Source organism: Pantherophis guttatus, chromosome 2 (genome assembly GCF_059756535.1).
Source record: "Pantherophis guttatus breed Tessera chromosome 2, ASM5975653v1, whole genome shotgun sequence".
NCBI classification, from domain to species: domain Eukaryota; kingdom Metazoa; phylum Chordata; class Lepidosauria; order Squamata; family Colubridae; genus Pantherophis; species Pantherophis guttatus.
In genome coordinates, this window is record NC_142064.1 from 22,616,846 (window position 1) to 22,855,000 (window position 238,155).

Genomic DNA, 238,155 nt, shown 5'->3' on the forward strand with positions numbered 1-238,155 from the left:
ATTCATTTAAATACCAAAAAAATATTACAACCTCAACCTTTTGCTTTCCATTTGACAACATTTGAAGCCATTTCTATAATAACAAATACTAAAATCAAAGGTTCATTTTCTTTCAGTTTCAAGCAAAAAATAATAATAATCCAGAATTGTTTTCCAAATAGAAATAAATAAAACTAGATAAATCCTTCTCTTGAATTAAAAGAGCCTCGGTGGTGCAGCGGACTAAGTGCTGTTAAGTGCTAGCACTTAGCTGCCAGCTGCTTGCAATTAGTGCGAGTTCAAATCTCACCAGGCTCAAGGTTGACTCAGCCTTCCATCCTTTCGAGGTAGGTAAATTGAGGGCCCGGATTGTGGGGGCAATAAGCCAGCTTTGTATAGAACAACACCGCTTAGGGGGGCCCGAAAGCCTTAATAAGCAGGTATATACATAAAAAGTATGCAGGCTATTGCTATAATGCATTGTAAGCCACCCTGAATCTACGGAGAAGGGCGGCATATAAATTGGACTAATAAATAAATAAATAAAGGACTGAAGTATTTTCAGGTGGAGTTTAGATGGAATTACTGCTCACTCATTCAGTGTCTCTCCTGATTAGGGGACTGGAGGCTAAAACATATAAAGAACGGTTGCTGGAATTGGGGATGTCTAGTTTGATGAAAAGAAGTACTAGGGATGAAAACAAAGCTTTTCCTTAGCTCTTTAACCTAACATTCAAAATATCAACTTGCTAGAGGCGATAAGGGAAACCCACAGAGATGTGGAGCGGGTGTCAAAAAATAATCAAGATGTGGGAATGAAACGCTGCCATTTTACACGTGAGACAAGTCAAAAGGGTTTGGGGTTTCAATCGAATGTTGTCGCCACCATACTGATTTTTTTTGACACCCTAAAGAGGAGGAAAGTATATTTTGCAAACATGAGCTTCTTCCAGTCAGATGTTTTGACGTGCGTTGATAACACGTCGTGATAACTTTATGAGTCAGAGTTGATCTCACCCTCTTGCTTTAGGCGTAAACTATCCTTTCACGATTTCATCTCCGCCCCCCCCGAATGGGTACATTTGCTGAGCCAAAAATCATATGAAATATATTATTCTTCATAACTTTGAAAGTTTCATATTTGCTCCTGTAGGCTTTGAAGGGAAACTTTGGTGCTTATTGACTTTTCTCATTCACTTCCTGAACACATTAGTTTTAAGGAGGCATGTGGATGCTTCATATAGTGGTGAGGTGGCCGAGAGGTGGAGCGCTCGCCTCACAATCAGGAGACTGTGAGTTCGATCCTAGGTAGAGTCAGATATTTCTCTCTCTGGGCACACTGAGAATATATCCAGGGGTGGGATTCTACCAGTTCAGATTGGTTTGGGCGAACCGGTAGCTCCAGTTCACTCCAACGATCAGCTGGGCCCGGCCGGCCGCCCCAGGGCTTTATTTTACCTATGTCTTTTCAGCTGATTAATGCGGATTGCCGCGCCTCAACTGTTTTACTTCCCTAGCACTAACATGGAAGGTGATTTTTCGTTCAATTGCGCATGTGCACAAAGCATGCAATCATCGAACCAGTTGTTAAACCAGTAGGATCCCACCACTGAATATATCTGCTGACAAAACTCTTCATTGGCAACAGGAAGGGCATCTGGCCATTAAAACACTCTGCTAGCTCCATTCAGTTGCCCAGACTCCATCCTGCAAGGGATTATGGGGTCGTTAGAAGATGATGATGATGATGATGTGGATGCTTCATATGCTGTTCCCATATCCTCTCCAAGTAGTAAGTAGAGTAGTTGGATCTGGTTAAAGTCCAGCTGCTTTCCGATTTGATGGACTTCGCAAAGTTCCTCCCTAGAAGGGAACTCTTTCAGGAACCCAATATCCATCCTCTTCCCAACATCTTCCAACAGACAAATGGAAAGTTGGAATAATTACATTTAAAATAATTGAGGTGTTCAAGTAAAGGCTGCTTTCTTCTACAAAAATGTCCATCCTACAGTACAATTTAAAGAGCTTTCCTCTGTGTTTAAAAACAAGAAGTTATGTACCTTTGAGAAGCTCCATATTACTTCGAAATTCCTCCACAAAACTTTGGATAAAAGTTTCATTTTCGATACAGTTAACTATCAGGCCTCTGCTTTTAGTAGTTTTTTGGGGTTTTTTTTGTCCTTCGGGGAAAAGAAGAGTGGTTTTTTTTTTTTAACAAGGTTGAGCTCAGTTAACCTTCCTTCAGTTTGCAGTTTCAGATTAAATCTGAATCTAAATTGAGTATTAATTGCATTTGTGTTTTGTCTGTTGAGCTTTTGGTTACATCTAATTTAAGATTGCTCATAGCTAAGGTATTTTCTTGGTGGCCAAATGTTTTTCAGAACTAACTGTTGTTTCTTCTGAGACCAAATTAGGTATTTTCCATAAGGATCAGGTCATGCTTCAACCTGATCTAACCTTTATTACAAAGATTAGCTCCCTTTTTCACTGGAAATGTCATTATCCTCATTTTGTTTTAAAATCCCTCATCATAAGGAGAATTGCCATAAAGTCAGTTGAATGATTTTAGGGCATGCTGTTTTAGCTTTAATAGGTTTGCAAAAAAATTTTTGGCAGTCTGAAGGCTTATTCAGATTCAGAGCAGAAAAAGTATTAGGAGCATATAATGGAGACCTATGGAGACTTGGAGGAGGGGGTAAAGGATCATCAGTGAACAGCACATTCAGCTAGCAAGATTGTGACTGGAGCAGTTTTCCAGTGGAGGAGATTTGCAAAGTTCTCCCTTGAGCATCACTGCGCACACATGATGAATATGCATTGGCAGCTTTCTGTCGATGGCTTCTCCAGAAAATGCTACTCTTGACACTGCTTTATCATATCTTGATAGAGAGTGAGAGATAGAGAGTGCCCTCTGGGGCCTCAGTAGAAAATTAATGTTTATTTCTATTCTCTTAACTCATTCAGAAGACATTTAACCAGCCTCTGATTTCCAAAATTGGCACTTTGATGTTGGAGTTCTATAAGGGAGAACTCTGCATGATTGGTTCCCTTCCTTAAACTCAATTCTCATATTCTCTCTCTCCCTCTCCCTCCCTCCCTCCCTCTCTCTCCTTCTCTCTCTTTCTCTCTCTCTCTCTCTCTCTCTCTCTCTCTCTCTCTCTCTCTTTTTCTCTCTTCCCCTGTGCTTGCAATCAGTCTGGTAGTCTAACAACTGATGCTGTCTTTTCTAGTTCATAAACTTTCCTTGCCTATGTGGGACACAAAAAGCAGATCCCCACGCAACAGTTTCTTCCCATCCACATTTTCAGTACATATGTGTCTTTGTATGCCTGAAATTATGGAAAGATATTTAGAGATCAAGTTGAAAAATCTGCCAAGCTACTTTTCCTGTGCTGCATTTAACAGCCTCTGAGCAGTGATGAGGTAGGGAATAGCTCCTCAAACAGCCATATTTCTTAAAGGCATCCAATTATGCTGCTCTGGCAGTTCATTTGTTCATTCATTCAGTCATTTATTCAGTTTATACATCCACCTATCTCAAAAACATGACTGGGCAGCTAATACACAATTGTGCTTAAAAAGCACAATTAAAAACAATACAGCATTCAGCGGTTGAGGTACAAAAAAAACCCCCCTACAACAAGAAATCAGAATAACCGTCACACAAGATTTGCTATCCATCCAAATCCCCAAACTAAAAGGGTATAAAAGATATAAGAAAACTGCAGGAAAAAGATCCAGAAATTTCCAGTGACTTGATTTAGAGAGTGAGAGAGAATAAATTTGAACCCTGGCGATAAGTCATATTAAAAATCACATCTGACATAATTTAATTTAATATTTAATGCAGGAAAAAGTTGTTATAGTATTATTCTTACAGCTAATTCGTTTTAATGAAAACAGTATTATATCCGGGGTGGGTTCTACTTACCTTTACTACCAGTTCACAATGGGGCCACATGCGCTTCTGCACATGCACAGAAGCTTCCTGAGGGTGTCAGGATCGGTGGGCGGAGCCTCCCACCGGTTCTTGTGAACCGGTCCGAACCAGGGGCAACCCATCACTGTATTATATATAACACATCAACACTGACAGGTGCCTCTAATTTCAGTATCATGTAATATTTTAGCAACCTCTCATTTCTTAGTTTGAAGTGATGCACAGAGGAAAATACCTTATAAATGTTAGGATACTGATGTTCTCCAGAGATTTCTTTGAATCCAGGAACCGATATGAGGCCAAAGCTGCAGCTAATGGTAGATGCTCTGCAGAATGTCAGAACTATGGAGGAAATAAAGTCACTTTTTTTATTTCAAATTGTAGCAGCTGGAGATGGGCAAAAAACCACTCCACTCTTAAAGCATAGATCCAAGACTATGGAGGTAGCTTAAGGAGATTTTCATTTTTTCCATATAGAAAAAAAAACGTATCTAAAAATGTAGGCAGTCACAAGTACCTGTGAATAAGTGAGTGAGCGAGTGAATATTCTTAGGATATTACTTATTCTGAAGGGGTGATGCAATGGCCTAGAGGTGGAGCTCTTGCCTTACAATCAGGAGGCTGTGAGTTTGATCCTACGTAGCGGCAGATGTTTCTCTCTCTGGGCACAATGAGTAATTATCTGCTGCGAACTCTGTATTGGTGACAGGAAGGGCATCCAGCCAGTAAACTCTCAGCTCCATTCAGTTGCCCCGACTCCACCCCAATGTAAGGGATTACGGGGTCATTAAAAAATCAAAAAAAATATCACTTTTTCTGAGGAGAGTGCAGAAAGGCAGGCAGCAATTGCCACTCATTTCTCTCTAGGATCATTCCCTGACTATTCATCTGCCTTAGCTGACATCTTCCTGCCATACAAACAGATGTTTTGCAAAAACAGCTACATTTAGGAATACCGGAAGACTTGTCAAAGGGCACTGAATATTTGCTTTTAGAAATTTTGGAATTTTAGTTTTTCAAAAACAATGCACATCAAGTATGAACTTGATATCAAGAATGCAAATGTGTATGCATTCAATGGCTAAGGCAGTGATGGCTAACCTTTTTGGTGCCAAGTGCCCAAAGCGCGCACATGTGGGCGTGACTGCACATGCACATGCCCAAATCCTCAAAATGCAATGCACCCTGCCCCCCTGTGCATGCGCACCCCATGCCCCATTTTGGCTTCCTGGTTGGCGCAGGAGGCTTTCCAGGCCCAAAATGGGGCACGGGGCGTGCGCGGCAGAGACCCGAAGACCAGCTGGCTGGCGGGAGGCACACGCGCATGTACGGTGGAGCTGGGCTGGGGTGACAGCATAGATTCGCCATCACAGGGCTAAGGCATTCCAAGAAGTATTAGAAGAAAGGAGATATTGAGATGGAAAGCAGGGTACATATGATTTATATTGCATCAAGAAAAACTCACTAATGCAAATGGATTAACATTGAGTTTCTGTCTTTTTCTGTATTTCTGTCATCTGTCAAATGAATCATAGGAACTAATTGTTTGGGCATTATATTGCAATTCTACTAACAACCACAAAAGTAAAATGATCTAGAAAAAAAAGGGGGGGGACCATGCTGGCCAACAGCAAAGGTTGTTTACAGAACACAATGTCAAAAGTTGTTAAAGAACTGGGCATTCCATGCTATTTGGACAGGTCCAGAGCATGTAGTTGAAAAAAAAAATCAGGATAATGGTGCAATTGATGGCACATAAAAAACTAGGCAGAACTTCAAATTGCACCCTTGCAGCTCCATCTTGACTTTTTGTACCGCTATCCTGTGGACATTCCAGATAGTATTCCAAGAAATGATATTTACAAAGAAACTTATTTTGGGCATCCCTTACCTTCCAATGTAAATATTCACAACATAACATGTTTCCCCCTAATTGTACTCTTTTGCCCAAGAGGACAATCTTCCTACTCTTTGAAAGAAAATCCTTTTTTTTTTTTTAAGGACAAGCAATGAAAAAAAAAAATCAACCATCACATTTTATAGCACTACTTTTGTACTTGTATATTTTTATATAGCAACAGTTGTGGCATTGATCAGCTGGATAATTTTGCAAACCAGTGTAAGACATAACGCAGCATGTTTTACCTGTTCGCCAAAAGAGGGGAGAGGAAAGGATGCTATTGGGGGGATGGAAGCAAAGATTTTGTATTTTCTGTAATTGCAGAAAGTGTGAAATGTAACTTGTCTTACAATTTATTTTGAAGACTTTAGGGTATACATTAAGAGCTGGAAAAATACATTAAATGATATTTTCTTGGCTTGGAAAGTATTTAAATACCTTAAACTGTATTTTATTGGTGTTACCTCCATTCTCTTTGTAAGCCTAAATACATCGAAAAAGATCTCCTGGATCAGCCTGCAGGTCCAAGTGCTCTACCATTTCTTCTCCCACAATGGCATTTGGGAAGCTCAGAAATCTGAGCTGAAGACCACTGTCCACTGTGTCTTCTCTGCACTATTTCAATTATGATTCAAGAAGCAGTAAACAGCCATCAATATTAGCAGCCATTGAGTGCCTGATCATCTAGGAACCTGTCTGCACTGCTGGTCCTCCCGAATGTCGTTGCGTTTACTTTTCATGGATGACCCTGTGCTAACTGCTTGATATGTGTTAGGGCAGGGGTGTCAAACTCCTGAGCCTTGGTGGCACAGCAGACTAAGTGCTATTAAAGTAACACCAGCTGCCTGCAAGTACTGCAAGTTCGAATCTCACCAGGCTCAAGGTTGACTCAGCCTTCCATCCTTCCGAGGTAGGTAAAATGAGGACCCGGATTGTGGGGGCAATAAGCTGACTGTATAAAAAAGAACACCGCTTGGGGGGGGGGGCAAAAGCCCTACTAAGCAGGTATATACAAAAGTATGAAGGCTATTGCTTAACGCATTGTAAGCCGCCCTGAGTCTCTGGAAAAGGCCGGCATATAAATCGAACCAATAAATAAATAAACAATAAATAAATAAACTCAAGGCCTGTGGGCTGAATCTGGCCCACAGGGTGCTTAGATGTGGCCCATGGGGCTGCCCTGGAAACAGTGATGGACCAGCCCGCGATGTCTCTGCCTGCAAAAACGGAGTTAACGAGGGCCACGGGCAGCCTTCCCAAACTCCGTTTTTGCTGGCAGAAGGTTGCAGGAGGCCATTGCAGCCGAAAACAGAACTCAGGAGCCCGTTTCACTGCCAGAGTGCTCGGGCCACACAGGCACTCCTGACACGAGTGATGTTGAACTGGCCATGCCCCCCTCCCCCCCCAGGTCAAACACAATCCTGATATGGCAGGGGTGAAATCCAGCAGGTTCTGACAGGTTCTGGAGATCCAGTAGCGGATATTTTGACTAGTTCGGAGAACCAGTAGTGGAAATTTTGACTAGTTCGGAGAACCGGCAAATGCCACCTCTGGCTGGCCCCAGAGTGGGGTGGGAATGGAGATTTTGCAATATCCTTCCCCTGGAGTGGAGTGGGAATGGAGTTTTTGCAGTATCCTTCCCCTGCCAGGCCCACCAAGCCACACCATGCCCACCAAGCCACACCCACAGAACCAGTAGTAAACAAATTTAGATTTCACCACTATGATGCAGCCCTCAATGAAATTGAGTTTCACTCCCCTGTGTTAGAGGATCAGATCGGGTGGAATTTGCATCTACAGTATACCATACACAATTTATATACTTCTGAGACATTTTCCTTTCTCGTTCCCAGCTAAAGCACCCCAATTATATCTGCCTTCTGCATGGCATGTTGCTGCAACTGTCCCCTAATCATTTTGGTCCCTCAAGGAATTTTTTTGTTGTTGTTGTCCTATTTTCTTCTTGTGTAAGTAGAAAATGTCTTTTTAAGAAGATGCAATTGGAACTACACGCAATAGCATGGTCTCAGCATAGATTTATAGAACACTATTATTATTTTCCCATTCTGTTTTCAATTTCATTCCAACTGCAAACATGTAATTTTTTGTCTTTTATAGCAGCTGCCTTCTGGATTGATATTTTCATCTGGCTGTCTAAAGTATAGATTCAAAATCATTGTCCACTCAGATCCCATTAATATACAAGTATCAGCCTGGGGAGGCAATCCAGACAAGAAGCACACCCATAAATACTAGCTCTACTTTAAGGTAACCTAATGTAAGGTTACATTAACAGACACTTGCAGGGCTGAAAGTACATCACTCCCCCTTGCTCTTCACAGGTCTACGTAAATAGGGACTGTCCCTTCTAGCTGTAGAATTCTGGAAGTCGAAGCCCACAAATCTTAAAAGTTGCTGAGATTGAGAAACCCAGACTAATTTACTCCTATGTTCGTTGAAGGCTTCATTTTTAAAAATTTAAGCATGAAATCTCTGTTAGGTTAATCTTGTTTACATGGTTGACCGTCAGAGAAAAATCTGGAAGGTTAAAGAGGCACGGTATTTTCATAAAGCTTTTGATAGTTTGGAAATTTATTTTAAAATTGAAATTAAACTTTTGAAAGGGTCAGATGCAAGCATGCAGAAATACCCCACCTAAGTCCTATGAGGTTGTCTGCAATTTACATAAATAAGCAGCCATTAAAACACTTTTTTTTAATTAACCTAGAAAAATAATAAAAATTGGAGCATGATGCCTCAAACACCTTCTGGAAGAGCCATTTTTCAGTTGCTTCTGGGAAAAAAGCTAAAGAAGGAACTCACCTTTTGTTGAAAAATACAGCATTCTGATTAGTCAGTTTGATTTTGAAATAAATTCTCGGCACTAGTAGGCTTAAGTTCAATGGTCTCTGATTAGCTGTTCCACAACTCTAATAATTTAGGATATCTAGAAACATTAGTCTTGTTGGCATATTTTCCCCGAGCCTGTCTGAAATTGTCCATTCCTATTAGAATATTTATTTTCCATATGCTTCTCTTAAGTTAGTATTTGTAAGTCAGCTTTGATTTCTTGGTTGGGGTTGGGAGGGCATAGTATGACCACCGAAGTAATTTGTTTGGAGAAATTAATATGGACCACCCCCTAGAGATTCAGTGGAATAGTTTGCTCCATTTATGAAGCTAAAACAAGGCAAATCTATGAAGCATTCCCATTGTAGCACTTCATTTACAAAAAAAAAACATGGCATCCCCACAGAAAGTGCATATCACCCTTTGATTTTCTGGGACTTATGGCTTCACCCTTGGGATCTTGTTTCTTGACTGGCTCCCCATTTGTTAGATTATGGTTCAAGTAGAGCAGGGGATTTTAGCAAGGACTTCTCTGCCCAGTTGCTGGGTGGGCGTGGCCATGGTGGGCGTGGCCAAGTTGGCCTCCTGTACCATGGTGGGGGGAGGCGTTTTATTTATTTATTTGTTTGTTTGTTTGTTCAACTTGTATGCCGCCTTTCTCTGAAGACTCAAGGCGGCTTACAATGCATTTAAAAACATATATAAAACATTAAAAGTTAAACCATTAAAAAACAATTAAAACCCATTCACACCATTCATGGCCAGATCTCGCCAAATCGCAACAGCGAGATCAACGGCCCCAGGCCTGCTGGAAGAGCCAGGTCTTCACCGCTTTTCGGAAGGCCAATAGGGTGGGGATGGTCCGGACCTCAGGAGGTAACTGGTTCCAAAGAGCTAGGGCAGCCACAGAGAAAGTCCTCCCCCGCGGACCCACCAGCCGGCATTGTTTAGCTGACAGGACCCTGAGGAGACCAACTTTTTGCCCTTCCTGGGCTCCAGAGGCTTTTCTCGAGCCTCTGAGAGGGTGAAAACAGCCTCCCCGGGTTCCGGAGGCGTCCTGGAACTTCCGGTAGGCCTGTTTTTCACTCTCCCCGAGCCTCCGTGTGCACCCTGCATTTACCTGCATCCAAAATGGGCCGCGTGGGGACTCCTGGGAGGGGCGGGGTGGGCGGGGCCAGCCAGGAGTGGGATTTGGGGGTTCTTCGAACTGCACAGAATCTTAGCTAGAGGTTCTCCTGAACCGCTGCGAACCCCCAGCAGCCCACCCCTGAAGTAGAGCCTGTTCTCTGAACAGAACTAACCATTTTGAAACATGATCCCATACTAATAATCTAACCCCCTCCTCTTAGCACCATTGTCTCAATTCACAGATTAATACTACTCAGTTCTACCTAATTGATATGCTACTGGCATTTCTATGAGAAAGCTACCTGGTGTGACCTTTTCCTACAGTGGGATTCAATCCTCCTTGAATGCTAAGGTATTACGGCTGGAGTAGATGCAATTGTTTCATCCTTGGAGGCCACTTTTCTAACCTCTTTTACTTTCTCAGCTTCTCCAATTCAGCCTCGAATGAACTTGCTTCTTGAAAACCATGAACTCAGTGAACCAAATCATACATCCATGGCTTCTATCTTGCAGGGAGATAAATATACATAGAATGTTTGGTGCAATAGATTGAATAACCCCTAAAAGTCTCCAACTGTATATCTAGTTTACTAGCTTTTTTTTTTATTTAGACAATTGGAATTTTGTAAATTACTGGGGGGACAAAAGTTCAAATGTCCTGGCTTTTTTGCCCTGCTGTCAATCTTGCTAGGGCATTTAAATTACAGGTCTATTTCACTGCAATTTATAAAGAGGTATTGAAGAAATTTCAAACACCAAAGAAATCATTGTTTCTGCTTCACTGATTCGAACAATACATTTAGCCAATTCTTCGAAATGATTAAAAAAAAATGCATGACTGGATTTTTGGTCCCATGGAACAATAGTAGGATAGAAGCCATGGGTATCAACTTGCCCAATGGTCCATCTTTTCCATGGGAAAAAATTAGATATTTTGAAGAATACAAAGTGGTTGGTGATTCTTGGCTTCTTTGCCCCACCTCACACCAGGGATGAAATCCAGCAGGTTCTGGCAGGTTCTGAAGAACCGGTAGCAAAAATTTTGAATAGTTTGAAGAACTGGCAAATACTACCTCTGGCTGGTCCCAGAGTGGGGTGGGAATGGAGATTTTGCAATATCCTTCCCCCAGGAATGGGGTGGAAATGGAGATTTTGCAGTATCCTTCCCCTGGAGTGGGGAGGGAATGGGGATTTTGCAGTATCCTTCCCCCTGGAGTGGGGAGGGAATGGGGATTTTGCAGTATCCTTCCCCTGGAGTGGGGAGGGAATGGGGATTTTGCAGTATCCTTTCCCCTGGAGTGGGGAGGGAATGGGGATTTTGCAGTATCCTTCCTCCAGGAGTGGGGAGGGAATGGGGATTTTGCAGTATCCTTTCCCTGGAGTGGGGTGGGAATTGAGATTTTACAGTATCCTTCCCCTGGAATGGGGAGGGAATGAGGATTTTGCAGTATCCTTCCCCTGGAGTGGGGAGGGAATGGAGATTTTGCAGTATCCTTCCCCTGGAGTGGGGAGGGAATGGGGATTTTGCAGTATCCTTCCCCCAGGAGTGGGGTGGGAATGGAGATTTTACAGTATCCTTCCCCTGGAGTGGGGAGAGAATGAGGATTTTGCAGTATCCTTCCCCTGGAGTGGGGAGGGAATGAGGATTTTGCAGTATCCTTCCCCTGGAGTGTGATGGGAATGGAGATTTTGCAGTATCCTTCCCCTGCCACGCCACCAAGCCACACCCACAGAACTGATAGTAAAAAAAATTGAATTTCACCACTGCCTCACACCCCATGGAAAAGGTTTTGTACACTCAAAGGGGTGTGGAAATCTTTACTGTGACTACTGTTCCTTTGTAGTCTGTAGTTGAAACAGTAACTTGACAATGCAGCCTTATATGGTCCTTTTAGAAGTGTCGGGAACATTCAGGAGGATTTTTGCTCTTTAAAAATAAAAACGCAGAGATGAACCCAAACATTTTCAGAAGTACTCTCCCCTCAAACCAGAATGTTGTGGAGCTCCTGATGCTCTCTGATGTGTCCTGATGATGTTACCTAGTTTGGGGGGTAGGAAACTCCCAACTAGGCAGGAAGGAGGATCCAAGCAGGGAACTAGCCTTGAGTCCTTGCACAGCATAAGTCTGAGCCCCCCTAAGTTCCATGAAATGTTATTTAGTTACCTGGGAAAGAAAGTAGTCTGGGAAGATTCTTGTAATATAGGTTGAACACAATAAAGTTGCTGACTGGACTTTTCATGATCTGGTTGTTTGTTTGTTTGTTTGTTTGTTTGTTTATTTATTTATTTATTTAGTAAGTAACAGGACTCCAACAGGACTCAGGGTGGTGAACAGCCACGGTAAAAACACAATATATAAAATTTAAAAACAATTTAAAAAACATTAAATACTTTTGGCCATCAATTTAACTCAATTAAAACCAATTATGAATTTAAAACCGTAAGGATGGGGTCAAGCCAGCCCAGCTAGTTGAAATAAATAGGTTTTCAGGGCCTGACGAAAAATCCGGAGGTCTGTTATTATACGTAACTCTGGGGGAAGGTTATTCCAGAGGGTGGGCGCCGTCACAGAGAAGGCTCTCCCCCTGGGGGTCGCCAGCCGACATTGTCTGGCGGACGGCACCCTGAGGAGGCCCACTCTGTGCGAGCGTACTGGCCGGTGGGAGGCTATTGGTGGCAGAAGGCGGTCTCGTAAGTACCCCGGCCCTAAGCCATGGAGTGCTTTAAAGGTGGTCACCAACACCTTGAAGCGCATCCAGACGACCACCGAAAGCCAGTGCAGCTCGCGCAGGAGAGGTGTCACATCGGAGCGCCCCGTCGCTCCCATAATCCCCCGCGCGACCGCATTCTGGACCAACTGGAGCCTCCGGGTGCACCCCAAGGGGAGCCCCATGTAGAGAGCATTGCAGTAGTCCAGGCGGGAAGTGACGAGTGCCTGAGTGACCGTGCATAGTTTGTGCCTGTCATTGGGTAATGAAATATCTGCAAGCAAACAACTTAACTTGGGAAGCACCAAGAACTCCACACTCTAACCCTGAGCTACAGATATTTTCTAATGAAGCCATTTTTTTTTTTTACTGAATATTTAATTAACCATCCAGGGGTAAAACTGGCAGAACATATGGTAAAAATCATTTGAATTTACCTAAATCTTAATGTAGGTTCTCTTAGTAAACTGATTACACATTGAAGACTCTTTCCCTGTACTCTGCACCAAGTACTTGAAATTCTTAAACATACTTTTTGTTCAAGTCATCGCTCACTTAGAATTAACAATCCCCTATAACTTTAAGGGTCCTTCAAATTGTCTGCCTTAACAAGTTATGCATTTTCTGAACTTCCACAATTGTCACAAATGCAAAATCAATCACGAAGCTCAAAATCAAAAAGGACCAGGGGAGACATGATAGCAGTGTTCCAATATTTGAGAGGCTGCCACAGAGAGGAGGGAGTCAAGCTGTTTTCCAAAGCACCTGAAGGCCAGACAAGGAATAATGGATGGGAACTGACCAAGGAGAGATTCAACCTAGAAATGAGGAGGAACTTTCTGACAGTGAGAAGAATCAACCAATGGAACAGAAGTTGCCTTTGGAAGTTGTGGGAGCTTCATCACTTGAGATTTTCAAGAAAAGATTGGACTGCCATTTGTCAGAAATAGTGTAGGGTTTCCTGCTTGAGTGGGGGGTTGGACTAGATGACCTATAAGGTCTCTTCCAACTCTGTTAATCTGTTAAATGTGTTAAAATCTTACCCAGGCATACAATTGCAGTCTTCCTATGCACTTCCATTGAAAGTAGCTCCATGCAGAAAAATTAGCCTACATTTTCCCACCAATTTTTATTCAGTTAAAATGAATTGGTATTTGAAGTTTATTTAAGAAGTAGTAGTAAATACCGGTAGGTAGGTTAAGTAAGAGATTTTACGCCTGAGATGGCTAAGACTTGAATCAACATTTCATTGCTCTGGCATATCTGGCTTCCCACACTCCCATCTATTTTTTATGTTTTATTGAAGAGAAGTCCTGAATACCAGGTTTGCTTCACTTTCACGAAGGCTTAAGCAATGCATCTCTTACAAGTGCCTTACAAATCAGCCATCCCCATCCTAAAAGTTAAGTAGATGCCACCTGGGGTCACCTCATTTGCTTTGACCAGCTCTTGTAAGAGTGGTTCTGGCTTCGTATAAGATCAGGAACAGGGGTGGGTTCTAATTTTTTTTACTACCGGTTCTGTGGGCGTGGCTTATTTTGTGGGCATGGCTTGATGGGGGTAATGTGACTGGGTGGGCATGGCTTTTTTTTTTACTTTAAAAAAAAACTTTTTACCTTAAGAGGTTGCAGAAAAAAATGCTTTTAAAAGCCTCTGACGATCTGTTGCTAGTTTGGTTATCCTGGTTAGGCCCATATATAAGAGACTGTAGGCTTTCTTGTAATAGTAATATTTATTTCTTTTCTTCCTCAGGAACACAATTAGACAGGAACTAATCTGGGAGGAGCAAGAACTTATATACAGAGAAGGCGGGGCTAATGGTAAGTACTAACCAATGGTAAGTGACACAATGACATCACACAATGACATATAAACAAGCACACATATTTACAGATATCAGGTTAGGTATTTTCATCTGTAACAAATCCCCCTCTAAAATACCTAACTAATGGTGGGTTATTAAGATTATATATGCACATCAAGTTTGGAAGTCAAATACATATGTTGTTTGGTTGGCAATGGCTTAGTGAGGATATCAGCAATTTGTTCACTAGTATTGCAATGGATAGCTTTAATAAATCCTATACTTGACAGTTGTCTTACATGTTTATATTTTATATCGATATGTCGAGATCGTTGACCTATTGCTTCGGAAGCTGATATATCAATTGCTGCCTTATTGTCCTCATTGATAATAATTGGATAAACAGGTTCATCCCACACATTGGTTAACAAGTCATCGAACCAAGTTAGATTGTTGACCGCTTTGGATAAACAAACATATTCGGCTTCCGCTGTGGAAGTGGCAATTAAATTCTGTTTGCCTGTGTACCAGTGCACCGCACAGCCATTTATAAGAAAAACATATCCAGAAGTACTTTTTCTGGTTTTTGAATCAGTAGCCCAATCAGCATCAGCGTAGCAGGTCAAAGTTGGTTTTTCAGAAATGAATGGTTCTAAGAATAAGCACATATCAATGCTAGACTTTAGATATTTTAGAATCCTCTTAATTCCTTCCCAGTGGTATGAGTTAGGATTGCTTACATGTCTTGACAACAAATTTACAGCAAGGGTGATATCAGGCCTGGTCCAATTAGATATGTATAATAAGGACCCAATAATTGATCGATATAACGTGTTATCCTTGAATGGTTCGTACTCATTATACACATTCCTATAAAAATCAGTTGACATAGGAGTATCACAAATTTTTGAATTAATTAAATTACATTTTTGTATGAGTTCCATAATCTTGTCTTTCTGAGATAATTTGAACCCCTTATCTGTTTTGTCAATTTGGACTCCTAGATACTTATTTACCTTTCCTAATATTTTTAAGTTGAAATTTTTGCCTAGTTGTTCAGCGAAATTATCACATTTAATTTTGTCGTGTCCAAAATACAATATATCATCAACATAAATCAAAACATATTCAATAGAATCATTATTTTTTTTTGTGAAAAAACAAAAATCAGATGAAGTAGCTACAAAACCCATATTTTTAAGTATCTTTGATAAGCACTCATACCACCGCTTACCGGACTGTTTTAGTCCATAAAGGCTCTTGTTTAATAGCCAAATTTCTCCCTTTTTTGTATCCTTTCCTGGGGGTGCTTTCACATAAATTTCTTTATCTAGATCAGCGTGCAGATAGGCTGTCTGCACGTCAAATTGATATACTTCCAGATTTAAGATAGAAGCTAACACTAGTGCTGTTTTCACGCTTTCTGATCTAACGGTTGGGGAATAAGTGTCTTCATAGTCATCCGGAAATCTTTGGGCAAAGCCTTGAGCCACCAACCTGGCTTTGTATAGGAATTTACCATCCTCTAGCTCCTTGATTTTATAGATCCACCTAGTGCCAATAGGGGATTTCTCAGTGGGCAGGTCTGTTGGTGTATATACATTTAGTTCTCTCAAACTGTCCATCTCTTTTTTCATTGCTTCCTCCCACTTACTTTTTTCTTCTAGGGGTAGCTTAAGTATGTCATCATATGTGTTAGGAGTCAGGTGTTTAGCTTGGATAGACAGTACGTAATCATCTAATCTTTTAGGAATTATGCCCCTATTGGATCTAATGGGCCTATTCTGGGGATGTTCATCGCTATGCATATACTTAGCTTCTTTTTCGGTTAATTGATCTACTTTCAAAGTGGGGTGTCCTTTTTTCCATTCATCATTAACTATTACTGGGCATTTGATTCTGTTAGTAGATGTGGATTTGGGGTTCGTATCTGATGTGTGATGTTTTGCGTGCGTGTGTGTAATATTTTTTGATTCTGGGTAAATTTCATTGAGATGTAATTTTGACCAGTTCATGTGTTCATGAAACACGGCAGATCTGGATACAATGAAGTGATTATTTTTATCAATGAAGCGATATCCCTTGGTTCCTGATTCGTACCCCATAAATATCAGTCTTTTGGATACTTTCTCTCCTTTGCGTCTTAACTGTGAGGGCACATATACATCAGCAGATACACCAAATACGTGTAAATGCCCAATTTTTGGTTTCCTTCCATACATGAGTTCGTATGGGGTCTTATTGATTGTACTGGACCATAAGCGATTTATAGTGTAATTGGAATAATTAAGGGCTTCAGCCCAGAATGACTGGTTTAAACCAGCATCATCTAACACACATTTAACCATGGTTTGTAGCAAACCATTCTTCCTTTCAGAGACTCCATTTTGGAATGGGGAAAATGGACAAGATTTAAAGTGCAATATTCCTTGTGATTTTAGCCAAATTGAAAATTCGTTGGATAGGAATTCCGACCCCCTGTCAGTCATTATTTGTTTGATTTTGGTATTGTATTGTGTTTCTACCATTTTAAAGAACTCCTTAAATTTTTTGAAAACCTCACTTTTGTGGTTAAGGGTGTATACAAAACCAAATCTACTATAGTCATCGACTATGGTCAGGAAGTATCTTTTTTTGTATTTAATTGAAGGTTTTAATGGGCCTACTACATCCATATGAATTAGTTGAAAGGTTGATTGTGTGGTGCGGGTGGCTTTTTTGGGTTTTGGCTTGTTTTTAATTTTGGAAGAATTGCATACAGAGCATTCTAAGTAATTTTTACAGTTCTTTATTTTTAAATCTTCGGAACACTCTAACATTTTTCGTATGACTGGAAAGCTCGCGTGTCCTAGCTTTCTGTGGAGTAAGTGACTACAATTATCGTGAATAGGTTTTCCATTGTTTAAATTTTCAGACATATTAGTATCAGTGTTTGATGCATTCTTATCATTATTTTCATCATGGCTATCTGAATTTGGTTTTTTGTTTCTTAATTGATAGTTTGCATAGACTAGTTCGTTATCTTGTGGCAGTAGGTATGTTAGTCCATCATTTGTAAATAGTTTACCTATGTTTCTGTTGTTCTTAGTCATGAATACCTTTCCACCTCTGAAAGTGGTTTCTATTGCATTGTCTAAGCTTAACTTTAGGGTTGCCAATATGTTATTTGGAATTTCGGGCACAAATAGTACCCCCTCTATTTTTCCTATACCTTTTATATGCGTGTCTCCTATTCCTCTCACTAGGACTCTATTTTGGTTTGCTACTTTAATATAATATTTCTTTTCAGTGAAGTTACTTAATATTTCTCTATTATGAGTTGTATGGCATGTGGCTCCTGAATCTATGAGCCAGGTGTTGAGTGAATCAGATATCAAAGTGTTATTATTTCTTATTCCATATAGTGATCCTTTCTTATTTTCTCTAGGGTTATTTCTGTATGTTTGTCTTTCTCTAGAGTGTGGTGATTCTCTTCTCTTATACCTGTAATCTGGGGAGGTTCTGTCTAAAAAGTGTATTCTTCTATCCTTGTGTTTATATGAGTCACTGTATCCTATATTCTTGGGACAGTCTCTACTCTGATGTCTTTCAGATCCACATGTGAGACATTCATGTGGGTATCTGTCTCTGGCCCTGAAATCAGTCCTTCTTTGATTTCTACCTTCTCTTTGTTGTGTATATCGCTCTCTTCTAAGTCTATCTTCAGTAATAAGCTTATTGGTAAGGTTTTCTAAAGTAATTTGCTCTATACTTAGGTTATCTATTAGTGTAATGTAGTTATCCCAGCTGTGATCTAGTGAGTTAATTATAATGCTTTTCATGGTGTTGTCAGAAATGGTTTCTCCCCTTTGAATAAGGTCTGCTCTTACAGCGTTTAAATTCAAGATATGCTCACTCATGGATGTATCATGTTTTAGTTTGGCAGAATAGAATTCCCTAGAGATTTTTGTGGTAGTGGCTACATTTTTGCTATAGAACAGTCTGAATAATTTTTGATATACTTCAAATACAGTTAAATTATGCTCTATACTGGGGAGTATACTTGGGGAAATAGAAACAATTAACATATAGTATGCTTTGTGGTGGAGGCAGTCTATTTCATAGGTCCAAGGCTTATTTGGTGGGTTATCAATAAAAAATAAAACATTTTCTTTCATATATACAATCTGTAAACACTGATCCCATTCCATTAAGTTGCTTCCATCTAATTTCAATTTTATAAAGTCTGGAGGTATTGTCCCTGAGTGTAGTGAGGTGTTATTCATGTTTAGTAGCTGTCCATGATTTAAGACCTTAGCATACTCACAATAAGGCCTGGGTATGGTAGATGTATGTCTGTATTTACTTATCTCTATGTTGCGCTGACTTGTATTTATGTTTCCTTCTTCTTTCTTTGCAGGCTCGTTCTGGGCATGCTCAGTCCTCATTTTTCTCCAGCAGTCGATGAGGGAGGTTCCTGTGTCTGCAGCTCCTGGGGTGAAGTCCCAGACGGCCTTCTGTTGCTCTGCTTTGTTTCCGGAGGGCCTCTGGTGACTGAAGAATGCCTGGGGTGCTGCTCTGCTCATCGGGGAGTCTTCTCTGAGGTCGTCAGTAAGTGGAGCTTGAGGCGGGCCGCCATTGCCAATGGAGCCGGGTTGTTCAGGGAGCTGCTCTTCAGTAGGTAAGTATGATTGCCAGCTTGTCTTTCTTCGGGTGGCTAGGCCTTTCTTTTGTCGTTATGTGAGTCTTGCATCTTTATGTTCGGTTGGGCCTACCAAACCATCCTCTTGCTACCAATTTGTTGCTAGTTTGGTTATCCTGGTTAGGCCCATATATAAGAGACTGTAGGCTTTCTTGTAATAGTAATATTTATTTCTTTTCTTCCTCAGGAACACAATTAGACAGGAACTAATCTGGGAGGAGCAAGAACTTATATACAGAGAAGGCGGGGCTAATGGTAAGTACTAACCAATGGTAAGTGACACAATGACATCACACAATGACATATAAACAAGCACACATATTTACAGATATCAGGTTAGGTATTTTCATCTGTAACACGATCCCAGCAGAGCCACGCAATCATCAGAGCCTTTTAAAAGCATTTTTTCGGCCGAAGAGGTTGAAGAAAAAAATGCTTTAAAAAGTTTTTTTAAAAAAAAGTCTCTGATGAGGTGGGCAGGGTAAGCGAGCGGCAACCAGGCCGGGGACCGGTTTGGGGGTGTGGCCAGCCAATGTTATTACTGGTTCTCCAAACTACTAGAAATTTTTATTATCGGTTCTTGCGAACCGGTGCGAACCAGGAGCAACTGACCACTGCTCAGGAAGCATTACTGAAGATGGCCATCACCGATGATGATCATAATGGCTTTGTAGTCATGGCAAGCAAAACCTTTACTTGAAAATCATTGAAAGGTTTGGATTAGAGCTGGTTTACTTGAAGAAGAAATACAGGCTACAACTAGAAAGCAATTAATGCCACAACAACGTTACTGAAAGCCTGGTATCCCCACGATATGTTTTTATTGAGTAAGAACTGCAATATTACAGAGGCAGAAACAAAACCAACTCAAACGGATAAGAAAAAAAAATATTCACACTTTTAAAGGGTAAGAAAATACATTTATTAAACTTCATGACAGTATTTCTGGCAAATATTCTTAATACATGCATATTATAGGGATAAGCACTGTCTGGCTATAGGGTATCATATTAGCTTCATATTCATTCCAAATTTAGTGCACTAGTGTTACATTACTTGTATAGTTTAATGTTCCCTCCTCTTTTCTTCCTTGTTTATCCCTAAAGTTATTACTCGCTTGACGGATCTGCTTGGATAGCTTCACTAGGACTCACATAGCTGCTACATTGTTGTTTTGCTCATATTGATGTCTACACAACACTGGCCTCAGTCCATAGATATGTTACGCACATCTACTCAGAGGGGTTTAGCAGAGCAAACACAGAAAATGGGAAAGTCCTATCGAACCCTTTTGGTTTTAAGATTAAAGCATTGCTTTAATAAAGAGTTGGATGCAAACTCATATTCATGAATTTAAGTTTGTCCTAAAGGCTTAACAGAAATTTTCCTAAACTGCAAAGTGATCGTGTCATTTCAGTACAGCAATCAACTGTTAATCTGTGAGCGAACAAGGTGAAACGGAAAAAGTATTTCAGAAATGCAGTTTTGCCAGTTAAATATGTACAGTTAAATATGTACAGTAGAATAAGACGAGTAGAATGATTTAACCTACATTTTAAGATACCTGAGCCGTCTGGCATCAGCGAGCCAGAATCAGTAGCCCATTTTATACAGACTAGAAGCAAAAAAAAGAAATAAAATTGCTCGAGGAGGAAAATATAACAAAGTTAAGCAACATTGAGTCTTCCAGTTGATTCAATATTACACTGGTTATTTAATATTTCAATAAGCACGGAGATTAACTTCACATTTATTATGTATTATAAGTTTAATATGCTGCAAGATTTTGAATAAAAACCTTCAGAATGTATTGAGCTATAAAACAATTATATATTATACAAGCATGATTTCTTTATCTACAATTAACTTCTGAAGAATGTTCCCCAAACCCCACCCCACCCCATCCCCACTTCAGCACTTGCCCAATATAGTTCCCCGTCTACAAGTCCTTCCTGTCTCTGTTTCATCTCACTGCAGGAGATTTCACATTCGCAATGAAGGGCCCTCAATCAAGACCATATGACTTCATGGAAAAATGGCAAGAAATAACAAAAATCTATGCATGCTACCATAGCGTCAACAATCCACTCACCCAGACACCAAAGCTGGTACCAGGTGACACCAAAGGTACCAGGTGCAAACATTCAACCAACCATTCGAGGAGGACAGAGCTGCTGACCAACAAAATCTTTCTGATCTGGAAGAGAAGCGTGTACCATTTTGCAGTGGCTCACTCGATTCATAAAAACCACAGAACTGTTCAACATCACCCCTAACGGCTCACTCTAACTCAGAAGTCTTCAAATTTGGCAGTTTTAAGACTTGTGGACTTCAACTCCCAGAATTCTCCAGCCAGCCAACTCCAGGGAGTTGAAGTCCAAAAGCATAGCTGGCTGGAGAATTCTGGGAGTTGAAGTCCACAAGTCTTAAAGCTGCCAAATTTGGGGACCCTTACTCTAACTTATCACACAATGCTACTTTGGACATGCACATTTCCAGAAAAAGGGCAACAGCTGTTCATTTAACCAAGCTATCATAATTCTAAAGCTGCTCCAGGAACCTTTTTAAAAATCTCTACATCTGAACATGCCGATGATTTGAGTTCAGTTAACTTGTAGCCTCATTTCAGATACCGAGCATAGAAACACAAGGATTCCATGGGGAATAGTTTACTGAACTTCACCACGGACACAGCCAGAATCCTCAAATGGCTGTGATCATGAAGGGCTCGAAGCAAAATATCCATCAACATCTCTCAAGCCTTAGGTGAGATGAATGGACGTTGTATAGAAGAATACTTTTGAGAAAGCTCAAAACTTTCAAAAAAGTCATTTTCTAACAGAAGTCAGGTGCCTCTTTCTCTGTTTATCTTTTGCAAGAAAAATCTCGCGAGCAAAAAGCATACCTGGATATGGTTGTATGGCAGCTTCCATATCCTTAATTTAGCCCTTGGATGGTCATCTTAACTTATACGAATCATCAGAAAGAAAGGCAATTCTTTTCCCCCAGATGTTCCATCCCGGTTAGAGACTACCTAGAAGTTTGCTGTGTAAACTGACACCTTGTGCTGTGTCATTTGCTTCATTTTCCTGGCCCATCTAACTGATTTGTCAGGACCAGGAGTGGAATGAACGGTCCTTAAATGGGCACTCACATCCAAGATATAATGCACATTGGTGTAGTAGTCCCTGCTTCTTAATTAGTAAGGGCAGTCCAATGGTTTTATGTACAATATATTTATTTAAAAGCTAACTCTACCAGTCTATTCTATTTCCAAAGCATAGAGCCAATGTACAGCAGAACACTGCCAGTAAATCTGTGTCTTCACGTGAATAAGAAAATGCTGTTTTGCAAAGATTAGTGTAGCTTACTCTTTCTGATAAATGACTTTTATGAGGTATATCAAAGGATTACTAAAAACGGATACCCTAATTCTTCAAAAATGCAATTCCAAATTAAAAAAAAAAAGTCCAACTAAAATAAAATTCACAGTCCTTTTCCCTCATAGGTCAGTACATCGCAACAAATATATAATGAATTAAATGTAATTATATCCTTCAAAAAATAAATTCTTTTAAAAACAACAAAATAACTTCCCTCCCGCCCACATGAAATACATGGCTCAATGCTGAAAGGTTCTCCAGAACCAAATGAGCAGCATCCCCATTTAAAACAAAAACAAAAACTAACCCAAAAGAATGTTAAAATATATCTCCCTTCCCAAACTCTGACATTTTAGGTATAAGGTTCTCAAAATCTCTTTGAAAAGGTAAGAATTTCAATTATGTCCTTTATGTGAGGCATGATATGGATAGTGTTCTTTATATAGATTTTTGTTTGATTTTCCAACATAATTCTCAGAAACAAGAGAACGAACTGGGCTGTCTAAATAATAAAGGAAAACATCTTGCAAATTAAGGCAATGTGTGTCGTGCAGAGTCTGGCACCTGAGGTTCTAGAGATGCTTAAAAAATTAAGCGGTATTATAAAAATAACCTGGAGCGATATAAATAAATGGAGATTCCCTTTACTTTTCCCTTTTCCTCTTTTTCAAGATATCAAGTTTTAAATACCATATAAAGCAACCCTTCCCAGCCTAATAGATTTTAACACCCAGAATTCTTAACATGCTAACTAACATGCTAACAAAAAAATTCTGAGTGTTGAAATACAGAATCTTGAAAGGTGCTCTGGTTGGGGAAAGGAATTTTGGAAAACATTTACAGATTTTGGAACTTTTGCATATTTCAAATATGTTGGGATGGACTACTCTCTTGAAAGGGGCAATTACCCTTAGAGATGCTTTATTTTCAAGACACCAGCTTTACACTAAGGACATACACATATTAATGTTTTACTGACAGGATACTTACATTCATTTCATCACACACATTTCATCTTTATTAAAGTATTGAAAACATGCAGTGTTTAGCAGGATCAGTTATTTTGGGTAGAAAAAAAATCGAATTCTGTCAAACTCTGGAAAGCTGCAAAAGTAGTTTAAGAAAACGAAGGCCACTGCGTTAATTGTAAAAGCAACACCCCATCTTTGGCGTGGAAATATTTGTTGTTATTATCAATGCAGATACCTCAACTGCTATCTCTGAAAATGGAGATTTAAAAAGGCTTACAAAAGTGTAATAGTTGAAGGCAAATACAATTAACATCTTTTTAAAGATGATAAATGTGGAAAAGGAGTAGGGCAATCAAAGCATTAAACAAAACCCCCCATATATTAAAGGCACACTATAAATAGGACTATTTTCTGAAAACTCAAGATTAAATCAAACTTCCATCCATTTTTAATCATTTATCTTAAAATGACTTCAACTGACTATCCAAATTTGGTAAACTTGACTATAGCTAAGCTGAAGATTAACCTGGGAAAAATGGGACCATTCTACGTTTTTCAATCTTCTAATATATTGATTTCAATAGCTCAGAGAAGAAACCAATGGTATGCTTCAGTGGTGAGTTGCCCCCAGTTCGCACCGGTTCTATGGAACCGGTAGTAAAACCAGCGGGAGGCTCCGCCCACTGACTCTGATGTCATCAAAATGCTTCTGCGCATGCACAGAAGAGCACACGCGAGCGAGTGAAGTGAGCACGCACGTGCGGCCCCATTGCAAACCGGTAGTAAAAGTAAGTAGAACTCACCCCTGGTATGCTTGGCTTGATTTTTGAAATACATGCTGCATAGAAAGTATTAAATTGCCAATTACAAAAGCTAAATTGGTTAAGCACCTCAAAGAAGAAGTGTGCATAAGTATCAATTTAACGAGTTGTGTGAAATTGCAGTTTTACACATGCGAGAAATACACTCTAAATGCTAAGATTTGTATTAAAACTACTCCACCTGACCCTATAACAAAAGACTTGATTTTAAATTGCTTGGTAGTATTTTATAGAGGGATTTCAATCTCAGATCACCAAAGCACAATTTGCTCCCTACGGTTTCTCCTTGTAAAAGTTTGCAGGGAAATTCAGAGTTGGAGGCCTGAGTATTATAGTCGGCCATTCCCCAGAGCAAATGGGTTTTCCCCAGAGACAATGAAGAGAAGCTGTTGGAAGGCTGATTCCAAATAGTATTTATGCAGCCTACGATTTTGGAAGACGGTAACGTAAGAGTGTGGATGACATGAGGAAAACATTCTGCTCTCTCTACCGTTTCTGACATGGTATATCTTTCTTCGCTGCCCTCTTTCCCTGCAATTTCCCTTTCCTTCTGCCCCTCTCAGAAATCACCAAAGTCCCAATATGACACATGCTAATCCCTATTTTCCCATGGCCATTTCTCCCTTCTCTCAGTCACTACCTAGCATTATCCTTTTCTTTCTCCCATGTCATGCAGATGTCGTCAATTTTTCCCTGTGTCCCCCAACTGTTTTTGCTAAAAAAAAAACAAAAACCATTTGCTTTAGTCCATGCATCCAAAACATGCCTATTTCAGTTGGGACACAAATCTCACAACATGAGCTGTCCCGCGTATAGAATAATATGTGTATGAAACATTTTGCAAATCTCTGCAGCGCAGTCTCATTCATCCATCTCTTTCTGAAAGAGACACAGTTGAGACATTGGTGTTCCAAAAAAGCAAATATCCAGTAGGATGTCTAGATCCACATCAGTGCTAGGAAGTGGGAGGTCAGGAAGGCAGTTTATAATCTCTCCAGTTTAAGGTGAGGACATAGCACACATTGCATTTTATTTTATTTTTTAAAATATGGAAAAATAAAATTTATTAAAAAAATATGCTAGAAGTCCAACATTTATCTATACCTGACTAAGCTTTAAAATCAGTGTTACACTTGTGTGGTATCCTGAGTTAAAATTATTGTATATACATGCATACAGCAGGCTCATAAACATAACACTGCAAGCTTCGATTGGCAAGCAATCTAAATTGGCTCTACTGGAATTAAAAGGGAACAAACTGCCTTAAACAACGGCTCTCCAAAGCAGCTGGAAATCTAATGCCATAAAACCATCAGCAGCACTACTATAGTGTTTTATCATCATCATCATCATCATCATCTTTTAATGACCCTATAATCCCTTGTGGGGTAGAATCTGGGCAACTGAATGGATCTGAGTGTTTACAGGCCGGATGCCCTTCCTGTTGCCAATGTGGAGTTATATTCAGCAGATACATTCTCATCGTGCCCAGAGAGAGAGATATCTGCCTCTACCTAGGATCGAACTCACAGCCTCCCGAGAGCTCCACCTCTAGGCCACCACACCATTCACTACTGTAGTGTTTGGTGCTGTAGCGTTTTCCTGTGAACTCGTAACTTTTTGGTGATTGGGACTTTCAATGTCTGGATGGAACTTGTAGTGTATGGGTACTGTAGGGTTTGGCTCCTGTAACATCCATCTGCTGCATTTTTAAGCAATAAGATCCTGTAACAAAGGCTGACCTAAATATACTTTCTTAAAATTTAAACATATTCTTGATTAGACAACAAGGTCTCAATCCTGAACACACCTGCATGTATGTATCCCTTTGAGGCTTAATAGACGTATTGATACTTGCAGAAATAAAGTTTGCTTCTATCTGCTTATGTTTCCTCTGGCATACTCAGAATAGGAAGTCATAAATATAGTCACAGATAAGGAACATTGAATCCGACTGACAGCATTGGGCCAGGGCAGGGTAAAAGGAAGACTGTTGAAAGGTAGTTGCAGACTAGTTGCTGCTCTTTGGTTTTAGAACTACCTTCCCTGAAACGCTGTGAATTAGCATCTCTACCAGTTATAAAACGTCCACTGTAACTTTCAACTTCACCGAAATAATCAACGCTCTGAGATAGTACTTCCAAAACTGTTAAACAACCAGTTCCAAGCAAACAGCTATTTCCAGGGCTTACTCATTTGATTTGGTGTGAAATAAGTTAGCAAAAGACCATCCTGAGTTAATAGCTTTGGGAGAATCGTCGTCATCATCTTTCGGAGGAATCAAAAACTGCCGAGAATTAATCGAACAAGGGCTCCCAAATGAGACATTTTCTGTGGATTCTGGAGAATCTGGACCGCCCGTATTCCAGGAAGATGCATTCACTTGTGGTCTATAGCCTGCACCCTTGTCTGAGTCCTCTTCTGTCGCTGATGTTTCCTCCAACTGTTTGAAATTATTAACGGCGAGTTGCATTTGTGGTTTATAACCTGCTGAAACCGCACAGTCAGCTTCTAATTCTTCGTTTGGTTTAACTGGAGCTGAATACATTGACTGGACATCAATATAAACAACCTGGGAAGACACCGCAGATTCATCCTCTGGTGGATTAGATATGACTTCCTCAATGATTGGTGGACAATAGGAAACCACAACGTGGCTCCCCGATTCAGACTCCAAGCCATCTTCAGGAGGGTCTTCCATAGCAGGTGATGTAATGGCCGTGTCTTCAATTTTCAGACCCTGGGACTGGGTTTCAACTACTTCGATGTTGTTGGGGGTACATGGATTCATCTCCAAGGTTTTAGGATTAGAGTTTCCCTACAATCAGAAAAATAAAATAAGCTTGGTATACTCAGCACTTGCAAATGTAAATAAATTGGATTATTTTGGAGTGGAAGGAAAATTACATCGCTTTACTTTTTATTGCTGATTTGTCTTTCTTTTTTAAAAAAAAAAACATTTGAAATCTTTATTCTTACATGAATATTTTATTTTAGCTTCAGGGCTGGAAATAAGATTCCAGAAATGTTCCCGATTTTTGTGCAATGCTGACTAAATATTGCAAATTTCACATAATCTTCCAGAAGGCTGCTTTACACAATAAACACCAAAGCAATGAAATACTATTTACTTAAGACTGCTGCTCAGCATTTCACAAACTTGGGCATTCACCGCAAATAAGATCTAACTTAACTAATAAAAATGTAAACTATTTATCATATATATTCATGGACAATCCAAGAATTTTAGGCTCACAATACAATCCCAAAACTGGGTTTGCCTTATCCATAGATGGGCTTATCCACAAGTATATATGGTAATACACTTTTAAAATACCCTTATATACCTGTAGATGTCGGTTGTGAAAATTTAAAATGATATTTGTTCTGGGAAAGAACATTTATTGATAAATGTTTATTGACAAATGAAGTCCTTCAGAATATATTGGGGAAAAAAATACAAAAATTTCAAGGCTCCACCGGTAGCACATTTTTATGGTATTTTAGTTAAAAATCCGAGGGCTAGTTTAAATGTGGATGGGCTTATTCATACTAGTAATACTACTTGATCAAAACCTGTGCATTTCATCTAGGCAGTTAATGGGCTGAAAAAAAGCAATTGATAATTAGGGGTTTTAAAAATTAGCTAAACATTTATTGTCATTCCACAGTTATCTGTTAGAAGCCACAATGACAGGACATACAGTACATTAGTATTTTTAAGCCTCAGCAAATTTTAAGATGTATGGATGTCAGCTGCTGGGGGAATCCTGGTAGTTGAAATCCACACATTTTAAAATTGCTGAAGTTGAGTAGCACTGATGTACATGAAATCATTATGAAAATATATCAGCTACATCATGTCTGTCTCTTCTGTTATGAAGTCTTGGCCCATGTACCATCACTGCCCTTTACTCTCCTATGGATGCCCATAAATCCTGAAGTTACTTCTGCCACCAACTCATTTCTTCAAAAGCTGAAGATGTTTTTTTTTTTCAGTCCTTGCATTCATGCTCAATCTCAAGTGAGGAAACACAACATCCTTTCACTCTGAAAGTGAGAGCTTTTCCCTATCTTGCCCTTCCCCATCCCCATCCCACCTATCAGCATTCTTATTGTTGTGTAGTGGGCTTCAGGAGGCAAGAAGCAGACCAGCATAGCTACAACAACATTTATTGACTGAAAACTGGAACTGCAGGCAAATCCCTGTAATTTATACTCTAGGCCAGCGATGGCTAACCTTTTTGCCATCGCTTGCCAAAAGTGTGGGGGGGGGCACAGGGGGGTTGCGCATGAATGTGCCCACACCCATAATTCAATGCCCCCTCGCCCCCTCCCCCCGCACATGTGCGCGCAACCCCTCTGCATTACCCCCACTTTTGGCATGCAACGGCAAAAAAGGTTACTGGTGGGACCGATAGGCCTGTTTTTTGCCCTCCCCAGGCTCCAGAGGCTTTCTTGGAGCCTGGGGAAGGCGAAAACGGCCTTCCCCACCCACCTGGAAGCCCTCCGGAGGCCAGAAACAGCCTTTTCCCCGACTTCCGGTGGGCCCAAAAGCCCCAAAAATCAGCTGGCTAGCGCATGCGTGCACGCTGGAGCTGACCTAGGGCAATACTCGCATGCCTACAGATATGGATCCGTGTGCCACTTGTGGCACACGTGCCATAGGTTCGCCATCACGGCTCTACGCCCACAGGGCCTTAACCAATCATAGTACTTGGAAAAGCCCGCCCAAATATGAATGTTCTAAGTTTCCCTCCAAAACAGCTGGAGTTAACAGTTAGGGTCATCTAAAGGTTAGTTTCACTTTAGCAGAGCTTAACACAACTATATATATTCATCATTCACTTATGATATTATTTGAATGGTAAAATGGAACACATTACCTCTGAATCTCTCAGGAAATCCAAAGCTTTGGAGTGTTCTGGGTTTGGAATGTCAGGATAGAAGACTTCTTTAATCCTTTCGAAGTAAGGGAAGCAATGTTAATTTATGAATTGCCAACGTACCTCCTGAAATATTTATTTTCAATATCAAAATGAGACATGTTTCCCCCCACTCCTGTTTTTTTCTCCCAGAAGCAATCACTCATTCAAAATTCATGTGGGGCTGGGAGGAACTCAGGGTTCCCAAAGATGGGTCTTGAGCAGTGGCGATTTATAGAGATTTTTTGAAGGATCCTTGGCGCTCCCTAAGCTTTGTTGTTTTCTGGCAGATGTTTCATTACCCAAACTAGGTAATTTCATCAGTGCAGCACTGATGATGTTACCTAGTGTATGTAATCAAACATCTGCCAGAAAACAACTAAGATCAGAAAGCGCCAAAGACCTCTCATTTCAACCCTGAGCTACAAATGTTCTTCTTTATTGAGAATTTTGTTTCTTCATATTTTTAAACCTTAAATTCAAAGAAGCTTTGAATGAACTTCAGAGGTTGCTCTCCTTCCAAAAGAATACTTAGAGAGGTTTATTTTAGCATTAATGAGCCAGTGGTTAGAGTGCAGTATGCAGGCTACTTCTACTGACTGCCAGCTGTCTGCAATTTGGAAGTTCAAATCTCACCAGGCTGAAGGTTGACTCAGCCTTCCATCCTTCCGAGGTGGGTAAAATGAGGACCCAGATTGTTGGGGGCAATAGGCTGACTTTATAAACCACTTAGAGAGAGCTGTAAAGCACTGTGAAGCAGTATATAAGTCTAAGTACTATTGCTATTAACCAACTGGCCATTGGTTTGGGTGGTTTAGGGGTGGGGAATATTGGGTGGGGGTATGTTTGGGGATTGTTATGTGTGTTGGACCTGGTCTTTCGGTGTTAAGTGAAGTTCATTGTATGGTTATACTGTGTATACACGTACAATGACAATAAAGTTATTATTTTATATTATTTTATTTTTATTCCGAGTCTGGCTATATCAACATCCGCAACAAAGTTGCCACACAAATTCCAGTGGCATCTCCCAAAATCTTGCCCAGTGAAATGCAATTCTTGGAGCACAAGAGATTTAGCGTGTGCCCAAAGACGGCTATGCTTTATCAATAAATCTTCACCTATACGGAACATAAACTTTATATCCCATCTGGAGCAGATCTAATAGCTTAATGCAAGAACATATGCCAGAATCTGTTTCTCTTTGTAGAAGAAAAAGGAAATTAAGATGGCTGGATGCCAAAGTTACCATTCCCTCTTCCGGTAGCAGAGGATCCCAGTTACAACAGCCAACACAAGAACCACAGACACCGGGATAATTATGGCAATGATCAATCCCAGAGCTGGAAAGTATAAGAGAGAAAAGCTGGTAAGACAGCAATATTTCAGTTAGTCAACAACTTCCATCAAGCCTATGGGACAATTTCCTAGAGTGTCTTTCGACACGGAAAATAACCAATGTTGCTTTTAACAGTTTAATAGGAATGGAAGTAATTGATTGGAAATGGCAATTTTCCCTCCTGCTGTTTATGCACTCTATTTATTATTGGTACTCTGTTAGTTTTTGAAGGATAGTTCTATAATTTAAATTACCTAATTAAATATGTCAAGACAACAGTAACAACAACAAAACATATACAGGAGTATCACAAGCACCTGGAAAAAATTCCTTCCTGAGACATTTATCATTTAAATTTTATAATCATTTAAATTTTATATCATTTAAATTTTATACTCATATTTTATATGAGCCGCAGTGGCACAGTGGTTAGAGTGCATTACTGTAGACTACGTCTGCTGCCTGCCAGCTGCCTGAAATTTGGCAGTTCAAATCTCACCAGGCTCAAGGTTGACTCAGCCTTCCATCCTTCTGAGGTGGGTAAAATGTGAACTCTGATTGTTAGGGAAAATATGCTGACTCTGTAAACTGCTTAGAGAAGGCTGTCAATAACTGTAAAGCGGTATATAAGTCTAAGTGCTATTGCTAGTGCTTTATATTCCTAACCCCCCAAAAATGGTAGCATCCTGGACACTAAGCAAAAAGATTACTGACAAAGCTCTGATACAATTTCAAAAATATGCAAGGTAGCTTTATGAACATCTTGCAATTATATTGGAAACAGTATTCTTAATTTTTCTGTTAATTCACACCTCACATTCTGACATCATTTTGATTCATTGAATTGGACCAATGAACAATACCATCCCTTTCTTTTATTTTAGCTTCCTAAACAAACCTTACAAGCTTTGGTAACAACTTAGTCATACATTGCAAAATCCCTGGAATTTTAACAAATATCATAAGCAAGTGTGGTAAACAATATTAATCACGAATGTCAAACTTGATTTCATTGAGGGACGCATCAGGGTTGTGTTTGACCTCAGGGGGCCAGGTGGGTGTGGCCAGGGTGGGCGTGGCCAGCTCGATGTCACTCGTGTCGGGGCGCCTGTGGTGGCCCAAGTGCTCTACCAGTAAAAACGGGCTCCTGAGCTCCGTTTTCGGCTGCCACGACCTCCTGCAAGCCTCTGCCAGAGAAAATGGAGCTCAGGAGGGCCATGTGCGGCCCTCCCAAGTTCCATTTTCTCTGGCAGAGGCACCATGGGCCAGTCCTTCGTGTTTCCATGGTATCCCCGCGGGCCATATCCAAGCACCCTGGGAACCGGATTCGGCCCCTGGGCCTTGAGTTTGACACCCCTGATATTAATGGTTCGATTCCCTTTGACAAACGTTGAAACTCAGTCTAATGCTTGCTAAGGACTACACACCATTTGTTCTAACAACTCTTGACAATGCCTAAGTACAGAACAAACACCCAATTGTCTCATTACTTACCATTTTCCTTTGTAACCACATTCAAGGTATTGACAGGTCCAGATCCTGCAGCTGTATAGGCTCTAAAAGTCAGGTGGTAACTGGTTTTCCCTTGAAGGCCTGATACTGTCAACACATCTTGGTTTAGATCAGTAACGTTGATTTCTGTGTGGCATTATTGCAAGAGAAAAGGGAGAGAAGAAAAATAATTAGAAAGGAAATATCACAAAACAACAAAAAGCATGTTTATAAAAAAAGGTCCCAAATTTTCATTTCATCAGATGGGTGCCCATAAAATTTTTATAAATAAATATATAATGTAGGGTCCTTGGTGCTCTCTGAGCTTGGCTGTTTTCTTGTAATGAAAGAAGTTTCATTACACAGTTAGATAACAACCCAGAGTGGAATGGAGCCCATTAAATGGGTAGTATGATTGTGTGTTGTTGCTGGGCTGGGGTTTTATTATTTTATTATTTATTTTTTTATTTCTTTTATATTGCATTTTTATTTCCTGTAAGCTGCCTTGAGTTGCCATGAACGAGTAGGCAGCAAATAATAAATTTATTTATTATTTCAAATAAATAAATAAACATCATTCCATCATAACTATCAATCACCATAATCGTGCGCTGATATTAGCTAGCTGCCAATGAACTGTCTGCAAGAAAACCACCAAGCTCAGAGAATACCAAGGACCCCACAATTCAGTCCTGAACTATAAATAAGTCCTGTTCCTATAAAAATATAGTAAAAATCGGAGGCCAATTATGGGTCATACAAAATATAAATTCATCTGAATTCAACTGAAAGCTTTGTCTACACTGGTTTTCAAATCCAGGGACTCTTGAGAGAGGATTACTGAATGGCCTCCTTTCCATTTTAACTGCAGATCGAACTGCATCCAGAAAGTACAAAAATGATCTTTAAGGACTCACGCATAATCACATCCAAGTTTGCTTGCCTTTTCATGAAGACATTAGTAGGGAATGCAAAAAAAGGGCTAAGAAATGAAAGCTGAGCAAATTAAATGATCAGATTTGGGAATTAGTAGTAATAAGAGCTGTTGTTAAGACTGACTCACACTTTCACCTATATTTCGCTTCGCTCGCAACTTGACAAAGAATAGGGGCAGTGAGGGTGGAAGGGAATGCAAGGGCGGAGGGAATGGCATCCCAGCATCGTCAGTTCCCGTGAGACATTGTTCCCACATCAAGGACACTCCGAGTAGATGTCCCAGTGTGGTCAGCTGGTTCCCATAACAAAATGAACAGAAGTGATTGGTGGATGTAATGGACTGTGGGTGGCCAGTGAGGAAAGGAGGAATAAACTATGCTTGCTTTTGCATAGGAAGCCCAGAGCTGGTTTTGCTTCTTCTGTGCCAGTGTGATTTATTCAGTAAAGTTTACACTCTTGGTAAAATAATGTCCCAATAATTTCTTTTTCTGGATTCTCCAACTGGACAGTTGACAGATGTGCAATATAATGCCTCAAGGGAAAACTCCAATCATATATTTGATAAAGGAGAATATTTCTTCCACCAATACTGATGGGGTAAGCCACTAGAATATAAATTGAGAGCAAACCCCACTCCTTACTAACTAACTGAAGATGTTATGGAGTCTGGATAATGAAAGGTCTCCAAAAAACCCCACCAAGCTCAGAGAGCACCAAAGACCCCTCCAATCATATATTCCAAAATCATCACCCTTGGTGTTTAACCCTTTCTTTCTCATCGGTTAGCATTCCACAACTAATCACGATGTTCAATTTTCAATAGGCTGTTTTGAAATCCTGTAAGACTTTTGACTAGAATGATTTCTAACACGTCTGCCAACTTTGCAGTTTCCTACAAGTTTCCTCAATACTTCCACTCAAATGTGGACCAGCAACCAGTCCACAATAAAAAATAAATAAATGCATGATCACCAGAACATAAAATTCTCCTGGTTAAATATTAAGACAAACATATTTAGAAAATAATGAAAGGATGGGGAAAGGTCCCTTAGCATTATTAATTTGTGAAGATTTTTTGCTTTGCAAGCTTAATTAATAATGCTAAAGGGGCCTTTTCTGCTTAATTGAATTGTGACAATGCAGAATCTGTGTTAATTGGAGGAAACACAAAACCCTAATAGCCAGCAATCTTGCAACAGATTGTGGATGTGATACCATAAACAGTGCAGATCATAAGGCTCCTCCCTCCATTTCCCTATCTATGGCATGACCATGTTCCAGGAATCATTTTGTACCGCTGTTTCATGGTATCAAGAGGACTGAATACTGTCCTGGGCACCCACCTATATTTGCCTAACCCTATCACATCACATGGAAAGGAGACCAATTGGTAGTTGTTTCTCCCACCAGCTGGGGACCCTTGAAAGTAAGTAAAGGAAACAAAATTGGGGAAATCCATCCATCACTTTCCTTAATTCACCCCACATTGCAACTGCAAGGAAAGCACCATGGGGCAGTTTTGTCCTTAAGAAGAATTTGGCTGTCTCCACAGAGATACAGCTGACCATTGCTATATGGCAGGCAGCATTATATGGGAAGTGAAAACTCTTTCAAATCAGGCATTAGGAAGACTTTCCTTGGGCAAATAAAATAGAAATAAATTTCATGAAGAAAGAATATGAAGCTATTCTTAAATTATTGAGGGGGGGATTTTTTTATAAATCAGAAACAGAGATCTATCGATATTTTGATCATCTAAAATGTTTTATTCTGCTTTTAGATATATTAGTTTTGCTTAGTATTAGTTTATTCTCCTCCATCCACATGTACTTTCTCACTTCGAATGTTTTATAACAGAACAACAGAGTTGGAAGGGACCTTGTAGGTCATCTAATCCAACCCCCCACCCAAACAGGAGACTCTACACCATTTCTGACAAATGGCAGTCCAATCTCTTCTTGAAAGCCTCCAGTGATGAAGCTGCCACTACTTCCGAAGGCAAGCTGTTCCATTGGTTCATTGTTCTCACTGTCAGAAAATTTCTCTTTATTTCTAGGTTGAATCTCTCCTTGATCAGTTTCCATCCATTATTCCTTGTCTGGCCTTCGGGTGCCTTGGAAAATAGCTTGACCCCTTCAAGAAAAGAATTCAAGACTACCCTTCAAGAGTGTCAAGAAGAAGGATCTGTAGAGAAATCTAATTCATCTGAACCACACATTCTTCTCTAAAAGGGAGCTGACACAGACGGGAATCTGCTTCCTGTACATGTTGATAAATGATCCTTATGCATTGCTGCTGTGAAATGTTTAATCTGCAAGCTAAGATCAGTTGCCTTTGTAACAAAGGAAGTGATTGCTAGATCTACTAGTGATAATTGATTGGATCAAATGATACAATCTGGGCCTTTGATTATTTTAATCACCAATGTTTATAGCTCACAGTATATTATTGACATTTCTGATGAAGAATATCTAAGAGGAATATTTTATCCCAAAGATAAGTATTTGGTCAATAAGCCACCCCTACCCTTATTATAGTAGGAAATTAACTTCTTTTTAAAAAAAGGTTACTCAAATTGTAATAGGGCATCTATTTTATTAGTCTTAACCAATAAGCAATTCCTGCTCTTATTATAATAGGAAATTATTTTAAATAGTCAAGAGTGGTCAAACTGCAATAAAGCATCTACGTTAATAAAATACTATGAATTAAATGTATTTATTATATTCTTTATATATATCCTGCCACATTCTACACAACTCTTATTTATACTCTTAATAAATGCTATTTCCAACAAGTTTCTTTACCCACAAAAGTATATCTCATTCCTTTCAGCTTTCTAAAATTGCAAACACAGAATAGAAGGAATCTGTATTCCACTAATACAGTTGCCTAGTAAATCTTGCAAACATTTCTACCTTCAGTAGAGTGAACCTCTATCTTTTTCAATAAGCATGTTCATTGGATCTTGCAGAATTATTTCTGGATGCAAATTTCTCTCATCCAGGAAGACCATATAGTTTGTCTTCCAAAATAATCTCTGGATGCTACACAATATGTCATCAGCAAGTTCATTTAGTATATCTTGCAAAATTATCTCTGGGTGCAACATGATATCAGCGTTCCAGGAAAACCCCAACTCCAAGTAAAGACACAGAAGCAAGCATTTTCCAAAGTTCTCTTTATTAGAATATGTAACCTGGCACATCTGGGAAATCCCGAATCTGAAAAGCCCACGTTTTCCTTCAATAAGTCAAAGCTCCCCAAACTATCCCCTTTCTCCCCGATCGATCACGTGCTCCAATCAATGTCCGTTCCATCTCAACCCAGTCCCCTGACCACTCCTTCTCCAGATGCTGGATCGCCCTGACCTTGACCGACAGGAAGACTGCTATTATGTCTACTAACCCCCTCTCCTAAATCCCCCCCTCCTACTTTCCCACACATGAGGAGGTGGCAGCATTGAATATGGCTTCCAAAGCTGACACATGATACAGTCTCATCCAGAAAAACATCTGGCCAGATTTTGCAAAATAACACCTGAGAACACAGTTGTGTTATTGTACTCAACATCAATGCTTAGTAAGTCCTGAAAAATTATCTCTGGGTCCATTATAGCATTGTCCCATTCTGTAGATTCACACAATAAATCTTGGAAAAAAATGATTCTCAGTATAATTCTAAGTGTCACTATAACCTGCTAGCATGCTTAAATAAATGTAGGAGGGGGAAACTCCCACTGAAATGTACCTCATTGATGTCTCATTGTATTAGCATGTTTAGTAGATTTTGCAAAATTATTTTTGCCTACACCATACTTTGTCTCATTTTCTTAACATGCCAATTAAATCTGCCAACTTTATTTTTGGCTGCAGTGAAATGAAGTTCCAAATGCTCACATTTTAAATTTGGCTATTTCAGAAGGAATATTTGTACACACCAGCAGAAAAAGGGAAACAGATTAGTAATGGGGATTGCTTTTTAAAAAATAGATTTGTATATATTTGTATATTTTTATATAACTATACCTTACAGCTGTCCTACTCAATTGGAAGACTGAGGGATGCATGGAGGAGTCAAAAAAAAAAAAAAAGAAACTGAATCATCTTCACATCAATTTTTTACTTTTATGAATGGACATATGTTCCTGGTTAATCCATCTGCTTGTAAATTCATTGTGGGCTTTCATTTAACTTTTACTTTATTGACACTATTAATCAGGGGTGAAATGTAAAATCTGTTACTACCGGTTCTGTGGCCGTGGCTTGGTGTGGGGGGTAATGTGACTGGGTGGGCATGGCCAACTTTTTTTTAAAAAAAACTTTTCAAAAGCATTTTTTCTAATGCTTTGAAAAGCCTCTCTGCCCATCAGGAACTCAACTGGGATCGTCAGAGAGGCTCTTTAAAAAATGCCTCTCTGCCGGATCAGGAAACTCAGCTGGGATCATCAGAGACTTTTCAAAGCATTTTTTTTTACCACCTCTTCGGCCAAGAGGTTGCAAAAAAAATGCTTTGAAAAGCCTCTGATGATCCCAGCTGAGCCGCGCCGATCATCAGAGGCTTTTTTTTAACTTTTAAAAGCATTTTTTCATCTGAAGATGTTGTAGAAAAAATGTTGTTAAAAGTAAAAAAAAAAAAAAGCCTCTGATGATCGTGTGGCTCAGCTGGGCATGGGGGAGGGGGGGGCGCAGGGATTTTTGCTACCGGTTCTCCGAACCACCCGCTGCCATCGCTACGTCCGAACCGGGAGAATTTCACCCCTGCTATTAATGTTTTAACAGGCCTATAGTGCTGGGAATATTAGGGTTAGGGTTAGCAGTTTAGTAAACAAAGAATCGATGGCAGAGAAATTCAAGGTCAAGAAAAGATCAGCCAATCCTTAGTTAACTCAAAATGGGGAAACGAGAAACAGATGTAGGTTTTTATATAGCTTTATATAGATTTACGGGGCAGATTTCCTAAATGAAGAATTTCTTCATATCTGTTCTCAATAACATTGGATTTGGGTTGGAGACTGTTCTCAATAACATTGAGAACATATCTGTTCATATCTGTTCTCAATAACGTTGGATTTGGGTTGGGTTGAGACTGTTTTCTCAGCTTCCATGGATGTTCCTGATATGGACTTAAAATTGGTCTGTTTTGACTGTTTGGTACAAATGGTACAGCTAGTCCTCAATTTACAACAGTTCATTTAGTGATCATTCGAAGTTGCAAGCCTTCGATAGAGGGGCTGCATTGCTTTTACTAGTGAAATATATATAGTACCTTGATCTGGAAAACTTTGTAGTATAAAATGGGGCCATTTAAAGGCATAAGGCTTTGTTTACTAGAGTTCGTATTTCAGTTCTTAGGTTGCTCCTTAAATGATTTGTTATTCTATACCAGTGATGGCTAACCTTTTCTGGACTGAGTGCCCAAAGCGTGCAAGAACGTGCGTGAATGCGTGCATGTGTGCCCGAACCCCCAAAATGCAATGTGCATGTGCCCCCCGCATGTGCCCTGCACCCCGCGCATGCCACCCCGCATGCACCCTGCACATGTGCGGCAGAGACCGACAACCAGCTGGCTGGTGGGAGGCATGCATGCATGCGCGGCAGAGCTGAACTGGGGCAACGGCTGCCATGCCACAGAGAGGGAGCTGCGTGCCACCTGTGGCATGCATGCCATAGGTTCACCATCACGGCTCTATACTTTGAGGATAATTTTCTTGGGATACCTGGTCCTTTGATATTTCCAGGTCAGATTTAAGCACCCCATGGGCCAGTTTCGGCCCATCGGTCTTTAGTTTGACACCCCTGCTCTATGCAGAGAAAAGGCAGAAAACCACTCTTTTGTCTCCCCCACTCTACAACTTTTCTTTTCACAAAGTGTGCAGAGCTATGGAATGCAAAGAATCAATTCTTATAAGTATATAACAGATTCAGGGGTGATGAATGATTCATTTATACGTTTTCAGCGATAGCTTTGGGACAGGTTATACTTCTTAAAAGATGGCCTTGTTGGTAAAGCTGATCCAGGAGCAACCTATGAAGCTTATTTATCTGGTACCTGTGGTTCCTCTTACACCTGTCGCAAGCCTGTAACCAAGCTGTGCAAGAAGGATGAAGAAACAGGACATATCAATTCCCATTCAGACAGCAAGAGGGCAGGAGACACCTCAAAATATTGCAGTTAGGTTTCTTTAGCTATGCAACCATTTTTTCCACAATCCTTTTGAGAGGTTTTTTTTTTATACAGATGCATGAACGCTAAGCTGACTAAACCATGATTTATAACAGTTTAAATATGACAGAGGTATTGTGCCCACATATCTTAACCAATGCTATGTATAAATATTTTCAATCAGATTAGAGCTGGAAGAGATCTTGGAGGCAGGGATGGGCTGCTGGGGGTACACAGGGGTTTGGGAGAACCTCTAGCTAAGTTTCTGTGCAGTTCGGAGAACCCCCAAATCCCACTCCTGGCTGACCCTGCCCACCCCTCCCCTCCACTCCCAGGAGTCCCCACACGGCCTGCTTTGGATGCAGGTAAGTGCAGGGCGCGCACAGAGGCTCAGGAAGGGGGAAAAAGGGCCTACCGGAAGTTTGGGAAGGCCCGTTTCCGGCCTCCAGAGGGCATCCAGAGCCTGAAGAGGCCATTTTCACCCTCCTGGAGGATGGAGGAAAGCCTCCGGAGCCTGGAGAGGGCAACCCCCCCCCACCAGCCGTGGTGCAGAAGGCTGATTAGGCCACGCCCACCATGGCCACGCCCACCCAGCAACTGGGCAGAGAATCCCTTGCTAAACTTTTTGAAGTCCACCTCTGCTTGAAGGTCTTCTAGTCCAATCCCCTGGTCAAGCAGGAGATCCTATTCCATTTTAAAGAATTACTGTATTCTGGTGCAATACAGTATTTATAACAGAATATTACTTTATACTGAATACAGAGAATTACTGCATTCTCTTGCAGTGCAGTATTTATAACCACTGTTTGCATCCTCCAAAATTCTTGTATGTGTTCTTCATTTCGTATTTACAGTCATCATAAGATTGTTATCAGTACAACTATCATATAATTAGCATTTTTGTCCATGTTCTGCATGGGACCTGGTGGGGCCATGAAGATTAAAAATGAGATAGTGCTGCTCCTTTCAGTAAGCCACACATATAAAAATTACTGTGGAGCAGGAGTGTTTAGACATGTGTTTCAATTCACCATTTCAACAGCATCCGTGTAGTTAGGTTGCAATGGTGGCTGTAATCCTAAAATGAAAGGTCATTTTAAAAAAAAAATGAAAATAATCCAATTGATATTTCTTTACCTGGTTTAAAATTTTTTGGCGTTGGGCCATCTTTCTCTCCTTTGGCACATTTAAGCAAATAACCTTGTAAAAAGCCTCGGCTGTCTTCAACAGATATGTTCTTCCATTTTATTACGATGGAATCAGAGGTGGTATGTTCCACATTAAAATCAGGTGCTGTTTTGGGACCTGGGTAAAAAACAACCAAATATTCCTTGAATGTGGAGAGGACAGATCCCTTCCCACTTAGAACAACTCCTCCTCTCCTCACTGGAACAACTATGCAGTGTTTCACAATCTTAGCAACTTTAAGATGGATGGTCTTCCATTCATCATGCTGGCTGGAGAATTCTGGGAGTTGAAGTCCACCCATCTTAAAGTTACCAAGATTGAGAATCATTGGACTATAGTGAAGTAAAGAATGCCTTTTACAAACAGAAGGCAATTCTAGGTAGCTAGTTAGCTTTTGAATGCAAGGTGAGGAACATTCAGAAGTGGTTAAATCCTGAAACAAAATCACCCATTTTGTTGTCTGTGGAGATTCTTAGTCATGCAGGGCATGGTTGTCCCATACATACTTTTTCAAAAGGCAACTGGACTTTCGTTGTTTTTGCTTGAAAACATTTTGCTTCTCATCCAAGAAGCTTTTCCAGTTCTGAACTTCTTCAGAAGAAGCTTTTTGGATGAGAAGCAAAACATTTTCAAGCAAAGTCCAGTTGCCTTTGAAGATGGGTATCTTTGGGATACCCATCTCTTTATATATCATTTTCTAAGAAATAATACAATTATTGATGGCATTTCATTGTTTATTCTCTCAACCTCCTGAATTCTAATGAGCTCAACCCATCTTAAAAGGAAGGATTATGATTTATGTTTAGCAGAATTCTGTTCTGCAAGAAAAGTGGGAGTCAAGAGCAGCTCTTCACTCAAGTATTCTTTGAATCATTTCAACATGGGGAAAAAGTCCAAGAGTTGTGCTTTGAGACACGTTTCCTTTCTGGAACTGTTTTTAAACCTAGCTTGACCTATAGACATTTAAGTAACATTAAGGATTGGATTTAATAATTTCATTTAGATCACTTCAGCATTTGTCAAATGGCTGAATCTTGTTTATACACTATCCTCATTTCCCCTTTATTTTCAAGAGAAAGCTATAATTCCTCTAATTGTACCCTATCATTGAAAATAAAAGATCTGAGCCAACAAGCTGTATAAACATACTTAAATGCAAGCTAATATCAGATGGCTCTTATTTCATATCCTGGCTTTTGTTCAATAGTCTCCAGTTCTGTTAATGAACACTTTTCTGCCAACAACTTTTAACAAAAAAATAACATATGCTTACTCAATTCTTGTATGTAGCCCTTGATATATCCCAGTAATTGATATCCATTTTCTTTGCAGCCAAAAACAGAAAATGTGTATCGAACTCCAGGCTGGAAGACACCTGCAACCCAAAAATATCATTCATAAACTTTCATTATGGGGCTATAACTTTAAAATAAAAATATATTTTCATATCAAGCAGGTAGAAAACAGCCTTTTGAATTAGAGGAATGTATTTTTTTACAATAGACATTGAGAAAATGACAACTTGCCTAACAACTGGGATCTTAAAAAATAAGATGTTGAGTATAAATAAGCTGTAATAGTAATCTTCCTCAAAATAAATCTAGCAGATTCCTTGGAATCTTTCCTTTTGATTTTATTATTTGTTATTGTTACATGACTTTTTTTCTGGTTAGTTCTGAGAAGGGCTTGCATGTCTACATGACATTACTTAACATGTGCTATTGCAGGGCTGTCAAACTCCCAGGCCGTGGGCCGGATGTGTCACGCGCTGGCCACGCCTGGTTTAGTGAAGGGGGGAAAAGTCCCGATAAGTCACATGATGCCGACGTGCCAACGTGAGTTTGACACCCCTGTGCTACTGTGACCTATCAGCAGGCAGCAAGAGCCAGCGGTCCAAAGTTGCATGTGCTAAGGGATAGAGAGTTGTGTGCTTTAAACTAGCTCCTTAAGCATGGAGAGCATCCCCTTGGTAGTTGCCAGTTGGCTTCTTATAACACTTAAATTCAGTGGTGGGATTCAAATAATTTAACAACTGGTTCTCTGCCCTACTGACCGGCTGGGTAGGCATGACCATGGTGGGCATGGATAGGTGGTGTGACAGGCAGCCCTCAGCCTCCTGCACCCCCTTGGGAGCAAAAATGGGCAGCAAGGGGGGATGCGCTGCATCCCCTGCACCCTGTTTTGGGCCTAGGAGGCCTCCCTGAAGCCTCCTGGGAGAGAAAACGGGGTGTGGGCAGGCACCGCACCCCCCAGACCGTTTTGGGCCTAGGAGGCCTTCCTGCACTTACCTGGGAGCCAAAATGGGGTGCATGGGGGTTCCTGGAAGGGGCGGGGTGGAGCCAGCGAACAATTTAACTACCAATTCACTCGAACCAGCCCGGACCAGCTGAATCCCACCACTGCTTAAATTGTAAAAGGTTTCTGCTTTTCTTTGCCCACTTACCCTTAATTTCAGAAAGAAAGGTGAAGTGCCGTTCTTACCTGACTTGATATTAGCATTTGTCACACTTGAAGAAAACTTTTCCCAGTGAACATCTGTACATGGCTCAGGACTATAACACCACCTCACTACGTAGCCACAAGTCACATTGGAGTCAGGGTGCCAAGCAAGAAAAATACTATCGTCTTTTCCAATTCCCTTTTCTATGGAAATGTCACCTGTTATAAAAGTAAAATCAAAGATCATTCCTTGGAACTATGTACAAATTTAGTATGCGAATTATGACTATAATGCAGATATGGCCCATACAAAATATCCTGTGGGTTGCCCCATCTACATTCTCAAATGTCATTTTGATCTCAATGAACACAAATAACACGAGATCTTTTTAGGTGACCATATAATTCTTAAGTTCCATAGGCAACTTGGATTTAAAAGGGCCATGCACACCATCACTTGTGAGTATCTGTAGAGGGAGCATAGGACAAAATGTGCATGATAATGTCATGACATCAATGTGGCGACTTAAGTATTTGCATCAGGTATTATATAATTGTGGTTTTTTTGCATTATGACATCACTATGCATATTTAATCACATTGGTAATATTACAGTTTGCTGTGAATGCAGGTATTATGTTTCATCATACAGTTTGCCAGATGTTTAGACTGGTTTTGACATTTTTATCCACCTATTGAATCTTTATTAAGGACCTGGTATAGGCAGATGTTGTTGTTTGATGTTGTTAAAGGTTTCAGTCACAGAATGTAAGCTGTCCCAATTAAAGCTGCCTTTTGCAATTGACTCATGGCAATTCTGTCAATGCTGATGGTGTTCAAGTGATGCTCCAATTGTTTTGGGATTGCACCAAGGCACCTCATTACTATTGGTATTTCTTTTCTTTCTTTCTTTTCTTTCTTAGAGCCATTGCCTTTATATTTTGTGATTTTATTCAGTTATTTTATTCTGCTGCCTTCAGGCCATGCCCGTTATCCAGATTTTATTGCCTTTCTTATCAACACTTGTTAAGTCTGGAGTATTATGTGGTAGATGGTTGTCTGTTTAAATTCTATTATCATTACCAACCTAGCTTCAGTATAATTTTTCTGCTCAGGACAACTCAAAGCAGAAAACTGGATCAACTGATAGACTTTTACATGCAAATGCGTTAAATTCTATAAGACATTACCATAGTAAAAATAAGTGTCATTCTAAGTTAAAAAATGGGAATACAGTGTTAAACTTTATAAAAATACTGTTCTTTTCCTCATATAATTTGGCTCTAAGTAATGGAATATCTTAGACTTACGTTCTCAATCTTCACAACTTTAAATGCATGGATTTCAGTTCCCAGAATTCTGTAGTAAGAGGCTGGCTGGGGAGTTCTGGAAGTTGAAGTCTATGCACTTTAAAGTTCCCAAGTTTGAAAAACACTTTACTAGATTGCTAAACCACTTAGCATGAGTGGACTTGAACTGGCATGCTACAGAGAGAATAGAACAATCCTAAATTTCATTAATAGAGGGATTCAATGAAGATCATGTGAAGTACTAATACCGCTCTATAAAGTCTTAGTAAGACCGCACCTAGAATATTGCATCCAGTTTTAGTTATCATACTATAAAAAATATGTTGAGACTCTAGAAAGAGTGCAGAGAAGAGCAACAAAGATAATTAGGGGACTGGAGGCTAAACCATCTGAAGAACGGTTACAGGAACTGGGCATGGCTAGTCTAGTGAAGAGAAGGACCAGGGGAGGTATAATAGCAGTTTTCCAGTATTTGAGGGGCTGCCACAGAGAGGAGTGGGAGGTCAACCTATTTTCCAAAGCACCTGAAGGCCAGACAAGGAATAATGGATGGCAACTGAACAAGGAGAGATTCAACCTAAAAATAAGAAGAAATTTTCTGACTGAGAACAATCAACCAATGGAACAGCCTGCCTTCAGAAGTTGTGGGAACTTCATCACTGGAAGCTTTCAAGGAATGACTGTCAGAAGTAGGTGTAGGGTCTCCTGCTTTGGCTAGCGGGTTGGGCTAGATGGCCCACAAGGTTCCTTCCAACTCTGTTATTCTGTTCCTCCTCAGCAATGGAGCTTAATGCAAAAGCATGTGTTTTTGCTATCCACAGCAACATTGCAGGTGGAAGGCAGAAAGAGAAGCAAACAGAAGCCATGGAAGCAACACAATCACAAGAAGCACTCTGTGGCGATTGCTAGATCTGATTTCAGTTACTTCAGAAAAAATCCAGTTTTGCTTTTTTTTTTTTTTTAATTTGATTTATATGCCGCCCTTCTCCGGAGACTCAGGGCGGCTTACAATGCGTTAAGCAATAGCCTTCATACTTTTGTATATTTATACAAAGTCAACTTATTGCCCCCACAAACTGGGTCTTCATTTCACCTACCTTAGAAAGGATGGAAGGCTGAGTCAACCTTGAGCCTTGGAGAGATTCGAACCAGCAGTAAATTGCAGGCAGCTGTGTTAATAACAGGGTGCTTAGACCACTGTACCATCAAGGCTCTGTTTCCCTTCTTCAGGGAATCATGGCATTTCTTCAAGATAACCCCTTGAAAGCTGCAAGCTTGAGTTTTGGGCTGGCAGGGGTGGCCCATGATTTTCTTGAGAACATTCTCTCTGTGTATCCTACTCAGGAGGTTTAGCATATTTGGAGTTGCTTCCTTGTACACCCCTTCCATTTACTGCCTAAGTGAGTTTAGGCCATTACTTCGGTTGACAGTGGATTCAAGTTAACAAGAATCCCTTAAGCATGGCAAAGTAATAAGTAATAGCAGGGGCACTCATAGAAAAGAATAAATCCATCTCCTCTTTTCTGAAAGCAAAACAATGTCAAAGCATAACAGAAGCATCCTTTTCTCTTATGATCTTCATACCTTAAACAGATGGGCTTTTGGCCATGAGCCAATTAGGCAAGGGGTTACCCAACCTCCCCCATCTTGTTACATTAACAGTGCTTCCATATACACCGCTCAAAAAAAGTAAAGGGAACACAAGCAGAAGACATCCGAGATCTGAATGAATGAAATAGCCTTATTAAATACTTTGTTCGTTACATACAGTAGTTTTGTGTTCCCTTTAGTTGTTTGAGCAGTGTATAAACTACTGTATGTAAAGAACGAAGTATTTAATAAGGCTATTTCATTTATTCAGATCTCGGATGTCTTCTGCTTGTGTTCCCTTTATTTTTTTCAGCAATATATATATATATATATATATGCTTCTCCTTATTCTGGACTTTTGTAGCCGAGAGAGATATTTTAAGTCCTCCAGCCTTTGTACTGCCAACTGTGCTGACGGCATTCCTTTCTAAATTCCCTCATAAAAAAACACAAGCATATCTCAAGCAAGACACATACAAATACACACAAATGAAGCATTGTCTTCCATAAGCATCTGTAATATTTGCAAAAAAGCAGAAAGTCCAGTCTGAAGCAAGAGCCAGAGTATTCCTCATTGCCGTTTTTTAGATGAGTCAGGCTCAATGATGGGGATCTATGACTCAATATGCCTCTCAGTTACATTACGGATAATGCAGAGACACGTTGAGTCATCCAAAAATGTTCCTTTGTAAGGAACATCAGATGAGGCATAAGGATTGTAAGCTTTTCATATCAGTCAGAGCTACAGATTACAGAACCTGGAATAGTAGCTAATTGTTCCCCAGGAAAAGAAAATCCCCAGTATAATTTACAAGGAAATTCCATAACTCTAGAAATGGCATCAATCTCTTCAACTAAAGTTTATCATTAAAAAGAAGAAAAATCCTGAGTTTTGATTAGTACAAAACTATTACAGGTGTAACAAGATGGCTTCTGCACAGTGATGGCTTGTGTTGTATTTACTTACTTTACATGAATCAAAAACTTACTTCAAGGATATTAGTTTATACTCAGGTATATGTAAAAAATGTACATAAAAAAAGCAAGTAGAAAAATAGGGACCATCTTTGGTGGGAAGCGTTCCGTGCACCTTTAGCGTTTAGTCATGCTGGCTACATGACCACAGAGATGTCTTCAGACAGCGCTGGCTCTTTGGCTTTGAAACGGAGATGAGCACTGCCCCCTAGAGTCGGGAATGACTAGCACACATGTGGGAGGGGAACCTGATCCCATAGTACTAGAACATGGGTGTCAAACTCAAGACCCCGGGGACAGATTCGGCTCATGGGGTGCTTAGGTCTGGCCCGTGGGGCCACCCTAGAAACAGCGAAGGAACAGCCCACAGTGCCTCTGCCAGTCAAAACAGAGTTTGGGAGGGCTGCATGCGGCCCTCCCAAACTCCGTCTTTGCTGGCAGAGGGTCACAGGAGGCTGTCGCAGCCAAAAATGGAGCTCAAAAATCCATTTTTGCTGGCAAAGCACTCGGGCCGCCAGAGGTGCCCCTGACATGAATGATGTTGAGCTGGCCACAACTACCGTGGCCACACCCACCCATCAAGGTCAAACACAACTCTGATGCAGCCCTCAATGAAATTGAGTTTGACAGCCCTGTACTAGAATATAAACATAGAAAATTCTTCCCCTTATCTACCACTCCTCTCACCATCTCTTTGTCTGTTGTTTCTTTCTTGGTTAAGTAAATCCACTGAGGGAGTGACTTGTCAGACTGGTTCTTTGTGAAGTGCCAGGTATATATAAATCAATGCTAATAAATCAACTGCTTCTGCTGGTAAGTTTTGATCATAAAACGTGTGCAAGTTTTTAAACATTCTCAGATGAATGCTAGCCATTTCAGGTATACAAGTTATGTTGGTATCCTCCTCCTCCTCCTCTTTCCCATTTTAGTGAATCCTCAATAATAGTTCGAAGTTTTAATAAATATTTCGTGCCAAGCTGTATTTCTGAAGACCTAATGAATGCTGAATATATATGTCCACTAGTATAATTCTTACTTTCAATACTTCACTACAAAGATTAGAAAAACGTGGCTCTCTCCATGGCTCCAAGATTTCTAAAGAAAGCTCTTTTCTTTTTAGGTTCATTCTCCTGGCATAGGAAACACAGCTAAATAGAATAATAAATAGATTTGGGCAAATGTGTGTGTCAATCTAGGATGAAGGGAGGGAAATGATGCAGATAGATTAGCATATATATACCTAAAATATGTTGATTTACAAGCTTTAAGTATCAGCACACTTAATTTTGCAAATGTTTGAATGTTAAGCTTCAAAATTATAAAACAGAATGGGGGAAAATATGAGAACCACCACTCTAAATAATAAGAACTATCATTCTTTTTTTTTTTTTTTAGAAAAATTCTTGCACCAAGATTTTTCCTAATAACTACATAGCCAGGTTTGCGTTGTTATTTTCTTAACAACAGCACATAAGCTATTGGTGTTTGCTTCTTCCAGAATTTTTTTTAAAAATCACTCTAATTTACAGTCCTGGAATTTCCAAATTCGACCTTTCTTAGCTATCTCAAGGTACATTTTGATTTATTTTTAAATTTCTATAGCTGCCAATCTCAAATAAATTCCCTCTGGGTAGTTAGCAATCATGAAATCAATTAAAACCAAGCACAGATGTAATAGAAAAGGAAATATATATATATGTATAACAAGCAAGCAAAATTATGATCATAAATATCAATATAACCAGAAAAATAATTATTAATCCATCTTAATAAGCCACTATCCCCCAATTCCTGAAAAAGGTGGACACACATTGAAATTCAGTTGGATGCTGACACTAAAACCTCCATATTTGGGTAAGCAAGCTTCAATCTGGCCCCATTAGCAAGGCAATAGGATCATGATTCACATACATTGCTTGTTATTCTGACTTGTTTGAAAGCTTTTATCCATCATATCCAGGCTCATTAGAAACTGAGTGGAAGTGCAATTAATGGAAGACATCTTGTTTACTTGCTTAAGAAGAGAACCATATGCTGCCAAAAACCTTGTTCCAAATTCAGCTTATAAAAGCAATGCATGATCATCTAAATTTTCCCACACTCTCAGAGCAGGTAGAACATCTAAAGTTTGCGCCAGGGGTGATATTCACTTACCTTCACTACCGGTTCGCAAATGTGAGCGTGTGCCATCTCCGTGCATGCACAGGACCTTCTGCACATACGCAGAGCGTCAAAAACAGGACATGATGACATCCGGGCAGGTGGGCAGAGCCTCCCGCAGCCTCTACCAGTTTGCTCGAACCGGATAGAACCGGCTGAATACCACCACTGTACTTTGTGCCAATTTGTTTATAGGACTTTTAACGGAAACTGAAATACTGCAAATATCACCTACAGTATTTTTTTTTTATCAGCATGCTTTAAAAAAAGTGAAAATGTAATATTGTTGTTTTTAAACACAACGTCTCACTGGACCTCTTCTGCTCATTCCTCCCACAACTTATAAACAATGTCAATTTCCCCTTTTACTTACCCGCTGGAAGCTCAGCACTATTGATTGAAGAAGGAGGAGAAACACCTGCCTTATTCTTTGCCTTCACTGTAAATATGTAATCATTCTTCCCAAGATTTATTTTGGTGGAGTTGTGGGATGCAGGAACTGATTGATTCTTTGTGGATTTATCCGGAAGGGTCCAATATACCTCATAAGTCTCTATTATTCCATTGCTTTCAAGAATAGGGAGTGGCTATCCAGAAAAAGATTGTAAACAGAAGCAGATAATTATTCCAAGGAAAAGGAGAAAGGAAGTGAAAGAGTAAACAAATGCCTTTAAAAAGTTTGTAATAAATATTCTTCATTGTCCTCTATTTACAAAACACGTGGCAAACCATTTACTATATTTTTCAGGCTATAAAACATACTTCCCCCCCCCCCAAAAAAGTGGGTGGAAATGTCGGTGCATTTTATAGACCGAATATAGCCCTGTTTTTGGCCTCCTGAAACCCCCCCCCCCACACACACACAGGTCCTGTTTTCAGCAAAAACGGGACACACAGAGGGTTTGGGAGGTCTGCAGAATGCTCCTGGGGTCCGGGGAGGGCAAAAACCAGACACACTGAGGCCAAAAACTTTTTTTTTCTTGTTTTCCTCTTCAATCTAGGTGCGTCTTATAGTCTAAAAAATACGGACTAAATATATATATCTGTCCTTATTGCACAAAGACATAAAAATAGGCCAGAAGACAACATTTTGTGACACAGGTCAAAGGAGTCTTGGCATGGGGTACACAAGACGGCTAAAGGAGCCTAAAGCATGTCTCGCCTGAAGAGATATTCTACACATGCCAAAATCACAACCATGGCTGACCATCCACATATATTCCTGACATTGTTGCATCTGACCATGTTGAAGATGTTTTTACAAAACCATTTCTCCTGTGACTGCTGAGAGGAGAAATCTTCCCAGGGTTCTCATACGCCTTTGAAAGGGTTATGTGAAAGTTCAAGGAAAGTTCAATCTTCAGTCAGTTAAATATTGAGCCAGTTTGGTTTAATGGTTAAGGCACCAGGCTAAAAATCAGGAAACCATGAGTTCTATTCCCTGCTTAGCCATGAAAGCTGGCCAGATGACACTGGTCCAATCATTCTCTCTCAGCCCAGCTCACTTCTCAGGGTTGTTCTTGTGGGTAAAATAGGAAGAGGAAGGTGTATTAGGTATGTTTGAGGCCTTGATTTACTTATAAAGTAATAAAGGCGGGATTTTAAAAAAGTCTAATAAAATAAATTTTAAAAATTGATATTCAAAACTCAGCTCATGGGAACTTAGACACAAATATCTTAATATATACCTTCCAAAAGAGGGTAACTGTATCTTCATTAGCATCTTTTTCTCTCCAGATATCAAGCTCTCTTGCTGGTTCTAGGAGAAAAATGGTTAATTGCATTAATGAAAATATTAATTGTTAATAGGCATATACAGTATATAGGAGGTACATTTTCTTTAAGATGTTAGACTTTATGTATTGTCCAATTTTTATTCATCAGGAATTGTACAACCTACTACACTGAAACTTTTTCATTGTTTGGAAAAAAATATATTTATAGTTACAGAGACGTAGAGTTTTCTTATACCATTTAGCTTAAAGATATTCTGGATACACCAAGTATTACTTACTACTAACATTTCAATTAATTATTTGCAAAATAGGTCTAACATATTAGTTGTACAGATTAACATTTCAGATGATCTGAAATTTGTGAAGTTTTGAGTTGTGAGTTTGGAAGTTTTCATTTATGTAGTAAAGTACCCCACAAAGAGGTAAGATAAAGTTTTACTGAGGAACAGCCTTTTAAATGATCAACTATTATTTCTGCTTCTGTTTTTGGAACTTTTTTTTTTTTTACATAGAATCTTCCTGACTCTATCAAGCAATAGATCAGTGTGACACAACAGTACAGTAAATCTCTGATTTGGAAGTTTCTGGTGCTTTATAAAATTTATTCTGGTGGTTATGACCTGTAAGACACAATATGATTATTAAGGATTCACTTCTCAGATTCATGATTCCTGTTGTGATTGTGTGTAGATAATCATCTGTTCTGTAATTTTACAGTGCTTTCATGTTGATCCCATGTGAAAATCATGCAAAATGGACAGGATCCATACCTTGCCTGTTTTTGTGCCATGGCAAAGCCAAAAATGGTCAGATTCATAATTATTAGGATGCACTTGGTGCTTAGAGATGTCTGATAGTGCTTTCAGGTGAATCTCATAATCATAGAAAATCATGGGACTCATGTTTAATTTTAATTTCCATTCATAGCCATCCAAACTTCAATACACTTACGGGCTTGCTGGGTTGTATAGGTTTTTTTCGTGCTCCAATCACTCCATTTCCAAAAGAAAGGCTTTGGAGTGGCACAGCGAACTTGGAAATCGTATTTTGTGAATGGGTGTAATTTGTCCACTGAGATTGTGTAACGTGAATTTTCTGAATCATCCAGCAGCACATTCTTAAAGAAGAAAACAGGAACATATCTTTAGATCAAAGAGCTGATGGTTAGAATTATTGTTGCATGGTCCAGATTTTATTTATTTTATTATTTTATTATTACAGTTCTATGCCACCCACCTCACTAGATGACTTACAGTCCATATAAAACATGACAACAATAAGCAAGACCCATACAGTTAAAATTCAATTAACCAAGAAGGAAAAGAGCAGAGTGCACCCAGGAACAGGTGGCATCTAAGTAATCCATTAAATTCAAGATGCCACTCCCTTATTGGGTCCTTCAGCCAGCTGGCAGACCCAGGTCTTCAAGCCCTTCTGGAAGTCCAGAAGGCAGGTGCAGATCTCACTGGGGGGGGGGGCGGCGCAGGATGCTCGAAAGGTTAGGTGCCTTAGTAGAAAAGGTTCTTCTAGAACCTTCTGCCAGGCAAAATACCTTGACCAATGGGGTCTGCAATATACTTCTTCTGCCAGAGCAGATAAGCAATAGCACAGACTTATAGACCGCTTCACAGTGCTTTATAGCCCTCTCTAAGCGGTTTACAGAGTCAGCCTATTGAGCCCAACAATCTGGGTCCTCATTTTACCCACCTTGGAAGGATGGAAGGCTGAGTCAACCTTGAGCCTGGTGCGAGTCGATCTGCCAAATTGCAGGCAGCCGACAGTTTTGAAAGAGTTGCATTACTTTTCTTTAACTACAATTTACAGTGGTTTACAGTAGTGGGACTTTCACTTTTTGATCAAGGAGAGAGACGTTTGTTTGGTCTGGTGTGCTTATGGCATTTCAGGGGGACCCTGAAGTTGCAGGAGACAAGGCCAAGTGGGGTGGGTTTCTTCTTGTTTTGGGGGGCAGTTGAAATGTTTGACTTCTTAAGCTATTTAAGCCTATCATGGGGCTTTGGGTACACCTGCTTTTACACCTGTAAACAATGAGAAATTTGTCATCAATTTTCAACAACTGTGGTAAAAAGAAATTCCAGGGATTGTGTAGAACACGGGTGTCAAACTCAAGGCCCGGGGGCTGGATCCAGCCCACAAGGTGCTTAGATCTGGGCCGCGGGGCTGCCCTGAAAACAGTGAAGAACCAGCCTGCAGTGCTTATGCCAGAGAAAACTGAGCTCGGGAGGGTCGCACTCCCCCCCCCCCATGAGATCTATTTTCACTGGCAGAGGGTTATAGGAGGCCATTGCAGGTGAAAACAGAACTTGGGAGCTTCTGACAGGCGCCCCCAACACGAGTGACATCGAGCTGGCCACACACACCCTGCACTCCCAAGGTCAAACATAACCCTGATGCAGGCCTCAGTGAAATCGAGTTTGACACCCCTGATGTAGAAGATCCCACTCCTATTAAATGCTTGGGATCTGGCTTTTGAGGGACTATCCTTCCCACTACAAACCAGTTGGATCTACAGGCGGTGTTTTAACAATGCTGCAGTGCTTAGTGTATGGGACATGCATTTTCATTGGATAGAAACATGGCATATAAATTAAGCAAATGAATAATAAATAACAGTTCTTTACAAGAGGAAGAGACCACAACCTAAACCACATGTATAATCCAAGTATAAAGACTGAGTCAAGGCATGTCTAAGAAGAAGCCCCAAAGGATGAGTATAATTTTGCCATATAGACATGGCAATAATACGTTATAAAAATGTCATAGGATGCCTACCCTTTCTTCTTGGGAAGCGCCATTGGAAATTTGAACCTGACATTGCAGTTTGGTTTCTTTGAAATTGCCAGGCAAGAAAAATGACAGTCTGAAACTGGTTGAAGTTATGCTGCTCACTTTTAAGTCTGTAGGAGTATGTGGGTAAACTGGAAAAGAAAAACATATTTCATTAAAAGAAATCCTAACTTGCGTTTTTATTCACTGGGAAACCAATGCAGCATAAAACGGTAAACTAAGAGATTAGCATGCAACCAGTAAGGATTTTGTTTTTACATTCCACCAAAATCCTTGCTGGGAATAAATTTGAATTTTTCACTGATCCATGATGACCTATAAATTCTGTCTAGAATGAAGTCTGGCTAGCACTTATCCTTCTCTACACATATACATACAAAAACACAAACACACCCCTACTATTTCTCAGTTATTCCTGCAAGAACCTGATCTGAAATTACAAAACTTCCCACCACTACTTTTAACTGCTTGATCCATTAGGGCAGGTCCTTTTAAAGTTTCTTCTGCTGATCATTAAGCCACTGGTGGCTCCTCTTGCTTGTTTCCAATCAGCTTCTCTTCCCCTCTTTCTCCAAGGTCATCCATACATTCCATCACATTCTTTCTCAGACTTAACTAGCTAACAGTCCTGGGCTGTTGCAGTGGAGAAAATAGGAGCAATCTGAATGTGATAGGGAAAAGGAAAGATACTAAAATATATCAGAAGTTTGTTAGATTTATATCCTGCCTTTTATTCAGGAGCTCAAGACAGAATTCACAGTGCTGTCTTCTTCTACTTTTCCCCAACAACAATCACCACCACCATTGAGGTAGGTGGAATGAGAAGCAATGAGTGTCTCAAAATCATTCAGTGAGCTTCCACAGCTGAGGATGGACTCAAAGTTGGCTCTCTCTGTTTCTACGTTCAACACTTTGTCCATTAAACCACACACACACACACACACACACACACACACACACACACACACACACACACACACACACAAACACACAGGGAAAGGGAGAGGGAGAGGGAGAGGGAGAAGAAGAAGAACCATGCTCTAAATGGAACACTTCTTTTCCATGGCAGATAAATAAAATTTCAAATTTTGATTAACTTCAATTTTTTTAAAAAAAGGTTTTTCACCAGAGCACAGGGGAAAAATCTCACCTCTATGCCTAATATCAATTAAGAGGGAAGCTTCTGCTTGGCCAAGATGACTGGAAGCATGTAGAGTGAAGTTGTATTCTGTTTGGTCCTTCAGGAGTGTAAAATTACAGTGATAATATTTACAATTTCGAGGAACAATTGCACACGACATATTTTTCCCAGAGTTTCTGAAAAGTTAAAGAGAAATGACGAAATGGAGAAAACATCTCATAGAAAAGGTCAGACAAATCACAGTCACGCAGTTATTTCAATGGAGAAATAAATTGACTCAAAAAAACAGATTTCATTAAATAAGCCGTATCTTGTGTTGGCCCTCTGTTTTTCCACTCCAGATCAGCCCTGCTATAAGGAGGAAGGGGAAACTGGCTTTCTGCCAGGGGAGGCTTCCAGGGGTGGGGGAGGGGGGAGAGGAATGGCTACGATCTTCAAAAGCTGGACAAAATTTTAATCTTCGAATCTGAAGAAACCCTGGGTAAAAGATTTTCTCCTCCGTCTACTTTCCATCCTCGATGGAATTCCATCTCTATCCCACATCACTTACTGTGTTACTTTCACCCACTATCTTATTATCACCAACAGATTGTGTGAATGGGGGGTCCTTAGTGCCCTCTGCACCAGTGGTAGGTTTCAAACATTTTTACTACTGGTTCTGTGGGTGTGGCTTGGTGGGCATGGTGTGGCTTGGTGGGTGTGGCTTGGTGGGCGTGACAGGAGAAGGATACTGTAAAATCTCCATTCCCACCCCATTCCGGGGGAAGGCTACTATAAAATCTCCATTCTCTCCCCACTCCAGGGGAAGGTTACTGCAAAATCCCCATTTCCTCCCAATCAGCTGCGACCTTGGAGGCAGAGAATAGATGGGGGCGAGGCCAGTCAGAAGTTTTACTACCGGTTCTCCGAACTACTCAAAAGGGGCGTTGGTCCTACCTGATACGCTCCTTCTCGTTGAGTGGAGACAGCAGCCAGGATGGGTAGCAGCAGCCAATCAACATGAAGGACTGGGTCTATCAATAATATTAAGTCCCGCCCTTGTTGCCGGGCAGACCCGCTTTAGGCGAAGGACTGAAGAGATAGACTCGGCGTGTGGGAGACGAAGAACCAAGTTCCAGGAGCAAAAACAAGAGGGGAGCACCACCAGACTGGCAAACAACAAAGGGAGGGTCTGGCTGCTGTCTCCACTCAACGAGAAGGAGCGTATCAGGTAGGACCAACGCCCCTTCTCCATTGAGAGTGGAGACAGCAGCCAGGATGGGACATACCCCAGTTCACTGTCCCGAAGGAAGGGCGGGGCCAGACTGGTGAGAAACATCCTCCCCCGCAACCACCTGTTGCAACACCTGTCTACCAAACGCAGCCTCAGCGGAAGCAAATGTATCGATCTTGTAGTGCCGAATGAATGGGATAGGCGAAGACCACGTAGCCGCCCGGCATATTTCTAACAGCGAAGCTTGAGTAGACCAGGCCGCCGACGTGGACGCACTGCGAGTGGAATGTGCTGTTACATGAGCCGGTCGCGGGAGAGAGCGGAAGTCGTAAGCCGATGCGATGGTTTGCCGGATCCAACGGCCCAGTGTAGATGCTGTCACACGAAGACCCAGAGAAACGGGTAAGAAGGATACAAACAAGGCCTCAGAACGGCGGACCCCAGCTGTTCTCTTCAGGTAAATACGCAGTGCTCGCCGAACGTCTAAGGTGTGCCAACGACGTTCCCGAGGATGAGACGGTCTGGGGCAGAAATTAGGAAGTATGAGTTCTTGGGACCGATGAAACACTGAGTTGACCTTCGGAAGGAAGGTGGGGTCCAGACGGAGAACCACACGGTCAGCATGAAAAACACACAGATCCGAGCGAATCGACAAGGCAGCTATTTCCAAGATACGCCGGGCCGAAGTTATGGCCACTAGGAAGGCTACCTTGCAGGATAACAACCGGAGACTCGTTGTCCGCAATGGTTCATAAGGAGGGCCCATAAGAGAGTTCAACACCAACGGCAAGTCCCAGGTTGGATAGCGATGCAACACCGGGGGAGATATGTTAGCCGCACCCCGGAGGAATCGGCGAATCAGAGGATGTTGTGCCAAGGATGAGAGAGAACCACAGCGAAGAACAGAAGAGATAGCCGCCACCTGGCGTCTCAAGGTATTAGGAGAAAGGCCCTCCGAGAAACCCTTCCGAAGGAACACCAACACGTCCACAATAGATGCTTGAAGGGGTGAAACATCATCACTGGCACAATAAGAACAGAAAGCCCGCCAGGTAGCCGAGTAAATCCGGTTAGTCGAAGGGCGACGCGAGGCTTGGATAATCTGGATCACATCGCCAGGAATGTTTGCGGCACTCAGACATTGCCGCTCAACCGCCAAGCGGTCAAACTGAGCCAAGGTAGGTCTGGATGAAATACGGCGCCCTGAGAGAGGACGTCCTGATCGGATGGGAGACGCCAAGGCGGGGCGATCGAAAGAGACACAAGGTCCGCAAACCAAGGCCTCCGAGGCCAGTGAGGGGCCAACAATATTACTTCCGCCCGCTCTGCCAATATCTTCCGGATGACCTTGGAAATCAGAGAGGTCGGAGGGAAGGCATACAATAGGCCCCGAGGCCAAGGGGATCGCAGGGCATCGGCGGCAACGGCTTGAGGTTCTGGGTAACGGGCGATGAAGAGAGGAAGTTGGGCATTCAGATGCGTGGCGAAGAGGTCGATCACAGGAGAGCCGAACCGAAGAACCAGAGCTCGAAAAATGCGGGGATGAAGCCGCCACTCTGCAGCATCGACTTGTTGACGGCTCAGCCAGTCCGCCTGAGTATTGTTGATCCCTGAAATGTACTCTGCACGAAGAGAGCTGAGATGACGTTCCGCCCAGAGACCTATCGCCAGAGCTACGGACAGCAGGGACTTCGACCTGGTGCCTCCCAGTTTGTTGAGGTGCGCCTTTGCAGTGACGTTGTCCGTGAGGACCAGCACGTGTGCCCCGGTCACCAGGTGACTGAATGCCCGGAGGGCCAGGAAGACGGCCCGCAGTTCCAGCCAGTTGATCGGACGGGAAACGTCCCGAACCGTCCAGGTTCCTTGAGCTATCTGCCCTTGACAATGAGCCCCCCAACCGTGGAGACTGGCGTCCGAGGTGATCACCACCCGTTGAGGTTCGAAGAAGAGGGAGCCGGCTGATAGAGCTGGAGACTTCCACCACTTGAGGGACCTGCGAACTGCTGGGGGAACAGGAATCGGCTTCGCTGAGGTGGCTCTTCCCGCCTTCTGCAAGGGTAAAAGGAACCATTGGAGCTCCCGAGTGTGGAGCTGAGCCCAGGGAACAATGGCTATGGCGGAAATCATTTTCCCTAGGAGCTGGGAAAGAACATAAGGGGACACAGTACGACACCTCTCAATCCTAACAATCAGGTCTCGCAGGCTATCCTGTCTTTCTGATGATAGAAATACCCTCCCCTGGACGGAGTCAATAAGAGCCCCTAAATGGACCAGGGAGGTACAGGGAACTAAGTGGCTCTTTTCAAGGTTAATCGAAAAACCATGAGAAGCCAAAGTCTCCAGAGTTAGCTGGAGATCTCGAACAGCCTGTTCGGGAGAAGAGGACAAAACAAGAATATCGTCCAGGTAACAAAGTAACCTAACTGAACGAACCCTGAGATAGGCCGCCAAGGCCGCTAACACTTTTGTAAAGGTACGGGGAGCAGAGGAAAGTCCAAAGGGCAAGGCCCTGTACTGATAATGGACCCCCCCGTAACAAAATCTCAAATAACGTCTATGAGAACGACAAATAGGAACATGCAAATAGGCCTCCGTTAGATCAATAGAGGATAGGAGATCACCCCTCCTAACGCCGTCAAGAATTGATTTTAAAGATTGCATCTTGAATTTCCGGTATACCACATACCGATTCAATCTCTTAAGGTCCAGAATGGGTCTCCACCCCCCCGAGGATTTGGGCACCAGGAACACCCGGGAATAGAAACCCGTACCCCGTTGATCGGGGGGAACAATTTGGATAGCACGGATGGAAAGGAGATGCTGAACCGCAGAATCCATAAGGACCCGTTTCTCCGGGTTACGAGAAATCGGACAGCAAACAAAGGCACTCGGAGGAGGGGAAAGAAATTCGATGGCCAAACCTGATTTTAAAGTGGCCAGGACCCATTTATCAGAGGTTGATCTCTCCCAGGAAGCGGCAAAGAGGGCCAACCTGCCGCCAATGGGAGGATCAGAGATGCAACTAACGACGGCGTCGGTAGGGACGACCTCCTCCCCCCCGAAAGGGCCGTTTAGAGACAAAGGACCGACCCCGAACCGATCTATCCTGCGCACTCCGGAACCTATTAAGGTTAGGAGGGGGCCGAGCGGACCCAAAGGAGGAAGACCCACCCATATCGTTACCTCTAAATTGAGAACGAGGGGCATAAGGCGAAAAACGGGACTCCCCCCTGCGGAAGATAGGGGCCAAGATTTTCTTTTTATCTCTCGTTTCCATAAGAAACGGGTCCAAGGCCTCCCCAAATAATTTGGCACCCCCAAAGGGAACGGAAGCCAGACGCCATTTATGTCTGGCATCAGCCTGCCAGTGACGCAACCACACTAAACGGCGGGCGGCTACAGAGGAGGCCAGAGCCTTGGAGGCGAAGTGGGAGGCGATTAGGGAAGAGTCCGCCGAAAATTGCAGGGCAGCAACAATTTTGTTTAGGTCCTGCTTGATCCGTGACTCCTCTGGTGATAACTTCTCCTGCAACTGCCGTAACCAGAGCAGAGTAGTCCTGTTAAAAAATGAGGCAGTAGTCGCGGCTCGAATGGCCCAGGCGGAACCTTGAAAGGCTCGTTGCAGGACTAAGTCTGATCGCCGTTCATCAGGACGTAAAGCTTCATTCGGCTCCCCTGGAACGTTGACGTTAGGCAGTAAGGCAGCAATAGGAGAGTCGACAGAAGGAATTTGGAGGATGGAGTCCAATTCCGCAGCCACATTAAAATTGCGTCTATCGTTAGCCGAAGGCAGGACAGCCGAAGTTGGAGAGGACCACTGTCGCTTAACCGTATCTAAGAAGAGGGGCGGAGTAGGCACCGATGTAGTTGGCCTAGCCGGTTCGGCAAACATGGGGTCCAACGTGTCAGCTGAAGAGGAATGCACGGGATCAACAACTGGAGAAGACATGCGGGCCGTGGAAACAGCCTTAAATAGCAATGACTTGAATAATGATTGCGGAAACAACCCCGTAAAGGCAGGCTGGTCCGGCGGAAGGTTGTCATCGTCGGAAAGGCCTGAATCACTGAGCTCAGCATCCGTCATAGTCGAAAAATGACTAGAGTGGGAGCAGGACGGAGAGCCAGAGGCCCTGCGATGGACTCTCTGAGAGGCAGGACGTTCAGGCGGGCCCGGAGAAACCGACCTCACTGACTCCGCACGGCTGGAAGCACAGGAATGGGTGTCCAGGGACCTCTGCACCGCAGCCTCAATCATACGTTGGATCTGCTCCGGAGAAAGTTGGCCAGGAAGCTGTCCGGGCACAAACTGAGGTTCAGAGACTGCAGGAGGAGGAGGCAATGATCGAAGCTCGGGAGCAGAGGAAGCAGGAGGGTCAGGCAAAGAAGGACTTTGTAGAGGCTCCGGTTGAGAGAAAACAGGCTGGGCAGAGACCTCAGATCCCCAGAGATCTGTAGCAGATATGGTTACAGGGCAGTCCTGGAGAGACACCTGGTCCGGAGTGATGGAACGAGGGACCGTTGCTCGACTTGAGGTCTCGCCCGTTGAAGAAGCCTGATTGCCAGCACAGGTAAGTTTTGCGCAGGCCTTGTCGCACAATTTGTTTAATACTTTATCCCTCCTTTGCTCAGCTCTGGATATATGGCCATGTTTGTCAGGCCTATTACGGGCGCAAGGCGCATGTGAGACTGGGGATGGCTCCTGAGAGGCCTCCCGAGCCAAAAGTGGAGCAGCAGGCAGAGGGTCTGGGCCATGATTGTCAGAGGAACAGGCCCTGCGGCCGTGTTTTGATTTTGCAAGCGCTTTGGGCATAATGCTGGCAAAGGTCACCCTAAGTAAGCACAGATGATCTCAACAAGCCCACAAGTCCAAAGGGCGCAGGGTAACAACAATATGGGGGTGATAGCCTCCACTCAACCGCCCTTAGAAATGTCACAGTTCAAATGAGGCAGGGGGCGTGAGAGCTCCACAAAGCCTGCTGTGCTGGGTGACAAAAAACCACAATGCCTGCTGTGCTGGTGACAAAGCTCCACAATGCCTGTTGTGCTGGGAGAAGGGCAGTAAAGGCAAACTGAACAGTCAATAGGGCAAGGTGAATGGTTAAAAGGGATAGCAGTCCCAAGAGTCCTGGCACAGATACAATAGGTAGAGGGCAATACAGTCTGTCAGATGATATACTAAAAGGTCCAAGTTCTCAAGGCCACAGAGAAAGGACTGGATCCACGATGCAAAAAAAATAAAAAAAATAAAAATGGGCAAACAAAATGTCCGCCGCCCAAGAGTTGAAGCCAAAGCCTACTGAGGGCAGAGAGTTCTCCGATAGCACACGTTGAAGTAAATGGCAAATTAGTATTCAAAATGGATGCCGCCCTCACAACGAAGCCAAACCTCCTAAGGGCAGGCAAAATGGCCGCTCGTTAGTCCCAAAGCTGCAAAGGGCGGCAAGGAATCCAAAATGGAGAAAAATGGCCGACGCGACCTTAAACGGGCAATCCAAGCCGAATTCAGCCAAAGAAGGCAAACTAAGCCGAACGAAGCAGTCCTTTGCAAAACGCTGAGCACGAAACAGCGTTTTATCGCCGCCCCCCCCCAAGGGCGAACGGAGCAAAGCAAACGGTCCGTGAATGGGGGAAGTGTTAAATATCACAATACCACCAAGAAACGTTGTAAACAGTCCGAGAGTCAGTCAACCGATCAAGGATGCAATGAATAATACGTAGTCGAGGAATCCGAAGTCAAAACCAGAAGAAACCATGCAAAAAGAGCGAAAAAGGCCAGAAAGGGATAGGAGCTGAAGACCCACACGCCAGATCAAGCTGAAGGACTGAGTCTAAAGCGGGTCTGCCCGGCAACAAGGGCGGGACTTAATATTATTGATAGACCCAGTCCTTCATGCTGATTGGCTGCTGCTACCCATCCTGGCTGCTGTCTCCACTCTCAATGGAGAATTTCTGCTACCGGTTCTCCAGAACTGGTCAGAACCTGCTGAAACCCACCTCTGCTCTGCACTTGGTTGTTCTCCTACAGATGTAATGAAACATTTGCAAGAAAACAGCCAAGCTCAGAGAGCACCAAGGACCCCTCATTTCAATCCTCAGCTACCAATATTTTTCTTTATCAATTGTGAAATGTCAAGTCCAATTGCCTCTTGAAAAAGCACAGTTGGGACAACCATGATCTGGACGACTGAAAATCTCCATACACATTTGAGACAGAATGGCTGGCCTAAAAGACATGGCTGAGAGTAGACTTCACCCTAGATCAGAGGTCTTCAAACTTGGCAGCTTTAAGACTTGTGGACTTCAACTCTATGCTGGCTGGAGAATTCTGGGAGTTGAAGTCCACAAGTCTGCCAAGTTTGAGGACCCCTGGCCTAGATCAACCTCTTAACCACTACAACATATTGGTGCACACTCCTATTAGGTCATCATAGTTGTTATTGTGATGGCCCTGGAAAACCAAAAGGAATGCATAAGATATATGGCCATTTATAAGTAGTAGCTCTCCACAGACTTATCCCATCGGGTCAACCTACAACAGGGGTGTCAAACTCAAGGCCCGGGGGCCGAGGGTGCTTAGATCTGGCCCGTGGGGCCACCCTGGAAACAATGAACGACTTGCCCGTGGTGCCTCTGCCAGTGAAAACAGAGCTCGGGAGGGACCGTTTTTGCTGGCAGAGGGTTGCAGGAGGCCATCATAGCCAAAAACAGAGCTTGGGAGCCCATTTTCTCTGGCAGAGTGCTCAGGCCACCACAGGTGCCTCCGACACGAGTGACATTGAGCTGGCCATGCCCACCCTGACCACGCCCACCCCACCCACCCACCCCAAGGTCAAACACAACCCTGATGCAGCCCTCAATGAAATCGAGTTTGATACCCCTGACCTACAACCCAACCACACATATAAATAAATGACAAGTTTATCTGAATAACTTTTGTACCAAATATCACACACACACACACACACACACACACATATATATACCAGGGGTGAAATCCAGCAGGTTCTGGAGAACCGGTAGTGGAAATTTTGAGCAGTTTGGAGAACTGGTAGCGGAAATTTTGAGTAGTTCGGAGAACTGGCAAATACCACCTCTTGCTGGCCCCAGAGTGGGGTGGGAATGGAGATTTTGCAGTATCCTTCCCCTGGAGTGGGGTGGGAATGGAGATTTTGCAGTATCCTTGTCCTGCCACGCCCACCAAGCCACATCACGCATCACCAAGCCACACCCACAGAACCGGTAGTAAAAAAAATTTGGATTTCACCACTGATATATACACATATATACATTATACACACACACACACACACACACACACACACACACATATACATACATAGATACACATACACACACATATATATTCTTCTACTTTAAAAAAAAGTACATGAAAACATACCCTTCAAACAAGGCATAATAGGTTCTTCTTGAGCCACATAATAAGGTGAACCTTTCCTCCTCCCAGTGGCATTCTATGTCCTTAAAATTCTGTGTTTCACAACTTAAATTTTGGGGGACAGTCGGAGGATCTATAGTAACAAATAGGAAAGAAGAAGTGTTACCTACAGTATATGTACATATCAGTTGAACCTACCATTTCAACAATAATTCAGTAAGGAAATTAATATAAAAAGATCATTCTTTCGTGATCCATTGCTACCACACACAATTCAGCTCATGTGAAAAATGATTATCGTACTATCTAATAGAACTGACCCCACCAAAATAGGCTGCTCCACAGCACTGTCTGTTATACAGTGGAGCCAATTTTTGGAATTGGGGTAGAGACTCAGAGTTTGCTTCCTTTCAGATGTGCTTCAATTACAATTTACAGAATTACCAACCAGTTTGATAACTGAAATTAAGTCTCAACAAATATGTAGAGTTCTGGATTTATTCCAGTCAAGCATAGGCTTTAAAGCTTAGGAAGAAGCAAATAACATACATTAGTGTCTCTATGCAGACATTCAAGGCCTGAATAAGAAGGCAAACAAAATATCTAAGGAAGTTTCAACTTTGAAAGTGGCAGTTTCAAATAAATTATTTGCACCATTTCCAGTTCAGTCTGTAGACCAAAGAACCTATGCTACCATTTATACGAGCCATGGTGGCACAGTAGTTAGAATGCAGTACTGCAGGCAACTTCTGCTGACTGCCAGCTACCTGCAATTTGGTAGTTCGAATCTCACCAGGCTCAAGGTTGACTCAGCCTCCCATCCTTCCGAGATGGGTAAAATGAGGGCCCAGATTGTTAGGGGCAATATGCTGACTCTGTAAACCGCTTAGAGAGAGCTATAAAGTACTGTGAAGTAGTATAATTTTTTGCTGTATATTGTTTTTACCATGGCTGTTCACCGCCGAGTCCTTTGGGAGAAGGGCGGTATATAAATATAATAAACTAAACTAAACTAAAGTAATTGTACATACTGACTAGTTCAGGACCAAAATATCTAAAGGAATATTTTTTTCCCTATATCATCATCATCTCCTTTTTATGACCCCCATAATCCCTTGCAGGGTAGAGTCTGGGCAACTGAGTGGAGCAGAGTGTTTACTGGCCGGATGCCCTTCCTGTCGCTAATACGGAATTTTATTCAGCAGATAAATTCTCATTGTGCCCAGAGAGAAATATCTGCCTCTACCTAGGATTGAGCTCACATTGTGAGGTAACAACTCTATCTCTAGGCTACCGCACCACTCTAATATTTCTTCCTATATACACCTCGTGAAATAATTTGATCATCTTCACTGGTGCTCTATCAAAGCCTTTGCTAAATGTAGAAAGTTTTCTCCATTCTAGAGTTCCATGCTAGGATCGTATTTTGAAAGAAGCATGCTTGGGATCTGCACTGCTGTTTTCAATAATAAAAATTTCAGTTTTTCAAATTATTTGAGAGTTGCGTTTTGAAATGTAAGTGTAGAAGATAACCATGCTGAGCCCGATGGAGGGGTCAAATACATCATCAATCTCAAATCCTTTTGCGCCCACAAGAGGTCTAAGTCCAGCCCACCTTGAATTCCATTGACTTATATCTACCGCTAACTCACTTTGACTGTTAGTAGTTCAGATTCTTGTAGAGAACTTTAGCATACAATAAACCTACTGTATATTAATTTGAACTGCCTGGACTCTTAGTTTCTGCGCTTGACAGTTCGACACATACATAGAAAGTAGCTTTTACATATTTTATTTTATTTCATTTTATTTATTTCATTTCTCCTTTTATTGTTTTCAGCAACTTTTCTTTTTTTAATCTTTGTCATTCACCCAAATTGTTTACCCATACATGGATCTACATAGAATAGATAAACCATAAAATATAAGGAAGAAATTAACACTTACAGCCCACAAATAAAACCGTTCCAGTAACGGAGATTGCTCCTCCTTCCTTTTCTACTTCACACCAGCCATTAATATTAGAATTAGGGCCAGGAATAATATTTTGCACAAAGATTGTCTGGCTCCATTTGGTGAGAGGGGCAACCTCACACTTCAGAGTTTTGCACGAAGCATAATCAATACTGACGAGAGTGTATCCAGGTTGATATACACAGCAGAAAGTGACGTTGGAACCTACCGCCATCACTTTATCTAAAGGGTACATTTTTGGGTTTTTGCTTGTGGACCTTCCTGCAACAGAAAGACAAGACTAATCAGAACGTATTATATTATTATAATACAATTATTATAGGATTACTAGAATTGTTAAAATTTATGAGAAGGCAAATACTGAATAGTGAATTACAAAAGCAGAATATACATGCTGATACGGAAAGCTGTACAATTATATTACATTGTTGTGTTGCTTGTGTTTTTTATTTGTTTGTATTTGTTTTCTTTTTTCCCCCTTTTTTTCTTTTGTACTTGTGTTTTTTAAAGTTGGAAAATGTTCAATAAAAACTGTTTAAAAAGAAAAAAGAAAGACAAGACTGAGAAAGGAAAGAATTGGCAACATTGATTATTCAGCAGAACAGCTGCACACAACAATCCATTTACAGGCCCAGCCTCTGGGGTATTAGAACCACTGAGCTATAATCTCCATCACAAAGAACGGGAAGCACAACAGAACACAGGTGCCTTTGAGAAGGTACACTTAAAACTAACAGTATTAATTAAATTTACTTGTCCTGAAAAAAACTCAGACTTTAGAAAAATAGATATACCAATTCCGGATGTGAAAACAAACTAAACTCACAAAATTTAACCCTGGAACTGAGGAAATTTTCCTGTCAGTGAGAACAACTAATCAGTGGAACAACTTGACTCCAAAAGTTGTGGATGCTCCAACACTGGAGATTTTTAAGAAGAGATTGGACAACCATTTATCTGAAATGGTATAGGATCTCCTCAGAGGTGGGTTTCAGCAGGTTCTGACCAGTTCTGAAGAGCCGGTAGCGGAAATGTTGAGTAGTTCGGAGAACCGGTAGTAAAAATTCTGACTGGCCCCGCCCCATCTATTCTGCCTCCCGAGTCCCAGCTGATCGAGAGGAAATGGGGATTTTGCAGTAACCTTCCCCTGGATTGGGGAGGGAATGGAGATTTTACAGTATCCTTCCCCCGTCACACCCACCAAGCCATGCCCACCAAGCCATGCCATGCCCACCAAGCCACACCCACAGTACCGGTAGTAAAAGATTTTGAAACCCACCATTGGATCTCCTGCTTGAGCAGAGGGTTGGACTAGAAGACTTCCAGGGTCCCTTCCCATTCTGTTATTCTGTTATATTCTTTTACTCTAAAGATTCCCAACGTTCTTGTCCCACAGACCCAAATTTTAAGAACAGCTGTCTCACAAAATGCCAGAAGATAAACACATGAAATCATATCCATCATTCCCTTTAACCTCTCAAGATGCTCTCTACTTCTTCACCTTACAATTGAATTGTTTCTGGCAGATGGGCATATTTCTAAGCAAACCACTGGTTGACAACTCTCTATCATTCTTATCTTCTTGAAATGTCTCTAGATAAGTGCGGGGGCCATTAAAACTATTGGAAACAGAAGAGATGCTTGAGTCTGGGCCCTCTCCATTCATTGTCCACCTCCCTCTCCCTCCCTCCCTCTCTCTAAATTAAAATAATCTAAAACAACAACAACAGCAACCCAAAATAAAATCAGATGGAGCATTGACTTGATAGGCACCAAGGGAACCCATAGGTGCCATACTGGGATCCAGGCTCGGCAACTCAGCAACGGCAACAAAAACAGCTGCTGATTGTACCACCTGCTATGGGTAGATCTTATAAACACCCAAAGGAGGCTCCAGGCATTATAAAAAAACAGTGCTCATTTTTCAACCTAAACAGAACCACACAGACATATGGCTATACTACAAGAGAAGACAACTGAGGGAACTCCAGTTTACTTCAACCCTTAGCATGCCTCACTATAGGTAGCCCTCAATTTACAACCATAATTGAGCCTGGCATTATGGTCATACGTTGTGGACGTAGGTTGAGGCATTATGTGATCAGATTCAAAGTGATGATCATTTTTACAATGATCATAACTTTATGATCACTGTTCTCTTCATTAAGTGAATACAGTGATTATTAAACAAACATGCTAAGTGAATTCATTTTCCCCTATGGGTATTTTTTGCCAGAAACCAGCAGTAAACTTCAGAAACCGGCAAAAGAGAAATGACACAATTCACATGACGGGGGGATGTTGCAAATGGTTGTTAAGATGAACTTGGCTGTCAACCACCCAAAATACGACTGTGGATGTATGTGTGTGGCCATCAAAATTCTGAAAACAGATGGGAAATAGTTCTGAAAAGCTCCATTGTAACTGGTCTCATTAAGTAACTGGTCTCATTAAGTGACCAGTCATATGTCAGGGAATACCTATATTAGTCATCCTTCTTAGGGTCACTGGAAAACCTTAGCAATATGTTGGGAGTCATATATTTTCTACTTCAGCAACAGTGTTTCTAGGAGTTGCAGTGTTGTTGTTTTGTGCTATTAAAATGGACATTTAGGAAGAAAACTAAACATATAATCCAATCCAAGATTCCCTTCTACTGTTGAAACCAGTATCTGTAACCTGTTGCTTATGATTGAGGATGTCATAAACAGCCATCAATATTAGTAACTATTGAATGCTAAATCCACCATATATCTGCCCCAGTTCTTTCCCTCAAACATCCAAATTACTTGCCATGACATAACAATACAATAACAGAATAACAAAGTTGGAAGGGACCTTGGAAGTCTTCTAGTCCAAGCCCCTGCTCAAGCAGGAAACCCTATACCATTTTAGATAAATCATTGGCCAATCTCTTCTTAAAAACCTCCAGTGTTGGAACCTACAACTTCTGAAGGCAAGTCATTCCACTGGTTAATTGTTCTAACTATCAGGAAATATCTCTTTATTTCTAGGTTGGTTCTCTCCTTGGTCAGTTTTCATCCACTGCTTCTTGTCCTGCCTGCAGGTGCTTTGAAGAATAGGTTGACACCCCTCTTCTTCATGGCAGTCCCTAAGATATTGGAATACTGCTATCATGTCACCCGTGTCTTACTTTTCATTAAACTAGACATACCCAATTCCCACAACTGTTCTTCATATGTTTTAGTCTCCATTCCACTAATCATTTTTGCTGCTCTTTTCTCTCTCGACACCTTTTCTATATCACGGTGACCAATACTGGATGCAATATCCCAAGTGTGGTCTTACCAAGGCATGATGAAGTATTATGTGATCTTGATTGACATCCTTACCATAACTGCTAGGAATGCATTTCACAGTATAACTGAATGTTGTATCAAAAACTGTTTCCTTTTGTCAGTGCTAAGGTGTCCCATCTCTACCCGTGACTTATAGCTTCTTCCAGAATCATACAACCAGTGGTGGGATTCAGCCAGTTCGCACCAGTTCGGGACAACCGGTTGTTAACTTTCTGAGCAGTTTGGTGAACTGGTTGTTGGAAGAAATCATTAGGGCAGAGAACCGGTTGTTAAATTATTTGAATCCCACCATTGCATCCAACCACTGGTGAGCAGTAGTGGAAGCCATTTTTATGTTGACTCAGCAGTGGGCGGATAATGTTCAAAGGTGTTCAAAGGGACGCACAAATCTCTTCCATTCAGTTTCAATGGAATATTTCAACTTCTCCACTGGGACAGGAATAGGAAAACCATCTTCCTATCTTTGTTATCTATATCGTGCCTGATGTAATTTCTTCTAGTCCCCTTCTTTTCAAGCTAATAAAATCAATATTTATTTATTTATTTAGACGTGCTTATTTAATGTATATTGGAGGTGGTGACCCTTTGAGAGCTGTATGCAACAAAATTTCATTTTAATGTATGCTGGTTAGTGTACATTCAAAGTGACAATAAAGTTACAGTTCTATTTCTATTCTATTCTAGTATTTTAAATTGTAGAATTGGGTCCCTTAAGGTGATGACCCACTTTAAAATCATCCCGACTTACAGTAATGAGAAGACTCCATTACAGTCATAAGTTGAGGACTCTCAGTATAACGTGCCATGTACACCTAGTTATATTCCATGCAGGGGTAGGTTCTACTTACCTTTACTACCGGTTTGCAGCGGGGCCGCTCGCGCACGCGTTCTTCTGCGCATGCGCAAAGCGTTTTGATGATGTCAGGGTCGGTGGGCGGAGCCTCCAGCCGGTTTTACTACCGGTTCTATAGAACCGGTGCAAACCAGGGACAACCCACCACTGATTCCATGTTATCAGTGCCTTCTAGTAAAAATAAGAATATAATCTAAACTAGAATCTAAATTGTTCTGGAAGCATCTTTACTTTTAGTACAAGATTTTAAACCAAAACTTCCATAGTTCTCCCATACTTTTCTATTTCTAGTAATAGCAATAGTTTATTGCTACTAATAAACTATTAATAAGCCATTAATAATAGGGTAGTTAAAATTCAGTCTTTCATCCATTTAGAAAACAGCAACCCATGTACAGAAACTCTTGGTACTGAATGGTAAGAAGAAAACGAATCAGCTAGTCATTCATCTAATACTTTGATAGCCCATCAATAGTGGCACATTTGATGAGAGACTCTTCTTATTCCAAAAGTTGGGCTCAATCCCATCATCTTACCCGAAATGTTTACAAGTGGGCTCCATTCACTCCACATCTTCCTTCCAGCAAAATTTTTCTCATTAAGAAAACAGCGAATCCTAAAGTAGTGAGTGGTGCAATTAAAAGGCAGATCTGATGTCCATTCCCAACGAAGGAGAGTATCTTTGCTGCCAACTGATGTATTCAAGGTCTCCTGAAATTGCAAGATTTGTTTCACAGTTATATTTACCAAACCTACTAATCACTGTGCAAGACCAGAATTTAGGCAAAAAGAAGACTATATTAATGTTCATTGTATTCATGCAGATTTCCTCATCTTTTCCCACCCCAATTGTATTGATCCTGGGAGGAGGGGTGATTAAAAGAATCATATTGAATTAGAATATTGATATTATTCCAGATGTTTAGGAACAATTTTTGGAAACAGTCATTCTCTATTGCTAGAGACCATCAGGTTACACAAACACACATACACACACATGCACAAATAGAGAGATGTAAAGAGAGACAACTTACTAGTGCTATTTCCTCCATTGGATCTTTACGCAGAATCTGAATTTGCCAACTAGAATCAATTTGATATTGAAAGACTGATCCGCCATCATACCATTCCAGAATCGCTGTGTCAGCTATATAATCTGAAGTCAGTCCATGAATACGAGGCATCAGAGGAACAAGTACTGGGTGGAAGAAAGAAGGTTAACTGGACTCAGAATTACTGAATGTCAATAAGAGTTTTGAACAGATAGTCTCCTACAGCAAGGATTTTTTTTAAATCTAGTGAAAATAACTATTCCACCAAACTTTCTTTTACAGTACTGATACAGTACTTCTACTGATTAGAATAGAATAGAATAGAATAGAATAGAATAGAATAGAATAGAATAGAATAGAATAGAATAGAATAGAATAGAATAGAATAGAATAGAATTCTTTATTGGCCAAGTGTGATTGGACACACAAGGAATTTGTCTTAGATTTAATTTAATTTAATTTAATTTCGAATTTATATACCGCCCTTCTCCCTGAGGACTCAGGGCGGTGTACAGCCAAGATAAAAAACATAGAATACAAATATTAAAACATTTAAAAATATATATAAAATTTGGCCCAAAAAATTAAAAATCACAGACTAATTAAAAGGATTTAAAAGTTTTAAAATTTCTTCTTAAGCCAACCCGGCTTGCTGGAAAAGATAGGTTTAAAGATGTACATGCTCTCAGTGTACATTAGGAGAATACAATACATTCATCAAGAATAAAAAGATACAACACTTAGTGATAGTCAAGGTTACTAATAAACTATCAAATCGTACTAGGAAACAAATAAAAACAATATACAAGCAACATGGTTATAGTAATAAGTGGGAAGAGATAGGTACTAGTAAGGAAGAGAAGATTAATAGTAGTGCAGATTTAGTAAATTATTTGACAGCGTTATGGGAATTAGTTGTTAAGAAGAGTGATGGCATTTGGGAAAAAAACTGTCCTTGTGTCTAGTTGTTCTGGTGTGCAGTAGTCTATAGCGTTGTTTTGAGGGCAGAAGTTGAAACAATTTATGTCCAGGGTGTGAGGGGTCTGTAGATATTTTCACAGCCCTCTTTCTGACTAGTTCAGTATACAAATCCTCAATGGAAGGCAGGTTGGTAGCAATTATTTTTTCTGCAGTTCTAATTATCCGTTGAAGTTTTCAATGAAATGAAATCTTTGATGAAGGTTTCATCAAAGGAGAATATGTAACATGAAAAGTACAACTGATAATATTGTTATGAGCCATGGTGGCACAGTGGTTAGAATGCAGTACTGCAGGCTACTTCTGCTACCTGCCGGCTGCCTGCAATTTGGCAGTTCGAATCTCACCAGGCTCAAAGTTGACTCAGCCTTCGATCCTTCCGAGGTGGGTAAAATGAGGACCCAGATTGTTGGGGGAAATATGCTGACTCTGTAAACCGCTTGGAGAAGGCTGTAAAGCACTGCGAAGCAGTATATAAGTCTAAGTGATATTGCTATTGACAAGTGTAAATGGCTTTACTGGAAATTGAATTTACCAGTGTATTCTCTAACCACAGGCTAAAAAGAAAACAAGATCATGTTATTTTGCCACAATCTTATATGTACTTTTGTTTTAAACTTTAACTAGATTGCATTGAAAGATCTTAACTGTAGTGAGGGCTTCACACTGAATACTTGAATTCAGGAGTCATACTCTTGTGAAAAAAACTGTACATCAAATCTTACTATTTTAAACTACAGGAGAATTTCACATTCTCATAAAATTGGAAGGTTTCCCTAAGTCATAAACAGCCAAATTATTATGAAATATTGTGGGAAATTACTGTCTGGCTGAATTCCAAAATAGAACATCATCTCTAATCTACCCTCTGCCACTGTATTCTCAAAATGGAGAAAACGCCCTTTCCATTTTATAAACAGGAAAAACAAACAGAATTTATACCAAAAATCAAAGCTTCCAAAATTTGAAAACAGGATATATGTATTCTGAGAAATATCAATACACACGTGCACACAGAAATCATATAACATGCTATCTTAATATGTAGGAATTATATGAAATAATTTCTCTCATGCATCACCTTAGTTGTCATCCTATATAACATACAGAAAGAACCAGCTAATCAGAAATAGATATTTTGTTATTAGCCAAAATAATTCTCATTTACTTTCCTGAACCCTCTGCAGATAGCATAAAGGAGTCACAACATGTTACACCTAGTATTCAGCTGCCCTGATCATCAGTGGAGAAAGCATAGCAAATCTTAAATGGAATCCAGACCCTTGGATTAGAAAGTCCTTGTTCTCTCTTTCCAACTATGTTATCTGTAGATTACGTCACATCAAATTTTTTAAAAAACCAATTAACTTCACTGGAAATGCTTTTTCTCCCTTCCATTTTATTAATGTGCAGGAGGACACAATAATCTCAAATTTAACAAGTACTCTGTATTTATTATAAATTTCAGGGCAAGCTGCACATTTTGGATTGCATAAAACATACTTTGATCTAGAAAAATACATGGAGAATTCAGGGTAGTGCTTTATTTTAAGACTGCATAAGAACTTTAATGTAAGCCTGAAGCTCACCTGCATCTTAACTCCAAAGTTAGCTACTAAATTCCAAACATTCTATATAAAATATAATATAAAATATTAAAAAGGTATACTTACAAATGTCTTTTTCAGGAAGCACAAATTTGTTTTTAGCTAGGGGATTTTTCCCTTCCTCCGCTGAATTGAAAGTGGTTATCTCAATCTGCATATGGTCAAAGACAATTAATTCAAATGTTCCCTTTTTTTCCTTGGTTAATGAACATTGTGGTTTGGAAGAACTGCAGAAAGGGAAAGAGAAAGTTCAGCTTAGCTATTGGAAATCATTTTAAATGACAAATGTCAGAGGAATTCACAATACCTTGGCTGAAGACTGAAATCTCTGTCTAAGGTAAAATTAAATAATAAATTGAATTTACCAGTGTAAATACATAAGGTAAAGGTAAAGGTTCCCCTCGCACATATGTGCTAGTCGTTCCCAACTCTAGGGGGCGGTGCTCATCTCCGTTTCAAAGCCGAAGAGCCAGCGTGGTCCGAAGACGTCTCTGTGGTCATGTGGCCAGCATGACTAAACGCCGAAGGCGCACAGAATGCTGTTACCTTCCCACCAAAGGTGGTCCCTATTTTTCTACTTGCATTTTTTACGTGCTTTCGAACTGCTAGGTTGGCAGAAGCTGGGACAAGTAACAGGAGCTCACTCTGTTACGTGGCATTAGGGATTCGAATTGCCAAACTTTCTGATAGACAAGCTCAGCATCTTAGCCACTGAGCCACCGTGTCCCCTCTGTAAATATATACCATAGACTAAAAAAAACCATAGGCACTGAAGAGGCTCTCCAGAGAAAGCAGGACATTTTTTTCCTGTTTTGATGCTCCTCAAACATATATAACAAGAAGGTTACAAAAAAAGAACCCCTATTTTGCATGCAAAAGACTTACTGGCTATTAAATTACTCCAAGTTCATAGTGTATTTAATAAAGTGTAACAGCAACCTGGAGTAGAAATGGACTGAAATGGGTGGGGGGGAAATTAAAACATGAGCCAAACTACAACTTCAGCCGTATATATATAAATATCTGGATGCACTTCTATAATACTCAACAATTTCTAAAAAAAAGGTTCAGAGAAAATATTAAACTATTCCTTAGTGGCGCCATGGTTAGGATGCAGTATATCTCAGGCTAATTCTGCTGACTGCCGATTGCCAGCAGTGCAGCTGTTGGAATCTTACCGGTTCAAGTTTGAATTGGGTATCCATCCTTCACTGGTAAAATGAGGACCCAGATTGTTGGGGGCAATATATTGACCATGTAAACTGCTTAGAGAGGGCTGTAAAGCACTGTGAAACGGTATATACAGTAAGTCTAAGTGCTATTGCTATTGCTATTTCTTTGGGAACCCAAAGGTGCTTTTTTCAAGAGGCAACTGGACTTTCTGGTTTTGCTTTGAAGATGTTTTGCTTCTCATGTAAGAAGTTTCTTCGGAGCTGAGGAAACTTCTTGGATGAGAAGTGAAATGTCTTCAAAGAAAAACTAAAAAGTCCAAGTTGCCTCTTGAAAAAAACATATTTGGGACAACCATGACCTGGATGACTGAGAATCTCCACAGACAATTTCTTTGGGCATTTCTTTTTTTAAATATACGTTTTAGATATTTTCTGAAGATCCATATTTTTATTTCACTTTCATCTAATATATATTTCTCTGAGCACCTTTCTGTTCTAAATTCTAGAAAAATGAGCATTTATATATCAGCACATGATCAGATTGAGAAAGTGCAGATTTATTCTACTTCTACCGCATAGCTCCCAGCGACCAGTAAGATCCCACAGAATTGGTCTCCTCCGGGTCCCGTCAGCTAAACAATGCCGGCTGGCGGGCCCGCGGGGGAGGGCCTTCTCTGTTGCTGCCCCAGCTCTCTGGAACCAGTTACCTCCTGAGGTCCGGACTACCCCCACCCTATTGGCCTTCCGGAAAGCAGTGAAGACCTGGCTTTTCTGGCAGGCCTGGGGCCGTTGATCTCGCTGTTCAATCTTGCGAGATCCGGCCATGGATGGTGTGCATATGTTTTTAATGTTTTTAAAATGCTTTTATAATGTTTTTTTTTTTAAAAAATTATGTTCATTGTTTGAATTATTTTTGTTGTAAGCCACCCAGTCCCTTGGGAGTTGGGCGACATAGAAATATGATTCATTAAATTAAAATTAAATTAATTAAATTATTGAATGTATTCGAAAACCAAGAACCAAACAAGATTTCCTCCATTCCTTTCAAGATGGCTGTTGAAAAGCAACTGTCCAGTCAGGAGGAAGAATCAAATGGACAATTTGGTGGATTTATTACATAAACACAAGAGGACAAGGTCTTAACTTCCCCTCAGCCTTTGAACTTGATCTATTCTTTCTAGACTCTTGCCAGTCTGGGAAAATTCCTGTGAAATAGGCATAAAACAATAAAATAACTCATTTGAATTCTACAGTGTAGTTCTGGTTGTTCATGCCGTACAGTGGTTTACAACTCTAAAAATAAAACCAAACTACCATTAAATATGGTGTCAAAAATAGAAATTCTGGACAAAATAGCAATAGCAGTAGCACTGCTTCATAGTGCTTTATAAAAATTATCTTTTTGCAAAATAGGGCGAATGAGTGACTTCATATTTTTCTTCCTACTTAGAAGAAAATGCGGCAAGCCTAATCTTGATTAAAATTCTAATAATTTTCATAAGAAAAAAGTCCACAATTGAAAGAAAAACAGAGTGATTTATGATTCATGTTCTTTGGGAAAGATAACACCCTGTCTTAACCTCAAATCTGCCAAATTAGAAGCAAGTTTTCTCTTGCTGAAAACTGCTTAGCAGCAAGACCAAAGGAAATCTTTTAAGGCCTAACAGTGGTTTAATATCAAGTAATAGACAATCAAATATTTGAGATATTGGCAGAAAAAAAAGAACTTTGGGCAAATTTTGACAAACATAGATTAGCTTTGCTTTTATATATTATTGAGGGGCTGTGATAACATTTCTTCACCACTGTTGTCTGTCCAGAGATGTACAACGGAATTTTCCAGGTACCAAGTGTTTTAATTAAAGAATATAACAATGCTCGCTGCATGGCAACTTCCTGTTACATATTGAGAAAACTTTCACAGAACAAAATGTTTTATGTGTTATGTCAAGTGCCCTTTGACAGAAGTATTCAGACCGATCACGGTCTCTTGGAAGAATATCAAATGCTTCAGGCTGCTGATGTCTATCACGGGATTCTTGGAAAAAGCAGAACACCATTTACTTCTGAATCCTCATTCTTTGTAGTTGGCACAAAGATCTTTGTTTTGGTTTTAAAGGAGCCAGAGTATGGACGTATTTTTTTTAATGATGGTTTCTTCAGATCTCAGAAATGATTACCAAATGTCTTCTTTGTATTTCTTGACAACAGGCAATATATATGGTAGTTAGTCAGCTCCCTATGCTTGCGATGTTCCATGAAACTCCCAAGGATTTGCCAGCTGGTATCATTCCTTTTGTTTCCATCAAAATTCTTATTTAAAAACATGGAAGTCCTGAACTATAATGTGAATTATTTTGCCTGAATGAAGGCTGATACAATACAGTTTTAAAAAGACAAAGATAAAACTGATTTTATTCTTAAAATGGCAAGCAAGCAATGTACCAAAAGCACTCTTGTTCGTAGAGCCATCTCGTTAAGAACTTCCTCAAGTTGGCATTTGTTCTAATTTCTAAGTCACACTATTTTCAAGTTAACCTATTGCATTTTCTACACCATCTTCCCAAAATGGAAGATTTCCAGTTGTGTTGGACCAACTCTCTTCCAAAATAACTTTAGGCAATTACACAATCTGAGGTCTAGACATCTGGAGCAAGCTAGAATGTGGGAAGTTTACTTATATCTTCTCCTTCATTCTTGGAGACTTCCTTCAATAAACCATGCATTAGTAACTTCTGGATTAACTACATGTATTAGAACTATACTGTAGTATGGTCCTTGAAGATAGTTCAGATCTGAAATGCAACTAAAATGTAACTAAAACAAATCCCTTGTTTGTTTTCTGATTCAGTTGAGGAAGATAATTTGCAAATGTTGTTGTGAATGAAAATACCAATGGTGATACTATGTGACGAATGCGGTTCTTTCTACTTCACTATCATACCTGAGAGATACTTGTAGTGACCATTGGCAGAGGCCAAACATGAATGAGTTAAGTTTATTTACAAGGCCAAAGCAAACTTTTAGTTCTATAGACTCCATTGTGCTCTGTCTCTAAAGAGCCCTTTCTTAAACCAACTCCAGATATAAATTTAGTACAGCAGAGTAAAAAATCCTGGGAAAGATTTTGCATATGTTATCAGTATTGTTACCTGGTATTGTAACAGAATTCATAAGTAAGTTTTGAATCATCTCCAGCATCCGTAGTCCAGGTGCAGACAACATTATCAAGATTGTGTGTTATACATGTCAAGTTCTGAGCCGAATATGAAGAACCTGGAACCACAATAAAAATGTAAATGAACACCTACTACAAAAATCTATGCTCTGAAAACTATGAAAACTCAAAAGGTACCAATTTGGTCCGGTGGTTAAGACACCAAGCTAGAAACCAGGAGATTCTGAATTCTAGTTCTGCCTTAGGCAAGAAAGCCAACTGGGTGATCTTGGGCCGGTCACTCTTCTCAGCCCAATCCACCTCACAAAGTTGTTGTTGTGGGGAAAATAGGAGGAGGAAAGAGCATTATGTATGTTTGCCACCTTGAGTTATTTATAAAAATAGGAAAGGGAGGATAAAAATCATGGTCAATTCCTATTGCAACCATACATGAACATTTGGCGTGCCTGAAAAAATAAGTAGTCCCTGAACTTGCAGGAAAAATACCAGGAAGGAAAATAAACCCTCAATATCGAGAAGATACTTTTATTTTGTTTTAAGTTTCCTAAAAAAAAATACCCTACTGAACTGAAGTGAAGCATATAACTGAATGATCAGGAGTTTTTCATTAAATGCAATCCACATTTCCCTTAGGGTGGTTGCATTGTGAGCCATGCAGGATTCCTTCATAAATTCAGCAATACAGGTAGATGTTACCATGCTAACAGTTTCATATTACCCTACTGACTTCTGCTGATGAAATCATTTTCTTTATTTACTCCATGTATATTCCATCTTTTCCCCAGCAGATCAAGGTGGAATCATATGGACACATGAGGTAGGTTGAGGTACCTTTACCAATTTGATCAATAGTAGCCAGAGAAAGAAAAAACAGAAAGTCCAGTTGCCGCCTGAAAAAGCACCTTTGGGACAACCATGACCTGGATGACTTTTAACCATACAATTTGAGATGAACACCAGGGATGGGATTCAAAAATTTTAACAACTGGTTCTCTGCCCGGTTGCTGGGTGGGCATAGCCATCGTGGGCGTGGCCTACTCTGCCTCATGCACCACGGGGAGGGCGTTTTTTGCCCTCCCCAGGCTCCGGATGCTTTTCTTGAGCCTCCGGTACTTCTGGTAGGCCCATTTTTTGCCCTCCCAAAGTCTCCATGTGGGCCCTGCACTTACCTGGCATCCAAAACGGGCCACATGGAGACTCCTGGGAGGGGCGGGGCAGGGTGGGCAGGGCCAGCCAGTTCTTGCAACTACCGGTTTGGCGAACCAGATATAAAATTAGCATCTGGTTCGCCCGAACCAATCCGAACCGGCTGAATTCCACCCCTGATGAATAACCTTTGAATGGTGTGGGAGTAGGAATGGATTTCCAGAGGAGAAAAATTGCAGACTACAGGAACCAGGAGCAGTACTCAGGTGATCCTGAGAACACAGATTAATCTCCAAGTGCTTCAACGACCTTCTAAAAGGATGCAAATTACCAGCTGTTGGCAAGGAATCTAAATCCTTCCATTCCCCACTATCCTGTTAGAGTTGAAGAAGCTTCTTTGATGAGAAATGAAACGTCTTCAAAAGAAAAAACAAGAAAGTCCACTTGCTCATGAAAAAGCACCCTTGGGACAGTACCCAGAGAACCTCAGGATCGATTTAGAATCTGCACTGGTCCTGGTCCAATACTTTAACATAGGCCTAGTTCAACGCTTTAACAGCTACAACACATTATTATTTATACATTATTAAAAACAGGAATGCAATCAATTTCCACACTACTGACAGCCAGTGTGGTGTAGTGGTTGGATTAGGGCAGGGAGACTCAAATTCCAGTCTATTTTCAGCCATGCAAACTTAAGGCCAACTCAGTTCAACCCACATCACAGAGTTGGTATAGGGATAAAATGGAGAGAGATCCCCGGGTAAGCAGCCCTGCACTCTTAGGGGAAAGGAGGGAGTAAATTCACAAGTTGGAAAGCCTATTGTGAAATTAAATATAAAGAAGACACAATAGTCTAAGCAATATCAAAAAACCCCATAAAAACAAAAATAGAAGAATCAAAACACAACCTTCACACTAAACAGCAAACACTCTGAATGGTGATCTTGCTGCGGCACAAGCCACAAACCACTGAACCATAAACCACACAAAGTTACATAAAAGTAAAACACAGGAAGTATTTTATAGTCAACTTTATGTGAACTCTCCGAATGTCAGAAAGTCCTGCACATTTCATTTCAATAAAGGCAAGTAGAAAGGCAGTGAAGACGGAGCTGCTTTCCCAGGTCTTTAGTTCCACGTGAGTGGAGTCTAAATTATTAGTTGCAACACTGATTTTTAAAGTATTGTGTTTCTTTTAGTTTACGTGGGGTTTGTATTTGTAGTTGACTCCTGTATGCTACACAGTTTGTTGAATTGGCTGCCCATATAAATCTTGCAAATTAATTTTGTACTTAAACAATACTTTATCTTTACAAAGATGGCCCCTTGTTAGAACTCGACAATTCCCTGCTTCCAGGCTTCTAAGAGAATATAATCTTTGCAGGGGTGGGCTTCAAAAATTTTAGCAAGGGGTTCTCTGCCAAGTTGCTGGGTGGGCGTGGCCATGGCGGGTGTGGCCTACTCGGCCTCCTGCATCACAGCGGGTGGGGGGGGCATTTTTGCCTTCCGCGGGTTCCGGAAGCTTTCCTCGAGCCTCCGGGAGGGTGAAAACAGCCTCCCCAGGCTCCGAAATTCCTGTAGGCCCGTTTTTCACCCTCCCTGAGCTTCCGCACATACCCTGCACTTATCTGCATCCAAAACAGGCCACGTGGAGACTCCTGGGAGGGGTGGGGTGGGTGGGGCCAGCCAGGAGTGGGATTTGGGGGTTCTTCAAACTGCACAGAATCTTAGCTAGAGGTTCTCCCGAACCCCCAGCAACCCACCCCTGAATCTTTGGCTGGAAAATAGATCTGGGAATCATCTCTCCACCCGGATTCCCTCAGCAGAAAACCAAATGGTGCATGGGACACCTTCACTGTTCCAAAGAATCATACAGGTAGTTCTCAACTTACAACCATAATTAAGCCACAACCTAAGTCATAAGTTAGGCCAGTCGTTAAGAGGGTCATCACATGACCGATCTGATTTTACAACTTTTTTTGCAGTAGTCATAAAACAAATGCCATGGTCATTAAATGAACACTGTGAGTCGCTAAGTGAATCCATTGTCCACAATGGGAGTATGTTGCCAGAAACTGGAAGTAAAAACTGGTTTTTTGGCAAAAAACATCATAAATTGTGGTCCCATGACTGCAGGACACTGCAAACAGCTGTAAAGGAGGGTACCAAAGGAGCACCCAAAGTGCCATCATGTGACTATGAGGAGGGGCACCAGAATTTCAAATTTGGGTCATAAGTACCTTTTTGTGGTTCCATCACAACTTTGAACAGTTGTTAAGTGACCAGTCCTAAATCAAGGACTACCTATTTTAAATTCCTATTATGCTCCAATTTAGGTACACAGGTAGTCCTCGACTTACGATCACAATTGAGCCCAACATTTATGTTGCTAAGTGAGACATTTCTTAAGTGACATTTGCCTCAGTTTACAACCTTTCTTGCCACAGTTGTTAAGTGAATCACTGCGGTTGTTAAATTAGTCAAGGACTAACACGGTTGTGAAAGGAATCTGGCTTCCCCATTGACTTTGCTTGATCCCAGGACACTGCAATGGTCATAAGTATGAAACAGTTGCCAAGCATCCAAATTTTGGTCACATGATCATAAGGGTGCTGCAAAGGTTGTAACTGTGAAACACAGTCATAGGTCACTTTTTTCAGTGCCATTGTAACTTCAAATGGTCACTAAATGAACTGTTGTAACTCGAGGACTACCTGTACTATATGAATTTCATTTCTCATATTTCCAAGCTAGCATAGAACGTTACTTTTAAAAGCGTATGGTTCTCTGGCAAGAGGTGGTTGAGTTTTTAATTGTCTCCCTACTCTTTTGAGTCACCAGCATCAGCGCTTGTTTCTGCTACCAATCAGTGAACATCAACTCCCCATCAACTCCCCTTTTACGACTCTCATCACGTAACTAATTTGGGGATAGAGTCAGGGCGACTGAATGGAGCTGAGCGTTTACTAGCCGGATGCCCTTCCTAATGCCACGTAGAGTTCGCAGCAGATATTTTTTTCTTTGTGCCTGGAGAGAGAGAAACATTTGCCGCTACTTAGGATTGAACTCTCAACCTTCCGAATGGGAGGCGATTAGCTTCACCACTAGGCCACGCTGTAGTGAACATTAACATGATGTTTGGAATTACAGGAGATAATGTGCCACAATTCGACAGCCTGAAACTCATGTTACAGTTGGAAGATCAAGAAAACCAAAGTATAAATAACTCAAGCAATAGGCAATAACAAACTATTTCCATATTGTTGCCAAGAAAGCTACATAGATATTTCACAGACTATCTTCTGAACTCAAGCTCGGCTCAAAGGAAACTTTTGTTTTAAAATATAGAATAGGAGGGCATAATGTGCTATCCATTGGCCCCCATGTAACAGTAGATTACCTTCTCTCTTTTTTTTTGGCAAAACTCCATGCTCTTCCCTCCTCTTTAACTTTATTTTTAAAACATGAAGAAGAAACTGGTGCAAAAACAAAATCAACTAAGCTAAGAAAAGATGTATTCAAGCAGGAAATTCACTTGGGAGAGGGGTGTGGACTTCTCTTCCAGTTCCAGAAACAAGCCAAAAATAACGTTATTTTTCCTACACAATTCTTAGAGTTAAACCCGAGCAAAATTAATGTCCAAAATTTGGCATTTCACTGAGTGAAATTTTCTTTTCAATAAAAGTTAAGACTCTTGACTTTAATGCACCAAGAGATCATTAGCCACTTCAGACCACTTCTTCTATGAAAAATACATATGAAGGCTGGAAAAATATTACAAAACCGTACGTGTTTTGTGTATTTCAAGGAACAGTAAAGAGGAAAACTGGCTTGCTAGCTGTTGAGTTAACACTTGTTTAGGGTTTTTTTTTTTTAGTTTTTTTACTTTTTAGTTTACTTTGTCATTGCACTTTGTACAATGAAATTAAATGCCATCTTCAGTGTACATTATAACTATAAAAATAAAACACAAACACACATCCCTCGCATTCTATACAATTGAATTGAAAACCTTTAATACTGCACTATGCAGTAGAATTCAATATAGTTACTGCTCTGGGATAGCAGCTGTTTTTCAGCCTATTTGTCCTTGTTTTTATTGTCCTGTACTGTCTGCCAGATGGTAATAGTTCAGAGTGCCAGCAGAGCTAACAGCAGATTCAGACAGTGAGGAGGATGGGGAAGAACGTGGGCCGAGTCGGAGGCAGAGAGGGGGCCAAGGCCATCTGGTAGTTCTTTGGAGATGTCAGTCTCTGGAGTCTGACATCAGCGAGGCAGAAGAACAGCATGAGCCTGTTCCCAGTGTGCACATGCACAGAGCTGCCAGGAGACAGAACAATTAAGGAAACAGGGTCAACTTGGGAGTAAGGCTTGGGGATGACTGGCCCCTCCTATAAGACATAAAAGAGAAGCGAACGGGATGTGAGCTTTTGCAAGAAGCAATTAGTTCATTTGGCCGATTCAAGATTTGAAAATTCTGTTTGTGACTCTGTGCCAAGTTTGGTCTTGCCCTGCGTCTGGAAATTAGCTCTTTGGCCGAATTCCACGTGAGATAGGTGGGTGTTGATAACCTTCCTCTGAAAGACTGTTTATCAAGCCTTGTGGACTGTAAATGAAAGTAATTTACAGCCGTATGAATTAAAGAACTTTGCCGAGACTAAGTGCTGTTTAATTTCTAAGGAAGCCTAGGTCAGGTGCCCAGGATGAGATGGATCTTTAAGAATGTTTTGAACTTTCTTAAGGCAGCGGGGACAATAAAGCTCTTCCAATGATCCTCTGGAGCGCTATCCTACCTGCCACTGTGCAATTGGCAAATCATATATAGGTGCAGTAAGTTAAAATACTCTCTATGGTGCAGTGGTAGAAGGTCACCAGCAGTTTTTCAATTCAGTTGTTGTTTCCTGAGAAGTCGCAGGTAGTATAAGCTCTACTGGGCCTTCCAGTTCAGGTGCTGTTAGTCTCCAAATCCCATAACAAATGTGGACATAAATCAGGAATGTTTAGCAGCCAGAGATGTTCCCTTTTCCTGTTCTAAATGAGACTGCAAAACACAGTAAAGTTACCTTGTTTATCTCTGGATCCACTAATCGAGTTCTGGACTATGCAAAACAAGGATGGAGGGAACCTCCTAATGTTATTGCCTGAAGAGTGTAGCCAACACAAAGAACTAATTCATTCTGTGGATAGGCATTGCCCTCTGGAATGCAGGGCAACATGCAAATGCCAAACAAAGCAGGGAGTGAGCCAGAGAAGCTATGACATTTATTTGGTTTAGAAAAGACGGGGGGAAAAAAGAATGAGAAATCAGCCAATCCCACAAAATTTATTACGGTGAGAAACAATTGGTATTAAAAGCAAAGTTCAGAAAAAGCATTCCGTTGTGAATTTTTGGTAAACTCATACAATGAATCCAGGCTCTGCAAGCTGAGTTAACATGCACTGCATTGATGCATTCACACAATTTCACAATAACCATGAGATAAATCATAAAACAAAGTTTAGGAATATTCCTTTATTCCACTGTTTTGCAAATCTATGTACACTGCAAACTGCATGATTGTTTGAAGAGAAATGCATCTATACTACCAGTCTGAGGAGGAAGGGCAAGCGATAAAAATGAAAGTGAAACCTTCTAAGCAGCTTATAAATATAATATTAAAGAGCACCTGTCATTTCAGATCGTTCATGGCAGTGCCTGTTAGCGGGCATCCACTCAACTGGTGCCCGCCACGTCCCTCACCTTATTGTGTGACTGCTGCATCACCAGCCATCCCATTAAAGTGAATGGGACTGTCGGTGAGTCAACAGAGGAGCCACTGTGGGACAGAGATGACAGCTGCTCTTTAAACATTATGATTTAAATCGAGTTAATTTAAATCAAGCCTTTTTACTAGTGATTTAAATCAAATCCTCCCTGCAGTAAAGCATGATGGATATGAATAGAATAGAATAGAATAGAATAGAATAGAATAGAATAGAATAGAATAGAATAGAATAGAATAGAATAGAATAGAATAGAATAGAATAGAATAGAATAGAATAGAATAACAGAGCTGGGAGGGACCTTGGAGGTCTTCTAGTCCAACCCCCTGCTCAGGCAGGAAGCCCTACACCACTTCAGACAAATAGTTATCCAACAATATTATATCAGAACACATGTATAACAGGAGACTGAATTCATTTACTAAGATAACGATGGCCAAACTTCTCAAAGAACACTCTGTGCAAGCAGATGCTGGCTTTAGCCAAACATTTCATAGTATGGATTTCCCCCAAACTGTGAATTATATCTCAGTTTAAAAGTTCAAAAGGAAGTTATTAAAATGTTTCCTCTAACTTATTGCCTGACCGCATCACTAGAGATCTAATTGGGGCCACCACAATGAATCACTAGCAATTAAAAGTATGGCTCGGTGACTTTGAGACAGACCATACAGCCTGGACAAATTTTCAGCAGAGGCCTGATCAATTCATAGTAACAGTAACAGCATTGGAAGGGATCTTGGATGTCATCTAGTCCAACCCCCTCCTCACGCAGGAGACCTGTACCAGGGATTCGAACTGCTGACCTTTCTGATCGACAAGCTCAGTGTCTTAGCCACTGAGCCATCTAGTCAGGTTAGTTATGATGTTGTGCCGGACTGTTCCAGGTGTGCATTGGCTCATGGGATTTAAATACCCCTTGTGTAGAATGGACCAGACATGCTGGTGTTGCAACGGCTGTAAACTTGTGTTCAGAACAATCTTATAAAACATATGTTTGCATAAACAGAGGTATGCATGTACAGGCAGTCCTTGACTTACAATAGTTCATTGAGTGATCATTCAAAATTACAGCTGCACTGAAAAAAAAGTGGCTGATGACCATTTTTCACATTTAAGACTGTTGCAGCATCCCCATGGTCATGCGATTAAAATGTGGAGTTAGCTTGACAACTGACTCATCTTTATGATGGTTTGTTGTGACCCCGACTCCCGAGCCTGTCCTAACAGAGGAAGAGGACTCAGAAGGTGATGGGAAGGAATTGATAAGGCCTCCCTCTCCAGGACCCTCCTCTCTGGCAATGCCTCAGGTTCCATCTGAAGGCCAAGAGGAACAGCTTGGGATATGCCAGGAGGAAAGCATATCGGAACAACAGATAGGGAGCGAGGATTATGAATCCTGGCTTGATCCCAGGTAGCGTCGGAGGGAGAAGCGTGCGCAGCAACGAAAGAGGCGTGGGAGGGCCAGAGATTGAGCTGAGTCACTGAGCCACACCCCACAAGGAATAAAAGTGGATGTGATTGCTCTTCAGGCTTTGTGACGGTCAAAGTTAAAAACCTGAGAGTCACATTGCGTTACCTGAAATCTGGCTTGTGCATATTTGGATTGGACCTTGGCTAACTCTTGCTTTGTGGATTACTTTTTGCTACTGAACCGGACTGAGGAGAAACTCTCTCTTGCTGACTGTGAGTGAAAACTGACTTGGCAGGCATTTCGCAGTTTACTGCCAAAACTCTTATCTGCAAGGGTTTCTAGTCTGATTGCTTAATAAAATCTTGGCAGGCGTGCCTGGTTGTGTGTTTGCCTGCGTGGGGAAGGGGGACAGAACACGGTTGCAGTGTCCCGAGGTCATATGATCACCTTTTGCGATCTTCTGGCAAGCAAAGTCAAGGGGGAAGTCGGATTCACTTAACAGCCGTCTTGCTAACTTAACAACTGCAATGGTTCACTTAACAAACAGGGCAAGAAAGGTCGTAAAATGGGCAACATTCATTGAACAAATGTCTCGCTTAGCAACAGAAATGTTGGGCTTAATTGTGGTGGTAAATTAAGGACTACCAGCATTAAGTCACATCAAACCGCTTCAGGAAGCAGGACCTCTGCCGTGATTCCTCTACGAGTTTACTTTTAAACGTATTGGCATAAACTTCCGATTTTGCAACTTGTCAACCTACGTGGGCTCTATCTTGTGCCTCTTCTTTTCCACATGCTCAAGACACGCAAGACAGTTCGCAATAAAAACTTAAAATAGACTAGGATTACCCTAGAACAAACATCTCTTCTCACGCCCAAGCACACTGCCAGTAAAATAAAGCAAATGAAAATATTTACAATAGTTGTAACATTGCCTTTGCAGTCTTTTTTTGCTTCTCAACAGGAATATGCAATTTCCATCAGTTTGAAGGGTGCAACAGATGTTGCACAACGTTGTTACACATTTCAAAAGTGGGGAGGGGAAGGTTCCCATTTTGGGGAGGCCAGGAAAGCCATTTTAAGGAGCAAATTGGGTGCCTGGATGCTACCCAGAAGCTATAGCCTTCTAGCTTTTCCCTTACTAAAACAAAAATAATAATAAAAAAATTGAAATTATAAAATGAAGTTACAAAATGAAGGCTGTCAACCATGAGGCTCTGTAATGCTTTGACTTCAGAAGCAAAACGATGGTTGCTTCTATTACAAGAGAAATTTGTAGCAGAAATGCTACAGCATTGGATGCAGGAGTCTGAGACACTGCTGCCTTTAGTTCAATTTGTGTTTAGTTTTAAAATTCTGATTTTAAAAGGTGGTAAGTGGCATATCATTTTTTTTTAAGAATAGGAACACTAAATGCTTAAATCACATGTCAAGAGTCATAACCAGTCCCCCTCCCCAGCTCACATTAATACACTAGGTTACAATTTATTTTATGATGTATATACTATTATAATATAATGAATATTTAAAATTAAATAAGTAGAAAATTATATATAGACACACACATACACACAGATATATATACCGTGGTTCCCTGAAAATAAGACCCTGTCTTATATTTTTTTTGAACCCTGAAATAAGCACTTGGCCTTTTTTTTCGGTGGAGGTCTTATTATTTTGGGGCGCGTGGAGCAAGACGGGGCTCCTCTTGCCATTTTACCTGATTTCGACCTCTGTCTCCCTAACCCTAACCCAGTGGTGGGTTCCTCCCGGTTCGGTCCGGTTTGGCCGAGCCGGTAGTGGTGACGATATGATGTCACCGAACCAGTTCTCCCCCCCTGCCCTCCCACTCCCCAACCCACCCACGTTATTCTTACCTTTTATTTGGTCCCACCCCCAATCTATTGCTGCCTCCTGAGTCCCAGCTGATGACTAGAGGGAAAAAAACTGTTTAAACTCTTGCCGCGGGGCTTCAAAGGGCCGTCCTACAGCTGATCAGTGTTAAAAGCAAACAAATGAGTCGGGTCGTAAGTGCGAGGACTGGTTGTAAGTGCGAGGACCTTCCAGAAATGACTCTGACCAGCTAGCCACGCCCACCTAGTCACATGACCTCCAAGCCACACCCACAAAATAAGCCACGCCCACAGAACCAGTAGTAAAAAAATTTAGAACCCACTCCTGCCCTAACCCGAGGAAATGGTGGGGACTGGCTGCGCATGCGCTTAAATATTTTCGGGGAGGGCTTATTTTCATGCATGCGCTCAAAAGCCCGATTGGGCTTATTATCAGGGGAGGTCTTATTTTCGGGGAAACAGGATATATATATGAATTGACCACTGTTCTGTAAATCCATTTGCATATTGGAGGAGGGAGAGTGTGTAAATCATGATTAAATAAATATATTGTGTATATATATGTATATGTATATGTATATATATATATATATATATATATATATATATATATATATATATATATATATATATATATATATATATACACACACACACACATACATACATACATACATATATAAAATAAATATAATTATTATAAATATTACATAGCCTATAAAACAACCAGTGTGGGGAAAATACAGAACAAGAATCATTGAAGATCTTAGCATTCTTGGTCCTTCCCACCACTTTCATCCTCTCATGCTTTACATCAATGCTCTGTTCCATAGACAGTATAATATTATGCTTCATGGGAAAATATGCATTGAAAGAGCTATCCAAAGAAAGTCCTATGAAAAAGTTAGGAGACTTGCAAATGTGCATTTTCAAATAAATAGATTTGAACTTGTTATTTCCAGGTGAACCCTCTTTCAAGTTCTTGGAATTCCAATAAGGCCATTGCTGAAAAGTCTAGAGTTCAAGTCCATACATTTGAAAGTTGCCGAGGTGATCCAATATGTACATTAAGCAATATATTGCAATACAAGAGAGCAGAACTTGTGGTTTTCCAGATGTGGTTGGATTACAATTCCCATCATTCATAAAAGATTTGGAGGCCATATATTCCCCAATTGAGACAGAGAACTTGTTGGGAAGTCACAACAGATAGCAGGTAAAGAGCAAAGAAACATCAAATCACACCAACCTTTTTCTTGGCTGTAGACAAACCGGTTCAGAATAAACAAATGTGCTACCATCAGTAGGTAGCAAAGAATTTGGTTAATCCACATTCTTTTGCAATTCGTTATGGAAAACAGGTCACTTCAAGCGGTCTTTGTCTTTGATGCAGGCAAGTTCTAATAATAAAAAGAAATATTTTAATATCATTATTGCTTATCTTCTCAATAAGATACATTTACTTGAATTATAGAGACTAGAAAGTGTTAGATGTTATATATTGCATTGCTCGATTTCATTAACCTTAGTTGTAGAATGAAACAACTTTGGCAAAACCTGGTTCTTACTGTCAGCACAAAAGAAATGTATCACTTCAAATGCTCATTTTGTAAAGCAGATGCATGGAAAATTAGTATTAAAATGATACAGTGTGAGAGGATGCCTAATTCAGGCGAAAAATATCAACAGCTAGGAACTTGGCAAAATGGGAAGGAAGGAGGGAAGGAAAGAGCCCTGCATGACAGACAGTCTTTGTTTAATGTCTACTTGTTCAAAGACCCTTCGTAGGGTAGGGTAGGGTAGGGTAGGGTAGGGTAGGGTAGGGTAGGGTAGGGTAGGGTAGGGTAGGGTAGGGTAGGGTAGGGTAGGGTAGATTAGAATAGAATAGAATAGAATAGAATAGAATAGAATAGAATAGAATAGAATAGAATAGAATAGAATAGAATAGAATAGAATAGAATAGAATAGAATAGAATAGAATAGAATTCTTTATTGGCCAAGAGTGATTGGACACACAAGGAATTTGTCTTCGGTGCATAAGCTCTCAGTGTACATAAATGCTATAAGTGATAAATCATGATCATAGTCATCATAAAAATACATTCATCATAAATCATAAGATACAACATTTAGTGATAGTCGTGATACTAAATAAGCAATCAACAAAAATCATATTAGGAAACTCAATAAAACAATATAAATCGTAAAGATACAAGCAACAAAGTTATAGTCGTAAGTAGAAAGGGAGATAGGTAATCGGAAAGATGAGAAGAATAATAGTAATACAGGATGATTTTGACTGGGTAGTAGTTGTGATGGGTCCATGTAGTTGCAGCTCTTATGGTGTCCCCATGGCCACGTGATCACTATTGGAGTGATCAGCGACTAGCTTCTAATTACAACAATGCGGATCGCCATTTGCAATCTGCACTGCTGACTTCCCACATTCAAAGTCAATGGGAAGCTAACAGGAGATTGCAAACAGTGTTTATGTGACAGAGGGAGGCTGCAACCATGTAGAATTCACCCAACAGCAAGAACTATCAGAACTGCGGTTGTAAGTTGGCATTATCATTTGATGTTGTGCCTTGTAATTCCTACTCTCTTTCTCTTTTCATAATAATAAAGGATTTTTTTTTTCACTGAAATGCTGTGAACCACCTTTTTGTAAGTCAAACGCAACATATACACATGCACATATATATGCATGAAACAAACAAAATGTTAAAAAGTTATGATATGTATGTAGTTACTTACCAAGCACATCTAAATTATATTAAAATAATCAAAATATATTTACAATCCCCAAGGCATGTCACAACTTTTGAGCACCCCTAAATGTTTGAAAGTTGAAAAATTTGACTCACTACCGTGTTTCCCTGAAAATAAGACCCTGTCTTATATTTTTTTGAACCCTGAAATAAGTGCTTGGCCTTATTGCCATGTACTCAAAAGCCCGATTGGGCTTATTATCAGGGGATGTCTTATTTTGGGGAAAACAGGGTACCTATACAGAGGACTACAAAACAGACACTTATTTATCTGTATTGCAAGAGACTTGCAAGCCAAATATTACAAGCCAAATATGCAAAGAGGTCTAATTAAATCTAATTAGACCTCTTTGCATATTTGGCTTGTATCACTTAGTAATTCCAAGTGAACATCCATTTTGCACATTTCCATTTCTTCTGTTACAGACACCAAGTGGGATAAATGCTAGATATTAGCAGAATCCTAACTCTAATTGCTGTAAATTGTTGGAAAACCGAGCTACCGTTTTGGCAGCATCAAATCCACAATTTTGTCTGTAAAACTGAATTGCATTTTAGTCTTAACTCTCAATCTTCACATACGGCGGTGGCTTGATGTCCCCACGGCATCTCCTCTACCACACCCAAAATATTCCAAGATAGCATCACAAAAACCTGGCAGCAAATTAACCAACTTTCACAAGGAGTAAATTTTGCTCAAGTTGAGGGTTTGAGAATTTTTAAGGATGGAACGGAAATAGAAAGCTATTTGAAAGCAAAACGCTCCCAACTTTACCCTTAACTACTTTAACCCTAAGAAACATGCAGAAATTAAGCCAGATGATATCCCTAGCAGATTGGCAAGTTGGACTATGGCACTGACCCAAAATATATTAGGTGCTTCTGGCCTTAAATCAAAAGGGACTCCTCTTTCAATTAATGGAAAAGTGTTTGTCTATTTAAGAAGAAAAATTGTTTCCATGGTTGGGTTGCAACATCTTGGCACTTGCCTTATTACAAGGCAGCCAAGAACAATGGGTAAATGCCCATCTTTCCACTCATCACAGATTCCCTGACTTCTCAAGTCTAAATTAAATCTTAATCATCTTTCTCTCCTGCAGCTTTTTCAGTTTAGGGAGTGGGAAACCCAGGAAGGCTCCATAACGATGAAGAAATATGCAAGTTAAATCTGTACAGCAGCATCACTGAAACTGCAAAGAAGAGGCAAGCTCAGAATAGCAGGGGGGAAAAAGTAATCTAATTTGAACATAAATAGAAAAATAGATCCCTCCTTCCCTGGAAAAATTTGGAGGACAAATTTTAGCAAAATAAGGATTACAAAGGAAGGAGATGATGCAAAATAGACAATAGAACCTCGGGGTGGGGGAGGAGATAGTACTGGTAGTCTTGCACATACAACAGTACATTCATAGTTACAATGGCACTGAAAAAAGTGACTTATGACCATTTTTTTCACACTTATGACCATTGCAGCATCCCCAGGATTACGTGATCAAAATTCAAAAGCTTGGCAACTGACTCATATTTATGATGGTTGCGGTGTCCCAGGATCATGCAAGTCCCCTTCCGACAAGCAAAATCAATGGGGAAGTCACTTAACAACAACCGGGTGACTAACTTACCAACTGCGGAGATTCACTTCTACAACTGCGGCAAGGAAAGTAATAAAATGGAGCAAAATTCACTTAACCACTGTCTTGCTTAGCAACAGAAATTTGGGGCTCAATCGTGGTCGTAAGTCGAGGACTACCTCAGTGGTGGGTTGCCCCCGGTTCGCACCGGTTCTACAGAACCGGTAGTAAAACCAGAGGGAAGCTCCGCCCACTGACCCTGACGTCATCAAAATGCTTCTGCGCTTGCGCAGAAGAGTGCATGCGCGGCCCTGTTGCAAATTGGTAGTAAAGGTGAGTAGAACCCACCCCTAGACTACCTGTACAGTAAGATCTTCTGGTAGAGCATTAAACTCAATGAGTTTCTTAAGCTTTACAAGAAGTACTTTTCTCAAGACACTTGGCCTGTACATGATCAAGCTTGATTTTCTTCCTTTTCTTTACTTTTTTTGATACTCACCTCCAGACACCACTGAGCATCGTGAATTTTTTTAGGAACATGGGGTTTCCCAACATTTTTTTTACAGACTAGGCTTTTGGCTGCAGGCTCGGCTTTTTAAGGTTGAAATGTATACATGGTATCAGAAGACAAGAGACGCAACATAAATCATGTGGGCGTTTTATAAATTGTGTCATGACTTTAGCTACCAGAGGGGAAAAAAAAAACATACAAGTTCAAGTCCATTAGCTCTCTTCTCCATGACTAAGAGCATTTAGCTTACAATACATGATCCTTCAAGCCGCATATTTTGTGGCTTACTTGAAAAGCAGAAAGAGAAACTAGACTGGGGATATTTCTAATATTTAGGTTTGATCTAAAAAAGCATAGCATGTTGAAACACGCTCTCTGCTCCATTAGGAACAGGCTGCCCAAATTAAATTCCTTGTGACTCCTTTTTTTTTTTTTAAAGAAGTACTTATAATATTCAGTTAAATTAAATTTAGAAATTTGACTAATAATATGAAATCATTGGGGGGGAAAATGGGAAAAATACACTCCCCCAAATTGATTTAGTCCCACTGTTTATTTATTAAATTTATATACTGCCTATCTCTCTATCCAGGTATTCAATAGATTACATTACTATTTTAAAATCCTAGGTAATAGGAAGACTTATATGTAATAGATATTCATAATTCCTACCCAAAGAAGACCTACTATGCAATAAAAAACTCCAGAGAAAAGAAGAAAACGTATTTGTTCCTTTTCTGGAAGGACATTTATATTCACAAGAGAAGGAAGAAGAGTTATTTGTTCCTGCTATAGACTTTTAATTGGAAACTTTTAATTACATCAACAGTAGCAGCAGCTAAACACTTATCCATATTTGCATGTTTCTAGTGCAGGTGGAAAAATACTTAAGAGTCAGTCCCCAAGAGATACTTTGATATACTTGGAAAAATCAAACATAGCCCCGATCGTCCCAAAGGTGCTTTTTTCAGGACTTCCTGAACTGGACTTCCTTGTTTTTTCTTTTGAAGACATTTCACTTCTCATCCAAGAAGCTCAAAGGCTCTACAGACTTTTAACTATACAATTTGGAATGAACACCTTTTGAATGGTGTGGGAGTAGGACTGGATTTCCATAGGAAAATTTGCAGATTACAGGAACCAGGAGCACTACTCAGGTGACCCTGAGGACACAGATAAACCTCCGGTGCTTCAGTGCTTCAAGGACCCTCAAAAAGGATGCAAAATTACCAGCTGTCTGCAAGGAATATAAATCCTTCCATTCCCCACTATCCTGTCAGAGCTTCTTGGATGAGAAGCAAAACATTTTCAAAGAAAAAACAAGGAAGTTCAGTTGCCTCCTGAAAAAAGCACCTTTGGGACAACCATGACCTGGATGACGGAGAATCTCTACCGACTCATAGCCCTGATCCCAAAAGTCATGGCCAGGTGCATAGCGGGAGTACAATACTAGGAAAAACATGCAGCTGTACAAAGAGTCCTTTTGGAATGAAATCCAGAGCACTCAAAGGACCACTGAATAATGGGGGCTGAAGGGAAGAAGTCAGTCTGAGATTGAAAACTCTGCTTGGAGCTAAGCAAATGCACTGCTTTTGCCAATTTTGCAGTACAATCTGGACAATAGCAGTGGTACCAAAGGTCCATGGGAACAAGTAGGAGGCATCTGTTTTCTGAAGCCAGGGTAGGCACCAGTTTTGTTTGCAATTAGAGATAAGATCTGATGGATTTGCTCATCAGCTGAAGGGCATGTTGGGGACATAAAGTCAATGGGCAAAGCAAGGCCAGCTTTTCTTCATAGGCTTTCGCCAATTTGAAAATGTTATTTTGCTATATTCTTTCGAGTACTTAATTGATGACACTTTGCCATAAATTCAACAGCACCAACAAGTGACTGTGTCAGGGTTCCAAGTAACACACCCATAGCGAACAAAACTTCAAAGCAGGTAGATTCCTCAAAGAATGGTTTTATTTGGGGATATCATCACCTAATTAAAAGTAAAAGTTTTTCCTCCACCCCAAACAATCAGTCATATGGTCCAATCAAGACGCTGTCTGGTTGCCTAGTGACATCACTCCTCCTTCCTCTGACCAGGTGAGAGAATGTCCATAGTTCCCAAGAGAAAGTATTTTGTTTTGACTACAAAACCACAGTTATCTCTAATCCCCCCTCCCTATCTGTCAGCTCCAGTGTGGATTCACTGAAGCTCCAAGATGGCTTCGGTCAGGTCAGGTCAGGTCAGGGTTCACAGACTGTCAACAAAGGAGGTCCTTAAATCACATCCCAAAGCATCTTTTCTCTTTGAACATGAAATGCTATGGAGCCCCACCTCAACCCTCTACCTATCTCAAAGTTACTGCAAGGGCAACAAGAAAGATTGAGAGGAAATGAGTACATTTTAATTTTGAGAAGTTAAGAGAAAATGGCAGAAGAAAAATTGAACTATCTTCATAATTACACTGCAGTACTGAACCCTGGAGGATGAAGTAAAGACTGGAGAGAATTGAAATGTGTGGAATATTCATTTTGTATCACTCTAAGTTCACTTTGCTATTTCAAGAAAATGCATTACGTATATCCTGATTTGCTCCTCAACACATCAAGTAATATATTTACTGAATGCAAAACAATAACTTAGTATTAGTTGGGTCTGACTTTAATTACAATTTAAGTTTCAATTAGTTTACTAATTGAATTTACTTAACATTCTTTTAATTTTTTTGTTAAAATGGAATTGTAGGATGCAAAGCTTTTAGAAATCTAGTTCCTCAGTATTTTCAAGCTTAAAAAATTGCAGGGAAGAAAGTTAAAGATGGAAGAAACCACCAACATGATAATAAAACAGCACTGTCTTCTGACCTTAGATTCTTCCATCTGTTCACATTTTTTAGAAAAAGGGCCAAGGAAAACAGGAAATAACAAGCATGTTCATTGCCTAAAAATTTTCCCATTTGACAATGTCTACTCAGTCTTAATTTCTGAGCAAGCAGGCTAGCAGCGTTTTCTATTTCTTATAACAGTGATGGTTAACCTTTTTGGTGCCAAGTGTCCAAAGCACGTGTGCATCAGTGGTGGGTTCCTCCCGGTTCAGCCCGGTTCTGCCGAGCTGGTAGCGGTGACGATATGACGTCACCGGACCGGTTCTCTTTGTTCGGGAGCTGGGCCCTCCCCCCCCGCGCGTTATTCTTACTTTTTATTTGGCCCTGCCCCCAATCTATTCACTGCCTCCGAGTCCCAGCTGATCGGCTGGAAGGAAAAAAACTGCTTAAACTCTTGCCACAGAGCTTCAAAGGGCCGCCCTGCAGCTGATCAGTGTTAAAAGGCAGTGTGGTGGTAGACCAGTGCGCTCGAAAAACAAATAGGTAGACCGGTGCCTCCAAAAACAAATGGGTAGACCAAGACGCTCCAAGAACAAATTAATAGACCAGTGCCTCCAAGAACAAATGGGTAGACCGGTACAGCTCTGCAAGCAGTTAAAAGCCTGGTAGACCAGTACTTCTACTAAATCCTAAAGAATTGTCACATGACCATCAAACCACGCCCACAAAATAAGCCAGACCCACAGAAATAAATAAAAAATTTAGAACCCACCCCTGGTGCGCATGTGTCCGAACCCCCAAAATGCAATGTGAACACCCCATACACATGTGCCCCGCCCCTGCACATGAACCCGCATCCCCATGCATGCGTGCACATCCCCGCATGTGCCCCGCACCCTCACACACCATTTTGGTTTCCAGGTTGGTGCAGGAGGCTTTCCAGGCCCAAAACAGGGTGCGGGGGGCATGCATGAGTGAACTCCCAAAATGCAATGCAAGCACCCCACGCATGTACCCCACTTCCCGCACATGTGCCCCACATATGCACCCAGCTTCCTGCACATGCACCTTGCACATGCGCACCCCACATGTGCACCTGCATGTGCATGTACATTCCCTCATGCGCACATGCATCCCTCACATGCATGGCAGAGACCTGAAGACCAGCTGGCTGGCGGGATGCACGCATGCATGCACCGTGGAGATGGGCTGGGGCAACGGCTGGTGTGCCCGCAGAGAGGGCTCTGCATGCCACTTGTGGCACGCATGCCATAGGTTCACCATCACGGTCTTATAAGGTTGAGACTTCCATTTTTACCCTCTTAATAGATTTTCAGTTCTGAAAACTGATGGTTTGCCCAGTCAGCGAGAAGCTTCTTTTAATTTTCCCATGTTGATCCTCAGCATACAAATTATTGGAGAACTTTTTGAAATAATAAATAACAACAATATTTAAGCACCTTGCCTCACTGCATTTTTAGAGAAAATATTTCATCAAGTCCCGGAAGGCGGGGTGGAGAGGGTAATGCTTTCTAGCATGTTAAAATTTTATCCAGATTTCAGGGCAAAAGGCTCTGGGGTGGTAGGGGAAGAAAAAGAGCCTTTTCCGATTTTATTTGAACAGAATCTGTATTCTTTTTGCATATGGCAAGACTGTAATCACAGCCAGTAGCCTTTAATGTGAGTTAAACCTGAAAAGGAAAACCGCTAAGATGATGAATTACGTAAAATTTATTTTAAGCATGTAGCATTGCAACCCCACCTCATCCCAGTGCTGACTCAGTCATGACAGCAAATATTAAGGGGAAATTCATAGCAATTTCCCTTTGAATTCTGAATATTACCAAGGAAATTAACATGCAGAGTAGTGTGTGTAGTGATGGGGGAGGGAGGCTGAAAAATAGTAACCAATAATAATCAAAGTTCTACAGGATATAAAGAGACTGATGTTGTGTTTCATAAGATGTGGACAATCCGTTCCCATGGCTCATATTGGCTTCAGCTCAGAAATAAGCCAAATAAATTTGCTGCCAAGTCACTTCCTTCAAGACCAGAATGTACCTCGCTTTATTTTCTGAGTGAAAATAAAATTCATCCTTCTCAGAAACTTAAAATGCTCCTTCTACCACATAACTCCTATCTGACTCCATAACTGTTCCATATCTGCTTGAACAGGGGTTTGGACTAGAAGACCTCCAAGCAGTAGTAGGATTCACTTACCTTTGCTACTTTGCATGCGCAGAGCGTCCATGATGATGTCCGGGCAAGTGGGTGGAGCCTCCCACCGCCACCGCTACCAGTTCTCCCAAACCAGATAGAACTGGTAGAAACCCACCACTACCTCCAAGACCCCTTCCAGCTTATTCTGATTGATTGATTGATTGATTGATTGATTGATTGATTCACTCATTCATTCATTAATTCATTGATATCCTCCTGGTCCTTTAAGTGGCCTGGCCAGTTAGTGGTAAGCCATGAAAATCTATCACCTTTAGATGCTTCTGAACTACAACTCCAAGCATCCCTCAAGTAGCTCGGCATTTCTTAACCTTGGAAGCTTGAAGATATATGGATTTCAACTCCCAGAATTCCCTGAGAAACACTGCCATGGGCTAGAGATACTGCAAGTTGTACCTTATCAACATCTACAGAGCCACTAATTCCCCAGCACTGGAGATGAGAATTTGATTGGAATCAAAGAATGCTTGCCTAATTCTCAATCCAAGCTGACAGTTGTGGACTTTCCAAAGGTTACATGTGTTGTTAAAGGAGAACACTGGAGGCTTCCAAATTTGTAAACTTTCTCAGCCAGTTTTGTGCTCACAAGGTCTTTTGTTTAGTTTTGATTAACCAAGGGTGAATGATGCCAAATTAGAAAAAAAAATACATTTTTAAAAAAGTATCCTTGTCTTTTTCAAATTACAAACACAGTGCATTCTCCATGCAGATAATTAGAGGGTTGTGCATAATCATATTTATATAAGACCATGTAAGCATGTAAGTTAGAAATATACATGGGATGAACTTACAAGACTAAAAGCCAGCTCTACATAAACAACTCTGCCTCCTTGTTTAATCAAAGAATGTTTGTTGTTGCCACACTCAAAGACAACTAACATCTGTCATTTTTACAAAAGATAGCTCCCATATGCAACAAATGTCATAAGAAAATTTTGGAAGCATCACATATGTGAATCCTGAGAAATAGTATTTTACATCTCTAGCTAGTTCAGTGTCAGGGTTCTGACCTCATTAAATCATAAGCCTCGAGTCAAGCTTCAAAAGAAATCCAATTATTTATTAGGAGCTTCACTCAGCACTTTCCAAGTGAAGCCAATTCTAACCCCTCGTAATTTACGTTCCCACTCTGACCATGTTTCCCCACTACACCCAAGGTGTGTCATCAGTCACATTCTCCAACAAAGCAATTTCGAGGGTTGTAGAGATCACTCCCCTCCGGCCACTGTGGGTAACCGCGGAGACGGCCTTGACAGAGATATGGCTGGAATGTGCTTTTGTTTTGACTGACGTGCTGCCTCGCCGCAGCCGCAGAGTTCGTTTTCCCATCCCCCTTGCCTATGGCAACTCGAGAGCAGGCCAGGGATGCTTTGCGAGTTGACATGAGAAATAGTATTTTACATCTCTAGCTATTTCAGTTAAAGCTGGCCTACTTCAAATCATTCCAATTGAAACTGGCAGGAATCTGAACTACATTAGTTCTAGGAACTTGTGACTCTCTAGATCAGGGGTGTCAAACTTGATTTCATCGAGGGCTGCATCACAATTGTGTTTGACCTCAGGGGGGCAGGGTGGGCATGGCCAGAGCAGCATCACTCATGTCGGGGGCACCTGTGGTGGCCCAAGCACTCTGCCAGTGAAAACGTGCTCCAGAGCTCCATTTTCAGCTATGATGGCTTCCTCCAACCCTTTGCCAGCGAAAACGTGGCCCTCCTGAGCTCCGTTTTCGTGGCAGAGGCACCGTGGGCCAGTCCTTTGCTGTTTCCAGGTTGGCCCCACAGGCCAGATCTAAGCACTCAGTAGGCTGGATTCGGCCCACGGGCCTTGAGTTTAACACCCCTGCTCTAGATGTTACTGAATTCCAAGTTCAGGTTTGTGTGGCCAATGGTGAAGAATGTGATGGGCAGCTTTATAAGCCAAACAGAGGTGAAGCAATGATTGATTTATTAAGAAAATTTATATGCCACCAATTTACTCAAAGTTGCTCCAGACAGCTTACAGAAATAAAAGCCCAAATACCCTCATCCCCCTGACAGCAACAATCAAACAAGCCATATGATGGGCTCCGTATCACCCTGGGATCCTGAGACCGAATGGCAAAATCATATCTTCATGGACTTTTGAAAGGTGGAGTGTGTGTGTGTATGTGGGGGGCACAATCTTATCTCTGTGGAGATGATGTTGCACAAGGCAAGGAGTCACCACAGGCAAGGAGTACTTCATGCTCCCATTAAGTGGACTTCCTTAATAGAGGGGATCCATAACATACTTTACCTTTCCGGTCTAATTCAATCTAACAGTCAGTTTGGCCTAGTGGTTAAGGTATTAGGCTAGAAAGCCTAAGACTGTGAGTTCTAGTCCTGCCATAGCCATGAAATCCAGTCACTGTCTCTCAGCCCAACTCATCTTACAGGGTTATTGTCGTGGTGAAAATGGAGGAGGAAGGAGTATTAGAGCCGAGGTGGCGCAGTGGTTAGAGTGCAGTACTGCAGCTACTTCTGCTGACTGCTAGTTCAGCAGATCAAATCTCACCGGCTCAAGGTTGACTCAGCCTTCCATCCTTTCGAGGTAGGTAAAATGAGGACCCGGATTGTGGGGGCAATAAGCTGACTTTGTATAAAAAAGAACACCGCTTGTGGGGGGGGCGAAAGCCCTACTAAGCAGATATATACAAAAGTATGAAGGCTATTGCTTAACGCATTGTAAGCCACCCTGAGTCTCCGGAGAAGGGCGGTATATAAATCGAACCAATCAATCAATCAATATGAGTTATTGATAAAAGTAATAAAGGCAGGAAACAAACAAACAAACAAATAAATAAATGTAATTGGTACAAGATGGCCCTTCAAATAACCTGGCTCCTAGTTATTCCCATTGTATAAATGTCCTATAAAAGTTGTGGGTCAAGATCTGAGTGCTAAAAAGAGAACGAATAGAATATGACAAAAGTTTTTTTTTTCTTTAAGTAGAAAACCATGGGAACACCAGAATCAAGTGAGATCCTTGAATTCTCCAGCTCAGCGTATTAACTAACTAACAGTACCATCTGTTTCTGGAATGTCAGGAGTCACCCACACTCGTCCTTGAACTCAAAGGCTTTGAAGATATAGATTCACAAACTCAGCTCATGGAAATGATTACGTATGCTGGAAAAGTTGCAGTAAGAGCAAAAAAAAAAAAACCCAGCAACTGTCAAGTCTTCACAATAAATAAATATCCATTTAGCATTTTAATGGGATGAAAATTGTCAGAGGAAAGAAAAAAAATTGTCCCAGGCTAAAAATCCTAAGGATAAAGCTCAAAATCTCAAAGAAACAAAAGGGGACCTTTTTAAATTTCCTAACAAAATCAGAAGGTAAGCAAAGCTATGACTTTGCCTAGGGTGCCAAAATATCTAGCGCTGGCCCTGCCATTGGCAAAAATTTAATGTGTTATGTGTATATATTAGTTATATCAGACATGGGCATTTATGCCCCCCCACCACCACCACACCACTTCTGATCCTTTGGCTGTCCCTGTCTGTACTGCATCAATTGCTTTTATTTTAAAGGTGATTATTTTTTTTCAATTTATGCGTGCTTGCCTTCGCACCTTTTTATTTATTTAATTTAATTTAATTTATATACTGCCCTACTCCCAAAGGACTCAGGGCGGTGAACAGCCACAAGATAAAAGTACATCATACAAAAGTTAAAAACCATTTAAAAGTATATTAAATAATTTTGGTCCAAAAAACACCCAATTTGTATAAAACTTAAAAGCAAATTAAAAGGGAGAGTCAAGCCAGACCAGCCTGCTGGAATAAAAATGTTTTGAGGGCGCGGCGGAACGTGCGTAAATCTGGGATCCTCCGTATCTCCGGGGGGAGCTCACTCCAAATGGCAGGTGCCCCCATAGAGAAGGCTCTCCCCCTGGGGGCCGCCAGTCAACACTGTTTGGCCGACGGCACCCTGAGGAGCCCCTCTCTATGGGAGCGTACTGGTCAGTGAGAGGCTACTGGTGGCAGAAGGTGGTCTCGTAAGTATCCTGGTCCTAAGCCATGGAGCGCTCTAAAGGTGGTGACCAAAACCTTGAAGCGCACCCAGAAGACCACCAGGAGCCAGTGCAGCTCGCACAGGAGGGGAGACACATGGGAGCGCCACGTCGCTCCCATAACCACCCGCACGGCTGAATTCTGGACTAGCTGGAGCCTCCGGGTGCTCCTCAAGGGGAGTCCATGTAGAAACCATTACAGTAGTCCAGGCGTGAGGCGACGAGGGCATGAGTGACCGTACGTAATGAGTCCCGATCCAGAAAGGGATGCAACTGGATAATCAGGCGGACCTGATAAAAAGTCCTCCTGGCCACAGCTGTCAAATGCTCTTCTAAAGACAGCCGTGAGTCCAGGAGGACACCCAAGTTGCAAGCCCTATCCGTGGGGGCCAACGACTCGCCCCCAATAGTCAGTGATGGCACCAACTGATTATATCGGGACGTCGGAGACCACAGCCACTCGGTCTTGGATGGGTTGAGTCTGAGTCTGTTTCTCCCCATCCAAATCTGCACGGCCTCCACTTCACGGGACATCACTTCAAGGGCATCATTGGGGTGATCATTGGGGTGGAGATGTACAGCTGAGTGTCATCAGCATACTGGTGATACTTCACCCTGAAACCACGGATGATCTCGCCCAGCGGCTTCACATAAATGTTGAACAGAAGGGGTGAGAGGACCGATCCTTGTGGCACCCCACATATAAGGGGCCTCGGGGTCGACCTCTGCCCCCGTCAACACAGACTGTGACCGGTCGGAGAGAAAGGAGGAGAACCACCAGAACACGGTGCCTCCCACCCCCACCCCTTCCAACCGGTGCAGCATGATACCATGGTCGATGGTATCAAAAGCCACTGAGAGGTCTAACAGGACCAGGACAGAGGAGCAACCCCTGTCCCGAGCCCTCCAGAGATCATCAACCAATGCGACCAATGCTGTTTCCATGCTGTACCCAGGCCTGAAGCCCAACTGGAATGGATCTAGATAAGCTGATTCATCCAGGTACTGAGGCAGCTGTCGCGCGACCACACTCTCAACAACCTTCGCAACAAAGCAAAGGTTGGAGACTGGACGATAATTAGCCAACACTGCCGGGTCCAGGGAAGGCTTCTTGAGGAGAGGCCTCACCACCGCCTCTTTCAAGGTGGCGGGGAAAACACCCTCATTCAAAGAAGCATTTATAATCCCCTGGAGCCAGCTTCGTGTAACCTCCCGAGAGACCAGCACCAACCAGGAGGGACACGGGTCCAATAAACATGTGGCCGCACTCAGTCTGCCCAGTATCCTGTCCACACCTTCGGGAGTCACAGGATCAAACTCTTCCCAAATAATATTCCCAAGACCTGCCTCCGTCATCCCTCCTGGATCTACCCACTCAGAGTCTAGATGTTCCTGAATCTGAGCGATTTTGGCATGGAGATATTGTACAAAGTCCTCAGCCCTACCCTCCAAGGGGTCCTCCCGCACCCCCTGGTGGAGCAGGGAGCGGGTCACCCTAAACAGGGCGGCTGGGCAATTATCTGATGACACAATAAGAGCGGAAAAATAATTACTCTTCTCCGCTTTTATCGCCACCAGGTAGGTCTTAATATAAGACTTTACCAGTGTTTGGTCGGATTCCAACTGCTCTCTAGGAGTCTTTTCCGGCGCTTCATCTCCCTCAGCTCCTCGGTGAACCAAGGAGCCAGGTGAGACCGGCGCCAGGTCAGAGGCTGCAAAGGCATGACCCGGTCCAAAGCTCCAGCGGCCGCCCTATCCCAGGCGGCCACTAGGTCTTCAGCCGAGCCGTGTGCCAGAGCCTCAGGAAGTGGCCCAAGCTCCATCTGGAACCTATCTGGATCCATCAGGCGCCTGGGGCGGAACCACCTCATTGGTTCCGCCTCCCTGCAGCGGGGTGTGGTGGTTCAAAGCGAAGGAGGGAGTGATCTGACCATGACCAGGGCTCAATCGCTATATTCCCTATCTCAAGATCACTCAACCACTGGCCAGAGACAAAAACCAGGTCCAGCGTGTTTCCCCCCATGTGAGTAGGGCCATGAATTAACTGGGTCAGTGCTGCTCTTCCCAGCACTGACCCAGGCCTTCCCAGCACTATTGGTTCGGCCCTCCACAACAGTCCCAATTTCTCATGTGACGCCCCCCCCCGGTAAAATTAATTGCCAATCCCTGAACAAAACAATTAGAATTCTTTATTCTTAATTGGCCAAGTGTGTTTGGACACACAAGGAATTTGTCTTGGTGCATACGTTCTTGGTGTACATAAAAGAAATTTATGAATTAGAGGGATCGGTCTTCATGAGAATGCATCCAGTGGATAATTTCATCCAAAAAGCTCTCCAAATCTTTCTAACCTTTCTAATTTTCACTACTACTACCTACATACCGTATGCTGCTTCGTCCTACAGTGCCTTTTATTCTTCATTAAAACAAACTTACTGCTTCCTAAGTACATGTAAATATTGTGTAAGTTTTAGGTATTAAGATGCAAGATTTGTGCCGGTTTGCAAGGCAGTCTCTAGATCAGGGTCAATTGACCGGTCAATTGCGACTGGTCTGATCTGCAGACCAGTCGCAATTCATGGCCAGCCAGAAACTGGATTGCACAAGCAAGCAAAGCCCCATCCGCACACATGCAGGACCCAGGCAGTGCACAGAATCACACCTCCCCTGGTGCCTCCATAGAACCGATCCCTAGCACCCACAGAACAGATCCCAGCTTGCATAGGACAGACAGGATTTTGGATGATCTCCTGGCATGGCCAAAATGTGCTTAAAATGGCTGCTATTGTCCTTCTTGTTACAGTGAATGCTGCATGGGTACAACTAAGACTGGTCCATTAGATTATACCTTTTCTACCTTATTAGAAAGCATTAGGTGCAATACATTATATGGATCGTTGGTCTTACCTGATACGTTCCTTCTCGTTGAGTGGAGACAGCAGCCAGCGTGGGTAGTGCCCATCCAATCAGCTTGAAGGACTGAGCCTGTCAATTATTCTTAGTCCCGCCTTGTTGCCGGGCATGCCCAGTTTTGGCGAAGACTGGAAGACAGACTCGGTGTGTGGGACCAAAGAAAACAAGGCAGAAAGACAGAAAAAAAGGTTCTCGAGTCCAGCGTGAAGAAAAAACAGGGAAGGGTCTGGCTGCTGTCTCCACTCAACGAGAAGGAACGTATCAGGTAAGACCAACGATCCTTCTCCATTGAGAGTGGAGACAGCAGCCAGCGTGGGACATACCCAAGTTCACTGTCCCGAAGTAAGGGGGGGATCACGCTGGACCGCATTGTCCTCTCCAGCAACAACTCTTTGCAGAACTCGGCGACCAAACGAGGCTTCGGCTGACGCAAACTGGTCGAGTTTGTAGTGCCTGATGAAGGGGCTAGGAGAAGTCCACGTGGCCGCCCTACAGATTTCCAGCAAAGAAGCCTGTGTCGCCCAAGCTGCCGTCGTAGCTGCGCTGCGGGTGGAGTGAGCTGTCAAACCTGAAGGGCGCGGAAGGGATCTAACATCATAGGCTGTGGCGATAGTCTGGCGAATCCAACGACCGATGGTTGAAGACGAGACCTTACTGCCTTGAGAAGTAGGTAAGAAGGATACAAAAAGAGACTCCGAACGACGGAAAGGGGCCGTCCTCTTCAGGTAAACCCGCAGTGCCCGCCGGACATCAAGGGAGTGCCAGCGATGTTCTCGAGGGTGAGTAGGCCGGGGGCAGAAATTTGGCAGGATAAGCTCCTGGGCCCGGTGGAACACGGAGTTGATCTTCGGCATGAATGTCGGATCCAAACGGAGCACCACCCGGTCTGAGTGAAAAACGCAAAGGTCCGGACGGGTGGACAAGGCGGCGAGCTCAGATATGCGGCGAGCCGAAGTAATGGCCACCAGGAAGGCGACCTTGCAGGTGAGAAGTCTGAGACTGGTAGTCTGAAGAGGCTCGTATGGAGAACTCGTAAGAGACTGTAAGACCAGAGGAAGGTCCCAGGTAGGGTAGCGATGCAGAACAGGAGGGCACAAGTTCTTTGCTCCCCGAAGGAAACGACGGATCAATGGGTGTTGAGCGAGAGAAGACAAGGAGCCGCAGGTAAGTACCGAAGATAAAGCTGAAATGTGTCGTCGGAGAGTGTTAGGAGAAAGACCTTGGGAAAGGCCCTTCTGCAAAAACATCAAAATATGTATAATAGACGGTTGTAGAGGCATGACACCGACCTGATTACACCAGTTGCAGAAACTCCGCCAGGTGGCAGAGTAAATGCGTTCCGTAGAAGGCCGTCGGGAGGATAATAGGGTATGTACAACATCAGCCGGGACTTGTACCTCCCTCAAAGTGCACCGCTCAATCTCCAAGCGGTTAGATTGAGCCAGGCCGGGTCTGGGTGCTTCAGAGCGCCCTGCGAAAGCATATTGTCCGAGAGAGGAATGCGCCACGATGGGGTCACCGATAGGGACACGAGGTCCGCAAACCAGGGTCTCCGAGGCCAATGAGGTGCTACAAGGATCACTTCCGCTCGCTCGGATAGAATCTTGCGGATGACCCTGGGAAGGAGGGTCATCGGAGGGAATGCGTACAGGAGGCCCGACGGCCATGGAGTTCGAAGAGCGTCGACGCCGGCCGCTCGAGGATGTGGGTACCGAGAAAAGAACAGCGGAAGTTGAGCGTTCTTGTGAGTTGCGAACAGGTCGATTACTGGACGGCCGAAGCGAAGAGACAGTTCCTGGAAGAGGAGCGGAAGGAGATGCCATTCCGCATTGTCTATCCGCCGGCGGCTCAACCAGTCCGCTTGAACATTCTGTACCCCGGAGATGTGTTCCGCCCGAAGGGAACACAGGTGGCGCTCTGACCAGATTCCCAAAGCAACTGCCAGAGTCAGAAGAGACTTCGATCTGGTGCCCCCCAGTTTGTTCAAATGAGCCTTTGCGGCGACATTGTCCGTGAGGACGAGGACATGGGCTCCGGAGACCAGATGACGGAATGACCTTAGAGCTAGAAAAACCGCCTTCAGTTCCAGCCAATTGATGGGATGTCGAGCTTCCGAGCTTGTCCAAGTCCCTTGAGCTAGTTGACCTTGGCAATGGGCCCCCCAACCCAGGAGACTGGCATCTGTCGTCACCACCACCCTCGAGGGTTCGAGGAAGAAACAACCCGCCGATAGAGCCGGGGAGCGCCACCACCGAAGGGATCTTCGTACCGCTGGAGGAAGTGGGATCGGCTTCAATGAAGTGCCTCTGCCGGCCTTCTGTAAGGGTAAGAGAAACCATTGGAGTTCCCTGGCGTGGAGTTGAGCCCAGGGAACAATAGCTATTGCAGATATCATCTTACCTAAGAGTTGAGATAAGACATAGGGGGAAACCAGCCGACTCCCTTCAACCCGGGAAATTAACTGCCTCAGACTAGCTTGTCTATCGGGAGAAAGAAAAACTTTGCCCTGAAGGGAGTCAATCAGGGCACCCAAGTGTACTATTCTAGTGGAAGGAGAGAGATGGCTCTTCTCTAAATTAACAGAGAAGCCGTGAGCCGCTAGTGTCTCAACCGTCAGGCGGATATCTAGGGCAGCCTGTTGCACAGAAGGGGACAACAGAAGAATATCATCTAAATAACACATGAGGCGGACTGAACGGAGGCGGAGACGAGCCGCCAAGGCAGCCAGCACCTTCGTAAAGGTGCGAGGGGCAGAAGAGAGGCCAAATGGGAGGGCCCTATATTGGTAGTGAGCTCCGTTATAACAGAATCTCAAAAACTGTCTATGGGACGGGAGGATAGGAATATGAAGGTAGGCCTCAGTTAGATCAATGGAGGAGAGGAGATCGCCCCTCCGCACACCGTCAAGAATAGATTTTAATGATTGCATTTTGAATTTCCGATACACAACGTATCTATTTAAACGCTTGAGGTCCAGAATAGGACGCCACCCCCCCGATGATTTGGGGACCAGAAACACCCTTGAATAGAATCCCGATCCCTCCTGACCCGGAGGTACAGGTTGAATAGCCCTGATAGACAGGAGATGCTGAACCGAAGAATCCATGAGGGACCTCCTGCCGGGATTACGAGACATCGGACAGCAAACAAAGGTGCGAGGGGGGGGGCGATAAATTCAATGGCCAACCCAGATTTTAAGGTGGCGTGGACCCACTTGTCCGAAGTGGATTCTTCCCAGACAGTGGCAAAAAGACCCAATCTGCCACCAATGGGAGGATCCAAAGGGCGATCAGCGACGGCGACGGGCGAAACGACCTCCTCCCCCTCGAAAGGGCCGCTTGAAATTAAAGGAACGCCCCCTGAAAGTCCTATCGGAAGAACCCCGCTGCCTGCTGAAAGACCCATCTCTCCTAAACGTGGGAAAGGGAGAAGAAGAGGACCCCCCATCCGCACCTCGAGAGAAAGAACGAGAAGGATAAGGTGAGAAACGGGGAGCCCCTCTCCGGAAAACCGCTGCTAAGATCTTCTTTTTGTCCCTGGTTTCTGTGAGGAAAGGCTCTAAAGCGTCCCCGAAAAGCTTCGTGCCCTTGAAAGGAACCGAAGCCAATCGCCACTTGTGTCTGGCATCTGCCTGCCAGTGACGGAGGTACAGCAAACGACGGGCCGTGACCGCTGAAGCCAAAGATTTAGCGGAGAACCTGGCAGCATTTAGAGTAGAGTCGGCTGAAAATTGTACGGCAGCCACAATTTTATTCAGGTCTTGTCTGATACGAGCATCTCCTGGAGCTAGCTTGTCTTGTAATTGACGTAACCACAGTAAAGTTGTCCTATTGAAGAAGGAAGCCGTGGTGGTTGCTTTAATCGCCCAGGAAGAACTTTGAAAGGCCTTTTGAAGAACCTGATCCGATCTGCGTTCATCAGGGCGAAGTCCTTCGTCAGGCTCGCCCGGAACATTGGAGTTAGGAAGAAGAGCTGCAACTGGAGCATCTACCGAGGGGATTTGAAGAAGAGTCTCAAGATCCGAGGATACTTGAAAGTTTCTTTTGTCATTAGATGAAGGGAGGGGAGCAGATGCTGGGGACTCCCACTGACGTTTCACTACATCCAGAAAGAGAGGAGGGGTAGGAACGGAAGTTATAGGTCTAGCTGGTTCTGCGAACATCGGGTCCAACGATGCAGAAGAAGAAGAGTGGGGAACTGGATCAGCGTTTGGGGAGGATAAACGGGCCGTATTAACAGCCTTGAAAAGCAAGGATTTAAATAAGGCTTGAGGAAAAAGACCTGTGAAGGCTGGCTGATCCGGAGGAAGGTTCTCATCTTCTGACAGGTCAGAATCAGGGTCTCCTTCATCGATCAAAGCTGAAGGGTGGCTGTAGTGAGAAGACGTAGGGGAAGCGGATCGAACTGAATGAGAATCTCCTTCGACACTGTGGCCTGCTGAAAAGGGGGAGGTCTCTCTCACTGATCCATGTTGACTGAAGAAGCCCGAACGGGTGGCTAAGGACCGTTGAACCGCCGCCTCGATCATTTGTTGTAGTTGATCTGGAGGAACGACCGAGTTCAAAGAACAGGCAGGCACAGGGTCAGATGAAGGAGCCTCCGGTACCGTTGCTGGATCAGGAACCGGCTGTTGAGAAATTGATTCAGACCCCCACAAATTTTCCTCAGAAATAGTCGCTGGACAATCTTGTAGAGAGAGTTGGTCAGGAGTAGGTGAATGAGGCAAGGCGACTGTAGGTGGATTAGAAGGGGCAGGAGATTGAAGAGTGGAAGGAGGCAACTGGGCGCATGCCTTGTCACATAATCTGGTCAAAACTTTGTCTCTACGTTGTTCCACTTTCGAAGAAGATGACAAGCCACGTGAGGAAGACTTGTGATGAGAACGTGACCGTTGAGAAGTCCTGGAATGTGATCTGGCATCTTCCCTGGCAGATTGCTGGGTAACAGACATGGAGTCTGATTGGCCAACTTCACCTGCACTGGCCTTCCGGCCGTGCTTAGACTTTGAAAGGGCCTTAGGCATGATAAGAGAATTGAGAGTAACGCCCCCCCACACACCAGATAGTGACTCAATAATCAGAATCTGAATAAGTAAGGGAGCGAGAGGAACTCCACAGGAGACAGACTCGAAAAATTGTCACTCAATGGTTACACTCAAGGCCAGACAAATTAAGTTGGGAGCGAAAAACTCCACGAACTGGAAGGTGTGGTGGCGATGGTGTGGGGGGGAAGGCTTTGGAGCGTTACTGTAGGACGGGAGGCAAACAATCAAGTAATCAGGCAAATTAAGGTCACAGGCTTGTGACCGTTATAAAGCGAGCACACGGGTGGGGGCGCGAAGCTCCACTAATTTTTAATGGTGGCCGGCGCCTAAATAAACAACTGCTGCCACAGATTAAGGGGGGGCGTGAAGCTCCACTGGGCTCAATGAGAGAAGCCTCCAGATCAAGGCCACTGCAGCGCAGGAGAAGGGGAGGGGGGCGCGAAGCTCCTCAGTTGCGATCACGCAGCCAGCATTTATAATCAGCGAGGATCAGCCACGAGGAAATTAAACAGGCCGCATTTACCGGAAGTAATATAGAGGCGGGGGCGCGAGGCTCCTCGAGCGAATCACTCAGCCTGCCACGCTTCACCTTCAATTTAAATAGAGGGAGGAAGCAGCCGCAAAGGGAACGTTCCGGCAGGCAGCTTATTTATTGCTCTCCCCCAACGGCGGCAAAATTTGCAGTTTAAAATGGCGGGCGCCGCTATAATTTGCCTCCCGAAACGGCCGCTAAGAAAAGGGGGCAAAAGTGAAAGTGAGCGAGGGAACGAGGAGAGCGCAACGGGAGGCTTGTCCCCCGAAGATTAAGTTCCAGATGCCTTCCCTCGAGGGGATCGAGGGCAAGGAATCCCCACGCCCCTGTTAGAGCCAGGAGAGCCCGTTAGTAACGAAGGTCCACCTCCTTCTTCAAAACTCACAACACGATGTCAGGACGTTCCAAGTCAGCCAGAGAAAACAGTCAGTGTCCAAATCGAATCGCTAGAGCACAGTCAAAACAGTCCAAGTCCAAATTTCCGAAAAAAGGCCAATAGGAAGGAAATAAAGGGAGAATTTTAGCCAGGGAGAAGTCCCACACACAGTCAGCGCTGAAGGACTGAGCCAAAAACTGGGCATGCCCGGCAACAAGGCGGGACTAAGAATAATTGACAGGCTCAGTCCTTCAAGCTGATTGGATGGGCACTACCCACGCTGGCTGCTGTCTCCACTCTCAATGGAGAATAAACATACTTACCGCAGCAAGAATCACATTCGCAAAAAATTGGAAACAAAAAAATGTACCCTCAGACGAAACAGTAATTAGGAAAATTCTAGAATGCATAGAGATGGATAAAATGACTGTGGAATTGAAAGAGAGAGAGAGGATTCGGAATATTATGAAATATGGAATAAAATGTACAATTGGCTCGAAAATATAAATCAGAACAAGAAATGTTTAACTTAATATTGATGAAACTTAAAGTAACTGAATATTAAATAAAGAGATGTAAATATAAACAAATATAAATGTGTAGATAACAATGAATATTATATATATGTTGGAATAATGCAATTATTCTACTATTGAGTAGTAAATAGAAATGATAGAATAGAGTACTACAAAAGCAAAATACGTAAGTCGATACGAAATGCTGTAAAATTACCAATAATGTTATGTAATGTTCAATACGTTATGTCTTGACATGTTTTGTTTTTATATATGTGTGATTTTTTTGTGTTGTTTTTAAATACAAACTGTTTAATAAAAATTATTTAAAAAAGAAAAAAGAAAGCATTAGGTGACCTTTTTTTAAAAAAAAAGTTTTTCACAATTAAATCTCAACAAAATGAGAAACTCAGTAAACCAAATTTATTTTATGTTGGAATTAAAAACAAAAGATCTGATCCTGAAGTTAATAAACATCATCATTTTTCACAGCAATGTTAGGATCGGCTCTGAAGTCCTATTAAGGAAAGAGAAATTTAGTGCTTCATATATACATTAAGAACGTTGGTGCTAGCTAAACAATCTCTTGAATGATTCCTTGGAACATTAATCATCCTTATAGTGTAAATTATATACATAAACGGTACTCTCTTTCAGAAGCAAAAGGAAAGCAGTGCTCAAGAGATGCCTGTCTCATATTACACATCCTGTTGCTATTGCCAACATAAAAAGCTTCCAAATTTTCCCCTTAATTACAAGTCCACGCCAGAAGTACTACATATTTCTGGGAAAGCAAAGCAAATTGCCAATTTGGCTGACAGTAACGTTAAAGATACATAAATAGAAAATGGACTTGTTTTCTTATGTGCAAATCCTACCAACCCTGTGTTTACAGCCTTCAGCTTTCACTCTTTATTACAAGAAACTTAATGTATACTGTATTCTAAAATTGCCCCTTTATTTGTTTGACCAATTTAAGCTTACATTTTGAGGGGGGGGGGGAGAAATGCAAGGAGAAAAAGTTTAAAAGTCTTAAAATTGTGAGAAATGAATTCAAATGGAATTTACTTTAGGCCAGTGAGGGAGCACCCACAACTACTGAAAGCAAGCCATTCCGGAAAATAATTGGTATCACTGTCACAAAATTTCTCCTGAGTGCTAGGTTGGTTCATTCCTTGATTACTTTCCATATAGTGCTTCTTGTCCTGCCTTCAGGTGCTTTGGAGAATGACCCCCTCTCTTCTCTGTGACAGCCCCTCAAATATTGGAACACTGCTAGCATGTCACCCCTATTTCTTCTTTTGTTAGACTACCGTAGACATGCCCAATTCCAGCAACTGTTCTTCATATGTTTGTTTTTTTTTTTAATTTGATTTATATGCCGCCCTTCTCCGGAGACTCAGGGCGGCTTACAATGTGCTCAGCAATAGCCTTCATCCCTTTGTATATTTATACAAAGTCAGCTTATTGCCCCCACAACTGGGTCCTCAATTTACCTACCTTAGAAAGGATGGAAGGCTGAGTCAACCTTGAGCCTTGGCGAGATTCGAACCTGCAGTAATTGCAGGCAGCTGGTCTTAATAACCAGCTTAATAACAGGGTGCCTTAGACCACTGTACTACCAAGGCTCTTGGTATTTTAGCCTCCAGTCCCTAATTATGTCTGTTGCGCTTTTCTCTGTACTTTTTCTAGAGTCTCAATATTTTTTTTGTATTGTGGTGACAAAACTGGACACAGTATTTCAAACGTGGTCTTACCAAAGCATTATAAAAGCAGTACTAACACTTCGTGTGATCTTGATACTTAGCACTGATGCTGTTACCACGTTTGGGTAATGAACGTCTGCAAGAAAACAATCAAACTCAGAGAGCACTATAGACCCCTGATCTTGACACTATCCCTTTGTTGAACGTTTATGTCAGTCATCCAGGTCATGTTTGTCCCAAAGGTGCTTTTTTTTAAAGAGACAATTGAGGTATCCCTTTGTTGATGCAGCCTTGGACTGCATTGGCTTTTTTGGCAGCTGCAGCATGCTGCTGGCTCATATTTAAGCGGTTGTCAACTAGACAAAAACCAAAATCATATGCTAAAAGCAATGCCGCACTAAAACATTTCTGTTAATCGCTCTTAAACATTCTTAAGTTAGAATCACTAAAAATAAATGTTTGGTTTCACACGTTGATACCAGCGTATAAATCACAACTTACAAACCAAACTGGCTTGCTTTCTACATTGTGTTAAAGCAACCCAGACAAACCCTAATACAGTTGTTTTAATGCAAAAAAGCTGTTGAGGAATGCTGACTTCATAGTTGCCATTTTGCAAGTCAAATATAAAAGCTGACACTTACCATACTGCTCTGCCAATGCAAAAATTTGCCACAATATGAGACATTAAGGAATTATTTTCCTCTCTTTGGGTTTTTTTTTAATGGGCAGGATACCCGTCATTTGAGAATGTTTAATGGATTCCTGCAGTGAGCAAGGGGTTGGACTGGCAGGGGTGGGCTAGGATGGCCCTTTTATGACTTGTGGACTTCAACTCCCAGAATAGCTGAGCCAGGCCCACCTCTGGATTAGAGAAACTACAGACTCTTTCAGACATGCATTCTGTAATTCTATTTTTTTTTAAATCAAAGAGAATTCACCCTGTTGATAAATGTAAAGCTTTAAGAAATATACTTAGCTAAACTGGTTCCCTAGATGTTGAACAAACAAAATTTGCTCCCAAAGGAAACAAAATAATAACCTTTTAATTTTACCTCTTAATTTTAAAGCTAATCTAGATTTAACATTTTACTCAGCAATTTCTTGTTTGACCACATTCTGTGATTCTATTTTTTTTAAATCAAAGAGAATTCACCCTGTTGATAAATGAAAAGCTTTAAGAAATAAACTTAGATAAATGGGTTCCCTAGATGTTGAACAAACAAAATTTGCCCCCTAAGAAAACGAAATAATAGTAGTAGTAATTTTACCTTTTAATTTTAAAGCTAACCCAGATTTAACAATTTACTCAGCAATTTCTTGTTTGACCAATATCTTCTTTATCTTCCATCTGGCTTCCTGTGTACTGAGATAACTAATCCGCATCATAGGATTTGTATCCGATAAAGAATTGATAAGAACTCATGATAGCAATGATAGGAAATCAATCTACGATCCCTGGGGCAGAGGGACGGATATGCAAACAACAGCTACTAAGATTGGGGAAGAGACAGAAAGGAGATAGCAGATTGTCCACAGTCCTTGTGCCTGACTTATTTCAGTAACACATTCATAATTGTGGGGCAATTCTAAACTCTTTTTTTTCCTATCTGATAATCCAAGTGGGTCAGAAAGATGAAACAAACTGAAGGATTTGGCAATAGGACAAAGAATAACTTTGTCAATAGTTTAAGACATGTCTGTCACCCTACACTGTATTCCCATCACAACTCCTAACACCCTGAAGATCTTTTCTTGAACCAAAACTTGGGGTCAACAAAACACTTACTAAATGACTGCCGAGAAAAGAAAAAATTCTGGAGAAAAAAAATCTATGGCCTGCTTGGAAACAGGGTGGATAAAAATCAATGATTTTTTTAAAAAAATCAAAAAAATCAGATTTTTTTGATTTAGATCAGATTTTTTTGATTTAAGTCGGATTTTTTTGATTTTTATCGAATTTATTTTAATAAAAAACTTTTGGGGTAAAAATCTATCGTAAGGTAGTTTTCTATTTAAGATACATAAATAATTTAGTTTATTCAGCATGAAATGGAGCTTAGTTATGTAGCATGAGGCTGTATATTCTGCAACACTGGGACTATCGGTGAATCAACAGTGGGTCAAAGGAGTAGCAGAGATGACAGTTGCTCTTTAAAAATTATGATTAAATCGAGTTGATTTAAATCAAGCCTTTTTACTAGTGATTTAAATCATGATTTAAATTGTGATTTAAATCAACTCTATTTAAATCAAATCCACCTTGCTTGGAAATATTAGTGAGTCTTTCTGAACAAGCTAATACTTAATTAACTTTACAATTATTAATAATACAATATTTTGGTTCAGCAATTGAATGTTTTCACCTTCCCCAGACTGGTGTTTTTTTAGCTGCTGTACTTACTGTACAAGGAAAGTTATATATTCCAGAAAGGAGTATGTGAACTTTCCCTTATCTCATAACTTCCAGATGCATTAGATCTCAGTTGACAGATACTTGATGACTTCTGGTCCAAACACACTTGGTGGGCAGAAGAATCAAGGGTAAGACTATACTAAATTCCTGCATATAAATGCAGAATTTCTTTAGAGGGCTATTTCTTCTTCCAAACTTTCTTAACCTTCTGGGCACATTAGATGAGTTTCAAGATGAATTCCAAGATCCTTGATTGAGGCATTGCCTTTTTCAAAGCTACCACATTCCTGTCCCCTAGTTCTTTTGGAGCTGATTTAATCCTGCTTTTGAAAGGTTCTGATATGTTCCAGTAACTGGTTGAAGTACTAGCTTTAGTAATCACTTTCTGAGAGAGTCAGTTTGATGTAGTGGTTAAGGTTCCAAACAAAAAATGGGAGATGGTAAATTCTAGTTCTGTCTTGGGCATAAAACCAACCAAGCGATTTTGGACCACTCATTCTCTCTGGGCCATGGGAGAGAAGCAATGGTAACCACTTCCAAAATGTTGCCAAGAAAAGTGCAGGATTTGTCCAGGCAATCATCAAGAGTCAATACTGACTCATATGCACATAAATTTTTGTCACAAATGCTTTCCTTTAGAAATAGCAACAAACCAGAATTATAATTAATGCCATATCCAACTTATTACTCAGAGAATTAAGCATGTCTTTTCACTGTACCCCAATTAAACTATCGTATCTGGAGACTGTAATAATTCTAAGAAAGGACTAAAAAAAATTCCTAACAATCTGATGAATGAGACAGAAATATTTCAAAGAAATTAATTTTGAAAAGCCACTCTATAAATTTTGCAAGACTGGACACTTCCAGTGCTTGCAGTTTCTACTGCCAGGAAGAATTTTTAATTTCAGCACAGCTAAGTAATTAGTAAGAGTGAAAGTTAATTTTCTTTAGAATAAACGTTCAGATATTAAGCAAAACAGCAGTGAAAGTAAGATATTAAAAATAAAAATTAGAATGGTGGCCCACTTTGAAGAATAAGACGCATAAAACCACGGCTCAAATTTACCCTCTAAATTGTAATTTGTGCTATATTTATTCATACTGTAACAATCTTAGATATTACTGAAGGCAAACCCTCAAGGGATGGAATACAATTATAATTAATTTACTCCTCTTTTCTTAACACTCCCAGATGACATTGTCTGGGAGATGGAATCCCAATACAGTTTAACTGCACATAAGATATGCAGACTATTCTACAGTTTATATAAAATATGTTTTAGGTTTTTTTTAGTTTTTTTTTTATGGAATAACAATTTTTGGAAAATCCAAAATTTACATTCTTGATGAGCTTGAGATAAAACTTCGCCTGTAAGTCATCAGAATATACAGTATTACATTACTGATTTGTAATAAGGATTTTTAAACTTGTCTGTGTTTTTAGAACATTGCCAATGGCTGGAAAGCAGCCCAGAGGGTAATGAATAACAGGGAGGCATGACTATGAACATTTTATGCACTAAAAATGCAAAACTACTGGACACTGGAAGATTTATTGCCAAAATGATGTACAGATAAAGGCAGCAAAAATCCTTTGGTTCCATCAATTGCAGGCGCATAGAGTGACAATCCCATTAGAATTTATGTCCAAGATGACACTGTCCAATTTACATTAGCATTTTCCTTCCCCGCCAAAAAAACGATTTCTCTCCAAACAATATATTTCCAATATTGCAAACCACTCTGAGATCCCATGGCTTGTCTCCTGCAGTGAGGGCTTTAAAAAAAAAAAAAAAAAAAAAGTACAATGGAAGTAGAATTAGCATTCTTAGTTTTGACCATTTCACAGACTCATGTGAAGGACAAAATGGCGGTGGTAATGAAGATCACAATGTAGGCCAGGTTTTTTTGCTCCATAAGAAAAAAATCTGATACAAATTTAGCGAAGGTGTAAGAGTTAAGTCTGAATAAGATATGTAAGGAAACTTTAAAAGTTATTTGGAGAGAGACTTTAAAAAAAAATTGCTATATTTATTTATTAGATTTATATCCCACTATCTTCCATGAGCTGAAGAAGCCTTCCTTAGAATTTATTCTTCTTGAACTGAGAAAGACGAACTCTGGTCAAGAATATTCTGAGTAGATACAAACTTGAATTTTCACAATCCTAGTCCAAAACTCTAACTAGAATGTGTCCTTGCACTGTTATTTCTGGGGAAAAGAAACATGTGGTATTTTCCATAAAGAAAAAAAGCTTGAGATAAGGAGGCAATTACTTATAAACATGTCACAAACATGTGACAAGGTTCATATCTCAGGATAAGTTATGGTTTCTTAGATTCAGCCTCTTGGGCAATCTCAGTCACATCAAACAAGGATCCAAGAATATTTAAATTCATTTTTAAAAATCCAGATATGCATAGGCGTATCCAGTGGTGGGATTCAAGTAATTTAACAACCGGTTCTCTGCCCTAATGATTTCTTCCAACAACCAGTTCACCAAACTGCTCAGAAAGTTAGCAACTGGTTCTCCCAAAGTGGTGCAGACTAGCTGAATCCCACCACTGGGCATACCCACTCACAGAAAACTAGTCATTTCTAAGTAAAGGAAAACTAAAATTTGGCTAAACAAATATTTCTTTTGTGAAATTTTACAGCAAGAAAAGGAAATCTCACAACCGAGAAGACTTGAGACAGTTGTGGGTTTGTTAATATTGCAATAAAAATATATCTCTGGCTATTTTAAAGGATTAGGGTAACTGATCTGTTATTCATCCCTTTGAAAAGCATCATATATAAAGCCCAATTATGGCTTCTGGAATAAACCCACAAACTGGCAGAGTTTGCACTTTGTCTTAAATTCTAGGCTAGGGCTGTTACAAGTTTCAGAACCACTCTGTTGAAATGTGGTTTCCTGTTATTTTAAAATAAAGACTTAAAATATGTAGCGGAGATCCTAAAACAGGATAGCCCAGTTTTAAAAATCCCACAAAATCCTCTCAGAAACGCAAAAGAGGAAAGATACCATATCAATACCGCTTATCCTTCCAACATTTCATCTCTAACTAATCTGGCCCCTTCGTCATGAAAAATAAATTTGTCTTGGGCTAAATTGATTTAATTTGATTTTACTTCTGCTCTTAAATTTTTGTATTCTATGTGTTTTATCTTGTGCCTGTTCACCGCGGGAGTAGGGCAGTATATAAATCAAATAAAATGAAAAATGAAATGAAATGAAAATGAAAAATGCCAATGAAAATTGAAACCCTGAACAGATTTCTGCATTTCTTTTTATAAAACTTGCCGATTTTGCCACAGGAATTTAGAAGACATTCAAATTTAATCTGATAACATTGTTGTGATGGCTTGGTTCATGTTATGTTATTCTATACCACAGTTAACACAGATTTGTTCAAAGAAATCAGTGCAAATCTCCGTTTTATAGACTACACTTGGCAAACAGTGAAATGGTTCTTTCCTATCACCATATTAAATGCCAGCTATGAACCCAACCAGAATCATTTCAAATTTAACCGTCCCTGACATAACTATGCCGCCTTCGGTCTGACTTAAGCTTAGTACACAAAATCATCTGCTATAACATCCTACCTGTCAATGACTACTTCAGCTTCAACTGCAATAATACACGAGCACATAATAGATACAAATTTAAGGTAAACCGCTCCAAACCTGATTGCAGAAAATACGACTTCAGCAACAGAGTGCTGGAGCCTGGAATGGTCTACCTGACTCTGTGGTTTCTTCCCCAAACCCCCATAACTTTAACCTTGGACTGTCTACTGTTGACCTCACCCCATTCCTAAGAGGTCTGTAAGGGTGTGCATAAGCGCACCAACGTGCCTACCATCCCTGTCCTACTGCCCCCATTTATTCATATCCTTATCCTGTATTTATAATCATGTTTATACTTATATCTGTTATCTCATACGTGTTTGACAAATAAATAAAAATAAATTACTCTCTTCAGATGTGTGCTAGATTATAATTCCAAACACCACCAACTAAGAGGAAAAGACTTTTCAAGAACATGTTGCAGAATACATGAAAGTTAGCTTTCTAACAATTTTCATCTGTTTTTGCCTGTTCCCCCATCCTGAATTATGAAGAGGTGGCTCCTAGTTGTTTTTTTATGGACATATTTCTAGTCCATTGTCCATCCTTCAAATTCAGGCAATGTAACTAGTGGGTCAAAAGAAAAGAAAATCCTTTTTAAAAAAAACTCAGAATTAAGAGGCAGGGACAAAAAGACATCAGCAAAAAGAATGAAATTTTGCCCAAACAAGAAAGCTTATAGTTAGTTCAGAATAGTTATACTAGTAAACCTACTACCTTCATAGGTATGGTTTTCCTGTACTTAGGTGCAGCAACAAATGAAAGCTATTCAGAAATTCCTAGTAAATTCAGGCTTATTCCAAGGAAACATAGTAGAACTGCATGCCATAGTTCTAAACCAAAGTTTCAAAAGATTCACTATTTCAGAAAGAGATTCACAGTTGGCATCTAAGTCAAGCTGTCCAGATTTTGATTAAAATGGCAAAAGAAAACAATATTGTGTTCTTAATGGCTAATGTGATTCTTAGGGCATGTTTTCTGTTGTGAATATTGTCCTGAGCAGCACTTAACAGTCAACACATTTTTTTTCTGCCCTGATTCCTGAATAATAAATGCATCTGTTATAATGACATGGCGTAGAAAAATAAATGCTAATACAGCTCAGAGACCAAAACGAAGCCACACTTCCGAAATGCATTTACCACCAGAAAAAAATATCAGATTGAAGTACCATTTGCAAGCAGTTTATGAGGAGTGCATTGAATACTCTGGCAAACTATCCATTTGCCAAGTGTGTTACTGAGAGTGCAATTGTACCCATGCACTTGCTAAAAGTGAATCTCCTTGAATTTTATGAACATTGACTAAAATACGAGTATAAGAATCCAAAAGCCACTTCCACTGTAATTCATCTACAACAGGTTCAATCCAGCAGGTTCTGGAGAACTGGTAGTGGAAATTTTGAGCAGTTCGGAGAACCAGCAAATACCGCCTCTGGTTGGTCCCAGAGTGGTGTGGGAATGGAGATTTTGCAATATCCTTCCCCCAAGAGTGAGGTGGGAATGGAGATGTTGTAGTATCCTTCCCCTGCCACACCTACCAAGCCACGCCCACCAAGCTATGCCCACAGAACAAGTAGTAAAAAAATTGGGATTTCACCACTGATCTACAATCCTGAACAGCCTACATTGAACCCAGGCAGTGTGTCCTATTCCTATATTAAATATATCCTTAAGCGTTAACATACAACTGGAAATCAATCAACTGAAAGTCAATTACACACACACACACACACATACACACACACATTATATACAGTATATCGAACTATCCTAAAGATAGTTGTAGCTATAAAAGAAGAGACGGACATCACAATCTCCGGAACTTAAAATATATTATCCACTTAGCTTTCGTTAGCCTCTGCTAACATCATCAGAGTGTAAAAACCACCATTGAAGAGATATTCGCCTTTATGCATCATTGATCAATTTGGCCACTGCGCGCATGATAGGCCCATCCACCCGCCTCCCACCTATAATTAGCTCTGTCATTTTTACTTCAGACATGTTAATCGATGGAGGCTTATGTGTGTTCTCTAAATCAATACATGTATAATAATCACAACACGCTAAAGCAAATCGCAACAAACTTGATTGTGTTTTAGCCTGTGCAAAGTTGATGCACAGAGAAGTGACAGGGCAAAAGAGGGAAGGAACATGAGCCAAAGATCAAGGGTAAAGTGAATAAAAGGAGGCAGGTGAAGAAAAGGATGCTGTGGTCAGAAGTCCGAGAACATTCTCTGCCTTTGTATAGGCCAATGGACAGCCAAGCAATTAAGTTAATGCTATATCATTTCCCGGTTGAGACAAAAGAAGCTCTCACTTCCTGGAACTTTATTTCTTCTTCTCCTCCTGTTCTGTAAATTCATTCCAATTCCTGGGAAGGGCAACACATTACCTATACTTTGAAATCACTGCATTACTGACATATTCAATAAAGTTACATGGAAATTATTGTTAGGGCAATTGATCCAGACCTTCAAGACGAGAGTCAGTAAACATCAGTGTCAAAGTTTAGGAGATGTTGCTGATTTTAAGCATAATTTAAAGGGAATGTATAGATTTTTGCTTTCAGGAATCTGTAAAAAAACTAGGAAATCAATTTAGTTCCCGTAAATGATTCTCATGGTTTCAACTTTAAAGCTGCTTTCAGTTAACTGGGTGTTTCATGACCACAATCTCCTATCCACAAGACATTATTGTATGTATGTTCTGTCTATTTAAAAAGGAAAGTCTTTAAAAATCTGGAATATCAGTAGTATTCTGATTCACCGCCAGAGTAAAAGACAATTTAAGCCATGGATCTAATATTCTACACTGTTTTATTCTTGTTAAATGCTCCATTTGCACATATTACCACTAAAGATGTTATCTCTATAATTTAGTGACTGATCCTAGATAATATAGAGTTATGTTACTACTGACAAAACAAAGTAAAAAATCTGGAGAAGTGAGAAAGGGACTATATTCATTTACATTTTATTTTAACCTGCAATGCAAGATTTGTAGATTTGTTTTTACTTTATTGTGAACATCAAGCTTCTCGGGTTTAATTTAACTGAATTAACAATGTAGAGGTCATCTAACTCTACAAGAATAAAGAACTATACTGTACTTCAAACTATAATTAAAACAAACCACAACTTAGTACAATATAGGATCTGTCTTTTCAATGGTGGCTGCTACACCTGGGCCACAAAAATTCAAATGAACACTAAAGGGCAGCATAAAGTACGAGTTTGTCTGAGTGGATATGGCACACCTACAAAAGCAGAGTAGAAATAAATGAAACATCTACTGAGATAATAGGGTGAATGAACTGGCTTGCCAGCTTAACACAGAAGTCAACTATTATTCTTTGTTGTAAATCAGTAATCCACAAAAGTGGTGTTTGCGGAAAGATGAAAGTTCATCCATACTTCACTAGGACCATGGCACAATGCTAGTCTTATTTTAGGACTTACATTATAATTCTCATGCTCGTTGTTTGATAATAGTGGGATCCTATTCCAATGTTTTTGACAATAATCAGCAATTTTGGAAAAATATATTTGTCCCTGAGGTCAAAGGATGTATTTCAATATTGCTAGGGGAAAAAACATGTTTATCTTACCCCCAAGAGAATAGTTTTAAAGGCCAAACCACATGCTTTATAGAACATCAAACTTATTGTTTACTTATGAATGCAGGCTCAAGTCAACAAATGTTTGCTTGAAGCTCACCTATCAGGAACACCTGCAAAGAGCAGACAGACATTTCAAACCTGCTGTCATCAGCTTCCCCTTAGTGTGCTAATCTTCTAAGAGTCAGAAATTCAATGTTGTTTTTAAGGATTTTGTTATCCGTATCACCTTGGTATAATCACATGTACACCTAAAAAGCCAGATTTTCTGTAGAGATGCTGAAAAGTATATATGTTAACAACAGGTCAACGATAATTATGACTCAAATAAATTGTTGAATAAAATGCTTAAAGGAGCTATGGAATTTGTTTTGGGACTCTGATTGTGTATAATTTTATTCAGCATGTGAACTATGCAAAGAATTCCAGTTTGAGAGAAACTGGAGGAAGACTGCCAAATTTCTGATCAGTTCAGATATTTGTTTCTTTCTACGGTCCAGCTGCATAATGCATACACACTTTCTAAAAAAAAAAAACATCAGCAACGTACTAAAGAAAAAGCTCAAAGCTATACTAGCAATTACAAACAAGTACCTTTTCTCTCCTTTGCTTTAATCAGAAACATCAAGTAAAAAAATATTTTCAAACATACCTCTCAATTGGGTGATCTAGAATTCTCCCCCCAAAAGTTAGTTATTTAACTAAACTTTCCATTATCTTCAGCCAACATAGGACAATCAACAAATGGAGAAGACATAAGGATGAGGAACACTATTTTAGCTAAAAAAAATGTCAATAAAAATTTAGAGAACTTTGCCTGGGGTGTGCTGATAAGAGAGGACAAAGAGAAGTTATCCCAGATGTCTATCTGTAATTTAATAAATCAATCAGTGAGGCAATGGTCTTTCTCACTACTGATATTTCAGCTGGGTAAATGATTTATTTTCTTGAAAGAAGAGGTACGGTAAGTTCTGTACATACTCTTCATATCACTAACACTTCATAGTCAACCTTCACCTTATTCTCAAACAATTTATCAATCCATTCAGAAGAGTTTCTTTCAAGAGTACAAACCTGATATCATTGTTCTTAGTTGTTTTTCTCCAGCTTCCATTTATGTAAAAGATAGTGTTCTACTCTAACAAATCTATCGAGGGCATTCTCAAATTAATCCAACAGGATCTGCAACAGGAATTTCTGTTTTTATTCAGATACTGTACAACATTTTGGAATGCTTTGTCTGTCTTGACTGTAAATGTAGTTTGTTTTGAACAATAGCACCGCATTGCTCTGAAAGAGCAGGTTCACAGCGTGGGAGTGCTCCTTGATCTTCAGCTGGGTGTGTGTGTGCTTGTCTCTGTGTGTATCCGCTAGGAAATTCCTGGAAGGTTGAAACTCAGACAAATCAGCCATCAACAGACATATAGAAATAAATACATGTACACACCATTGAAATGAGACAATAAAAAAGCTAAGAAACATACAGAACAGAACACATCTTTTCCAATACCCAACAACCTAATAAGCAGGGATTAACACCAGACAAACAAATCAAACAGAAAACAATACTCTAATCAGGAAACTACCATGAAGAAAACCACATCCCCACCAACACTGTCAGGGCAAGCTATGGCAGGAAAAAGAAAAACTCAGCAAACCCCCCACTCTCTAGCACTGATATTACCTAGCTGGGTATTGAAATATCCACAAGCAAATAACTAAGCTCAGGGAGCACCAAGGACGTCATAGTAAAAGCCTGAGCTGCGGGTATTCTCTTCCATCCTATTTTGGATGTGCTGGACAACAGCCACCAGTGTGAATTCCTGAGTATTGATTAGAAATAATAGAAGATGCAGCCAAGCATTTGGAAGATGCCACATCGGGATGACTGTATTTACAAATGATAATGATAATGATGTTATCATCATATCATCATCAGAGCCAAGGTAGTGCAGTGGTTAGAATGCAGTACTGCAGGGTACTTCTGATGACTGCCGGCTGCCTGCAATTTGGCAGATCGAATCTCACCAGGCTCAAGGTTGACTCAGCCTTCCATCCAGTGGTGGGTTGCTCCCGGTTCGGACCAGTTCGCAAGAACTGGTAGTAAAACCGGTGGGAGGCACCGCCCACCGCCCCGGATGTCATCATCGGTGATCTGGGCATGCGCAAAAGCGGTCCCGTTGCGAGCTGGTAGTAAAGGTAAATAGAACCCACCCCTGCTTCCATCCTTCTGAGGTCAGCAAAATGAGGAGCCAGATTGTTGGGGGCAATGTGCTGACTCTGTAAACTGCTTAGAGAGGCCTGTAAAGCATTGTAAAGTGGTATATAAGTCTAAATGCTATTGTTATTGCTATTATCCATTCAGTCACGTCTGACTCTTGGCGATTCTATTGGCCAGGTTTCTCCACACACTCAACTTCTTTGAGTTATCCTATGCTCAAATGTGCAAATATGTGTGCAAACGGATGTTCCCAACTGCTAACTTTCAGGACAGGCATTGTGTACCCAGCAGATCCACAAGTCATAACTGTGGAAGCAATAAGATATGACTCATTGTGCTACAGCTAAATTAATTGCTATAGCCAAATGAATTGCTCTTTAAAGAGAACAATTTTTCTCCATTGCTGGTCTTGTTCCAACCTTGCCTCCTCTTAAGGTGACTTAACAGCTATATCCACACATCATTGTTTGACGATATACATAATTGCTATAGATTCCTTCCTGTTCTTATACTGTATTTTGCTATTCTTTAACTAGGCTAACATTTTTGAGAAGAGGTGTTGTAACCATTTCATCACACTGTTTTTAAACGGATTTAACTAACTCTTACAATAGCAGAAAGGCAGAAAGTTAAGTAGCACTGAAAATGCAAAATAATAATTATTTAGGATTATTTCCGTTATTCTGCATTCCTCTACAGTTCTCCTGTGTATCTTTTGTAAGATAGAGTTGTTCACAGGCAAATCTTCCACCTATATCCAGGTTTAGTGTTATTTTAAAAAGCTGACCAAAAAAGCAGATAAGCCCAATAAAAAGTGTAAATTGTCACTTGTGATGGTATAAGTGAACAAACTTTTCAAAACTCAATTGTCTAATCTAAACTTTTAGAAAACATAGTCTCTTATTTTAGGGAGTGAGAAACAAACTTCAAATTGTCTAAGATTTAGTCTTATTGAAAAGGATAGCCAAAGAATCATAACATAAAATCAACCAATGAATATAAAAAACACAAAATAAAATGCAAGTATGTGTGTCTTGGATGTGTGCATGTCAGTGGTGGGTTCCTCCCGGTTCGGTCTGGTTCGGCCGAGCCGGTAGCGGTGACGATATGACATCACCGAACCGGTTCTCACCCCCGCCCTCCTACCCCCCCCAACCACGTTATTCTTACCTTTTATTTGGTCCCACCCCCAATCTATTGCTGCCTCCTGAGTCCCAGCTGATGACTAAAGGGAAAAAAACTGTTTAAACTCTTGCCGCGGGGCTTCAAAGGGCCGCCCTACAGCTGATCAGTGTTAAAAGCAAACAAATGAGTTGGGTCGTAAGTACGAAGACTGGTCGTAAGTGCGAGGACCTTCCAGAAATGACTCTAACCAGCTAGCCACGCCCACCTAGTCACATGACCTCCAAGCCACATCCACAAAATAAGCCACGCCCACAGAACCGGTAGTAAAAAAAATTAGAACCCACCCCTGGTGCATGTATACATTCCAAATCCAGTGTCAGAAATGTAACCAAGGAGTGGTGGCTACCCTGGGGTTTGCAGACAAAGAGAGGCCCAGCTGGGCCTTCAGTCATTAAAACAAACTTGGTTAATCGGCCAGTGTGCACTCGGAGAGGAATCTAAATCTTCGCCTAGGCAGCTAGTAGAACTGGGCTCTGAATGAGCATATAAGCAGAAGTGCATTTTTGCCTAAAAAATTTATTAAAGGAAACTTTTGGAAAATAAAACACTTCACATTTTAAAATCAAAAGCAAAGTAAAGAAAAATAATAGGAGCAGGAAAAATGCAAAGAAAGAAATACAGAAGGATGGGACAGATAAAGAGGGGTTATAAAACAGCAGTTTCTGATCTTAACAGCAGTTACAATTGATATCTTACCCTTTCTAAAATTACAACAAAATTTCCTTTCCTTCTTTCCAGAGTCTACCCTTTCTAATCAGCAGTGCATTCTGATGCCAACAAAGACGTGCAGAAAATTTTAACTCTGCTACATCTAATGGTGGTTCAGATCCCTGCAGCCAAGATCCGGTAGCAACCTGCCAACACTGCTCCCCACCACCAAAAAAACTCAACAACCCTGAGTCCCCCTGCAGGTGCCACTCATCCCTCAGAGTAACACAGGTGTCCAAGCTCCAGACATTAGAACAGGCTTCCTCTCTCACACTTAGCTCTTTAAATGATGACTAATGTTGGACTGGGTGACCTCTTCTGAATGTTTGCCTTGGGGCCAAGACAGCTCTACTTCCATCCTGCTAAAATCTATGGCTGCAGATGCTACATTAGATTTTGGAAGTTAGACATGCCCCATCCTTACCTACTTGTAAGTGCCATTCAGCTCAGAATAATTTGCTATCAAATAAGCACATGAAAGGACTCCAAATCTGGATCCATCTATAGGTAGTCCTCTTCATTTTGTATACATTCAGTACATTAATAGACAATTATATGCCTACCTTATTGCAAATCTATTATTCGGTGTTTAACAAGGAAGTGATAGGAGGAATTTATTAATACTGAAGTGCTACTTCTATTAAAATGGAGGCCCCTGTTAATAAGTTGAGCTATTTTTAAATGAGATGAATAATCACCTACGTGCTGCTTCCCACTGATTTTGTCATTATTGCAAACTTGGCAACCGAGGAAGATAAAGCACCCCTCCAGGGGAAAGCACTGCATTCAGTATTCACACCACTGCATTATTATGCCACTCCTCTACAAAATACTCCCAAAATACCACAGCACTGGCTTTGAAAGGAAAAATTCTCAGGCTCCTCAAAACAAAAGTACTCATTATCATGTTCCCCCTATCCTACAACTACAGTTTTACCCACAATCCTCAGAGATTGGTAAAATTGTCCTTCACTACGGTTATTCACATAAACAAAAAAATAGGCAAGATAGAGTATAAGTGGCTTTTGTGGTAAAATGTTTAAAATAAATCACGTGTGGTTAGAAAACATATGCATGCTTGTTCCATAGTTGTCAATGCTCTCTTTTTCTTAAAACGCACGACTATATCTTAATTTGGATATCAGTGTTTTCTCCTCTCCCACCTCCCCTAAGTTATTTATAATCCAACTATCAACAGCAGCCAACTTTCTGTCAGCTAGGGAGAAAAAAATATGTTATACAATGGAGCTGTAGCTCCATGAAAAAGAGAATTAGCAGAGTGATTCTAGTAAAATAGATTGCACTTTCCGGTAATAGTAACCCCAATAAGAGGCAAACATTGAGAATTAAAGAACTTTGAGAAAGTAGAGAATTAGATAGGTGACTTCTTTTGATCAGGCTGCAATTCTAATATCATTTACTTTGGAAAACATTTCTCCTGAATGTACTTTACACCAGATTTTCTCATCCTTAGCGCAGTGGTGAAATCCAAATTTTTTTACAGATACTACCGGTTCTGTGGACGTGGCTTGGTGGACATGGTGTTGCTTGGTGGGCATGGCTTGGTGAACATGGCAGGGGACGGATACTGCAAAATCCCCATTCCCTCTCCACTCCTAGGGAAAGGATATTGCAAAATCCCCATTCCCACCCCATTCTGGAGCCAGCCAGAGGTGGCATTTGCTGGTTCTCCGAAATACTCAAAATTTCCGCTCCCCGTTCTCCGAACTGCTCAAAATTTCCGCTACCGGTTCTCCAGAACCTGTCAGAACCTGCTGGATTTCACCCCTGCCTTAGCAGCTATAAGAAGGGTAGACTTCAATTCCCAAAATTCTCCAGCTAACATGCAGCCACATCTTAAAGCTAAGATTGAGAAACGTTGCTTTACACTCCAGTTTGTAGGATGTGATTGCACTAAAAGTAAGGCTACCAGATCTGGTCTGAAAAACAAATACAGAAAACCACTAAACAGTAGCCCAGAGAAAGATAGAGCAAACAACTGTTTTGTGGTTGTTTGTTCAAAATCATGGTTTTCTAACGCCAGCAGTTTGGTTCCCATGAGCACTAATATATGGCTGGTTTGGCCTAGTTTAGCCCAATCCCTTGCAGTTTATTTGCAAATGACGGATTAAGAAAATGATGGATTAGCGTGTTATTTAAACCAGATTCATTTTCGATCCAGTATATTGGTCTTGTTCACTACCTCCAGCAGGAAATTCACCACTGGCTATTACCAAGAGCTACAATATGGAATTCTACTCTACCAGTTTCTAAACATAACTTAAGCATATGTGTCCATGCTTATTCTCAACATGGTCTGTTTCTCAATTCTGCTGTCTTGCAACGATAAATTGATTCTGTCCCACAATTCCAAGCAAAATCAATGATGCTTCTAAAGACTTTGGTCCTGAAGTCATTCCCCAAATCTATCAACTCAAAACTTGGTCTCACAGAATAGTCTGAAGCAAAACCTTAGCCGTTTATACTTATTCTGGCTCCTTGTGCAACTTAAACTCATGTTTAATTTATGGTATGTGTTTGTGTGTGTATAAAAAAAAATAAAGAGGGAAACACATTAGAGTAATGCAAACACATTAGAGTAAGAGTAATCACATTAAGCCACTACAAAAATCAAGTGCTCTGGTAGTTTAGGTACACAGTGAAGACTTTTTTAAGACAGGTATTTCACCTTTGAGAGTTACTGTGGTGTTCAGTGGTTAAGGAACCAGGCTATTAAATGCAAGACCATGAGTTCTAATCCTACCTTGGGCACAAAGAAACCTTAGGCCAATCCCTTTTTTTTTTCCTTTCAATTTTAGGAAGGATACAGTGGCAAACCTCTTCTGAAATCTTGGCAAGGAAACTGCAGGGTTTAATAATACATCTGTAAAAAATTTCTCTGTAAAAATATATTTATAGCTTCTTCCTCTTTTTTTTTGCAATGTTTAGATTCCACATAAAATGCAAATGGGCAATTATTTTGTGACTTTTATGGATGACCATTTTTTCGTGGGATGTGTTAGCCCTTCAGCAGAGTTCAAACAAGAAGCTCTAACCATATTTATATGGTGGAGGGGGGTGGGAACAGATGGTAGCCTGTAAAGAGAACTTTTATACAACAGTGCTTTGTGAAGCTGCATAGTCACACTGGAATAGTAAGAACCTTGGAAACAAGTTGTGATACATAACATAGAAGTAAAGCAATGGCACAGGGTGCCCTGCAGAAGATCTCCAAGATCCCGACTGTTATAAGATTACATTAACAGAATCTTGCAAGACAAAGTGCAGGGAGTCCTCAACTTACGACCACAACTGAGCCCAACATTTATGTTGCTAAGCGAGACATTTGTTCAGTGCATTTCCCCCCATTTTACCACCTTTCTTGCCTTTGTTGTTAAGTAAAATACTGCCCTGCTGTTAAGTGAATCGGGCTTCCCCATTGACTTTGCTCATGAGAAGGTTGCAAAAAGTGATCACATGACCCGGGTGATTATCACATGACTGCGACAATCATAAATAGGAGTCAGTTGCCAAGGGTCTGAATTTTGATCACTGACTTTGGGGATGCTGCAATGTTTGTAAGTGTGAAATGCGGTCATAACGCACTTTTTTCAGTGCCGTTGTAACTTTGAACGGTCACTAAATGAACTGTTGTAAATTGAGGACTACCTGTATTTATTTCTCCCTTCTTTTATTCTCCAGAAACTGGGGAGGCCCTTTTCTTAAACGCTTCCCATGTGCTGCCCTTCTGCTTCTGTGGAGTAGGATATTTTTACATGCTGATTGTCCAGTCTGTGGCTCTCCTTCCTGTCTCCTAAGGTCATTCCCCCACATACCGTTACAGGATGATAGGCAGGACGGAAGAAAGAAAAGACTATGTCCAGTTGGAATTGTGTGTAACGTTTATCTCCCTTTTCGCATTTGAACCCCTTCTTTCTCTCCTCCCAACTCTCACAGAACTTCTGACACTCTTTGAAAAGGGTTCCCATATTATTAGCGCCAAGGCAGCATATGCCGTGGTTGCCCATCGCTGAATTGAATCCTTTGACCAAGTCATTGTTACAATTTCTGTTTAAATTAGATCGTTTTGTCTTCACTGGAAAGAACAAATGTTAATATTAACTGAAAAGGGTGTCTGAATCACAGAGTTGTCAAGGCTGCCCGTTTTACCGTGGATTAAGTTTCATTGGGCAGAGAACCAAATTCAGCATTTCCCAAACAACGCTACCACGCTCCAGATGTGCTGGCCATTTTATTCCCAGATGAAATCCAAGACATTCCAAAGAACACCAGGATAGATGCAACAGGAAACCTGCAATTTAAAATCCAGTTGGAGCAAACCACTAAGGTTAGGCCTTATGAGAGGGAAAAACAAATGACACCCCCCCCTCAAAAAAAAAAAAAAGAAAAGAAAAGAAAAGAAAAACCACCAGGCCATTCTGCAGCCAGTACAAATTGTTAGTTCAATCCACTTTATCTCCTTAGCGCTAAAAGTATGATTTGCACTGTACAAATTAGCAAGAGAGTTAAAAGGTTCACGGAAAGGTCGCTGGAAGGAAAGAGAACGTGGAATTCATAAAAAAAAATATTTTGTTGTGTATTTCTCTGCAAAAAGGACACAAAGTAGTTTTGTACAAAAATAATGGTTAGCAGCAGCCTAACAATAGAGACCATGAGAAGGAATGAAGCTGCCGGACTTATTAACCTTCCAATTCTTTTTTTTTTATATTGATTTTCTATTAAATACATTTCTTAGTGCTTAATAAACATCGTGCTGTTTGGGTATTTAATTTGCTTAACGATACAAATTACATTCTTAAATCTCCACCCCTTTTTTTTCCAACCATTGGTAAAATAAATTCCATGTTTGATAATATTCTGCATCCTCTGTTTAATTTTCAGTGTCAATCTATCCAGTACATTCCAATTCTACAGAGCGCAAGAGAATATTAAAAATGCCAGCGTGATATACATTATAGAAATCAATAGCCTAAATGGGAAAATGATTTAAAAACAAAAACAAGAGCTATTCTTTAAAACAATTGGCGTTTTGGTTTACACTGTATGCTTTTATAAATTATCAGGCATATAAAAATAGTGTTATATGATCAGTGCTGTGTAATTCACCAAATAAGTGTTCTTAAGATTTATACCTAGACGATGACTAAGCAGCGGCACATGCTTTGCAAAAGCTCTCAGGTTTAATTGTCTGCTTAAGACTCTACCAGTTAATGTGAAAAATACTGAACTAAATAGATGATTGGCTTGGCCCAAAATAGTTTGCTACGTATGGCAGAACTACTAAGGGACATATGGATATCTTAGCAAATCTGCAAGCAGCCATTAAACGTACAAGAGAATACAGAATTTCCTGTACAATTAAAAATCAAAACAAAGCTGAGGAAATGTTTGTTTAAAAGTCCCAGAATGTTTAAACAAAGGGTCCAAACAGATATTTTTCTCTTGAAAAATCAATAAGGAACATCAGCCAATATTACTGGAACTTTAGGGTAATGAGGACACCAGACACAATTAAAAGAAAAGGATGCAGCATGCAGAATAGATTTTTTCCCAGCTTTTTCATTTCTAGATGCCCTTTAATTTTCTGCTTTGTCCATCCCTCACCAGTGCCTCATAACGTTTTAGATCTGAATCCATTCCACTTTTCTGCTATATTTTACAATTGTTAGAAGATTGGTACAAATGTGCTTTAAAAAGGAAAGTGTTAATCATTTCCATATACTAAGGAGAAATTATATTAAGAGTCAAGTTTAACATTGAGACAACTTACATTTAAGATCATTCCAACAAATTCTATTAACATCTCTACTGCATTAGTCTTCGCTGAAAATTACAACGGTGTTGATATTTTCAACCTTGTATTCAGAGACAGAAGTGAGAAGATAGACAACTAAAAGTATATCAATGCAGATGAAGTTATAGAAAGCATCATTCTCAAAAAAAAAAAAAAGGAGGGAAATCAATAGTGTTTTGGAAAAGAAAATCTTCTCAAGGTGGCATATTTTTAGTTTGCCACACATGTCCTCCCCCCAAAAGCTGCAGCTACTTTAAGGAGCTTCCAATAAATGCTACTGGTTCTTATTTTAGTATGTTTTCCCCCCCTATCAAATCTATTTTCTAAGCATCCCAACAGGGCCCAGGAGCATTGATATAAATTAGAGTCAGTGCTTGAATTACCCAGCTTTTGGTTTTTAATTAAAAGAAAAGAAAAAGAAAAAAATGTAACTATTATCTTAATATATTCCAAAATATTGAAAAGAATCATATTGAATAGGATTCAGATAAGATTTACCAATAATCTTATCTGACATAATCCATTGCTCTGCATATGGAAATCTGACTTAAACAGCTCCTTAAAGAATCAGAAGCCCGAATCTCTCTGGCAAGCAAACAAGAAAGTCATATAAAATTGTCAACATTTTAATTAAAATGTCTTCAGATGATTATAGAAGGACTACTTAAATCCTTTCCACCTCTATAGCATGGCTATGATGCATTTAATTTCAAACATTAATTTGGGAGAGTAGAATACAGTATCAATCAATCAATTCTAGGCAACTGTTTATTTTCTGAGAACAAAGTTTGCTTTTTTAAAAAATTAGGAAATGTTTTTCTTTGAAAATTTAGAAAAAATTTATTCAAGATTTCATGCAGCATACACTATGATCTAAAAGTTCACAGTGCCAATCCACATTTTCCTAACGCAAAGCCGAATGTTCAATCCACAATAAATTTCCAAATGTTGCAGGCATTCTCACAAAATGGTTGGCTAAACATGGCCAGCCACAAAATATTCAGTCTTAAGCCTTTTAGGATGTTCCTTAGTGCCCCAAGTTACAAAGCCCAATTAGGATCAAGTAAAAAGATAGATTTAAAATAATAATAAAAAAATGTTTTACAATGCATACAATGCATTTATGTTGTTAGGAATACCTTTCCCTTAATCCAGGTTTTCCCAGGATTGTGCCACAAAGCCACACATGACACATACACACCCTCAAAAAAGCTGCAGCTACTTTAAGAAGCTTCCAATAAATGCTACTGGTTCTTATTTTAGTATGTTTCCCCCCCCCCACCAAATCTATTTTCTAAGCATCCCAACCGGGCCCAGGGGCATTGCTAGAAATTAGAATCAGTGTTTGAATTACCCAGATTTTCATTTTTAATTAAAAACAAAAAAAATTAAAGCACTCTAAGAATCAAGTGGAGCAAACAACCTACAAGTAACAAATACCAAGGAAGGTATCCATATGTGTTATAGGACAGAGGATTGACTGCTCCGGTTTTACCAGGTCTGAAATCAAAGTTTTGTGGGAATTACCTTTTCAATTTAAATGTTCCTGCAAATATGGTTCATCTTTTCAAGTTCCTCTTTCAATTCAGGCTCTGAGGGGTCTTCTGTTCTTTTAGGAACAAGGAAGACTTTGAAACAGCTTCCTTCTCTGGGCAGTTGTAACCAGCTCCTTTCCCCCCCCACCACCTCACCTGCTTCCAAGCGGAGGCTGAATGGTGTAACTTCAGTGCAAGCCTTTAAAAATTACTGCCAGCTGTTTCACATTCTCATTCTAATTAGAGTTGCTGTTGGGCTACTTAAATTTGTTGATTGTCCAAGGCCAAGTTGGAGTTCCTTTGCAGCTCTGGTTATATATTTTATAATCCAAAATTAGGTTGCAAATCAAGAAAATGAGAAGACACCCAGGGTAGTTTATTATGTATGTCAAAGAGAACCTTCTACACTTATTGCAGCTTAATGAATTATTGATCAGAGGGCCAATCTAAAAGTTAACCATTAGTTTATCTTGAAGCCTATTTCAAACAGTGGCTATTTTCATTAAGCCTGGATTTTTTTAAAAAAACAAAATGCAGAAACAAGGAGTGTACTGTGAGTGCAATCCATTTAAATTCTGTCCTCTACTATGTAATAATAATGGTAGCCTATTGTGCCTGGGGCTTAGCCTCTTATATGAACCTAGCGGTTTTTTTTCTGTAAACCACAGTTTACAATCCCAAATGCATGAATTTAGCTAGTTGCAATTTATTCAATAAATCATAGGGAAAGGCTTAGCTCAAAGCACGACTCTAGTCATTCTGATTGTTACAGCCTTGTCCTATAAATCTTTATTTATAAAGCAAGGTATGTGCAAAGTAAGGATTTGTTTTGATGCTGAGATCCGCCAGAATTTTCACCACCCCTTTTAAAAATAACTAAATATATGTTTCTGAGGGAGAGGAAGAGGGAGAGAGGGAGACTGACTTTAAAACTATGTGGGAATCCAGTGCCCCAGCTTTTGCTACAGTCAGTGAACACAGACAAATAACTTTCACTACAAATCCTGCCAATATCACGTCAGTCCTCAAAATGGGGGGGGAGGGGAGAGCCCAAGTGAAAGGACAAATCATCTGAGTCACTCTTCCCTTCCTCCCACTTTCTGTAGTGTCACACAGTCCCACGCTCGCCCCATGACCCCCAAAAAGATAGAGAGAGAGAAATATAGAGATAGATAGAAAGATGATATATAGAGATAGAGAGATATAGAGAGAGATGAGAGAGAGAGATGATATAGCTATAGATAAAGATATATAGACATATATATTTGTGTGTGTGTGTGTGTGTGTGTTTTCTTTTCTTTTCTTAGGCCTTTATGTGTATTTCTCTTTAGCCAGGTTCTTCCTACGTAAACCAAGATTTCTATGCAGCCCTAGTTCAGTGAAATCACAATCCACTAGTTTCTAGGCTTTTTTCCGGCAGCCAGCAAGCACCCTGCTGCTTAGTCTCCTTGGTCTCCCAATGGGCAGCAGGGTGCTTGCTGGCTGCCTGAAAAAAGCCTAGAAACTAGTGGATTGTGATTTCACTGAACTAGGGCTGCATAGAAATCTTGGTTTACCTAGGAAGAACCTGGCTAAAGAGAAATACATATATATAAATACTGTATATGTATGTATGTATGTATGTATGTATATGTATGTATGTATTTCTCTTTAGCCAGGTTCTTCCTACGTAAACCAAGATTTCTATGCAGCCCTAGTTCAGTGAAATCACAATCCAATACACACACACACACACACACACATATATGTATGTCTTTTTCTTTTTCGTAGGCTTTTATGTGCATATTCTTTCTAGCCAGGTTTTACCTACGTAAACTGAGGGCTACAGAACAACTCAGTTTACATAGGTAAAACCTGGCTAGAAAGAATATGCATATATATATATATATATATATATATATATATAGAGAGAGAGAGAGAGAGAGAGAGAGAGAGAGAGAGAGAGAGAGAGAGAGAGAGAGAGAGAGAGAGAGAGAGAGAGAGAGAGAGATGCATGTATATATATATATATATAGAGAGAGAGAGAGAGAGAGAGAGAGAGAGATGATAGACAGATAGATAGATAGACAGATAGACAGATAGACAGACAGACAGACAGACAGACAGACAGACAGACAGACAGACAGATAGATAGATAGATAGATAGATAGATAGATAGATAGATCCTTCAACCTACATGAACAACGCAGCCTAGAAAGAAACAATCCCTCTCCGCATTCATTCATCGCCGCGGTTACCTCGAAAGCAAGCAAAATCCGCTTCGAAACCAGCCGATTTCATTCGCAAACACCCCCACCCCCCACCCCCGCTCTCCCTTCTTCCCCAAACTCTTCACTTTTCCGCTGGGATCTCAATTCCCAGGGGGACCGAGCGCCTTTACGGAATCCACCACATTCACAGAAATCAGCGGAAACGCTTGTTTAATAATAATAATAATAATAAAGGAAATCTGCGCTAACCTTAAGCCCTTCCCGAGCCTTAGAGATGTCCCAGACGGCGTGACATTTAAGGGGGGGGGGGGAAATCAGGGAATCGCGCCTGAGCTGGCCGGGACAGCGAGGGACAATATTTGGGATGGCGTGGGAGTTCCTTTTCTCTTCTAAGAAAAGAGGCGCAGATGGGGGAGGAGGAGGAGGAGGAGGAAAAGCGCTAGGAAGGGTCGGCGAGAGAAATCTCCCTGGGAACCGGTGAAAAAGTTTTGACCTCCGAGGATCCCGACGCGTCAACGAAGGAAGCCGGGAGTGGGGGGGTGGGGGTGGGGAAGGACATCTAGATTGCCCCCTTCCTTCCAAAGCTCTCCCAGGGAATGGGATCCGATTCCCAATCCGTGGAATCCCCCCCCCCCCGCTTTGGGAAGCGGTGCCCGGATCGCAGGAATGCTTTCCAACGGGGGTCGATTGGGGAGCCAAGCGCTTCCTCCACATCAGCTCCAAGTCTTAATTTTACTCCGGTTTTCACTCCCGGAGACGAACCGGTGGAATCTATCGCACGGGGAGTGGGGCTGCCCCACGCGCCGACCAACCAACAAACCAACAAACCAACAAACCAAAACAGGCGATCCCCAGGCTTTTCCCACCCCAAATCTCCGTCCCCCTTTAAACCCCCTCCTGGCCCCTCTTCACCCTTCTTAAACCCTTGAAGCCCCCTCCCCTCTTCCCCCCCCCCACCAGCCCTCACCTTATAACGCCGCTTCTCCTTTATTCTCCCGCCGTGCTTGTCCATAACGCAAAGCAATGCCAGGCGGGCCGGGCCTCGGCTTTGCTGCGGGTGGCGGGATTACGTAGCCCCAACAGGAAGCCTGGGAAGAAGGGGGGGTGGATGGGAGGGAAGGAGGGAGGAGGGGGTGGGAGCCTTGGGAATCCTGTCCCTCAAAGCCAGCTAGAGCCTGTGGGACTCCCCCGTGGCCGCGGACGGGCTCGGATAAATTGTCCACCGCCGTCCGCCGGCTGCTGTGGAGAAGCTCCGCGAAGAGGCCTGGCAGCTGGGCGAGCAAAGGCGCAGTCAAGGAGAGCGGCGGCGGCAGCCTATGGAAAGGGATTGACTCCTGACTACGGCCCCGGGGAGGAGGAGCCGCGAGCCGACGGGCAACAGAAGCTGCTCGGTGGAAAAAAGGCGCCGGGAGAAAAAGCCCGCCTGGCCCTTTGGATTCCAACTCGGGCTACCCCGCAGATTTTACCCCGCAGGAAAAAGTACCTCACCTGCTCCGAAGTGGCTTCCCGAGTGGCCTCGTCCCCCGTCCGGGCATCGCTCCCGAACCTCCTCCTCCTCCTCTGGCTGATCCCTGGTCTTGGATGAGGCTCAAAGCGCAGCGGGCAAGGGGACCTGTCAAAGCTCTCTCAAGTGGGGAAGCTCCACCTCTGTCCAACATCCAGTTGGCCCTGCGGAGATTTCCCCAAAGCTTTTTCAACCTCCAAATGAGAGGCTCTCTCTCTCTCTCTCTCTCTCTCTCTCTCTCTCTCTCTCTATCTATCTATCTATCTATCTATCTCTCTCTCTCTCTCTATCTCTCTCTCTCTCTCTATCTCTATCTCTCTATCTCTCTCTCTCTCTCTCTCTTGTCTCCTCGCCTAAGGGGGAGGGGCGCTTGAGAATTTGGATTCGGGTTTCTTGTAGAGTTTGGGGGGAGGGGATGTTACAGAATAACAAGAGTTGGAAGGGACCTTGGAGGTCTTCTAGTCCAGCCCCCTTGCTCAGCTCAGGCAGGAAATCCTATATACCATTTCTGACAAATGTCTTCTTAAAAACTTCCAGTGTTGGAACATCTACAACTTCTGGAGGCAAGGGGTTCCACTGATTAATTGTTCTCCCTGTCAGGAAATTTCTTAGTTCTAGGTTGGTTCTCTCCTTCATGAGATTCCATCCATCGTTTCTTGTCTTGCCTTCAGGTGCTTTGGAGAATAGGTTGACCCAGTGGTGGGATTCAAGTAATTGAACAACCAGTTCTCTGCCCTAATGATTTCTTCCAACAACTAGTTCACCAAACTGCTCAGAAAGTTAACAACCGGTTCTCCTGAAGTGGTGCGAAATGGCTGAATCCCACCACTGGGTTGATCCCCTCTTTACAGATTAATAGAGTTGGAAGGGACCTTGTAGGTCATCTAGTCCAACACCCCCCCACCGCCGCCCAAGCAGGAGACCCTACACCATTTCTGACAAATGGCAGTCCAATCTCTTCTTGAAAGTCTCAAGTGATGAAGTTCACACAACTTCCGAAAGCAAGCTCTTCTTTGTGGTAGCCTCTTAGATATTAGAATAGTGCTATTGTGTCACCCCTAGCTCTTCTTTTCATTAAACATACCAGAGGTGGGTTTCAGCAGGTTCTGACCAGTTCTGGAGAACTGGTAGTGGAAATTTTGAGTAGTTCGGAGAACCGGTAGTCAAAATTCTGACTGGCCCTGCTCCCATCTATTCTCTGCCTCCCAAGTCCCAGTTGATCGGGAGGAAATGGGGATTTTGCAGTAACCTTCCCCTGGATTGGGGTGGGAATGGAGATTTTACAGTATCCTTCTCCTGGAGTGGGATGGGAATGGAGATTTCACAGTATCCTTCCCCTGCCATGCCCACCAAGCTACGCCACGCCCACCAAGCCACACCCACAGAACCAGTAGTAAAAATTTTTGAAACCCTCCACTGAGACATACCCAATTCCAGCAACCGTTCTTTCTATGTTTTAGCCCTAATCATCTTTGTTGCTCTTCTCTGTACTCTTTCTAAAGTCTCAATATCTTTTTTACATCGTGGTGACCAAAACTGGATGCAATATTCCAAGTGTCATCTTATCAAGGGTTCTGCTACTTCTTCAGGGAGAGGGAATCAAGATGGCAGGGAGGTGGGGGCTACAATGAACTTGACTTTTTGAGATGTGTGTCACCCATGGGCACATGTAAAAAAAAGAGAGAGAGAGCTTTGGTTGTCCTTTCCTGAACATCAACATTTTCATGGACCTTTCTGTGGTATCTCTCTTCTGATGTCTCCCTGGCTATTCATACTTCCCAATCTGAAAAAGGCCCACATGACGTCTTCTTTGAGATCTAATGATAGCATTGGAAGTTAAGCTGATGGCTGAAGAAGTTCCATAAAGACAGCAGGAGGATAATAAATTAGGAGTGTCATATTTCTTATCCCTCCCCCTTGGAGAAAAGCAAGAGCATCATGCTCCATCCATGAGAATTTCAGCAGAGATCCTTTGTACTTCAAAAGATAACACAAATGCAAATTTTCTTACATCGCTTTTAAAAGAGAATGATGAGAGAAGAGATCAAGGTAATTCTGATTATTATCCTTGCTGTTTCTCACGAGGCTGTTTCAAGGCTGGCTATATGACTCACTAGTTTTAAGCATCGAGTCAGCATTAAAGTGTCAAACCTGTTCAGCTTCCTGGAGCAATCTTCCACAATTTAAATTTAGTGGATCTCGGTTTTGAGCAAATTGTTCTAAGATGCACGGTAGACATACAAAGCGTTTATTTTCAGCTGAATTCTATCCATACAATGTCACCACTATCTAATAACATTCATGCAACAAGCTAAATAATTAACATTAATTTACTGAATAAACCATGATTGACTGGGCTCACTCAACGTGCTATAACATAACTGGCAGTTGGCTAGATTCATAAAACATTCCTTCCAAAACCCAAGAAGATCACATTATAGATGTAGCTGTGTGTTCACTGAACCAGATCACAATCTACGTATGCAACGTGGACAGATTACCCGACAAGCTATTTATAATGTAAAAATAAGGAACAAAAATTAATATGGACAAATGCCTTAACACAAACAGAACTTTCACTTTCTTATAACGTCACACATTTATTAAAATTCTCATGAATTTAAATTTAATTTAAATAAATAGTTTATAAAAAATTAATTCTGAGACCTAAGTAGACTGCTCCCAAGTAAGCATAAGCATAAACAGAATCATCTCCCTATCTTATTCTATTATTTTATTATCTCATATTTCAAGGCATGACTGATGCCTTTATTATTTGCAATTTTACTCACAACACGGTTAGAACCTGCAGAAACGTCTCCTTCTTGGAAGGTTCTGCTGAGCTTCTGCCCAAGTTTGAAATAATGACTGCCAAAGGAATAAATACTAGGAACCTTTTGCACTTCTTGGAGACTTACGGTAATTATATAGGATAATTCCCGGTCATGACTGGACAAATAACTTTTAATCTTACTGCGAAATAAGTTTAGGAGAGTTTCTCCAGGTTTAGCAAACCAGATTTACACATTCAGACTTTCATGTCACAGGGTGAGTGAGGACATCATCTTGGTAAATCATGACTAAAACAAACTATGGCTTTTAGGGCAATATTGGAAACTGCATACACCGACTGTGTTTGCTAATGGGAAATTGATTGTCAAGATGTCTATGGAGATTCTCAGTCACCCAGGTCATGGTTGTCCCAAAATTGCTTTTTCAAGAGGCAACTGGACTTTCTGTTTTTTCTTTGAAGACGTTTTGCTTCTCATCCAACAAGCTTCTTCAGCTCCTTGGATGAGAAGAAGAGCTGAAGAAGCTTCTTGGATGAGAAGCAAAACGTCTTCAAAGAAAAAACAGAAAGTCCAAGTTGCCTCTTGAAAAAGTACTTTTGGGATGATTGTCAAGATGGTACTTTGATTTGATATACTTTGATTTGATATACATTGGGGGAGCAGGTTGATGATTTGTTAATCTTTTAAACATAATACCCAAGAAGGAGACCTTTACATTGTAAAGGCAATTTTCTCATTGTATCACTCATGTGTCTATAATAAATAATACAGAGGACTTCATTGGACTAAAACAGAAGATCTCCCACCCCACCATGACACATGACAGATTTTTAGAAAGTTGTGGATGCTCTCATATCTACATCCATGATATTTGAGATTGAGTCTGATTGCTGTCCTGTAATTATTTTGCAATTAATGCTTTTTTTTTGGATAATCTTTATTATATTGTTATACATTCCTGTTTTTTATGTTCTTTATTTGGCAAACCACCCAGAGTCAATTGGAGTTGGCATCAAAATAACCATGAAAGGAATTTGCATCTGGTTACTCAGGAGTGGCAGCGACAAAGAGTCTCTTTCATTTAAGCAGCTCAAATGAACAGGAGATCTGCCCTCCATCCATGACAGGTAGTTGATTGTCACATAAAAATGAGACTACCCAGTGGACTTCTTTTTCTAGATTGTAGCTGAAAGAAAATCCTGCTGACTTACAAAAGGAGGAGAACAACTGCTATAATGCAGGGCTTCTCAATCTTGGCAACTTTCAGATGGGTGGACTTCAGTGGTGGGTTGCCCCCGGTTCACACCGGTTCTATAGAACCAGTAGTAAAACCGGTGGGGGGCTCCGCCCACTGACCCTGACATCATCAAAATGCTTCTGCGCATTCACGCGGCCCCATTGCGAACCAGTAGTGAAGGTAAGTAGAACCCATCCCTGGTGGACTTCAACTCCCAGAATTCCCCGGTCGGCATGCTGCCTGGGGAATTCTGGGAGTTGAAGTCCACACATTTTAAAGTTCTGAAAGTTAAGAAGTGCTGCTATAATAAATGAGAGGAAAAAATTTTCAGTGAACCACACAGAAGATAGAAAGAAAGAAAGGTGTTTTGCATTTCAAGATTTCCCTGGAGATATTTTGCCTTGGCTTTAATCAAAGAATGAGCCTGGATGATTGATGAGCAGTGGGGGAGGCAGTGTGGAAGGAGCGGATGCCTTCATGGTGTGGGACCTTTCCGCTCCATAATTGTTCCCCCGCTTCCGTAGTCTTTATTTGAAATATGCTTTCCTTGAGATAATATAGGAAACCTATTCTTCAGTAACAATTCCTGCCCCAGCCTTGCTCCCCTGTTTCCTGTAAGCATTTTAAAGACACAAAGGTCTAGAAAATCTTTCTGCTCTCAAGTCCTATGGAAACAAATTGGAGCTACAAACCCATTCTGTCCTTGCCATCAAGAGTGCAATTCAGCAGTTTTGGAGTCAGGAGTCCATAGTGTTAGAGAAGGGGGTCTAATGCCCCTTTCATCTTGAAATAATACACTTAGCTTTTTTTTTTTTTCCAGAAAATGTAACAGGATTGTATTTATGTGGGGGATCTTCCTGTTCAGATTGCTAAGTGGCACTCCTGGACATTTTCTCCCAATTCTGAGTTCCTGAAGGAAACCTTAGTTTTTTATAGGGATTCCACAGGGAAAAAATTGCAATGGAAGAACCAAAGATATCTGCCATACAGATCAGTGGTGGGATTCAAAACTGTTTACTACCGGTTCTGTGGGCGTGGCTTGGTGGGCATTGCATGGCTTGGTGGGCGTGGCTTGGTGGCAGGGGAAAGATACTGTAAAATCTCCATTCCCTCCCCACTCCAAGCGAAGGTTACTGCAAAATCCCCATTTCCTCACAATCAGCTGGGACTCGGGAGGCAGAGAATAGATGGGGGCAGAGCCAGTTAGAGGTGGTATTTACCAGTTCTCTGAACTACTCAAAATTTCTGCTTCCGGTCCTCCAGAACTGGTCAGAACCTGCTGAATACCACCTCTGATACAGATTATAGAGAGTCCCTCCCCAGCTTCTCAACCTAGTTTCAACTCCGGACTCTTCCTCAAATCTAAATCTCCTCCTAATTTAAAATAAAATATCCATTTTTTAAAAACCCCAAAAAATAAAGGAAAAAGAAATATTTTAGAGTAATTCTATGCACACAGGGTTTACCAAAACTCAGCCCCACCCCTGACAATTTATTGTATAAATTATATGTTCAATTTGGTGACCATTTTTTTCTAAATGCTTCCTTACTTGCCGGACATATGACTTTTGAACATTCATAAGTACCGTAACCTTTTCTCTGAGAAAAATAATACCAATTAATAAAATTCATGAAACTTATTGTGATTGTGTTATGAGATCCGACTTGGGGTACACTCTGTATTGCTCCTGAACATGCTTTCATTGAGAGCTTGCTAGTGATAGACCTGAGCCAATTGAGGTGCTGCATTGTCTTGTTTTGAATCAAGGGATTGAGAGGACTTGTTAAAGTGTCAAAGGAGGACCCAGGAGATAAGAAAAGTTGAAACTCAGCACTAATTCTGGTTACTTTATGGACATTTAGGTAGTCCTCAACTTATGACCACAATTGAGCCCAACATTTATGTTGCTAAGTGAGTTTTGCCCCATTTTATGATCTGTCTTGCCACAGTTGTTAAGTGAATCACCACAGTTGATAAGTTAGTAACCTGGTTGTTAAGTGAATCTGGTTTCCCCATTGGCTTTGTTTGTCAGAAGGTTGCAACAGATGATCACAAGGCCTTGGAACACTGCAACCACCAGAAATGTGAATCGATTGTCAATCATCTGAATGTAAATCAAGTGAACCAAGCGAATGGTGAAAAACGGTTATAAATCACTTTTTTCATTCCTGTTGTAACTTTAAATCAGAGGTCTTCAAACTTTGCAGCTTTAAGACTTGTGGACTTCAACTCGCAGAATTCTGGGAGTTGAAGTCCACAAGTCTTAAAGTTGCCAAGTTTGGGAATCCCTGCTTTAAATGGTCTTTAAAAGAACTGTTGTAAGTCAAGGATTATCTTTTTTTTTTTCCCTACCAGTATGTACATGGTTAATTTGGTATTCTGTGGAGTGAACCAACCAAATAGTAACCAGGACTAGTCCTATTTTATAAGCACAAAGAAGACCAATCAAGTGCTCTCATAGTTTGAATCTCTACTCAGCCCTGAAGCTCCATGGGCTCATTTTGGTCCATTCACTGTCTCTTAAATTAACTTACCTTGTGGTTGTGTTATTCTGATGACAGAATTGCTATGATGCTTTCTTGAACTTCTGGAGGAAAAGTGGAATATAAATGGAACAAATAAAATATTTACAGAAGAAGATAAGAAGTCTCCTTTCTCTTTTTATTATTCACTAACACCTTCCTTTTAAAATGAAAACTCAAATGTTCTCAAATGTAAAAAAACTTCCTGGTTATCCAAAGTAAGATTAGGTAAAAGTAAAGGTTCCCCTCACACATATGTGCTAGTTGTTCCTGACTCTAGGGGGCGGTGCTCATCTCCGTTTCAAAGCTGAAAAGCCAGTGATGTTCGAAGACGTCTCCGTGGTCATGTGGCCAGCATGATTAAATGCCAAATGCGCACAGAACACTGTTACCTTCCCACCGAAGGTGGTCCCTATTTTTCTACTTGCATCTTTTACGTGCTTTCGAACTGCTAGGTTGGCAGAAGCTGGGACAAGTAACGGGAGCTCACCCCATTACACGGCATTAGGGATTCGAATTGCTGAACTGCCAACCTTTTGATCGACAAGCTCAGCGTCTTAGCCACCGAGCCACCGCATCCCTAAAATAAGATTAAGGATATCTAATATCAATATATTTCTAAAATCACAGTTCTACCTGGGCATCTGGATTCTTACGGGTAAGTTATTTAACTCTAGAAAAGGAAAGTATTAGCTGGTAGTGGCAATTTGATAAACTCTTTAATTTTTTAATACATCCTTAAAAAAAAAATGTTGTTTAAACTACCATTTGAAAAGAGACTTACAGTTCAGCAAATCTGATCCTGCATGGTGCATGTGTTGTGTTTCATTCACAAGGAAACAGCTTTGCCCAAGGGGTGCAGAAGTGTGTTGGAAACAAGAAGTGTTGTTGTGCTGCAGCTCCTTGAGACTGCAGTTACTCAAGAGAATTCTAACGTTAACGTGAATCTTTTTAAACGACATAGAACAATTTGTTCATCAGCTGTCACCGTGGGTTGCCAAAGGCAGATCACCAGTTTGATTTTCAAGAGAATTTCAAGTCCCTGTTCTATCCCCAGAATTTCCTCTCTAGATAATAATTAAGTAAATAAACACATTTCCTTTGGAAATAGATGTCTGTATTCAAAGAACTTGAATTAGAAATAGGGTAGACCTGAGAGGCAAGTACAGAACTCCTCCTGATTGTCCACCCTTCAAGGTATACTAGATTAGGAAAGTTGTGACATTATTGTAAAGCTATATTAATACATTTTGCAATGTATTAATACTTTCCCCTCCTCCGTCGTTTTATCTTCATGTGAACTAGGGAGGCACTTGTCTGAGATGTTTACTGCTTTCTTGATTTCGGGTCAGGTAGCAACCCTTCCTCCTGTTCTTCAAGGCCATTCCCTCTGCTATTTACACTGAAGTATGCATCCATCCATCCACACATCCATCCATCCACCCATCCATCTACCCACCATCCACCCATCCACGCACCCATCCATCCATCCACCCATCCATCTACCCACCATCCACCCATCCACCCACCCACCCATCCATCCATCCATCCATCCAAATCACTTCAGCTGGAGGAGAAAATGTCTGCTTCATTAACCTGCTTCTTCTGAAAATCAATTGAGGTTGATTGTCTCCTTAGTTGGGGAAGAAGGCAGAGAACTCATTCATGTTCAGGGATTAATTACAGGTAGTCCTCAATTTATGACTGTAATGGTGCCTGGCATTTCCATCATATGTCATGAAGGTTGTAAGCCAAGGCACTCCTGGGACCCACCCAACTTTCCATTTTTTGTGATGGTCATAAAGTGAACATGGAAGTCGTAAAGCAAATAACATGATCATTAAATGAATCTGTTGTCTGCAATGGATTTATTTTTTATGCAGGCCAGTTGTTGGGCATCCAGAATGCAATCATGTAACGTGGGAGAGGGATTGTTGTCAGAACTTTGAATCCAGGTCATAAGTATTTTTTTGTGGGGGGAGGATCTGTTGCAACTTTGAACGGTCACTAAGTAACCAGTTATTTATTGAGGACTACCTGTTGTTGGATCAGAATTTCTTATATTGCTTTGCCTTTGTACCATTTTGAGTGTATTTCCATTCTAGGCTATTCCTCCATTCTCACAAATATGTGCCCATAGCAACAAGGTTATGATGGACCCAGGGGTGGCTTCTAAATTTTTTTTTCTACCGGTTCTATGGGTGTGGCTTATTTTGTGGGCATGGTTTCATGGTCATGTGACAAGCAATTCTTTAGGATTTAGCAGAGGTACTGGTCTACCAGGCTTTTAACTGCTTGCAGAGCTGTACCGGTCTACCCATTTGTTTTTGGAGTGCACTGGTCTACCACCACACTGCCTTTTACCGCTGATCAGCTGTAGGGCGGCCTTTGAAGTGCCACAGCAAGAGTTTAAACATTTTTTTGTCGCTCTGCCACCACCGAGAGCATTGGAAACCACTTTCAGGCAGCTTGGCCTCAATTGCCAATCTACCACCACTGAGCGGTTTACAAGGAGCGGATCGGTTCTAGCCGATCAGTTGGGAGGCTTCTTGGCATCTCAATTTAAAGCTAAGGTGTCTTGTTTTTTTTCTCTCTCTCTTCTTTGTCAAGTGAGCCCTGATTTTTTTTCCTTCTAGCCAATCAGCTGGGACTCGGGAGGCAGCGAATAGATTGGGGGCAGGACCAGGCAGAGGTGGTATTTACCGGTTCTCCGAACTACTCAAAATTTCCAGGGAGAACCGGTAGCAATCCACCACTGGATGGACCTCCCCAGAGCTACGTCTAACCCATTTTTGAAGTTATGATGGCAGCAAACCCCCGTATATTGTGACTGCAATTTGCAACTTTTTTTGCTGGTTTCTGGGGTTTATTTGCAGTTTCTGCCCCCCTTCTCCTCCACCAAATGTTGATTGGGAAAAAATGAACTTGTATAACAACCACAACATTCATTAGCCAGAAGTGGTGTTTGCTTAACAATCATGGCAAAAATGTTTAAAAAAAAATTAGATCCATTCACATGATGCCTCGAGCTACAGTCGCAGTGACTTAAATCTGTAATTCCAGCCTCGTTTACTACAGTCAAGGACTATCCATATTGTGCCCTATATATCTTTCCTATTAATTGCACTGTAGATGATACTCTATTATTGGATCTCCTTCTGTTGTTTATTTTGTATAGCTGTTTATCTCAAACCAGTGACTCTGGACGATGAAGTTGGAGACGAACTGTGGGGTCCCTACTAATGGTATGGATCTATGATACTGCTACACTTCTCATTCACTGTTGCTGTAATCTTGGAAATAAGCCAGTAGATCTCCTATAAAAGCAAACATTTGAGTGCATCATTAGATAATCTAGCCAAACATAATATGTTACTAATAGAAAAAAAAGAGGACTTTTTGGAGCTCAATCTAGTTTTTGTCTTAGACCTAATATTATTGAGCCACAGTGGCGCAGTGGTTAGAGTGCAGTACTGCGGGCTACGTCTGCAGACTGCTGGCTGCCTGAAATTTGGCAGTTCAAATGTCACCAGGCTCAAGGTTGACTCAGCCTTCCATCCTTCCGAGGTCAGTAATATGAAGACCCAGATTGTTGGAGGCAACAATCTGTAAACTGCTTAGAGAGGGCTGTAAAAGCACTGTGAAACGGTATATAAGTCTAAGTGCTATTGCTATTAAGAGAAGCTTCTGCCAGGTTCAAGACTTCTTAGAGGAGGACCTGGAAACCTGGAGGATAAGTGAGACTACATATGGAACACAGTACACAATTCATTTTTAGTAAATGATATTAAGCACTATAGATTTGTATCTATAGGACCAAAGACTCTTCCGCCTAGTGAGAACAATGGTTAAGTTTGTATTTCAGGAACAGAAGAAACTTGTATTGCACATTCATTGCAGTCAGCATAGCATTTTCTTTGGCCAAGTAGCTGAAGAAAAAGGCACTGAATGATTTATTATCAAACCTTCACCTTCCTTTATAGCTCTGCCTCACCCAGCTTATCTGTTCTGTCCTTTATTGTCTCCAGTGTTTTCTGTCAATTTGCCAGCCCCACTTAGGACTGCTTTTCTTTCTCACTTGTCCCCAAGTGAACATTCATTAGGACTGCAGTTGACGTGCATGCAACTCCACGAGTAACTGTTTCTAACCCACCTCCGTGAGTTAGGTTTGGAGCAAGCTGGATGGAAGGGACAGGCTGCAGTTCTCTTCTCAAGAAAGCTGAGTGAATCGGGGCCTTGACCTAGAGGAGCAAATGCAGCTTTTCGGTTACTTCCTCTTATTTGAAAGAGTTAGACATTTTAGCGACCACAAAAAAATCATTATGGTGTCTACTGAAGAGAAGGAAGTGCCATATTATTCTAGTGGGACAGAAGTTTAACAGAAGAACAAGTTGTCTTTGTTATTTTTCTATCCCACCCTTTCCTTCAGAGTGCTCAAGTGGAGATACAAAATAGGGGGTGGCATGTTTGGCACCAAGAACATCAAAAGCATCCTATAAAAACAAAGCCAGAAAGGGGAGGGGGGAAGAAAATCTAAAGGGGCAGTGAAGCCATTGTTTCAGAGATCTCTTGCAGCACATGGATAATTTAATACTTTTAGAAATCTACAATCTCTGGCAAAGATCTTGATTAGATTGACATGGTTAGGACTGCAAACAGTTCATAAAAGAGCTTTTTTTTTTGTCTCTGTGACTTTATCTTCTTTTATCTCTGGATTACCTTCCCTCGTGTTATCCTCGGTTTTTATTCTGCAAAACTGTGCGCCTTTACTCCAAGACATGGCTTCTCTGATTTAAAATAGTACTTGATTTTTAACATATTTATAATTGCATCGTGCTTAATCTGATATGTAAGTGAGCCCATTGTGAAGATATGTTCTGTTTCTTTTTATCTCAGAGGATGGATTTATAAAGCCTTCAGAAACATGAATGTTATGAATCCTGAACTTGTGACTTCTCAATATCCCCAAAAGGTGATACCATTACTATCAAGGTGATATAGATACTATACAATTAAGGAGAGATGAAACGGTTTATAATCCTTCTGAATGTTGCTGAGTGATTCATATGATCCATTCAACCCGGTGATTGAAAAAAGCAGTGATAGCAGAATTACTTTGAAATCTAATTATTTTTCAAGAGATATTTTTCTGTAGCCAATCAGTACTTTGTCTCCCAATAGCACTGTTGTTGTGAACAGAGAGATAAAATTAAGTCACTTTACTGAATCGGAAAGCACACAGATCCCATACAAAAAGAAAAAAAATTATCCCAAAAGGGTTAATGCTTTTAAAAAGAAGCATTTTTCACTGTTTTCTCTTTAAAATCTTTTTTTTTTTTAATCTGGGAAAATATAAAAACCAAAATATAATACAAACAATAATACAATGAAAACATGATAACAAATACACATGATATGACTATAATGAACTAAAAATAAAGATATTTAAGGTATCTAGGTCACAGTATTATAGAACTATCTCAATTATTTTACATATTATTACATTTAGGCCATACAGAAATGTATTTTTTAGTGGCCTACCAGTACAGGTAGTCCTCGATTTACAACAGTTCATTTAGTGACTGTTCAAAGTTACAACGGCACTTGAAAAAAATGACTTATGACCCTTTTTTCAGTTACAACCTTTGCAGCATCCCCATACTCACGCGATCGAAATTCAGATGCTTGGCAACTGGTTCATACTTACGACCATTGCAGCGTCCCGGGATCATGTAATCATTTGTTGCAACCTTCTGACAAACAAAGTCAACGGGGAAGTCAGATTCATTTAACAACCAGATTACTAATTTATCAATTGCAATGATTCACTTAACAACTGTGGCAAGAAATGACGTAAAATGGGGCAAAACTCAACAAATTCTCATTTAACAACATAAATTTTGGGCTTAATTGGGGTTGTAAGTCAAGGACTATCTCTCTCTCTCTGTGTATATGTGTGTGTGTGTGTGTGTGTGTGTGTGTGATAACCATATGAGGACCTAGATTGTTGGGGGCAATATGCTGATTCTGTAAACCTCTTAAAAAGGGTTGTAAAGCACTATGAAGAGGTATATACATCTTAAGTGCTATTGCTATTGCTATATTCACTTCCATCATATCCATAAAACTTTGAACTTTAAACTTCACCATTCTTTCCAAGCACTTTCAGTCTCGCAGGTGCTTCTGTTTCTGTAGTTGTTACAATAAAAGTCTGGTGAACCTGGTAGCACTGAAACTAATGGCCTGCAAATAATTTGGGTTCTTAGACAAGAACACAGCATAATCTGCATACAAAACACATATATATCCAAGATCCCAACTGGCATACCTCTAATGTCCTCAAAATCATTCTTCAACCACCCGAGGACATTATTCCTGTCTTACTCCTAGCTCAGTGTCGACCCATTCTCGAGCCTTCTTTCCTTCCCCAATGCAGCTTTCTTACTGAATTCGGCAATCGATGTCCACTGCAGAGGTGGGTTTCAGCAGGTTCTGTAAGTAAGCTTTTTATTGCGGTCAGAGACCAAATCTGACCAGTTCTGGAGAACCGGTAGTGGAAATTTTGAGTAGTTCGGAGAACCGGTAGTAAAAATTCTGACTGGCCCTGCCCCCATATATTCTCTGCCTCCCAAGTCCCAGCCGATCGGGAGGAAATGGGGACTTTGCAGTAACCTTCCCCTGGATTGGGGAGGGAATGGAGATTTTACAGTATCCTTTCCTTGGAGTGTGGGGTGGGAATGGAAATTTTACAGTATCCTTCTCCTGCCATGCCCACCAAGCCACACCCACCAAGCCACACCCACAGAACTGGTAGTAAAAAAAATCGAAACACACCACTGGTCCATTGCCATATTTATGTAAAACATAACCATAATTCAAGCCTATTCACTGCATCGTAGGGATTCTCCAAATCAACAAACCTGCAATAAAGTTTCTTTCTCACATTCATATACACTGCTCAAAAAAATAAAGAGAACACAAGCAGAAGACATCCGAGATCTGAATGAATGAAATAGCCTTATTAAATACTTTGTTCGTTACATACAGTAGTTTTGTGTTCCCTTTAGTTGTTTGAGCAGTGTATAAACTACTGTATGTAAAGAACAAAGTATTTAATAAGGCTATTTCATTCATTCAGATCTCGGATGTCTTCTGCTTGTGTTCCCTTTATTGTTTTGAGCAGTGTATTTCTTAATGAAGAGCAAACATCTGGTGTACACCATTCCTGGCTGGCAGGAATGCTTATTGGAAAAGTAGATTGCAATGAATGGGTAGGACATTTTTTTAAAAAAATTCTGGAACTGCATTTGGTGGCAATCATAGCAACTGGATATTTGTGCGTGTTGGTTTTCTGTTTTGGATGTGCAAAGGTTATCCAAAAGCTTATGAATCTTATTTATTTATTTATTTATTTATTTATGTTTAGCCAAAATAGGTGGCAGATCCTGCTTCTGTGAGTTGGTGCTGAATTTAGGACATAGAAAAAGAGGCTGGTGAGGACAGGGTGCTGATTCTGACCCACGGAATTCTAAAATGTGCAATCATTGGAGTAAATCAAGTGGCTGTAGATTCTAGAAGCTTTAAGGTAACAAAAGCTTGCACGAGTTTTACAGAATTGGGAAAGCTACTAATTAGTAATTGGTTGGAATAAAATAAAGTGGAGGAAGGCTTTCAGTCTGGCCATTTAGTCAAAAAATCCATGGAAGTAAGATGTAAGGATTTGCTTTAGGGACAAAAAAAAAAAATAGGATTATGCCCTTTTATGAATTCTGATTGCTTTACAACTGAGCCTTTCCCATCCTGTCTTGCAGAAACAATTAATCCAGATAATTGGACCCGGCGCAAAAGCTTCTATGGTAAGCAGAGACGGTGCATTTAGTAATTAACTTTCTTTTAAGGCAGTCATTAGCCTTGATATTAGTGCATGGGTTTGCATTTATTATCATTTACCAGATTAGCAGTACCCTTCATTGACGGGATACACAGACGTTCATTTCAGCAGACGTTTTAACCGAAATCTCAGATGATCAGAATTTAAGAAAGTAATTGTTTCCTTCAGCTGAAATGCAAAAATGCTGAAAATAATCCTGTTGAACGTGCTTTATCTCTCTCCCTCCCGCTCCATGTTTGCCTTATGATTACACACTAACCTTGCTAATATAGTTAATTTTAATATAAATTTAATAACATTTTTTTTTATTTTGATTTATATGCCGCCCTTCTCCGGAGACTCAGGGCGGCTTACAATGTGCTAAGCAATAGCCTTCATCCTTTTGTATATTCATACAAAGTCAGCTTATTGCCCCCAAAAACTGGGTCCTCAATTTACCTACCTTAGAAAGGATGGAAGGCTGAGTCAACCTTAAGCCTGGCGAGATTCGAACCTGCAGTAATTGCAGGCAGCTGGTCTTAATAACAGGGTGCTTTAAACCATTGTACTACCAAGGCTCCTTACATTGTTAGAAGAATTATCCTTCTGGGTTCAGTTCCAAGTGGGAGGAAAAAGACACTGGAAACATGGAGACTGCTTGGAAAGATGGTTTAATGGTGGACAGGATCACATGGTTTGAGTTCCTGAACAGAAAAGGGGCGAGATGCAGCAAGTCCCCTGGTTTTATGCCCTCTCTGGCTTTGAACTTCCTGGGCCCCCGAAAGAGTATCCTGATTGGTTGTCAGACTCCCAGGGGGTGGGGGTCTTAGCTAGCCTTGCTGGCTGATGTAATCTTCCCAGGTGCCATGTGGGGAGTTTCTGTTGCTAGATGGGTCCTATTGTGTTGCAGATGATGGTCCATTGACAAAGGGGGGGGGCAGGAGCTGCTTCGTCCTTAAAACATGCTTCTCCATTTCTCATCCAGGGAAACTTTTTAATATTTCCTAAAATATTTCATTCTTCTAGGAAAGGGGTGGGTGCTAACTTCCTACAACATAAAATTAAGTTTTCATCCTGGTCCCACCAGCTGCCTATTGAGAGATGGGGTTGATCTTTTTCATACCTCTCATATTCTGTGTTGGGGCTTTTGGCCCAGAAAAAGTTGTGGGGTGGGGTGGGTGGGTGGGACCAGAGCATTCTTGGAATATTCCCAGTGTATTTTTGCACTGCAGCCTAAAGCTGTATGTCTCCCATGCTGCTTCCATATGTTTCTTAAGACAATCTCAGAAGTTCTAGTCCAGAGTTCAATGGGTGGGCAATGGGGCTGGCCTGGGGTTCAATCTGGACTAGAATTTAGTAAGGCCACACCTGGAATACTACATCCAGTTTTGGTCACCACATTACAGAAAAGATGTTGAGACTTTGCAAAAAGTGCAAAGAAGAGCAACTAACATGATGAAGGGCCTGGAGACAAAAACAGATGAAGAATGGTTGCAGGAACTGGGTATGGCTATTCTAGGGAATAGAAGGACTAGGAGTGACAACATGATAGCAGTACTCCAGTATTTGAGGGGCTGCCACAAAGAAAAAGGGGGTTCAACTTATTTTCCAAAGCATCAGAAGGATGGATTAGTTTTCAGTGGATGGAAACCAATCAAGGAGAGAAGCAACCGGGAATTAAGGAGAAACTTCCTAACCGTGAGAACAATCAACCAGTGGAACAGCTTGCCTGCAGAAGTTGTGGATGCTTCATCACTGGAGATTTTTAAGAAAAGACTGGACAGCCAACTGTCTGAAATGGTATAGTGTCTCCTACTTGAGCAGTGGGTTGGACTAGAACAGTGTTTCTCAACCTTGGAAGCTTGAAGATGGGTGGACTTCAACTCCCAGAATCCCCCAGCCAGCGCTGCTGGCTGGGAGATTCTGGGAGTTGAAGTCCACCCATCTTCAAGCTACCAAGGTTGAGAAACACTGGACTAGAAGATCTCCAAGGTCCCTTCCAGCTCGATTCTGATGAGGTTGTTTTTTTTTTTTAATTATATTATTCCAAACTATTAAAAACAAACTATATACAGATAGTCCTCGGCTTATGACCAGGGCTGAGCCCACAATTATAGATGTAAACCATGACATCATTAAGCAGGTCATCAGGTGGTTCCACCCAATTTCATGACCTTCCTTCCAACAATCTTAGAGTGAATACCAGGGTTGTTAAGTGAAACCATTGTCCACTATGGGATGTTTTTTTTTTTTTGCCGGAAACCAGAAGTAAATGCAAAAACATGATAAATCACTGTCACATTTGTGCTACAAATGGCCATAAATACAGGCTGGTTTTCAGGTACCAAATATGTGATTGGAGGTGCCCCTGTCTGTTGCAACTTGGAATTCAGGTTATAAGTAGCTTTTGCAGGGTCCAGTGTAACTTCAATTGCTTACTGACCAGACATAAGTTGAAGACCATCTCTACAGAAAAAAGTTCAAATAATACAAAGTATACAGGAAAAAAAAATATTCTGCTGCTTGCTTTCCTTGATAGCCCCTCTCAGAGGTTTCAGACCTAATTTGTTGAAGGATCTGATCTGGGCCAGTCACCGGGACCAGAGTCTTCTGAGTTTCCAGTCTTGTGCTGGAGCCCATCCTCAAGGAACTTCTGTCTCAACAGAATAACAGAGTTGGAAGGGACCTTGGAGGTCTTCTAGTCCAACCCCCGGTTTAGGCAGGAAACCCCACACCACTTCAGACCAATGGTTATCCAACATCTTCTTAAAAACTATCAGTGTTGGAGCAGGGGTGAAATCCAGCAGGTTCTGACAGGTTCTGGAGAACCGGTAGCGGAAATTTTGAATAGTTCAGAGAATCATCTCTGGCTGGCCTCAGAGTGGGGTGGGAATGGAAATTTTGCAATATCCTTCCCCCCTTCGCGATCCTGTTGCGAATCAGTAGTAAAGGTAAATAGAACCCACTCCTGCTCTGGAGGGCTCCCCATATCTCAAGCTAGAAAACAGCAATTTTGAATCCAAGCTGGAAAACACAGTCAAGAAGTGCATTTAGGGTGGGACAAAGGCAACACCCTCCATTCCTATACACAGGAAGCAGTGAATGGCCTGCACTGGCGATAGGCGAAAAAGAAAGTGTGAATTCGCCCTGTATTTACCTTTCATCCTGTTTGTTTTTGAAAAAAGACGCGTTGTGGATTTCTTTTTATATACTGAAAGATAAGCAGAACAAAAGCAGGAACATTCAGCGACAGCACTGAAAAATGCAAAGTGTAGAAAGGGCAAAAGTTTGTGCCAACTTTGTCCTCTGTGTAAGCTTTCTGCAAGTGAAATCGTGATATATTTTACATTCATTCTCCGCCCTGAGTACCGGTTTCTTCTTTGTGGGGCATAGTTCACAAAACCTTGTGCCATAAACATTTTTAAGGGCCAGAAGTGTCTGGTTTTTTTTTTTTTTTAGAGCAGCAGATATATTTATATATTGATTATAATCAGCATATCTAAATGATTTCTCTTTTCTATAACTGCAGTGATACAGTGGTGAAGAGGTAGCTGCTCCTTGGGACACGTATTAATTTCACTATCACCAACAATGTTAGTATCAAGATAATTCTTGGAATACGGGCCTTAGAAGATTATTCCCAGCTCAGTTTATTTGAAAAAAATTATCTTCCTCCTCCCCCCAAAAGGAAATTTGCTGACTCCCTCTTTCAAGTTTATATGTTCCTCTCTAGCCTAAATATTTGTGGAACTAGAGTGTGTATGGGATAATGGTGGGGATCAAGATGGCAGCTATCATAATATGATTGAAACCTTGCCATAGCTTTTACATGTGTTGGGCCCCTTTGTATATGTCCCATTTTTGCAGATATATTTGTAAAACCTAGGCAGGCTGCTGTTTTTTTCTGTCTTACTCCCTACTAGTGGTGGGATTCAGCTGGTTGGGCCAGTTCGGGCGAACCGCCCCTTCCAGGAGTCCCCATGTGCCTAGGGTTGCCAGGTCTGCTTCCAAAAAATAGCGGACAAGCGGGGGGGGGGGGTTAAGTAGTAAAAAAAAAAAAAAATTTACAATTAAATTATATATTTTCTTACAAACATTTTAACATGTATTAAAATAATCACTTCAAAACTTTACTTAAAATTCAAAACATCAAATATATTATAATAATATGTAAAATATTAAATTACATTTTACTTTGCTGTCGTGTGTATTTTTTATTTGACTGTGCAGCTTTGATCAATTCTTTGTGTTTAAGGAATAATTCTTTAATTTCAGTACAACGCTGAGAAATATTAAAAAATATACAAAGTTCACTTCGAACTGATGGTACAAGCAGTCGGTTACGCTCGTCAGTCCACAAATTTCCCATGACACTGAAAGTTCGTTCAACGTTTGCATTTGATACTGGAATTGATGCACAATACTGGAACAGTTTCAGTAAACTCGGAGCTGGTTCTTTCTTGAAAAAGTACATCCAATTATCAAGGGATGAATCGCCCTGCAGATGAACATAAACTTCTTCTAAGGCAGAAATTTCATCGAAGAGAGTGTTGGGTGGAAGTTCTTCTTGCCATGGTGATAATAACCAGATGTTCGTCATTTCTTCTAAAGTTGCCATTTCATCATAAAGCTTTTGAATAAAAAAAATGTCCACTATTTTGTGAAAAAAAATAGCGAACATAATGTGAAAAAAGCGGACTGTCCGCTCAAATAGTGGACACCTGGCAAGGCTACATGTGCCCCATTTTTGCTCCCAGGCAACTTCAGGGAGGCCTACTAGGCCCAAAATGGGGCACGGGGTGTGTGTGACACATCCCCCCGTGGCCCGTTTTTGCTCCCAGGGCGGTTCAGGAGGTCGAGTGCTGCCTGTCACACACCCCTGGCTACAACCACCATGGCCACGCCCACCAAGCCAGTCATTAGGGAAGAGAACCAGTTATTAAATTATTTGAATCCCACCACTGCTCCTGCCAATATATAACCTAATGCCTTTCACAAGTAAAGAACACTTGATTACCACAGATACGATATTTTTGTGCTTGCAAGTGTGTTAATAATTACAGGCCTCCAAGCATTTCTTCAGGTAATTTTTAACTTGCATGAGTGCAAAATATCTAGCTGATAACCTGTCTTTTGGTCTTACTTAACATCACTGTAGGACAGTCTGCAGATAAGACGGGACAACATCTTCCTTCAGTAAGCTTTTGTTAGTTAATTGATTTTAGTTAGAAAAGTTCCCAGTTAAGCCTACACTTGAACATTTGGTCTCCTTACCTTCTGAAACAACCTCCCACTGCATGATACATTAACTCGGTCTATCATGTTCTGTATCAGAATGAGTGGGTTTTCTTTTTGTGGCTGATAAGCAAATACAAGTTCAAAGGAACAGAAAAGTCAGATGGTAAATTGAAATGTCATGGACCAATAAGCACTAGCAAGAGTTTGAGGTAGCAATAGTTCCCTATGATGATTGTCACTTGACAATAATCCCCTTAATTGAGATTTTTAGTACTAGAGTTCAGAGGTGTTCAGCATGAAATAACAGGTTGAACCCTAATATAAAGTAAAATTAAATATCCATCAACTCCAACTTCTGATGACCAAATCAACAAATACTTCCTTGGGAATAATTAAAAAATAGTTTAGTATTGCTTTCTTCTGGGGTTTTATTTATAACTGATAACATTGATAACTGCTTTGTTCTGAACCATCTAATTGACAAATATGCCTATAAGAGGAGACCCCTGTTTGCTGCTTTTATAGACCTCACAGCAGCTTTCTTCTGGAGTGTATTTTTGACTTTCCTGTATAGCCTATTGCCCAGAAATTTCTTCATCGTCTCCCATTCAATTCCTAACTGTATCCAATGCTAGTTTTTGAGGTGATGCCATGTGGTGAGACAGTCATAATACACCAGGAAGAAAAAAGCTAGTCCAGTCTAGTGGTTAAGGCACCATGCTAGAACCAGGAGTCTGTGAGTTCTAGTCCCGCCTTAGGCATGAAAGCCTAAGGGTGACCTTGGACCAGTCACTCTCCCTCAACCTGACCCACCTCACAGGGTGGTTGTTATAGGGAAAATAGGAAGAAGAAAGAGTATTAGGTATGTTTGACACCATGAGTTATTTATAAAAAAGAATAAAGGCAAAACATAAATAAAATGAATAAATAAAACACCAGAAATTATGAGGAACAGCATTTGGAAATGATATTTGTGGGTAATTTCTGAGTGGTAATGAGGAATCTGATTAATCAGTTAGATTAATAAACAGGACAAAGGTGTCCATCTAAATCACAGCTTTTGTTGCCATGCTACATCCCCATACTGTTTTATGGGCCCCAATGGATAATTGAATGGTGACATTTCTTTGACATGTATTTGATGATATAAAGGAAACATTTCCAACATCTTTTGGAAGAGTTGTCTAGCACTAGTGCAATTGTAAACAAAATGACAGTGATGAAAGTGTTGGAAGATTAAATGGATCACAGAATAATTGCCAAAAAAAACAAAAAAAAAAAAAACCAAAACAACCCTCAGCTTAATGAAAGCTAACTAAAGAAATGCGTTCAAAAATCCCAGTAAAAGATCAATGTTACCGTAGGCAACATTTTGTTAGAAGAATTATTTTGATTTGGGATTAACGAAGAGATGACCCAGAGGGAAAGGCATATTTCAGAAAGAATGTCTTGCAGTAAATTAAATTTGTTCTCACTCACTCACTTGTTTGCTCACTTACTCTCTCTCTCTCTCACACACACACATATACCCACAGTCACTAACTTCCTTAAAAAGCAGCAAAAGGAGGGGGGGGGAGAAATATTTTCCTTCCTTCTTGAGAATCTTTGCAGAGCTTTATGGGGCTATACTTATGCTTTCATTCTAATCAGATTCGGTGTGTTTTCTTTTTAAAGAAAAACCTCTGTATAGTTAGAAAGGGCAGATTTAACTTTTTTTTTAAAAAAATTGATTTATATGCCGCCCTTCTCCGGAGACTCAGGGCGGCTTACAATGCGCTAAGCAATAGCCTTCATACTTTTGTATATTTATACAAAGTCAGCTTATTGCCCCCACAAACTGGGTCCTCAATTTACCTACCTTAGAAAGGATGGAAGGCTGAGTCAACCTTGAGCCTGACGAGATTCGAACCTGCAGTACCTTAATAACAGGGTGCTTTAGACCACTGTACTACCAAGGCTCTTGGTAAAATCCCCTTCTAATAACAATAGCAAAAGCACTTTGACATATACCATTTCATAGTGCTTTATTGCACTCTCGGAGTGGTTTGCAATATTGTCCCCAACAATCTTGAGTCCTCCTTTTACTCACCTTAGAAAGTTGGAAGGCTGAGTCAATCTTGAGCTGATCAGGATCGAACTCCTGGCAGTGAATAGAGTTAGCTTGCAATACTGCACTCTGACCACTGCACCACCACAGCTCTAATAGCCAATTAGCTCAGTGCCGTATCATGCCCCATGCTTCCTTTGGCTACAAGGATTTCCTGCATGAGTCTCTGTGGAACAGATGTTTGATAGATTCATAAACCAGAACAATATTCACTCTTTTCTCGAGTTAGAATCAGAGGTGGTATTCAGCCGGTTTGGATCGGTTCGCCTGAACCAGTAGCGGTAGCCCCCCCACCCCCCGCTCTATGCCATCCTATTTAGACACGTTTTTGAGGCCGGTGCATGCGTGGAAGGGGTGCACACAAGCAAAGTGTATGCGCGGAAGGCCAGGCGCAAGCACGGAAGGCAGGTGCACGTGCGAACCGGGTATGCACGCGCACGCCGAACCGGTAGTAAGATAATCCGAAACCCGCTACTGGTCAGTTACCCATCTGTAACTGTCCGATAGGTAGATCTGGCTCCAGGCCAGGGACAAGTGACATCACACTCATCATGACTTCACATGGTTTTACATCAATTTTACAGTGCTGTCCTGATCAGTTACACCTCACTTAATGACCATTTGTTTAGTGATTGTTCAAAGTTATGCTGGACCCCAAAAAAGTACTTATGATCCAGTCTCAAAGTTCTGACAGCCTCCCTCCCTCATGGTTATCTGATCACATTTTGGGCACACGGCAATCAGCCCTCATTTACGATTCATTTAGCGTTCATGTGACCTCAAATTATGATGTTTATTTCCAGTTTCCTGCAAAAAAATGCCCATTGTGGACAGTGGGTTTGCTTAATGACTATTATGTTTGCTTTACAACAGCCGTATTCTTTATTACGACTGCCACAAAAATGTCACGATGACCCACTTAATGGCAAGTAATGACTTATGACTGTACTTCCAGACTCAATTATAGTAGTAGAGGATTGCCTGTGCACATGACAGTATTATGGCTTTATTGGGTCCCAGGGTCAGGAAATTAAAATATAACTAAATATGTGCAAAAGCAGGATGACAAAGAGCTGCTGATTCCCTAAAAGAAGGTACCATATTTTTCAGAGTATAAGACACACCTTTTTCCCCCTTAAAAGGGGGTGGAAATTTAGGTGCGTCTTATACACCGAATGTAGCCCCGCCCACCCACTGGCCCCCACCCTTTGGCCTCTGCCTCACAGCAGTTACCTCCTTGCAAGCAAACAGCAAGAAAAAACAGCTCCTTTCAGCTTCAGCACAGCCTAATTAGCACAAGTTGATTGGATCGGCCTCCCGACTCTCAGCTGATTTGCTCTCAGCTGTTTTGCGCAGGGTTCTGCTGCTTGTTGCAAAGAGATAAATTGCTGGAGCAGATTTTTTTTTCCTTGTGCTAATCAAGCTATGCTGAAAACGAAAATGAAAGTAAAGCAGGCTGTTTGCTGCAACAAGGCAAAATTGCTCAGAGGCAGAGGGAGATTTCTTTTTCTTCTTTTCCTCACCAAAAAAGGTAGGTGCGTCTTATACTCCGGTGGGTCTTATACTCTGAAAAATACGGTATCTTCTGCATATGATTTTTAGACATGACTGTCACTTTCAATTCTCGTCCCCTCTATATTCCAAATGTTTTTTTTAAAAAAAATCCTAACACTGCTTACGTTGATACCAGCTGTTATTATGAAGCAACTTTCACATTCTCATTCCCCCATGGGAGAGATAAAACAATAAAAATGTTGCATTTCTCAATTATTCTAAAACCTAGACATACTAATTTCATCATTCCTACGTACTGCACAACAATTCTATGAGCTAGCATGTGCATCACACTAAGCCAAGTTTCATTTAACTATTTACTGAATAAACCAGACGTGACTGGGTTTTTATATCATGCTATACCAGGGGTGGGCAACTATGGCCCCTTTACGACTTGGGGACTTCAACTTGTGGGAATTGAAGTCCATAAGTTGCAAAGGGGCCATAGTTGCCTACCCCTGTATCTAACCACATCAGCTTAGACATGGGTGGACTTCAACTCCCAGAATTCCACAGCCAGCATGAGTTGAAGTCCATTGATCTTCAAATTGCCAAGGTTGGTTGAGATACACTGTGCTATACCATAAACCTTGGCTGATAGATTGCAGCGGCTGGTTTCCCTCCACACATTAAGCCACCACCAGACAACCCCATGATTGAATTAGAGATGTTGAGTGCTTCATCTCATCCTGGCATAGGACCAGGATATCTACGGGACCGCCTTCTGCCACTAACAGCCTCCCAACTACCAGTTTGCTCCCACAGAGAGGGACTCCTCAGGGTGCCGTCAGCCAAGTTATGTCGGCTGGCGATACCCAGGAGGAGAGCCTTCTCTGTGGGAGCTCCTGCCCTCTGGAATGAATTGCCCCCGGATATTCGTAACATTTCTGACCTCCGGGTTTTTTGCTGTGCCCTCAAGACCCTACTGTTCCGACAGGCGGAGCTATCAAATTGATTGATTTTAAATTGGGTTTTAATTTTGGGTTTTAAAATTCAGCCAAAACTATTTAATGATTTTAATTAATTTTAACTAGATATTGTATATTTGTATATTTGTATTTTAATTCTGGCTGTACACCGCCCTGAGTCCTTCGGGAGAATGGGCGGTATATAAATAAAATAATAATAATAATAATAATAATAATAATAATAATAATAATAATAATAATAATTATTATTATTATTATTATTATTATTATTATTATTATTATTATTATTATTATTATTATTATTATTATCTACTCTACTAGATTCCACCAAACTAATTCCTCCGAGAACTACTGAGTCAACTTGACTTCAGTTCTGGGAGTTGAAGTCCGCACATCTTAAAGTTGCCAAGTTTGAAAAAACACTGTTTTACTCTGTGCTGTATTGAACACTAAGCATACAAAACTGAAATATTTGGTGTTTTTATTTTAGTAGGACTCTTCCTTTGGGTAAAAGCAAAAGATGATTCTGAATTAAGCTGTCAGCCCTGGAGGCCATCTTTCTCTTTGGATCTTTGGTTGAGCCCAAACGGTTTGTCATTGCTTTCTTCCAGGATGTTGTTACTTTACAAGGGACAGCAAAAAAGTCAGTCAAAGCTCTTTTCATGGGCATGGCAGTGTACATAAGTAGAGCTTCAATCCCATAGTTGTGGTTGCCATCTTCACTTTTTCAACCTACTGTTGCCGGTTCCTTTGTGCCAGTGAAACCCAAAACTACGTAATTTGGAAGCCCAAACAGATTCATCCAGGAACTTACTGTATTTTTCGAAGTATAAAACACACTTTTTCCCCCCATAAAAGAGGGTGAAAATTTGGGTGCATTTTATACACTGAATGTAGCCCTGCCCACCCGCCGGCCTGGAAAATGGGGTGCGCAGAGGCAGCAATAGGCTATGGCAATCCCTGCAGCCTGAAACAGCTGATCTTTGGGAGGCCGATCCAACTGTCAATCAGCTGCTTGTGCTAATCAGAATGTGCTGAAGCTGAAATTGAAACGGGCTGTTTGCTGCAAGGAGGCAAATTGCTGGGAGGCAGAGGCAGATTTTTTTTTCTTGTGCTAATCAGACTGTGCTGAAACTGAAACTGAAACTAAAACAGGCTGTTTGCTGTTTGCTGCAAAGGGGCAAATTGCTGGGAGGCAGAGGCAGATTTTTTTTCTTGTTTTCCTCCTCCAAAAAGGTAGGTGCATCTTATAGTCCGGAGTGTCTTATACTCGGAAAAATACGGTAGCTTTTGCTAAATGAAGGTTAACTTCTGATGTAATCCTTGCTGAACTGAGATTCTAATTTCCCAAGAAAGAAACTCATCAACCTCTCACCTCTGGAAGAGTGCAGTACTGAAATACAGTTCACAATGGAAATTATGGAAGCTATTTTAAAATGTATTTCTAAACATAATAATCAGCCATAGGTTTTTGTTTTGTTTTGCACATTTCTATCTTTGTGAAAGAGGTGAAATCTATTCTCCTTAGAAATCAGGGCATATATATAGACAGCCTAATAAGGGGCACAATCATTTATCTGGATGTGGAAAACAGAAAGTAGAATTCACTTATTTTACATTATAGTGTGCTTTGTATTTGCTATAATTGGCTGAAAGTCATCGTAGACAAGCCCATATCATTCACTAACTATGGTGTGCAAATCACAGGAACTGGGTGGGTACACACATATCACAGTAAGCCAAAACATAACAATATCACATTGTTGGAAAATTAGGAGTTAAATATTGCAGTTTTGATTTACCGATAAAGGAGAATATTTGTAGCTGGGGCTGAAATGAAGGATCTTTGGTGCTCTCTGAGCTTGATTATTTTCTGGCAGATATTTCATTACTCAAACTAGAGAACATTATCAGTGCTGATGATGTTCCCTATTGTTGGAAGAAACATCCTTCTGGGTTCTGCTCCAAGTGAGGAAAAAGACACTGGAAACATGGAGACTGCTTGAAAAGATGGTTTAATGGTGGACAGGATCACGTGGCTTGAGTTCCTGAACAGAAAAAGGGCACATACAGCGAGTCCCCGGGTTTTTATGCTCTCCCTGGCTTTCGGGGCTCCCTGGGGCCCTGAAAGAGTATCCTGATTGGTTGTCAGACTCCCAGGGGGTGGGGGTCTTAGCTAGCCTTGCTGGCTGATGTAATCTTCCCAAGTCACATGTGGTGGGTTTCGGTTGCTATTGTGTTGCAGATTATGGCCCATTAACAAAGGTGTGGGGGAGGGGGGAGGCAGGAAGCTGCTTGTCTTTTAAAACATGTTTCTCCATTTGTCATCCAGGGAAATATAAAATTCTGCCTTTTTAATATTTCCTAAAATATTTCATTCTTCCAGGAAAGGGGTGGGTGCTAACTTCCTACACTAGTTTGGGTAGTCAAATGTCTGCCAGAAAACCACTAAGCTCGGAGACCACTAAGAAGTCCTCAGTTTTGATTTACGTGCATCCTGCAGATACTTGTCTGAGACTTATATTGTATTGAATTCAATAAATTTTATTGCTTGGCAGACAGGCATAGGATTGCATTGTGAATTACTCAGTCAACTATATCAGAATCACTATATGCTCGAAGCTGCTGTAACAGGCAAGGTAATAATTGATAAGGAGCATGTAGTTGATTTTGAGATATCCATTTGGGTGTTGTTTCTAGACAGCCTGATTTGGGGCCAACTCTGGAATTCCCCCAAAAATGTCTCGGCCTTTTAAAAAATCTTGGTGTGACATTCTTTAAAAAGTATTTTTCTAATGTTATGTGTTGATCTTCAGTTTTGGATGTTTGTTTGGTGTTTAAATTAATTTTATCCTGGAGCAATCGCCAACATTCTAGAAGTTGTTAGATTCCAGTTTCCATCTTCCTTGACTTGGTTACATTGACAGGGAATTATCGTATGCCATCCATCTGGTAAACTCACAAGATTCGTTTTTCCTGCCATGTACATGTATACATCTGAACTAGATTGTATTGTTTCTGTGCCATAGAATATATGTGGGTATGTGGGTTTATGCCAGGGGCGAAATGCTCCCGGTTCAGACCGGATCGCCCGATCTAGTAGCGATGGAGACGGGTGGTTCGGAGAACTGGTAGCAAAAATCCCTGCCCCCCCCCATGCCCAGCTGAGCCATGCGATCATCAGAGGCTTTTTTTTAATTTTAAAAAGCATTTTTTTCTACAACCTCTTGGGCAGAAAAAATGCTTTTAAAAGTAAAAAAAAAGCCTCTGATGATCGCGTGGCTCAACTGAGATCGTCAGAGGCTTATAAAAGCATTTTTTCTACAACCTCTTCGGTCGAAGAGGTTGTAGAAAAAATGCTTTTAAAAGCCTCTGACGATCCCAGCTGAGTTGCCTGATCGGCAGAGGCTTTTAAAAGAAAAAAAGCCTCTGCTGATCAGGCAACTCAGCTGGGACTGTCAGAGGCTTTTAAAAGCATTTTTTCTACAACCTCTTCGCCGAAGAGGTTGTAGAAAAAATGATTTTAAAAGTAAAAAAAAAAAAAAGTTTGGCCATGTCCACCCAGTCACATTACCCCCCCACCAAGCCACGCCCACAGAACCGGTGGTAACAAATTTTAGATTTCACCACTGGTATATGCATAATTTTTTGGTCATGTTTATGTAGTGTATATTGGCGGTGGTGACCCTTTGAGAGCTGTATGCAATGAAACTTCATTTTAATGTATGCCAATTGGTGAACATTTAAAGTAACAATAAAGGTATTCTAAATCTAGTGATTGGAAACCATCTTCCAGAGCAATGTTGCTCAATCTTAGCAACTTTAAGAACAATGGACGTCAATTCCCAGAATTCCCAGCCACCTTGCTGGGGAAGCATTAAAAACTATAAAACATACAATCCAGGATCTTCCTAATGTCGATTATTAGTGGAGGAGATTGGTACTCATGAATGCTAACATGTTTGATGATACTTCTATTAGCATCAGCTCCATCTAATCTCCTCTCCTCTCCCCTCTCTCTCTGTAAAATATGCTCCAGAAGTCTCAAGCAGAATCACTTTTTGAGCCTTGCATAGATTTCAGAGACATTCTTTAGAAGATATCTTAGAGTAGCTAACACCACCATATCAGTTATTTTGGAAATAGCCAGGTTTGAGGGGTAAATTGAAGTTTTATCATTAGCTACATTTATTTCACGGCATGCCAAATGTGTTGATCCAGGTTGGAAGATCCTGTGGTTAGGCTATAGCCTCTCATAGCCTTTCAGATTATGTTCATCATCAAACCTTATGATTGGGCATAATGTGTATTGATCGTTGTGTGGGAGGCTAAGCTAGGCTACCGCTAGCCAAAAAGTTTGAAGGAGGCAGTTTAGAAAAGGGCTAATTTGAACACTTCAGTAATGGTAAGTGAAGTTATTGATGTAAAAGTATTTCCTTTGTGTGATCAATGAGAGGAGAGAAACCTTCACTTTGTCAAGGATAGTAGAAGGAAATGGTATTGCTTCTTCTTTGACCCTTGCTGAAGTGAACCATTATGGTGGCCTTCCCTCATGTGATAACCTCCAAAGCTGATGGGGATATGTCTCTCAAAATCCCTAGTCAGAGTTCTTGAAGTCTACATCTTTAAAGTTCCCAAGTTTGAAAAACACTGGTTTACTCAGTGCTATGCACATATCGTATTTTATAAGACATAAGCCCAGAGGTGGTATTCAGCAGGTTCTGACCAGCTCTGGAGAACCAGTAGAGGAAATTTTGAGTAGTTCGGAGAAGCGGAAAATACCACCTCTGACTGGCCCCTCCCCATCTATTCTTTGCCTCCCGAGTCCCAGCTGATCGGGAGGAAATGAGGATTTTGCAGTAACCTTCCCCTGGAATGGGGAGGGATGGAGATTTTACAGTATCCTTACCCTGTCACGCCCACCAAGCCACGCCACGCCCACCAAGCCATACCCACAGAACCGGTAGTAAAAAAATTTGAATCCCACCAATGCATAAGCCCCAAAGCTGTCAATGCTCATCAGATGAGCTCTTGTGAAAACCTTCCTTGGCAGAAGGAATAGCAAATAAAAGGGCTTAGCAGTGTTAAAATTGCTGGATAGATGCTGCATCTATCTTACGCTCAGGACCAGTGACTCACTCCCCAATGCATATGTGTGGGTGGGTGTGGGTGTGTTTAAAGACCAGAAATACAATTTAAAGTTGCCAGTTCAAGTTTGCTTTGGTAAATTACAGGACAGGAATGAGACAAAAGAATAGATGGCTTGCTCTGTCTTTATGGGAAGGCCACATGTACACAACTGCATGAGTATCATTTACGTTCAGCTTCTGGAATTCAGCATCAACATTATTCTTGGTTAGATTCACACATGACACTAAAGCGTTTTCTTTGACTTTGACTTTATTAGTATTGTGTGTAGATTCACCTACTAAGAATGGACTATTAACATTTATAGCTCACTAGCTGATAACCCGGCATTGGCCGGGTATTTATTTATCTCAATCCTTTTTTTAAAAAAATAAATTTTATTAAATATACAATTTAAAAACATTAGACTTGGTGCAACTTGTCTGATACATATTTTTCTAACACTTTTTCTTTTGTGTATATTACAATATAATATCATGCATATTCCATATATACTTTTTGTACATTCAATCACACTTCAGTTACATACATATTCCCTTCGTCTCTATTCAAATCCAATTTATTCCTATCTAATATTTCTTAATTTTATTTTATTTATTTTTTCCCCCTTTTCTTCACTCTGTTTCTAATTCTCTATCCCTACAGTATTAGACAGGAAAAGGAATGGATTATTTCTGTAGTGTCAAATCAAAGTAATTTTATTTACAGGGTTTTAAAAGTATAAGTACAGTATACAAATTATAAAGTAAAATGTTTCACAAATTCACTATAATATTAATTTAACACAAAACTTGATTATAAACAACATTTTTAGTTTCACCTCCAGGAGCAAGAATAAGTAAATTTATGGGTGAACCCACCCTTAAGCAAGCAACATAAAATTGTCTGTGAAATCTATTATTATGAAATACAATAAAGTAAATGTAAGAAAAAGACACTTGGGCCTGGCCCAGTTACCAGTTGTAGAAGAAAACTGGCTCAACCACTGTGGTGGGAATTAGAGAACTAACTGCCCTGGCCAAGAGCCTGGGAAACATTCTACAGGGAACAGCCTTTGGGGTGATTATCTGCATTAGCAGGCATCTCCCCTGACAACTTGTCCTCTTTGCTTGAAGCTGAGGGCCTAGGGTGCTTGGTTGTTGTTTTTTTAAGAACCAATCCTCCTTACCAGAGGGAGCCCCCTTGTGGAGTACTGTGAAGCCGTTACCATGGCAACTCCACTGTGCTATACAGTAGAAGCTATTTTAAGGAACAACAGGCTGTATCTTAACAGAACTTGAATCCAAAATGCACAGTATCACTGTCAAAAGTACTGTGATTTGACACTATAGATATAATTCATTCCTTTTCATTTCAGCGGCCCAGGCGTTCCAAAGTTATGCTGGAACATACACACACAGGCACACACACATACACCAAGGTGTGTTAGAGGTGTCTTACCCCCACAGTATTTCTTTCCAGAGAGTAAGTCATCTATGTACCAAGTTTGGTTGAAATTGCTCAAGGCGTTCCAGAGTTATGCTGGAACACACACACAGATCCATTTATATATATACTGTATATAGAAGATTGCCCTTGTTTAATGATGGCAGGGCTACCACTGTACAAATGTCCACCCCCTTTTTACATGCATTGTCACACAAATGTACTCCTCAAGGTACAACCACAATAGAACCCAACATTTCTGTTGCTAAGCAAGACAGATGTTAAGTGAGTTGTGCCTCATTTTATGACCTTTTTGGCCGTGGCTGTTAAGAAAATCACTAGAGTTGTTAAGTGAAACGTGCAGTTGATAAGCAAATCTGGCTTCCTCCCTTGACTTTGCTTGTCAGAGAATCCCCAAGAAGATTGTAAAGACAATTCCAGGACGTTGGGATGCTGCCACTATTGTAAATAAATTCCAATTACCAAGCATCCCAAAGTTTGATCAGGTGACTGTGGGGATGCTGCAACAGTCATAAGTGTAAAAACTGTCTATAAGTCACTTTTTTCACTGCTGTTGTATGTTTGAATGGTCAATAAATGAATGATTGTAAATTGAGGACTACCTCTTTTAAAAAAAGAATGGAGCTTTGATTATGCAGTCATGTCAACCAGCTTGATTTTTTGACCCTCTGTGAATATGTTTGATTTGTTAAAGCAAAGCATGGTTTATTGAAATGTGTGTGCATTAATATTTTTCATATTAACTGGCCAACTTAAAATTAGACATGCTATTGAGCAACTAAGATTGGCTTGAAATGTAGTGTATCGACTGCACATCTAACAGATCTAACAGATAAACAGAGTTGGAAGGGACCTTGTAGGTCTTCTAATCCAACAACCCACCCTAGCAGGAGACCCTACACCATTTCTGACAGGTAGCTGTCCAGTGACTTCTTGAAAGCTTCCAGTGATGAAGCTCCCACAACTTCTGAAGGCAAGCTGTTCCATTGGTTGATTGTTCTCACTGTCAGAAAATTTCTCCTTATTTCTAGGTTGAATCTCTCCTTGATCAGTTTCCATTGATATTTCCTTCTCTGGCCTTCAGGTGCTTTGGACCCCCTCCTTTCTGTGGCAGCCCCTCAAATATTGGAACACTGCTATCATGACTTCCTGGTCCTTCTCTTCACTAGACTAGCCATGCCCAGTTCCTGCAACCGTTCATCATATGTTTTAGCCAATTGTAGGAGATGACAAGGCTGAGCCCAAGAGAAGGGTCAAACACATCATAAGTCATGAATTGTGTGCCTGCAAGAGATCTAAGTACATTCCACCTTGAATTCTTTCTTTCCCCTAATTTCCCTTGACCATTAGTAGCTCAGATTCTTGTAGGGAGTTTAAGCCTGAAACAAATCTTTATACTCATTTGAACTGAACTGAGCCATGAAGATATCAAAATAATGAAATGTTAATCAAACGTGCCCACACTTGAAATGGAGTTTGCACTGTAATGTTGTGACATACTGTCTTGTTATCTGACCTCCTCCCTGAGAATCTACGAATCTAAATATATGAGCACCCTGGTCTGGTCTACACTTCTGTTGGTTCCCATCCAAGAGTAAACCAGGGCAAACCCTGCTTAGTTTCCAAACTCAGGTAAAGTTGGCCAGTTCTGCCAGTTGCCAAGTGATATTGTAAGAATCTAAGCACTAAAATAATCTAACCTGGGATGTGCGATTTCTACCCTTCACATACCTTTGTTGATGTCTGAGTCATTAAATTCTGGAGAAGGTTGGCCCCAAGCTTATCAGGGTGAATTATCTTTCTGATGTATTTGACGTGCCCAATGCCTCCAGTGAGTTTCCTTCTAGATAAGCCTCCGCTAACCTAGTGCCCTCCAGATGAATCAGGAACATAGCTCTGAGAATTGGGCAACGCAACTGTAGATTAGTTGTCAACTTTATGCACTCTGCAGCAAAGGCAAATTTCCTACTTTGTTCCATTTCTGTTTTGCCAAACGGTTCAAGAGAGCCAACCACACTGAAGTGTGTGATAAATTTGCTGTCCTACCACACAATCTCCTTTGTTATTGGCAAAGATTAGCAGTTTGGATCAGTGGTGGGTTCCAACCGGTGTTACTACCACTTCTCTTCCCGCACGTGTGCCAAACTTGCGCTCCGCGTGAGCTCGTTAGGTTTCTGGCCAGCTGAGGTGCGGCAATCCACTCTGTCGCACCTATCAGCTGGGTTAAAAACCAAGAAATAAAGGTAGGAATAAAGCGGGGGTGGGAGGGAGGGCCCAGCTCCCGGTGACAGAGAACCAGTTCGGTGACATCACATCGTCACCACTACCAGCTCGGCCGAACTGGGCCGAACCGGGAGCAACCCACCACTGGTTTGGATGCAAAACTAGGGCAGGAAATCTCACAGAAGAAAATAGTCACGCCTTCTCTCCACCCTGGAACTATTTCAGCCCCAAAACTATGATTTTATGGAAGGGAAGCAAAGGGAAGTTCTTCTTTGGTGAGGGCATCTTTATCAGAAAATCCAAGCCAATACAGGGAGTCCTTACCTTACTGTTGTTGTTGTTAGTTTCGAAGTGGTGTCCGACCCATTGTGATCCCATGGACAATGTTCCTCCAGGCCTTCCTGTTCTCTACCATCCTCTGGAGTCCATTTAAGCTCACGCCGACTGCTTCAGTGACTCCATCCAGCCACCTCATTCTCTGCCGTCCCCTTCTTCTTTTACCCTCAATCTTTCCCAGCATTAGGCCCTTCTCCAGTGAGTCCTTTCTTCTCATTAGGTGGCCAAAGTATTTGAGTTTCATCTTCATGATCTGTCCTTCTAAAGAGCAGTCAGGATTGATCTCCTCTAGGACTGACTAGTTTGTTCGCCTTGCAGTCCAAGGGACTCGCAGGAGTCTTCTCCAGCACCAGAGTTCAAAGGCCTCAATTCTTTGGCACTCAGTGTTTCTTATGGTCCAACTTTCACAGCCATATATTGCAATTGGGAAAACCATAGCCTTGACTATATGCACTTTCGTTGGCAGGGTGATATCTCTGCTTTTTAGTATGCTGTCTAGATTTGCCATGGCTTTCTTCCCCAGGAGCAAGTGTCTTTTAATTTCTTAGCTGTAGTCCTCATCTTGAAGCCCAGGAAAATAAAATCTGTCACTGCCTCCATTTCTTCCCCATCTATTTGCCAGGAATTGAGAGGGCCAGATGCCATGATCTTAGTTTTCTTAATGTTAATGTTCTTATCTTATAAGCATTCATTTAGCAACCATTCAAACTTACAATGGCTCTGAAAGAAGTTACTTACAACTGGTCCTCACACTTACAAACATTGCAGAATCTCCATGATCACATGATCAAAATTAGGGCGCTTGACAACTGGCATATATTTATCACAGTGACAGCATCTCAGGGGAACATGGTCACCAGTTGCAACCAATTAGGAAAGTCAATGGGGGAAGTTAATGACTGCATGATTCACTTAACAACTTCAGTGATTCACTTAACCATGGCAAAAAGGTCATAAAATTGGCTGTGACTCACTTAACAACTGCTTTGTTTATCCACAGAAACTCTGGCCCCAAATACGGCCTTAAGTAGTAGACTGCCTATATCCGTGATGGCGAACCTATGGCACGTGTGCCACAGGTGGCATGTGGAGCCATATCGGTGGGCATGCATGCATTGCCCTAGCTGAGTTCCAGCACACATGTGCACGCTGGCCAGCTAATTTTTGGGCCTTCTGGGCCCACCGGAAGTCAGGAAAGGGGCTGTTTCCGGCCTCTGGTGGTGGGTGGGAAAGGCTGTTTTGCCCTCTCCAGGCTCCTAGAAAGCCTCTGGAGCCTGGGGAGGGCAAGAAATGGGCCCACCATGCCATCATGTGCCAAAAGCGAGGGTCGCACAGGGGGGAGTGTCGCATGCGTGGAGGAGCGGGGCGCATTGAATTATGAGTGTGGGCACGAAAGTGCACCCCCCCGCGTGACCCCCACTTTTGGCACATGATGGCAAAAAGGTTAGCCATCACTGGCCTATATATTTAACTCTTAATCCTTTCCTACAAATAGCATTGACAGACATCGTTTTGGACAATCAATAAAAAAACACACAAAAGAGCAGTTCTTCTTTCTTGAAGCAATTATGTATTTAGGCCAAGAAAAGTTAACCCAGAGAGCAAACAGCCTTCAGGACTGCCTGCTTCCAAGCTGGAAACTGTATCAAGAAGGCACATCTCTGAATTACAGAAAACCCCAGGCAAATGTCCTTGACCATTTTGCATCACTAAAAATGATGCACACAAACCTGTTATTTTAAGCGTGGAATGGCTGATTGGCTGGTAGCCAAGTTAACCTTTGCTCTTTAAATTTAAAGTAAGCAAACAACATAGACTTCTGCAGTTGAAGCACAAAGTTTAGTTTACAACCTACAGCTATTTATATATTTATCAGTCCATCATACAGCGAATATAAAAAGTCTACATACCCCTGATAAAATGCCAGGTTTTTGACAAGTAAAAAAAAAAAAAAACAAGACCAAGATAAAATGTATGTGTCTGTTTCCTAAGAATAGGAAAGCAATACATGCACACAAACCTTGGCAACTTTTAAGACTTGTCGACTTCAACTGCCAGAATTCCCCAGACAGCATTGAGTTGGACATTCCTGGGCGATAGTATTATAAAGGAAAATTAGCAAGGGAAGAGGATAGACCTTTAAAGCAGGGGTGAAATCCAGCAGGTTCTGACAGGTTCTGGAGAACCGGTAGCAAAAATTTTGAGCGGTTCGGAGAACTGGCAAATACCACCTCTGGCTAGCCCCAGTGTGGGGTGGGAATGGAGATTTTGCAATATCCTTCCCCCAGGAGTGGGGAAGGAATGGGGATTTTGCAGTATCCTTCCCCTGCCACGCCCACCAAACCACACCCACCAAGCCACGCCCACAGAACCGGTAGTAAAAAAAATTGGATTTCACCACTGCTTTAAAGGATGGGTGGGAGATATCAATCTCCAAAATAAACCAGGTCCTTCTCTAAAGAAAATTGGGGAAAAGCAGCCATCTGTGGCTTTCCTGCATGAAATAAGATTTTAGTGTCTATTGACAGAAGCTCAGATTGTGACTTTTTAAGCAGGTTCTCTGCATCTTGTAATAAAAAGAAGATGCAGAAAAAATGCATTTAAGGTGCGAATCTTGTTTCTCTCTTGCTGTTGCATTACTCTGTGAAAAGGGAAACCTAAGGGAAAGGCAAACGCAACCAGTGTTTATAGAAGGGGACCGCCTGGAAGGCATCCTCAGGAAGACCTCCTCAAAGTTTAACATATTGGAGGGCCCACTTCAAATGGGGTAAGGCCATATCAAAAAGATGTGCTCGCGCTCACATTTGCGAACCGGTAGGGAAAGGAAGGGAATCCCACCTCTTGGTGAGGTTCACACATTTAAAGTAGACAAGGTTGAGAAATACCAATTTAGAACAATCCTAGGAATCTTTGGCTTAGATTTGCAGAAAACAACTCCTTTGAATGATTGCCTTATTCCCACAGGCTGCCCAATGATGTTGGAGAAATCAGATAAAATTATTCTGAAGGCTGATGGATCAGTTCCTCCTGAATTTAAACAGCATATATAGGGTTGGCTGCATTAACAGAGAGATAGAATCAGGGGTGAAATCCAGCAGGTTCTAACAGGTTCTGGAGAACCAGTAGCGGAAATTTTGAGTAGTACGGAGGACCAGCAAATACCACCTCTGGCTGGTCCCAGAGTAGGGTGGGAATGAAGATTTTGCACTATCCTTCCTCCAGGAGTGGAGATGGAATGGGGATTTTGCAGTATCCTTCCCCTGCCACACCCACCAAGCCACGCCCACCAAGCCACACCATGCCCACCAAGCCATGCCCACAGAACCAGTAGTAAAGAAATTTGGATTTTACCACTGGATAGAATCAAGATCATGTGAGTGTTAGTACCATTTTAGAATGCCTTGGTAAAATCAGACTTGGAATACCGCATCCACTTTTGGTAGCCACCATATAAAAAAAACATGTGGAAACTCTGTGGAAAGAATGCAGAGAAGAGCAACTAAGATGATTAGGGGGCTGGAGGCTAAAACATACGAAGAACAGTTGCAGGAATTGGGTATGTCTGGTCTAGTGAAAAAAAGGACCAGGATTGTTTTAGTTTAGTTTTAGTTTTTATTATATTTGTATACCGCCCTTCTCCCGAAGGACTCAGGGCAGTGAACAGCCATGATAAAACAACATACAAGACAAAATTTTAAAAAACATATTAAAACAATTCAATCTTTGGCCAAAATTAAAACTTCCAATTAAAACCATTTTAAGCCACTTTTAAAACCCAATTTAAAATCATTTATCCCGTCAGACCGGCTTGCTGAAATAATAGGGTCTTCAGAGCACGACGGAAGGCGCGGAGATCGGGGATCCTTCGTATGTCCGGGAGCAATTCATTCCATAGGGCAGGAGCCCCCACAGAGAAGGCTCTCCCCCTGGGGGTCGCCAGTCGACATTGTTTGGCCGACGCACCCTGAGGAGGCCCTCTCTGTAGGAGCGTGTCGGTCGCTGTGAGGAAAACGGTGGCAGAATGCGGTCCTGTAAGTAACCAGGTCCTAAGCCATGGAGCGCTTTAAAGGTGGTAACCAACACCTTGAAGCGCACCTGGAAGGCCACCAGGAGCCAGTGCAGCTCGCGCAGAAGAGGTGTTACATGGGAGTGACGAGTTGCCCCCATTATCACTCACGCGGCCGCATTCTGGACCAGTTGGAGCCTCCAGGTGCTCCTCAAGGGGAGCCCCATGTAGAGAGCATTACAATAGTCCAGACGGGATTGACTTGATAGCAGTGTTCCAATATCTAAAAGGTAGCCACAAAGAGGAATGGGTCAACCTATTCTTCAAAGCTCCTGCGGGCAGGGCAAGAAGAAATGGATAGAAACTAATCAAAGAGAGAAGCAACTGGAATTGAGGAGAAACTTCCTAACAGTGAGGACAATTAGCCAGTGGAATGGCTTGCCTCCAGAAGTTGTGGGTGCTCTATCACTGGAGGTTTTTAACAAGAGACTTGACAGTCATTTGTCTGAAATGTTATAGGTGGCACATGTAGCCATATCAGTGGGCATGCAAGCTCAGCTCCGGCACATGCCAGCTGATTTTCAGGCCTTCTGGGCCCACCAGAAATAGGGAAACAGGCTCTTTCCTGTCTCCAGAGGGCCTCAGGGGGTGGTGGGGAAGGCCCATTTTTCTCTGTCCCCAGGCTCCTGAGCCTTTCTAGGAGTCTGGGGAGGGTGAAAACAGCCTTCCCCACCCCCTGGAGGCCCTCTGGAGACAGGAAACAGCCTACTTCTGGTGGGCCCAAAGGTGGGCCCGGAAGTTGGCAAATGGGCCATTTTCGGCCTCCAGAGGGCCTCTGGGGGGTGGGGAAGGCCATTTTCACCCTCCCCAGACTCCTAGAAAGGCTCTGGAGCCTGGGGAGAGAGAAATATGGGCCTACCAGGCCATCGCATGCCAGGAGTGGGGGGAGTGGAGGGGGTTGTGCGCACATGCATGGAGGTGGGGCGCATAGAATTATGGGGGTGCATGTGCGCACAACACCATCACCCAGCGCTCCCCCCCCCACACTCCTGGCACGCGATGGCAAAAAAGTTAGCCATCACTATTATAGGGTCTCCTGCTTTAGCAGGGGGTTGGACTAGAAGACCCTCCAAGGTCCCTTCCAACTCTCGTTATTCTGAATTCCGAATAGTAATATAACAATTCTGGCAGGTGTGCTATTCCACAAAGCTGATAGCGTGTTTTAGGTTGAGGATAATAAGCTGGAACTCATCAGAAGGAAAATTCTACTTTTTTTTTTTTCTTAACGAAAAAATTAACTCTTGCCTTTCCCCTTCACATTGGACCATTCAAAATAAAAAGGGACATTTGGACAGGCAAGTTTTTACCATTTTAGAGGGAATATTTTTGTCTTCTCGAAAGGTAATTTGAGGTTTGGCGGCTGCTGTTGTTCTTTTCTTTTTTTTTTAACAGCTGCCACTACAGTAAGCAAAGAGAAATAAAGAGAAAATAGAAGGAATTACAACAAGATAAAGAATACAGAGAAGCCAAAACACCAAAGTTGGAGGCGGGGGGGAATGGATAGAATTATTATGCTGTGAGAAATGGCAGAGTCAAAACAATGCAGATTTACAGAAGATCATATTCTTGTAAATTTGAATTAGTCTGGGTCACTGACCTGCAATAAAAAATACTGTATTCAAGAAATAAACAGCATGGAGAAAAGGGGTCATAACAAGGACATTATGCAACTAAAGTAAATAGGATTACCTATAATGCGATTATCAGTTCATTTCAGGTGATAAAATTACAGCAGAATGTACAGAAGTGGTGATCAGGTTTCATTCTGGCACAAATGTATTGTTGACAATCTGAAATGGAAAAGTGTAGGTTTGAAATGCCTCGGATCATTTGCATTTTATGCCAGGGTTTCAGAAGCAAGAAGGAAGGCTCTGGAATGGATTAAATCAAAGCAACCCCACCGACTGACCCATTTCCTCTGGCTCGGCTCAGATTGGTTAACCACCTATTGCATCCCCTTGGAAGTTCAGAGTCAGGACCAAGTAATAATAATAAAAAAAAAACATTTAATGCTGTTTTGATATCTTACATTGTCTTGGTGGATATTTTATTTATCCAGTCCTTAACTTTCAACTGTAATGGAGCCTGGAATTTCTATTGTCATAATGGTCATAAGGCAAGGCCCCCATGCAGTAGTGGGATTCCGGTTCAGGCCAGTTCGAGCGAACCAGTAGTTAAATTGCTGGCTGGCCCCTCCCCTCCCCGGAGAGGGAGTCCCCAGGAGTCCCCATGTGCCCCATTTTTGCTCCAAGGAGGCTGCAGGGAGGCCTCCTAGGCTCAAAATGGGGTGTGGGGGAAATGCAGCACCCCCCCCCGTGGCCCATTTTCACTCCAAAGAGGCTTCAGGGAGGCCTACTAAGCCCAAAATGGGGCACAGGGGGTGGTGGCATGGCCCTCCCATGGCCCGTTTTCGCTCCCAGGAGGCTGCAGAGAAGCCTACTAAGCCCAAAATGGGGCACGGGAGTGGTGGCGTGTGTGGGGTGTAGGAGGCAGAGTCACACCCCCTGGCCATGCGCACCATGGCCCCGCCTATCCAGCCGGTCATTAGGGCAGAGAACCAGTTGTTAAATTATTTGAATTCCACCACTGCCCCTATGTGACTGATTTGATTTGATATTTTTTTTTTTTGCATTGGCCATTAAATAAATATTGCAGTTGTTAAATGAATGTGGTGGGGATTAAGTGAACGCCATGGTCATGAGCCATGGTGGTGCAGTGGTTAGAATGCAGTACTGCAGGCTATTTCTGCTGACAGCTGTCTGCCAGCAGTTTGGCAGTTCGAATCTCACCAGGCTCAAGATTGTTGTGGCCCGCCAGCTGCCAGTGGAACTGGCAGCAAACTCAGACGATGATGTTGTGGTCTGCCAGCAGCCTGCGGAGCTGGCAGCGGAGTCGGATGGCGATGAGGCTGAGGAAGAACATGGGCCAGTCCTGGAGGCTGGGGAAGGCCCAGATGAGGGCTCTGTGTCGGAGGCAGAGATGGGGCCAGGGCCATCGGGGAGTGATGCGCGGACTTTGGAGCCTCCAGAGGCTAACAGTAGAGAGGCAGAGGAACAGGAGGAGCCTGTTCCTAGTGCACATATGAGAAGAGCTGCCAGAAGGCAGGAGCAGCTAAAGCAGAGAGGACGACTTGGGAGTAGGGCCAAGAGATAATTGGCCCCTCCCATAAGGCTTAAAAGACCAGCAACGGCTCTTGGCCTTTTTGTCGGAAAACAATTGTTGAGAGATTTGCTTCATGTTTGGATGTATTTCTTTCTTGTCAGAGTTTTTTGTTCCTAAACTGTTGCCAAGAAAACCCTTTGGCAGTTTGGCTAATTATCCCAAGGTCAGAGATAAACTGAAGAATTGTTTTTTAAGGACTTTGCTTTCATTTAATTTGGAATAAGCTAGAATGAGTTAATTCTCAGCTGTTTTAATAAAATCTGTTTGTTTTTTGGAACTGTTTTGCATTTAATATTAACTATATGGGCCTGGGTCACAACAGATAAGGAGGTTGGGGAGGAACTTGGACCAGTCCTGGAGTCTGGGGAAGGCTCTGATGGATGCTCTGCATCGGAAGCAGAGCCAGGCCGTCTGACATTTCCCAGCTGCCTTCGGAGTCAGAGATAAGTGGGGAAGAAGAACAGCTGTGGCCTGTTCCAGATGCATGTATGCACAGAGCGGAGAGGAGAGGAGAGGAGAACAACTGAAGAACAGGGGCTGACTCGGGAAGAAAGGCACACATGGACGCTGAATGGCCCCTCCCTGGCTGGGGAATGAATAGAAACAAAACGGAAGTGGTGGTTGCAGCTTTGTGACTAGAAGCTCTCGGCCTGGCAATTATCCAAAGACTGATTGATTAGCACAAGGAAAAAAAAAATCTGTTATAGCAATTAACCCTTGGAAGGATTATTGCCTGGAATTTTCTGTGTGTGAATGCCATGAATTCATAGTGGCTAAATAAAGAGGGTTTTTTCGGGACAAGGAGTCTGTTTCTTGGTTCTGCTAAGGCTGGGTCAGAACAAAGGTTGACTCAGCCTTCCATCCTTCCGAGGTCGGTAAAATGAGGACCCAAATTGTTGGGGGCAATATGCTGACTCTGTAAACCGCTTAGAGAGGGCTGTAAAGCACTGTGAAGTGGTATATACTGTATTTTTCAAAGTATAAGACGTACCTTTTCCCCCCTAAAAGGGGGTGAAAATTTAGGGGCATTTTATACACCAAATGTAGCCCCGCCCACCCACTGGCCCCCACCCTTTGGTCTCTGCCTCGCAGCAGTTTACCTCCTTGCAAGCAAACAGCAAGAAAAAGCAGCTCCTTTCAGCTTCAGTACAGCCTAATTGCACAAGTTGATCGGATCAGCCTCCCGACCCTCAGCTGATTTGCTCTCAGCTGTTTTGCGTAGGGCTCTGCTGCTTGCTGCAAAGAGGTAAATTGCTGGAGCAGATTTTTTTTTTCCTTGTGCTAATCAAGCTATGCTGAAAACGAAACTGAAAGTAAAGCAGGCTGTTTGCTGTTTGCTGCAAGGAGGCAAAATTGCTCAGAGGCAGAGGCAGATTTCTTTTTCTTCTTTTCTTCAGCAAAAAAGGTAGGTACGTCTTATACTTCGGTGCGTCTTATACTCCGAAAAATATGGTAAGTCTAAGTGCTATTACTATTAAGCAGGTCAATGCATTCCTATGGGCATTGTTTGCCAGAAATCCGTAGAAAAGGCCAATTTCCAGCAAAAAAACATTGTAGATGACATCATGTTACCATGGAACAGTACAACTTGCCATAAAGGTCAGCCAGTTGCCAAGTCCCCGTAATGTGGTCTTCTTGTGGAGGAGTGGGAGGGGGTGATGCTGCTGTCCAAAGTATCTTTTGGGGAATTCATTGAATTACTCTGCTTCAGCTTTCTAAAGAGCAGTTCACTATGTACAAACAGCTGCAAAAGTCCTTTTCAAGCAAGATAAAACAAACAGCAAGTCATAAATGGAGAACCAGTAGTTTGGTCTATTACAGGTAGTCCTCGAGTTACAACATTTCATTTAGTGACTGTTCAAAGTTTCAATAGCACTGAAAAAAGTGACTTATGACTGGTTTTCATACTTATGGCCGTTACAGCACTCCCCACCTCCCATGGCCGCATGATCAAAATTCAGCCTCTTGGCAACTGACTCATATTTGTGATGGTTGCAATGTCCTGTGATCATGCGATCACTTTTTGCGGCCTTCTGACAAGCTAAGTCATGGGGAAGACAGATTCACTTAACAATTTAATTTAACAACTGTGGTGATTCACTTAACAACCGTGGCAAGAAAGGTCATAGAATGACCTGAAAGGTCACTTAGCATCTGCCTCGCTTAGCAATAGAAATGTTGGAATCAATTGTGGTTGTAAGTCGAGGACTGCTTGGAATGAAGGCTGGCTTAGGAGCCAGGAATCCTGAGTTTTAGTCCTGCCTTAAAAGCCAGCTGAGTGATACACATACAGATTAACAGAGTTGGAAGGGACCTTGTAGCAGTGGTGGGCTTCAAAACTTTTTACTACCGGTTCTGTGGGTGTGGCTTGGTGGGCGTGGCTGGGGAAGGATGCTGTAAAATCTTCATTTCCACCCCACTCCAGGGAAAGGATACTGCAAAATCCCCATTTCCTCCTTATCAGCTGGGACTTGGGAGGCAGAGAATAGACGGGGGCGGGGCCAGTCAGAATTTTTACTACCGGTTCTCCGAACTATTCAAAATTTCTGCTACCGGTTCTCCAGAACTGGTCAGAACCTGCTGAAACCCACCTCTGCCTTGTAGGTCATCTAGTCCAACCCCAACCCTACACCATTTCTGACAGATGGCAGTCCAGTCTCTTCTTGAAAGCTTCCAGTGATGAAGCTCCCACAACTTCTGAAGGCAAGCTGTTCCATTGGTTGATTGTTCTCACTGTCAGAAAATTTCTCCTTATTTCTAGGTTGAATCTCTCCTTGATCAATTTCCATCCATTATTCCTTGTCTGGCCTTTGGGTGCCTTGGAAATTAGCTTGACTCCCCTCCTCTCTGTGGCAGCCCCTCAAATATTGGAACACTGCTATCATGTCTCCCCTGGTTTAGACTTGCCATGCCCAGTTCCTGCAACTGTTCATCTTATGTTTTAGTCTCCAGTCCCCTAATCATCCTGGTTGCTCTTCTCTGCACTCTTTCTAGAATCTCAACATCTTTTTTATAGTGTGACCTTGGGCCAATCCCTCCCTCTCAGCCCTAGGAAGAAGAAGGCAATGGCAAACCACTTCTGAATATGTTGCAGAGTAAATTGCAGGGTGTGATTGGTGTAGTCTCCAAGATTGACTCAAAGGCCCACAACCCACATCAGAAGTACATCAACAAACAAAAAGGAAGAAAAGGCATCCAAGAAGCCAGAGCAAAATAATCAAACCTAAATGGCAAGTGAATCAAAGGCCTTCCTGAAAAAAAATTCCTTGCACTATAAGCACACAAAGTTATTGTGCAGTTATATCTTTGTGGGCCTGGAGCCAAGAGGAAATTGCAGTTCTATAGAAGCACGGATGTACTTTCATTGTTCTTGTTTTAATTCAGCCATTCCCAGCCTGTACAGTTAGGGGCTTGTGCTTGAAAATACTCATCAATAACTCATTAAGTTAATTAAATGCTATCAACTTGCAAATACATGTAATATTTCCAGAGCTCTAGATAGGAATTCTGTGCTGTATATAGGCCTTCATGCTCCTCTCCCTGAATAACATGTTCAGTAGTAGAATAATAATAATAATTTAAAAAGTCAGTGACAATATAGAATAAGTCGTGCAAACTAAACGACTTATTTAGTTTAAGTCGGTTTAGATCGGTTTATATTATGTAGATAATATAAACCGGTTTAGATTGGTTTATATTATGTAAATATCATTTACATGGGTATTCAGATTGCAGAATGTGCTTTTTATTACTTATATATTACATGAAATCATGCTCAGGGCAATGAACTGCACAGCTGTGTGGGGAACTGAAGCAGGAATTCAATTTTGGAAGACTTCCCAGTGGCAGACCACAGGACAGATGTGAGTGTAAAAAGATCTCTCTTAGGTAACATTTTCTTTTTCTCTGAATGCTGCATGCTGACTGCCGAATTCTAGGAATAGAAATCCACGCGTCTTTAGGCTGCCAAGGTGGAGAAACACTGGCTGACATTGTCTTTGGAGAACAAGAGAGGAGAGCTATAATTTGACTACTGGCTGGTCAGTCATAGCAAACTGGAGAACTTTCTTGCTCTTAGCTGATCCAAGTCAGATGAATAGAATAGAATAGAATAGAATAGAATAGAATAGAATAGAATAGAATAGAATAGAATAGAATAGAATAGAATAGAATAGAATAGAATAGAATAGAACAGAACAGAACAGAACAGAATAGAATTTTTTATTGGCCAAGTGTGATTGGACACACAAGGAATTTGTCTTGGTGCATATGCTCTCAGAGTACATAAAAGAAAAGATACGTTAATCAAGAATCATAAGGTACAACACTTAATGATAGTCATAGGGAAACAGTCAATATAAATCTTAAGGATACCAGCAACAAGGTTACAGTCATACAGTCATAAGTGGGAGAAGATGGGTGATAGGAACGATGAGAAGATTAATAGTAACATAGACTTAGTAACTAGTGTTGAGGGAATTATTTGTTTAGCAGAGTGATGGCATTTGGGAAAAAACTGTTCTTGCATCTAGTTGTTCTGGTGTGCAGTGCCCTATAGCATACTTTTGAAGGTAGGAGTTGAAACAGTTTATGTCCTGGGTCTAAGATAGAGTGGGAAGTTTTTTTAAAAAAAAAATCAGAGCAGACAATAGTAACCAAACAGTCCTGTACTGTAGGTGCCAAGGAACCTAAATGGTTGGGTCTACAGTAGTCATCGGAGTGAAGCTTGACTTGAAGAAGTTCTTAACATAAAGATAAAGGTTTGTCCTGTCCAGTTGTGTCCAACTCTAGAAGTGGTGTTTGCTTCCTAGCTAAGGGAGCCAATGTTTTCTGAAGACATTTCCATGCTCATGTAGCCAGCATAACTAGACACCAAGGCACACAGAATGTTGTTATCTTCCAGTGAAGGTACCTTTTTATTCACTCTCATTTAGAATAGAATAACAGAGTTGGAAGGGACCTTGGAGGTCTTCTAGTCCAACCCCCTGCTTAGGCAGGAAACCCAACACCACTTCACAGGGCCGGATTTAGATGAAAAGAGGCCCTAGGCTATTCCACTTATGAGGCCCTTTCACCTATAGTGAAAGTGTAATTTTAATTTTGCTTACAATTTGAATGTAGGCCCCTCTTGATCTTGAGGCCTCCTCTTGATCTTGAGGCCCTAGGCTGAAGCCTAGTTAGCCTATAGGAAAATCCGGCCCTGCCACTTCAGACAAATGGATATCCAACATCTTCTTTAAAACTTCCAGTGTGGAGCATTTACAACTTCTGGAGGCATGCTTTCAAATTGCCCTGAGGACAGGAGCTGAGGCAAGTAATGGGAATTTGCCCCATTGCGTGCCACTCAGGTCTCGAACTGACACTGTCCGCTTTCCAGGCCGACAAGCTTACCGTCTTTAACTGCTGAGCCATCGCACCCCCATTCTTAACATAGAGAGTGGTTAATCATAACTGCTGTGGCAGCACCTAGTCAACTTTATGGATCTTAAGAAATCTGTCCAAAGTTGGATTTGTATTTGGCTCGGAGGCAACTAGGAAAGCAAACTGGCACCGAGAATAGATTGAGAAGGTAAAAACACATCTCAGAAGATGACAATGACAAACCACTTCCATGTTGTTGCAAGGAGAAGAACATGAGTCTGTCAGTGTCAGCACCACCAATTAGGTAGACCAGACCAAAAAAATCAATGCAACAATAACTCCTTTTATTGAGATGAGCTATAATAACAGAATCATATTTATCTGATTATGGTGTATCTCCTCCCACTTCTTACACTGTAGTGAATAAGGAGATATCTTCATGAGTTTCTTTACACATATTATCTCACTGTCTGGACTTTAAAAAAATGTTTCCATCTCTTTTGTCTATGTAACAGTTCTTGGATATTTCCATCAAGGTAATCTTTTCTACATTCTACATCCATAAGGTCATCAAGCGGTCTCTCTCTCTCTCCCTTCCTCCCTCCCTCCCTCCCCCTCCCTCTTCCTCCCTCTCCCTCCCTCGCCCCCTCTCTCATGACCTTGGAGGTCTTGTAGTCTAACCAATCCCCTGCTTAGGCAGGAAGCCCTACACCATTTCAGACAAATGACTATCCAATCCAGTGGTGGGTTTTTTACTACCGGTTCTGTGGGTGTAGCATGGCTTGGTGGGTGTGGTATGGCTTGGTGGGCGTGGCAGGGGAAGGATACTGTAAAATCTCCATTCCCTCCCCGCTCTAGGGGAAGGATATTGTAAAATCTCCATTCCCACTCCACTCCAGGGGAAAGTTACTTCAAAATCCCCATTTCCTCCCAATCAGCTGGGAATTGTGAGGCAGAGAATAGATGGGGGTGGAACCAGTCAGAATTTTTACTACCGGTTCTCCGAACTACTCAAAATTTCCACTACCGGTTCTCCAGAACTGGTCAGAATCTGCTGGAACCACCTCTGGTCCAATTTCTTCTTAAAAATCTCCAGTGTTGGAGCATTCACAATTTCTGGAGGCAAGTTATTTCACTGATTAATTGTTCTAACTGCAAGGAAATTTCTCCTTAACTTCTAGGTTGATTCTCTCTTTGATTAGTTTCCATCCATTGCTTCTTGTCCTGCCTTTGGGTGCTTTGAAGAATAGGTTGATACACAATATACAGTATATTTCACACAATATAGACACACAATCAGGGATGGAATTCAGCAGGTTCTGAGCAGTTCTGGAGAACCAGTAGTGGAAATTTTGAGTAGTTCGGAGAACCTGTAAATACCACCTCTGACTGGCCCCACCCCAGTGGTGAAATCTAAAATTTGTTACTACCGGTTCTGTGGGCGTGGCTTGGTGGAGGGGTGTAATGTGACTGGGTGGGTGTGGCCAATTTTTTTTGTTTACTTTTAAAACCATTTTTTCTACAACCTCTTCGGCGAAGAGGTTGTAAAAAAATGCTTTCAAAAGGCTCTGACGATCCAAGCTGAGTTGCCTGATCGGCAGAGGTTTTTTAAAAAAAAGCCTCTGATCGCCCGGCTAAATTGTGCATGGGGGGCGGGGCAGGGATTTTTGCTACCGGTTCTCCGAACCACCCACCTCCATCGCTACCGGATCAGGCAATCCGGTCCGAACCGGGAGCATTTCACCCCTGCCCCACCGCCATCTATTCTCTGCCTCCCAAGTCCCAGCTGATTGGGAAGAAATGGAGATTTTACAGTATCCTTCCCCTGCCACGCCCACCAAACAACACCCACCAAGCCATGCCCACAGAACCGGTAGTAAAAAATTTGAATCCCACCACTGCACATATATTTCCATTGAAAAAGGGAACTAAGACCTCCTATCAAGCCAAATGCAAGCAATGGCATCCACAAGGGGAATTAAAAAAACAAGACAGTGGTCACAACCCCACCAATTTTTACACGCATGACACCTTTAATTCATGTAAAAAAAAAAGAGCAGACTTTGTTCATGTGGTTGACTTTGAACTTGTTCTCTTTCCTGACTCGAACACCCCTGGGTACAAGCTCCAAGCATCATCTTTATTTCTAAGATTCTTTAGCGATCAAGGGTTGTATGTGGCCATTGAGTGGTGTGCAGGGTAAGACGCTCCTCAAGGTAGTGGACAAGGGCAAGTCCAAAATGACTATTGACTTCATTTACCCTTATGCACCATTAAAATTAAATATGTTTAATAAGATTATTTATACTTCAATCTATATCATTAGATAGTTAGTAGGACTAATTAATCCTTGGGTTGCATTCTTCTTCTTGTGCCATATCCTTCATCGGACGTTGGCGATCATGTTGGCGATCCTATTTTTATCAACAGTCGCATGAAAAAGTGCTGCTGAGTTTTGTCCAAACCTGTCCCTTAGATTTTGAAGCCATGATGTTTTTCTTCTGCCTGGACCTCACTTGCCTTCAATCTTTTCTCTGGAGGATTAAGTGAAGGTTGCCGTATTTTTCCGGGTGTCGCATCACATGTCTGAAATATTCTAACTTTCACTTTTTAATGGTTTTGATGATTTCCCTTGGCTTTCCCAGGTGGCTTATCACCTCCTCATTTCTGATTTTGTTAATCCAGTTTATATGTATCAGCCGTCTGTAAATCCACATTTCAAATGCTTCTAGTCTCTTCAAGTGGCTTTCTGTCCGAGACCAACTCTCTACTCCATAGAGCAGGATAGAAAAGATGTAACATCTGACAATTGGGTTCCATTAAAAATGGCCATTAGTAACAGGTCTCTGGTGCTGCTGGCAAAGCTTTGGGGAACTTACACCATCCTGGGACTCGGATTGGACCCCTCTGATCTCAGTCTTGTGATCTCAGTCTTGTAAACTATTATTTATTTAACGTATAGACCCTATTCCGATAACAAAGTTTAGATACCTGGGGAAGTTACCTAGATAGACAGGCTTACTGAGGACAGTTCAAACAGAAGTGCAATCCAGAAGTCAGACCCAGGGAAGCTATTTAAAGAAGTAGAAGAAAGGATCTGAAACGGGTGAAATGTAAAATCTGTTACTACCGGTTCTGTGGGCGTGGCTTGGTGGAGGTGGTAATGTGACTGAGTGGGCATGGCCAACTTTTTAAAAAAAAAAACTTTTCAAAGCATTTTTTCTAATGCTTTGAAAAGCCTCTCTGCCGATCAGGAACTCAGCTGGGATCGTCAGAGAGGCTCTTTAAAAAATGCCTCTCTGCCGATCAGGGAACTCAGCTGGAAACGTCAGAAACTTTTCAAAGCATTTTTTTTACCACCTCTTCGGCCAAGAAGTTGCAGAAAAAACTGCTTTGAAAAGCCTCTGACGATCTCAGCTGAGCTGCGCAATCATCAGAGGCTTTTTTTTTTTTTTACTTTTAAAAGCATTTTTTCATCGGAAGATGTTGAAGAAAAAATGCTTTGAAAAGTAAAAAAAAAAAAGCCTCTGATGATCGTGCGGCTCAGCTGGGCATGGTGGTGGGGGGCAGAGATTTTTGCTACCAGTTCTCTGAACCACCCGCTGCCATTGCTACCGGATCGGGTGATCCAGTCCCGGCGATCCGGTCCCAACCGGGAGCATTTCACCCCTGATCTGAAAGCTGTAGAAGGCTGAAAACCAGCCAATCCTTCTACCCATGGTATCCCTCTGCAGCTGCCAACTGCTCCTTTTGCCAGAAGCTGAAGCAATTCCCACGGGGATTCATGCATTTATTTGTGCCCGAGGCTGTGTACTTGCAGGTCCAATTACAGTGCACTGAGCGTGTGCACCTTCTTCTCCGGGCGCTTTCATCTGGTATAGCTGCGATACTGAAAGTTCCCTTGCTTATTGTATCATATCATTCTGGCTGCTAATGTAAGCAAAGGGATCTGAGTGTTCCCTTCCTGTGGCATCTCAGCATTTTACAAAAGCTTTCAGACGCACTCTTGTGGGAAGCTCTCTATAGGTTTATAATGCAGGGATGCCCATTTCCCAAAGTGCATCAAAAGAGCAATCCAGTGCTGTGATTACCAATCTCGCAAACATTTTCTGAGCATTAAACACTGATGGGTTCAAAGAGATTTCTAAATACAAATGTGTAGGACTGTGCTAGAAAAGAGCAGCTAAGATGATTAAAGGCCCTTGAAACTAAAACTTATGAAAAATGGCTGCAGAAATTGGGTATGGCTAGTCTAGAGAAAAGAAGGACTAGGGGTGACATGATAGCAGTGTTCCAATATTTGAAGGGCTGCCACGAAGAAGAGGGAGTCAACTTATTTCCCAAAGCACCAGAAGGCAAGACAAGAAACAAAATGGATGGAAACTAATCAAGGAGAATAGCAACCTGGAATTAAGGAGAAACATCCTAACACTGAGGACAATTAATCAGTGGAATAGCTTGCCTTCAGAAGTTGTAGGTGCTTCATCCCTGGAGGTTTTTAAGAAGAGATTGGACAGCCACTTGTCTGACATAGTATAGGGCAGTGATAGCTAACCTTTTTGCCGTCGCGTGCCAAAAGCGGGGGGAGCACAGGGGGTTGCACACTTGTGTGCTCACACCCATAATTAAATGCTGCACCCCGCCCCCCCGACATGCACGCACAACCCCCCGCTGACCCCCACTTTTGGCATGCGATGGGATGGTAGGCCTATTTTTCGCCCTCCTCAGGCTTCAGAGGTTTCTAGGAGCCTGGGGAGTGCGAAAACAGCCTTCCCCACCCCCACAAAGGCCCTCAGAAGGCCTGAAAATCAGATGACCGGCGTGCGCATGAGTGCTGGAGCTGAGCTAGGGCAACACTTGTGTGCCCACAGATATGGCTCCACATGCCACCTGTGGCACATGTGCCATAGGTTTGCCATCACGGGTATAGGGCCTTGATGGTGAACCTATGGCACGTGTGCCAGAGGTGGCACGCAGAACCCTCTTTGTGGGCACACATGCTGTCGCCAGCTGGTCTTCGTGAGTGCCGGAACGCCGGAGCGCCGGAAAACGGCCTGAAAACACCCCCAAAAATGGCCTGGTTTTTTGGCTGTATTCGGCCATTTGGGGGGCATTGTCAGACTGTTTTCTGGCCCTGTGGCATCCTGATCTTTCAGATCTTCCAATGATGTACCCAGCAGCACTGTAACTGGAGTCCATTCCCCCATGCTGCTGTGTCCTCTTCTTCTCTTTCCTTTTATCTTTCCCTGCATTAGAGCCTTCTCCAGTGAGATGAGGCTTTTCATAATGTGTCTGAAATAGAATATTTTGAGCCTGGTCATGCATGCCCTGAGTGAGACTTCTGAATTGATTTGTTCGATGATCTATTTATTTTCTTGGCTATCCACAGTATTTTCATTAGTTTTCTTCAGCATCAGAGTTCAAAAGCACAAATACAGGTAGTACTTGAGTTTCAACAATTTGTTTAGCGCTTATTCCAAGTTACAACTGCACTGAAAAAAGTGACTTATAACCAGTGGTGGGTTCCTCCTGGTTCGGCCCAATTCCACCGAGCCGGTAGCAGTGACGATATGACGTCAGTGAACCGGCTCTGCCCCCCCCAGCCCCTCCACCCCCTCCACCCCCCACGTTATTCTTACCTTTTATTTGGCCCCACCCCCAATCTATTGCTGCCTCCTGAGTCCCAGCTGATGGACTATAAAGAAAAAAACTGTTTAAACTCTTGCCACGGGGCTTCAAAGAGCCGCCCTACAGCTGATCAGTGTTAAAAGGCAGTTTGGTGGTAGACCGGTGCCTCCAAAAACAAATGAGTAGATCGGTGCCTGAAAAAATAAATGGGTAGACCGGTACAGCTCTGCAAGCAGTTAAAAGCCTGGTAGACCAGTATCTCTGCTAAATGCTAAAGAATTGTCACATGACCATCAAGCCATGCCCATATTCTAATGAATATAAATTGTGCGGCACAGCTGATTGTCGGAAATACCGGTTCAGATGAACCGGTAGCTTTTATTACTACCTGTTTGCCCAAACCAGTGCAAACTGGTAGCATTTCACCCCGGTGCGGATGTATCTACTGTAAGTATGGTAAAAATGCACCTACAACCATCACTGCATCCCCTTGGTCACATGATCAAAGATTGGGCGCTTGGCAACCATTGTTTGCAGCATCCTTTGATCATGTGATTGCCATTTGTGGCATACATTCACAGTACATACATTCCCAGCCAGCTCTGAAAAGAGTAGTCAATGGGGGGAATCCATATTTGCCATGTGATTACTTCTGCAGAAAAATGAACACATTCTGGGAGGATGAGCAATAGGGTTGCATCTCCTTTTCAAAATATATCAGCTTTCCTTTTGCTTTTTAAAAAACCTGGGAAGTTTACAGCAGCCCTGCAAACTTTGAAAAGTTAACCCTGTCCCACTGCCTTTCTTAGATCGATCATGCAATTGGTCCAAATGCAAGTTAGCCTCAAGCAGGTAAAATTTCATTCTTTTTCTCCAAAGACACAGAACTTGAAAATCTTCCTAACCTGGAGATAACCACTCCAGTTAAGCAGCTCAGCTCCAGGATAGAATCCTGTGACAAAACCCTGATCTCCTAACTTAATAGTTGCACCGTCTACTTCATATTTAATGACTCTACTCATAGAGATACTATGTTGAATGCTCTGCTGAAAGTAAGGTACACTAAACCAGTAGCATTGGTCCGAAAAAGAGTATAAGGGTAGTCTGGCATTACTGTTTGTAACAAATCCACACTGGCATTTGTTAATTGTTGTATTCCTTTCCAAATACTAACACTGTGTGGCTTTACTTACACAGTGTAGACATCACCAACATTGAGCTGCGGTGCCACAATGGTTAGAATGCAGTACTGCAGGCTACTTCTGTTGCCTGCCGGCTGCCTGCAATTTGGCAGTTCAAATTTCACCAGGCTCAAAGTTGACTCCACCTTCCATCCTTCCGAGGTCAGTAAAATGAGGACCCAGATTGTCGGGGGCAATATGCTGACTCTGTAAACCGTTTAGAGAGGGCTGTAAAGCACTATATAAAGCGGTATATAAGTTTAAATGCTATGCTATTGCTAACAGGTCTATCATGCCCACACCTCCCTTCATCACTTCCCCTCCCTGCAACTGGGGAATTCTGGGAGTTGAAGTTCATACATCTTAAAGTTACTGAGGTTGAGAAACACTGATTTAGAGACAGGAAGGAAATAAAAGGGGAAAGGAAGAAATAAAGGGGATTATATTGCAAACATATGCATAGACCTCTCTAAGACACTGGTTGTACTTTGTATAGAATGGGGGTCTTATCCTTTCCTGATTAATTTTGTTGTACCTGTTCCCAAAAGACAGACAGCTCTGCCACACTGGGCCATCCAAAGAGGAGGTCAAAACCATCACAGTGCCAGCTCTCAGGGGTGAAATTCAGCAGGTTCTGACAGGTTCTGGAGAACCGGTAGCGGAAATTTTGAGTAGTTCGGAGAACTGGCAAATACCACCTCTGGCTGGCCCCAGAGTTGGGAGGGAATGGAGATTTTGCAATATCCTTCCCCCAGGAGTGGGGTGGGAATGGAGATTTTGCAGTATCCTTCCCTGGAGTGGGGTGGGAATGGAGATTTTGCAGTATCCTTCCCCTGCCATGCCCTCCAAGCCACGCCCACCAAGCCACACCACACCCACCAAGCCACACTCACAGAACCGGTAGTAAAAAAAATTGAAATCCACCACTGATAGCTCTGACTGTATAATCAAATCTGATGCCAGAATTTTTTTAAAAAGGAGAAAGTTCTAGCTATGATCTAATATGAGAGAAAATCCCATCACACGCAGAATAAAAAATCTGCCTTGCTACACAGACCCCTTTAATGCCTGCAGACAATGTGGCACCACAGAGTCTTTCTCTCATGCTTTTCTCAAGGCCAGTAAAGTACTTATAATGTTCCAAGGACTTTTCCTGCATTGTTACATGGCTATTTAAACCAAACGTTTGTGGCAAAATCAGTTGCTTATTATAGGTTTGCTATAGTTGTGTCTAACAAAAATATCAATGGAACTAAAATTCTCATAATTGCTGGAAAAGTGAGCTGCTTATAATGAAATTATTAGCTGTTTTGGAAAGAACCAGAGTTCATCAAGACCCATATACAAGCCACAATCTAGGTTCGTAGAATGATATGGTTGGAAGGGATTCTGGAGGTCTTGTAGTCCTCCTGCCTAAGGCAGGAATCCTCATACCATCTTGGACAAAACGTCGTGCAATCTTTTCTTGAAAACCACCAGCGATGGAGCGCCCACAACTCCAGGAAGCAAGCTGCTCCACTGCTTATTAATTGTCACCATCAGGAAATTCCTCTTTATTTTCCAGGTTGGATCTCCTTCTGATGAGTTTCCACCCATTGCTTCTTGTCCTACCCTCAGGTGCTAGGGAGAAAAATAACACTCCTCCCTAGGGCATGCAAATTTGAATGGAATATTTCATAAGTAAGTTGCCAATTACATTCATAATACCATTTTTTGTTGTTGTTTTCTTTCTGCCTCCCTCAAAATCTACTCCTTGAGGATAGAGGAGCTTCCAGGAGGAAGGAAGATCTGCCTTCCTTTGTTCTGTTCAGGGGTGGTTCTACTTACCTTTACTACCGGTTCGCATCATGCCCACGTGCGTGCGTTATTCTGTGCATGCGCATATCACCTATGATGATGTCTGGGTCAGTGGGTGGAGCCTCCAGCCGATTTTACTATCGGTTCTTGCGAACCGGGGGCAACCCACCACTGGTTCTGTTCCATAGAATATAACTCCTGGTACCATGTTTTCCCGAAAATAAGACATCCCCTGATAATAAGCCCAATCGGGCTTTTGAGCACATGCACTAAAATAAGCCCCCCCAAAAAATAAGCCCTCACCAAAAATAAGCCCCCACCAAAAATATTTAAATGCATGCGCAGCTGGTCCCCGCCATTTCCTCTGGTTAGGGTTAGGGAGACAGATTTGGAAATCAGGTAAGACGACAAGAGGAGCCCCATCTTGTTCCACGCGCCCCAAAATAATAAGACCTCCCCAAAATAAGGCCAAGTGCTTATTTCAGGGTTCAAAAAAAATATAAGACAGAGTTTTATTTTCGGGAAAATACGGGTAATAAACTTCAGACTTGGATTCCATCCTTTGAGCTTGATATTCTGAACTGATTTCCAAATAACACTCCTGGAGGGGAAAAAAATGTCCTAGCTTAACCTCAAGAAGCAGACGGGGGTGGGGGGGGGGAAAGAAGGAGGAGGAATGTTTGCTTTGTGGTTCAGCATCCAAACAATAGAATCATGGAGCAAATTGGTTTTATATTACCTAACTTTATCCAAGAAATTGGTCTGTTCTTAAAGTGGCTGACAACCTACCATTTCCTCTCAGGTACTGCCAATGAAGTAAGGTGAGACTGGAAAAGCAGCAATATCAAGTTGAGAAATTAAAACTGGCCAAATTTTATGAGCTTCCTAAGCCTTGTGGGCTTTTTCAACTCTTGTTGAAGATGTCCCAGGAGATTTCAAGCAAGTACATGCAAACTTTCATGTTCTCGTGTAAAAACCACACAAGATCTCAAGACGAATTACCAACTTCTCAAGCAAATTGGACAGTTCAGGAGAGTTGAGCTGTTATGAAGAATAGAATAGAATAGAATAGAATAGAATAGAATAGAATAGAATAGAATAGAATAGAATAGAATAGAATAGAATAGAATAGAATAGAATAGAATAGAACAGAACAGAACAGAACAGAATAGAATTCTTTATTGGCCAAGTGTGATTGGACACACAAGGAATTTGTCTTGGTGCATACGCTCTCGGAGTACATAAGACAATAAAATACATTCATCAAGAATAAAAAGATACAACACTTAATGACAGTCAAGGTTACTAATAAGCTATCAAATATGATTGTATATATTATAAATATAATATCAAATATAATTGTAGAGACAAATAAATGAAATGACCATTGTGCTGTTCTGAGATTAACTACCCCTACATCATTTTATATGTCTGACGTGTAATTTTCCATCATTTAACAGGCAGCTGATTAATATAATTAACCTGGGGAGTATGTTTCCTGTTGGTAGAAGGTCCTTTCCTTTCTCTTTCTTTAAGCTGGAAGAAAGATCAACCACGGCAGTAGATTTCTTATGTTTGTCCTGAAAGAATTACCTGCTGATACCTTCCATTGCACTTCCCACCAGATGACCTCTGTCTTCTCAGATGTTTCTCCTCCCCAATAACAGTAGGTGTGCGTATACAATCTATATATCTCTAAAACTGTCCCATTTGTCTGTCTGTAGCTTTCAGTAGTGCAAAATGGTGCATTACAGGGCAACAATTTTTGAATCAACGTACCTCAGATAGGTGAACTTAAAGAATGTGTCCAATACCCAGGACCAATTATTACTCTTGGAAGATTGAAATTTGGCAAAACTGTGGTAATTTCAGCCACACTGTCACAATTAACCATCAACCAGAACTCCCTGCCATTCCAAGAAAAGTCAGTCAGGAAGCTGGCAGGAAACTGGCAGGAAATCCTTCCACTCTCATTGCTTTTTGCCCATCCATGGTCATTCTGTTTCTCATTTTAGATAAGGTATTATAACGGGATGCAGTGGTTCAGTGGCTAAGATGCTGAGCTTGTCGATCGAAAGTTCGGCAGTTCAGCGGTTCAAATCCCTAGTGCCGCATAACAGGGTGCGCTCCTGTTACTTGTCCCAGCTTCTGCCAACCTAGCAGTTCAAAAGCATGTAAAAAATGCAAGTAGAAAAATAGGGACCACCTTTGGTGGGAAAGTAACAGTGTTCCATGTGCCTTTGGCATTTAGTCATGCTGGCCACATGATCACGGAGATGTCTTCAGACAGTGCTGGCTCTTCGGCTTAGAAACGGAGATGAGCACCGCCCCCTAGAGTCAGGAACGACTAGCACATATGTGCGAGGGGAACCTTTACCTTTATTATATCTGAAACGATGACCCAATGGGTTATGGGTTGTCTTATGTCCACTAGAATGTGTGAATGAGGGTGATTCTATGCCCATTCATTTCTTCAGGGACTTCCCCCCCAAGACTTTATTTGTAGGACGTTGTGAGAATGCTGTTAGGTAAGGACAGACACTGCTTAAGACAGTGGCAAGTTAACATTGCTCCTTAGAAGTCAGGATAGTTAGAAATTTTGGAGCGTTGAAATCCAGGCACATATGGATAGCAGCAGATTGAAGGAGGATAGGGAAGTTGTTGGAACAAGTGTCTGAGAAAGAGAAGTTATTTCCAATCAGCACCAAACATGTTTTTGTTTTTACTGTATGTGAATAGTCATCACAGCTCCCCCATGACTAAATTCTTACAACCAGCTTATAATCAAATGTGGTTTCAATGAAGGTTATTCTGTGTTTAGACTCTGGAATCATTTCCTTGCAATAATCAGTAGAATCTTTGTGAGGGGAATAGAATAAAAGGAAATCATGGGAAACAAAACTGTGAAGAAAATTCCAGTGAAATCAAGTGGATTCAGTCCTATCCTGAAGAACGTCTAATGGATCATTGATGGCTGTTGAAACAATGGAAGGCCTCTTAGCTACAAAGAAGTGTCCATCTTGAAGATTTGGCCTGGCTCCCATTCCCAAGGAAGAGAATGTGATTTAAGATAATATCAGAAAGGATATTTATAATTGGGTTTAATGTTAGGCAGTAATATTAGCTAAACAATTAAAAGTATACAACGTACATGCAATATATAAAAACATTAGGAAAGTCAATTTCTCTCATACTTGGAATATTTAAATCAGTGGGGTTTTTTTTCCAAATACAACAACTTTAAGATATGTAGACTTCAATTCCCAGAATTCCCCAGCCAGCAGAATTCTGGGATCTGAAATCTATATATCTTAAAGTTGCCATGTTTGAAAAATGCTGATTCAGATGGTTATGGATTCTCCCAACAACAGAAGATGGTAGCACTTGATTAGCATTGGCTGATTTCAAAAATCCAAGCAACTTTGAACAGATTAATCCTTGGATTGGAGACCACCAGTAAATATCCCAACTGAACTGGGATCAGGGGTGGGATTCAGCCAGTTCAGACCGCTTTGGGTGAACCGGATGCTAATTTTACATCTGGTTTGCCAAACCGGTAGTTGCAAGGACTGGCTGGCCCCTCCCACCCCGTCCGTCCCAGGAGTCGCCACACGGCCCGTTTTGGATGCCAGGTAAGTGCAGTGCCTGTGCAGAGGCCCTTGGAGGGCAAAAAACAGGCATCCCAGAAGTTCAGGAAGTTCAGAAACAGGGCCGTTTCTGGCCTCCGGAGGCCCTTGGAACCCGGGGGAAGCCATTTTCGCCCTTCCAGAAGCTCAAGAAAAGCCTCTGGACCTTGGGAAGGGTGAAAATGCCCCCCCCCGCTGTGGTACAGGAGGCTGAGTAGGCCACGCCCACCCAGTAACCAGGCAGGTTGCTAAATTTTTTGAATCCCACCCCTGACTGGGATGCCAAAAAGAACACCCCACAAATGCCAGTGGTCCATAATGTATCCTCAGAATATGAGCTTGATTAAAGGAAGTTTTTATTTTTATTAACTTTGTATTTCAAATTTTGCCTTTTTTTATTTCTGCCCAATATCAGTTCAATGCTAAAGTTTCACCCCAAACGAATGCTCATATTGCATTGTCGCATTGGGTTCAATTTTAAAAATAGCTGTCAAAAAACAAATAGCAAACTCTTGCATTCCAGCGATGAGCCTTTTCTTCTAAACCTAAATACTGTACATTGTAACTTAAAAAGCTTCTCCCCATCTCCTCTAGCCTTCAGAACCTATTGAAGAAAAAAAGGGGGGAGAGCTATTATTACCCCCTGGAGAAAAAAAGCTGTCTCTGCAAATCATGATGGATCATTAGACTAGTCCTTGGAATAAATATTTAATTTAATTTAATTTAATAATGGAACTTGTATGCCGCCCTATCTCCAATGGACTCAGGGCGGCTCACAACAATTAAAACAAAGCAAACAAACCATTAAAACAAAAATCCAAGTTAAAATTAACAAAAATTCAATAAAACCCAATCAAAATTCTATTAAAACCCCCATCAGTCCAGGGCGGCCAGGTGAAATAGCCACGTTTTCAGGCCATGGCGGAAAGAGCGAAGGTCGGGGGCCACCCGGAGCTCCAGAGGGAGTTGATTCCAAAGGGTGGGTGCACCCACAGAGAAAGTTCTCTCCCTGGGAGTAGACAGCCGACACTGTCTGGCGGACGGCACCCTGAGTAGGCCCTCCCTATGGGAGCGCACAGGGCGATGGGAAGCTGTTGCTGGCTGCAGATGGTCCGCCAAATATTCTTGAGTTCCTGAAATTGCATTATCCACTTTTATTTACTGTATTTTTTCCTCTATGTTTAACTGTTCCTAGAATTCAGTAAACAAGAAATCTTCTCCGTGAAAGATTGGGATGTTTTCATGATGATCCTATTTGGCACCCAGTGCTCTGAATTTCTTTCGGAGCAGCTATTTTAATGTGTCATTTTAATGTCTCAGTCGTGTTAATATTTTTGGTCTTGGATCAGTAGTCATCCGAATTCTGATTGCCTGTTATTCTTCTGATTATAAACTGCTATTAGAAAAGGGACAGAAAAATCCTGAAAATAAATGAATAAAATGGTCACCAGAAGACAAATATTCCAGATCGCTATTGAGAAGCAATATTAGAAATCTCACTTGTGTGGAATGATTCTTTGTGCAAATAATCCAACATATTTTTTTAAAAAAATCAATTGGGAGTAATTAATTAGGGTAAGGACTAACCTTAACCCCTGTTTGTCCCCTTTTCATGGCACTATGAAATGAACTTTCAAATCCTGAATTGCTAACAGAACAGCTTGTTGTTGTTTTTTAAAGTGCTTACCTCTAAATGAAACAAGCCTGCATCTCGTGGCTATTTTTTTTTTTAGAATAGAATAGAATTCTTTATTGGCCAAATGTGATTGGACACACAAGGAATTTGTCTTGGTGCATACGCTCTCGGAGTACATAAAAGAAAAGATACATTCGTCAAGAATCATAAGGTACAACACTTAATGATAGTCATAAGGAAACAGTCAATATAAATCTTAAGGATACCAGCAACAAGGTTACAGTTTTACAGCCATAAGTGGAAGGAGATGGGTGGTGGGAACGATGAGAAGATTAATAGTAGTGCAGACTTAGTAAATAGTTTGACAGTGTTGAAGGAATTATTTGTATAGCAGAGTGATGGCGTTCGGGGAAAAAACTGTTCTTGCATCTAGTTGTTCTGGTGTGCAGTGCTGTATAGTTTTGACGGTAGGAGTTGAAACAGTTTATGTCCAGGATGTGATGGGTCTTTTTAACATCTTAACATTTTTAAACATCTCTGCAACTTTTTAAAAACATCTCTGTAACTTATTATCATATCCTTTCATTGGGATTTCATTTGCAGTTCTGGACTGCTTTGATTTGAACATCATTGCGAATTGAACTGGCAGCAGTTGGTTTAAAAACCAACAAAAAGTAAATATTTTCTAGTTTTAGGCAAACCACTGAAATAACAATGGGAACTAACTCTTTGAAAAGGGGAAGACCACCCAATCTCCTTGTGTCTACAAAAAATGGAAAAAAAAGTTCTGGTATTGCTTCTTACTTTGCACATATTTGGAATGGATGGGTTTAGAACTATGAGTTTTGGGGTGCAAAATTGAGATTTCCAAGGGGATGACAGCAACAACTGTGGGTTTCTGTGTCTCTTTCCTGCCATCTAATGGTAGTTTATATTTTTCCAGTAGCCCTACATGGCAGCCCTACATGGTTTAGAACTATGTATCTACTAATGCCTCTATATAAAGAGTTAAACATCTTGAAAAGTTAGACTCAATCAGGGTCCTCCTTGGTTGAGGATTATTGCACATGTCCTATAGACTGATAGCCACAAACAGCAGCCCTTGCCAAGCTCCAGGAAAATAATTTCAGGTACATGGCACCAATCATGTATGTGATGAAAAAAAAAAAGACTACTCTGTAGGAGACACAATGGTTTATGGGAATCATCTTGAAGTCTTAGTAAGTCTTACACCTATAATACTGCATCCAGTTTTGCTCACCACACTATAAAAAACTATAAAAACACTATAAAAGAGATGTTGAGATTCTAGAAAAAGTGCAGAGAAGAGCAACCAGGATGATTAGGAGACTGGAGACTAAAACATATGAAGAACAGTTGCAGGAACTGGGCATGGCTAGTCTAGTGAAGAGAAGAACCAGGGGAGATGTGATAGCGTCTTCCAATATTTGAGGGGCTGCCACAGAGAGGAGGGGGATCAAGTTATTTTCCAAGGCACTTGAAGGCCCGACAAGGAATAATGGATGGAAAATGAACAAGGAGAGATTCAACCTGGAAATGAGAAATTTTCTGACACTGAGAACAATCAACCAATAAAATAGATACAAATAGGGGAAACATTAGGACAGGCATGTTATTCAGGGGTAGGAGCATGAAGGCCTATATACAGCAGGGAATTCCTATCCAGAACTCTGGAAATATTACAAGTATTTGCAAGTTGATAGCATTTCATTAACTTTATGAGTTATTGATGAGTATTTTCAAGCACAAGCCCCTAACTGTATAGGCTGGGAATGGCTGAATTAAAACAAGAACAATGAAAGTACATCCGTGCTTCTATAGAACTGCAATTTCCTCTTGGCTCCAGGCCCACAAAGATATAACTACACAATAACTTTGTGTGCTTATAGTGCAAGGAATTTTTTTCAGGAAGGCCTTTGATTCACTTGCCATTTAGGTTTGATTATTTTGCTCTGGCTTCTTGGATGCCTTTTCTTCCTTTTTGTTTGTTGATGTACTTCTGATGTGGGTTGTGGGCCATTGAGTCAATCTTGGAGACTACATTGATCACACCCTGCAATTTACTCTGCAACATATTCAGAAGTGGTTTGCCATTGCCTTCTTCTTCCTGGGGCTGAGAGGGAGGGATTGGCCCAAGGTCACACTATAAAAAAGATGTTGAGATTCTAGAAAGAGAAGAGCAACCAAGATGATTAGGGGACTGGAGGCGAAAACATAAGATGAACAGTTGCAAGAACTGGGCATGGCTAGTCTAGTGAAGAGAAGGACCAGGGGAGACATGATAGCAATGTTCCAGTATTTGAGAGGCTACCACAGAGACAAGGGGGTCAAGCACCCGAAGGCCAGACAAGGCATACTGGATGAAAACTGACCAAGGAGAGATTCAACCTAGAAATGAAGAGGAACTTTCTGACAGTGAGAACAATCTACCAATGGAACAGAAGTTGCCTTCGGCAGTTGTGGGAGCTTCATCACTGGAGGCTTTCAAGAAGAGATTGGACTGCCATTTGTCAGAAATGGTGTAGGGTCTCCTGGTTGGGCTGGGTGGTGGTGGGCTAGATGACCTACAAGGTCCCTTCCAACTCTGCCAATCTGTAAAAGACAAAAAAAAGAACTGCAGACTAGGCGATGGTCAGATAAGAGTCAGCTGAGCCCATAGAAGGAATGGGCATGGCAAATAAGGGACTGTTCCTGGTTTCTTGGACTGTAAAGGCAAGAGTGGAGAGAAGTACTTTCGGACTTGCAATATTTTGTTAATGTAAATTTACAGTAATGATAGACCTAGTAGTACTCTTGAGTTTGCTTCCTGTCTGGGCTACTGTCAGGTTCCGATGTTATCTCAAATAAATTTCATTCTCAAACACAAAGTCTTTGATGAAATCTATTATTTATTGAAGAATAACGATCTAGTCCTGAACTCATTTGCAGCTGAAACTGATCCTCTGATCCCAAACCCCTCCCTTTCCGTTCCTCAAATCTCAGTGTCTCATTGGCCATCTTCCAAGTCCATCTTTCATCTCAGTTACTTCAAGTCACAGGAATTTCCCCCCTCCTCCCATCACCTAGGTGACGTTATCTGCCAGGGGGGAGAAAGAACTGGGTGAAACGTCAAGCTACTACTTCTAACAGGCTCTTTCCCACTCATTCATGTCAGCGCTGGGGAAATCATAGTTTGGAGCGCTGACAGCTACCTTGCAAGGCTGACAGAGGGATGGAATGGGAGAAATAGCACTAGCCTCCATACTCCTGAAATCTGTTTGATACATTCTTTTATAGTGTGTGTGCATTGAGTATGTGTACATCTCAAATCCTCCTTTTGCCAGCAAAGAAGTCACTCTGGAGAACACTAGAAGAAAACTGAAATTGAGGAAAAATTCCAAGTTAATGGTTAGCATCAGGTACTTTTGCAAAGTGTGTGGTAGGAAATCCTACAGATACTACCAAAAATCGTAACTTGATCCATGTGCCATAGGCAGGTCACAAGCTTCAATAAACTTACACAATATTTTTGGGAACTTGGCATCAGGAAGTTAAATGCCCCCAAAAAGGTAGGGCCACAATCAGAAAAGGTGAGCAGAGCTAGGATAAATACTAAAGATAATTTTATTAAAATTAACATAAATGTCAGTTATTGAGTTTGATCCATATAACTATATCCTGGGCTAATTTGAGTTACTGGAAATTCCAACTCAAGAATAGGAGCGCATTCGCTAAGAGGGATTCTTTCTACGTAGCTTGGATAGCTAAGATTTGGGCATGCTTAGAGGCTTTATACACTCACAGTTCCTCAAGTACTGGGATCAATTGGATGTTCAGTGTCTTGCAGGAATATTTATTCCTAGTGAAGGAGGTGAGCTTTTCACTCAAAAAATAATAATAAAAGAAATTGAGGAGGAAAATGTCCCTTTTCTTGCAGGTCTAAAACAGCTCGGATGGGCACTTGCAGTGGTGAGAACTTCTATCTTCCTTCTTTAAAAAAAAAGACATCCTCATCATGCAGTCAGATTTTCACACTGAACAAAGAAAAGGGAAGCTTTTGCCCTGCTGAGTATATAAATTGATTATTCTTGTAAAAAGAAGAAAAGAAAGGAAAGGAAAAGAAAAGAAAAGAAAAGAAAGGAAAGGAAGAGAAGAGAAAAGAAAAGAAAAGAGAAGAGAAGAAAAGAAAAGAAAAGAAAAGAAAAGAAGAAAAGAAAAGAAAAGAAAAGAAAAGAAAAGAAAAGAAAAGAAAAGAAAAGAAAAGAAAAGAAAATCCTATGGTCACCTGTGAGGTAGTTGAAATATCTCTTCCTTCTTGAATTTAAATGGACTTCAACAATTAAAGCAGGGGTGTCAAACTCACGGCCCGCGGGATGCAGGGGTGAAATCCAGCAGGTTCTGGAGAACCAGTAGCGGAAATTTTGAATAGTTCAGAGAACTGGCAAATACCACCTCTGGCTGGCCCCAGAGTGGGGTGGGAATGGAGATTTTGCAATATCCTTCCCCCAGGAATGGGGAGGGAATGGAGATTTTGCAGTATCCTTCCCCTGGAGTGGGGTGGAAATGGAGATTTTGCCATATCCTTCCTCCGCCATGCCCACCAAGCCACGCCCACCAAACCACACCCACAGAACCGGTAGTAAAAAAATTTGAATTTCACCACTGGCTGCATGCGTCACATGTTGGCCACTCCCACCCCTGTTTTAGCGAAGGGGAAAAAATTGTGATACGTCATGTGACGACAATGTGTCATTGTGAGTTTGACACCCCTGAATTAAAGCAACATCAATAATAATAATACAACATTCTATCTGTCTGTCTCTCTGTCTACAATAAACGTTAAAAACCTGGAACCAAAATTAAGCATCCACATGCAGTCCATCATTAAATCTTCTTGTCCGCCTCACCTTATCCCAGCACTTGAAGGGAAAAGCAAGATCTTAAGTGCTTTTTGGAAGACTAGGAGGGTAGAGGTCTGCCAAACTTAAAGGGGAAGAGTGTACCAGAAAGAACTTCCATGGAAAAGGCACAATTCCTACAGTAGATCCCATCAGATGGCAATGTCTAAGCCAAGAGACTTGGCTGATAGGACAGGTAGATGTTCTTAGGGAGAGCCAGTCCTACAGATAACCTGGTTATGAGCTGTGGTGGTGCAGTGCTTAGAGTGCAGTACTGCAGGCTACTTCTGCTGACTGCCGGCTTCCTGCAATTTGGCAGTTCAAATTGCACCAAGCTCAAGGTTGACTCAGCCTTCCATCCTTCCGAGGTGGGTAAAATGAGGAGCCAAATTGTTGGGTGCAATAGGCTGACTTTGTAAACCGCTTAGAGAGGGCTGTAAATCACTGTAAAGCGGTATATAAGTCCAAGTGCAATTGTTATAAGTGCTATTGCTATGTGCCATAGAGAATATCTTGAGATTTTAACTGTATGGGGGGGCGGGTTTGGTAGAAAACTAGAAAGGAATTCTAGTCAATGAAATGCCCCATAGAGGGTGATAATAAACCTTTCTGCCACTACAACTGATATGATGTTTTTTGTTCCTAGCATGGTTTGTGAACTGTTGGGGCTGACTGAGTTTCTTCCCCAAACAGATCCAGAAACTAAGGCAACAGGCATAATACATTCCCTCTCATTAGAAACAAAGGAAGGTAGCCGAGAACTAAAGTCAACTGTTCCCCAACAAACCACCAGGATCTGTACAATGGTCTTTCCTCCACCACTAATCTCTTCTGTCTATTTTAAGATTCCTGTGTTTTTCAAAAAGCCACTTGTCTTTCACCGACTCAAAGCAAACCATTGTTCAACAGCCCTGTGAGCAGAAAAAACAGGTAGTCTGTTGTTGACAGACACACGCCCAATTAAATGCTATATTTGCATAAACGAGGTTTGAGAAAACATGGATGTGCGTGCCCGGATCTGAATATTCAAGCAAAGTCCTTTGTAGCTGAATAATAACTTCACGGCATTTTGAGACAGCAGCTGAGGAGAGCAGGAAAAGGCTGGTGTTTGAAAGGCGTGTAGTAATAAAGTTCTGTGCACTCTGCAAATATTGCATAACTAGGATAGATATGAACTTGTTACAATCGTGTACAACTTTTGGAACTCAATAATTAAGTATAATAATTTTGGTCACTTTGTTTATACAGAATACTATTCGGTGCAAGGAATCAGAACGACACCGTGAGTTGATATGAAAAGTCTATTTATCGTGACTTGCCTATTTACAAGAATCTCTCCAGACTAAGTGAACTCTCTTAAGAACAATCAGATAAGCACTCCAGGGATTTGGGGGGGGGGAGAGGAGAGGGGTCAAGTCTCCGTCACTTCCTGTTCTGCAGAAATTCCAGCCTAGGCAGTGTCTTAATTCCACCTACCACTTCAGCTGCAGATTCCACCACAGGTATAAACATACACACAGATAGGTTTAGACACAAAGAAATTCCCATATATTGTTCCCACTGAAATTCCCACTGTTATCCCAGTGACACTTAGATCAGCCTTGCAAGCAACAGTGTTATTCCCAACTTGAAGAATACATAGAGCTCCTGTTAAAAAGCATAAAGGAATAGCAGGTTGCCAACTCAGAAGAGCCTGGTTGGGGCAAAGCAACCCAAACACTTATTCTCTGACCTTATTAGTATGTATGCCCTTGTTTCCCTACTATTTAATTGAAAATAAATTGCTGCTTTTTTTTTTCTATAGGAAAAACACACTTTGTTGAAATCCTCCAGGGTGAGGTGCATGATTCCTGCATTTCCCTTGTAAGGGGCAAAAGGATAACATGGACATCCTGTTTTTCACTCTAGGAGCATTTCTTCAGCAGCAATCGGCAGTCGCCTTGATTTTCTGAGTTTCAATTAAATTCCATAGGAAGTCATCAAGAGGGAACTTCTCCCCCGGGCCTTTTTCAGATCAGGAAACAGGAATAGTAGGGGTGGGGTGCAGAGTGATAACAGGAGTATTGGAAGTGGAGGAGGCAGCTTAGTAAAATCTCCTGCCACCAAATTTGGAAACACTCTAAAGCTCAGCAATTTTAAGATGGGATGACTTCAGTTCCCAGAACCCCCAACCCCCAGTTAGCATGCTATAAAACAGAAGTAGGCTGCATACCCCAGGCCTGCCTGCCTGCCATCACTAACTTTCCTTTTTGCAATTCTCAGAGTCGTCTTTATAGATTGCACATGGTAGTTTCTTACCATTTTGTAATGGAAAACAGACACAGAAAGTAAGTGCAGCATAAATCCTAGGATCGGTATAACAGTAACAGAGTTGGAAGGGACCTTGGAGGTCATCTAGCCCAACCTCCTGCTCATGCAGGAGACCTATACTAGGGATTCGAACTGCCGACCTTTCTGATTGACAAGCTTAGCATAAAATGAAGCTGTCCTCGCAAACTCAACCATGTGAATGATACAGCTCCGTTTGCTTTCTGGTCCTATTTCCCATCATTGGTGGTCTCGATCTTAGCACCACCAATTGTCCATTTGTCATAGTGAATTGAGATGTGAATGTTTATATCAATCAATGACTGGTTTGGAGAGAACCAGATTCAAGTTTTTTATTGGCCATAAAAATTCACAAAGTGTTATGTGTGTTAAAATGTTGATTGATTGATCAAAATTTATATGCCGCCCTTCTCCCATAGGACTCGGGGCAGCTTACACAATAAAAGAACATAATAAAATACTAAAACAAAAAACCAAGTTAAAATCCCCACAATTTAAAATCACACAGCCGATCAGGGGATTTGCCGAAAGAACCATGTCTTCAGGTCAGCGTGGAAAGTGCGGAGGTCGGGAGCTGTCCGAAGCCTGGTGGGTAACCATTCCAGAGGGTCGGTGCGGCCACAGAGAATGCCCTCGACCTGGGGGCCACCAGCTGACATTGTCTGGCCGATGGCACCCAGAGGAGGGCAGCTCTATGTGAACACACTGGGTGGTGGGAGGCCAGTAGGAAGTGGTCCTGCAAGTATCCCGGGCCCATGCCATGATGTTAAATGTTAAAATTTAAGGGATGTTTTTGTTATGAGATCGAATTGTAAATAGAAATCAAGATAATTTAAATAAAGATGTAAGTTTAAGATAGAGATATTTAGAAGTAGAATTTGTGTAAAGAGGTTAAATAGGTTAGAGATACCGATGCAGAAAAGTTGTTATTAGTATTGAAATTTTGATGTGTTTGTTTTTGGTTGTTTATATCTTCTTCTTCTTTTGTCTCTGTGTGTGTTTTTTTCTTGCTTTTTTTGTGTGTATTGTTTCTTTTTCTACTGTGTATTTTAATATTTGGAAATTTAATAAATATTATTTTAATTTAAAAAATTCACAGAATGACTTTGAACCAGTTCCCCTCTCCCCCTGGCCAGGATGGTGGTTATGAAAATAATATAAAGTGTTCTGGGTTAACTCTTTTGAGCTCCTAGACAAAAGAAGAGATATAAATCTATCTAATGTAAATAGATGTTTTCCATTCCCTTTAACAGCAGTCAACGTTTTCACTTGGTGGATCCATTCCACCTCATGGAGGGAGAGTAGCTCATTTTGTATCATGCGGGAAGTGTCATGTCTTGCATAGATTTTGTTACTACTCACAGATGTTTTTAAAAAATCATCTGGTTTTGCTTGTGCAGCCAAGTCTCAAGAGAGATGTGACTTTAAGTCTTTTATGCCACAAATATGGTGATACATGATTCAGAGAGGTGAGGTCAAAATGTTCTTCTCTGAAATAGGAATTGGTAGGGGACACCAGCTATATAATTATCTAGTGATGCTGTTTCAGTTCAAAGCTTTTTTTTAAAAAAAAAATAGGATTTAAAGATTTTAACAGGCTTGATTTGTAGTAAAAGGTGCTTTCAGATCAGTTCACACCAGGGGTGGGTTCTACTTACCTTTACTACTGGTTCGCAGCGGGGGCGCGCATGCGCTCTTCTGCGCATGTGCAGAAGCTTCTGTGCATACGCAGAACCCTTTTGATGTCGGAGTCAGTGGGTGGAGCCTCCCGCCGGTTTTACTACTGGTTCTATAGAACCAGTGCGAACTGGGGGCAACCCACCACTGGTTCACACATCAATGAAATCATATCACAGAGCCGAGGAGAAAAGCTAATTGAAAGCTCTCAATAGGAATTGGTTTATTTAGTTTTTCTCCAAGTTTTACTGAGACTCATTCTTACATCCCTTTATGACAAAAAGTGCTACTATCCCTAAAAGATATGTTTTTATGAATGATGTGTGCATCTCATCCCTGCCCTCCAAGGAGATGTCTTTGTAGTCTAGTCACCTTTCAGCCCCTTCCCCATTCATTTCTTCAACATCTTTTACTTTTTATAACCTTTTTGATAACCTTGGATATATTGAGCGTAAAGGTAAAGGTTCCCCTTGCACATATGTGCTAGTCGTTCCTGATGCTCATCTCTGTTTCAAAACCGAAGAGCCAGCGTTGTCCGAAGACGTCTCTGTGGTCATGTGGCCAGCATGACTAAACACCAAAGATGCACTGTTACCTTCCCATCAAAGGTGGTCCCTATTTTTCTACTTGCATTTTTTACGTGCTTTCAAACTGCTAGGTTGGCAGAAGCTGGGACAAGTAACGGGAGCTCACCCCGTTACATGGCACTAGGGATTCAAACTGCTGAACTGCCAACCTTTCGATCGACAAGCTCAGCGTCTTAGCCACTGAGCCACCACGTCCCTTAGATATTGAGCTTATTTATTCTTAAATTTATGTGCTGCTCACCTCATGGTTTGAGGCATCTCTGAACTTGAAGTGTTGCACCAAAGTAGGTCACACACTCCAACAGCAAGACTACTGTACGCACGAAAATAGAAGGATATTTCGATTCCCACCATGGATGAATGGCTACAGAAACTGATGGAGTTGGGAGAAATGGCTAAACTGACTGTTTTAATCAAATAAAAGAATATAAGTACTTTTGTTGCTACCTGAAGACCGCTTCTGGACTTTGTACTTGAGGTGGAAAAAAATGAAATTTTGATTTTGAATTTTACTGATTAGATTGATTTGTCATTATAGAAATGGCTAGTTTATAATATTATGGAAAAGTGAAAAGTTGAGGTTTGATGTTAATGCTTCATTTTACTGCAACAGGGAGTTTTTCTTCTTTTTTCCTCCCCCCCCCCACTTCTTTTCTCCCTCCTCTCCCCCCATGTTTTCCTATTTGCTTTTGTATTTCTGCATTTTATTCTATAATCTAATAAAGGGTGGGGGGGAGCAAAACTGATGGGACACCTGGAAAAATATGGCATACTTCACTTAATCCTCCAGGGAAAGATTGAAGGCAAATGAGGTCCAGGCAGAAGAAGAACATCATGGCTTCAAAATCTAAGGGACTGGTTTGGACAAAACTCAACAGCACTTTTTTATATAAGAGTAAAGCATTTCTATAATTATACTGGCATCTTTTTAATTTAATATTACAAATTATGAAGAAGTTTAAAAGAAATGTTCATTATGAGATTTTTTTTTTATGATTATAATACTGCTATTCCAGAACTGCTGGACTAGTTAGGATCCCTTCAAATGCATCTGCAAAAAAATATTTGTGCTCAAGTTTTGACTGATGGATTAGCCCACCATTCTAGCAATGTGTCATAATCCACCTTTTTTTCATTCCTATCTTTGTTCCCATTTGAACTTCCTAGACAGGAACAAGACCATTACACAATCAATTTACAGAATTCATTTGCACCCATCTTTCCTTTACTGTAATTTCGTGTTCCTGAGCTTCATAGACTAAGAGTAAAACCAAGGTCATTTGTGTTATTATGCACAACATAACATTGAAATGTGGTGAGACTAGCAGTAAAACATGTGGGAAGCAGCGGGAATTATAAGGATTTATACCCCTGTTTTCTCATCTCGCTGTTTTCTTTTTTTAAAAAAAATACTTAGACCGAGATTACTTGTCTCTTATCAAGGGCCATTAATCAGTTAGTTTTACCTGTTATGACAGCAATCAAAGTGAGACTTTAATTACCAATATTGACACCGTAAAGAAAGCAAAGGCTAGACTGAACATGGCAGAGACATAAACAATGAACCTCATGTCTGGTAAACCTCATGTGCTATGTTTACTGTAAAAGGAGAGTCAGCCTCCCAGATGAGCAAGCAGAACAAGAATTGGTAATTTGGTAGTATGGTAAGAATCCTTCTCCCTCCCTCTTACCACAAATACAAGTAGCCCTTGACTTACAACAGCTTGTTTAGTGAGCATTCGAAGTTACAGCAGTACTGAAAATGGGACTTGTGACCATTTTTCACACTTAGGACCGTTGCAGCATCCCCATGGTCATGTGATTTACATTTGGGTGCTTGGCAACTGGTTCATATTTATGACGGTCTCCCGGGGGTCATGTGATCCCCTTTTCCAACCTTCTGGGAAGCAAAGCTAATGGGGAAGCCAGATTCACTTCATAACAGGGTTATGTATCAGGATTCCAAGTAGCACCCCCAATTAAAGAAGACTCCGAGGCTAGAACTTTTCAAAGTTCCATTTTATTAGAGATGTCATATTGGCACATCTGGGAAAACCCGAATCTGAAAGCTTCCAGGTTTTCCCCACCCAAAGTCCAAGTCCTTTCCTCTGCACCCACATGTCCATCACATGGCCCAAACAATGCACCGTCCCAACTGGAGATGCCTCCCAGTCACGCCACTCCAGGTGCAGGCTGAATGTCCTTGACTCCCAGAGAAAAGAATGTTATTATGGCTAGATATCTCTACCACTCCATGCGATCCCCCCTCCCAGTTTCCCGCAGCACTAAGTGTGGCAGCCCTGAAGATCCAAAGAAAAAGATGGCCTCCAGGGCTGATAGAAAGCTTCTGTTAGTAACCATGTTAGTAACTTTTAATAACTGCAGTGGTTCACTTAACAACTGCAGTTGTTAACAAGAAGAAAAGTCTGGGGCAAATTAACTTAACAAGTTTCTCACTTAGCAACATAAATTTTGGGCTCAATTGTGGTCGTAAGTTGTAGACTACTTGTATTGACAAGGTAGCACACAAAAATTCTATGCATCATATAAGTATTCTGTTATCATCTGAACCATGCCAAGGAAACAGTTGTACAAGTAGCCCAGCTGAAGCTTCCTTGAATTTACCTCCTCCGTCTCTCAACTTTATTGTAGATGAAAGAAGCAGAGATTCAGCACTGGATCTACAATGTTTGCAGATAAAATGTTCTGAATCATGTTTACATCTCTTCAAAGTAGTTTACATCACTTTGAAACACGAGGGTGAAATATCCACTTGGTGTCTCAGTGAAGGGCATGTTAAGAAATTGTCTTTCGGTAATTAAATCAAACGAAGAGGAAATATACATCAAGGTAATCTAAAGTGAGTAACAAATGGAGCTGCAGTTGACTTTTAAAACAAGTTAGGAAATTAATCCCATAAATTGTACTTCTTTTCAGAATGTCTCAAGGGAGACATTCTGTATAAGGGAAGGTAAGAATGAAGGATAGAAAAAGACAGAAGGAGTAAAAGCAAAAGAGGAGCGAGTGAGCGAGCGAGAAGAGAAGGGAAGGAAGGAAAGAAGGAAAGAAGGAAGGAAGGAAGGAAGGAAGGAAGGAAGGAAGGGAAGATGGTATTTTCACATGCTTATGTAAATCATGTACAAAATTACAATATTAGAAAAATTGGCTTTCAGATATGCATAATAGGAGATATAAAGACAACAATACATGTTTTCATACAAACATTCTTTTTCTTTTTTAAAAAAATATCAGACTGAAATAAATAAGTAAAATGAAAGAGCATTTCAGAGAGCTTTGACTGCATATCTTGTTCCACTTCAAAAATGGAAGTTGATTCTAAATCTCATCGTCTGTTTTGTTTACCTCAAAATTTCATTCCCACCCTGCACGAGAAGAAAGAATGCAGTCCGTTCCCACAGAGAGGGTCTCCTCAGGGTGCCATCAGCCAAGTTATGTCGGCTGGCGACACCCAGGGGGAGGGCCTTCTCTGTGGGAGCCCCAGCCCTGTGGAATGAACTGCCCCCGGAAATACATAAGATCTCTGACCTCCGGGTGTTCCGCTGCGCACTGAAGACCCTGTTGTTCCGCCAGGCAGGGCTGTCAATATAATAATTTTAAATTGGGGTATTTTAATTTTTAGGGTTTTAAATCGGCCAAATCTATTTAATTATTTTAATTTTTAATTATTGTTGTGTCTTGTGTTTTTAAATTGGCTGTACACCGCCCTGAGTCCTTCGGGAGAAGGGCAGTATAGAAATAAAATAATAATAATAATAATAATAATAATAATAATAATAATAATAATAATTATTATTATTATTATTATTATTATTATTATTATTATTATTATTATTATTATTATTATTATTATTATTATTATTATTATTATTATTATTAAAAGGCATTTCCCTCCTCGCTGTGGCTACTCACTTGGTATGAATGGTGGCCAGCAGATACTGTGGAATGAACAGACAATTCTGGACAATTCAGGTAAGTCAGATTGGAATAAATGTCTGGGGTTTATGGGGTCTAAATGTCTACAGGTTAATCTTCTCATCTGATTGTACAGCAATCCTGGTTCAACTTGGCTATAAATCCAAGTTAGGGCTATGGTGCAAGATCCTTGTTTCTGCAGCTACCATTTATTTCACACTGTTTGGTAGTTTATAAACAGCAAAGCTTTTCTGAAAAGATGACAAGAGATTGTTTATTTCTTTTTTTTTTTCAGTAAGAAAACATCCATACAACTGAATAAATCTATAAATCGTAAACTTGAACTATAAAAATCTAAAGTCAGCAACATAGCGGTATTTAACAAGCTTTCTGATTTATAGGGTGTATCATTTTTAGCCAATTAGAAGTTTTTAATAGATGAATTGCATCAATAGATTAAAATGATAGTTCTCAGTAAATTGGTGGTCAGAGCCTGTTTATATTAAATTTACACACATTCTGCTTGTGTTTTTTATGTAGATGGGCAAGAATCTTTTCAAAACACTGGTAACTTCTTATGTACTTTGAGATTTATGTTCTTCCCCAGATGTGGCACAGAATGTGACAAACAATGCCAGAGAACAATGAAAGGAAAATAAAACTTGGAAAGTACTATTCACACAGTTCCAAAGGAAGCATTTGAAGGCTTTTCAATTATTTGGAAATCACCATGCTCCCCATCTTCTGGAATCTCCCTCTTTTCCGTTATATTATATCCATCATATAATTTTCCAACTGGGTTATTATTTAAATCATCTGCAAAGTTATTGTTCTTCAGAAACTATTAACCAAATTTATTACTCAATCCAAATGACATGAGATGAAATAATTGCTTAAATACTTCTGCCCTGAGGATTACTACTTTGTCCAAGCTCACACAGTCAGCTCACACGCTCACATGAAGTCAAATTTAGCCAAATCTCCAATTTTGCAAATAATGTGTTCAATTATCTACAGCAGAGAAAAGAGCCATGGTTTTTAATTTCAGCATTTTTTTGGGGGGATCACTGGATTACTCTATCAAAGTAGAAACCAAAAGACCTATTTTTTTTCCCAAAAAGGAAATTAATTATTTTACATCCATTCTGTTTTTATATTTACTGGTTACCCTAAGGTTACTGGTTACCCTAAGGTTTTATCTTATAACAATGCAACAGAACTGCTGATAATCATTTTACTGTAAAACAGGAAGATAAGGTAATTTCATCACCAGGAATGATAGTAAATCTGTGTTGTTTGTAGGAAGCCTATTGCTGCATTTCAGTGAATAGCATTTCGGTCAAAAGATAATCAAATAGCTCCTCACATTGGAACAACACAGTCCCTTATACTCTTTGTTGCAAAAGAAAATCAAATGAATTCTTTCACTAGAGTAAAACAATACAACTGAAAATTTGTCAGAAGCAAAAGAAAATCAAAAATCGCTTTATACTGGAGTAACACAATGCAGTTGAAGTCTGAAGTGAAGGAAAAGCAATTCTTACTTTAATCTGGAATAACACAACATGATGAAGTGTTTATCGCAAAAAATAATAATAATTCTCCTGTTAGAATAATTGTCAGGGTTCCAAGTAATAGATCCATAGCAAGCAAAACTCCGAGGCAGGTAGATTCCTCAAAGAATAGCTTTATTGGTAATATCATATTGGCACATATTTAGTGAAAACTGACTCTAAAGGTTTCTGTGGTTTTCACCTAGTTAAACAAGAAAGTTTTCCCACTACCCCAAACAATCAGTCACATGGTCCAATCAAGGCGCTCTCTGGTCGTCTAGTGATCTCACTCCTCCTTCCACGGTCCAGGTGTGAGAATGTCCTTGGTTCTCAAGAGAAAGTGTTTTGTTTTGGCTACACAAACCCCTCTATCTCTAATCCCCCCTCCCTCTCCCTCAACTCCAGTGTGGCAACACTGAAGCTCCAATATGGCTCCGGTCAGATCAGCTTCAGGGTTGACAATAATATTGTACAATACAATATGTCCACTAGAAAAGAAACCCTTCATGTTTATCCAATGGAGGTGAAGAACCTCATGTGTGTCCAAGGATTTCATGTGTGTCCAGTTCAAGAGAAGAATTTCATGTGTTTCCAATGGAGGAGAAGCATTTCATGTGTGTCCAAAAGAAAAGTCAGACTCTTCACCAAGAGAAGGTCTGCAATAGAAGACCAAAGACTCCATAGTGCAGACTGCATTTATCTCAGCTAAAACTCTTTGTATCTTGACCCTGCCCCTAAAATGACCAAATCCTAATTGCTGTTCTTGGAAAGCATCATTTTTCTCTATGTTTATATGCTGGAGAGCAATCCCTGCCCACCAATTCTCACCTCTCTCCAGAACTCTCCAGGAAGAGATATTGAGTTGAGTCATTTTCTCCAGTGGGAAAACACTGGTTCTGGTCATCCTGCTTAGAGTCACTGGGAGTCAGGCAGCATCTAAATTTAATATCTTATTATTCTCATTATTCCCTGCAACACTATCAACCTGCTCATTGTACCCAACTGAAAACTGCACTGGACACACTCTCTTCCTCTTCTGTATCTTCTCTGCATGGATTTGAGGAACCATTCTTGTATTACAGTGGTGGGTTTCAAATTTTTTTACTACCGGTTCTGTGGGCGTGGCTTGGTGGTTGTGACATGGCTTGGTGGGCGTGGCTTGGTGGGCATGGCAGGGGAAGGATACTGTAAAATCTTCATTCCCACCCCACTCCAGGGGAAGGTTACTACAAAATCCCCATTTCCTCCCAATCAGCTGGGACTTGGGAGGCAGAGAATAGATGGGGGCGGGGCCAGTCAGAATTTTTATTACCGGTTCTCCGAACTACTCAAAATTTCCACTACCGGTTCTCCAGAACTGGTCAGAACCTGCTGAAACCCACCTCTGATGTATTACCAGCCTACACATATTGTTGGTTAAGAAACACCAAAATAGAGGATTGTCTTAAATAGAATACAGGTAATCGACCTCAACTTAACAACCATATTTGAGCCCAGAACTGTGGTTGTAAGTCATGTCAACCATCAAGCCGGTCACTATATGATTATGCCCAATTTTATGACTTTTTTTTGCAATTAACACCATGGTTGTTAATTGAATCCATTGTTCGCAATGAGTTTTTTTCCAGAAACCAAAAGTAAACACTGGTTTTCAGCAAAAAAAAAAAAAAAAAATCAATGTAAACCATAGTCCCATGACTGTAAGATGCTGCAAACGGCTGTAAAGGCGGGCCAGTTGCAAAGCACCCAAAAAGTGACCAGTGATAAGTCAAGGACTGCCTTACACTGCCACTTTGCCTAAGAGTAGAACTAACTCTTGATTTGGCCATTTCACTCTTCTCCTCTCTCCTGAGTCTTCCTGCTTTGCTTCTTGGCTTTAGGGAACCTCCTTCAATTCTTCCTGTTTATCTGTCACATCTCTTGTTTTTCTTCTTGCTCTTGTCATACTTGCCCGGATTGCTATTTTGGAATTGACATCAGGCTGCCTCTCTAACTTCCAGTTCCATTTTGTCCTGAACTACACAGATTTTGGCTAAACTACACAGATTTGGGGTGATTCAAGATTTTGCCTCTCACTCATTTTCTGCATCTTAGATTGAAGTCTATGCATAACCTATTGAATATAATAGGACTTGATTTTGAGTACTGTCGACATATATCAGATTTAGTTTTTTAAAAAAAAAAAAAAAGCTTGAATGATGGCATTCTTTCCGCTTTGATAAAAATAATGAGCAGCAATCAGCTATTGTAAACTGTAAAAATCAAGACGTCTAGAAAAAGAGGAAATTAAAATGATTTTCATGTTAACTAGCAATGTGAAGGAACTCATTAATTTGCTTTTCCTTCTTGAAAGTACCGGGTCACAGCGAATGAGTTGGCTTATTCCGAAACACCATATCTGGGAAGAGCAGAAATGTTACTGGAAAATGAAGGTCAAAGCTGCAGAACAGCTTGTGTTTTAGAGAAAGAAAAGTCCCTTTAAAAATAGACACATATGGGGATGTTTCCCAGGATTTTATAAAAACTCCTTGTATTAGGAGAAGAGGTGGATTGTTTATAAATATCTAATCTCTGGAAAACATACTGAGTTTATTAGTCGAGTGCATTACTCAGCCAATTTGTATTTGCTGATGGATTCTGCTTAAAACTAGATTTGGAAGGGGAGAAATTATGGATTGTAGAATAACTATTTAACTGTCCTTTGCCCTCTGTTTTCCCCTTTCACAATTATTTTCTCTTCCCCATCTTTCTATGTATCTGAAACCTCTGATGCAATGAAAGGTATTTAGATGGGTCAAAGGAACAACAGGAAAATGATGAATGGTAAAAGAAGACAACATTCTTCTCCACTGCTGTCTCCAGCTAATGATTTGCAGTGTAGATAAATAGCAAAACCTGGAAATTAATAGGACAATTTAGAGAAAGAGTCTAATGCAAATAACTAAGACAGGCCCTTCAATTCAAGAGTGGACCATGTGCTGAAGAAGGCATGGGTTACTTTGCAGGATGTGATTTGCATGACCAATGGAAGGATGTGCTCTATACAAAAACCTGCATCTCTAGAAATAATGCTGGGGTTTGGAATAGATCACAGTATATGCAACACAGAAAAGGCAATAGCTGTAAGGAATAGAGATCCTCTCTTAAAGATAGACCGGACAGCATGGTTTCCACCATTGTGTCTATTTTGGTCCATATCCTCTTTTATAAATATTCTAGAAAGCATCGTTTCCATCGTTGTGTCTATTTTGGCTCACCCATCTGTTTTTGTGGTTCCTCATAAATAATGCAATTCTCATCAATAGTTCAAGAGATAGATGTACAATGATCTCACCATTGCTGTGCATGGAAATCTGCAGGTCAGGACTTATAATTGTCAGCTATAACATTGATTAGAATTGTTTAAAAGGTCCCCTTAGAAAGCAAAGCAATTTTCCTTTTTTCATTGTAGCTGCAATCTCAGAGAGAAACTGCAATTAATTATTACAAAGAAGACCAAGTAACTGAAGACTTGTTTATTATGATTTGGTATGAAGATTCTAAAGTCAATAGAATGTTTTATTTGCTGTAATTTCTCACACAATATTCAACATTCGCATTGGTTTTTTCTGCTTGTACACTCCATTATTTCTTAGAATCACCACTTTTGATAGATTTGTAGGAAATATTTGTAAAGGGTTAACGCTTCATATGGGAATCCCTTTTGGAATTAAGTACCAAACTCCCTCTTTAGCCCCGAACTCTAAAGATGGGAAACAAGATAAATAAAATCTGCTCTGCAAAGAGCAAAACAAAATGAAGATGTAAAACCATGCAGCAAACTAGTTAAAGTATAAAAATAAATAAAAAGGTCTTAATTGGGTTCTTTAAAAACTCCAAGATAAGTCCCACTTGTAGCCACACATGGCCATCCAAGAGTGGGAGTAGGATAGAATCCAATTTCATTTGTTTATTTGTTCATTTGTCAATGTCTATAAAACTTAGAGTTATTGAGTGGTTAACAACACATTACAAAGTCTATGCAAATTCTCAGTCATCTAGCTCATGCTTGTCCCAAAGGTACTTTTTCAAAAGGAAACTGGATTTTCTTTTTCCTTGAAGATGTTTTGCTTCTCATCCAAGAAACTTCTTCAGAACTGAAGAAGCTTCTTGGTGAGAAGCAAAATGTCTTCAAGGAAAAACAAAGTCCATTTGCCTTTTGAAAAAATACCTTTGGGACAACACATTAGAAACAATACAAAAAGCATGCAGGTCTGAAATCCAGCTTAAAAGATTCCAGATGATCTGTTTCCTTTGGGACTTTCTAAAGCTGCAGCATGACCACTTTCTAGAAAGGGAAGACAGGAAATATGATAAAAGTTATCCAGAATGATTGAATCCAGTGATGGCCTCTTGAGGAGAGAGTTAACCACTGCCTCTTTAAGCCTCGGGACCAACTATATATTATCTCCCAGGCAGCCTTAACCAACTAAGAGGCACATGGATCCAACAGACTGTTGAACTTCCAAGTATCCCATCTCAAGAAGCCAATAAGAAAAATAACTCATCCCAAATTCTTGTCTGGGCCTGAGTCATCTCCACAGTGACTTGGAGATGTGACTTTGAACATAAAGCTGTGGCCCTCATCTTGACTTTTGACCTCTTCTTTCGGACATCCCTGCAATTATGACATCCAGCGACGGAGCTGGCACAAGATAGTCTGTATCTTATCTTTGCAAGTGTTTGCTTTATTATTCAGAAGCCAGCCCATCCTTTTTCCTCCCATATGGGAACCAAATCAATAGGATAACCCAGGTTGAAATCCCTTTTCACTCATGGAGACAGCATGGATGGCAGTTTGATCAGTCAAAGTCTATGTTAACTGAATCCATCATAGCATTGTTGCTGTGGAGAAAATGATGATAAGGATATCTATTCAGTTGAGTCTGACTCTTGGTGATGTTATGGGCCAGAACTCTCCACATCTTTTGAACTTGAACTATTTCTTTGAGATTATCTATGCTCTGTCTGGTGTCAGCTTTGATAGCATCCAACAACCATGTTCTTTGATGACCTGGCTTCCTTTTACTGCTAACTCTTCCAAACATAATTGCTTTCTCTATTCACCTGTATGACATGGGCAAACTAAGTGAGATGCGGTTTCATGATTTTGCCTTCTAGTGACATGTCTAGTACCGTTTTATGTGTTCAAACACTTCCTTATCAGTCACATTTGCTCAACAGTCAAAGGAATAAGCAGGAGCCTTCTGCAGCACCATAGCTAAGATGAATTTATTTTCTTCCTCTCTTGCTTTTTTAAGGTCCAACTTAGTGGATATGCCCCCCCCCATGGGATTTTCCTATGTATTTTATGAGGAAATGTACATAAACCAGGGTTGAAATGTCAAAACCCTCCTAATCATTTCGATGTGCTCTGAATCCATTAGCGACATCCATTTTTTTGTCTGAATTTATTTATTTATTATTTATTAGTCCAATTTATATGCTGCCCTTCTCCGTAGACTCAGGATGGCTTACAATGCATTATAGCAATAGCCTGCATACTTTTTTGTATATACCTGCTTATTAGGGCTCTCGGGCCCCTCTAAGCGGTGTTGTTCTATACAAAGTTGGCTTATTGCCCCCACAATCCTGGTCCTCAATTTACCTACCTTGAAAGGATAGAAGGCTGAGTCAACCTTGAGCCTGGTGAAATTTGAACTTGCATTAATTGCAGGCAGCTGGCAGCTAAGTGCTAGCACTTAACAGCACTTAGTCCGCTGCACCACCGAGGCTCTCATGGGAATTCATGGGACCCTAATCCTAATCCTACCCTATGTGAATATCCCCCCAATGTGATTTTCTCTTGTATTTTTTAGACTCAGCACAGACTCAAAAAGTCAGCACATTCCTAAACATTTTGATCTACTCCGAATCTATTTGGGACATCCATTTTTATATCCAAATTTCTGGATATAACCTTAACCCCAAAGCCTGATCCTAAGTCGTTATGTCCCCTAATCGGATTTTCCAATGTATTTTAACAGGATTCATAGATAAGGCAGGCTTGAAATGTCAAAACCCTCGTAATCATTTTGATGCACTCCAAATTCATTGGGGACATCCATTTTTTTGTCTGAATTCATTGACACCTAACCCCAGTGGTGGGATTCAGCTGGTTCTGTCCGGTTCGGGAAAACCGGTAGTGGTGACTGCAGGAGGCTCCGCCCACCCACCTGGACATAATGTGCGAGCACTGCGCATGTGTGGAAGGCCGTGAGCATGTGCAGAGGAGGAATGTATGAGCGAAGCGAGCGTGCGAGCGCTCACATTTGCAAACCAGTAGGGAAGGTAAGTGAATCCCACTTCTGCCTGCAGTAGGATTTTCCCATGTATTTTACCATGAAATGTAAATAAAGCAGGCTCGAAAAGTCAGTTCCAATACTAATCAATCCGATGCACTCTGAGTCCGTTGGCTACATCCATTTTTTTCTCCTAATTCATAGAGACCTAACCCTAACCCTAATTGAATATGTTCTCAATGGAACTTCTTTTCTTGCGTTTTTGTTTCAAAGCATCATTCTCTTATTCAATAGCCTTTACCTTAAAAATAAATAAATAGAAAAACGTATTGATTGTGGTCTTTCAGCTTTTGAGATAAAGTGGACTTTTATAACATGAATGCATTAGTAGGTCTCTACAGAATTGCAAATAAATTAATTTACAGTAAATGAAATTATTACTGCTGGGAAATGACTTGCTTAATATCAGTTTCAAGCAGCCAAGTTGGACGGTAAGGTTGTGTTTTAAGCAATAAAAGAATAATAATAGATAAATGATTAGAAAACATTTGCTAAAGCAAGAGTGTTCCTTATGGAGACAGCTATCTGCTTACTTGTGGTTAGTAAAAGAATTCAGAGTGTAAAGTTAGGGTTATCTTCTCAATTCATTCTGGGGTATGACTTATTTATGAAATAATCTTGCCCAATACAGCCTAGAAAGCTAGTTTAGAAACCCATTAAACCATGGACTTGTTTCATGCATGGATGGGGGTTTAAGGTTTGTTTTTTTTTAATTATTTATAACACAATACAATATAACAAACACAAAACACAAAACACACATATATATTCTCTTTTTACAACTGTTTTTTAATGGTCATCTTCTAATATTTACATTTCCCCCCCATTTCTCTTATGTTATTCATTTTCTTTCCTGTCCCATTCTATCTTATTTACACCATAATTAACAATCATAATATTAATTTTATACCCTTTATACATTGTCCTATATACATTTTACATTTATAACTTCTCCCCTTTCCTAATTGTTCACTATTTCTGGTCTCCAGCCAGTTGTACCAATTGTCCCATATTACAAAATGGGTGGCCATTTTGGGGGTTATTGTGTTACGAAAAGACAGTTAAAATGTTTGCATTAGGGGCACAGTTTTCGGGAAAGGGGAGGCCCATTGCTTATGGTCAGGAGCTGTAATTTTCATTTTGGTGATGGTTTTGAGGGTGAGAAACATTGCAGTCATACCAATTGTGTGCAGGACATTAAATACACATGGCCAGGTCTGAGATTTTCTATGCTTGGAACTGAGGTAGAAGTTTTCGTAATTTATGGCTACTGATATGTAGTTTATTTCCCATAAAAGTAAGTAACAGATAACATTTATCCTATTATATTGGTAGAACTTGTTGGTTTGAGCCCTGTGTTTTAAATAGGGAGGGTCACATAGGATGGATTTTTAAAATACTTGCAATAAGGGTTTTGTAGTACTATTGCACTGACGCGTGGGCACAATGCAAACCGGTAATAAAGGTAAGTAGAACCCACCCTTGGTTTGACCGGCCATTTTGTGGGAGTGGTAATAGCACCATCTCATTTATAGACCATTCTTCCTTATTGCTTCTCAGACAAAGTCTGAGAAGAGCCTTTAGACCATCACTCATGTCCTAGAAACCTCACAGCTCAACTACTCCAATGCGCGCTACTTAAAGCTACCTTTGAAAACCACTTGGAAACTTCAACTGATCCAGAATACATCAGTGGGGGCAGTGATGCCTCTGCTTTGTGAGGTGCACTGCATATCAGTTATGAGTGTGATTTAAGCTGATGTTATTACCTATAAAGTCATACATAGCATAGGGCTAACTTATTTGGGGATTCCTCTATTCCCTATGGTTTCTGACCAGTGGCAGAAGAACCGGTAGAGGAAATTTTGAGTAGTTCAGAGAACCGGTAAAAAGCACCTCTGACTGGCCCCGCCCCCATCTATTTTCTGCCTCCCGAGTCCCAGCTGATGGGGAGGAAATGGGGATTCAGCAGGTTCTGATCAGTTCTGGAGAACCGGTAGAGGAAATTTTGAGTAGTTCAGAGAACCGGTAAATACCACCTCTGACTTGCCCCGCCCCCATCTATTCTCTGCCTCCCGAGTCCCAGCTGATGGGGAGGAAATGGGGATTTTGCAGTAACTTCCCCTGGAGTGGGGAGGGAATGGAGATTTTACAGTATCCTTCCCCTGCCACGCCCACCAAGCCACGCCCACCAAGGCATGCCCACAGAACTGGTAGTAAAAAAATGTGAATCCCACTACTGACCAGCAGGTACCTGCTGGAACAATTGGGCATGCTTCGGGTTTCTTCAATTAACAGTGCCTTTTATTATCAGCACACTTTCTTAGTCACAATGCCTGCCCTCTGGCTCCACCGGAAATCTGACCATCTCCCACTGTGACGGTGTTCTAATAGGCCATGAAGACTTGATTGTTCTCTCATCCCTTAGTTTGAGATGGATAAAGGTCCCTTGCTGACCAAGGTTTTGCCTATGGTTTGGTATTAATTGACTGGATCCATCTTGTTTTTGTTTTGTATTACGTTTTTATGGCTTATTACATTAATTGAAAGCCCCTTAAAGTCAGTTTTGAACTTGGGGAGCAGGTTCTAAATTGAAAGAAATATAAATACTTTGTATTTCCTTATCCAATCCAAAATACATTAAGAATTCCACCTAACTTTTTTTTTTTTAATTTGATTTATATGCCGCCCTTCTCCGGAAACTCAGGGCGGCTTACAGTGTGTTAAGCAATAGCCTTCATACTTTTGTATATTTATACAAAGTCAGCTTATTGCCCCCACAAACTGGGTCCTCAATTAACCCACCTTAGAAAGGATGGAAGGCTGAGTCGACCTTGAGCCTGGGGAGAATTGAACTTGCAGTAATTGCAGGCAGCTGGATGTTAAATGCTGCCTTAGGAGGCATTAGCCTCCTATGCCACTCAGGCTAGATTTTTGTCACACCAGGAGTAAACTATACTAATCTTGGCAGGTAGCTACTACCTATGGTTAAGGTCTGCGTTGATAAATCAGCTTCTCAAATTATGGTTGTCTTTGTGAAGCAGAATGGTTATACGAAAGAATGAATCTCAGCAGGAACATGTCTGTCCTGTCATATTTGCTGTCCTTTCTACTCTTCCAGAATTTATCAGAAGTCTGAGAATATCTCTAGAATAGTCCCCCCCGCATATTAATGTTAGAGATGGCCATTTCAGAAAATCTCAGTTGCTTTCTCCAAGTGCTACTTTTTATGACAGCCTCTATTTTCCTCTCAAAGTTTTGAAATGGGAGAATGGCTCAACCTATAGTTATCTTAAAATGACTAAACCATATGCAGTTTGTTTTGAACCTGATAATTCCAAAATACAACATCTTCTATTGCAAAACTTCCTGCTTAAGGTAGTTGGATCAAGGAGCGAACAATAATTCTTTTCCTCCTTCTCCCTCTCCTCCTTCTCTTTCTCCTTCTCCTTCCCCTTCTCCCTATATTATTAATACATTTCATTGGAATCCTATGTTCATTTGTGTTTATTCTGTGTTCATTTTTGGCTATAATACCATACTTTTTGGAGTATAAGACATACTCCCCCCACCCCAAAAGAAGATGGAAATGTTGGTGTGTCTTATACACCAAATACCTCCTGAAACCCTGTCCTGTATGTCCCGGTTTCGCCAAAAACAGTCCCGCTTTTCACAAAAACAGGATGCACAGAGGGCTTGGGAGGCCTGCAGAGTGCTCCTGGGGGTTGGAGAGGGCAAAAACACAATGCATGTCCCATTTTTGCAAAAAGAGGGTGCGCAGAGGGTTTGGGAGGTCTGCAGAGTGCTCCTGGAGGCCGGGGAGGGCAAAAACTATTTTTTTTTCTTGTTTTCCTCTTCGAAATCTTGGTGCATGTTATACTCCGGTGTGTCTTAAAATACAGTATTTCATACTACTTCAATCATAAATTGAATACATTATCTAAAAGATACTTTTGTTTGACTAGATTTCTCTATTTGCTATCCAAATATTAATTAGGAAAATGTTTATCTGACATACAAACTCACAGTTTGCATGATATTTTTTTTTCTAAGATAAATAAAAGTCTCTGTGCTTCACAGCACAAGCTTCTAAATTTTTATTTTGATGTGAACCCAGTGAGTTGAACGTAGATGACTCCCATGTAATATGAGCACACAATTTGCAATGCAAGGACCACATGCAGATCCCAAAACCATTTCATTTAATTCAGTCAAACTAATTAATAATAATGAGTTTCTTTAAGGCTGGTTGAGGAGGATGGTGATTATGCAATCAATTTTCAAAAATTTAAATAAGAAGAACAAGATTATTGCTGTTTGGACTTACCCGCTTTTGAGTCACCACATCAATTGCTTCTTGCTCCAACCATATGCCTGATATATCCATCAAGACTCATATTCATGTCTTGATGTCAAGTTGGCAGAAGAAATACCCTAGAAATTAACATATAATAAAACTAAATATGCTCAGTTCTTGTTTTGATTTGCTGACAGTAGAATAGAATAGAATAGAATAGAATAGAATAGAATAGAATAGAATAGAATAGAATAGAATAGAATAGAATAGAATTTTTTATTGGCCAAGTGTGATTGGACACACAAGGAATTTGTCTTTGGTGCATAAGCTCTCAATTTACATAAAAGCTATAAGTGATAAATCATAATCACAGTTATAAAAATACATTCATCATAAATCATAAGATATAACACATAATGATAGTCACAGGATACTAAATAAGCAATCAACATAAATCATACTAGGAAACTAAATAAAACAATATAAATTGTAAAGATACAAGCAACAAAAGTAGAATCTTAAGTAGAAAAGGAGATAGGTAATAGGAAAGATGAGAAGATTAATAGTAGTGCAGACTTAGTAAATAGTTTGACAGTGTTGTGGAAATTAGTTGTTTAGCAGAGTGATGGCAAGGGGGAAAAAACTGTCCTTGTGTATAGTTGTTCTGGTGGGCAGTGCCCTATAGCATCGTTGTGAGGGTAGAAATTGAAACAATTTATATCCAGGATGTGAGGGGTCTGTAGATATTTTCACAGCCCTCTTTTTGACTCATGCAGTATACAGGTCCTCAATGGAAGGCAGGCTGGTAGCAACTTAGAGTGTAGAGAATATAGCCTCATATTCATGAATAACACACTTCTTATTTTCATTGTCATCAGCAGCAGCAGCAGCAGCAGCATCACCACCACCACTTCTGCTTTTTTCCTTGCCCATTTATGGCTAGGAATGCTAGGACAATCTTCCTGTTATGAAGGTTAAGGCTTATGGGAGCTGAGATCTAATACATCTGGATGGCATCAGATTGGCAAAATTAGGGGGTTTTTTTTTGCAACATTCTCTACATGTTCGGACTACATCTAGCAGATTCCTACCATGAGAAGAGCTGAAATCTAATACATCTGGATGGCATCAGATTTGGGAAACTCTTTTAGAATTTTCTCAGCATGTTCTGACATCCAGCAGTTTCCAACTAAGAAGTTTAAGAATTGTGGCAGTTGAAATCTAATACAGCTGGATGGCACCAGATAGGGAAAATGGGTTTTTCCAATATTCTCAACATGTTCTGACAGCATGATAACCTTCCTTCTAACTCTTTCAACCAGGGCTGCCAGAGATAGTACCTGCAGTGTCATGCATGTTTAATAATGTGCTTTTGATTGAGCTACAGATATGACACTGCTATCACTATGGAAGCAGGTTCTGGAAGTAGCCCATCAGGGGCCAAGATGGCAGGGACAAAGGAGTGGAAAATAATACGCTTCCAGGTTTGAGCAGAAGGAAGTAAGGAAGTAACGGTTTGGGCAGAAGGAAGTAAGAAAGTAAGAAAGAGAAAATGGGATAACAAAATATGAATTCCTGGAAAGCATTTGGCCTTCAGACAAAACTATAAATCACTATTTAAAAAAAATAATAATTAAATGTCAACTTTTTCCACTTCTGGATTATCATTATCAATTTGTTCTTGATCATTGTTGAGTAAGATGTTTTCTTCCCTATTCTGGGAAGACATTTCTCACATTCCTTTGCCAAAATCTATTCCTACTGGTGCCAAAATGTTATCTCAGAACAGATCCTTTGAGACTGTGGAGTTACATTCATTACTAAAATATGCAATGCAGCATTTGAGGACGCCTGAAATTTTGTGAGGTATAAATATTTACAGATTCGGATGTTGTAATAAAGGGTTTTCAACAATCATGCTGATTGAGAAAATGTTTGATAACTCAGGATGAGATTTGACACACTGGGGAAAAGGGCTTTTGAAAAAGTTGTCTTTACTCTGTAGCAGTGTTCGCAGACGTGGGTTTCAGCAGATTCTGACCAGTTCTGGAGAACCGGTAGTGGAAATTTTGAGTAGTTCAGAGAACTGGTAGTAAAAATTCTGACTGTCCCTTCCCCCATCTATTCTCTGCCTCCCGAGTCCCAGCTGATCGGGAGGAAATGGAGATTTTGCAGTATCCTTCCCCTGAAGTGGGGTGGGAATGGAGATTTTACAGTATCTTTCCCCTGCCATGCCCACCAAGCCATGCCCACCAAGCCATACCCACAGAACCGGTAGTAAAAAGATTTGAAACCCACCACTGAGTGTTTCCCAATCTTAGCGATTTTAAGACAAGTGGATTTCAATTCCCAGAATTCCCCAGCCAGTAGGGAATTCTGGGAGTTGAAGTCTTAAAGTGACTAGGATTGAGAAACACTGCTCTATAGCACACTTTCATACACATATGCTTTTAATTTTATAAGGAAGTTGGCATGGCTGTGTCTTACAAATCCATCACCCATTCTTAACTTGGGAGTGACATTGAAATGGCCAGCTCTCTAAAGCCATGATATGAAACATTTTGGATTCAGCCCACAGGAACCGCATATTTCAGAGAAAGTTTCTCATAGGAATCTTATAACTGGACCTTGCTATATCTGGGCCAACGCCATCTGTAACTATAACTGGAGCTATGTGGTGCCATGATGGTCTGGAGAGGGAAGAGTTGTGGTCAAAGCTATCCCAATTAAAGGATTATCTTGGCAAAGGATCATGTGGTTGCACTCCATGACCCTGTCTACTAAGGTAGTCTATTTTTGTTTCTCGATGCCTAAAACAGCAGCTGTAGCCCATGACTGGTCTAGGAAGATCTTTGGAATGCGTGGCGGTATATCTGTAAATTTTAGTTTAAATTATTGTTGTTGCTAATGGGATTGGTACCAGGGGTGAAATGCTCCCGGTTCGGACCGCATCGCCGGATCAGGTAGCAATGGGGGCAGGTGGCTCGGAGAACCGGTAGCAAACATCCTTCCCCCCCCCCTGCATGCCCAGCTGAGCCGCGCAATTATCAGAGCCTTTTTTTTTTAATTTTTAAAAGCATTTTTTCTACAACCTCTACCGCAGAAAAAAATGCTTTTAAAAGTAAAAAAAAAGCCTCTGATGATTGCGCAGCTCAGCTGGGATGTCAGAGGCTTTTAAAAGCATTTTTTCTACAACCTCTTCGGCCAAAGAGGTTGTAGAAAAAATGTTTTTAAAAGAGAAAAAAGCTTCTGCCGATCAAGGCAATTCAGCTGGGATTGTCAGAGGCTTTTAAAAGGATTTTTTTACAACCTCTTCAGCCGAAGAGGTTGTAGAAAAAATACTTTTAAAAGCCTCTGACGATCCCAGCTGAGTAGCCTGATCGGCAGAGGCTTTTAAAAGCATTTTTTTTACAATCTCTTTGGCCAAAGAGGTTGTAGAAAAAATGGTTTTAAAAGTAAAAAAAAAAAAAGTTGGCCACGCCCACCCAGTCACATTACCCCCCACACCAAGCCACACCCACAGAACCGGTAGTAACAAACTTTACATTTCACCACTGATCGGTACCCCTAGGTTTAGAACAGGGGTTCCCAACCCCTGGTCCTTGGACTGGTACCAGTCCGTGGCATGCCAGAAACTGAGCTGTGCAAACAAGCAAAATCCCATCTGGGGATGCAGGCAGCACGCAAAACCACGCCCCCTCTAATCCATGGAAAAACCTCTCTCCACGAAACCAGTCCCTGTTGCCCAAAAAATTGGGGGCCACTGGTTTAGAGGACAATTTCAAACCTTTCTCAAAAAGGGCAACTAAAATAGTACGTGAATGCAGTTTATTACCTCTCCAACTTCATTGTGCCTAAATGGGATAAGCATTTGCCCTTGGCCATCTGATGTCCCTTCCTTGATGCCAGATTCCTTTTAGACTCTGGTTTCAGAGGGATTTTGTTTATGGGCCTTTTCTCAGTGCCGTGTCAATATGCCAACCATAAGTCCACTAAAATGTCACTCATAAGCTTCAGATGATAATGATAATAGCATCATGGAATGCACAGAAAAAAATATATATACTGGTAGTCCTCAGTTTACAACCACAACTGAGCCCAACATTTCTGTGATCAAGTAAGATATTTCTTAAGTGAGTTTTGACCCATTTTACGATTTTTCTTTCAACAGTTGTTAAGTGAATCACCACAGCTGATAAGTTAGTAACTCGGTTGTTAAGTGAATCTGGCTTCCCCATTGAATTTGCTTGAAAGAAGGTCGCAAAAGGTGGTCACATGACCTTGGGCAATGGTCACAAGTATGAATCAATTGCCAAGTAACAAATGTTTAGGCATTTAAGATAGCAATAGCAATAGCACTTAGACTTATATACCACTTTACAGTGCTTTACAGCCCTCTCTAAGCAGTTTACAGAGTCAGCATATTGTCCCCAACAGTCTGGATTCTCATTTTACCCACCTTGGAAGGATGGAAGGCTGAGTCAACCTACAGCCTGGTGAGACCCGAACTGCCAGCTGGTGATCAGCAGAAGTAGCCTGCAGTACTGCATTCTAACCACTGCGCCACTGCGGCTCATAACAGATAACAGATTAACAGAGTTGGGAAGGGACCTTGTAGGTCATCTAGTCCAACCCTCCGCCCAAGCAGGAGACCCTACACAATTTCTGACAAATGGCAGTCCAATCTCTTCTTGAAAGCTTCCAGTGATGAAGCTCCCACAACTTCCGAAGGCAACTTCTGTTCCACTGGTTGATTGTTCTCACTGTCAGAAAATTTATCCTTATTTCCAGGTTGAATCTCTCCTGGTTCAGTTTCCATCCATTATTCCTTGTCTGGCCTTCAGGTGCCTTGGAAAATAGCTTGACCCCCTCCTCTCTGTGGCAGCCCCTCAAATATTGAAAGATGCTATCATGTCTCTCCTTGTCCTTCTCTTCACTAGACTAGCCATGCCCAGTTCCTGCAACCGTTCATCGTATGTTTTAGCTTCCAGTCCCCTAATCAGTGCTTGGATTCAGCCAGTTCGCACCACTTCGGGAGAACCGGTGGTTAACTTTCTGAGCAGTTTGGCAAACTGGTTGTTGGAAAAAATAATTAGGGCAGAGAACCGGTTGTTAAATTACTTGAATCCCACCACTGGCCCTAATCATCTTAGTTGCCCTTCTCTGGACACTTTCTAGAATCTCAACATCTTTTTTAAAGTGTGGTGACCAAAACTGGATGCAGTATTCTAGGTGTGGTTTGTTAGGTTCAAGTAGGGAAGGAGATGGAAATTATAGTTTGGGTCTTCTTAACATGTTCAAAGGGGATGCAGTGGCTCAGTGGCTAAGATGCTGAGCTTGTCGATCAGAAAGGTCAGCAATTCGGCGGTTCGAACCCCTAGCGCTGCGTAACAGAGTGAGCTCCCGTTACTTGCCCCAGCTTCTGCCAACCTAGCAGTTCGAAAGCACGTAAAAAATGCAAGTAGAAAAATAGGGACCACTTTGGTGGGAAGGTAATAGCGCTCCGTGTGCCTTCGGCGTTTAGTCATGCCGGCCACATGATCACAGAATCGTCATCAGACAGCGCTGGCTCTTCGGCTTTGAAATGGAGATGAGCACCACCCCCTAGAGTCAGGAACGACTAGCACGTATGTGCGACGGGAACCTTTACCTTTACCTTTACCTAACATGTTCATATTGTAAGGGTACTTCTGAAGAGCCCCTTTTTCTGGCATCAAAGGAGGGGGAGCACCCCAGAGTTACAATAACCATCTATAAGTCTCCACTCTGCCCTTACTACCTTTTCAAACTTGAAAGCAGAGAATGCAGCATCTTCTTCTTATGCCTTTCTTCACTTTCTCCAGTTTGGAAGGGGGAGAATCCTCCTGGGGGGGGGGGCTTGGCACACCTTAATGGGGACAGGGTTGGCTTTCGGAGACTCTGCTTAATTCCAGTTTTCACGTGTTTCCTGCACCCAAACGGAAGAAACTACTGCCACTGAGTTTCAGCAGCTGGAACTGCAGGAAGCTTCAGAAAAACCTCCCATCCATTTATTTAGTGTTTATTCTAACATTTCAACAGATTTTTGGTTTGCATAAAGGTTCAATGCAGTTTGGGCTAAACTGGAAAAAAAATGCAAGATTATGTTGTGCTTTGCTAAGTTAAAATGTTTCTATTTTATGAATAAAGTACTAAAAAGCTGCCTCAGTAAAGGTTAAACTGCTAAATGAGTGTGTATGGATAACATACATATCCATCCACCCCCACATACACACACATACACACACATTTTCTCTCTCTCTCTCTCTCTCTCACACACACACACACACACACACACACACACAAAAATCTATCTATATTAGCCACTATATATAGTATCTTACATACTCATACTCATATACTCACCCAGCAGGGGTGGGTTCTACTTACCTTTACTACCAGTTCGCAACAGACTTGCGTGCGTGCCTTGCTTCTGCACATGTGCAGAAGCTTCTGCGCATGCATAGATCGCTGATGACGACATCTGGGGCGGTGGGCGGGGCCTCCCGCCAGTTTTATTACCGGTTCTTGCGAACCGGTCCGAACCAGGGACAACCCACTATTGTCACCCAGTATGCTTGGCCAACTACTATGATCCATATCTCCTCACTGACAATTTTCCAAAAAGAAGTATATTTGCCATATTCTGTAACAAGGATACCTGTATTTGGTGATTGATAAGATAAATGGGCTCTTCACTGGGTCCTTGAATGAAAATCTGTGTGTTTATTCTGATTAAAATGAACTAATGATAAAGAACCAAGTTTTATACAACGAGTGGGAATAAACTAATATCCAAGTATTAGAAATTTTCTTACAATTCTGTGCTGAAGCATATTACTAATTCTTTTCTGTTTTCATCAGTTTCTGTTTTATTGGTTCTATTAACCATACGCTGTCCTGAAACCAGTTGAATGGATATCGAACTTTTAATAAATAATGCTCTCATTAAATAATGTTGCTCTTTCTTTGAACGAGTGACTTCTATTTGCCTGATCCAGAGATGAATAGCTAAAAAAAGAGTTCATTTTCCAGTCTAAATTTACTCATGTCCTGTTTTTGTGCACTTGGTTTCAAGCCAATAATTGTCTTTTAATATTAGTGGCTTTCACTTTGTTTGATGTTCATCCCATAATTCTATTTATGGAGACAGAGTGTCCACCTTCAGTTTATAATCTGCAAGATTAGACAGTGTATGTTTTCTGTTTCCTGGGCCAACCTAAATGCCCTTTTATGAGCCAAGTCCAGTTTTCCTTCATCCTTCTGAAAAATGTCAACCACAGCCAAACACCCTCTCCCAGATGTGGTCTTCCCACTGTCTTATGTAAGGATCCCAATATTTGTACATTGGTGGTTGTATTAAGTCTCATCACAGCAAAAACTTTTGGACAAAAATATCTGTTTTGGGTTTATATATACCAGCCCAAAGATTAAAATGGCTGAACTTAGAATTGGCACTGATAGTTAACTTATATAGAGGCGATTTAATCCATATATATATATATATATATATATACACACACACACACAATATATATTTATTTAATCATGATTTACACACTCTCCCTCCTCCAATATGCAAATGGATTTACAGAACAGTGGTCAATTCATACAACACCCCAAGCTATAAACAGGCCAGCTACATTATGGTTTAGCATATTTGTGTTAACCTAGCAATTCCGTCATGACCACAGCTTCTTTAAGTTGCTTTTGCAACGGCTGAGACCTTTCTTGTCCCTTTGCTTTAAATTTGTTTTGCTGCTGCCTCAGATGGTAACCACAGCATCACTGCTTCCTTCCCAGAGATCCTAGCATAATTTTGTTTCTCTCAGAAGCCCTGGAGACAGCATAATTCATGGGGCACATTGAGGTAAAAATAGTAAGTCACAAAAAAAGTGGGGGGGGAGTGTCTATTAAAGGCTGACATTTCCCCTAAGAGTACTGCAATTGGACTCCAAGGGGAATAAAATGGTGGATTTTATTCCAAGGGGATAAAATGGTGGATCAGTTACAAGTAAGAATTTTTGCTTCTACCTATGGTGGAGTTGAATGCTGGTCCTCAAATTCTGATTGGTCACTTAGCAACTGTTTGAATTTACAACAGACCTCTCCAGAGCTATTTACATCCCAATTTTGAAGTTCTAACAGCCCCCCCCTCTCGGGTCACGTGATCACATTTTAGATGTTGGCAACTAGCCCGCATTTACATCCATTTGCATCATCCTGCAGTCATGTGACATTGGGTTTCTTTGGGGGTGGGGGAGAAACCAACTTTCAGTTCCGGTGTTTGTCAAAAAAAAAAAAGATTATTGGGTACAATGGGTTCACTTAATAACTATATGCTTGCTTAATGACCACTGCTGCAAAAACAGTCCTAAAATCAGGTGAGGTCATGTGGTTATCCACTTACTGACTGCCATGACTTACTATCGTAATTCCAGGCTCAATTATGATAGTAAATTGAGGAGTATTTCGATCTCTTTATACCTATCATTTTTTTAGCCATTAAGGCAAATGGTGAGAGATGTTTTATCCTCGCTACACTACACACATAATTTTCATAAGAAATGCCAAGAAGGCTAAACAGTTGGCGTATCTTCCTTTTCTCCCAATTTGTCTTCCTTTCCAATTGTCTCTGTCTTCCTTTTCTTGTCCAGAGATCTGGTAATATTAACCTTCACACACTTTTCCCGTGTGTGACTATGGAGATTCTCAATCATCCTGGTCATCGTTGTCACAAAGACGCTTTTTCCAAAAGACAACTGGACTTTCTTGGTTTCTTTTCTTGGGAAAAGTTTCATTTCTCATTCAAGAAAAGGAGAAGAAATGAAACTTCTTGGATGAGAAGTGAAACATTTTCAAAGAAAAAACCAACAAAGTCCAGTTGCCTTTCGGAAAAAACCACCTTGGGATGCCCCTATGTATGTTTCTATGTATGTTAATAAAATGGGTCTCTTTTGCAGACAAAATGAACTTCCTCTTTCACTCTTTCATGTGCCTTCCCTTCTTCAAGATGCAATTAATGAAGTAGTGAGCTTTTTGTCTCTGCTCCTGTTTTCCTTCAAAAGCCTGCTTTTCACTTCAGAGGTAAGGAATGTCCATGACATTTATTGATAGAGGAGGTGGGGCATCTACAGGATCCAGTGTTGTTATCACAATGCATAAATCAGGATTGCAAGGGAAGGAACTTTTGTACATTCAGATAATGTCACAAAGCAATATATAAAAGGGGAAGAGCTTGTTTCGAAACAACAAGATGTTTGTGTTTTGAGAATATGATGCTGCTTTTGTTATTTTCCCAAGATCTGCCCTCCCACATGGATACTTCTGGGTTGGACTAAGTCAGTGGTGAAATCTAAAATTTGTTACTACCGGTTCTATGGGCATGGCTTGGTGGGGGGGGGGGGAGCAATGTGACTGGGTGGGCGTTGCCAATTTTTTTTTTTACTTTTGAAACCATTTTTTTCTACATTTTTTTCTTTCTCGGCGAAGAGGTTGTAAAAAAATGCTTTCAAAAGGCTCTGCCGATCAGGCAACTCAGCTTGGATCGTCAGAGGCTTTTAAAAGAAAAAAACCCTCTTTTTCTTTCAAATACCTCTGACGATCCCAGCTGAGTTTTTTAAGAAGCCTCTGCCAATCAGGCAACTCAGCTTGGATCGTCAAAGGCATTTAAAAGAAAAAAAGGGTTTTTTTCTTTTAAAAGCCTCTGACGATCCCAGCTGAGCTGCGCAATCCTCAGAGGCTTTTTTTTTTTTACTTTTAAAAGCATTTTTTTGGCAGAAGAGGTTGTAGAAAAAATGCTTTTAAAAGTAAAAAAAAAGCCTCTGATGATTGTGCGGCTCAGCTGGGCATGGGGGGGAGGGGCAGGGATTTTTGCTACTGGTTCTCCGAACCACCCACCTCCATTGCTACCGGATCAAGCAATTCAGTCCGAACTGGGAGCATTTCACCCCTGGACTAAGTCCATAATCTGCATTCAAGGCAACCATTTTACCTTTGCTTGGGACGGGGGGGGGGGGGGAGATATCCTGCTACTTAATTACTTTGTATTCTCTCAGGACTTTCCAAATGTTCAGGAGTAACATCCTTTTATAAGGCTCTTGCTGACTTCCTATTTTCAACAGCCAGCAACAAAATAAAGTTTTAAAAATAATATACAACATACTCATTATTACTCCTGTCCATTTATACCCTGCCTCCCCACCCTTAATGTCATTTTTCTTTTGTTTTGTTTACCTGGAGGTGACAATAGCAAATATGGTACTTCACCACTTCTTTGTTGTGACTGCATTCCTGTACATTGCCTACCTCTGCTGTCTAAAGCCATTCTCCTCCTAGAATTTCTTCTTCCTCTTTTCCCTGGAATTAGGTCTCAAAGAAACCACTAGTTTTGACGAAAGCAATTTCAAGTGGAGGCTGACAACAAAATCCTACTAAGACTCATCTTTTCTAGGAAAGATGACTTCCATATTGTAGAATAACAAACTATGATCGATTGCTGCAATATGAGCCATGGTGACGCAGTGGTTAGAGTGCAGAACTGTAGGCTACTTCTGCTGACTGCCATCTGCCTGCAATTTGGCAGATTGAATCTCACCAGACAGAAGGTTGACTCAGCCTTCCATCCTTCCGAGGTCAGGTAAAACGAGGACCCAGATTGTTGGGGGCAATAGGCTGACTCTGTAAATGGCTTAGAGAGGGCTGTAAAGTACTGTGAAGTGGTATAAAAGTCTAAGTGCTATTGCTAGTGCTATGTACCACCAAATTGTTATCAGGTCCTAGCAAGCACATTGATAGATTTTCTCCATGATGACCTGTCCCTAACCTGGTCCTTCAGCTCTTCCAATGGTGCACCTTTCACCACTATAATTTGAGTCCGATCAATTTGCTGCTAGTCACCCTCTTCTTCTCTTTCCATCCACTTTTCCCAGCATTAAAGCAGTGGTGAAATGTAAAATTTGTTACTACTGGTTCTGTGGGCGTGGCTTGGTGGGGGTGGGGGTAATGTTACTGAGTGGGCGTGGCCAACTCTTTTTATTTTTAAAAGCATTTTTTCTACAACCTCTTAGGCCGAAGAGGTTGTAGAAAAAATGCTTTTAAAAACCTCTGACGATCCCAGCTGAGCCATGCAATCATCAGAGGCTTTTTTTTTTTACTTTTAAAAGCATTTTTTCAGCCGAAGATGTGGTAGAAAAAAATGCTTTTAAAAATAAAAAAAAAGTCTCTGATGATCGCGCGGCTCAGCTGGGCATGGGGGGGCAGGGATTTTTGCTACCGGTTCTCCGAATCACCCACTGCCATCGCTACCGGATTGGGCAATCCGGTCCGAACCGGGAGCATTTCACCCCTGCATTAAAGCCTTTGTCAGGTTTCGAGGTTGTCTCAAATAAATTGCATTTCAAACAAAGTCTTTGAAGAAAAACTCCTATTTATTAAGCACGACATTTTAAACCCGACTCCATCGAAGCCAACACTGACTTCCAGACCCAAAACCCTCCCTTTCCGTTCCCCACTCCCCTGCACTCATTGACCATCTTCCAAGTCATTCTACCCCTAATCGACTGCTCCAGCTCAAAGGAATTTTCCCCCTCCCATCCCATCTCCTAGGGGATATTATCTCCAGGGAAAATAAGTAGGTGAAAAGTCAAACATCCCTTTCCAGACGCCTCCAATTCTCCTTCTTATGTCAGCACTAGAGTAAATGCAGCTTGAAGTGCTGACAGCCTTTTCCAGGCAGGTAGGTTTTGGCATAGAGGTAGTCTTGGCTTAACAATCATTCATTCAATGACCATTCAAATGACATAACAAATGGTAGTTACGACCGGTCCACAAAGTCACCGCTGATGCACCATTGATGGTCACTGGCACTTGGCAGCCCATCCACTTTTATAACCATAACATGTGCTTCAAAGCCTATCTTCCTGCCATCTCTGCCCTTTAGGCTACCTGCTGCTGCCACCTCTTTTCTTAATTTCCCTGACTTCCATTTCTTTCTTTGTGTGTTGATTCCTTGTGTCTTTTAAAGGTTAATCTCCATTAGGTAGGAAGGTATTATTGTACCATTTCTGGGTAAAATGCTATATGACAGACATTTATATTTAGATGTGGTGGGATATAGTCTGGAGGCACAAGAGTGGGGGGGAAGGGTCTTTCCCAGAAGGAGAAGAAACAGTGGACCTTGGAATGTCTAGTGGACAAGAAGAGAGCACAACCAGACCCCCCCTATCAATTCACCTATAGAATACCTATAGTTATGCACAGTGGTGGGATTCAAGTAATTTAACAACCGGTTCTCTGCCCTAATGATTTCTTCCAACAACTAGTTTGTCAAACTGCTCAGAAAGTTAACAACCAGTTCTTCTGAAGTGGTGTGAACTGACTGAATCCCACCACTGGTTATGCAAATAATTGTTTTAGTCTGCCAACATTCTGTTTGTACGTGAATAACAATAAAGAAACTATTCAGAAGCAATCCCTCATGTTGTTCTTGATTGATTTTGTTCTGACCTAGGTTTCTTTAGAAATTAAACAGCACAAATTTAGTCCCGGCAAACCTCTTTAATTCATACAGCGGTAAATTACTTTCATTTACAGTCCGCAAGGCTTGATAAACAGTCTTTCAGAGGAAGGTTATCAACACCCACCTATCTCACGTGGAACGCTGCCAAAGAGCTAATTTCCAGCCGCAGGGCAAGGCCAAACTTGGCACAGAGTCACAAACAGAATTTTCAACTCTTGAATCAGCCAGATGAACTAATAGCTTCCTGAAAAAGCTCACGTCCCGTTTGCTTCTCTTTTATGTCTTATGGGAGGGGCCAATCATTTCCAAGCCTTACTCCCAAATCAACTCCGTTTCCTTAATTGTTCCTGTCTCCTGGCAGCTCTGTGCATGCGCACACTGGGAACAGGCTCCCTCTGTTCTTCTGCCTCGCTGATGTCCAACTCCGGAGACTCCGAAGGCAGCAAAGAACTATCAGATGGCCTTGGCCCCCTCTCTGCCTCTGACTTAGAGCCATCGTCTGAGCCTTCCCCAGACTCCAGGACTGGCCCATGTTCCTCCCCAACCTCCTCAGTGTTTGAATCTGCTGCCAGCTCTGCTGGCTGCTGGTGGGCCACAACAGATATCCAGGATCTTGTTGTATATTTTTCTGCTGTTGGAGGTTCTGCTCTCAATTTTGGATTGATTTAAGGGCCAGGGGAAGGACAATGGGCGTGAACATGGAGCAACTTCACAATGGGGAGAGCTCATAACAAGTGAGGCAAAATTAGTCTCTAAATTTAGTGCCTAATGTAAAAAAAAAAAACCCTTTCCCACTTGTTCCTGGAAGCAATGTGGATTTAAGCCCACAATTTATGAAGCTGTGAAAGTATATAAAAGTATCCCTGGAAAACATGCTTCTATTTATTCTTGGTGAGATTGACTTCGTGATGGTCTTTGGCTTCAGCGTAGGCTTCCTTGATGGCAGACAGTCAAGTATTAGTGAGATATTCCAGTTGCCATTTACGGAACAGTGCAGGCCTTCTAGGAGATAATTTTAAAAATCACCAGTTAGCTCTCTCATCTTAATCTGATAATTGCAAGATTCTGGTTATGATTGCTGTCAAGAATGAAAGGAGCAATGTCTGCATATACCCAGAAACTTGGCTTCAACACTTTCATGTTTTCTTTTGTACCTCCCTTCCCCTTCCAATCATGAGTCTGTGTTCCTTGGGAGTTCCTGGGATGCATCTAGACCTTTATGGTCTCAAAACAACATTTTGTAAGTGCTAAGGATGCTGTCCCATTGAATCAGGATTCTGAGCAATGGTGGGTTGCTCCCGGTTTGGGCGAACCGGTAGTGGTGGTGGCGGGAGGCTCCACCCACCCGCCCAGACATCATCAAAAACACTCTGTACATCGCAGAAGCATCACACGTGTCTGATAGCGAACCAGTAGCACCGGGATTTGAAACCCACTGCTGATTCTGAGAGTCACTGATGCACATGGGCTAGGTGATGGGAAGTACTATAATGAAAAGAATAGCAATAGCATTTAGACTTATATACCGCTTGATAGTGCTTTTACAGCCCTCTCTAAATGGTTTACAGAGACAGCATATTGCTCCCAACAATCTGGTCCTCACTTTACCAACTTCAGAAGGATGGAAGCAGGGGTGAAGTACTCCTGATTCGGACTGGATTGCCCGATCCGGTAGCGATGTCAGTGGGTGGTTTAGAGAACTGGTAGCAAAAATCCCTGCCCCCCCCCCACATACCCAGCTGAACTGCGCAATCATCAGAGGCTTTTTTTTTAATTTTTAAAAGCATTTTTTCTACAACCCCTTCAGCCGAAAAAATGTTTTTAAAAGTAAAAAAAAAAAAAAAAAGCCTCTGATGATTGCGCGGCTCAGCTGGGATCATCAGAGGCTTTTAAAACCATTTTTTCTATAACCTCTTCGGCCGAAGAGGTTGTAGAAAAAAATGGTTTTAGAAGTTTTTTTTTAAAAAAGTTGGCCACACCCACCCAGTTGTATTACCCCCCCATCAAGCCACGCCCACAGAACCAGTAGTAACAAATTTTACATTTCACCACTGGATGGAAGTCTGAGTCAACTTTGAGCCGCTCAGAATTGAACGCCTGGCTGTGAACAGTGAGTTAGCTTGCAATACTAAATTCTAACCACTTCGCCATCACGGCTCCTGACATGAGGAATGGCATGAGAATGGCATAGGTAGAAGCACAGGTCCCCCTCTTTCAATTGCAAATAAGGTAGACCTCATCTGCATCTGTGACTGCAGTTGTCCTTTCCCTGTTCCCATAGCCACACTCATAAATTTTGTTTTGTCCAGAGCAGATTCGGCCAGGATGACTCATACCATCCTGTTTGGTCTATTGGAATGAACTTTGTGAAGTGTTGCTTAGGGAAGTGTTCAGAAATTTCAGTTGGTTCATTTTAGACCCAGTCTATTGACTGAATCCACATACAGATCACGTCTCCTCCTTATTATAACTTCTTCTTAGCTGAACTATAAAGACATTTAATTTTGGCTTGAGTGTGGGAGACAGTGCTAGTGAGCCAGTTATTCTGAGGTTTAGAATACTTTTCCAAAGAACTTTGATTAGCTCTATTTCTTGTCCTTTAATTAGGGCAGGGGTCAGCAACCTGCGGCTCTGGAGCCGCATGTGGCTCTTTCACCCTTCTGTGGCAGCTCCCTGTCACTCAAAATATGCGTCACAACTGCCAATGTGCGACACCCGCTGGCATGCAATTTATTGAGCTTTTCAACCCCCAGTAGACCAACCATGGATAAATCCAAGAAAAGAAAAGTTTCAGAAGAAAACAGAACTTTTAATTCAACTTCATTTGCTAGTTTTGTGGCCGCTCAAAAAATACTCAGGCATGAGAAGAGTTTTGTGGCTCCCGATGTTTTCTTTTCTGTGGGAAAAGGGTCCAAATGGCTCTTTGAGTGTTTAAGATTGCAGACCCCTGAATTAGGGAGATAATATTACTAAGATAGT

The 238,155-nt window shown here is 41.3% G+C and overlaps 1 protein-coding gene and 2 long non-coding RNA genes across 7 annotated transcripts; 2 read left to right on the forward strand and 1 right to left on the reverse strand.

The window, feature by feature from the left end:
- Window positions 1–13,254: 13,254 nt before the first annotated feature.
- On the forward strand, window positions 13,255–19,335 carry LOC148115046 (uncharacterized). Its single transcript, XR_015732071.1, has 3 exons — window positions 13,255–14,325; window positions 18,709–18,969; window positions 19,178–19,335. It is a non-coding gene; the product is annotated as an uncharacterized LOC148115046 (long non-coding RNA).
- A 3,929-nt stretch (window positions 19,336–23,264) lies between these two features.
- Window positions 23,265–143,781, reverse strand: LIFR (LIF receptor subunit alpha). Of its 5 annotated transcripts, none has more exons than XM_087885640.1 (20): window positions 143,729–143,781; window positions 88,537–88,687; window positions 77,083–77,206; window positions 72,825–72,985; window positions 70,156–70,319; window positions 69,658–69,832; window positions 64,922–65,209; window positions 62,978–63,107; window positions 54,375–54,541; window positions 53,210–53,355; window positions 51,371–51,536; window positions 50,372–50,442; window positions 49,057–49,270; window positions 42,691–42,867; window positions 41,483–41,584; window positions 40,159–40,326; window positions 31,924–32,067; window positions 30,340–30,433; window positions 29,052–29,127; window positions 23,265–26,983 (listed from the first exon to the last, which is right to left on the reverse strand). In XM_087885640.1, exons 2-20 carry the CDS (start codon window positions 88,619–88,621, stop codon window positions 26,354–26,356), a joined length of 3,282 nt encoding a protein of 1,093 aa, XP_087741766.1. In that variant the 5' UTR covers window positions 88,622–88,687; window positions 143,729–143,781; the 3' UTR covers window positions 23,265–26,353. The 5 variants fall into 5 exon arrangements, with proteins under 5 accessions (XP_087741766.1, XP_034296660.2, XP_034296659.2 ...); XM_034440769.3 differs by lacking the exon at window positions 143,729–143,781 and adding an exon at window positions 137,149–137,434; XM_034440768.3 differs by lacking the exon at window positions 143,729–143,781 and adding an exon at window positions 136,628–137,115.
- Window positions 141,234–155,217, forward strand: LOC148115047 (uncharacterized). The gene is made up of 3 exons (XR_015732072.1): window positions 141,234–141,373; window positions 151,528–151,572; window positions 155,116–155,217. It is a non-coding gene; the product is annotated as an uncharacterized LOC148115047 (long non-coding RNA).
- Window positions 155,218–238,155: the final 82,938 nt, after the last annotated feature.

Bases quoted from the DNA above. Each gene is read 5' to 3' on its own strand.
- LIFR (XM_087885640.1), bottom strand. From the start codon at position 88,621: ATGTGGATTAACCAAATTCTTTGCTACCTACTGATGGTAGCACATTTG. The intron at 70,320-72,824 runs GTAAGTATACCT...TCTTCCACCCAG, and splicing joins GCTTCCTGAAAAAGACATTT to TACTTGTTCCTCTGATGCCT. The intron at 49,271-50,371 runs GTATATATTAAG...TTTTCTGGATAG, and splicing joins CAGTTACCCTCTTTTGGAAG to CCACTCCCTATTCTTGAAAG.